Consider the following 262,821-nt stretch of genomic DNA (forward strand, 5'->3'; position numbering starts at 1 on the left):
TGGATTAATCAATATCTCCACATGTTTACTTGCTACAAACTGCTATAAAATGTGACTTTTTACCACCAGTGCCATTGTGTACATTTTGTTTAAATATGAATTATTTTTTTAACTATAAGACTTAAAAGCTTCCGCAAACAAGAATCACACAGAAGGTTCAATAAATTACATTCCATGATATTGCTTTCTTGAATCTCAAGTGGTTCAACAATGTTTTGCAGTTTATTTCAAGAACTGTGGGGGATGTTATCCAAATTACATGTACATTTATATTCTGTTTTCATTCTGGCCCTTAAATTGTAAGGAATATATAATACCTCACTTCCAATTTTATCTACACAGCAATAGGGTGAGATATATTCAATGACACTGAGCTCTAAGTCACAAGGGGAACTTTAAGTTGAGTAAGGATATGAATTTGGATTTATCGTAATCCAACACATAAATCCTATATAGCAATTTAAATGTCTCCATTGCACATAGAAAATAGGATGTTGGGTAAAGAATATGAAAGAGATTTCTTGAATATGAGATGTTCTTTCTTCCCCTCCTCCTTCTTCTGACAAATAGAAGAATCCTATCATTATGATTCAAAATCCCATTGAAGTTGACTAGCAAACTTAATTAAGAAAAGACACAATCATAAAACAAATTAATAATCAAGTGACAATGCAGTAGATAAAAGTTAAAGAAAGACACTGGAGACTTTTCTGGAAAAAATAGTGTTGTTGTTGTTTAGATCTTAACCTTTTAGAATCTCTTCACATACACATGAAATATGAACAAGGAAAAACATTTATTCAAAATAGCAAACAATTGTGCATCAAGAAGAGATTAGGAACAAATGCAAAACCACCAAGAACAGCTAAATCCAGAACTTCCCTCCTCTTCCCAAGAGCTAGATGTGGTAATAGAATGCTATGTTCTTTGGCCTTATTCATCGTTAATTCAAGGATGTAGTCACTGAGCAGGTTATTTTGTATTATCCACAAAAATGAATTTGGAAGTGTTGCAATTCTTCCTTTCCAACAATAAATAGAAGAGAATATGAAAAACTCCAGTCAGCAGATAGCAGTTCTTTCACTTCTGTTACATAAAGCCCACAGGAATAAGAAAGCTTGATACAAGCTCCTAGGCTATTATGGGTCAAAACCAGCGGTCCTACTATTTATTTCTACTAGGGTAGGCATACTTTTTTGCAATTTCAGCTAAAGTAAAAATACACCTCCTCCTTCTTTAATTAGCAAGTAAAATTGTTTTTTGGTCCTTTTATAGATCAATCTAGTAATTCCACCATGCCATACAAGTTTCTTCAAAAGTAATTCCCATTAGCTAAATTCATTATTCATGTAGTGCTTTGAGTTCAAACCAAATAAATGATGTTTTAGCTTATGGAATAGGGAACTAATCCAAGCTTGGCATTATGCATTAACATGACTTCTGACTTTGATGAACACAAGTGTATTGATGATTGCAGCCTACAACCATTCCCAGGTTTTGAAGGAGGTACAGTGACCCATCCTTGCAAATGTTCAAGTCAGAAACACTAGCAAAGCCTGTCTGAATGTGAACAATTTTTAAATGTAGTTCTTGGGATCTGATCCAAAATGCATTTTGGTTGGATGAGCTTTATCCATTAGGCTGGCAAGAAGATCTTTTTTTTTTTTTTTTATTCTAATACCAAGAGAGTTAAATACGGGCCAGATCCTGGAAAAGCACTGGGAACATACAGCTCATTGGGTGTGTTTACTAGCTAAACTAGTTAAGTGTCTAAAAAAAAAAAAACACACCAATGCACATACATTCTAGCAGGGAAATGAGCCATAATCTGTTTTAAAACAAATAGATTGTGTACAGCTGTCCCTATATGCAAGGGAAAATGATGATTTAATGTTGATTAAGAGTGAAGGCCTTTGAAGTGAGCAAAGCAGGAGTCCACAGAATGTCTTTCACGATCATTATCAGTCTTTCACCGAAGGCAGACTTGGTGCCAAAAGCTCTTTCCCTAAACTGGTTAAGGTAGATTTGGGAGCAAAGGCTTTGTGGGCTTGAAGAGAGCTTCCCATTCACAGGCCTCTGATGTCTTATTCTTTTAGCAGTGCTAATGCCTGAGAATAAACAGATCCAGCTTTTTCACTGGTTAACTACAGAAAGGGGGCAAGGTCCACTGCTATGCTTGCCTTTTGGTATGAGTCAGCCTAGCAACTGAGCATGCATCCTGCAATAAAATAAAATCAAAGATTGTTTTGGAGCAGATATTTTAGTAGTATGAAAAATACTTGACCTACCTTCCTTCCTTCCTTCCTTCCTTCCTTCCTTCCTTCCTTCCTTCCTTCCTTCCTTCCTTCCTTCCTTCCTTCCTTCCTTCCTTCCATGCAAGATGGGTGATATATTTCTTACAACATCACTATACATACCCTAGAATGTATACAAATACAAGGAACTCTCTTGTATCTGTAAATATGCATGGTTGCCAGGATAATAATAGACCATAGAAAGTGAACAGTGGACTCTTAACCCCTATGGATAGTGATTAGAGATATAGTAGAAAAATATTGTATGGATTGATAATATAACCTACAGTATATAGATATTCCTTGTAGGCACTGGATAGTATTATCCATTAGTAGTCTGATCAAAAACTCATATAGAAGAAAATGGCGAAACTGCTAAGATATCTTGACCGCCGTTATGAAAACATTTTCAGCCCTTAAAGAATATTCAATAGTTATTTCAGGGTGCACTCAGTTTAGTGATTTGGAAAATAGCCTGATTTATTCTAGACTAGTTTGTGCACTTGCAAGGCTTCAGTCTGAATCTTGATCCAGAAACCCAAATTTCCTGTTGGCACATACCAGAAAATAATAAACAGCCATACATTTTTAATTTTTTTAGTTCTATTTAATTGGATGATACTTGCAGGAAAAATGTTATCATATTAGAAGATTAATCTTATTAAATTCCAGAGTTGTAGATGTGCATTTCTTTTTTCTTTTTTTTTTCTTTTTTCTTTTTTCTTTTTTCTTTTTCTTTTCTTTTTTCTTTTTTCTTTTTTCTTTTTTCTTTTTTCTTTTTTCTTTTTTCTTTTTTCTTTTTTCTTTTTTCTACTTTAGATTTTGTTTCTTACAGGAAATTGCCAGTAATAATTTGATAATTTAATAATATTTAATTACTTGTTGGTAAAATTTACAGGTAGAATTAAATATAGGATATTTAATAGGATAAAGAACATCAGATTTAAGATTAAAGGGTTCAGAAAAGGGTTTTTTTTCCTGTAAGAACAGCAGCTGTTTTTGGAGGGAAGTGGTCTGAAAAAAAAAAAGACTTCTCTCTATTTGTGTCTATATTTGTTGTGAAAATAGAGAGAAGTTTTTTTGGCCCCATTGCAGAAGAATAGCAGCAATTGTTCTTGAGAAAGAAGATTTCATATTTCTGAGAAGGTCAGGATTTGTATAAAAATGGTATACATACAGATATACTGCTATGCAAGAAAAGTTCAGGTTTCCTGAAAATAGGTACACAAGCTAGGCAGTTATGATAAATGAAAAATAATTTACTTTATGCTTCCAATGCCACTGAAATTTACAAAAAATGCAATATGTAACAAGTGAATGATGAATGTAAAACAAACAATAGTAGAATCAGAACAACTTCAGCACTTACCGAATGATTAGAAACGAAGACCCAGTTTGGTGTATGATTAAGGTGTTGGCCTAGAAACCAAGAGACTGTGAGTTCTAGCCCCATTTTAGGCATGAAAAACCAGCTGGGTGACTTTGGGCAAGTTGCTCTCTCTCAGCCCAACTCAGCTCACAGGGTTGTTGTTGTGGGGAAAATAGGAGGAGGAAGGAGTATTAGGTATGTTTGCTGCCTTGAGTTGTATATGAAAAAAAAAAAACTGGGATAAAAATCTAAAAGAAAAAATTACACCAATGTGACACTGAGCGATATTTTTTAACCTTTTCTTCTCAGATGGAAGGCTTGTGAAAATACTGAATTCATTTTTTTTTTTTAAGGGTAAAACTTGCTTTGAGTCAACTTTATCCTTGTGATTTCATACCTGTGTTCGTACCATTTTGTCTGTTTCGTAACTATACCGAAGTGGCCGTGGGGTTCTCTGATAGTGTCCCATCCAAGTAAAAACCAGGGCTGACGTCCTTTACTTCTGAACCCGGACAAAGCCAGCAAGGCACAACCTTACGAAATATTATTTCAATATAACACACTCTGATTGGAGAACTCTGGTAAAACTATTCACTGAGTAGAAGCTAAAGCTGCCACTCACCAAGTTATACCTCCTTGGATGTTACACTTCTAGCTGTCCTTTTCCAACCTAGAATCTTCCTTATATGGAGGATTTTAGGAGAAACCTATCAATTGTTGCAAGCACCCTGATTTGGAGGGATGTAGAGACAGAGGGCAATCTCATGCTGCAGCCTAAGATGCTTGGACATTCCCTGTTCCTTGACCTCTTCAGGGCAAGAAAGGCAAGCCTTGTGGGCTGGCCCCTGTGTGGACTGGTCTACCAGTCTGGCTTTTCTTTTCAGGCAGGCTTCCTCTTCGCTAGTCTCCATACTCTTCCTTTGTTTTTCAGATATTTCCAGATACAGATACCCTCACCGCCCCTCCCCCCCCAGACCCCACAATATCTCCTTTGACACTAATGTGGATCCTTTCTTTTTCCTTGTTTTCCACGATTGTGCCATTGGAGCTGCAGTGTAGTAATAAGCAATAGGGAACAGGTTGTTTTTGCTCTCCTATGTTCTTCATGTGTCCATGAAAACTTCGTTACAAGAAAAAAGGGATAGATCACTCCATAGAAATGTGGGCCAAAATTTTATCTTTTATATTTCATGGTGTAGTGCATATGATTAAATGACCAAACATTAGAGTTGTCTGACCAGCATCTGCTCCAATTTCCTAAAAAACTCTCCCACCCCAGAGTTAACAAGGATATGTAAGCACACTTAACAAGCTCATTAAAAAAAAATGTTTGCCTGTGCAGTTTAGGGTGAGATTAATTATTTCAGCAGAGAAAAATGACCCAGTGGATTTCTGGAAGCTTAGAAATCTGCCAACTGACAAATAATGTTACTTTATTTTAGATTATATAATAACTTCAACCCATCCCCCAGCACTTTTCACACAACAGCACTGGAACTCATTAAGATATCTCAAATATATGGCCTTTGCATACCAAATATGTTATTTATAGCACAATTCTCTATGTGTCCCTCAGAGGTAAAGTCAATGATTTCAACAGGAATTATTCTCAGATAAGTAAGCACAACAGATTCCTTCTACATGATGCCCTTTAACTGTGTTGCAAGTTCTGTGAAATTCAGCTCACATTAATTTCAGGTCAGGTAGATATATAGAAATATACCTTAGAGTACTGTAGTTTTGTTACTGAAATGGATGGCCATAGAAGCAAGTTACTCAAGTTAGATGAGGCTCAATATTTTAACGTTTCTTATAAATATAGTGAATGATATCAAGATAATGTTTATGTTCAATACCTCATTACCCTGGATTCCTGGCAGTATGAGAATTGCAAATATCATTAAACAAATCTAGTATAAATATTTTTTTATATCAGGGTTCCTTCTAGTTAGTATTTTCCATTGTACAATTGTATTCAGCCACAATCTTCCTTCTTTTGGGATCCTTGAAAATTTATACAAAGTATGCTAATTTTTCTCAAATTCTGTTGCTTTGTTTGCACTGACCTTAGGTGCTGTATATACCCAGTGGTTTATTAACAACTGGCTTTAACTTCCTCTGCCATACATGCTGCTTCTCAGAGGCCTAACTAAAGACCTCATAATAATATTTGGGTGTTATTTTTTCTTGCCTGTTGAATACACAGTAAGATAAATTTAAGGATAAGTAAATACTTATCCTGAGGATAAATTTAAATAAGTAAATACATATATTATTGAATTTATGTATATTTTGATACATATCCTTTGCTCTGACAGGCTTGGATTTTGCATTACAAATGCCCTACTGATCAGCTCAAATTATCCTATTTTCAACACATTATGCAAAGGCCTAGCTCTCTGGAAAAGGCTGTAATGTTGGGAAAGGTGGAAGGAAAGAGAAGAAGAGGATGACTAGCATCAAGGTGGATGGATTTGGTTACAGTGGCAATGGGTGGGACACTTCAAAGAATAGGTTAGGGATAGATCGTCATGGAGAAAATCTATGTGGTTGCTAGGAGTCGAAAAAGACTCGATGGCACATAATCAACCAACAAAAAACATAATATGGTGTTATTGAATGAAGGGCAGAAACCCATGCTCCCATGTAGTTCAATCTCCAATAGATTAGAACCTGGTCAAGCAGATTTGCAGCTAAACCTGAGCCACAACCCCTAAGTTATTGGGGTTGCACTGGCAGCACTATCTGCAGACATGCTAAAAACAGAAATGAGTCCAATCATTTATGTACTTTTTGGTTAGAGGTTAGGTCCAGGCCTGAAAAAATTAAGGATTTTTAAAATCTACATTTACTATCCTATCTCTTTTAGGACATATTGGCAGTTGCAATTTTTCAGCTGTTCTTCTCTTCTGTTAATGCCAGCTTGACTTTAAACTGGTTTAAGAAAATCCTACCTCAGCTGAGACAGTTTGGCAACAGCTTGCAGGAAATTCAGTTCAGACTACAGGCTATCACATCCTCCCATTGGCCAAATTCCTTATCAGTGTTCCCATTCACCTTTCTGTTCCAAGAAACAAATTGCCAATGGCTTTCCTTCTTGGAGCAGGTCTTCTTAGACATACATACATGTTTAGGTGTATATACATAAGCCTACACACACATGCTTACACATACAAGAGCTAGTGTGGTGTAGTGGGTAAGGTGCTGGACTAGAAGCAGGGAGGCTCAGGTTCTCATCCTCCCTTATGTATGGAGACCAGCTGTGTGACTCTGAGTCAGTCATTCTCTCTCAGTTCTAGACTGGAAAGTTTAAAAGAATCTATCCATCTACACTGAACTAGCATAATAGGTTATACTCTATAATCTGCAACACAGAGGTTTCATTCTCCAGTGGATTAATTTAGTCTGATAATAATACTACCTTGACGTGGTTGGGGGCTTGCGGGCTCTGATGAAGATGAGAGCTATGCCAGAGGTTCAATCTTACTGGACAGGTCTCATCAAAGGAGCAGATGAAGAGATAGTAACAATAGTAACAGGAGTGTTGGGTACAATTTCACAACATCTGGAGCACCACTTGAATAACATTGGCATTGATAAAATCATCACCAGTCAATTGCAAAAGGCAGTTCTACTTGGAACAGTTTACATCCTACGACAATACCTTTAATATTATTGAACAACAACATCTACCTATTCCAGATCCTTGGGAAGGACTTGATATAGGTGGACAAAATAATAGACACAGAGACAGAGAGTTCAATTTAATTTATAGAGAGAGAGTTAAAGCATGAAAATGCCCATGTATGAAGACACAACAAGCCTTTTTTCCTTTTTTAAGCAAGCCAAGCAATGCATTATTTCATCATTTTTCCAGCCACTCAAAGTAGAAAGATTTCATACTCAGCTACCAAATAGCACTTTTACCTCAGAGGACTGGGAAAAGGATGAAATGTCACAGTACTTCCATTTTTTCAAGCACAAAGGAAAGTAGGAAGTTGAGGAAAAAATAGTGACTATAATAATAAAAATAGGTTTTGAACCAGCAGTCATCTATTTAGAAAGCAAATGTTGTAATTGTGCTATTACAGTTTTAATACTACAGCTATGTATGAAAGGCACTAGAGACTACAGTAAGCATTGACACAGTTGAAAGGGCATTCCTGCCTCTGTGGAGTCTATTAATTTCTGGGCTTCCCCTGTAACAGATTGAACTATACTATCCAAAACAGACAGGAATGCTGGAGGCAACATGACATGGAAGTGTCCTTCAACTGAGTGGAGGATTAATCAAGGGTTGATGTCATTTATTTCTGCTTTCCAGAAATACATGCTCCTTCTTGTCATAGGGATGCCAGGCAGTGTGGATAAGTCTTTCATGTGTTGGATACAGCTCTGCATGTACTGGATGCCAAGGTTGAGGAAGTCTGTTCTAGAATAAGTTTACTGGATCATCTGCAGCCTGTCATAGCAGACCTACTTTCTATATGCAGGGCAAGGAAAGAAAGAGAAAACTCATCAGATAAGCAATCAAGCACACACACAAGCAAACCAGCATGTAAACAAAGGAAGGGTGGGAATTCTTGTTTTGTAATGCATTTTTTAAAATGTGAGTGTATTATTTCCAGTTTTTCTAAAACTTTGAGTAGATTTGACTAGCATAATTATTTTTATCTTAAAGAGAGTTCACCTTAGATCTAAACTGGTATTACCTCATGCTTGACTCACCCCACAGAAATCAGTTTCCTGAGATCTGCACAGTTCAATGGTAAAGAACATGCTTTGCAGGACCCAGTTCAATGGTTTCAACTGCAGATATACAGGAAAGACCCCTGTCTGAAACTCAAGCCCATTGATAATATGGAGTTGATTTGATATAAGGGAGTTTCCTATTTATTCAGTAGTAAATATGTTAAAAAAATATTTAGAAAAACTTTACAGGGAGAGGAGTCTATTATTTATTTCTTTTTAATATATGTATGGAATTTCTATATCTGTTTTTCAGCTAAAAGTAAATACTTCTCAAAGTGGGTAACAAAACAATATAACTAAAATACAATGAAAAGTATGAATAACATATATTTAAAGCATAGGGTTAAAAAAGAAAAGCCATATACTGTATTTTCAGTGTCCTCACAGATCAGAGGAGAGAGAGAGAGAGAGAGAGAGAGAGAGAGAGAGAGAGAGAGAGATCTATTTCTAAAACTCAATAAAAATATATATTTTTTCCTGGAAACTATAATAATAACTTATTTATTCAAGGCAAGACAATCACATATTATCTGCCAAATATTTTGTGGCAAACGTTTTACAAAGTAAAGCTAGAATTATATTCCAGTATGAGGCATATAAGAATGGTTTGAACTGAAAATAATTTGACTAAATAAACATAATTTATACTTTAAGAATTAAAATAAAAGTATTAGTTTCTTAGTCATTCTCTTCTGCTTTAAATAGAACTGATTTCCTCTGTTCCTTTATTGTACAATATCTGAAGTTTCACAGCAGCAAATCTGCATTCAGTTTTAGCCTGGACTATGAGAGAAAACCAGTTCTACCAAAAAGACTAATGTGGGTTGGCTAACACCTTCTATTTCATATATAAACATAGTAAAATAAATAAATAAATATATAATGGAAAGCTAAAGAAAGAAAAATTATAATGAGCTCAGTTTTAATTAATTTATGATAGCGCTGCCCAACTATTCACCCACTGTCAGTTTCTGCTGTCTTCTGATGAATACAATTGGTCATATTGCAAGTAGCAAATTACATATATTAAAATCACATATATTATGCAGAAGGTTGTGGCAACTAATCACACATGTCACTTGGAACTTAAGGTAGGCTGTTAATCATGGTATTATGTGAGCAAGGTTTCCCCCCCCCTTTTTTTTTGGTGTGGGTTGTTACTTCCTGCCATCCCAGTCCACTGAACTCCAAGTGAAACACCTCTGTCTTGCTCAGGTTTGAGATGTGCTGAGTCATAATAGAGCTCAAATAGTTATGGAATGGATCTCCCTGTTACCTATTTGCATATTGCCAAGAATTTGTGAGATTTGCACTAACAACATTCTCAACAATTGCTTTCTATCAAATAAAATGTTATAGGACAGAATTACAGTATACATGAAGAGGACCAGTTTGGTATAGTGGTTAAAGACACCAGGCTACAAACCAAGAGACTGAATTCTATTCCTGGCTTAGGTGCAAATACAGCTTGATGACCTTGGGCCAGTCACTCCCTCTCAGCCCTAGGAACAAGGCAATAGCAAACCACTTCTGAAAATGTTTCCGAGAGAACCACAGGAACTTCTTCATGTGGTCGCCAGGAGTTAAGAATGACTCAGAGACACCAAAATAAATAAATAAATAAACAAGGATTGGAAGTTTTTCTGAGTATCATGTAAGAAAACGTCAAGCCTTTATTTACCTCCACAAGTAAATTAATTCTGTTCCATGAGTACTAGTACCAAAGTTTCTTGTGGCAGGAAGGACATTGATTTATGTCAAAGACATTAATTCTAGAGAGAGTGGAAGCATCTGTAAGGAGCAGTAAAAAAATTCAAGGTAGCACTCATGACCACATGGTCAAACTCCCATCCCTTTGTATGTATGTGTACAACACTGACACATATATAGAAGGGGCGGAGCTTCAATCATATGGTTACGGGTACCATCATAACCTTTTTTGATACTCCCTACCGCTGGTAGAAGCAGTGTTATTGTAATGGGATGATTTATTTATTTCACTACATACAATTTTTTTATAAAAACAACCACACTAATTTCTAATCAAGTGAATATAGTCTGGCAGATTTTTACACACAGTATAGCACTATAGGAAAAAGTCATGAGTTTTAGTAAGTTAGCACATTAAAAACTCCAAATTTTCACCATGGAACAAAAACAGTGAAACTTCTAGTTATTTTGTCAACTAGAAAACAAGAAATAGTAAATTTAAGGCATGAGATAAGAAAAAGGAAAACATATAAATCTAATTTACACCCAGACTATTCATTACATGTATAATTTGCTAATTTTACTGTACACATCCTATGCTGTAAATCTTACTGCCTTAAATCATTAGTAGGTGCATTCATACATTCCTGTTGAAATCACTATTAGAATTGGAAAATTTGGAGCTACTATAGCAGTTTGTATCTGGTTCTGCACTTCCTGTTGGCTTGGAGATGGAGGGTTTCCACACATCAATTTGGCACAGAGTATTTCAGGAGTCTCATATTTTGCAACTGTTTATGTAGCTGGCAAGTAATCTCTGTCAATTCATAGCATCATTACAATAACTCAGTGTTGCCCAAACTTGGCCACTTTAAGATGAGTGGACTTCAACTTCCAGAATTCCCCAGCCAGCCATGTTGAAGTCCACTCATCTTAAAGTGGCCAAGTTTGGACAACACTGCAATAACTGAATAAGTCTACAGGTCATACTATAGACTTCATTGGTAGGTATAGATCTTGGGCAAAGATTAGAAGTTTGGGATTCAAATCACTTTGTATTTTGTCTATATTACCAGTAACTTGTTATGCTCTGTTGATTGTTAATTTGAACCAATACTGTTTGCCTACATCTTCAGCTCTTATGTCAGATTGAAAAGCTTGCAATCAAGATATTTTAACAGGATGATAAATCAGACCCTAGATGCTGAACCACTTGGTCTTCCACAGTTACTGGGAAATTTTGGAAGTTTTATAACCTGACATAAATGTGCTACCATATCATTATTAAGATATAATATTAAATAATCAAGAAACTTTCTATCTCCACTATGTATTATCCAACAGCATTTAATAAAGTTTCCTCTCAGAAGTACTTATATTCTTAGAATGTGTCTGGAAATGAAAGTGCACCGGATATCTATCTGTCTGTCTGTCTGTCTGTCTGATTTGTACTTTTGTTCTCAGAAGTGTATAGAATATATATATTTAGATATAGATATAGATATATAGATATATATATCTTATTTGTACTTTTGTTCTCAGATGTGTATAGAAGATTTATCCCCTGTCAAGAAATGTAAACCTCTAATTTATCCAACACAGTGATGTGTATAACTACTATGTCAGTCTTGCGGAAGAACATTTGCATTTGTAGAACTGATTACAGTAACTGGCTGAAGAATTCTAGCATCCAGCTTTGATTCTAAAAACATTTGTGAACAACTTCTATTAATGTGAATAGAAATTAACATAGAAAAGGTCAGAGATTTTACTTTAAGTAATTGCTATCTATCTATCTATCTATCTATCTATCTATCTATCTATCTATCTATCTATCTATCATAGTGTCCTTCCTTCCTTCCTATTGGAACTAAGGTCATTATTAAGAATTCATGGTATATTATTCTGTAAGTATATGTACATTCCTTCCTTCTTTTGCTATTGCTTGTGTGAATTGATCAGTATATGAGAATTTTATTGGCTTGGGATAATCAATAAAATAAATATAGAAATATAGTATATAGGAATTACTGTAGTTATACCTGGGAGCTCACTGATTTTGCATAATAAAACTATGGATAAAGCTATTTTAAAGCTTGAGAGACAATGGATTTTGTATCAACTCCAATTTGGGAGGATCTAGTTCAGCAGGACAAACCATACCACTAAACAGAGCATGACATTAATCTTATATAACTGTTTTTGGAAAACTTGAAAAGGCAGCTAATTGCAAGTTATTTATTATGAATTTTTATTTTTTTTCCAGAAGAGATGCTTGAGGAATTTTCTGTGTGGGGTGCTAATTCCTTTTCCAATCTCGGGCACTATATGTTTTTATTGGATTAAAGCACCGAGATGCTATTTGCTCTTCTGTAACTCAGTTCAATATGGGCCATTAAAAAAGAAAAAAACCCTATCCCTTTATCTGGATGGGATACAGTTGTAAAGTGATTTAATTCATAAGGCCAAAAATGATTGAAGAGGAAAATTGTTTCAGCATATGTCACACCTCTCTTTAGAATGGCTATTAGTATACTTTCAGATGAAGGGTGAACATTATACTGTCAACTAGTTAGTCGGCAATTAGTAAGGACTCTAGAAAAATTCTCTGAACAGGGAAATGACTCCCATGCAAAGGCTGCTGAGAAAATGTACTCCATTGACCTGGTAAGCTTACAACACAATTTAGCAAAAACACTAAAACAAATAGCTCCTTTGAACTATAAACCATTCCATTTTACACTTTTTAATGAAGGCCTGTGCCACACACCAGAATACTTCTCACCTGATTGCTACTAATAAAAATCAATGATCCATTCAAAGGCTCCTCATATCTCCCATATGAGATTTAAAGGAAACTCGTTTCTCCCAGTTTGGCACAGAAGGAACATCCTCCTTCCTTTGAAGTTGATAATTAGGATGTTTACAAGATAAAAGAATTCAGAAATTTATCTGTTTAATTTCACTGCTGTCAGGCTTTAACAATCTCCCCCTCCTTATTTCTCCTCCTACCCAATGTCCTTTCACAAATTCAGCCTCTTCTGCCCTTTAGATCTTTTCTGAAACATTGTGATTATTTTCATTTGTCAGCATGTAGAAAGACTGTTGTGTTTGTGTCTGCATGTATGTATGAAAGAGAGAGAAAAAGAGAGAGGAAGGGAGAAGGAAGAAATAGGTGGGAGAATCAACACTTTTACAAATATATATATAATGAAATACTGTATAGATTTAACACACACCTAATTAGGCAAGCAAATTAAAAACTAACATGAAACAAAAGTTGCAATTTTAAATTTTAGATTCTTCTCCTTCTCCTTCTCCTTCTCCTTCTCCTTCTCCTTCTCCTTCTCCTTCTCCTTCTCCTTCTCCTTCTCCTTCTCCTTCTCCTTAAGCAGTCTCTAGCATAAACTCCTTAATTCTGTGATTTAATTCCAGCTCAAAGTTAGCCATCACACATGTAGGCATGGATGTTTTGAGGTCTGGAATATTTTCAAACTGTGATGTTTTACATTTTAGTTTTCCTCACTTTCCTACTTCCAAAATAGTTTTCAGCAGTGATGGTTACAGGGGCTGCAGGACCCCAAAAGGGAGCTTGGGAGTCTCAAGGTGCTCCCACTGCCCTAATGGCACTCTTGAAGTCAGAAGCACTGTGTTTAGTAATTCACTGTAATCCGTGATGCTTGGATTCAGATGAATCATGTTTTATTTGTAATTGATTTATGGGACAGACTTTTTAAAATGACATTAGTATATAAAAAAAGCAAAATATATCCCTGCAACTTGTAGATTAATGTGAATGAAATTGCTATTAAAGCATGGATTGGTATCAGACTGAATACAGAAATATATGGATAAAAATACAAATTACATTATTTTTTATCAATTGATTGATTATATGCCACCAAATTGTTTTCGACTCCTAGCGATCACATAGACAGATTTTCTCCATGATGATCTGTCCTTAACCCGTTCTTACTGAGCCCATCCACCTTGCTGCTGGTTGTCCCTTCCACTTTTCCCAGCATTAGAGCCTTTTCCAGAGAGCTGGGACTAAAGGGACACAATTTAGAGAAAACTGAGGAATAAGAAGATGCATTTTAAGAAATTACAGTATAGGACCTTGTTTCCTGGTGTAATTCTTTCTTTCCCAGGGGAAAATGGAGGGTGATTCAAAGCAAGCAAAATAGAGAAAATACATTTAGGTCTATTGCCATCATTATTCCTAGAACAAAATAGCGGTAACTTATTGCTAAGACATGTTATAGTCTTTAAAAAGTTTGTGTTTCTTCAAGTAATACACTTGCCCTGAATAGTTATTTATTCAGTGAAAACAGCAAATATACAAATATGCAACTGAGGGATAAACCAGGACAAGCTAGTGGTGATTGGTGACGGTGCCTTTCCACCTAAGCATCTATTTTGGGATGTTCCATACCTTTATTAGTTGGGAAAAAGCCAGCTGTTCCTGACTTGGCAGGAAACTATTGAGCTTAAAATTACTGTAGGTTCTATTTATTTCCATCCATTTATTTCAGATCCCAATCTAGTTATTTAGTCGACTCATGAAAGGGGGCCTATAGCTCAGTAAATCCCAGTTTCATTACCATTCCTGTCTAAAGGGATTTCAGATAGCTGCTTGGAAAGGTCTGGGAGCCTTCTGAAAGTTTTAGCAGACAATACTGAATTATATAGATAGATAGTTTCTCTTGGATCAAATCAGCATTACATCCATTTTTTTCTATATGGCTAGGTGATTCTTTATGGTGGTATTTAAGTAGTTTTGGTATTTTTTTTCCTATGACTAAGTGTTTTCAACTTTTGATATCTGGTATCCTGCATCAAAGAGGTGCAGGAAAGAATCAAGAGAGAGAAAATATATGATGGTTGGAAATTTGAAATTTTACATTTTGAATGCTGTAAGAAGCAGCTATCTGATAACATTTCCTTCAACTCCTTACTCTCATTTCCAATTCCAATGACATTTCTTATTTAAACGATATAGCAACATAGATGATGATGTCAAGTACCAAGAACCATTTGAACCTTGCTGTTTCTTCATTAGTCTTACATAGGAAAGGCAAACTCAGTTTGAAGTAATAATCACCAAGCCAAGGTATTGTAAATATATCAACTGAAGTATGCTACATTTGGAATAATTTCACAGCTTTGTTTCATTTGGAAGTCTAAATTAACACAAACACACTTGGCAGTCCTACATCTATCTAGCTAAAAGACACAATAAATGAAAGAAAAGAAATCCACAGGCACATCATATGGTGTAAGCATTTTGCAAACTTTTAAATATTTTCTTGTATGTTTTACTTTTTACTTTTTGTTTATGAGGTCCATCAAAATATAATTTACAACTTCTGTTAGCTTGTAATTTCAATAGTTTGATTGTAAAATTTGTTGAAAAAGATCAGAGCAGAATGACCTGATCTGTCACAAATCTACCAAATGCAGACATGTCATTTCCAACCATTCCAGAAAACTATGTTTACTTTTATGTCTCATATTATGAATGACAAAGTTACAAATGAAAACATTTTGATCTATAGTTGGTAACGACTCCAGCTCTTACCCAAGGTGAATCTAGATAGATTTTCTTCTCCAAAAGTTACTTCTCACTTTATTTTAGTAAATGTACACCATACACACAAAGAGAGACATAAGTATGAAAGCAGAACAGAAAGTAGAGACTTCTTTCTGTGCACTCATTTTTGCTGAATTTCCAGTGTTGTGTTACTCCTTTAGTTTCACGTTTCTTTGAGGCCAAATCTGAAGTTATCGTATTTCTTTGGGATTTATCACTGATAATGGTAATGATTAATACAGTTTATTTCCCTTAGAATCACACACTTTTCGTTGTGTTTTAAGTAATTATTTATAATTTTAGGAGATTTTTTTTTTTTGCTTATTCATTTCATGTACCATATTTTTCCGACTATAAGACGATACTTTTTTCTAAAATCCTTACGCTAAAAATTGAAGGGCGTCTTATGCAAGGAGGTAAGCCGAGGAGAGAACTGTGCGGTTGCAAAACTGCCCATACTTTGTCTCTGCAAACAGGCTTCCCCCAGTCATGAGCCTGATGTAACTGATGTCAGCTGATGCTGAACAAACCAATTGGAGGAAGTCTGTTTGCAGAGACAAGCTATCCGCAGTTTCACTCGTGATTGAATGTAATCAGTTATGCAAAAGAGCTGCAGAGAGACAGTTTGGACCTCCTCCCTCTGAGTGTATCAGGTCAATGTTACCTAATTACTAAATAAAAATGTGTTCTGCACTATCTTTAAAATATTGATTTCTTAATTTTGGGTTGGAAAAGTGGGGGGCGTCTTATTGATGGAAAAATACAGTAATTTAATTTGCTTTCTCTATTTTTTTTTAACTGTTTACCTTTCTTATTTTTTATCATTTCTTTTTTATATTACCATCCATAAGCTGCTTTGTAATTCAACTTAGGGACAGGCCTTGGAACAGAAATCATTCTTAAACTGGGGATGACCTGTATTAGATGAGACTGTACATGACTACAGGCACTTTCAGACAACCAACCTTTTTATCACTCAAATTGTTTTAGCTCACAACTGAAATGAAGGAAAGCTTGAGAAGATGGTGCTGAGCCTTGACATTACCAGAACGTTATGATAAGTGATATTTTTGCCTCTGCATGAGTCTGCACTGCTTGCAAAAACAAAAGCAAAAGCAAAAACATTCAATGAAAAGTTGCTTTTCCTAGCAGTAGATGAGCAGAGATATCTTTGTCACTCTCTGTTCAACTGTTTCTACCTTACTACCTTATTGAGAATGCAGGAGCTGAGAGGCAGAATATATGAGCTTCTCCTATGGCCGCAGAGATACCTGGAAAAAGCAACATTGTGAGTTACAGTTGCTTCTGCAACAATTTCTCCTTGAACATGGAAGTTCCCCATCAGCTCAAAGCAGAAGGAGTGATCTAGGTCCAAGAAAAATGGAAAGTGATTTGCAACTGATCAGCATGTCATCGAATCCACTTTGCAAACAGATTAGAAGCAACATCTGGAAATGTTCCACGATGCTACTGTTATAATTACTTTCTCTTGCGTGAACTGTTATCATATCTGGCCAACTTCTGATAAGTACAATGCTAAAACAAATCACAGGCCTGGGTTTAATGTCCTTTTCTTTGTAATCTCAGATTCAGAAGGAACATTAAGTGTATATTGCCAACCAGAGGATGATGGATAGGCCTCTGTGAAGTGTTTTTGATTTGCTTTGATGATGCAGTTTGCGTAACAAAGACAAAGCAAAGCAACTTCTGAGGCAAAAAAGAAGTGGAATTTACTCCAGTGAGACATTTTGTGTTTCTTCACATCTTCCTTCGGCATTTAGGACAGCTATAAGAGAGTTCTGTGCATGTACTGCACATACACATTGGCAAGTAAAGTGTAACAATATGACCATTTTTCTTTTAGAAGCAGGGGGACTGCAAGGCTTCCGGGAGCAGCACTGAGAAAACGTTTTGATAAATTCTTTGGTGAAGGGAAGCACCCCCACCTTTGGAGTTGTGTGCAGCCCTGATTATATATATATTTTTTTCTAGCAAACAAATAAAGACATAGATGATTATTGGAGCTGCCAGCCTGTGGAGCTAAAACTGGGAAAATTCAGTAATTGTTTGTCAGCTCAATTTATCTTATAAAATTATGAAGAGAGTCATCATTTTCCACAGACCACATGAAAAATGGGAAGCTACAAATGTCATTTTATTGGCCCTGGGCACGTTACTATTCTTGTAAAAGAGTGCAGGAAATGTGCAAGACAAAATTGTGTAATAAAAATCATTCTACAACTTTCCCTTTGACTTCAATGTAAGCATTCATTTATCAAAACACTGCCTTATAAAGTGGACTATAATACCTTGTGCCCTTGTCTTAATCAGAGCAACACTCACACAATGCAGACTCTCTTTCTTCTAATTTCTCGCACTCTGTTTCTTTAAGAAAAATGGCTGTAGGACATGGAAAAAAAATAAAATTATGATACATGGATTTGATGATTAGTTAAATTAATAGGTTATACAAAATAGTTAAGAAGTAGTTTTAGAGTAAGAGGTTATATGATTTATCTACATCTGTTGTATAAGAACTTGGAAGTTATTCTTTTTGTATTTCTTTTTCTCTTTTCTTTTTCTTTACCTTCCATCACTTTTGTATTCTTTCTAACTTTCTTGCTCTCTACTTTTCTCCTCAGTTATTAGTTCTTGTTTGCTTTTACCTTTATGCTTTTTATAACTTAATAAAGTTCTTATAAAAAAAGAAAAGTAAAATGTCTGCAAAGAAGGCTGGAATGAGGGAAAGAATGAAAGAAAGAAAGAAAGAGAGAGAGAGAGAGAGAGAGAGAGAAAGAAAGAAAGAAAGAAAGAAAGAAAGAAAGAAAGAAAGAAAGAAAGAAAGAAAGAAAGGGTAACATATCCTAATGTGAAGGCCTACCTTTAATTACCAAGAAGGGCCTACCAATCCTCTGTGTGTTATTCCATAAACTGTTTACCTTAACAGTCCTTTGTTACAGGTTTTAAATCTTCAAGGCTGGCAGCTTTTGAAGGCCAAGCCTGCCAGCTGGCAGACAGAGAGGTGCTTGTGCTCTGGTTGATTGAGGTAATTAACAGCATAAACTGTCAAAAGGTGACAGAAGGAAGAAAGTTCCTGCCCTCGGGTCCCAGTCGGATTCCACCAGCTTGCTCCCTGAGTTGCCAGTAAAACTAATCATAGAGGGAATATTTGTATTAAATTATTAAATCAGAAAGACAAAAATGGGAATGTCTCATATGTCTCATCCAGAGGTAATTGGAAGACAAATTAAGTAGTATTTTGTAACAGGAAAGCCCATTAAAATCTACCTCTGAGAGAAATGGATTGTATATTTGAGGCCAAAGATAATTTTTGTTTATAACTGACAACTTATTGAGAGCTAATGTAGTGGATATTAAAGGGTTGAACTAGACTTAAATAGGTTCAGGTTCAAGTCCTCACTCAGTCATGGAATTCACTGGACATCTTATTGTCTCTCAACCCAGTTGCTGTTGCACAGATAAAATTGGGATGATGGGGGAAATCACCATGTGAACTCCCAAAGAAATTCTAGGGCTCATGATAGTGGTGGTAAATATTATTCAGTCTGCACATCTCTATGATCCCAACTTTTAATATCATTTTTATAAACATTCATTTCATATCTCTTACTCTCTCCAGTGATACAGATATTATGATTTAGATCCAGCTTTCTGTTTGCTGAGATATTAAAAAGAGGGAGAGATAATTTTTCCAATTTCCCTTTTGTCTTGCAGCCCGTATTCTATTGATTAGAAGGAATCAGTGAAAAATCACTTCTTGTGAAGCAAGGTCAGGCAAACTCTAATCTAGAGAAATTCTAAATCATAAGAAAGTCTGAAGAAAATGCAATAGTCATGCACATACCCTGATATTTGGTACTAAACTCCCAATTCCATAACTTATGCAGAGGTAGAGACAATGACACTAGCATCACATAGAAAACAACTGGAATCCTAGTCCTTGATTTCTGAGTGGATGTTTTACCTGTTTATATAGAAATAGAAGCTCCTGAAACAAATGTTCTTCTGCCCCAGTTTCTTAGACCTCTCTGACTTCTTGAGCATTTTGAACTTCAGTCAGAGGCTGCAGAAAACAATGGTAGTTCTGTCCTTTTCCCAGTCTTTGTCCACAGACCATTCCCAGGTTTTTCCCTTTTTTTAAAAGGGTGGAATTTTATCTTCAGCAGAGAGAGAAGGCTGGAGTAGCCTGAGACTTCATGTGATTGGGAGCCATTCCTTCTTTGTGGAATGTGAATTGTAAATCTATAGTCTGCAGACTGCAGTTTGGCACAGAGGCTACATTCACAACAATATCAGAAAATATGTGTATAATTTCATGAATGGATCTATGATTTACCTGAATAAGCATGCTTTATCAATGTTTGATTCCCACAGGAGAAAATAAGTATTATAGCCCTCAAAATCAAGACCTTGTTTGAACATGAAGCCTTTTGTGTATCAGTTACCAGTTAATAATGTACAAAAGCATGCTTGAGAATTTTCTACTTCAGTTACAATAAATTATATCTTATCATTGTCATATTGTCATATTTGGAAATAAGACCTGAGGTACTCAGTGTGTAAATGATGAAATTGAATCTGTAGTCTCCCCAGAACAATCCTCCATTTTAAATAACGACATGAAGAATATTGTTCACACGCATTTCTAAATCAGTCAAGATTTGATTCAAATTTGAGATTTCACAGTGGCAAAATTTCATTCAAATCTGAGATTTGAAAAGAACAAGACTGTGAGGGAGTGAAGTGGGGTTGCTATTTGTGCTTGGGAAAAGTAAGTTGCAGCCAGGCAGAAACACTTCTCACCCCATTTCCCTTGTTTCCCTGACTACTCACAGGCATCCAGGCCAGCTTTCCAGCTGCCTGTGATAATGAGCCACACCCTGGCGTTCTCAAGGACGTGCCGACATCCAAAGGCAGCTTCACCCCATCCGGGCTCTTAGCTTAGAAAAGCAAACTCTAAGACAGAGCGTGGGTGGGTGTGTAGGAGAAAAGGAAATAGGAAAATGGCGAGCAGGCGAGGAAGCGGAAAACAACATCTGGAGATTGACAGCTATTACAGGCAGGCAAGAGGACGATTGGTCAACTGCCTGGACCACAGTTACGGTAAGCAGCATATCCAGTGGGATTCTGGCCTGGAGCTTGGCCTGGGAGCTCAGCTGAGTGCTCAAAAGCAACTCTGCTTAAGAGCAGAGCTTGGAGCTTGGCCTGGAGCTCAGCAGCAACTAAAAAAGGAACGAATACACTGAGGCAGCACCTCATCCCAACTAGTGCAGGAATTTCTGGGAAAAGGCAAAGGTTGCATGCTACTTTGTAGACTTTGAGACTCTTCTTTGAACTGAGTATTAAAAGACTGAGTATAAAGGACTGAGCATTAAAAATGTATTTACCTAGTAACAGCAACTTGCAAGTCATAGTTGGGTAAAGCTGACCCACAGCAATAACCTATTGCTGGGAAAAGTGTGTGCTGCAATAAAGCATTGTGTACATATTTGCTACACTGTGGTGTCCAGTCCTTGGAAAGCAAAGAACCCTCACAAATATTTTGTTCAATTTAGTTCAAAAATCTGAAAATTTAATTCAGTAAAGGATTTAACTATAATGAGGAAGCATTGAAATACCAGCAACTATTCCTTTTCTGACAGAATAGGATGAAACTAGCAGAGATAGCAGATTCTTGAGACAACATTAACCCTGCAAATTCTGAGCTGTTCAATTCAAGGATTTCACTGAAATAAATTTTGATTTTTTTTCCCCTTATAGCTCTTTTAAGGCAGAGGTGAGGATAGCAACGCAAAACACTGTAAATTGATTAAAAATTAAGCACCTCCTAAAGGTTTAACCATTCTGGAATGGGAAAGCTTATTGACATGACTCATTGGCAAGGTTCTGTACTGTTTGTATAACAACTCTTTTTTTAAAAAGTTAGAGAAGTATGAGATCATATATATAAATCCTATATTATGCATATTGTTTTAACAACAAGCACACTATGCCAGACTCAGTCATGCAAGAAAAATTAATTATTCAGTGTAAGACATGATAGAAACAAATATGGAAACAGTCAATGATTAAAAATTGGAGAGAGGGGGAGAATAAATAGGAAGTGAAATGGTGAAGTGAAAAAGCTGAAAACTGCAGACCAATCACATACAGGTCAGACAAATAGATTGAGAATTAATTTGGCAAAAGGTGGAAAATTACATAAGAAGAAGCAAACCAGTTTTAAAAAGAGCAGCAGAATACACCTGAGCCTCTCCTTCTCTCTTCCAAGTTAATCTGCCTAAAGAAAGTGATAGAAAGCAACATACCAGCACTCATCCGTGAGCTCTGACAATTAGGATTTATGGAAATGATAAAACTCTGGCTGACTTTCTCAATATGGAAGAGCCCCTTCCAACACTTATCTCCTCCCCCAGCTTGGTTCATATATGGAAAGAAAGTTGCAACAATTATTGAGAATAGTCCATCAAATCTCCAATTCACCTTAAAATCTTTCCAAGCATTTTTAGGGCCCAGATTCAATCCTACACCTTGAAGCTATTCAAAGTTTCAGTTTAAAGGTTTGATTCAAAGGCTTGGTTCAGTCCAATCTGCTTTGAATTGATTAGCCCTTCAACCAATTCAATCAGTTCACACAACATTAGTTGTTCATAGAGTTAAATATATTTTTGGAAATACTGTGGAGAAGCTGACATTAATATATTTTTATATAATTAAAATATAGTTCCCATCATATTGAAGAACTATCTTAATAATGTAACTTATTCAAGTAGAATCCTTCTGCAGATGTATTCACATGCAAGAGGAACTTACAGAACCCCCCAAGATTTGGAAAACTACCCAAAAGGAAAAGGAGAAGGATTCCCCCCCTCCCAAACTCGTACACAGCAGGAATAAACCAGCTAAACAGGCTTAGTTAGTACAGAATGTAAAGAGATTGTTCGAAGGGGGGGAAAAAAATCACAAGACTGAGGGGGAAAAGAATGGAATGGAGAATCTTGAATAGAAACTGTCTTCACTTCAACATTCTGTTGTAGGTTCCACTAATATCATACTATTAAAAATATTTTCCAGTCACTCGAATACTAATGAAAGCTTACCATGCTAGTCAATTATCAACAGTGACAGAAATGTCTTATGTGCTACTTAAGTTAGTAGCCAGTACTGCTTTTTGATTCCCCTTCTAGTGAATATAAGTTCAGTTAAATATAATTATTAGATAGAGTTATTATCAAACTTTCAATGGTACATTGCTATAAAACTGCCATACCAAAAAGAGCAGTTATTTACAATGCAGCTGGATTTGGGAAATTATTATTATTACTATTATTGGTTGCACAGTCAGCCAGTTGTTTAGACTGGATTTGGCATTTTTATCCACCTATCGAGTCCTTGCCAAGGAGCTGGGATAGGCAGAAGTTGTCATTTAATAATATTAAAGGTGCTCTCGTAGGATGTAAGTTTCTCCAAGTAAAGCTGCCTTTTGCAGTTGACTGATGGTGATTTTGTCAACGCCGATGGTATTCAATGGTGCTCCAGATGTTTTGGGATTGCACCCAAGACACTATTGCTATTGGTACTACCTTTGCTTTCTTTTGCCATAGTCATTCTACTCCTATTTGCAGGTCTTTATGTTTTGTGATTTTCTCCAGTTCCTTCCATTCTATTCTGCTGTCTCCAGGTATTGCAATGTCCACTATCCAGACTTTTTTGTCTTTCTTATCAACAATTGTTAAGTCTGGGATGTTGTGTGGCAGGTGCTTATCTGTTTGAATTCTAAAGTTCCAGAGTACTTTAGCTTATAATTTTCTATTACTTTGTCTGCTTTGTGGTCCCACCAGTTCTTGCTTGCAGGCAGATGGTGTTTCTTGCAGATATTCCAATGCACTATTGCTGCTACTTTGTCATGCCGATGTTTCTAGTCAGTCTGTGCCATTTTCTGGCAGCAGCTAACTAGGAGGTCCACTGTTTCTTCAGCTTCTTTGCAGAGGTGGCATTTGCTGTCTGTTGCTGTCTTCTCAATTCTGGCTTTGGGTTGTTGTTGTTGTTGTTGTTGCTTGTAGGTCTCAGTATAATGTGAAAACAGCAGCCAGAACAGAATTATGGAGCTAGGTCTTAATGATCCTGAAATCAGTGGCAAATTTTTGCTAATCTTCTCACTAAGATAAAGCTTTAGCCCACAGCTGAAGATGTTGCATAAAAGGCCTCCACATGCCCCTTCTTTTATAAGCAGATGTTTGGAAACATTATTCTTTTATTTAATTTTGTTTAAATCACTGCATCAAATGTTTGACAGAGATATAACAATCTGGCAAACAACCAAAATATACCTTCAGTATTAATAGAAAAATGGAAAAGCTGTCTTCCTCCCCACTCTATTTTCTTCATAATAGGGATTTTTGCTCTTCATAAAAAAATTCATAAGTAAGGAAATAGTGCCAACAAGCTATTAGCAATAGCAATTTCCTAACAGTGGTGGGAAGCATCCTGCATGTTTAAATAAATATTGTTAACTATGACTTTGTGATTTTACTGGGGACTGATAAGGCAAGTGTTTGACCTATATGAAACACATACAGTATGCATGGGATGAGTGCAGCAGGAAAACAGGAAACAATAAATCAGAAATTAGAGCACTGATTGTTGTAGCTAATTACATCAGACTTCTGCTTAATTTCTTGCTCTGTCATTCTAACCTGATTTTCTTGCCAACAGGCTTTGCAAATTGCTGGTGTCACGTACATAGAGCAAATAATAATCTTTAGTTCCTATGACTGGCAAACGAATGAGTGGGGAGAACATAATTTATTATGGAAGAACAAATCAAGACACACACCAGATACCTGCTCAGATGTTCTTTTAATTCATTTATCATAATGGGCTGCCTGCTGTATTTGGGTTTGGGTTTGTTTGTTTGTTTTTTGCCAAGGGCATAGATATTTGGAGAATCATAGCTTATTGCATCTGATCTGGACATTATTTGATAAGTCTTGAATCAAGAAAGGATGAAGGGTGGGGGCCTCCAGAATTCATAAAGGAAAAATATGATGGGTTTTGGATTGTATGCAGGAGGAGTCAGAAAATCTAAATGGACAATAATTTGGATGGAATTTTTCTGAGTAACATAATAACTTGGACAGGGAAGGGAATCAAATAATAAACATCAGGTAATATAAACATTTTGGGAAACAGTACATTTTATTGGCATCTAAGGAGAGGAACTTTATTGAAATAAGTGGATTTGAGTAGATAATAATTAGGGGAAAAAAGAATTGATTTGGAAAGATCTGTGGATTAGGCTTTAGTCTGGGAAAAATAGGTCTGGGTGGAAAAGAAAGAAAAAAAAGTGATGCATGGCAAGAGGATCAGCAGGAGGAGGAGGAGGGAGCAATGGAATAAAAAAAAAGAGAAGAATGAAATGGTATAATCTTACCATCCCCTGGCATGCAGCTCCTTCACAGTTTATTGATAGACATACAACTGAAGAGAAGCAGAGTGAGCGAAAGGATTCCCTACCCAACAGTTGTCTAAATAGTGTGTATAATATCTTTTTGAACTGTTGGCCTTTTCTGCATCTTTCTTCCAAAGCACATACATTGGAATGAGAGTCTGAACAGATTATGTTATGGAGAAAACTGCACTGAAATAACAGCATGTGGATTTCATGGTTTTCATGTTCAAATAAGGAACCTAGGTTCCTTCAGCTGAGAAACCTATGAGTAACTGCCAGTTAGAGTAACTGTATTGGGCTAAGTGGATCAATTGTCCATAAAATATAAATTCCTTCATGGTGTTGATTATAACATTTCCATCCATATAATGAAACATATAGCATATAATGGTTATTTGTGTTTTTTTAATACACTGCTGGTGATTGCAGGAATAGCAGTAACAATAACAGCAGCAGAGCAGTACAATCCTGGAATAAATTTCTCTGAAGTCACATACTTAATCTCTGGCATCTCCAAAATGTTTTTTTTTTTTTTTAATGCAAAACTCTAATGCTGTTGCTGATCAGTGTAAACCATCCTTCTGAAATCTGGTTCCTTCTCAATATGTAGATTACAATGGTCAGATTTCCTAGCCAGGTTGACTATCTAGGGAATCTGGGAACTGTAGTCCCTCCACATTTGTAGGACACTAGTTGAAAAAAGGTGATGTACAGTACATAATACAGAAGTAGGAAAATGTTCTGAATCTGTATGAAGTAGCTGCCTGTATTCCAGGAAGCAGAGCAGCAAAGAGAACTCTCTGGAAAATCCAAGTGTAGAGTATCTGGATTAGTTTAATCTGGTATGTGCCATGAGATCTGCAGCTTGATCCAGCCTAAGGGATGCCAGGTGGGAGATCTCTTGAGGAAGACCCAAGAGAGCAGATTCATACCTTGTTACCTGATGGTGTTAATCACCTTCCTTTCTTTTGATTAATTTGGTTCTGGATAACCAGCAGGAAAGAGAAAGTGAGACAAACAGAGCCCAGGAAAGACTTCTTTTCACCCCTGCAACTATGAGTGGAAAGCCTTTTGTCAACATATTGGAAGAATGGTCCAGCTTAGAACTAAGAATCCCACAAGTACAGTCCTTGCTAATAAAAGTGCAGTCCTAATATATTAACTCAGAATGTGTTATCCTTTCATAACATCCAGATATAACTGAAGTGGCACCTCCCTCTATCTAAACTGCCTTTGTGGCACAATGGGAAAAGGATTGTTTTCCAATGAACAATTATGTAATTTTAAACTCTAGATCTAATAGTTTTCTGGAATGGCTATGTGTCGTTAGATAGCAAGGTGTATTATACCTTCTTATACCTACGGGGAAACTACTCTCAGATTTTCCAGTCAGTTGTCCCAATATATCTGGATTTGCGGATTTGCGTCCTAAAGTCTTACCCTGCTGCTTATGGCCAATTGTGAAATTATTATCTTAGGCCTCACTCTTCAAGTGCTCATTATAAATTGAGACTTTTTCTGTAATAGGGCCTCAGTTATGGCATCATTTCCCCAAGGAATTTTTTTTGTTTTAACTCCCTTCTGCCTTAAATCCAAATGGTTTTTGTTTTCTCATTGTTTTGGTAGGGGGCAATGATTAATGCAATCTCTATTGCTCTTGCGATCTTACTGTTATATCAGTTTCTAGTTCTGCATGGTTTATTCCCCTAGAAATACTGTTTTCAGTGGACATGGATTTTTCCTTCTAAGGCTGCAATACTTACTGTGTCCATTTACCTGGAATAAGTAAATAGAAAATAGTCAAATTTACTTATAGATATGCAAAGAAGGCAATGTACTGGATTTCTTGTAAATTGTAAATCATTCTGCATGCAGAAAAAGCATAATTATGTAAAATAAAGTACTGTTTAAAGTTTAAAGATTGAAAGATAAATTAAGGTGGGTATAATTTGTGGGAATACAAGCTACTCCTTTCAGAAGGTAGTGGCTCTGGTTTAATTCAGGGAGTCTATGCCAAACTTGAGTAAATAGTTCTGAACCCATTGTTAGTTATTTAGTTTTTTACAGAAAATTCAACTTCAATGTTTTTTATATATTTTACATCGCTACTGGTATGAGCATTTTTTAAAACGATAGCATTCATTTTTGAGATGAAACACATAATTGTTCATCTCTACTCAGAAGGATCCCACTGAAATTAGTCACAGATAAATGTATTGAGGATTGCAATCTTAATAGAATAAATATTAAGTTGGCTTGCAAGTCAGTCTCTTGATTAGAGATCCTCACTTGCATGGAATAGCATGAACATGCATGGCATAAAATTGGTTGCACTTGTGGCATACTGGCCAAACTCTTGGGTTCTTGGTGTTCTCTGACCTTGGTTATTTGTCTGCAGATGTTTCCTTACCAGAATAGGTAACGTCAACAGTATGTGGCCAAGTGTATTTTTCTGGCTTTTTTATTCAGTAGCTTGCCCTGCCAGTCAAGAAGGCAGTCTCAAAGATATGATGAAAGCCTATCACTTTTTAATGTTTATCATGATGCATGTTTAAAAGGGGCAGAGTTTCAACTGTGCAATTGCAGCCAGCACTTGATCTTTTTTTTTTTTTTAACCGCAGTGGATACCCTTACTAAAAAGCATTCTGTGAAAGCCTCAACTGACCGACACATGATAGTCAGTCAAGGTCACTATTTATGGGCTGCACGGGCATCTACAGGAGAACAAGGGGGACCAGCTGGGTGATTTGGGGCCAGTCACTCTTCCTCAGCCCAACTCACCTCACAGGGTTGTTGTTGGAAAAATAGGAGGAGGAAGGAGCACTAGATATGTTCACCACCTTGAGTTATTTATATATATATATATAAAAAAAATAATAATAATAAAGGCAGGATAAAAAGATAATAATAAAAGAAGACATCACATGCGTCAGCATACCATCATATAAATTAGACAGTGTACATACTTGCTTGCATCAGATATCATGATTATTGTATGAGAACTGCAGCATTTGCTCAAATATGTCATACATACCCTAATTCTGTCATCATCCTGACTTGATGCAGACTGCTGATACATGCTTGATACTGACTGCATACAAATATGTCATACATACCCTAATTCTGTCATCATCGTGACTTGATGCAGACTGCTGATGGGCCCATCCAACAATGACTGTGGCGCATGGAAGATGGCAACTTGGAATAAAAGAGGAGAAAATTAAGGATGAAAGAAAAAATGGGTGTGTGAAAGAGAAAGTAAAAGGCTCCTCCTTGTGAAGTAGAGTTGATAAATACATGCAGGGAACTGTAGGTTTAATTATGAATGAAGGGCTAAAACATGTCAGAAAGTCTGAAGCAGTGTCATTAGGTTGTTATGGGTGCATGTGAAAGTAGGAATCCATAAGTTGCATAATTTCTGCTAATTAAACAAAAGACAGTAGCATGAGTTCAAATATATACACATCTATGTGTCATTTCTGTTTTCTCTGTTTTCTCTTGTCCTACTGATGGGAAATTATGTTGGTAGTTTTTCGGACTTTTGGCAGTGTGAACAGAAATGGCTGTGAAGGCAATAAAAATCAGATTTAGGGCTGCATGTGACTATTATGTGATTTACTTCCCCCCATCAACATTGTACCCCTAATTGGATCAATATTTGAGCAATCTTAATGCTGTGATGAAGCCAATAGATTAAATATGCTTATAAGGATATCAGTAAAATCGTTGTTCTTATGAGCAAGAAAGCAGCTAGTAAGCATGTCTAGTTGAGAAAAGAACCCCAGTTTGAAGAAAAACAGGGTGCTTTCAATAGCCTAGTCCATGTCTCCCTATATACAGCTATCAATTAAAACGACCTAAGAAGATGCTTCCAAAGTAAGACTGAGCAAACATCCTCCTCAGCTCTTCCCATTTGCATTGCTGATTGCTAGATTTTAGTAAAACAACTGCAGATAATTTAAAAAATCTGCATAAGATAATGTTGCCAGGGCTCTGAATTCTTCTTGGATCATTGCTTTTGTTAGTCAAAGCAACAGGAATATGTTTTTGAATTACTCATCTGCTGTTCCTTGGAATCACATTTGTTAAACAAAAGGAATCTGGAAAAACTTTTCAGAGCCATCAACCTTTTGGAAATTCTCTTGTCCAGACAAGGAGGAAAGCCATTAACTTGGCCCAAGCTTTATTTGTCTCTTTCTGATTGTCTTTAGTTAGTCATGACCACTTCATTTATCCTCCCTTTGTTTCTGAAAAGACTACCTGAACTAGCAATACTTTTGTCTCAGGGCAGAAATTTCTACAAAAGGAGAAGGAAAGCCTCACTTGGATCTATTTCTTCTCTCCATCCATAGCTGAAGTCATAATCAAGGAACATCAGACAGGTCAGTCAGGCCAGAGTTTTCCCCTCACTTTCTGGTACTTTGCTTAGAGAGAAATATGGTTGAGCTATCAGAGCTATTGGAGCACTGGGCTGTTTGTGCATAAACTTTTGGTCCTTCAAAGACCTGTGTAAGGTGGATTCTCTAACAGTTGGAGGACAATGAAAATGAGGATGGAAAGATGATGATTTTTCCTTCTTAAGCAAAATGGTACCTGGGCAAAGGTGCCCTCCAAGCACATGTTGTGTGTGTGAATGATAAATATTGTAATTTTTTTTTTTTTTTCTGTGACAAGAAGCTTCTAAAATTCAGACTTTTCTTGTTATGGAAGTGTCTATTTTTTTGTCTTCTTTTATAGCTGAACAATATAAACTGAATTGTTTCTTGAAACCTTTCCATTTCTGCTGACTTTCTCTGAACTTCTGCTTCATCTTTTTCTCATTGAAATGTGTGTATTAGATTTTCCACAGATTATTAATTGTTTATTATTTAATAGCCTGTATATCACTAGCCCCAAATACAGTGGTACCTCTAGTTACGAATTTAATCCGTTCCATGACTGGTTGCAACTCGAGTTGGTTGCAAGTTGAGGTAAAGTTTCCCATAAGGTTCAATGTAAATATGGTTAATCCGTTCCGCCCTCCGAATTTGGTCGCACCCCAAGGTAAATTTCCCCCATAATTTCAACGTAAATACGGCTAAACAACTCTGAAACATATGCATTTTATTTTTAAACCTCAAAAACATGAAAAAAAGTACAGTACAGCACAGTATGAAGAGGGAGAATGGGGTGGGGAGGCAGTTATTGTTTGGAGGGAGAGTCCCCCTCCAAAGGGACATCGGGGAGATCTCCTTCAGGGGTTACCTCTCTTCTTTGCCTCTTAGCTGCAGGCTCAGTTCTGGGGAAAAACCTGTCTAAAGTCAGTTGCCAGCCTGCTCTGCATTTTCTTTGGAGCCATGCTGACAAGCACACCAAAAACCTTCCAAACACCACAAAACACACCACAAGCCTCACTGAACGTCTCCTTGCTACCGCGATCTCACCCACAGGAAGCCGCGACCGCGTGGCAGCAGGGCAAGTGGCCACAGATCCGGTTCATAGCTCGAGGTGGAGTTCGCATGTCGAGGTAAATTTTTGGGGCCGGAGCTGGTCGTATCTTGAAAAATTCATAAGGAGGGGCATTCGTAACTAGAGGTACCACTGTACTATTTAATACATTGTATTGATTTATAATTAATTTTAGTTTCATTTTTGTACTTCTGGAATGCATACACCTGTTGAAATAACCTATAATGTTGAGTTCTCAACAAAATTTGTGCTTATACTAGGCCACAGGTTGCCCATCCCCACCTGTGTGCTCTATGTTGAACCTTATGGATTCATGCAGAGGCATAGTTGGGGGAGGGCAGAAGGCAGGGTGGAGGGAGGGCAGGCTGGCTTCAGGAAGCAGTCCTCTGCACTGGGACTGGTTCCTTCACGGCCATTTCCTGTTCAACCAAACAGCCAATTTGCAAAGGGAGCCAACCAGGGCCACACTGGAGATGGATGGTGATAGTTCTACAACAGATGCTTCTCAGCTGGGAATTTCTGGAGATTACATTGGTGGTAGTCACTATGTGATCCAACCTCATGATGATACTGAGGACACCATGAATGATCATGAAGACACAAGTGGTTCCAAAGAGAGTTTTAGAGAACAAGATATATACCTTCCTATTGCAAAAGTGGCAAGGTTAATGAAGAATGCTATGCCTCAGACAGGAAAGATTGCTAAAGATGCAAAAGAATGTGTGCAGGACTGTGTCAGTGAATTCATCATCTTTATTACATCAAAAGTGAGTGAGAGATGTCATCAAGAGAAACGGAAGAGAATAAATAGAGAAGATATTCTCTTTGCTATGTTTACTCTGGGATTTGATAGCTATGTTGAACTTTGAAGTTGTATCTTGAAAAGTTTAGAGAGGCAATGAAGGGAGAAAAAGGTATTGGTGGAACAGTTACCACAGCAGATGGCCTGAGCTCACAGAGGAAGCATTTACTAACCAGTTGCCAGCAGGTTTGATAACTACAAATGGCCATCAACAAAATATCATGATTTATCCAATGTCACGTCTTATTAACAGATTCCTGGTATTCAGCAAATTTAGTTCTCATGACTTGAAGAAGGCTTTAGATCTTGCCATGTGAGAATTATGAGCAAGGAATGCTGAAGGAAAGAAAACTTGAATTTGAATTGGTTTGTGAAGAAAGAAATGTCACTTTGTATGTTCAATAGTTGTAATGTAGCTTATTGAGGCCTGACTAACTGAGGTATGAACTCTGATTCAAATCTCTTTTCATGAGTGATTTTAAAAGAAATTGGATTTTAAAGGTATTAAAATATTTTTTTTGTTTTGTACAAGTGTTTGTTGTTCTGCATAACTCCTGTATGAATTGTATACTGCAATTTGCTACTGTCAGAGATTTGTAGACAGTTTCTTATTTTTATGTTGAATCATGTTACTTTTGTAATTCAAGTAAGCAGCTGGGTTTAATTCATGTTTTTTGTTGTTGTTGTTCAGTCGTTAAGTCGTGTCCGACTCTTCGTGACCCCATGAACCATATTGCGCCAGGCCTTCCTGTTCTTCACTGCCTCCCTGAGTTTGCTCAATTTCATGCTCATTGCTTCAGTGATGCTATCTAACCATCTCATCCTCTGCCGTCCTCTTCTCCTTTTGCCTTCAATCTTTCCCAGCATCAGGGTCTTCTCCAAAGAGATCTCTCTTCGCATTAGGTGACCAAAATATCTGAGCTTGAGCTTCATTATCAATCCTTCCAATGAGCAATCAGGGTTGATTTCCTTTAAGGTCAGTGATCACACCAGCGTGGACATCAGGGACATTAAGATCTTTCTTGTATAGTTCTTCTGTGTATTCTTGCCACCTCTTCTTAATCTCTTCTGCTTCTGTTAGGTCCCTGCCTTTTTTGTCCTTTATCATGCCCATCTTTGCACTAAACGTTCCTTTCATATCTCCAATTTTCTTGTAGAGATCTCTAGTCTTCCCCATTCTATTGTTTTCCTCAATTTCTTTGCATTGTTCATTTAAGAAGGCCTTCTTATCTCTCCTTGCTATTCTCTGGAAATCTGCATTCAGTTGCTTATATCTTTCCCTTTCACCCTTGCTTTTCGCATTCCTTCTTTCCACAGCTATTTGTAAAGCCTCATCAGACAGCCATTTTGCTTTCTTGCATTTCTTTTTCTTTGGGATGGTTTTAGTTGCTGCCTCCTGTACAATGTTACGGACCTCCGACCATAGTTCTTCAGGCACTCTGTCTACCAAATCTAATCCTCTAAATCTATTCATCACCTTCACTGTGTACTCACAAGGAATATGATCTAAGTCATACCTGAGTGGTCTAGTGGTTTTCCCTACATTCTTCAATTTAAGCCTAAATTTTGCAGTAAGAAGCTCATGATCTGAGCCACAGTCAGCTCCTGGTCTTGTTTTTGCTGTCTGTATAGAGCTTCTCCATCTTTGGCTGCAAAGTATATAATCAATCTGGTTTCGGTATTGACCATCTGGTGACGTCCATGTGTAGAGTCGTCTCTTGTGTTGTTGGAAAAGAGTGTTTGCTATGACTAGCTTGTTCTCTTGACAGAACTCTATTAGCCTTTGCCCTGCTTCATTTTGTACTCCAAGGCCAAATTTGCCTGTTATTCCGATTACTCCTTGACTTCCTACTTTAGCATTCCAATCCCCTATGATGAAAAGGACATCTTTTTTTGGTGCTAGTTCTAGAAGGTGTTGTAGGTCTTCATAGAAGCGGTCAACTTCAGCTTCTTCAGCATCAGTGGTTGGGGCATAGACTTGGATGACTGTGATATTGAATGGTTTGCCTTGGATACGCACTGAGATCATTCTGTCGTTTTTGAGGTTGTACCCCATTACTGCCTTTCCCACTCTCTTATTCACTATGAGTGCAACTCCATTTCTTCTAAGGGTTTCTTGCCCACAGTAGTAGATATAATGGTCACCCGAATTAAATTCACCCATTCCCGTCCATTTCAGTTCGCTGATTCCCAAGATATCGACGTTCAATCTTGTCATCTCATGTTTGACCACATCCAGCTTGCCTTGGTTCATAGATCTTACATTCCAGGTACCTATACAATATTGTTCTTTACAGCATCGGACCTTCTTTTCGCTTCCAGATACATCCACAGCTGAACGTCCTTTCGGCTTTGGCCCAGCCGCTTCACTCTTTCTGGAGCTACTTGGAAATGCCCTCCGCTCTTCCCCAGTAGCATATTGGACACCTTCCGACCTGAGGGGCTCATCTTCCGGCGTCACATCTTTTAGCCTTTTGACATTGTCCATGGGGTTTTCTTGGCAAGGATACTGGAGTGGGTTGCCATTTCCTTCTCCAGTGGACCACATTTTGTCAGAACTCTCTGTCATGACCTGTCCGTCTTGGGTGGCCCTGCACGGTATAGCTCATGGCTTCACTGAGTTATGCAAGCCCCTTCGCCACGACAAGGCAGTGATCCATGAAGGGGAATTCATGTTTACCCTTTGAATAAAACACAAGGCATAGTTAGGTAGCAACAACTGATTGACCTTGTTTGATCTAAAAACAAGTTGGAACCATTAGTACTTGGATAGGAGAGCACCTTGAATTCCTGTCAGATAGACTGGAAGTCTAGAGAAATGAAAAAAGACAATGGCAAAGTACTTCTATATCATCACTATATAATCCGTGAAGTCATCAGGAGTTGAGTCTGACTGAAAGGAGACTTTACTTTTAAAAGTGATGATGATCAAGGTATCTCACAGAAAGCCCAGGTATGATAAATTACAGTCTCTAAATTACAGATTACAGTCTCTAAATTACAGATAAATTCTGTCTCCTTTGGACACAGAAATAATCTACAATAAACCTAATGAGTAACATTATTTCTTAAACAAGGGGTATAATTTTTTTAAAAAGGATGCTACCTCTTATGGGTTAATAGTAACAGGTGAATATTTGTTTTATCTAATTCAACATTTATCTTTTGTTAATTTCTATTACAGTTTTCCATAGAAACATCTTCAAATGTTGGTAAATAACTGATTCAATACAGTTATGATACATTTACATATACTGTATAATGTAATAGGAATTGTTCCAAATTAGGTTTTCTGGGGTATAAAAGCTAATTCTAAAGCTTATTTATTACATTATTTATCTCAGAATCCTGTATATATACACATCTTCCCAAATTTTAGTTCATTTCCACACTGTACAGCTCTCTCATTCTTTGATTTTACAGGAATTTGGTACATAATGTGATCAATGAAACTATTTTTTAGACCACCCCTTCACAGGTAAGAGGGTTATTAAACCCTGTGAATTTTCACAGAGGTAGATTAATTCCTCACAGATGTTTCTACAACTGTGCATGAGAGTATTTAGAGTGTCCCATAGCTTTTCTCCTGTGGTGGTCCAGTCTTGGTAGACTTAAGGACTTTAATCAAAAACATGTCAGAAACAGCAGCAGCTGGCTCACAATTTTCTAGGAAGGTTTTGTCAGATTATTTGTTCTACTTCAAAGCTTTCATGTGCCCTGCATATGTATTCTTCACATAGCAAATATATAAAAATGTAAGGAGAACAGTAAAATACTGTATTTTAAACTGTGACATCATATGCTTTATTACCATAGTTTACAGATGCAATCTTTCTTATTGTGATGCCTTGACATTTTATACAAAATCCACCCTCATTTATACCTTTGCAATGTCCATGAGAAATCAGTGGGGTTCCACATCTGTAATATAGGTCAAATTTAGCTTATAATGTCTTTATCGGTACACCCACCCTCTGATTGATTTGCTCAGTGAGTCCTTTAAAAACATGCAAATTGTTGACCCATATCATTAGATAAGATGGAGATGGTTGCTGGGATAGAGGCAGGCTTCTGATAATGCTGAAGTGAGCTTGAAGAAATCTATTATATTTTATTCCATATAAAATTATTAACATTTGTATAAATTACTTATTATAGTTATATATTTTAGGGGAATCAGATTAGAAATGTATTTGTAAACCAGTTTCCCAAATACTTTCTTTTTATCAAATAAGTTATTTTTGGCAGGAACTGGATTCATTAATAAAAAAACTAATCTGATCTATGGATAAAGCAGTAATAGTGTTACAGTCTCCAGGAAAATTGGGCAGAGAAGGGCATTGGGGGGTGGGATGATTATGGAAGGATGATGGGACTATAGAAATGAGTGGCTCCACTATTTGCTGGGTTGGGAGGGGAAGTCTGGGAAAGTTATTAGTTTACAAACTATGTTAATCCTTTTCCAGAGATTGTGTGTATTTCATCTTAAAATGACAGGAAACAGTATCATCAATTTTGAGCATTTGTGGTCAGAAAGGACAATTTGTGGTTTTGGTTATATGTACAGAAGGATGTTTCAAAGGTAGCTTGCAGTCTTGTGGCTTCAGGTTACCCACCTTAGCACAGTATGTTCCTGTAAAAATATGGTAATGACATATGGCATTAATTTAAATCCATCCTTGTGCTGTAATTCTTGAGCAAAGTTTAAGAGGATTAAAAAACTCTTATTTCATTTAAATATGAGTTAATGAAAAGAGTTATGTGTTCTATAACACTATTGGGATTACAGAGTCTATCAGATTCCTTCCATCAGTATTGACTCTTAGAACCCTCTTCCCATCTCTCTGCTGTCATCAGTAGCTGTTTCTGCCAAAGATGGGAAAATCAACTTGGAATATCCCAAAAGGGATATGGTGAGGATGGTCCATTGTGGGCTGAGGCTTTACTGGATTGTAACACTGTCTGGCCCTCTATGACACCAGTGAATGCTATGATGACTGTTCCAGCTATTACTTTAAAATACATTGATGTTAATCTAATAATAATATTTTAGTAGTTTTAATCCATGTTTTCTAATACTTTAGACTATAAGTATTATTTTTATCACTACTAATACATTTTCTTGCTATAGTTTATGCTAGATAATCGGTATTGTTTTTAACACTGCAGATTTCTCTATTCCTCTCTCTTCCTTGCATGCACATGGACATATATACTCAAACATAGAGACAATAAAAAATTAAAATACCTTAAGCTTTTTATTCTAATGAAGGCATGGACAGAGGCTGCTGCACAGAAGTGTCCAGCAAATTCTCCAACCTACATGTTAATCCCACTAACAAGAGATGAAACTCATATTTTAATCTTTTGATTTTGACTCACCTAGGTAAGTTCCTTCTCTTATGGATGAGCCTTAAAACAGAATATAAAAGCTATGTTGGCCAAATAAAATTAAATCAATTTAATTTCAATACTAGATTAGACTATGCAGAAATATCCTATCTCACAATTCTTCTGAAATTCAAAAAGAGAAGGGAAACTATATTTGCATTTTGAAACTCCAAATGCCATTTGCATCTTCCATATAAATGTACAAGTAGTCATGTCAGAACTATGTGGCAGGAAGTCGTAAGGTATTCTTCCATTCTAGTCACTGATATTTTAGATTAATTATATATACACAGATACATATATTTATGTATTTCATTGGTCATCTGATTATCATTCATTTGTCATTTTTACATTCCTCTGAACTAATATTCAGTGATTAGAAAAAGTTCATCCTGTCTAGCATTACACGTGGATTAAAAAAATAAAGCTTAAGTTTGCTGAGTCTGAATCCTAACTTGGGAATCCTAACTTGATTTGTATGGAGAGATATTGAAAGTTTCATTTTAGTTTGCACCCATCTTTGCTTTCAGATAATTCATGGAATTTGGTACCAGTTATAAGAAACAGGCAAAAGAGAATCTAAATCCTTTTGGCTAGAAATTTATAATGCCAGATTTTCAGAGCTTAAAGAGGTATATCTTCATGAAATTCTAGTGTCATGTTGTAGGAAATGCTCATATCTAAATTACTGAATAGTTGCTACCTATATTTTAATTATAATGGCCACTAAAGTAGCAGCAAAAGACATTCAATGAATTATTTCCTGTCACTAAGGGTAGTGGGTGGTTGGGAGAGGGGGAATCAGGACCTTGTTTCCTGATGACTATGAACTTCACTTGACAAACCTTCTATGCCAAATGTGGTTTCCATTTGCTATATGGGAATTTATTTCTCCATGCCAAAATTCAGGTGTGCCAGCTCTTTATAATAAGCCATTTGGATGAAAGCTTGGCTAGCTCAAAGGATTTTGATGCATTTTATTGCTGCCTTTTAAGATCATTGTTCAGAAATACCAAGTCTAATTTTGAAATCAATTAGCCATGAAGCCTGATGAGGTGTTGGCCCAGCTCAGGTTCACACCCGCTGTCTGCAGATTATTGTTAAGTTGAGTCAGGTCCCTAGAGCAGATCTGTTTGCAGGCATCTGGTGGACACATGTCTGATCTCCTCTTAGAATTCTGCTGATGGTTTAAATAGCAAACCCTAATGAGGAAAGCCTAGAGAGCATTCTCTGTTTGCCAGAAAACTATGCTTTTTACAGTTCTCCTTAACTTTTTAATCGCTAAGGAATACTGCTGAGCCAGATGTGAGCAGGATGAAATCTAATGGCCCACTATCAGCAGATCAAAGGGAGTGGTCTTCACTCCCTGTGTCTTCCTCAAGGTGGCATGATTTCGATTCCCAAAATGGTCCCTCTTCAGCCACTCTTATTGCACAAGGTGAGAATTCCACTTTCCTGAAGCAATATTTTTAGGATGACAGCCAAAACCATGGAGGATTCCATGTGGTTTAAAAGGGAAGGGGGTGGGTTATAAAAGGATCCATACTGCTCATCAGCCTCTATTCAGATGAATGAGAGATTTGCACATTCCTTTCTTACATTGAGGCTACAGAGTTTAAAGTTGCTTCAAAGTGTTTTGTGTTGTGCTGAAAAATAAATGGATTATTTGTACTTCTCACTAGCATTTCTAAGTATAAATTGACATTTTCCTCCTTACCCAGTTATCATACTGTATCAAAGAGCACAATCATGCTTTTCTGAAAATCCCATTAATTTTAACATGATATGCACAAGAGCAATTCCCATGATAAATGCAGTGATGCAGCATTTGAGGTTTGTTTAGGATTTATTAGCTATCCAGAAAAAAAGAATGAGTTATATTGCTATTCCTTCATTTGCAAAATTTTTTTTGATGTAATAGATGTGTCTCTGATAGTAAGACAATTTACACCAAATAACCTTCTCCCCTGAACTCCCTGCAAATTTGATCCAAATCAATAATTAATCTGATATGTAATACTATGTTTTACTGTTGTGGTGAGCCACTCAGGGTTATTGTATGTAAGTTGGGTGGTCATATATATCAATACATACAGTCAGGTCCAGAAATATTGGGACATCGACACAATTCTAACATCTTTGGCTCTATACACCACCACAATGGATTTAGAATGAAACAAATACAATGTGCTTTAACTGCAGACTGTCAGCTTTAATTTGACGGTATGTACATCCAACTCAGGTGAACAGTGTAGGAATTACAACAGTTTGCATATGTGCCTCCCACTTGTTAAGGGACCAAAAGTAATGGGACAGAATAATAATCATAAATCAAACTTTCCCTTTTTAATACTTGGTTGCAAATCCATTGCAGTCAATCACAGCCTGAACCCTGGAACGCATAGACATCACCAGACGCTGGGTTTCATCCCTGATGATGCTCTGCCAGACCTCTACTCCAACTGTCTTCTGCCCTTTGTTTCATTCCAAATCCATTGTGGTGGTATATAGAGCCAAAGATGTTAGAATTGTGTCGATGTCCCAATATTTCTGGACTTGACTGTATGTATTGATATATATGACCACCCAACTGCCCCTGCTTGTTCTTGGGGCATTTTCCCTTCAGTTTTGTCTTCAGCAAGTGAAATGCATGCTCAATGGGATTCAGGTCAGGTGATTGACTTGGCCATTGCATAACATTCCACTTCCGTCCCTTCAAAAACTCTTTGGTTGCTTTTGCAGTATGCTTTGGGTCATTGTCCATCTGTACTGTGAAGCGCCGTCCAATGAGTTTTGCAGCATTTGGCTGAATGTGAGCAGATAATATTGCCCGAAACACTGCAGAATTCATCCTGCTGCTTTTGTCAGCAGTCACATCATCAATAAATACAAGAGAACCAGTTCCATTGGCAGCCATACATGCCCACGCCATGACACTACCACCACCATGCTTCACTGATGAGGTGGTATGCTTAGGATCATGAGCAGTTCCTTTCCTTCTCCATACTCTTCTCTTCCCATCACTCTGGTACAAGTTGATCTTGGTCTCATCTGTCCATAGGATGTTGTTCCAGAACTGTGAAGGCTTTTTCAGATGTCGTTTGGCAAACTCTAATCTGGCCTTCCTGTTTTTGAGGCTCACCAATGGTTTACATCTTGTGGTGAACCCTCTGTATTCACTCTGGTGAAGTCTTCTTTTGATTGTTGACTTTGACACACATACACCTACCTCCTGGAGAGTGTTCTTGATCTGGCCAACTGTTGTGAAGGGTGTTTTCTTCACCAGGGAAAGGATTCTTCGGTCATCCACCACAGTTGTTTTCCGTTGTCTCTCCCGGGTCTTTTGGTGTTGCTGAGCTCACCGGTGCGTTCCTTCTTTTTGAGAATGTTCCAAACAGTTGTTTTGGCCATGCCTAATGTTCTTGCTATCTCTCTGATGGGTTTGTTTTGTTTCTTCAGCCTAATGATGGCTTGCTTCACTGATAGTGACAGCTCTTTGGATCTCATCTTGAGAGTTGACAGCAACAGATTCCAAATGCAAATAGCACACTTGAAATGAACTCTGGGCCTTTTATCTGCACATTGTAATTGGGGTACTGAGGGAATATCACACACCTGGCCATGGAACAGCTGAGAAGCCAAGTGTCCCATTACTTTTGGTCCCTTAACAAGTGGGAGGCACATATGCAAACTGTTGTAATTCCTACACCGTTCACCTGAGTTGGATGTACATACCCTCAAATTAAAGCTGACAGTCTGCAGTTAAGGCACATTGTGTTTGTTTCATTCCAAATCCATTGTGGTGGTGTATAGAGCCGAAGATGTTAGAATTGTGTCAATGTCCCAATATTTCTGGACCTGACTGTACATACACACTGAATTTTTCTAAATAAGTTAGAATAAGTGTGCTTAATAAGAACAGTTCTGCTTATAATCACTGGTAGCGAGTTTTATTCAATATGTGATTAGAGTTAAGAACAAATTTTGATTTCACTGTTCTCACTTCAGCATAAAGAAGTACGTATACTTATGCAATAAGTAACTTTTATAAGTACACCAGTTCATGTACTTCTTTCATAAAAACAAACAAACAAATATTAAGAGTTTGGCTCAGAAAAAAATGTATGTAAAAATTAACTTTCTGAATTTACTAGTCGCACTAGTTCAGTAGTATTCTTAAAAATGCAGATAAATGTCTCTTGTATTATCAGTCTGGTACAGTATCTGAAAGAGTAGGAAAAAATGCACATAATTAATTGGGAATTTTGGTGGAGAAAATCCTTATGTATATCAAAAACATGAGCACTGAAGGGACTGACACTAGAGATTCCATAATTTGAATTGTTGACATGAATCAAAATAGTGTGGTACTGCAAAGGAGTAGTTTAACTTTGCTGTAGACTAGAAAGAGTCTGTTTCTTTCCCTAATTTATGTTAGGTCCAATAAAAATTCCTATGGATTTCATGAGGTTTATTGATCAATTTGATTGATTATGTGCTATCATATCAGTATTGACTCTTAGTGACTACATAGATAGAACTTTCCATTATGATCTGTGCCTAACCTGGTTCTTCAGGTTTTCATGGGATCTATTAAAATATTTTAAAATATTTTAAATTATTTATTAAATAATGATAAATTATGATAATTTATCTTTTTAAAGAGCTGCTTGATAAGCTTACTTTCACTTAAGCCTAGTTTCTTATTAAGCAGTTTTGTGTTATGCCCCTTTAACTACCTCTATCCAGACTCAGTAATTGTCCTGTGTGTGACAAAACATTAACACAGATTTGTTCTTATTGGTAAGGAGATCCTATACATGTTTTGTACACAGAGTTCTTAGATGCTTCTACCAAGATAACTATGCATATAGGAATAAGCAATATGGTCCTTTACATGGTGTGTACATTGGAAATCTCTGGAAAGGAACTTTTGGAATGCAACAATGGGGCTGAAAATGGCCATATATTTATCTGTGCAGGCCTGGTCAAATGCAGCCCATTTTCAGAGTCAATCTTTTTGGCTTCTACCGCCATACCATCGTGTTTTGTTGTGTTCTGTTTTTGGAACTATTTTGCTGGCAGAAAGACAGACAGGAGGACATACAGATAGAGTCCTAAGTCACTTTACATAATTTATTTTAAAAAAAAATTATTAAATTTAAGCAAAAGATAAAATATAAAAAAGGATTGAAAAAAGAAAAATCAGAAAGAGAACAAAGTTAAAAGTGCAGAAAAGAAAAAAATAAAAGAAGAGAAAAAAGATAACTTCCGACTTTCTTTGGTACAGGTACGAATACATAATACATTCTTACTCTAAAATTTAAACTAATACACAGTACTTCTATAATCATAAACAGTATTAATCTTCAAATCCTAAAATTAAAGTTTCATTTCTTTCAGTTTCAAGCAAAAAATCCCAAAGCAGTTTCCAAGTAGAAACAAAGCTAGACAAAGTCTTCTTTAATCAAAATAGTTAATTTTGCCATCTCTGCCAGTTCCATCAACTTCACCATCCATTCTTCAATTGTAGGTATTTGTGGGTCCTTCCACTTCTGTGCATATAAGAGTCTCACTGCTGTTATCATATAAAGGAATAAAGTCCCATGTTTTCTTTCAATCTGTTTATCCATCATACACCACTTTACATAATTTCTGTCCAACATTCCATTTGAGGAGAGCCAGACCTGTCAAATTTAAGTTGGAATTGCCAAGTAGAAACGGTGAGAGTAAGCCAGCATTTTGCAGTGATGCTGAAGTGAAATCTGAGAAAATAGCAGCAATTACTTTGTTTTTTCAAAGACATAGTGAGAATAATGTAAAAGGCCCAAGAAGTGAAGACAGTAATGAAAAACAAAATGAAGGACACTTATAGAAAGTTATCCTGACTTCCCAAGATTTTCCTACAGACTGAAGGATGAGCCATAGAGAATCAGTGGGTACCCAAGCTGTTACTGTCCAGAGCCTGTGCCTTAATCAGTAAAAGGATAATAACAGTGGTTCTCATGCCACCTTGGCCTCTCGGGCATTTCCCACAGACAGAGCTCACCTTAAAGAACATCTGTGTGCTGATAAAAGGGTTTTATTATTTTAATTGGCCATTCTAGCCAACTGGTCCATTTCCAAAGGACAGCGAGAATGGAAGCTTTATACAGTGTTATTACAACCTCAAAGCTAGTGTGCAAGTCCAGCAAGAATGGCTTCCTTTTGCATGGAAGCATTTTAGAATAGTAGAAATGCTCCTCTGGACATTTTGGGCAATATACTGGCATGAACTGTCCTAAAGACAGAGGAATGGAAGAGCACTCCCACAGACTTAAATCATGAAAGTCAAGTATGTTCCAATTTACATGCCACAACTGTGTCTTTGTTCCATTGGTGTAGTCTATGATTTTCATTTTATCGTAATTTGTTTCCAGATGGTCTTCCTTACAATAATGACCAAAGTCCTCTAGTGCTGTTTTAAGGAGACCTAGAGAGAACTGGCTTTCTATTCTTTAAGAATCATGTGTATAGGGTGTTATCTCCAGGGACTAAACTAGTATTTAAATCACTGACTAACACTATGTGCACTATGTGTGGTTAGTAAGGAAGTCAGATATGTACTATAGCTTTCCAGTTCAAAATACAGAGTCTTGACCTGGGATTTCTACTGCTATGGGGGTCAGTAGACATAGTACAATTTCTGAAGTGGACTGTCACAGTTGTAACATGGGATTTAAAGGAGGGAACTCTTATTGACATTGTATGCAGTATACTAAAGACTAACACCTAGTTCACCTTTGGGTCTGTTCCCTTCCTGCATTAGCATGAGATTAAGCTGTTGAGTGTGAGGTCTTTTGGTGTCTAAATTTCCTGCACAACATGTCATATTTAAAAAATAATTCTATGAAGGAGACATCCCTGCAGCTGGAGTGCTAGCCTGCCATATTCAAAGTCAAAAGGAGCACATTAGGCTGACCTTTTGAGAGTCAGTCAGTGATTTTATTAATAGGGCCCAGTGGGTAGATTAATCTCATTGCCCAGGAAAGAGGGATTAGTTATTAAAGGCACAGCTCTGAAATCTCAATTGGAGAAAGTCTATATTGTATTTTAGACCATGCTGCTCGCAATAATTGAGACTATATTTTGAAACTGTTGCAATCACTAGAGGGGTTTTCCAGGCCTTTCTAAAATTTGCAAGATGCAACAAATCAGTAAAATTTTATGTGTTATAGTGCTGTGTCAGTAGTTCAGTTTTGTGATGTAACTTCGGAATTTCAAAACTGACATGGACCACAGGCAAAGAAATTTCATAATGACCTCTGTGAGGATCAAACACCAATTTCTTCAGAAAACCAGTTCAGAATGAACACGTCCATTTAAACACTGGACATACCAATCTGTCAGATAAACTTGAATTTGTGGGCCTGAAAAAAGAAGTTTATACATTTTATGCCCTATAACTACTAGTCCTGATGTCAGGAGTTTTATGCAGCTGGAAAACTTCTGGTCAAGGAAAAAAATAGTGACTTTTCAGATGCACTTTCTGGACAACTGCTCTCATTCATCACTGAAATCTAATTCTGGTAAAAAATCAACAATAAATAAAGTTGCAGAACTTTGTGTAATAGAAAAACATGCTCTGCCATCAAATTTTACTGCTCTTTGTACTACAGAGTTGCTCTGGAGTTAGGCGCAGCCAAAATCAAATCAAATCAATAGATACATGTTTGCTTTGAAGTCTCTCTCTCTCTCTCTCTCTCTCTCTCTCTCTCTCTCTCTCAAAACAAACAAAGAAACCAAAATAAAAAATCATCCTTACTTGTGAAGCAACATGTCTCAAAAGCTACTGTAGCCTGCTAACACTCTCAGTTGGAAATGCATGCATCAGAAAACTGGATGTTTTATTTGCAGATAAAAAACACATGAAATAAAATGTTTTGAGTGACTCTTTACAACCCTACTCCCATGGCCCCCTCCTACATATAACCATGAATGAAATCACTGGGTCCCAGTTGCTACCCCTATTGAGTCATATAGGGTGTACTACCTCTCCCTTCCCCCCATATATATGGCTGCTCTGGGTAGCCCAGACAGAAGAGAGGGAAGATTGACTGACCTCTTCAAGCCGTTGCTGCCTGCCTGCATGGAAGGTAAGCTACAGCTTCTAGTCTATTTCTTTTTAAAGACTGGGTTTGGCTTGCTGATTTACTATATTATTTTTGCACTGCATGCAGCCTTTTGGTGTGAGTTTGCATGGAAAGAGGGTCCCATCTTGTCTTCCTACCCAAAGGCTCAATTTAACCTAGTCAGAACCTTATTTGAATAATTATTCTGATGTGATGACAGCTCTCTTCAACCCTCATACCACTATTTTGTTTCCTCCCCTTTTCCCTAAGATATTTTTCTTGAGCAAATATCCAAATATTTTTTAAAATTCTTTTTGACAGTACTACCTAATATATTGACTTGGGTGAGGTGGAAACAAAGTAAATTAGATACTACTGTCCCATTCCAAGTAAATTAAAAAGAAGTTCTGAATCACTTTGCTGCCAAAACTGGGCTTTTCATCATCACAGTATAGTAAAATATTTATTGTTACTTCTGAACACCTGCTTCATGATGCAAAATGCTTTATGGTTCTAATTTTATATGTTAAATGAAATCAATATGGTTAATGTGACTCAACAATGGGAATTTCAGTTTCAGTCTATAAGCCAATATCTTGTGCAGGTTGCTGTGAAATGGACAAGTCCTGCTGCTGAATATTGAAGAATAAAACAACATCCTGAAAGTCAATACAACAGTTGCCATCCAGTTCAAGAATTAGACATCCTTAATTTCCACTGATTTCCATGAGATTGAAAGTAAATAATTGTATACTGATTTTGGTGACTAAGTTCCAATACTTTATTACTTGGATGCTATTTTACTTAACTGTAGATTTCTTATCTTCAATAACCATATAGGTAATTTAAAATATTAGAAGCTAAATCATGTTAATGAAAATGTATATTACATCAATATTCTACAATCCATAGTACTGATTTGACAGGATGTGAAAAGTCATGTTTTATGGTTCAGAGAGCAGTAATTAGATTGTTCACTATGATTTATCAGTATGAAAGTGACTAATTTATTTGAATGACTGATTTATAAATCGATAATTTACATAGATATTATCCTCCTAATTTAATAATAGGTCACATATAGATAATTTTGAAGTGTTACATTCTAGTTTGTTACAAGTATAAGCATGCCCTTATTAAGATAAATAATCTCCTTCAACTTGCTCTTTAAAAGGACAAAAGAAATTATCTTTCTCATCCATTCTATTTGACAGAAAGGCCATGTTTGCATATAACCCCCTCTACCATTAATATGAAGTCCATGGCTAGCCACATCAATCATATTCTTGCAAACCTCTAAGCACTAAACATTTGCTAAGGCCTGCAAACATTTGGGAATCACCACAGAAAATCAGATTATGAAAGTGAAATCAACTCATAAATCTACCAGGTAGGTTTATAATAGAAGTTGAAAAGGAAAATAGACAAAATGTTGTGGGATATTGCACATCAAGTAAGACTTTTACTACAGGTGATTCTATAGTTAACTGACATTTTAAATTAGTGAACATGAAAATGATTAAGGGCAATAACTCTGGCTCTCTAGATATTACTAAACTAAGATTTCCAGTTTGCCTCATAATCAGCCTAGCAAATCAGACATGAGGCTAAATTTGCCCATTCCTAGGGAATGTATAATGTAGTGTTATTCCACAGCCCTCCTCTAAAATTTATGTTTCATTCTTTAATTTTTTTCTTGTTGAGACAATTAGATGGGATATCACAATAATCTATGTTAGGTTTGAAACATTGTATAACAGGGCCAGCTTTAGGCTAAGGCTAACTAGGCACTAGCCTAGGGACCAGTACCACCCTTATTCTGAATCATTTTAAAAATGCAAATCTTCACATTGACAGGAGGTGGCACCTTCAGAAAATGTGGCCTAGGGGTGCCATTTACCACTGAGCCAGTGCTATTGTATAATAGAACATTTTACGGATCCTGACTTCAGAGCAATTGCCTCCACAGCAAAACCCAAACAGTACATGAGGTTGTGCCAATTATGTGGTATGTGATCAGTGCTCATATTCTGCTGGGTTTCCAGCACTGATTCTACACCTGGTATTTCAGATGTACAGTTCAGAAAGGTAACACCGTGTTCTTCCCCTTTCCTATATTGATCAGCCCTTACTGAATTCAACAAAAGGGCTCTTTACTATCATAAGTATTGTACTGAAACATATTGAACATATTGGATAAAGGCATCAGATAAACTGTTTTCCTTTAGATGGTAGTATTGATTTACACAATTGATGTGTGATAGTATTGATTTTTATAGGTTTCTTCAGATAACAGATCTTTATACAGAGGCATTAACCAACTGATATATGCTGCTCTTTACTAGTTCCTTCTATCAGCTGGTATTTCATCTTTTTTTGTTTGTTTGTTTGTGTGTTGCTATAGAGGGATTTTCATACTACATTATAAATGGAAGTGGGTTTGCTTTTCTTTATTTTTAATGGCCTCCTTTTTTTTTTTTTAAATTCCAGCCTTTGAAGGGCTATGGTGATGATATGGTTATAGTTAGGAGGGGTATAGAAAGAACAGTACTTAGCTACAATGCAGTCATTGACTGAATAATATCGATTAGACTTAATGGACAACCCTTTAATACGATGATCATTTACGTCTATGCTCCAACCACATATGCAGAAGAAAAGGAGGCTGTTGAGTTTTATTAAATCAACAGAACATGCAAGCAAGATGTGCTGCTTGTGACTGGAGACTTCAATACCAAAGTTGGAAACATTATAGAGGAAAATGTAGTTAACTTGTATGGCTTAGGAAACCGAAATAAAGCAGGTCACTGCCTTATCCATTTCTGCCATTCCAATGATTTCTTCATAGCTAACATGTTTTCAGAAACCAAAACAATGCCTCTATATATGGACATCACCAGCGGGAGTACACAGAAATCAAATTGATTATATTATTGCTAAAAGGAAGTGGAGAAGCTCAGTTTTAGCATCAAAGACATGGCCAGATGCTGACTGTGGAACAGATCATGAACTGATCATGTGTAAGTTTCAAGTTAAACTAAAGAAGAAGAAAGCCAGTCACTTTGAATATATACTCACCATTTTCAAGGAGAACATCGGCAATCACTTTGAAGTCTTGAACCTCATTGATAGAGTACCAGAGGAATTATGAAATGAACTTAAGAAATTATTATGGATGAATGTGAAAAGAGACTGCTAAAAATGAAGAAAGAGAAGAAGGCAAACTGGATGTCAGAACAAACTGTGGAAATTGCCAAGAAGAGAAGAGAAGCCAAAGCCAAAAAAGGCAAAAATCTTGTAAAATAACTTAACAAAGAGTTTCAGAGAGCTGTTAGAAGAGACGAGAAGCAGTATTACAACAACATCTGTAAAGACATTGAGGGTGGAAACAGACATGGAAAAAACAAGGGAAGTCTTTCAAAAATCTCTTCTGACGGTCCAACCTCACACTGGTATGCTAAATGACACCAGTGGACAGATAGTAACAGATTCAAAAGAGTTCAAAGGAAGATGGAAGGAGTATACTGAAATAGAGTATAGTATAGTATAGAAATAGTAGAGATGGCAACATTCAAGATACCTTAGAAGATATTCCCTACTTACAAGTGTGTCTACTATTAGAAAATGAATTAAATCACCACTCCAGTCATTACCTAGTCAAAAAGCTACAGGAACTGATGGAATATCCACAGAAGTATAGCAAGCAACAGAAGAAGAATCAGTAAAGTTTCTAACCAAGCTATACCAATCTGGAGAACAACACAATGGCCAACATATTGGAAGAGGTCAAGCTACATTCCAATACCCCCAAAAAAGAGAGTTAACAAAATGTGTAAACTATTTTTCCTTCTTTTCTTCTTTCTTTCTTTTTTTTTGGAGGGGGGGGGCTTCAGTTTTCTTAGCAAGGTTTTTCAGAAGTGGTTTTCCATTACCTCCTTCCTAGGGCTGAGAGAAAGAGACTGGCCCTAGGTCACCCAGCTGGCTCTGTGCCTAAGGTGGGACTAGAACTCATGGTCTCCCAGTTTCTAGGCTAATACTTCAACCACTACATCAAACTGGCTCTCACACAACACACAAACTATCATACAATGGCCTTAATTTTACATGCTAGCAAGATAATGCTTAGGATCATCTGATGCAGATTAGAGCCCTACTTTTATTGCTGTTTGTAAGAAATCTATGGTTATGATGCATAAAATGGGTTGCTATGTAAGTCTTTTAAATAAATAAATAAAGGTCATTATAGGAGATACAAACATTCATTTATGATATGAGAACGATCAATGACTGTCCTACCTCAATTTGTCTAAGGCAATGATTTGTGCAAAACTTCAACCATGAATAGCAATTGAAAATTATTTTTTATTTATTTTCATATGATATAGGTATATTAGGCAATTTTATCCAAAATGATGAGTTAATGTTATTCTGTGATTATATCACTCAGGCTTAAGAGTAAGTAGGGAAAAATAATATTTATTTATTAAAGATAATTTGTGTGGCTAGAACCTTTCTTACTAAGATCTCATTTTCTATGTTCAGGAAAATGATATACTGTAGTTGGAAAATGTTTACTCATGGAATTCCAGACTAGGTACTGGGACAATCCAAGAAGAAATGATAAGAAATTAAGATTGGGATATAACTGAGAATGTAACTTTACTGGATTATTTAAAAGAGCCTAACATAAAGTAATTATATTCTAATAATGGAACTGTGCTAAAAATTGTTTTCCTTTGTAAAGGACTGAAAAAAAATCAATTCTTAATCAGTAATCTACTATAACTCTAATTATACCCAATATAAATTAATGAAGAATACTGCTGACATGTATACACACACCCATGCACACTTCCATAATGCTTTCAGTGAAGCCCCAAAGACCTATGAATAAATGTTAACTTTGTGGAGCAAGAAAATCCTACTTGCAGGTTGATAACTGATTTAAAAACAGGAAGTATATTTGTACTGGGACAAGTGCCATTTAATTTATTCATAAATGATGGAGAGCCAGAGTGAAAATGCAGCCAAGCCTGCAAATAACACCAAACTATTTGGGATGATTAAAAACAGAACAGAACAAAACGAAACCTCTAGCAGACAAGCACTCCAGAAAAATCTCTCAAAACTGAATAAGTAGACACTAAGTTTTAGAGTATTTGGGAAAGTCGGCTTTCTCCTGATGTCTGTTTTAGATATTTTCTCCAAATTCCAAATGTCCCTGCCATCCTGAAAACATTGGAACCCATTTTTTGGCCTTTTACCCTACCATTCTGACCTGCAGTTAAGTTTTCCCAACATAAAATTTTCCACTGCCATTGCCTAACACATTAACTTCTTCCAATTTGTATCCCTGTTTTTACATATGTTAAAAATAATAATAAAATAAAATAAAAATAAATCAGTAGATGTTTGATCTAATTATTCCTAGTTTTAGATATAGTTATTCTCATTTTTTGAAGAACTGTGAATCAATTTGATATGTCTTCAATTACATCCCTGGAAATTGTCCATTTATTCCCACACCTGTATGGAGATTAGATAGATGATAGATAGATGATAGAGAGAGAAACGGACAGACAGACAGACATAGATTAGGTTTATATGTGACACATAAAGAAAGGAGTTGCAGGAACACCATATAAGTATATATATATATATATATATATTTTGTCTGCGCTCAGTCATTGCTGACCCTGCAGTGACTGCTTGGACGAGTCCTTGCAGTTTTCAAGGCAATTGTTTTCGGAAGTGGTTTGCCAGAGCCTCCTTCCTAGGGCAGAGCCCAGCTGGCGAGCGCAGGAGGCGGGGTTTCCGTTGCTTCGCGCCCTTTTCGGGCGCGTGCGGTTTTTCGCGCTTACCGGCAACTGCTCCCGACTCCTTTTTTGCAAGGCGCCACCAGCATTTTTCCTCCCACCGGAGTGAGAGTCCCCATTTATCTACTCACGTAAGTTTTCGAACTGTTGGGTTGACAGGAACTGGGGAGGAAACAGGAGCTCACCCTGTTTAACGCGAAGGCTGGACTCGAACCGCTGAAGCGTCGACCATTTCTGGCCAGCAACTTTCAGCGTCATTAAGCCGCTGCGCCACTGCGTCCATAAAATTATTCAACTTTAATGCTATCATATTTCATGTGAAATAAATATAACCAATTAAATATATTGTCTAAATATTTGAATATAATGTGGTTTTTAGTCATGCAAATGTATAGCTAAACTTAAATGCATCCTTTATTTCCTGGCCCCTTTCAGTAAGTTTACCTGGGGTGCAAGTTACCATTTCTTTTCCTCAAACTCTCTGAAATAGCACATTTTTATGTTATGGTAGAACTGAGATATTAAGGAAAAAGAAGCCGTTTGGAGCTAAAAGAGACTTATTATCCATCCCATGTATGTCTCAAAATGTGGAAGGCCTGGTTGTTATTCTTCCAGTTTGGACTGAACTTTTACAAACATGTGGCCAAGTTTTACAAATGAATTAAGACACACTTTTTGAAGGATTAATGTGGTTTAAATTCAGTCTAATTGATATACCAATCACACTCTGCTGAAGCAATCATTAAACCATTCAGAATGTAATCTAATAAACAGTTCCTCAGAAGTAAGTCTTATTGAGTCCAGTAAGTCTTCCTCTCAAATACATCAACATGAGTTTGCAACCTGAAGCTTCACATCTATATCCTCGTATTGTATTTAGGCACTGAACTCCATTGAATTCTGAAGGTACATATATTTTATTGCACTTTTTTTTTTGAATAGGTAGTATAAAGATATTGTTTCAAGAATACAGTTTTAGAATTTGTAAAGATTCTCTGAACTATGTAGTTCTTATATTTATTATTGCTACCATAAAGTTGGAAGTGGCAAAGGACTGAAAGTTGGCTAAACTATTAGTACTCTATGATTAAACAGAATGAGGCATTGTAGCAGTGCTGAATCAAGCACAGAGGTTATAGATAAGCAAAAGACATACAAAAAGGCAATTGGGAGACATAAAACTTCCTTCCTTCCTGTTATTTTTACCTATAAGAAAAATCTTCATATCAACCTCATTCTTGATTTAAAATATAAAGGTATATTCTGAAGACTGATCTTGCAGATGAAGCCCTTTCACCAAGTCAAGTCATTCTTATTCAAATTTATTCAAAGCATAATAGTGTGTGTGTGTGTGTGTGTTTGTGTGTGTGTATATTCTCCTTAGAAAGAAGTAGTCTTGGGAAAGAAAGGACTGGCTGGTAAAATCTATCTTAACGCTGTCATAATACTTTGCTACCATTGCTGAATTTTGTTTGGAATAATGTGGCCTTAATGCCCCCATCTCCTGTTGAATTTGCTCAGACTGGTAGTAGATTAGAAGGGAAAGAGGTGCCAGTATTATCTGTGTTAGTGCTCCAGAGGTCACATTACACTAACAAGATTGCCCTCCATCAGAGATGACAGAATGCAGCTGCTGAGTTTAGTTGGGCCCTTCCTGGACTATAGAGATCCAGATAAAGATCCATATGTTGGAGAACATATCTGTGTGAAATAAGCAAGAATTCCAGCTATTTCTTCTGTTGACTCTTTCTGAATGTTCTTTTCCAAGAGGCAGCAAAAATACGGGTTAATTGTTTTTAACTTATTGTGATCTTTAGGATTCTATGCATTTTATATCAAAAAGTATGAAATATTTGTATTTAATATTTTGAATTCTCAACTGCCTATTTTAAAAAAAGGATTCATAACATTTAATCTTACCCTTTAGGAATGATTTCCACACACTCATATTTTTTTTCTCTTTCATTTCTTTTTTACAACCAAACATTATCCTATATACTAGATTGCTTTAGAACATTATCATTAATTCTGATAGTTTATTAGTATATTGGTTATACCCAACAAATATGTTGAACTACATTCATCCCAGTTTTAATTTGGTATATCACAGTAATTTTTAGAAAAAAGCAAAGTCAGTAAGTGACTTGCTTATTTTACTTAAGGGTTATACACAATTCACATTTAATGGCACTGAGTAGAAATTACATCAGCCAACAGAGGGCACTGAAGCTTTCAAATGACTGAAAACTAAGAACAAAGCATTTTGCTGAAGTAAACATAGTTTTTATGAATATATTTAATTGGGAATGCCAATTGGGCTGTTTTATTTAGAATGGTTCATGTAACTGATCTCAAAACTTCTTAAATGCTGATGAAATAAGCTGCTGCAATTTTATGCAATAAGTTTGCTATAAAAATATTAGACAGAAAATATCTCTAATCTTTATATTTTGTTCTAATAATTACTAAAGTTAGGTTTAGTCTTAATCTTTTTGCCAAGGATGATGTTTTTGTTTCAAACAATACCTGTTCCAACAACCGATGTACCATTTTAACAATGGCAGAAATATATATCTAAGTTCATATGGCAAGGGGAAAAAAACAAGAATTAAATGTGAAGGAACAAGGAGGACTGGGACTACCTGATTTGAAATTGTATTTTGCAGCCTGCTGCTTAGTTTGGAAGAAAAAGTGGGGTTTGCTGAGAAATAAAAGAATTTTAGAATTAGAAGAGCATGATATGAGGTTCAGATGGCATGATTTTCTATGGTATGATAAAGTTAAGGTTAATGTAGATTTTAAGAATCATTATATTAGAAGTGCCATATTGTGAATATGAAACAGATATAAACCCAGACTATGCTGGAAAATACCTTTATGGGTCTCAGCACGGGAAGCATTTATAGGAAAGAAACAGCAGGTAAATAAAAATGGTTACCTTATCAAATTGTTAGAACAGGAACATAGAGAATATAAGATGAAAAAGAGTGCATTGATCTCAAGAGGGATTTAGTTTTCAATGGTTTTTGTATGCACAGTTAAGAGAAAGATTAAAGGTACATAATAGGACATTTGGAATTGAGCAGAAGAAGACAGAATTTGAAGTTGAATTATGTACAAATGATAAACATGTAATTACTAAAATGTATAAACTTTTATTGAAATTTGAAACGGAACAACAAGCAAAGACTGTATGATAAAATGAGCTAAGAACTTTGGACACAATATACTGATGGAACAGTGGGAAAATATGTAAAGGGATTGAAATTTACATTATGCTATAGTCTAAAGGAGAATTTTTATAAAATGATGTATCATTGGTATATGACTCCAGAAAAATTGTCTAGAATATATAAAGGTACTTCAAATTTATGTTGGAAATGTGGACAACACAAAACAAAGGGTCATTTTTTCATGCCTGGTGGACTTATAAAAAAGCCAGAAATTTCTGGGTTCAAATACATATAATGTATTATATATAATACATATAATGATGCAAAGAATTTTAAAGATCAACATTAAATTGAAACCAGAACAGAAAATGGACAGCCAATTAGAAAAGATTATTTTTATATATGATTACTGCTGCGAGAGTATTATATGAGCAAAAATGGAATGATTCTGAAATACCCACAATGGAGGAATGGTTGGTAAAGATGATGGAACTAGCAGAGATGGCAAAATTAGCTTGTTTGATTAGAGAAAGATCAACAACTACATTTATCAGTGACTGAAAATCCTTGATGGACTTTTTGCTGAAAAGAGAAAAATGAACTTGTGATTTATGTGTTTGAAGATTAGAAAGGGTGGCTTATGGAAAGAAGGAAATTATGATATAACTTTAGAAAGAGAGGGCAAAATATAAATGTATTTATGATTGCTGACAATAAGATCAGAAGCCGCTTGTTTATAATCTTTCTTTTCTTTTCTTTTCTTTTCTTTTCTTTTCTTTTCTTTTCTTTTCTTTTCTTTTCTTTTCTTTTCCTTTTCCTTTTCCTTTTCTATTTCTCTTTCCTTTTCTTTTTTCACTATTTACTATTTTTTATTATCTTTATTTTCTTTTATGATTTTTACTTTGTTAAAAATTTCTTCAATAAATATTATATATATAAAAACAGATTAAGTCTTAATCTAACACAATGTAACTTGACCCTCAGTGATTTCAGAATGTCTGACCAAAATATGACTAAGTTTGAATCCAGATGCTTGCATCTTGCCTGTGTTCTGCATATTTCTATAGAGAGATGCCTTACTAAGAATTTGTCAATATTGAATTGCTTGGATTTGATTCATCAAGTCCTAATAGCTAAATCCCCAAGTGAATATATTGTATACATAGACAAACTGTATACACATGAATATTAAGGCATACCTGGTATACAGTGTGCTGATTTACAAACTGAAATTATTCAGAAGATTTTGAATTACTAATAATTTGTAATCTCAGTATTTAAATGGGATATAATGCCTCCAAGGGAATGCTTCCTAGCGAAATAATGGTTGGATGTGAATATGTCTTCATCTCTTACTTGTTAGCACACCAGAGGCATCTGGTTGGTCCATGTGAAAAACAAAATACTGGATGAAGGTGAACCTAGGCCTGATCAGCAGAGCTGTTCTTATTCTGGTATGATTTTAATTAGGAAATCCATGTAAGTTGACAAGAATTGCAAATAATTTATATTTAACACATATACACATTTTATCTAAATTATACAGCTGCATGACTATCAGAAGAGATATTTCTTTGATAAATGAGAGATCAGTGATGTAGCTCTTTCCTATCACATGCAAATACTATATTCCCCAAAGACAGAATATACATGGGACATTTGTAAAAGCAAAGGCCAGTGTTTTGTAAGGGGGAGTATGTGTTACTCCCAGAGTCTTTGGGAACAAAAGAACTAATTCATAAGAAACATTTAATGAATCCCAAGTCCTTTCCAAGTTTTCTTTATGTTGCTTCTCCCAATTTTGGCTCTTGGATCCAATTTGATTTCATCTCATATGTATTTTAATTTAATGGTTGTGCTTAAAAAGATTTAAACAATAAATTGTATTCTACATTTGGCCAAGGGACTTTAGAAAATAGATAGCATTGTTCTTTACAATTTACATGAAACAACTAGAACTTGATGAAGTTATAATGGTGTATGCAATGGCTTTTAAAGTCAGCTTGTGGAATCTTTCCCGGGATCAGACTTTCACATTTGAGATATATACAAGAATGCAAAATAGGGGTTCTGCCATGGTATAAACAATAAAAGAAGCCAGTATGCTATGAAAAACTGCAATGAAACAGTAGGATAAACAATATATAATATACTATTAACTGGACTATCATATAGGCTAGTTGAAATATTTTAATGTATTAAAATTTGCAAACTAGAAAGAGAGATGCGATATACTTTTACTAGTTTTCATGTGAAACAGAATGAAAACAAGCAAAACCACATGAGAAGAAAAGGATGACTTTTGAAGTCATTTGTCCACATTTGTTTTAAATATTACTAACCTAACATGTGCTTCTCCAGTACTTCTTATATAATTCCATGAAGATGAAAGAAGGGCAATTCTGATGTCTCACATGCAGGAAACTAAGGGCCTAAATCCAGTCAATGTTTACCGTGTCCAGTGATTTTGAAAAGTTCTACTCTATGTATGACTACATTTGGATGGAGCCAATGAAATTAGATAAGAAAAGACTTATGTACTTCATTGCATGTTTGTGTGACTTCATTAACATATATAATGAACATTCATCTCTTTAAGAATGGTTGCACCTAGTTTTCAGAAGAACAGCTATCAGTGATGAAACATTTACTGCATCTGTTTAAAAGGGCTGTTTGAGAGGTTAATTGGAAACCATTACTCATGTGTGCATCCATCTCAGGAGCTCCTTTTCTGTTTCACTTCAACTCAAGTTTTGCTTTTTCATGCTCACTAAAATACCAAATAATTGAGAGTTTTTAAAAAGGTCTACTTATGTTGCAATTACATTGTAAAGCAGAGTCAAAACTTTGTAAGTCAAATAGTCTAGCAGTTATTATGTAATGCTGATTTTCAAGGCCATCGGGGGAATTATTTGTTATTTTTCAGTCCACATGATAATGTGGCTATATGAAAGCTATCCAGGTATTTATGGATATCACAAATGTGAGACTATATATTTAAACACATATACACACAAACGTTTCTTGAGAAACACAACCATGCAAAATTTTCGTCTTTTTCATTTAACAGCATAATAATGCTCAGTTTTCACCAGAATCACAGCATATATGGAGAAGAGATTTAATTTTCCTTATTGTGTTTCTGGCAAAAATATTCCATCTTTCAAATACTGTCATAGGACTATAGTTCACAATGCACTAAGGTGGTATTTTTTGATATTTTGATAAGATTGCTTCTGGGGAATAAATATTTACTACCACCACCACCACACCCAAGCCTGTACATACCATGCTACAACAATTTAAAAAACAATGCACTAATTCCAGATTTTTTCATATCTAGAGTAAATGCAAGAGCCAGTTTGGTGTAGTGGTTAAAGTACCAGGCTAGAAACTAGGAGACCATGGGTTCTAGTCCCACCTTAGGCATGAAGCCAGCTGGGTGACTTTGGGCCAATCCCTCTCTCTCAGCCCTAGGAAGAAGGCCCTGGCAAGCCACTTCTGAAAATCTTGCTAAGAAGACTAATGGGACTAGTCCAGTAAGTTGCCAGGAGTCAACTGACTTTAATGCATCAGAAAAATGCAGAAATTAAAAAGGATTTAGTTATGCTAATTTAAAATCCATTAATTTAATGAATCTATTCTGTAATTAAATCTGGAAATGCCTAAAACAGTTTTATAGTGCCTAAAACAGTGAGATGGGTGGTGACTAAATTTGAAATAATAAACAAACAAACAAACAAACAAACAAACAAACTTGGTCCTATCTTTTCCTGCCTTCAATAAGTTCTTTGATTCTTTTCTTTAAATGTAAAAGAGTTGAATAATTTTGAAATTGAATTTGTGCTGTAATGACCACTGATTCTATCATGCTCTTAGTGAAGATAATTAAAGAATATGGAAATATTTCTAAAAAAAGATGAAAAATTAAAAAAAAAGATAACATATAGATGTATATAAATATATGCCAGGTAGTTGAATAATGTTAAGTTATATGAATAAAATATATGTCTTTTTTATGTTAAAACATACAATGTTTGCTAGAATGAGAATTCTGCTTTTTAACTACATATTACCCCAAAATTACTCATGACTGCATCAGCCCCCAATGTTGACAAGGCAATCAATTTTATAAAATATCATCAATGAGCAAGTGATGATCACATATGGTTGTCTAATCATTTTTTTTTGTATTACTGAAGTGACAGGAAACATTAATGTTGGCCCAAGTTAATAATACATCTGACAGTGCCATGAAAATAGGATTTGACTTGAATGAACAGAAATTGTAATAAGTTTAATGATATTTTAAGTATAAGCAAGCAGCAAAGAAGAAAAACTGAGAATCATTTTTAATGATAGAAAAAAATATAATTTAATTCAATCATCCTGGAAATTTCCATATTAGCACAGACCCAAACTGACCGCATCAAAAGTACAGGGTTTTCTGTGTGGGGCAATGTCTCATGGTCACTTTGGCAGCTATGAAATTTCCCAGCAGCCTACTTGTGTCTAAAATAATCAATATTTTTTCTTTACAAATATTACCATGTCCATTAAATTATGTTGCAGAATGATCTTGGTATATAGGAGAACTGGAATTATATCCAAACTTTAAAAAAGAAGATTCTTTAGATCTAGCTACACAGAGCATGAACATCACTTTTGAATTTTTGTTCAAAATATCTCTGTACAAATAAATAGTGAATGCATATATATTATCATAGTTCATGGTATTTGGTTGTCAGACTTCTGTTTGATAGTGGGAACCTCTATTTGTTTAGACTGAGTTTTTTATCCATTTAATTCACTCTGGCTCCAGTGTCACAAATTCAAACTGCTGTTGATGAAAAACTTGCATTCCTCTGAAAGGTTTAAAGCAGAAAACCTGATGCAGTTATGAACTGAAATTATTTCCTGTTAAAGGAAATTGTTCTATAACACTTGAAAAGGTGATTAGTTAAGTCATGTGTTCTTTCTTTACGAATATCTTAAGATTGTATCAGGAGGAGGATTGATTAAAGCATAATATTTAAATATGGTTGTAGATAAGATAATCAAGCCACGCCGTTATTTTTATATATTTATGAATTAGGATTAATGATTGGACAAAACTTCAGTTTCTTCTGCTAAAATAAATAATACAAGTCTGTAATATTTAAACTACTCTAACTTTGGTTTCCCTGAAAACATACTAGTCACATTAATAGGCATTCTGGAGTTCTAGAAATGGCAAATTATTTCTCTTAATAACATATTTTAGGCCCTATTATTATAATTCAATTGTATAATTTAAATCTGGCCCCAAACTTGGATTCTCTGAATAGCCTTTGTGAAAAAAGAGAGTAAAAGAGCAGAAAGTGCCACTAATGGAAAAGAGTACTGTCAGACTGTTCAACAATAAAGATTTATCAGTACCATAAAAATATATTTCACAGAGGCATTTAAATGCAGACCACTGTGTCTTCACCATGTGCCTATAATGAGAGAAATCAGACGCTCTGAGCCTCCACTGCACAATTTGTAAAATAAGATTGTAAAATACAGATTGGCATCACCAGCAAAATGAAGTGTCCCTACTAATGCAAGCAGCCAAAGATGTCTAGATGGCTTGGCCTTCTACTGCCTGCTAAATTCAACACACATAGGAGCCTTATGTGACTGGATGTATGAGACAATAAAAGGTACTAATACCTCTAAAAAGCTGAGAAAATACCTCCGCCACAAACTTGAGTAAATGGAAATAAGCATTTGTTATTTGTTAATGAGACTCTAATTCCATGCTTTATAAGCAAATTGGAATGGACTGTCTGCCCATTCTCAACATTTTTGCCATCAGAGCAACATTTTTGCTACATTACCCAGCCTGTGGTTTCAGGTATGGTTCAGCTTATTCCATTCTGGATGATCTGTGTTGGATCTAGATTTATATGGGCCAACTCTTATGTAAGCTATATAAGTTTGCAGATCTTTGGCTGAAAATAAATTCTTTACTGGAATGATTGAATGATTTCAATAAGTTTTTTTTTTTTAAGACACTAGTTTTAGCAAGCTCCAAACCAATGATTAGTTGGGTTATACTGAGAAAATCCAAATTTCATCATGCTGTGTTTCAGCATAACCATCTGGGATACTGAAGCAGATTCTAGTTAAAACCAAATGAATGTATCGTAGCTATGCTATGCTGAGAAGGGGGAAAAACAATGACACGGTCTCCTCCTTTCCAAAAATACTAGCTAATGTAACTCTTAGAGGTATTTCACTCACTAGTGGGTGTCTTCTATTGAGGTTCTGCATGTATATAGACAATTTAAGCTGTAGGCTACCAAATTTGGGCTGCAAAAATATGGATGCCCACTAGATGTCAACCAAGAAATATAGAAATCTAGTCTTTCCTGCCACCTTCTGGTCAGTCACATTGTTGTTGCCCAGATTTGGTAACCTTATTTAAAAAACCTAACCAGAAAAATATCTCTTTTTTAAATATCTCACATCTGTTACATGAAACAGGTTTGGACTGCAAAGTTGGTTTAGTCTGAACTTCTCCAATATGGCTACAAATAACTAGCAACATTTTTGAGGAATGTATTGTCGAAGGCTTTCACGGCCGGCATACGATGGCTTGTGTGGGTCTTCCGGGCTGTGTGGCCGTGTTCTGGAAGTTTTGTTTCCTAACGTTTCGCCAGCACCTGTGACCAGCATCTTCAGAGTGCAGGAGCACAGACAGGAGCAGTTCTCTCTGTGCCCAGGGTGATGTGACCCTTCTGTGGGTATTTATAGAGATCTGAGGGGGGGGGAAAGGGGGGATTGGGGGTGTGGGGGGGTTGAGTTACTGAATGGCTGCTTGTTTTGGTGTCAGAATCTGTGTGTATCTTCCTGGGGATTAGGCAGGGTTTTTTCTTCTATTGAATTGTTAACGACGGGCTGCTGGGGGTGATTAGCAAGTTCATTGTGTGAACTGTTCACATGTCCTGGTGGCTGAGCTGAGTTCGTTGACCTTTTTGCAGGCTGTATTTTTCAGGATTGGTAGCCAGGTTTTGTTGATTTTTAGACTCTCCTCTTTTTTATTGAAACTGTGCTGGTGTTTGTGAATCTCAATGGCTTCCCGGTATAGCCTGGTATAGTGGCTGTTGGTGTTGTCCAGTATCTCTGTGTTTTCAAATAGGATTTTGTGTCCAGTGTGCTTGAGAGCATGTTCAGCTACTGCAGATTTTTCTGGTTGCTGTAGTCTGCAGTGCCTTTCGTGTTCTTTTATCCTGGTATGGATGCTGCGTTTTGTGGTCCCGATGTATACTTTCCCGCAACTGCATGGTATGCGGTATACTCCTGCGGCGGTGAGGGGATCCCTTTTGTCTTTTGCTGATTTTAGCACTTCTTGTACTTTTCTGGTGGGTCTGAAGATTGTTTGGAAATTGTGTTTTTCCATCAGTTTTCCCATGCGGTCTGTGACCCCTTTGATATAGGGCACAAATACTTTGTTGGTGGGTGGCTGTTTTTCTTCTTCAGTCGCATGTTGCTTTCTTGGTTTGATGGCTCTTTTTATTTCATTTTTGGAGTAGCCATTCGCTTGTAGGACCCAATTAAGATGGTTAAGTTCAGAGTTTAGGAATTGGGTTTCGCAGATCCGATTGGCACGATCCATGAGGGTTTTGATAATGCCTCTTTTCTGACGTGGGTGGTGGTTGGAGTTTTTGTGTAGGTACCGGTCTGTGTGGGTGGGTTTTCTGTAGACTTTGTGTCCTAATTTGAGGTCTGGTTTGCGTATGACCAACGTGTCTAGAAATGGAAGTTGGCCGTCCACTTCTTTTTCCATGGTGAATTGTATATTGGGGTGGACGCTGTTTAGGTGGTTCAGGAACTTCTCTAGGTCTTCTTCATCCTGACTCCAAATTGCAAAGGTGTCATCCACAAATCGGAACCAGACTGTTGGGATAGCGGGTGCGGTAAAGCCCATTTTTCAAAATGTTCCATGTAGCAATTTGCTACGACTGGGCTCAGGGGGCTTCCCATGGTGACACCGTCCATCTGTTTGTAGTACTCATTATCCCATAGGAAGTAACTGGTTGTTAGGCAGTGCTGAAATAAGGCTGTTATGTCTTCTGGGAAGATCTGTTTGATGAGTGCCAGGGTGTCCCTCACTGGTACCTTGGTGAACAGGGAGACCACGTCAAAGCTGACCAGTTTGTCCGTGGGGTTGAGTTTCAGGGTGCTGATTTTGTTGATGAAATGTCCTGAGTCTCTGATGTGGGCTGGAGTCTGTCCAACATGGGTCTGTAGAAGGGTGGCCAGATGTTTGGATAATTCATATGTCGGGGAGCCAATGGCGCTTACGATGGGTCTGAGTGGGATCGAGTCTTTGTGGATTTTGGGGAGTCTGTATAGTCTGGGTGTAAGGGCTTCTGTCTTGCATATGCGTTGAAGTATGTTGGGGTGAAGGGAGGAGCTCCTTGTCAGGGTGTTGGTCTACAAAGTCTACAGAAAACCCACCCACACAGACCGGTACCTACACAAAAACTCCAACCACCACCCACGTCAGAAAAGAGGCATTATCAAAACCCTCATGGATCGTGCCAATCGGATCTGCGAAACCCAATTCCTAAACTCTGAACTTAACCACCTTAATTGGGTCCTACAAGCGAATGGCTACTCCAAAAATGAAATAAAAAGAGCCATCAAACCAAGAAAGCAACATGCGACTGAAGAAGAAAAACAGCCACCCACCAACAAAGTATTTGTGCCCTATATCAAAGGGGTCACAGACCGCATGGGAAAACTGATGGAAAAACACAATTTCCAAACAATCTTCAGACCCACCAGAAAAGTACAAGAAGTGCTAAAATCAGCAAAAGACAAAAGGGATCCCCTCACCGCCGCAGGAGTATACCGCATACCATGCAGTTGCGGGAAAGTATACATCGGGACCACAAAACGCAGCATCCATACCAGGATAAAAGAACACGAAAGGCACTGCAGACTACAGCAACCAGAAAAATCTGCAGTAGCTGAACATGCTCTCAAGCACACTGGACACAAAATCCTATTTGAAAACACAGAGATACTGGACAACACCAACAGCCACTATACCAGGCTATACCGGGAAGCCATTGAGATTCACAAACACCAGCACAGTTTCAATAAAAAAGAGGAGAGTCTAAAAATCAACAAAACCTGGCTACCAATCCTGAAAAATATAGCCTGCAAAAAGGTCAACGAACTCAGCTCAGCCACCAGGACATGTGAACAGTTCACACAATGAACTTGCTAATCACCCCCAGCAGCCCGTCGTTAACAATTCAATAGAAGAAAAAACCCTGCCTAATCCCCAGGAAGATACACACAGATTCTGACACCAAAACAAGCAGCCATTCAGTAACTCAACCCCCCCACACCCCCAATCCCCCCTTTCCCCCCCCTCAGATCTCTATAAATACCCACAGAAGGGTCACATCACCCTGGGCACAGAGAGAACTGCTCCTGTCTGTGCTCCTGCACTCTGAAGATGCTGGTCACAGGTGCTGGCGAAACGTTAGGAAACAAAACTTCCAGAACACGGCCACACAGCCCGGAAGACCCACACCAGCCATTTTTAAGAAATGTTAAAATTTTGTTGTAATTCCAGTGACTTTCATTTCAGGGACCATGCATTTTCTTCTAATGTTGGGTGTATTGACTATAATAAATGTTTCTAATATGACAACCACTTCTAATCCCCATAAACATTTGGTTTAGGAATCCATGAATTTATATAGTCTATATGGTGGTGGGGCTAGTGTCTGATTAGAAGAAAGTACATTTGCCAGCCAGGGGCATGAATAATTGTAAACTGGTACATAATTAAGCTGTTTTTATACAGTAATTTCCTTTTGATTGAAGTGAACACACTAGTGCTAAATTAGCAGTTGGAAAGAACTGCTAATTTAGGCATGATTACTAATGATACTAAACTAAATGTGAGAGATTCAATCATTTTTTGCTATTATGTTAGGTTTGACAGTTATCATAAAACTTGAAAGTTTTCTAAAATATATAACACATGCATCCAAATATATCAAATAAAATATGTAAACCATATGATATCCCAATCCAGTTAGGAGGCATATGTGCAGAAGTATCTTTCTACAATTGGTTTGGGCCACTGATGTATTAGCTGGAACTGTGTGTGCATTTCTGATTGCTCAATATGTGATTCAGCAGTAGTAATCTGGTCAAAGAAAAGCATACAGAGTTCTGAAATTATGCTGACTAGTTGTATAGAAATGAAACAGATAATTCTGTTTAGTCATTTCCTCACTTTTCCTATATCTTCAATCTAGTTGTCAGGACTCCACGCAGACAGTCTCAGCTGCTAGAAGTATGTACAATGGATCAGGACCTTAGGGTAATGCAAGTCTTCCTTTCCAATATTGTGAAATTGTTGAAACCTTTATCTCAAAGTAGAAATATATTAAAGTGTTCTATGTGAGTGATTATTTAACCTTGCTCTCCCTAAGTATATGTTTATTCATTGTCTGGACTGTGGATGGGTAAGAGATGATTTTACATTTCATATGACACAGTCTTATTAATTGTGTCTTCTCTGCATCCACAAGATGCTTAATAGTCCTAGGTCAAATTACGCAAATTCAAAGTTCAAATGACGTCATTTCAGTATATGAGAAATAACCTATGTCTTACTTGAGATAAATAGACTGATACAATGCTCAGTGTAAACAGATCAGCATAAATTCTGTGATAGCACCATATAAGCATCGTATTTGGCACTGGTTTGGGAAGAAAGCATTCGAAGAATCTCAGCTTTCATTAAATCAAAATGAGAAGAAATATCTGTTCTTCAAGTGACTTGAAAAATGGTGAAATTTCCGAAGTAGTTTGTTCTGGGAAAGCTTTCCATCAGCCAGGCCACAATACCCCAATCCCATTCACAGCTTGCAGCAATTAATTAAGCAACCAGTCTTCTTCCAACCTAGGACTTTCCTTATCTGATGCACCTCAACTCCACTCATCTCATTATCAGGATGTTGAGAGCTATAATCTAACAGATGAAGAGGGTGCCAGATTAGGGGATAGGAACTTCATGAATATTTGTTTCAACTCTATTTTGATTTATTTATCAAAAATAAGTGTTTTGCCTTTCTTTGCCCAGAATTTGGAATACTTTAGTGCCCCCTTTGTTTTACTGCAGGGTATAGGCTATCTGATACTCTCCAGATGTTTTGAACTTCAGCTCTCTTCAACCTCAGCCAATATGGCCAATTTGGGTAGTAGTATAAAGCATTTAGTTGACTGGAAGTTGGATGTCCCATTTCACTTTAGTATTTACAGAGCTCTGAATATAAGTTTTTGACAAAGAACCTTTGTTTATATCATAATGAAGAATGGGCTATTATGTCAAAGCTGATCAAATTTCAGGGAGGAGGCTATTCAGCACAGATACAGCAACAGAAAAGCAGTAACTTCCTGCCTCTGCCCTCTCATTTCACCAAAACGAGGGACCACTAGCAGGTTCTCCTGAGCTGAACAAGTAAGGGAGATCAAAACTGGTCCAAGAAGTTGCTGCTACAAGTACCTTGGTGACAAGCCTTATAGGCTTTTACAAATTAAAAACCAGCCCTTTGAATTGCACAGGTTCTAGAGCAGAGGTGTCACATTCTCATGTCATCCCATACCAACCAACAACTAAGCTGCTGCATTCTGGTCCAACTGAAGCTTCTGCATGATCTTCAAAGGCAGTTTGAAGTAATGCAGACAAGCAGTGATGAAGGCATGGGTTACTGTTGTGAGGTCTTTTTGCTTCAGGTACCAATGCAACTGGCACACCAACCAAAATTGAGCAAAGGGCCCACTGACCACAGCCTCCACCTTGGCAACTGAATAGTAGTTGCAGTCCAGAAGGATCTCTAAGAATAGACCCATTCTTTTGGGGAGAGTCTTTCGCCCCTGCCTCATCTTCTTATGTTTGGTTTAGTTTAATCACTCTCATGTATGCCATTTATCAATAATATATTATTTTCTTGCTTATTGTTCTACTTCAATAATAATTTTTTTAAAAAGAAAGTGTGACAATACTGGAGGCATGAACTTTAGTGAACAAACAACTGTATCTTTCTTGGATTCAGTTTCCAAACTTTTTCATCCTATCTAGACATTTGTAGCCCACAAAATACTGGGTTAAGAGCATCTCCTATGCAACCAAGGTAATAATGTATGATTGATATAATTACTATATTGAAGATACTGTGCCCCAAACTGGTGGACAACCGTGTATATGTTAAAAAGCAGGGAGGAAATAACTGAGCCTGCAGCTTTCCCGAAGAGGACAACCACTTGGGTGTTCTCTTTTCCCATACCACCATTGATTAGAAACACCACCTGAGGAAAGGGGAACTATTGTAGAACAGCCTACAATGTCCAGAAAAAGAGGTCCAGGCAACAAGGCATGATGATTTCACAGTCACCACAACAGAGTCACCAATAAGGAGTCAGGTTTTTGGGGAATCTTTATCATGAAGGCAAAGTATTAATCAGTCTCAGGAACCAGATGGGAGATCTACCTGCTACCACTCCCTAGAAGGGACATGCCACCTTAAGCAAGGTTGCTGGTCAAGAGCATGTCAATGCAATAAGGGAGGAGAAATAATAGCACTTTGCTTCTGTTACTGCAACAGCATAGGCTTGAACTTGAAGTCTTACCTATGCTTGGTCAAATTAACTTTTTATCTCCCTTGATATCGTAGAAGAGGAGGCTTAACACAAGTCCTAATCAATCTGGCTAGCACTAGCTCTTGTGATTACAGCTGTGACAAAATGTGTTGCTGCTATGATAAAACAGAAAATAGGTTTATACATTATGTTTGTCTATGCAAATATACGTTTGAGGAAAGTTAGGAATATAAAAGTCATATGTAAGAATTGCCTTTCAGATTTTCCAACACACAGGTTTCCGTGTGGTAATAAAGCTGGAGAGCATTATTTAAAAAATAAATTACAGGATGAAAGGAGGTTCACTGTAATATAGTCTCTGCCAGCAAACTCTCTTTGTCAATTCTGCTGGCAGTTAAATGTGATTAATAGATATGAGTAAAGGAGTTATTAGAATCTTCAGGCTTATGAGCATTACAGTCATGAATCTTCTGAAGAAATGCAACATTGTTTTACAACATCAGCTTGTAGAAGGCAGCCAAATACCTTCAAGAAGACATAAGAAGATGAAAGTTTAATAAAGTTGAATAACAGCAAATCTTGGCCTGAAAAAAGCACAGATGAGTTTCATCCTTTTACCAGACTTTTAAAAATTTTTATTGCTTTAATTTACAGAAAGAAGGGAGAAAAGATACAAAAAACAAAAACAATCAAAAGAAAAAGAGACAAAAAACTATTACAATACATAGCTCAGTTTATAAAGTCTTAAATCTTGACTACAGAGAATAATATTAATTTGTCTGTCTATTACATTGATAAACAGCCAGTTTGCAAGTAAAGAGCAAACACATTTAATTAGTCTGGACTGTAAATATGGAGTGGCTTCTTTTCATTTGACATGGTCCTTAGGCTTTATGAAACAAAACTAAGGTGGTTTTGATATGCTAGCGTTGATTCTTCCTCTTGCAACAGAGTCATGGCATGGCCAGTACACAGTTTAAAACATCTGCTCAAAGAAACTTTGTAAAATACACCAATTGCCTCTTTAGTCCTATTAGACATTTGCATTTCATACAAACATGTACTGTGGTTCAAATATGCATGAAATAACTTTTCTGGAAAGCTAATAAACAGCAAAGTGTCATAACAGAAAAAGGAAGAAGAGAGGGAAAAGAGCAGAGTTTTATTTCTATTGGATTGGGTTTAAACAGACACATTGAAATCAATGAGACAAGTTCATTATGACCAATTAATTCTATAAATCTCTTCTAGAAAAATTGAATCTCATTTTAATCCACTAATATTATTTTTGTTAATTCAAAACTATGTGAACATGAAATGGAAAAAGACATTTGCCTCTTGGACTTTCCTTTTTATTTTTTGCTGGAATTCATTGATAATGTAAAACTGGAATAGACAGCTTTTGTGAAATTGCCTTTCTTTCTTTCTTTCTTTTTCTTTTTAATGACATCCTAAATGGAGCTCACATTGTAACATCACTGGGAGGGAAAGTAGTGGCCCATTCTCTGGGAGTTCTTGAAGGAGAACCTATTTTAGGGTTTAATTCAAGAAAAATTATATCCTCAAATTGCCATTTTTTTCATTTGAATGTTCAACGGTGTCACATTGGGAAGTCCTAGGACCCACATAACAACCTGAAGGTACATGCTGTCTTCCCTGGTGCAAAAATTGCAGGGAATCATGTCATACCTCTGTATATTAACAGTTCTACATCATGCTATTTCAAAATTAGCATTTTCTCAAAAAGTTTTCTTTCCCTATAAAAAAGGCCTGCCTTTTACCTTACTGCATGATTCTTCATAATTTTTTTTTGATGTGTTACTGATGCTGTTAATTTCTGTTACACACATTTCCATCATGTTGAAGCTACCCCTGGCTATTCAGATAATATCATCTGAAAAATCCAAGTGGAAGAAATGTTCTATTGATGTCATCCCATGGAATTTAGTGGAACTTTGGGAAGCCAGGTACACTGCAAAATGGAGAGAAGTTTGGACTGTGAAAGACAAGATAATCACGCCCACTCACATTGACAAGTAAATGCTAGTACTGCAAAGGAAAATAAGTACTGGTACAGATTGATTAAGAAATACAATTCTGATCTTGTAGCTTGCAGCACTCAGAAGTAGCCAGTGTAAGTAGCCATGGAAAATGTAATTGTGATTAACCAAATAACAACAGCCATTTTTATGGAATTGGTGGAATTAGGTGAGCAAAAAGGCATTGACCTCTATAGATAACAAAAGGAACTAACTGTGGTGCATGATACTGGGCCTAGGAACTTTGACCAGTCAGAGCAACAGTTGTGGCACTCATGGGAGAGTCCTCCGAAATCATATAAGTGGTTAAAACAGCAAAAATAAAATAAAATAAAATAAAGCCACTCAAAACCCTTATCAGCAGAATCAGTGGGAAACCTGTATGACTCAACAAGGCCAGAATAACAGGCATTCTATGCAGTAGAGGACTAGTGCTCTAAAGAGCACTGAATTCATGTTTGAAAACAAGTTGAGTGCTGTTTCAAAAGAGGGCTATAAAGAGACCAAATGACATTTGACAAGCAGTGTGGCAGCCACCAGTCAGGTGTTACATGGGCAGATGGCTGTATGGAAACCAGGTGTCCTGTCTCTTCTGCAGCCCAGATCAAAAAGATGAAACACATTACATGAAAATGGAAAAGCTAAGGATGACTTTAAGATGTCATAACTGGGAATGAGGCAAAGGCAATGTCATGAGAATATGGCAAAAAAAGCAGTTATAGGGACATGTTCTTGCCGTGCTTAGACAAAGCAAAGAAGAGCCTGAATTGCTCTTTTCCATTGTGAAAAGAGCATTTCAAATGCAAATTCTCTTAATATAATTTAATGGGATCATTAAAAAAACAAGGAAGGAGAATGCTTCTGTATGGTGGTAGTTCTAAGCAAATGTAAAATAAATTTAAGTTGGACAGGAGGGTTCAGTGCCATGATAAGCTCTCTTCTATCATTCTCTCCCTCATGCAGTTACAAATGACATTAAGGAAAAGGAGGTCCCTGGCAAGCCCCATCCCCTTTTCCTCATTTCTGTTCACAGGCAAACATATGACATAGGTAGGTCACTTACCTATTTCAAAGCTAAGAGAAAGGGGGATGGGAATTGCCACATGATCCTGCTGTCAACGAGGGAAATAATTCCTGAAATGGTCTACAACATACATCATTCTGCTAACAAAAACCACATGCCAGTTCTAGAATCAGTGACTCTATAGGTTCTTCCCACAGTAGCGTCCTCAAGATGTGTCTGCTTGGTACTTCTTGAAGTTAGTCCAGGTTAGTTGTTGATCCCATTCAGCAACAGGGATCTCAGGATTCTAATCTCTACATCTAGTTACAAAGAAATCCATGCAAACTTCTGAAGCAGACGATAAAATCATGAACATATATGAACCAAACAATAATTGTGGAGAAAGATTGGTATTTTCAGGGAATGTAAGAAAACAAGATAGTTTTATGAGGTATGCTGGGAAAATTCTTGAACAATTTTTGGTCTGTTGTATTTTATTACATTGTCTTTAATAACAATGAGATTCAAAAGTTCTCTACTTAATTGCTAATTCCAGGTAACATAATAATACCTTTCCTTCATTACTTTGGCTTACATGGAGTGGATTAAAGGAGTTCTACAAGAAATAAAATAATGTTTTTTCCTATATTCAACCCTCTGGGAATCTCCATCTGACATCCATTGAGGCCCGTCCCACTCCAAAGCCCTATCCCTTTTAAGAAAGTAAACAGAAACCTCCTGAAACTAGAGTTTAGCTGACAGTGATCTAAATTTTTAAATACCATGTGAGACTATGATAGCCTGGGCCACCAACTTTAAAGTACTTAATTAAAAAAAACACACACACACTAGGAGTTCATTGCTGAAGTCCTAATGTATTATTTGAACAAGCGAACAGAGTAATTAGTTATAACTTTTATTTGTTATACCGTTTGCTGTTATTACTATTTTTATTGGAAATAACTACACAGTTACAAACAATGGTTACTGCTACACTAGTGTCTGATTATTACATTAACAAAATTCACCCAGCGAGCAATGCGTGAAAGTGAACAATTGCAACCATTGCAAGTATAATGCTGATAAAGAAATATTAATTTAGATGACAAATACATCAATAGAAATCCAAATTATTACTACTGAGATGGATCTAGATGTAATCAGAGTATAGCCACTAAAAGCAATTAATTTAACTAAACTTAAATCCCACTGCTTTCTGTGTTTTTAGACATATTTCATTTGTTTTGTTCATTGGGTCTGTCTATCTACTTACTTACTATCTGAAATTCTTGCTGAGTTCTAGATTCCTTTGAGAGAAGAACCTTGTTTTCCTCTCTGCTAGGAGCATAGTAAGATTAAGGAGAAAAGGACTGTATTGACATGAGCATAGATAAATCCTATTTGTTATCTTATGTTAAAAAGTTCCCTTCAGATTATATAGAAGCATACACTAATTAGGATTAACAGAAAAAGCAGATGATTTAGATATGAAAACTATTTCTGGGCAGCCTAATATTAAGCAAGCATATTTGTCAGGAAATTACTTAAACTTTCAGAGAGTTTAGTGCCTCTCATGCTGGAAATCAGCATGAAAAAGATCACAGATTTGGTCAAAGTGAGGCTCCAAATTGCCAGTATACATAAGCATGGTATTTCAGTTCTGTTCTTTTGTAGTGACATATTTGCTTACAACACCTTGTAGTAATGTTCCTGCAATGTCCTGACATTTTATTACACACAGAAAGATACACTCTCACTTGTATTTTCCAACAGTAGGATTAAGGTCTTTTTGTGTTAGCCTGATTGCAGGCACTTAAAACCACACTGATAGGTGAGGAATATGTTAATATACATACCATTGCTCCAATTAGGGTCAAGAAAGATTTGCCATATCTAACTGGCATTCCTCCACATTCCTTGTGGAGGAATGACAACCACAAATCAGGATTAAACTATTGCTAGTTTTAATTCTGTAATTTGTCTTGTCTGTAGAACACTGACACAAGCTAACATAAATTACCTTCCTAAAGCTTACCTTAAAGTCAAATCAAGACACCCAAATGTTTTAAAGTTATTATAGTTCTGTGTAGCCATAAAAGGACAAACAATGTATGGTATGTCTATTGCATTATCATTGAAAGGCAGCATAACTGGCATAACTAAATTAACTTATGAAATTGGAAGAATCTTGAACTATTTATCCTGTGAGTGAAAAGTCAGTGCCTTATCAGCTGAACTTCTTTAGCCCAACCCACTGTACTTATGAAGAGCATTTTCATCTAAGTGATGTGTCACTGAACCTTGTTTAAAACAACTCTATGAGTGTAGATTCCCAACATAGAGAGGAACAGAAGTAGTCAAAGCATACCTTCAGGAATAATTTGTATTTTAACACTATATTATAGAAATTGCAAAAACAACTTTGGTTTAAAATGCAAGTTAGCATGCTCATAGACCTTCCAATTCCCCTTTCTCCATAAAAAGTATTTAAATCATACAGTGAAAGGAAAGCAAACACAAAGGTGAACGAAAGCCCACAATAAATTCATTGCTAAATTGAAAATGTAAACAAGAATTTTTAAAAAATGAAAAATGCAACCAACCACAGTAATAAAATGTATATGCTGCCTGACTCCAAGCAACTCTCGGTGGTTTAATACTTACAGTGTGAATTGTGCCATTGATAGTTACATAAAATTATCTTTTCATGTATATAAAAGCATGAAAAAAAAATGCTGAATGACTATGTAAGCATCTAAACTTTCCCCATAAACCAAAAAATTAAACTTAGAAAAGTTGCTGGGAAAAACAAAGGAAGAAAAAAAAAGCAACAAAAACAGGAAGTGTGATGAAATAAAAAGGCTATTAGAAATATATATATATATATATATATATATATATATATATATATATATATTCTCATCACATTGTAATATTTAGCTAAGAGTGAGAAAGGGTTAAAAGCAACAGAAATATGCTACAAAGATCCCAATTGCATTAAAAGTCCAATAGTCATTACAGGATGCATTTTACAAAGATCCAAATATCCACTGTAACAGGAAATGTGAGAGAGGAAGTACTTGTGAGTGTATGAAATAAACCATGGTATCCAACTTATGAAATAAACAAGAATGATGAGTTACATTAAGAAAAATCTGGCTGCTACGGTGGATGGAATTTGCAGTGGTCTAACTAAACTCTCTCTCTCCAATATTCTGATTAAATTTAAAGTAGCTTCTATTGGCCAACCAAAGAAAATGCATACCATTTCACTTTGATGCCAAAATCCTCTAATTTTTCATCTATGCAGCCACTATTCTCTGTTAACCAGTTGCATTCTGACTACATGTGGTTACAGTGGAGGGAATTTTTACACAGGCCAAAAGACCAGCTTAAATACTTACTCGTTTCCTTTTTTAGAACTTCCTGTCGCTTTCAGTTTACCAAGAGCAACAATATCAATGACTCTCCAAATGTTCAAAGCTTTTCAAAAGCTTTCTAGTCAGAGGGCCAACCATTTCAATTCTATTTCACCAAAGTGAAGTCAACACAAACGCACTCATTTCTGGATAATACTGACACATTAATTTTTCTTAACCACCTTTCTTGGACTACTTATGTCTGGCTCCAATGTGGCTGGAAGTCTTAATCAGATACCAGACTAATGGAAGGTATGTCAGTAATGATGTCAGATAAATAGCTGTTAACATGGAAATAACCTCATCTTAAAAAAGAAAAACACCCAACAGTGTAATGTTTGTTCTAAAGCACTTTATGGCATCCCTGAAAAATGGTTTTGTTCACTCAACAACTGTGTAAGCTGCTTCCCTAAAATTTTCATACTTCTAGGATTTTCGCAATATAGTTTTCATATCCTTAGACAAAAAATGGAAATACCATTTAACTACTCATATCAGCAGCTCTTTACCTCAGCACTCATCCTGCATAACTGAATGTTAAGCTCTTCTTCAAAATGGAATTTTAGAAAAATAATTTGTAGTGGAAAATTTTCATATAATCTATATAATATAGTGAATTATTTAAAAAAAATACTTCCTTTGAAAGGTATGAAAATTTTGCAGTCCTGTCTTTTTAACTTTTGCTGATTTTTGTTGGTGAGTCACCCAGTGAACTTAATTGGAGAAGAAACTTTACTTTTGAACTGTTTGTAGCTCATCCTATAAGAATCTTCTCTCTAAATCTGCAGTCTCTGTTCAACTATTAACATGTGTCTTATTTGAGTATTATTATATCAAAGCCTTATCATTTGGATTGTAGTGAACAGAAGGCATAGAAACTGATGACACAAAATTACCACTTAAATGCTACTCTAGTTTTCTTTGAACAAATAAATACAAATAAAATAATGAAATTGTTCTTATACTTTTTAAGGCTGTGTTATGAAAGTTTGTAGTTTTAGACAACTAAAATTTTCTGTTCTGCATCACTCCTAGGCACTCTTTTGGAAGTTTCATTTGGCTCCAAATCCTTTTTCCTTTAGGTAATCTTGAAAGGCAAAAATATTTTAGCCAGGCTTTTAATAATGGTCAATTGTGGGTTTTTTTAAATTTGATTTTCATTATCTATTTTTTTTAATTCTGCATTTTAACATTTGTTTTAAATGGTAAACCACACTGAGTGTTAATTCTGAACAAAAATTTAGAATAGCATATGAATTAAATAACTGAAACAGAAGTAATAACCCCCTTCAGTTTCTCCAGAGGAACAAAAGTATGACATGAGTTTTGCTTTAGAACCAAGAACAAAGTTCTATAATTCTGTTATTGCTTTTCTTTTTCTTTATTGACTCTATCCATTCCAGAAAACTTTGGATATCATATGTTTGGAAAATATGATCACATATTTAAAACACAACAAAATACAATGCAAATGGAAAATTGAAACATTTTTTGTCAAATATTAGGGTAATATAAATTAAGTCTAAGGAAAGATAGCCAGAAAATCTAGGAATGAAACTGAAAATACAGCCTGTTTACTATCAAGCAGTCAATCAATCTCTGTGCCTTACCAGGGTCATGTGATTTAATGTTCCTCCATAGTGATTGCTAAGAGTGATGAAACAATGAGGATATTGACTAGTATACAAGTGGTATAAGACTCACAGGGGGTGTGATCAGACAGAAGTAAAAGTGGTAGTGATGATAGCAACTTCATTCTCTGCCTTCATTGCATCTTGAGTAGCTGTCCAGCAAAGCTTTTCAAGTGGTCAGGGAATTGTTACAGCTGGACCATGGAAAAGTTATGATGGAATCTGCCAAAGTTTCAAATGGTAACTTTGGGGATAAAATTGCCTGCTTTTTATCTACCTTTGGCATCATTATTAGCATAATTTCTGCAGAGACATCTAGAAATCTTCCTGACCTGATTTTATGAGCTCAGTTTCATTGATGCAACCTGACAATATAGATTAAGTGCTTTGAGACTCCAACATTCTGTATTTTGGCTCGTTGTTCCTGTTGATTAGTTATGAACAGCTGAAAGAAACTTATTGTGTTTAAGAGTTTCTTAATTTTTCACTGAGATGGAAATATTGGGGGTGGGGGGAACAGATTTGAGATTACTTCTTAAGAATATATCTCTATAGCCAGAAATATCTCTTCCAGTTGTGATTGTCCCCTTTTTGGGCGATCCAAATCCTGCTGATTAGCCAGGCCAGAGATGAAGAATTTTCAGTCTGGGATATGTTATAACTCTTCATGTTTTCTACCAGCTGTTTGATTAGCATGATTAATTAGCTATCAAGAACTAAATAACTGGTTCCCCATTGATAGCCATAGCAGGAAACCCATATGCAGCGGATTACTGAATGGTGAAGAAGCAAGATTCCTGACCCCTTTTCCCTCCATGAATTCATTTCTGGATTATTGGGAGAAGGAAGTTGAGGATGAAATATATATAAAGTGAATGTAGAGTGAAGTGGAATGGAGTGTGTTAAGACATACTTGCATGCAAATCAATGTGCATGAATTCTCAGCACCTTACCTTGTAATGGGATTTTGCATGGAGACACTTCTATTTTTTTCTTAAAGGATCAGGTTCAGAAAGTAGAAATGGACAGTTTTTGCTGACACCATGATGCAACTGTTCAAGCACAAGAAAGAGAATTTGTTAAACTCTTCTTATTATTATCATGTAGTCTACAATTCTCCTTGGCTGGATAGAAAAATACTTGAGTTAAATGTTATGAGGAGGTTAACTTCTTATTTATAGAAAATCAGTCAGCTTTCCTCCACTGTCCACCCATTTTTCTTCTATCATCTATCTACTTCCTGTGGATATTAACAAGGAGTTTTGGCACCATCAAGTTTACTTTGGTTTCGATGATATAGCCCATCCATAATTGTCCCACCTACTTGAGCTATAAATATTTTAGTATTATATCTCAATATTTCCCTGGTCCACTGCCACCTGGAACTTTAAAGACTTTGGGGGACTACTGTAAGCACTAAAGAGAACAGCTAAAATAAACAAGATAATTATCTAATTTTTATAATATCACTCATAAAATGTCTGCCTCTTGTCTTTAGGAGGTTTATAGATTAAATATACGACAGATGTCTTGTGTAATTTGTTCAGAAAACAGGAAAATTATTTTTAAATACTCATAAAACTTGCAAAATGAAAATGAAACTAATTTAAGCCATATGTGTTCGATGAGTTCAAATGAAATTTAATTTTTGCCCCCTGAAGCTATGGATCAGCTATTTATAAGTGAAAGACTATTCTGCATGATTTATATTCCAAGACATTTCCAAATAGTTGTACAAATTGAGGTTTCTCTGAACATAAAATATGATTATTTGCATTTTTAGATAGCTTTGGTTACAATCCAGACACTCACGTATTCAGACAAAAATGTTCTTGACTTCCAGAGTTCATGAAAGGCAATATTTTGTGGCTACTGTTTGAAGGTCCTAATTAAACTAGCAATGCATCTAAATAATAAACAGCTTGGATTTTGCTGGACTGAGATTTTCCATGCTATTGAAGTGCATGTGCTTCTCAAGTTCCTAATGTCCAACAAACACAGAAGAAAGTAACATACCAGAAAGCCTCATGGGAACTAAATGCAAGACCATTCATTTTCTGTTCAGTATACATTCTGATTAATCTGTAGGACAAATGCTTTATTAATAGAAATATCTATGTATATAGAAATGACTTCTCCACTGAAGCAAAGCAAAATTGTAAAGGAATATCTAAACTCTCTCAGCCATAAGGAATTACAGTAGACTGACCAGGATCCAAGACACAGCAAACTTTTTATCTCTACCCAAAGAGTTTGTCTAGGATTGTTCAGGATGTTTACTTACATCAGTGTCACATGGTCAATCTTTTTTTGGAAACTGAATATAATTTCAAAAGAATTTCAATCTGGCAGAGGGTTGTTCTTTACAAAGCATGGGATGAACTCAGGAAAAATCTATATCAAATGGCTAGTACTGAAGCACAAAGTTCTATAAAATCCATTTAATTCTTCTTTATTGAAAAAAATTAAAACTGAATTTTTAAGAAGCACACACAGAAAAGAAGCAACCCACCAAAATTAAGTCAAACAGAAAAACTGCATAAAAATAAAATAACCTTTTAGCAGGTATAAGCAAACCTAGTCAGCTAATTCATAACCTGTGCTAAAAAACTTGAGCAAACAATAATGTCTTTTTCTGATGCTTAAAAGGCCACAATGTACAGGGAGAACACGTCCCATTACATACTCTCTTGCAGGTGTCATCTCATCTAGCTTGAAATAATAGGAAACCCAGCTGAGGATCTCAGAGAATAAACATTAGCATTCTCCAACCTTATGCTTTCATGTCCAAAGATTATGTTACCCTGAACTTCAAGTCCAAATAATCTGAAGAGCACCCAGCTGGAGAAGACTGTTATAAACACTGCCCTTTTATGGATTCAAATTCTGAGCTCCATTCCAAAAGCTTTGGGTACAATTCTAAGCTCTGCAAAAACTCTCATTTTTTTTGGAAAACAGCCCCAACATGCCAGTCAAAATCCAAATTCAGTTTTTACATTGAAAAAGGTTGCAAACCCTAATTCCTAACCACTAAAGAGTTTAGCATCACTGTTTTTAATGGTAATATGGATAGAGAATAGTCTATGTAATTATTAAAAATGCAAAGTTTATAATATATAACTGGTGCAGTTACAGTTCTTTGGATCCAATCCTTCTGTGCAAAGACAGCGAAAATGGTCATTTTAATTCAATAAAAAAAAATCCCAAACCTAACATCCAGAGTCATCCCATTTCAAAAAGTCAAAGTGAAATGGGCAAAGACAGCCTTTTCTAAGAATCTGTGTTGTTGTGGCTATTTCTTTATCTATATAGAGTTAAATTCCTATAGCTATGGGGCTTAAAGCAGATTGCTGGCACTGGCAAGACTTTGACTCATGCATACATACTAGTGCAAAATACTAGGTACGCTCTGTACTACCAGTAAACAAAGGATTAGAAACATTTTCTTTTTGTGCCCATTAGTGGTAAAGGAATATTTGAGGTTTATAGTCCTTAAACACACATAAATACTTCTGCAATGAATATAAACAATTTTATAGCTTACCATAGGACAAGAGAAGAAGCAGCAGAGAAGCAGCAGCTGTTCAAGGAATGACAGCAGTTATGGATGCACCGATAAACAGCAAATGTGCAACTGCTCTGCGGTGGAACTTAATTATGGCTGAATTCAAGAACAGGATGCCGCAGCAATGAATGCCATGCAGTAGAAAAGACATTATTTTAATAGGACAGATCTATGATTCTAAATGTAAAGCACAGTACGTTGGTACAAAATAGTAAAATCAACCTCCAAAGCAAACAAAAACTTGTCATTTAGCTACAGTCATTTTTGAGAGTCATGAAAAATTCCAGAAATGTGACAGTTTTATACTAGAGCTTCTTCCTTATCTGATGCACTAAAGGGTATTCTAAAGTGTAGATGCGGCTCAAACCCATGCCAATGAATACAGCACAATATCTACTTTGTGTAAAACATGATGAGTGTTATTATTGGGGAAGATCAAAAAGTTCTAGAAAGGTCATATAGGTTTTAACCGCCTATAGCAGTGTTGTCCAAACTTGGCCACTTTAAGATGAGTGGACTTCAACTCCCAGAATTCCCCAGCCAGGCTGGCTGGGCAATTCTGGGAGTTGAAGTCCACTCATCTTAAAGTGGCCAAGTTTGCACAACACTGGCCTATAGCCTGGCAAATGCAGATTTAAATTGCTGTCGCTTTTAAAAATCTAATGTTTGTGTGAAAATCTGCAGATCCGCATAAGGATTATTTTTTTAAAATAATACTTCACTGTTATGTTTCTGCACAGGTTCAATGTCTTCTTCCATCAGTCCTGCCCTCTCAAAATAACTTTAAAAATGATTTTCTGTCCACCCACTAATAGCTAGGACTGATTAATTGTCATTCAAGATGAACTAATAATTCCTAGTTTGCCAGTTTCTCCTTTGTCAACTCCAGTAGGGCTAGGTCAGTGTTGTCCAAACTTGGCCACTTTAAGATGAGTGGACTTCAGCCATGCATGGCTGGCTGGGGAATTCTGGGAGTTGAAGTCCACTCATCTTAAAGTGGCCAAGTTTGGACAACACTGGGCTAGGTGAAGGACTTCTTTCTTGTTTTGTTTGTTTTCACTCTTCTCAACAGTCCTCCATGGTGCTCAAAGGACTTCAGTCACAGGACACTTCCATACAAGGATTCTGTGCCAGTTTAAAAGCAGCTCCCTTTGTGTTCCATGATGTCTGCAATGCTGAAAACTTTAGTTTAGTGGAAGCTGAAATGCTGGTTGAAATTTCTGCTTTGTTTGGTTTTTATTTTAAGATGTTATAGGTCCACTCTTATTGGAGTCAACTGATGTTTAACCCTCCTTCCAGTTCTTAAATTGTGGGACCTGAAAGGAAAATACTAGCTTGAGGGGCTTTTGCAGCTTCCTTTCAGGAGGCTAGCAACGTGAGTAAGGGTAAAATTAAAAAGTCTTTTTTTAAAATCAATTTCCCCCTTTTCTCGCACATGGAATGAACACCAGGCTTCCATCCTCCCTGTTTTATGTGGAGTGGGGATTGGGGAATTTTTAACCAAGTCTTGGTTGTTTGATTGCAGATGTTTCATTACCCGACTAGGTAACTTCATCAGTGCTAGTGAGTGTGGGGTTTTCTCCCTGTTTATATACAGTAGTTTGCCCTGCCAGTGTTGGTGGGGGGTGCGGTTTTCTCCTTGGTAGTTACTTGATTAGGGTATTGTTTTCTGCTTGATTGTTTGTCTGGTGTTAATCCCTGCTTATCTGGGTGTAGACTGCTGGAGAGGATGTGTTCTGGCCGTTTTGTTTCCTTCTTAGCTTTCTTATTGTCTCTTTTGAAAGTAGTATAAATATGGTTTATCTCTATGTGTTTATTGATGGCTGATGTGTCTGAGGGCCAAGGTTCCAGGAATTCCCTAGTGTTTTTGGATTTAGCTTGGTCTAGGATGCTCACGCTTTCCCAGCTGAAACTGTGGTTGAGTCTGTACATGTATTGTGAGATTAAGGAGTTTTCGTTGTGTCTTCTGACTGCTAGTTGGTGTTCATGGATGCGCTCTGCTAGTCTTCTGCCTGTCTGTCCTACATAGTGCTATTGTAGTCCTTACACTGTATGTTGTAGATGATTGCTGTTTTTTCTTCTTGGGCTACTGGGTCTTTTGGCTTACTTAAGAGGTTTTGGAGGGTGTTAGTTAGTTTGTGTGCTATGCTGATGCCAAGTGGTAGAAATAGTCTGTTGGTTGTTCCTGCAATGCTTCTAATGGATGGCAGTGTTATCCTTTTCATAACTTGTGATGGTTGTGCTGTAGTGGGAAGAGTGGTCAGGCACTTTTTGATAAAGTTGCACGGGTATCCATTTTGTTGGAAGATCTTGTACAGGTGATCTCTTTCCTTTTTCTGGACCTTCACAGACTCCCAGTAATTAATAGGTTGAAAACAAAGATGGAACTGCATATCATTTGTGTATTAGTGAGAATATATCCCATAGCTGTTGAGATTATTTTCCCTAGCGGTTTCAGGTGTTGGTAGAATAATATGGGAAAGAAGTAAATTCCAAGCAGTACCTTATAGATCAATCGCCAGGAGTCAAGACTGACTTGGAGGCACAACAAACAAACAAACCCCCTACAGAGCAACACCACCTTTCACATTCCCCACCCCTTCCAAGATTTTGGACTACAATAACAATGTGCTCCCTAAATTCAACCTGGCCCGGTGATACAAAAGACAATCTAGTTGATTATATTTAAGGAAACTGAAAAGTAGAGGAGAACAAAGATGCTACTTGGCACTCATTGTGTCCATTCTGGTGACCATTATCCACCACAAAAACCAAGACTGTTTCTGCCCAAAAGATCAGGCCTGGATGCAGCTTGGAATGTATGTAAATAATTACCTGACCTACAAAACTAGCTGGATTTGAGTATCAATCAAATCTTTTTATACAGTCAAAGACTAGCATAAGGAGGGTGGGGTACAGTCCATTAAAAAGCATAATAATTATAAAAAACTAAATATATATAAAACATAAAGCATATATCTATATACATAGTCACCTATATCTATATAGCAATCACCTATTCAAGAATCTTGTTCAGGTGAGCGGTTACCATAGATAAGAAAGTCTACCTTTGATTTGGTCCCAAAGGACTTCACAAGCACAATAAGACTTGCTCTAGATGATACAGAGTTATGCATTAGGTTGAGTAAGGGATGCAGTGGAAGTCCTAATGCACATATTTTATTTTATTTATTAATTTCAAAGATTTGTATGGCTGTCCATCCTAAATGCAACTCTAGGCAGCTCACAACCACAATAAACCCCAATAACTACAAGATCATAAACCACAAAACCATAAAACAAAAACCCAGCGCCTTAGTCATCCCAGCCAATCTTCATTCTATCCCAGTGCCTGGGTAAGAAGCCAGGTCTTGATGGCATTCCAAAGGCTAAAAGGCTGGGGGCCTGCTGAATCAATGGCAGGAGGGTGTTTTTCATCAGGTAGGAGCAGCCAAGGAAAAGGCATACTTCCAAGGTCCGACTAGGTGGCAAGATTTCAGGGAAGGGACCTGGACCATGCCTACCATATCCAATCTAGTAGGACAGGCAGATACTCTCAAATCAAAGAGCTAGATGTGAAGTTCAAGCCTACATACTTGTTAACTATTTTATAAAGGCCCAAGGTTGATATATTACTGAAATAAAAATATGTACTAGGAATTACTGGTACCTTATCTTTTCTTGAGAATCCTGCATTGTTTGCTGTTTGCTGTTAGACAATTGTTTAATTAATTTGTGAACTGAACTGGCTGTATCAGTCACCTTGGATTCCATTACACTTTTTAGAACTGCAATTAATGTATTCATTACCATCTAGTAATTAATTCTGAATAACAATGCACACATCTGAACACAAAGCCAATTTGAATAACAGTCTGAAAAGTGCATTTGCTTTAAGAAAGGGTGATTCAGGTTTGGGACAGTGAAGAATAAGAGATTTGGGGAATGTATTAATCAGATATATATCTTTATTGTTCTTAAGGGAGAAACAAAAAGAAACTGGTTTACTTAAAGGGAAAGAAAAAGAGGTGATAACAAAACCCACTCTGTTCAGGCTGGCTGCACAACTTTACTGAAGACGTAGTGACAGATAAAAGCATAAATCAATGGCCTTATCAATCTAACTTTCCTGCCTGCCAAATGGGGATTCAGTTTATCAGTGACCTATGTGCTCAGTGCCGGCCTTCACACTTGAGCTGAGCAGGAGGGTGGAAATAAATGGAAGCTAAATAGCTGTTCTAAAACATGTTCATGTAAACAGTCGAAGGTAGGACTTCCTTGAACTGCCAGTTACTTAAATGTGATCCATCTCACTAAACTGAACACGTGATAGGAGTGGATCACAGTCATCACAAAACACAAAGCAAATAAAGTAACCATGCATTTGAGAGCACACAATCTGCCAAACTGTAGCCATACAATGATGTTTATTGTAATAGAAACGGGTAAGAAAAAGGAGTATCTTAGGAAAGAGGGAGGGAGATTCTTTGAAGGATCTCTGCCTAACTATGTAGTCCTTTTCTGAAAACTGTGCTATTTCATTGGTTCCCCCCATACACAGAATATTAGAAATAACATCAGCCAAGTTAGGGCTAATGTGAAAATTAAGAGGAAGAGGAACCAGACAGTGAAGCAAACAGAGCTACATCTGTAAAATGCACCATCCAATCTAAGTATCTCTGCAGGCTATTCAGAGGAAATAGCATCTGAAAGTTACAAAAGTGACCTTAATTTGAACCAAGGGAATGTGATTATTTCTGAACTGAAATGTTAAAATGAAGTTTGGATTAAATGTTTCATCAAGGCTAATGCCTCCAAACTTCCTTTGGCACTGTATTCACATTTTCTATGTTAGCTCAGTTTTCATGTTTTTCTCCCTTTTTTCCCTCTGCTTTCTTTGACCTTACCGTGACATTTTACTTGGTTAGTTAATTACTGCTAAATGGCACTGTGTTTATTGCATAGACTCCCTGTCACTATAATGGCACAGTAACAATGCCACAATTCAGTTTGATAACTTTTCATACTGCCACATTGATCAATATGTATTTAATTTGTCATTAAAACAAAAAGGATTTGTGATTGGACATGAATTATAATGCTCAAAGTCCAAGTATCATCTATAAATACAACTATACCCATCACATAATCCCATTTTAGAGCTGGCAGGATAGAGTGATGGTCCATTTGAACCTAAGTAGTCTTAAATAAGCCTAAGGGCTTCTTTTCTATTTGTATGGAACAAGATGGTTGTGCCCCTTCTTTGGCAGACAGCATTTGTTACAGTTGCTAAGACCAGAGGGGAAAAAATAAACAATCAACATATTATACAAAAAATATAAGAAATGCTGATATAGAAGAATAAAACCTGTCACCAGGCCTGAGGTCAGGAGGTAGAGTTGAGCCCATGCATAGGTTTTGTTAATTGTTACTGATGGATCTGTTTTTACTCTACTGTTTTATTGGGGGGGGGGTGTTTCTTTCTGTTTTTCTATTTTTTTCTATTTTTTTTAACACTGTTAGCTACCCAGAATAATTGAGATAGGCAGCCCTTTAAATTGAACAAACAAACAAACAAACAATTACAAAATCACAGCTCCTATTTCTCCATGATTGCTTCATATGCACAACACACAAAAGTGGTCAAGTAAGCCCAGATTTGCTTTGTGAGGAACCAAAATCTCATCCATCTGGCATCTCTATTTTTTTTTAAAAAAAAAAATCCAGGTAAAATATAATAACTGCCTGGAAAACCACTATTATTTGGCAAAGACCAACTGGGTTAGATAGATAAAGTGCCTGGCTTGAATTGTTCCAGATGAGCCTAACCTTTGAAGTCTTCCTGCCTCATTCATTCATTGAGATTTTTCTCCAGACAGAATAATCTCCCATTTGTAAACTTCCAGTATTTTCCTATAGTGTCTTCTTTTTATTCTTACTACAGAAAATACAAAAAAGAAAAATGAGAATAGTTCTATATAGTGCCTAAATGTTTTTTGTCTAAAAGAACTCCTAGTATAAAATAGGTTTCCTAAGCTGAATAGAATACTAAGTATTGATCACGTTATAGTGACAGTTTAATGGGGTAATCTGCATATGAGAAACAGTCTTTATATATTAATAATTCAGAAGTTTCATTTTCTTCTTATATTATAGTGCTATGTAAGGCTAGTAATATGAGAATTGCGTCGTCATCATTATCATCATCATCATCATTTATGATTCTTTGATTGTTGTGAGCCACCCAGAGTTGTCGAGCGTTGGGTGGCATACAAGTTTAATAAATTATTATTGTTGTTGTTGTTGTTGTTAACATACCATACCAATGCTAATATTTTATCCAGAATCTGCATAGCTTCTAGCTAGATTTTCAATTTGCTATAAATTTGCAAGATATATATGCAAGTTTTCTCGTGTTAGAAATAAAAGAAAGTAGATGTTGATTAATAATGGTTTGTGATTTACATTAGATTAGGGGGGAAAGCATTTATACAATTTAACATTCATGGTTTATTAGGGATTTGCAATTTGTTTCTGTTTAGTGAATGTTGGTTGACATGCTCAAGTGCAAATCAAAGACAAAAGAAGAATAAATTATGCTGCATAAAAAGAAAAAGAAAAACCTGTATGCAGATAAGTAGTTGAGTTGGGGTATTGTCTTAGGCATATACATATTGACTTGTCACAATCACCCTTGACGTATTTGCTAACAAAAAAATGTAAAAATATAATATCAACAAATATTGTTCAATGTATTTTCTGTCAATGGGCATATAATAGCCAATGAAAGAACCGTAAAGAACAGGGCAAGAATTTATTTGGCTTAAACCAGTCTGTCATTTCTAAAGCTAATTAATGCAGGTTATATCATCATAATCAGATACAGTATATACTGTACAGAGTTTATATACTCTAATGGAGAGCACATTTGGTGTACTGGTGAGGCGGCAGGCTAGAAAGCAGGAAACCATGAGTTCTAGTCCTGCCTTAAGCATGAAAGTGAGCTGGGTGACCTTGGGCCAGTCCCTCTCTCTCAGCCCTTAGAAAACAATGGCAAACCACTTCTAAAATGTTACCAAAAGAAAAAGAAAAAGAAAAACTGCAGGGGACTAGTCCAGGCAGTCACCAGGAGCCAAAAACTGACTTGAAGGCACGCACACATATAGACTGTAACATCTTTTTTGACATTTTTTTCATAGGAAAAAGTACAGTAACAATATCCTGAAAATAAGCAGACATAAGTATATGGCTTAAACTGTGTCCCAGACACTATGTTCACATACTAACAGATTTATCAGACTGCCTTCTCCAGGTCCCTCCAGCATGTGTGGTGTGACAGTGATCAGATGAATGTAGCAGCCCAACTATGGCATGCTGTCCCCAGTGAAACTTATAAGGCACTCACCTATGTGGCATCATGCTTCAAGTGAAGACCTGCATGGACCTGTCCCATCCATTAGCAGACAACTTGCTGGTTTATTTTTCTCATAATGCCAAAGAAGATAGATTGGTAACCTCATGCCCTCCATATTTTGGGCTTTCAAGTCCCATGAACATTAGTCAGCATTAAGGGATTGTGGAAGTAGATGGCATCTCCTCTCAAACTGACAAAACAGTAGGACCTTGTGGCAAAAATGAAGTAGTAGACTGTTGGAGGTCTACTGTTCCTGTCATCCAGGAATGGCACTGCCATGTTACAAGGTAAACTCCCAAAGAAATTTAGGGATGGATTCATAGGCACTTTGTTGAGAACATCCAAAAGCCCAAAAGCCACTGCTTAAGGGGAGACTGATACATTTTCATACCACTTTGCATTCAGATATTCCATGCATGTATTTTATGAAGATCAAGTGAAATTCAGGTCCAGGTTTGAAAACTAACTGCTGTGTACATTTCACCACATACTGTATACTTTATGCCCAAAGGATTTTTTGGGGGGGGGGTGTTAAAATATGTATAATCTGTATAACAAAACAATGTTTTAATGCTGCATGAAGGATTACACATAGTGCCACAATCAATAAAGGTATTTGTTAAAGCAAACTCAAAAAAATAATTCAACAATATTGCTTAGAAAATGGGAAGATCATTATAGGCAAAGTACTTTATGCAGTTTTTTTTTTCTTTCACAATGTTAAATACCAGATAATGTACCATCTGGAGACATTAAAACACTCCTGACCAGAGGCTAAACACCACTAATAACTCTAAATCTAAGTGAAGCAATAAAGTCCCTAATCACAACCCTTTCTAAAAGATTATTATAAAGGTAATTTTGACTACCGATAAGGATGTATAATGTTCCTCAGCTTTGGTAGATTCTCTTCAGATGGCTTTAGAGAATGAACTCATCCTTACTAATTGGATCTAGAAATATAATGAAGTTTCTCAGAGGCAGCTCCTTAAATTAGCAATAGTCAAAAGCAAAGTTCATCTCAGTAAAGTGCATGGCCCATGATTCAGAGAAATAAATCTCACAAACAAATCTCATTATTTCAGTAATGATTTACATCTTAAAGCTAATTTGGTATATATGCTAGAGATATATGTTAACAGTGCCTAACAAAAGAACCAAATCTGGCACATAAATATGCTAAGAGCATACTGGTTTAATATTGATGAAATCACAAGTTTAAAAAAAAGGGGGGGGGATTACCAAACCAAATTAATTTCTTGACCTCAGGTTACTGTGAAAAGGAAAAAGAAGCTGTTATTATAAGGTTCCAGTCAGCTAAGATACTTGCCATGCAATATGTCAACCTCTGCCTTTGCTAGTGCCCAAAATGCCATATGGCTGGTTCAGAATTTAGCAGACTCCTTTTTTCTGTGTCCACGATCATTGCATTAGTGCAGAGATTTGAAGGTTTTGGCCACACCATTAAACACCATAGCAAGTCTGTGTCATGAGAAGTGGACACCTTCATCCTATAAAGGCCATTTCATGGGTAACATTCTTATAGCAGCCAAGATCTAAAGCTTCATTGTTGTCTAGCCTTTCCTACAGGCCGTTACAGCCTTTTTTCTCCCAGAAATGGGTTACAAAAACTATCTGTTCCAAGTCTGATCTACTTGATGGATGTACATAATATTTTGAATCCATCTGGCACAGTGAAGCATTATAGTCCAATCAATTTTGAACTTTTTCTGGCTAACAACCAGTATTTCCAGATTGCATCCATTGTCTCTGCTATGAATGTTATCCATTAGCAGCTTGTACATCAGAACCGGCCTGTGGATATGCAGCCCTTGCTCATTTTTTGGCAGCTAGTTTCACTGAGCTGTGCTCCACGCTGCTAAAAGTTGTCGGAACAAGCTCCTGGTAGTTCAAATATAGGATATTTCCTCATTGTTGAAATAGCTGCTTCTCTGTGTGCAGGAAATAATTATACAGTTCTTATAAAGTTTGTTTGGCAGCAGCATGATTTGCAGTGGCTAAGCCTAATGCATCTCATTCATTTCCACAAATATCATAAGAGAATTAACAGAGGGTCTAAGTGGAAATTATAGGTAGTAAAGTAAGTTGAAGAAAGGTGAGATAGAATAATCTTTTCTGTGTGTGTGTATGTGTGTGTGTGTGCGTGTGCGTGTGCATGTGCGTGTATGTATGTGTGTGTGTATGTATGTATGTATGTATGTATGTATGTATGTGTATAGCAATGAATACTGTTTATAAAACATTCTATAGCTTGCCTAGGATTGGGCACACAATATATTAAACCACAATAGATCAAAATTTGTCACATTATTGCCTCAGCACTGTGATGACTTGCATGTGTGAAGCAGTCATCATAAGCTTGATACAATAAGTAGCAATTTCATATCACCACAAGTGCAACACTTTTGGTAGATTCAGTTCGTGTATCTATGAGCCACACATTAAATGTAAAGTGACTACAGAATCAAATGATATCCATGCATGTGTGAACGAGCTCCTAGTTTTAAATGTTTGAAGTTTAATAATATAAAAAAGGCAAAGGCCTATTAGAAAAGCCTACAAAAAACGTACTTTCAAGAGAAATGGTGTGGCTTATAAAAAAAGAAGCTACACTGTGCACTAATGTATCAACCTCACTCCTCTACTGTTCATGCCAACGAATATAAAAGATAAAATTGTACACAGATATTTCAAGAGGCTGTGCACAGTCATGTTTACAATAAGGCATACAAAAATTGCTCGATTTTGGAAATCTGAGAACAAGATGCATATATTAGAGAATATTATGTTTATAGAAATAAATGATTAGACACTCTGATATATACCTGGACTAGATATAAATTGATCCAAGTTTTTTTTTTCTATTTTAGTTTCTGTCATATCCAGAATGCTCAAACCAATGGTCCAACTCAGCATAAAACACCTTCCTAATTTTGAAAATGTTTTTATTGCTTTGACATACAAATAAAATAAGAAAAAAAGATAAAACAAAGCACATGTATACACAAATCCCAAAGCCCCCAACAACAACCCCATTATATATAAGAATTCATTCAACCCAGTTTTTAAACATATCATTAAACATTAACCAAATAGTACAAAGTTGATTAGTCTCCACATTACACTAGTAAGGGCAAATTTATAGACAGGAAAAAAACACATATAATTGATTCAGGATTGTAATCATGGATTTGCATGGCCTTTTTATTATCAAAGCAAATCTTTTATGCTGAACACTATGTTTAGTAAAGCTATAATTCTTCATATAATAGTAAATTCAAAATTCTTGGTGTATAATTCAAAAGTACATACACATCTTTAAAGTATATGGATTTTTGTAATTCCAGTTTACAAATATTAATCCCAGATGGGAAAACAGTGGGACAAGCCTATTTATTTATTCAATTTATATGGCCACCCATCTCAGACTTTGGCTGACTAAAAACAATTTTAAAAAACCAGGAAAGAAAATAACAAAAAATACAAAATAAGTAGACAATTTGCAGCCAAGATAGATAGATAGATAGACAGACAGACAGACAGACACTTATAAATACAGATACAATACAATTTTCAGCAAAATTAATTTACAGGCTCCAACAGACACTCCAACTCCCATATAAATAAGTGTCCTCTCAACCATTTTATAATTCTAGCATAACTAAGTAAACAGCCAATCATCTTTAAACATTTTGTGAGGTGTCCAATAAACATAACATAATTAATAAATTAATCTCACTTTAAGATAATAAAAAACTATATTTTATGTTATTTAAATCCATTGCCCATTGATTTGTTAATATAGAGTAGTCTAAGTCTTTATTCCAAAATTTTTGCAGATAACCAAGAATATAAGCTTAACAAAACTCTTTGTTTATAAAACAACGCTGCAGTTTGAGATATATGTAGCGGTCTTCATGGTTTATTTCATGGGAAACAGATTTTTTTTTTTTAACTTAGAATAAGATTGGACATATGGAAATTCAAGTGTAATTCAGAGATAGACAACCCTAAATGTTGTTGAGTCTGATACTATATTGGATATCTTGGTACCATTCTACAAGAATTATTTGGCATTGTAGTTTTTTAATTAATGTGTCATTTAAAATTACCTACAACTTTCTTAATAAAAAATATTAGTTAGTTTGTGTCTGTTCTTTTCCACCATAAAGTGCTGATGTGTTATACGTAAGAATGTAGACTGTTCTGCAATAGCTTATGTTAGATGTTTTAAAAATAGAAGAAAAACTATGTTCGCTTAGTTATTCATCCATCCATCAGGCATAACCAAAAATATCACTCTATTTGGTACAGCCTAAATGCAAACCCTATGACCTATGACATAATGCACTAAACTAGAATTTGGTTTGTTTGGTCTTTATTAGCATGAGATGGTACACCAGCTATTGTTATTTATAAACATTATTTTATTGTATAGGGAACTAAGCCTTGCTGACCTTTCAGACAAATGGTTGCTAAAACAATCCGTGACTTAGTGCAATCGTGGATCATACAAAGATAACAATATTCCATTTAATCTAACAGAATGAATTGTCATTTATAAAGATTCATTGTGAATGGTTATATCACATTTGCTCTATAATTATAAAATCACTACATATGGATGCAAAGTCCCATCTTTAAGCATCAAGAAATTTGCTGTATAAACATAATTAAAATTGGACTCATTAGGTCTTTCAAAAAACAATACACAGTTAAATATGGATGGATTTCTTTAGCAATGAAACCTTACCTTTTGAATCACAAATGCCTGAGAAAAACAATAACTAAGAGTAGGTATAAATAATAAACTTAATTGATTCTACTTCTGAAAAGGAGGGCAGCTATGTGTGAATCAACTTCCCTTTTTTGCTTGATTAACAATCTTTCACAGTCTCAGAAAGTTTGAAAGCCTGAATACTATTATGTGACTTTTGAACTGACCTAATAATGTATATAAAAGTAGAATTTTTAGAATTTGCAGTTAGTCCTGTGGCCAACAGTAAAGGCCATAGTTTGCAATATCAATAAAAGAGAGTTATAATCTCAGACCTAATCGTAGCTATAAAAAGATCTTCCAAAACTCTTACTGAATACCCTAGATAGAAAAAAAAAATGGCCGTTATTTCTTGTTTTGCAATACACTCATGCAAGTGAATTTTCTATACAGCTGTACTTTTTTCCTGAACTGAAACTCAGCTGTATTGAAAAGTTGAAGGAACAAAACTAAAAGTATTTGCATTCAGACAGGTGTTATATTGGCATTGTACTGTATACAATGTGGCTTGAGCATAAAAGACTCAACACTTTGAAGCAATGAAAAAGAAAATAACATGTTTCCATATCCCCCAAAACTGATCTTAACTCTCCAACAAATGCCCAGCAAAGTATTCAAGACTATAACCAGAGGTTTTGTGGAGCAGGAACCTTACAGTCTATTTCCAGGTAAATAGATTGCAATCTTAGTTGTCTGTGCTGTATCGGTTTATCTACTGCCTTAGCATTTTTTATCTAGCCCTTGATTTTACTTCTTTCACAATCAATTTTTTATAGTGAAGTAAATTTTTAAAAGAACTTCCATAGAATCCATGAAAACTTCTTTTAGGCACAGTAAAAGAGCCTGGTATGGTTATGATATAATTTCAGAAAAGCCAAAAATATAATTTTAGAAATTAAAAAAAGTTTTCTTTCATAACTCAAGAAATCATACATTTTGGGTTAAAATCAGTCTATTTTTGTGGGAAACAGTCTTTGTACGTAGGACCTTAGGCATCATATTCAAAGTGAATGGACCAAGCCAAACAACTGCATCTTCAAAGACTTAAAAGCCTTACTTTTTAAAAAATTAATGTTATAATCAGCAGTTGTTGAGGCACCCAGTAGACCAGAGATAAGTACACAAGATATTATTATACATCCTTAAAGCTAAGTAAAGTAAGCAAAGCATGGTTTAGATATTAATACATTTAAAAAGTGTCAAAAGAGGAAAGATTTCTCAAAGGCCTAAGGAGCTCCACTGACTCCATTATATTATCAGGGCAATGATTAATACTGAAATATAATACTAAATATAACAGTAATGACCTACACAGAGAAATTCGTAATATAACCAGAAGTATCTCTTGGCAAATTCTCCTTTAATCTACAAGCATCCCCAAGTCCTTTCTTCCTCTCTAGAAAGGGCAAAATAGATGTGTCTAGGAAACAACCGTGCCTCTGAGAAACCTGATGTGCAATAATTATACCTGTAATTAAAGACATATGTTTGTTGTACTCACAAAGTCCTAGACCACCGTGTCAGGTTCCAGCTAATAAAACTGAACTGCTAAGCTTTAACTAATACCATTTATCTATATTCTTACTATCTGAGGAAAGTTTCAATACCTGGTATTTTTTGTATTGCCCTGGTTCAAGGATATATTTTTTTTAAATCACAGATTAAACCTTTTATAAGGATTTATTCTGCATTAATACTGTTGTTATTCTGTGTGACCCTTATTATTTCTTACCTTTTTTATCCTACAATAAAAGTAGAAAAGGTATAACTCTTGGAAAAATAAGTAAGTTGAGATACAGAGTTCAATATGTGCATTTGTGTAAAGAATAACAGTACTTTTATGTAATCTTGATTTCATTTTATTTCTGGCTGTTTAATGCAGTCTTATCAATATACAAACTGCCTTCTTATTCAATCTCCTTTTCTCCCATTCTTAATTTTGAAAATCCTTTTATAAAGGCTTTAGTATTCTCACAGGGTATTTTCTCACAAACCATCTTTTTTTTTTTTCTTGTAGGATTCACAGACACCCTACACTGAAATGCAAAGATATTCTATTTGTAGAAATATATGTGGTTCCCTCAAAGCCTTTTTCATAAGCCTTTCCATACTTTTTTGGAGAGGAGAGGAGAGGAGAGGAGAGGAGAGGAGAGGAGAGGAGAGGAGAGGAGAGGAGAGGAGAGGAGAGGAGAGGAAAGGAAAGGAAAGGAAAGGAAAGGAAAGGAAAGGAAAGGAAAGGAAAGGAAAGGAAAGGAAAGGAAAGGAAAGGAAAGGAAAGGAAAGGAAAGGAAAGGAAAGGAAAGGAGTGTTTATCAATTATACCATCACATCAATATGGTTGTGTGAGAAGAAATTTAACACTTTCTAACTACCACATGGCGAATTCTTTTAAATAAGTCTTCTTCAATTTGGTGTACTCCAAATAAATTGGGACTATGACTCAGAGTTCCTAGCAAACATCTAAAAAGAAAAAATAAGTTATATATTTAAATCTTACTCAACATATGTTGAGCACTGCTTAAAGATGGATCTGGAATTGAACATATCTACCATGTGGAGCAGTATGAGTAGACCAAGGTTTCAGGAGGCAGCAGTTATATGCAAAGCAACTGTATGCAGATTTCCTCTCCAAATGCTTTCCACGTAATTAAAACACATGCACGCATACACACGTGGATCTCCACCTTAGTAAATTAGTTGAGGAAGAACGCTTTATAGTACTGATGTAAAATGTGATCATCAGTGTTCTCTGAATACGCCTTGAATTTTTTGCAAATATTTCTATTAGCTTTTGACCTTTTATTATTTTGCAGTAGCAATGAACACAGGACAGTATTTGTCATATATGATCAACATGTGACATATTTAGCAGCTGACTTGAACTAACAGTTCATAAACATAGACACTAATTTAATTCATTCAGTTCATCAGAAGTGTCTCCAAATTTCAGTCTTGAAACATGAATCGAAATTTGGAGATGAAATGTCAGAGTTCAAAGAGAACTGCTAAATGAATGGTTTGATACTCTAGTGTAGCATTGTGAACAAGTATGAACAAATGATTTATCAATGATTCGAGAAATACTCAGTTTAAAACTTATCCTACACTGAATATGCTTTCTAGCTGGATTAGACAAGTTATAGTTAACCCATTTTAAGTCAATGCCAATAAAATGAATGCCAACATTTCACTCCTAGGATCATATTTTTACTTTTTTTATTTTTAAAATAAATGACTGGGGCTCTGGAAACTGCTATATCACTGGAAAAACAGAGTTAAATTATTTTTGCCCCATTTTTTAACAATTTTTATGGCTTGGAAGTGTTTAAAAGGTTGATTTTAGCCCCTTAACAAGAAAATCTGTGTCAACTAAAATTGCTTTTCCCATTCTGTATAGATAGATAGATAGGTAGATTTGTTTCAGTAAGTGACCTTAGTCAATCTTTAAAAAAGCTGTCAGAGGACTACTAGGAAATTTCAGGGCTGTAATTGGGTTTTGGAAATTCAGAAAAATATCTCAGAAGACAATAGCAAATCATTTTCATCTTGCTGTCAAGAAACTACATGGATATGCTATACAGTAACTAAGAGTGGATCCCAGGAATTTTTCCTTCCTACTTAATCTGTTTCTTTGGTCACCCATAACATAAATGTCAGGGCACTTACTGTATGTCAGTTTAAGATTTTTAATTTAGTTCCTACTTGTAAGTGTTGAAATACTGTATTCTCAAATGGTTTTAATTTTCAAAATAAACATGATGGTGACTCATTCTTTTCCTTCAATACTATGCATTGAATATATGATGATTATGTCCTATCTATTCACTGTCAACTATCAGTGACCACACAGATAGGCCTTATCTAGGATGATCTGTCCCCAGCTTGGCCCTTCAGATCTTTCAACAGTGTACCCATCACCACTTAATGAATTCCATTCACCTTGCTGCTAGTCTTCCTTCCTTCCTTCCTTCCTTCCTTCCTTCCTTCCTTCCTTCCTTCCTTCCTTCCTTCCTTCCTTCCTTCCTTCCTTCCTCCCTCCCTCCCTCCCTCCCTCCCTCCCTCCCTCCCTTCCTTCCTTCCTTCCTTCCTTCCTTCCTTCCTTCCTTCCTTCCTTCCTTCCTTCCTTCCTTCCTTCCTCCCTCTTTACAAGCATTATCGAGATGGGGCTGGGTCTTTGCATAATGTGCCCAAATATGATAATTTGAGCCTGGTCAAATCAAACTTTCACTTCCATAGGGTATCATATGCAAAAACATTGCCTGCACAATGATCTTTGTAGGTATAGACACAGCATCTAAATCTTTTCCAAGGCCTTTCCTGCTACCATACCAAGTGTTAAGTGTGTGCCTTTCCTGAATGCTGGTTCCTTTACTATAGACAGTCAATCCTAAAAGGGAGAAACTATCTATCACTTCAATATCTTTATTGTCAATTCTAAGGCTGGTTGCTATATTTGTCATTATTTTGATTTTCTTTATATTTATATGCCACCCAGAGTCACTTTTATGTGAGATGGGCAGCTATATAAATACGATAAATAAATTTAATGTGCTCTTTGACTTTCAGTACTAGAACTTCCAGATCATTTGCATTTTCAGCTATGAGAATAGTATCATCATCATAACCACCATCATCATAGTGCAGGCTATTGATGGTCCTCCAGTTTTAAAACCATACTTATCTTTTTCCAATCCAGCCTCTCTCAATATACTATTCCACATATAAGTTTTGCTAGCATGTTAAATTAAGGATATTGTACAATAGTTTGCACACTCTGTTAACTCTCCTCTTTTTTTGGTTTTGCAATGTATATTGACCTTTTCCAATCTGTTGGCAAATTCTCCAGATTTGCTAGTATAGCTTGGTTAGAATCCTTCTGAGTTCACAGATCTTTTGAAAGATTTATTTTGTTTTTCAAAGTTTGTTTCCACCTTTGATGTCTTTACAGATGTTGTTGTAATACTGCTTCTTGTATCTTATAACAGTTCTTTGGAAAGTTTCAAAGTTCCTTTCTGAGATTTTTGTCTTTCTTGGCTTTGCCTTCTCTTCTCTTCTTGGCAATTTCGATGGTTTGTTCTGATATCCAGCTTGCTTTCTTCTGTTTCCTCACTTTTGGCAGTGTCTTTTCACATTCATCCTCAACAACTTTTTAAGTTCATTACATAATTCCTCTGATTCTTGATCAATGAGATTCAGGATTTATTTATTTGTTTGTTTGTTTCAATTTATATAGCTGCCGCACATGTTAAAACAGCAAAGACAAACTTGTATAAATTAAAACAATTAACCAATTAATTCAAAGTGATTCCTGAAGTTCTCCTTAAAAAGGATGGGTATACGTTCAGGATCATATAATGGAAACTGACTGGCTTTCTTCTATACTGTAATATCTTCTATATTGTAAGATAGTTTGCATACACCAGTAAGTTTCCTCTCTTTGGTATTGGTATGCAGACTGATACCTTCCAATCTATTAGCAATTATGTTGTTATCTAGGTTTCCTGACCTATTTTGGTAAGAATTTTTTTCTGTTGCTTGCCATATTTCTGTAGATATTCCATCAATTACTATAGCTTTCTGAGTTGGCAGTGATTGGAGTGCTGATATAACTTCATCTTCTTGTAAGTTAGGAAGTATAATCTAAGGTATTTTGGATATTGCTTAATCTTCTTGGAATCAGGTGCTATCTGTCCATTGGTACCCTCTAGCATACCAATTCAAGAGTGGAATCACCTGAGTTCAGAGATCCTTTGGAAAACTTTCCTTGCTTTTCCTTGCCTGTTTCCATCTTTGGTTTCTCTACAAATGTTATTGTAATACCATTTCTTGTTTCTTCCAACAGCTCTTTGAAATTCTTTGTTAAATTTTTTCCTAAGATCTTTTTCATGGCTTTGGTTTCTTTTCTCTTCTTGGCAGTTTCCACTGTTTATTCTGACATCCAATTTGCTTTCTTCTGTTTCTTTATCTTGACAGTTTCTTTCATATTCATCCTTAAACATGTCTTTGATTTCATTCCACAGTTCCTCTGATTCCCTATCAATGAGGTTTAGGACTTTAAAGCAATTCCTGAACATGTACCCCAAAATTGTGGTTACCTGCTCAAGATCATATCACAGAAATTTATTGGCTTATACTTTAGCCTAGTTGGAACTTGCACATGAGCAGTTTGTGATCTATTCCATAGTCAGCTCCTGGCCATGGTCTTGATGTTATAACTGAGCTTTTCCATCTCCTAGTTCCAATAATATAATCAATTTGATTTCTGTGTACTTCATCTGTTGATGTTCATGTATGTAGGCATTGCCTTGGTTGTTTTAAGATTGTGTTAGTAGTGAAGAAATCATTGGGCTGGCCAAAACTGATAAATTATACTCTTGCTTCCTAAGCCATGCGGTCCAGCTACTATATGTTTACTCATTGATATTTTCAACTTCGGCATTCCAGTCTCCAGCTACAAGCAGCATATCTTGCTTGCATTTTTCTGTTGATTTCAGATTGAATTTGATCATACAACTTGTCAACCTATCCTTCTCTATCAGTTGTTGCAGCATGAGCTTGAATACCTGTCATATTAAACTGGTGAAGTCTACTTGGTATTATTTGGTCATTGACTGCATTATATCCAAGTACTCTCTTTGTTATAGTTTTCCCAACAATGAAATAAATGTCATTCCTTCATGTGTGTGTGTGTGTGCTGAGTAGTAAACAGTATGATCTTCTGACTGAAGGTGTTCAGTTCCAGGTTATTTCAATTCACTGATGCCTAAGATGTCAGTGTGTAGTTAATTCATTCATTTCACTATGTTGAGCTTCTCCATGGTCCTGCCTCTTATGTTACATGTTTACACTGTAATTCTGGATTTGCAACTTTGAAATTTATTTTGTTGCCTTGCAATATCAGCAACTAGACATTTGGAAAGTTTTAATCTAACCATATCATAAGCACCATTAGTTCCCCAAAGATCCTTAGTTCTTCCTTAGGAGCTGTTGACTGCCATCTGACCTGAGGGGTGATTATCTGCTTCTAGCATCTTCCTATATTGCTTCTGCAGAATATAAGTGCCTGCTTGCCTAGCTGGGTAGCTGGGATGACCTTCATACCTTGGCTGCCCCAGCTAGGTGTATATTCCTGATGTTCTCTACTCATCCTTCCCAGGAACACCCCTCTGCCATGATGAAGTAGCATAGCAGGACTTGAGGGGGATACTATACAGTACAATATCTTTATTTTGGTCTTTGACAAGCATAAGTAATAGCACAGAGATGTTTGAATTAATAACTATAATATAAAAATAATCTACTTCTAAAAACTGTGAGGACAGCAACCACAGAGTTTAAAAATAGAGAAGTAAAAGCTGTAAGATAGCTATAAAACTGAAATCTGTACAAAGCTATTGGGCGAACTAACTTACTTTAAAAATTAGTTAAAAGTCAAGTGTTGAAAAAAAACCAGAAAAATCATGATGCTATCTAAAAAGCCATAGGAATAAACTGTGGCAATGAAAGCTGTAAACCAAATAACTGAAAGTTTGTAGAGACGGTGTATTAGGCATCAGCTGGTATTGAGCCTGATGAACTCCAGCTAGCAGTCAGGCAAATTTTCCACACTGCTATTGAAAACTTGGCAGCACTATGAGGGAAAATGGTATGAGTCAGAGAGTAGCAGAGGGAATATAAAATTGGTCTGGACTGCCTAATAACCTGGTAGATAGAACATGAAAATAGGTACTATGGATATCCGTATAATTTTAAAAATTATTTTACCATTTTTATATGCTACCTACAACCCAAAGAACTCCAACAAGCTTTGGGTGTGCATAAAATAAAATATCCATAAAATCACTATCACATTAAAACTAAAAAACCTTAACTGTTGTTATCTTCAGCTAAAATCTTCCTCACTGAATGTTCTGCAGCATAAACAGCTCTTTAGAACCAGCTTCTAAAAGGATGAAAAGGCCTGACCTCAGGGGCAAGCTGATCCAAAGGGAGGGGTCTGCTACCAAGAATGGCATTATCTAGGTGCCAAGGATGTGTCTGGTGGTTTCCACTTGCACAGCCAATGATTATAGTCATTACAGACTTGTTATCCTTAGAAGACCATGCCCTTTAAATATTTTCCCTGGAGCATTATAATGAATCAACGTACACAGTATGATTAATCAACTTTCTGCTTTCCTGCTGTTTTGGATTCTCACTTGCATTATTCTCAGTCAGCCCAGCAGATGGGAAGAAATTGTAGGAACTGTAGATCATAATGTCTGGAGAGAATCAGATTGCCTGTCCATGATTTAGAGGCTCTTCAAGATGAAGCCAAGATTTTGCTTAAAAATCAAAAATCAAAACATGATTACATCCATAGTAAACAGGAAATCCAAGTATTCATGAAGTCATATTTGTAGCCACTTCTTGGCAATGCAGTATTATGATCTACTATGATTCAAACCACCATTGGAATATTAGTAAAAAAAGAAAAGAAGTAGAAGTCAAAGGCTTTCCATTTACCACAAAAGCCATTACACACTAAGCAGTTCTTTTGGATGAATGTGTCTGGAACCACATTCCACAATTTTACCCATTGCACTAAACAAATTATGGAATTGCATGCTGATGACTTGAAATTTGAACTCGTAAAGAAATTAAATCCAATGTAGTAGCATTCGTTTCACAATGAAACTTCATTTTCTCTGCCTTCTGTTCCCAAAATATTTCTGTTCCTCCAACTGTTATCATTTTATGAAGCTTTAAATAAACATAGTCACAATTTCCCTTTCCAGGTTTATACCCTCTGTCCTGCTAACCATCCAATATTTGAAACACTCCAGTGAATAAAATACAGAAATATCTCTTACTGCCAGGTGAAAGACTGACTCTGTGAATCCTAGCTGAACTGCTTTCTACTTCCTTTCTTCCTTATAAATAAGATGATGATCATGATAATGATTTAAAAGCCACCCAACTCCAGAACAACTCTGGGTGGCTTACACTGAAATAGTAAGGGGAAAAAAATACCCACACTCTACATACCATAAAATACAACTGACAAGAAAACTATCTTACCCCAAGGCCCAGGGGTAAAGTTAAAGATTTCCTTAAAGATTTCCAGAACATCATCAGCATGGGAGCTACATGGATCTTGGGAGGCATATCACTCCAGAGGGCAGATGCCATGACAGAGAAGGCATTCTTACTAGATCCCTATAGATGGCGTTATTTAGTTGAAGGGACCTGAAGCATAAATTCTGCCTGATCTAATTGGACAGGCAGAAACCGTGGGAGATAGGCATTCCCTCCAATGATCTGGGCCTATAAAATCAATCAATTGTATAAGATGCCTCTAGCGACCATATAAAGCATGGTATTTGGGACTAAGTGGGTTAACTAAGAATAGGCAAAACTGGCACACATGCTGTACTTGTGCAAATGTTTTCCTAGCTACAGCAGTCACCTGGTCCTCAAGCAGGAGCTGAGAATCCAAGAAGAATCCCAGATTATGCATAGTCCTGAGGGGACAGTGATACACCCTTCAGGACCAAAGATGAAGGTTCCCAGACCTGGTAGAACCAAGCACTAGCAGGCACTCAATCTTATTAGGGTTGAGCCTGAACCTGTTCTTTCCCATTCAGACCCCAACAACTTCAGGCACTGGGATAAGACCTTGACAGAATCACTTGGTCAGCCAGGGGTCAGGATGTACAACTGAATATCATCAGCAAATTGATGATACCTGACCACAAACTGACAGATGATTTCCCCTAGTGGTACAGTTCTTTTCTATACCAGGAAAGGAAGGAAAAAAGATCAATTTCATGTCAGACAACATGAACATTTCATCAGCAGAATTGAAGCATGTCTAGAATTTGATTTCCATTTACTAAAAGCCAGGTTAATTGAGAAGCAAAGCAAGCGAGCAAGCAAGAATCTACCAATGCCTTCTTTTTCAGTTGATACACGGTCTAATTGATAATGTAGTTAATATGTTAGCCCTATGTTTTTCATACACGTATTTACATGCAAACAAGGTATATTATCATTTTAGTGTTTTTAGTCCTTGTAACAAACATGTATTCTTAAATTATCTACATTTAATGGAAAAATGCATACCCATCATGAGCCTGTAATTGTATAATGTTAATTAAGGTCCATTGAATTCACTAGATATTACTTCTGAATAGGTAGTGATAGGATCAATCTGTAAAATGTATACTTCAACATAGCCTTTATATTTATCACCTCCACTAGTTTAATCAGAACATGTTACAAGTTCCTTTCCCTTTTTGAGGTAGAATTTAATTAATGCCCTCTTCCTGCTGAAAGTACATGATGGCTTTGCACAGCTATCATATATTTTCTCTCCCCATCCGATGAGTGTTATCAGAAAATCTCTAAGACCTTAATATTCTACAGTACAACTCAAGGGAGAATCTGGTCACACAAAGTAATTATCTCCTATGTTTCTGGAAATGCCGAAGATATGTTACATCATCTTAATAGTGGTTATACCTTCTTTTTGATATGATGTTTTAGAAGAACAGCTTGCACTTATAATAAGCACAATTTATCACCTAACCCCCAAAGTACTCTGCTGTTGAAATGTCTGACATATATATTAGGTGTTGTGGATTTAGCAAAAATTGAATTATAAATTGCCTTGCCAGCTTTGCCTCTGGAAATAATGAAAAACCTAGCTAAAGAAAGTTCTATTGTAGGATTTATCTTAAAGGCTATAGCAAAAGTGCAACACAGTCTACATTCATTGAATCATATCTTTTCTAGCTTGAACAAAATTAACTAATCCCCCTCCCCTGAATTATTTTTATATTTGTAGATCTTAAGAGTGGGCTACTTAGGTATACTTAAAATAGTTCAAATGTGTTAAAGGCAAAACTAATCTATGACCCAAACCAATTAAAGCTCTTGTTTCACTCAGTGAATGAGGTGAGAAGGTAGGACTAATTAATTTCCACTGTCTATAGAATTATGAGAGCCAGTCTGGTGTAGTGGTTAAAGCATCAGGTTAGAAACCAGCAGACCGTGAGTCCCACCTTAGGCACAAAGCCAGCTTGGTAACCTTGGGCCAGTCACTCTCTCTCAGCCCTAGAAAGTAGGCAATGCAAACCACTTCTGAAACCTTGCCAAGAATATTGCAGTGACTAGTGCAGGCAGTTGCCAGGAGTCAACAATGACTCAAAGCACACACACACACACACACACACACACATCTACAGCATTAAGACTAGAAGAACTATTTCCTTGGTGAAAGTGACCATGTGCAATAGAAACTGCAAAGGATGAACATTACTGGAGATGATGTGACCTACCTTGGCACAGTTAATCAGGATTTTCTCTAGATTAGTCTTTCAAGATCACTTATAAAGAATTAAACCACATATTGACTGACAGCTCAGCTAATTTATCCTCAGAAATAAGATCTATGTTGCCATGCTGGTTCTGGAGTCAAGAGAGGGCATCAGGTCTAAATCCAAATTGCTTTAGAAACTTGTTTTAGTTCTGAAGCTGGTCCAAACTGCTGCTCCAATCCCAGCCACTTTTACTTATTCCAGTTCCAGAACAACAAGGGAAAAGTATATACAGTATCAGTATGGTACTATCATAAACTTAATAATATTTTGGAGTTGATGTTACTGGGTAAGAAATATGTAAATATAATTTATTCTTATGAATTACTTTCTGTATTTTGTTACTTGATAACCTTTATCAGTATTTTCAGGTAGCAGAGAGTGGGGTAGGTTTGGAACTTTGGCTCCAGCTCCAGGTTCTGAAGCCTTGGCTGTAGCATCCTCAGCTCCTGCTCCATGACAGCTTCAAATTGTAGCTAGAAACGTGGACCAACTCTACTCCACCTCCAGACCTTGGAGCTGCTCCAATTGTTCCAGCTATGTCTAGTGTATATTATTAATTTCAGTAAAAAGGTATGAGGATGGGGAAAATGTACATGGTCTGGATTTTCAAGCAATCTTATATTGCTTACATGTTCTGGATAATTAATTTGTTGGAATATTAGCATCTTTAGATCTCATAATTCTCAGTTTTGAGGCTGAAAATTGCATAGAGTCATATATATTTTATGGAAAGTTTTGCCAGATCAGAATAAATAGGCTTATGGGCTGAATCTTAGTCTACTCGCATCCATACATCTTCAGTTATTAGTATCTTGCAGCAATTTCTTCATTCCTTTTGTCTAATGACACTTTCTTTATCGATATAGATCAAAACACAGAATAATGTTATCAGATGTTATTGCAAAAACATACCATATAAAATTGTTGATAAAGAAGAATGGAAAGATATAGCAGAGAGAACTGAGGGATAGTTCTTCTAAGATAAAGCATCATTGAGAATGAGATAAAAGAAATTCACAGTCACACCATGGTCTTCTCATGAAAATAATGCTATCTCAAAAAATTGGAGTTTTCAAAGCAATCATTATTTCTAACCAGAAGGTTTGTCTTGTTCCTTAGCCAATAGACACAGAAAGTCCTAATAAACCCCTGAACACAGGCTTCCTGAATGAAATTGCTGACAGGTCCTTAACTAGTCTAATGTGAACAGCTCTGCTGTAATAAGCAGTAACTTTAAAGTTGTAGGCAGGTCAGCTATTACCGCTAGTAAACAAGTGACCCTGGTGGGATTTCAAATTAGAGCTTTAAGGGAACCATTTGATAGTTTACATTTAGCACAAAAGAACTTTACAAATAAATATAAACAAGCAGCTGTTAGGCCACCAAAAAAGTGGTAGCACCATTAAAAATGTTGATGATTGCAGCCCAGTGTTTAGTTTGGGACTGCATCCTTAGCTCCAGAAATAAGACAGATTATCTGAGCCACTGTACGAATTACTGACAGAGGCAGGAAGCATTTTCCCATTTGCCTTCTGGCTGCCATTTTGTAAATTGGCAAGTTATACAGTTCAGCCTTAAAAAGTTATTCTACCGCTCAAATTTTCATAGAATGATAGAGTTGGAAGGGATATTACAGATTTTCTAGTCTAATATCCTGCCCAGTTCAAGATCCAGTAGAATACCTCTGACAGATGACCATCGTCTGTTTGAAGATCTCCAACAAAGAAGGACTCACCACTTAAGTGGCAACTTTATCCGATGGCTCATACAGATAGGAACTTCCTTCAGTTGTCTAGCCTAACATTATTCCTTGTACTTTTAATCCAGCAGTCTGATTTTGTCCTCTGGAGCATCAGAGAATGTCCACTCCTTCTTCTATGTGGCAGCCCTTCATATACCCCATCTCACCTGTATTTCTCTAGGCTGGATATACTCAGTTTGTTTGTATGTTATTCATAGGGTTGGTTTCCAGAACCTTCACCTTTCTGGTACCCCTCCTCCGAACTTGTTCTAATTTGTCCCTGTCCTTTTTGAACTGTGGTACCAGAACTGGACATAGTATTCCAAATGGCATCTGACCAGGCAGGGTAAAGTACAACTATTTTCCGTAATTAACATAGCATGTTCCTGTTAATCCATCCCAAGATAGCATTTGCCTTTTTAGCCGCTGAATCATGATGCTGGCTCATGTTTAACCTGTAGTCAACAGTGACACCCAGATACATACATTACTGCCAAGCCAGGTGTCCTATACTAATGCCTTACATTTTCTCTCCCCAGACCAATAACTTAACATGTTGCTATTAAATTCCCTTCCATTCATTCAGCCCACTGCTCAAATCAGTCTAAATCTTTTTAAATCTAGACATGAATTTAAATACTGATATGTTACAAGAGAATCATAATAAATTATAACTATGTTAAATATATTAATTACTTTAAATTGTACTGAATACATTAACGCAAACAGTATAGTTTGAAATCTAGGGCTAAGCCAGTTTAATCTCACTGAAATGTGTAAGAATAGTGGAATGTTTCAGTATTTACCACTCATTAATAAGTTAAACTTAGAAAAACTAGTTCTGTCTATGAAACTTCAACAATGCTAAATTAATTTAAATACAAATCATTAGCTTAAGTTAATTTATAGGGTAAAAGCTTAAAATGTATTGTATTTCGATATGCATGCAGTCAACAACTACCAGTCTGCTCCAGGTGTCCCATTCTGAATTGCAAAGTGAACTTCTCACTGCACCTTATAAAAGCTTAATTCAGAATAAACAGAAAAGCAGGGCAGAAGCTAGTTTGGTCAACTTACAGTAGTAAAAATAGAAATTATAAACTAAAACAACAGCAACAAAATCAGAATTAATTTTTTGTATTGAAGTAAATTAGCAGTTAAAACTTTGGCAGAAGAAGTGTGATCTGATCACTTCCTGAATATTGGGACAATTGAGGTCAAATGTTACTCCTTAGAGACCATGTTCTACAGTCTGGGGACCATGCCAAAGACCCTTTCCCCCAAAACAGATGGTCAAGCTTCAGGCATTTTGGAGGGAGAGAGGGGTCTTCAAAAATGCCTTTCCTGCTGATCTAAATAGCTGGCCCAGTTCATAAAAGGACAGTCAGTTCTTCAGAGTCAGGCCCCAGGCCATGAAAGATCTTAAAGATCAATACTAATACCATGAATTGTGACCAGAACGCTATTGGTAGCCAGTGCAGATCTTTTAATATAGGCATTGTATGATTCTTGTCCATTGCATTAACCTCTGTATTTTGTACCAGTAAAGTTACTGAAGGGGGACACGGTGGCGCAGCGGCTTAATGACACTAAAAGTTGCCGGCCAGAAATGGTCGATGCTTCAGCGGTTGAGTCCAGCCTTCGCGTTAAACAGGGTGAGCTCCTGTTTCCTCCCCAGTTCCTATCAACCCAACAGGTCGAAAACTCACGTGAGTAGATAAATAGGTACTCTCACTCCGGTGGGAGGAAAAATGCTGGCGGCGCCTTGCAAAAAGGAGTTGGGAGCAGTTGCCGGTAAGCACGAAAAACCACGCGCGCCCGAAAAGGGTGCGAAGCAACGGAAACCCCGCCTCCTGCACTCGCCAGCTGGGCTCTGCCCTAGGAAGGAGGCTCTGGCAAACCACTTCTGAAAAACAATTGCCTTGAAAACTGCAAGGACTCCTCCAAGCAGTCACTGCAGGGACAGCAATGACTGAGCGCAGACCAAAAAAAAAGTTACTGAACACTTTTCAAGAGTAGCCCCACACACGTTGCATTCTATAGTCAAGTCAGTTTGTAATCAAGACTTAGCATACTGTTGTTAAGTCTAGACAGCTCCAGAAGGGCCACAGGTGGTACATAGGCTATAACCCAAACACTGTTTCTCAGTATGGAGGTGGCCTTCTGGAATGGCCTCCTGTTGCAGATTCATTTGTCTCCACCATTGTCTGCTTTCTGAAAAAAGCTTTTCCAGAGAGCTTTTGAGGCCTGGAAATAATAATGATAGCATATATTATGCTGGGTTTTATTGACCTTATTTTGATGTTATGTTATTTTATTCTATTTCTTTGTCTTCTAACCACAGAGAGTCTTGCGACTGAGGTAGCATAAAAGTTAAATAAATAAACAAACATGCAAACGCATTCCTCGCTACAGATGCTACTTGCTCATCCAGTGACAGGAAATAGTCAAGGAGCATTTCCAAGCTGCATGTGCTTCTTTGGAGAAGTACAATCCCACCCAGAGCAAGCCTCACCTCAGTTCCAGAATCTACCTTTTTCTCTACTAAGAGTGCCCATTTCATGCCTGGATTTAGTTTCACCTTGTTCTCCATCATCCAGTTTATTACTGAGATTATGCAGTATTCAAGAAGACTGATTGCTACCCTGGAATAAAAGATAACAAGGACTAGGTTGAGAAGAATATGATGGTCAATACTGTTGAAATTTGTTGAGAGATACCAGAACCCATTGGAAAAGAAGCTTTACCCCTTGCCAACTTTTTTTGCAGGATCAGGCTGCTCAAAACTACCCAGGTGGAGGCCCTATGCCTAGAGAAATGACATTTGCTTTTTCTGCAACTATGTAATTCTGCTCACATGCAAATTGCCACTATTATTCCAAGTTCTTTTCCACAAGTATAATTACCAAACCAGATCTTCCCCATTCTATATCCATGCATTTCTGCTTCTTAGTGAATAATTTTGCATTTGTCTCTTAAATTTAATTGTTATTTTCAGGACAGGTTTCTAACCTAATAATACTGCTTTTCGTATTACATCTGTCTTTATTACCTGCATCGCCCAATTTTGTGTCCTCTGCAAATCTGATAAGCATTCCCTCCACCTCTTCATCCTAGTCATTTATAAAAATTTTGAAAATGAGAGGACACATAGGACTGAACCCTGTGGCATCCTACTCCATACCTCTCCCCAAGATGATGAAGCACTATTGATGAGCACTCTTTGAGGGCAGTTTCAAACCAGCAAGAATCCACTTACTATAATTGCCATGCCATTCAGCCTATATTGAAATAGCTTGCTAATCAGAAAATCAGAGGTACTTTGTTAAATGCTTTGTAAAGTCACAATATATTAAAACTGTACCATTCTGAAGAAATAGTAAGGAAGATGCCTGATCAAAATTATGAGATAAAATCAGTGCCTACTTCTGTTAATTAACACATTGTCTTCAAGATGCTTACACAGTTGTCACTTTATGATCTGCCTTCAAATATTTATAGTATTGAAGTTCAAAATAAGTAGGTATTCCCTGACTCCTGACTTCACCAATTTTTTTTCAAAGACTGCTACCACCTTACAATTGATGCAGATATATGCCAGCCTATTCTCAGCAAAACTCCAAACATCTTACAAGCACTGCAACCTGCTTGCTCATTCACCTTTTCTTTCGTTCCCTAAAGTTCCACCAATAGAACCCTTTTGCTTGTTCTTTTCCTTTTTTCATGTTCTCAGTTAGCCAAGTATAAATTATTCACTTTTGATTTATTGACTGATTTTGTGCCATCAAGTCATTTTTGACTCCTAGTGACCACATTCTCTGTGACAATCTACCCCTAACCTGGTTTTCCAGGTCTTCCAACAGGTCACTCATCATCACTATAACTGAATCCAGCCACCTCGCTGTTGGTCATCCTCTTCTTCTCTTTCCTTCCACCTTTCTCAGCACTATAGCTTTCTCTAGGAAACTAGGTCTGCACATAATGCCTCTGAAGTAGGATCATTTGAACCTGGTCATTTGTGCCTCAAGTAAGAACTCTGGTTTGATTTGTTCAATGATCCATTTGTTTGTTTTTATGATCGTCCACAGTATTCTCAGGAGTCTTCTCCAACTCCAGAGTTCAAAGGTGTTAAGGCTGTTCCTATCCTGCTTCTTCAAAGTCCAACTTTTGCTTCCATAGAGTGTCACAGGGAATATCATGGCTTGCACAATTCTGATCCTTGTAGGTAGAGACACATCACATTATTTGAATATCTTTTCATAGCTGCTCTACCAAGTGCTGGTCTGTGGCATATTTCCTTACTGCTTGTTGCTTTACTGTTGATGGTTAATCCTAAAAGGTAGAAGCTATCCACCACTTCAATATCTTCATTGCCAATTCTAAGGCCAGTTTTTCTGCCTGTTGTCATCAGTTTGGATTTCTTTATATTTAATTTTAGTCCCATTTTTCACTGTGCTCCCTAACTTTATTACTAGAGCTTGCAGATCCTTTGCACTTTTGGCTATCAGGGTGTGATAGTGTCATCAACATAGCACAGTTATTGATGTTTCTTCCTCCAGTTTTAAAACCACACTCATCTTCTTCCAATCCGGCTTCTCTTAATATATATTCAGCATAAAGGTTGAATAAATAAGGAAGGAATATGTATCCTTGTTGTACTCCTTTGCCAACATGGAGCCAGTCTGTTTCATGTTCACTTAGGAGGCAAATTTGTTGGGTCCTCCTTTTAGATTCCCTCACTTAATTCCACTGGCAAACTCCTGCTTGTTTTCCATGTCTGCTTGATCAATGAGCTCTACATCTATGCTAAGGTAAATTGATCCTAAACCATTTGGCTTCAAATGCTACACTATGCCCTCTGAATTGAGCCTAGCAATTATGAGACTAGGGCACTGGACAGAGTGAGCAATTATTTGCTCTGATCTATGTGTTCAGAACAAAAGTATGACCTATTGTTAAATATTGGCTTAATAAAATTATCTACTGAACAGATATATTGAGAAATTGGGGCAAAATTAATAAATTTGATTCACATAAATGACAACATTAAGAGCAAATTATGCCTGTTAAATTTAAATTGCAGGTCTGTGTTAACTTTCAAAATGGGAACAGACAATGATTTCAAGTAACATGCTTGATGCTTAGAGACTTTTACAGCGTTTAATTTATCAAAGGAAATAATTAGCACACTTTGTGGCAGCCATTGATGGAATTTATTCATTTGGAAGGCATTGGTTTCCTGTCATTAAAACAACATCATGTCCTTCCTCTTCTATTAAACATGAACTGAGGGCAAGAAGAAGTCACTAAAAGGAAATGAAGAGGGTTTTTGGCAGTGTTCTCATGCAATGATTTAATGCTGTTAAAAGATAGCAACTTCATAACACAGGCCAACAAATGTATTTTGATTATCAAACTTGCAAATAGCATGCTGCTTTCTTTATATGGTGGTTTATTTGCAGCCTAACAGAACCTGCTTTGAACACTTGCCTCAACATTTCTGTTGGAATAAGTACCGCCTTTTCCAAAATTATTTATGATCAGTAGTTTTCTTTGCGAGCTTTTGTTTTGTTTTTTTGTTTTGGGTATCATAAAGAATATATTGGCTTTTGCTGATTCTATTTTAAAAGCTATTGGCTATTTTCATTTGATCATGTAGTAGCAATGATTATTTTGAAACAAACAAACAATTACAGTATATATTGTGCATATAAGAGCAGTTCAGCCTAAGCTATTAAAAAAGAGGTTAAAATCATAGAGAATTACATTTTCACCTGGTAATGCATGGCTGTTGTAGGTTATAACTGAGCTACACTGAAAGGAGATGACTAGGAGATTTGACATAAATGGGACCAGTGTAGAGACTAATACTTCAGAGGCAGTTTTTCTGGCTGTGATTTTAAACTCACCGAATCCCTTTAGATCAGGGCATCTCTTGGTTCATTCATATAATGTGCTAATGCCTGGTCATTTAACCAACATTAGCCAAACACAGATTAAGCACAATTAGCGTGGTTCACTCAATATGCTAAGCCATGTTTCCTAAATAAGATTAGGTAGATTCTACAATGTGCTAAACCAGAGCCAAACAAACAATTTCCTGGTGTAGTAGAACGTATATGCCCAACTATTATGATAGTAAAACATGTTAAAGTTATACACATATAAATACCTAAATTCTCCTTGAATATATGTCACAACACAAAATTCATCTCTTGTATACTTTTGTGTGAAGTCACAATGCAAATACAAATAGCAGAGCTTGTGCTGTGATGTCATAATGCACATTATGGCACTCGGGCATCACTTTGGTTAGAAACAGTTTCCCAGGCAGCCAATATCAAGTTTCTCATATTATCTGGCTATCTTTCTTGTTAACAGATGGACACACTGGATAGATATTTGGCCAAAGAGTCACAGTAAATGAAGACGTATTCAGAAGCTGGTCTAATGACAGAAGTGTCAAATTCTCAAGGTCAGGCTTATTTATATGCAATAGGGACAAAGCTGCAAAAATAGGAAACAACCTATTTCTTACTCTTCCCCAATGTAGGAAAAAAAAAAATGAAGATGGCACCATCTTCAGCAGTCCGGAATGGGCATAAACAAGAAAAGAGTATGGAATAATTAATATAGAACAATTTGCAAATAGAATATTATGTCCTTATCTAAATCTATGAAATATAGTGATGTCTTTATCACCTTTTGAATATTGTGCATAATTCTCTAGAGCTTCAAAGGGTTTCACAGCAAGAGCTTCATATTCCATTTGATGGGACTTAATTTGAATCATCCGTTTAAAGCAGAACCCTAAATCAACGCAGCACTCCATATTGAAGTGATGGATCAGAGTGGCTGCGCCACTTTGATTCAGAAACTAAAAGGACCTTTACACAAGCACACAGATGCACAAAATTACCTATGCTCTTCATCAAAGTGATAGTTGAATTAAACTGATTCAAAGTAGAACAACTTAATTTTCCATGCCACTTTAATGGAGATCATTTTGAATTCCAAATGAAAATAAACCCTTCAGTTCTGGACACCTTATTAAAAAAAAAGGATATTGTTTGTAGAAAAGATGGAAGGAAGGAAAACTAAAGTGATTAGGGAGCTAGAGCAGGGGAGATATGATAGAGGTATAGAGAATCATGCATTTTAAAAAAAAATTATGGATATAATTTTTTTTTTTATCTGTTTCCCACAACACCAGAACTATAGGAGATTGTTTGAAAGCAAATGTAGAAAAAAATCATGACTAATAAAAGAAAATACTTGTTTGCACAACACATTCTTAAGCTCTGAAATGAGTTACTATCAGGTGTGACAATAGCCAACACTTTAAATGGTTTTAAACTGGAAGACTAGATAAATGACTACTAGTACTGACGGCTCCTTGCCAACCCCAAAATTCAAGGTGAGATGCCTTGAATACCTCTCTCCAGGGAAGATATTGTAAGCTTCGTGAAAGTGTTTGACTGGCTACTGTGTGGCACAAAATACTGAATGGATGACTTGTCCTAATCCACCAGAACTCTTTTTATGTTTTTGTGTTCAAATAACTACCTGCTTAGTCACTGAATATTAAACAATATTAAACAGGGAGCAAACCCCACACTCACTCACACTGATGATGCTACCTAGCTGGGTAATGAAACATCTTCAAGCAAATAACCAAGCTCAAAGAGCACCAAGGACTCTGCATATTAAACATTGTCAGATAACCAGGTGAATCCAATAGCATTTTAAGGACATGTTCTACCCTACTTTCTGTTCCATGAAATGATGAATGAATAACCTTTTTCTTCAGCATTTGGCCTTTTAAAGGACTAACTCAATGCTGAGGTTATAAAGATCCCAGACATTTTACACAAAAGTCTAATGGCAGTGAGCCAGATGATGAACTCAGTCTGGAAGAGAGAGACACACACACACAATGAAGAGTCGTAGCACTGCCATAACCAAAATTGGGAAAAGTAGACAGATCTAAGTGTTGCCTAGTTTCTAACTTTATGTCTACCTGATCAATACCTAGAATAGTCAGCCCACAAAACTGTCTCTTATTTTCTGCAAATCTTAAAGCTCACAGATCTAGTTCTGGAAAGAAGAGACTTGTTCTTTGTACTCACCTTCTTGGTTTTTCCCTTTCCCACAGCAGGCTTATCACCCAGTCCTGCAGAAAGTTTGACACTTGCATTACCAAGGTGTTGGTTTTTATCTCATATCTATATCATTCCAGCATGATTATTGTAAAGATTCCCAGTATTCTACCTAGTTTTTACTTCCTGGACTGTCATAATCTAATATTTCCCCTAAAGTTATACTTTATCAACAAATCTAGAGTTTATTAAAAATTGACTACACTATCTTTTTCCCATTTGCTCTCAAGAAAAAAAAAATGCAATTTTCTTCTTTAGTTTTGTTTTTACCCATAATGTCTGTTTTAAACGGCAACTCAGTAAAAAGTAGCATACATGCAAGAATATTTTGTCATTGTGCTTAAATTTAACCCTGATATTGTTGCTGAGTTGCAAATGAAGATATAAGATCAGAGCTGGCTAAGATTGTCATGTTGTCTCCTTTAATTTGAAAAAGTAGAGCTAGGCTTAGGAGAAGCCCATAAAAAAAAAAAAAAAAACAACTTTATGACTCTCTGCAAGTCTGACATAGAAACCCATGCTTGAATCCCTTCTCCCAGCTTCTCACAATTACATTTCCTCAGGAAGAAAGGAAAGGAATTAGAAACAGGATAATGTAGCCTTAAATCATTTCTCAAAGCTTTGGCTTTGTAGTGGAGCCCCATTGAAGGGGAGGGAGGTTAAGCATGATTCCTATATTGTTTAGTATAGGACATAACAAAAAGCACAACTTGTCCTTTCCTCCATTAAAAAATATCATTTTGTTCTGACACACTATAAAAGTTCTCCATGAGCCTGCTAAGCTCTGCGGCATCCTTCAATTAGCACACTGAAATTTTGCATATCCAGAGAGAAAATATCCTTACACAGATTAAACTCAAAGGTGAGACAGGTAAGACAAACTAAGTCTTAAAGGTGAAGGAGGGAGCAGCTTATTGCCATACTCATTTGTAATTACAGTTGGATTTCCAGGATTAGAAATTATGCCATCACTAGTATTTCAGTGTAAAATTTTGAGTGTCTTAATGATCTTGCACTAAAGGGAGAGCTACATTCTTGGAGCATTACACAGCAATACATAACCTTTCTTGTGAATTTATGATAACACAGTATTATTATCTACTCACTGTCATTCCCAGTCTAGAAAACATTTTTTTTCTACCATTTAAGGGCACTTCAACATCAGTGCACTACTTTGGAATCAGCTTTGCACTACTGGTCTTTGTGATCATCTTTGGACCTGATTGATCCCAAAGTTGCCTGCTTTGGGGAACCAAGTTAATTTATTTTTGACTCTGTTTCAATTTATTGTAAGGAAGACCAAAAATAGTGTTGTTCTTTAAGTTGCTGTAGCTATGTAGACCTTGGGAATGGTCCATTTTCCTCCTTTGTCCTGCCTTCCAGCTGCTAGACTTAGCTAACCAATAGTTCCCCACAGTCTCAAGATTCTTTGTCTTATTCCTGGAATTACTTTGTGCATTGGTTAGAACATATTTCCAATCTCTTCAAGTATAGCTGCTATAATCACAGGTACAAGGATTGAATGAAAAATAATGCCTCCAATGTCATAAGTCATCAGTAAATGGCAGTACTGACATGCTAGAAGCTGTGACATGTTCTTTAGCATCTAGGAATTTTGTGGGAAGTGCTGTTGAGAAAGTTTGTGTTGCTATTGTTCATGAAATAGAAACCTCAGGGAGTATTCATCAGTGTGCTTTAAGCGATGTTCTATGATTACATTTCTGACTGCTGAAGGAGTCCCTTCCTTTCACTGCCAAATGCAGGTTGTTTATGATGATCACTGTGTTGCCATGATCACTGGGTGTCACTAGGCCAAAAAATGAAAATATGGTGAACCAGAAAGAGCTTATTTGTTTAATCATAAACCACATGGATGACCTGTAACTGCAGCCAATGAAATTTACATAAGAAAAGTTGATGAACTGATTAAGGACTATTGTAATCATCTCAGTGGAAATTGCTGCCAAGATTGGCATTTCACAGGAATGTGTGGGTTACATAATTGATATTCTTCAATATTGAAAGGTTTGTACAAGATGAGTTCCTTGCATGTTGATGGCAGAGATGAAAGCATCAGGAGCTGAAATTTGCCAGCAATTGTTATCACACCATGAGAATGAAGGTGAATTTTTTTTTTTTCACAGATTCATGACAGACATTGAAACATGGGGTCATCAGAAACAAAGTGTCAGTCTATGGAATATCATTACAAACTTCACCTGCAGGGAAAAAACTTCAGACTTCAATAGCAATAGTCATGGTTAGAGTTTTTGGGTTATTTACTTACTTACTTGTGTTATTCAAATGGATTTCCTTGAACCTGGCTCCATTATTAACTCAGAGCATCAGGTTCAAGTTCAAAGCATTACTACGCAGTACACAAAGCTTTGAAACAATTATTAAGTAGAATTCGGAAGCACAAGAAGGATATTTTGCTGAAATGTCATAATACTAGTCCTCACACCTCATGAACAACCCAAGAGGCAATTGTAGATTTGGAACTCACTCAATCTGCTATACAGTCCAGACTTGGCACCATGCAACTTCTACCTTTTCCCAAAAGTGAAGGAATATTTTCATGGGTATCTGAGTCAGATGAAGAGGTAGAAAGGACTGTCATGACTGGTTGAAGAGACAAAGTATGGAATTATTTCATGATGGCTTTAAGAAGCATGTCCATCATTGGTAGAAGTTTGTAGCAAATAGTGTGATTATGATTATGTAGAGAAGTAAATACAGGTAACAAAAGAGCTGATGTCAAGGATTATTTTTCTGTTTCATTTCTTAAAATATCCCTATTTAAACTAAAGTTATAGAGGTGAGAACTACTTTTCATTCAACACTCATTCAACACTGAAATGACAGCTATTGAGGAGGATATCTATTTGCAAAATTCCCAGCATCCTGTCATGTATGCAGCAGGTAGAATTATATACCTAATGGCATAACTTGCTTAAACAGGTTTGTTAAAAAACCTAGCAGCTGCTGCATTCACACAATGTGCTAACATTGATAGTTTAGTTAGTTTTTTGGAAGTTTCGCAGATTTTGCCAAACAACGCATTTAGTTAGTATATGATTGCGCAAAGTATTGTGCAAACCCAGAAAATAAGTTAGTTAATTAACTACACCATGGGGGTTTTACAAACTCAGACAATTCACATGCATTTGAATTTCTGTGGTTTTGGTATAGATGCCAATATAAAAATAAAAATATTTTAAAAATAAAAATGGATGTTTCATGAAAATCAAACCTGATGAAATTTTAACAGTTAAAATAACTATTTAATTTTGGAGTCCTACATACACGAGCTGGGAAATATGCTGCATGCCATGGTGCTCATAGATATTGTGTTGTTGGTCACTGATTTGCAAAAGCTTTAGGTGGGCAAGCAAGGGTCTGCAGAAATTAAAAGAGTGGCAATCAGTGTTATATAGCATGACATGATTTGTATGCTTAATTTGTTTTTACTGACTCTGTGCTTCTAACATTGGGTATCTTATTAATTCCAGTTATCTGTGATGAATTTAATCAAAATAAAATAAGATCAATAGCTTTTGTCAGTTTGTTCCTTCAATTTGTTGTTGTTCAGTCATTAAGTCATGTCCGACTCTTTGTGACCCCATGAACCATATCACGCCAGGCCTTCCTGTCCTTCACTGCCTCCCAAATTCCCTTTTTGTAGTTCCGCAATTCCACTGTATTTTTTCAGGGTTTGTAGAATGAGCATGCATAGATCATCCTTAGAGATTTGTTCTAACTATGAATTACAAAAAGAGCTAGTTTACCCATTCCACTAACTACAACACGGTACATTTAATTAACAATGATTAATAAACCATAGTTAAACCATGGCTTCATGCAGTGTGTGTGAACCCAGTCAAAATGTTATTTGGAGAAACATGTTACATATGATACAATCCTAAACACATATGCTTGTAATTCTGTTGCACCACATATCACAACGGGTTAGATAACACTGTGCCCAATGCGAAAGTTAGGTTAAATTGCAGCACATTGTAGCTGCTACCTCATGCTGAGCCATGTCCTCTCAAGCATTGTCAAAGAAAGAGCCACTTCACTCAAAGCGGCTACACCCATGAGTGTCCATGGAGGGAGGAGGGGCAAGAAGAAGCACATGATGAAACATACATGACGATGTCATCATGCCAATACCATGACTTATGAACCTGCATCAGATGTTAGGACACAAATGCGTACGGTTAGCATTTTGGCAATGAAGTGCGTGTCATCATTTTTGCAACTTTGCAGTTAGCTGCGAATGCCATTGATTCTACCTTATGATGACCGTTTGTACTTGGAGCACTCTAAAGAGGCTTTTGCATGGCAGCTAGAAAGTTTAAGCCGCGGGCCTTCATTCTAGATAAATGAGTTTATGGATTTGAGTGTAAGACTATCTTGAGGCCACAAGAATTGCAGCAATAAAGATTCCCTTTGTTCATCAACATTTATTAATGGTACTGCTCTATTAATTCCATGTGTTCCTGTAGATCAACATCATCAGGTGACCAGGAAAATGGATATTTAAACTGCAGATAATGTTTTTACTCTCTTTCTTCTCCTTTCTTTTTTTAAAGTGAGATCATCTTCCTTCAAAGTCCAGCCAAAGATTTACACATGTGCAATGTGAGTGTAGATGTTGAAAATATTCTAGAGTACAACAAACAGTCCTCTGGATTCTTAAAGGCTAAGTAATTTGTTGAAACATAAGATACGTAAAATAGAGCTTACAGAACTGAATGTATTGAGCTTCATCCTAACAGTGCATTCCTACCTGGAAGCAAGTTCCCCTGGGCTCAATATTTTTCTTCCAAAGTCAGTATGTATGGGATTGTATATTCAACCCTCCCACTTCAACCCTAAACCAGGCTAGATCCAGATGCTAACTAGGCTGGCATGCTGTTCTTATCTTTCAGTGGCCAGTGAGACACCTTTAAGACACACAGTATATTAGCCAGACGTGAGTAGAATTCCATCATCCCATTTGTGTTCCAAGCAATGGCAACTGCTATTCCAAGCTATACCATTTCTGATATTTGGGGAATTATATAATCATCTATAGCTTTAGATATCAATAGCCTTATCTTTAGTGAATTTGCCTAATCCTCCTTCATAGGACATACAAATCTGCAAACATGATAACATGATAGCAATTCTTTAATTAAAGTATATAGTGTCTGAAAAATGGATTCATTTTATAATTATGATTAATAAGTACATTTATTATGGCCACCCACTCCAAAGGACTCTTGGTAATTTATCTAACTTGAATCTCCCATAATTTATCTTCAGATGATGACTTTGAATTCTAGGTATTTTGGGGGAGGGGTGGAACCTCATATACTTTCTCCATAATTTCATACACTCCAAGTTCACCTTTCCCCTATATCTTTCAGTGTACCATATTGCCTTGAAATGCAGTAACCCCAGCGGACACAGTATTCCAAGCCTGGTTACATTATGAACAGATCCATGACATTTTCTTAGCAACAATATTTTTTGACTTCCCAATCTAACCCACATTCCTGGGATTTCCTTGTGATCTTCCATTTTTGAACTAAGAACCTAGACAAGAATGGCAAAATATTATTTTGTGTGAGGTACAAATAACATAAAAATTAAAAATGACTTCAAGTTCTTTCAATGGGAGAAAAAATATGGAATAGTTTGCATAATTCCAAAGTGTGAAGAAGTGTTAGTAGACATGCTTCTTTCAGTCTTCTGCCCCTCCTGGACCTATCTCTTCAGCAACCACTTCCATGCCACCAATGTCTGGAACAGCAGGTCAATGTAGGGGAAAAGAAATCCAGTTCAGATCTCCTCTTCTAAGACTGAATGTCTACCTCTGGTTTTAGAAGAAAATCTAAATATTTCAATGGCTGCAAAGACATTGCCACATTAGATTACAGCAGAAGTATGTAATTGCAAATGTTCTCTCCATCTCATTTTTGAACAACATTAGGGGAATCAAAGCAAAACCAAAAATGGAGTTGAATGCATCATTCTTTTCCAGATTCCATAATAAACTTTCCCCACTCCAGCTTCTATTATTCCAAGGATGATGCTAATGATTATAATATTTATTGACTCTATCGTATAAATAGAGCTAATTGTAACTCAGGCAATTATTAATCATTTCAATATAGCTTTTTAATGTATAGTGTTTTATTATACTTTTTGTTTACTCGGTGTCCATGTTTGGTTTTAGACTGTATTCTATGAAGCCATTATTGATACTATGATGTGTTGCAAAATCCAGCAAAAATATATAAAACTATAAAATGTGCCATTGTGAAATAAAGTTAATGATCAGTAAATACAGCAAGTATGGATTGCGCAAAGTACAAACATTAAAAATGTGAAAGGAACAAATGGTCAGCACAGGAACCTGAAATTTACCCTAAAATAACAATCCAAGTACTTACTGCAATTGTGAGAAATTAAACTAACTATGGAGGGTGTAGAGTGATGCCAGACCCAGACATAAATTTTCTAAAAGAACAAGAGATATTAAAGGAGATCAAGGTCACTATAAGAACATGAAATGAGAACCTATACAACCTGACACATTTCCAAAAACAGATACATTGTAGGAAAAAATACCATTCAATGCCATTAACTTTTAGAGTAGGAAGACTTTAAGTAGATGTTGTCTACTTGTATAATCAACGTGGAGCTGCATAATTTGATTATGGATTCGGGGTGATTTATATTCTTCAGGCCCAGACTGTGCTAACATCAGTCCTTTAATTTCAGTAAAGTTTTGTTCATGCACTGAAAGATTTTACTTTTTTCATCTCATTCTTATGATACTTTAGGTTCTTTTAATTTATTTGGATGGTGTTTTGAGTTGATTTATTACTGTGAGGGCACTGAGTTTTTATTTTTAAGTTGCAAATTATTTTAGAAACCTATATTGCTTCCTCTGTGGAAAACATGAAAAAAGATTTCTTCAAGATATTTTACTTTGAATTTAATTGTGGAAAGGCTGTTGAACATGGAAATAATGATTATTCAATGAAGGACTACTCATCAGCCATCCTGTAACTAAGGAAAGGATCAGAATTTCCCATCCAACTCATGTGATTTACTTTGAAATGTTTTTTTACTTTGAAGGACAAAAATCAAACAAGTTTTGTTTCACTACACTGAAGTAGAAAGGTTGAAAAAGTTTCAAAATAAACTCTTGTCATAAATTTTGCCATATTCTGCTTCTGAGTTGCTACCTTTCTTTTAGAGCAAGAGAAACTGACCTGTGACCCTCGATAAATTGGACCATAACTATCATCATCTCTAATTATTGCTCAAAAATAAAATAAATTATGAGTCCATGCCAATAGAGCCCTCATGACAATCCCTACTACCACCACAACTCAAACTAATGAACTGATATACGCCACAGCTGCTGTAATCTTGGAGATGCTTGGGTACGCAATCAAGAACAGCAGTACATACCCCCCCGAAGAAAATGAGGTTGGAGGCTAAGATCAAGGCCATGCAGAGAGAAGTTGGTCAGCTGGTAGAACTACAGAAGGGTGTGGAGATTAAGGATAAGACTTGGCTGCTGAAAAAATACAAGGGCCTGGCTCCATCTGAAGCCCTAGAGACTGCTAAACAAAGGCTCACAGCACTGGCTACCAGGCTAAGGAGATACACTAGAGAAGCAGAGGCCAAGAAGATAAATGCCTGTTCTCAAAAGAACCATCCAAGGTGTACTCCCAACTGCAGTGCAACAACACAGTAACAGCATAAACTGAACAGAACTGGAAGAATATATGGGAGAAAGAGAAGACACATAACACCTGTGCAAAGTAACTGCAGGACCTGAAAGCAGACCACAGCAATCTCCCAGAACAGAAACTAGTCACCATCACTGTAGCGGACATCCAACAGTGGGACAAGAACATGAAGAGCTGGACAGCACCTGGCCTGGACATGATGGACACCTACTTGCTAAAGAAACTAACAGCAGTGCATGAATGCCCAGCAGCACAGATGAATCAGCTGCTAGCAGCAGGCTCCCACCCAGACTGACTAACCCAAGGAAGGACAGTGCTGATCGTGAAAGACCCCCAGAAGGAACAGCATCATCCAACTACCAGCCAATAACCTGCCTCCCCACAACATGGAAAGTCCTATCAGGCATCATAGCCACCAAGCTACAGAACCATATGGGCCAGTACATAAGCACAGCTCAGAAGGGCATTGGGGAGGCTCAAGACACCAGTTGCTCATAGAGAGAGCAGTCACCCAAGACTTAAGATCTAGACAGACCTATCTGAGTACAGCCTGGATTGATTACAGGAAAGCCTATGACTCAATGCCATACATATGGATCTGTGAATGCCTGCTGCTATACAAAGTCAACAGGACACTAAAGACCTTCCTCAAGAATTCAGTGGAATTATGGAGGACAACTCTGGAAGTCAACTCAAGACAGCTTTCACAAGTGGCCATCAAGTGCAGCATATACCATGGTGATGCACTGTCCCCATTGCTGTTCTGCATAGGCTTGAACCCCTTCAGTTATATAATCACAAGGACTGGATACAGATACAAGTTCAAGAGTGGAACTACCATCATCCACTTCTTCTACAAAGATGACATCGAGCTGTATGCTATGAGTGAACAAGACATCGACTTTCTGATCCACCTGACATGGAACTACAGTGAGGACATTGGGATGTCATTCAGACTAGAGAAGTATGGCTGGATAGTATAAAGAGAGGGAAGGTTGTTAAGACTGATGGGGTGGAACTACCAGCAGGCCACATAGCAGACATACAGGCTGTACCTTGGTATCCCACAGTCACATGGGAACCGTGATGAGGAGGCAATGAAGACAGCAACATCCAAATACCACCAAAGGATAAGACCCAAAGCTGTCCCAAAGAGCCAGCTCAATGGGAAGAACAAGATCCATGAATCAACATATACACCCTACCAGTCATCAGATACCCTGCTGGTATAGTGAGTTGGCCAAAGGAAGACATGGAGGCTGCCAATGTGAAGATAGGGAAGCTCCTCACAATGTACGGAGGTTTCCACCCCAAGTCCAACATCCAGAGACTGTACACCAGCCAGAAAGAGGGCAGGTGAGGTCTGGAGAGTGTCAAAGCCACTTCCTGGATGAAACCCAGAGCATCCAGGAGTACATCGGTAAGATGGCACCCAAAGATGAGCTGCTGAGAGAATGCATGAGGCAGCAGCAGACATGGGAGGAGGTTCAAGCAGAGGAAGTGGCATGGCAAGACAAGACCCTGCATGGGATGTATAACTGAGTGGCTGACATTGGGAATTCTATCAGTGGCTGGAAAGGGCTGGACTAAAAGACAGCACTGAGGCACTGATCATAGCAGCACAAGAACAGGCACTAAGCACCAGATCCATAGAAGCAGGGGTCTATCACACTTAGACAGGATCCAAGATACAGTCTGTGCAGAGAGGCCTCAGAGACAGTCCAACATATAGTGGCAGGGTGTAAGATGCAGGCCAGAACAGCATACACTGAACAGCACAACCAAGTAGCTGGCATTGTGTACAGGAACATCTACACAATGTATGGGCTAGACTGTCCCAAGTCCAGATGGGAGATTCCACAGAAGATTGTGGAGAATAACAGGACTAAGATCCTGTGGGATTTCCAGGTTGATGGTACTGGCCAATCAACCAGACATCATGGTAGTAGACAAGTACCAGAAGACAGTGGTGGTGATAGATGTAGCAGTGCCAAGTGACAGCAACTTCAGGAAGGAGGAGTAGGAGAAGCTGGAGAAGTATCAGGGCCTGAAGGAGGAACTAGGAAGCATGTGGAAATAAAGGGCAAAGTAGTCCCAGTGATGGTAGGAGCACTCAGAGCTGTGACTCCTAAGCTGGGAGAGTGGCTCCAACAGATCCCAGGAACAACATCAGAGCTCTCTGTGCAGAAGAGTGCAGTGCTAGGGACAGCTAAGATACTGCACAGAACCCTCAAACTCCCAGGCCTCTGGTAGAGGACCCAAGATTGAGGAAGACACGTACCACCCATAGGGGTGAGAGGGGATTTATACATACATACATACATACATACATACTGTACATACATACAACAATAGAAAGTACCAGATGGTAGCAGTGCATTATGAATACAAAGCTGGGAAAAAGCGGGTTCTGGAATAGGTAAGTAATTAGAAAATCAAACCTCTGTCTTACCCCAACATTTCTATCAAGTACTCTCTCTTTCTCTCTTCCTCCTTCCCTCTCTTCCTCTTTCCTTCCCTCTCTTTCTTTATATTTTTAAGACATTAACTTCATACAAAACTCAGCCCAGTTACAAATTCTCCTTTTTATTTAGTTTGGTCCATCTAATCAATCTCTTAGTGACAGCAAAAGGAGCAAGAGCATTGACACAGAATGTCTCTTTGCTATTAAGGCTACACAATCTCAAGTGGACATGTTGGTCAGTGCCTGGGGTTCAAAGACACTAGTTTATTTGTTTAGGCAATAATTGACTCCTCTGCATTCAAAGAGGTCTTGAAATCACTTCTATGTTTAGAAACAAAATTGCTCTGTTAAGGCTGCCTGTCATTGCATTTCTCCTTTTATAGAGCTCTGTTTATTCCTGATACCCCATTTCCCAATTTACTCACTTATGGCATTTGATTGATGAATGTGCATCTTCCTGACATATTATAGCCCAGGACTCTGGAAACCTTTACAATTTGCCTGAAGGTAATGTAGCTACCATTTCCAATTCTCACTGACCTTGGCTTTTATTTTTTTACTTTGGGAAGTGTGTGTGTGTCTAGCTTTAAGAATGACTTTTACAAGTGATGTTTCTGGTTATTTATTCATTTGTCTTACAATCCCACTTACAAAATAAGTCCCGCTGAAGTGAATTCCCATGTAAGCTCAAAACGGATTGCATAGTTAGAGTTCTTCAAGAATGAAGTTAATTGCTATCACAGTAACAAATATGACGCAGATTTTGAATACAGTGTACTTTATATACTGTAGCTGGTTTATTTTGAGAGTCGTATACCTAGAAATAAGCAACTAAATAAAGTAAGATTATTATTATTAAGTGAGCATGTGCCACAACATCGAACAAAACTAGTGTCAAAACAAAGACAGATGTGGTCAGTATGACACCACTGCTTTCTAAGTTTAGATGATTTAGCTATCAATCCTTGGGTTTAAACTCGGAAACAACTCTCAAATAACACTAGTACCCAGAGTACCCTTGAACTACAAATTACCAGTGACTAGTTAAAATGTGATCAAACTATTTGTCCATCTAGTCTGATTTTGTTTCATTTCATTATCTTTAGAGATTCAGGCTGAGGTCTTTAGCTTCACCAGCAATCTGAATTCTTTTTTAACCATAGATGCCAAGAATTAATCTATAACTGTCCACATATAAAACACATACTTTATTTTTGTACTAGGGTTCCTGTCCATAGTAGCAATGGGCTGTGGTAAGAATTAGATAATTAATTCAAACAAAATTCAAATGTCTCCACCCTTATTTTTCCCCTTAGCATAATCAGATCTCCACCCTTATTTTCCCCCTTAGTATAATCTTCACCCTTATTTTGTATCCTATACAAGAGGAATAGAAGCTACAATTTACAGAATTCCTTTATACACAGCTATGAAAGCTTTAGCAGTTTTATCAAGATAGTGTTCAAGCAACCCTATTTTCAATGCATTTCATGGTTTCTATCTCTTATAAACTTCTTGAATTAGTATATTATCTTCTCCTCAGATCTTTCCTCTAAAGCCTCCTTCCTATCATGTGGCCATCCAGCTTCTGGTTTCTCAGTCTATTTACATCCTTATTCTTGGGTTTTCTTCCTAGTTCTCAACTTGTCCTATCAAGCTTTTCTTATGTCAAGGGCTTGCATGAATTTATATCCCAAGAAGATGAATTGCAAACATGCTAACCATTTTATTCCAAGCAGCCAGAATGTTTATCAGTCAACTGTTCAGCTCATCAAGGAAAGCACACTACAGTGTAGATTACTAATACATTTCAGTGGGATATGTTTATTTTAGCTTGTTTCATAATTAAATACTTTTAAAATGACACATCAGCAGATCACTACTTCCTGATGCACCTCTTCTTCATCCATTTTTATGACGGCATCAGTGATGCTGTCTATTTTAAATATTTGGTTTTATTGAATTGTTTTTGTATGGGATTTTGGATCAGCCTTGGTTATCAAGGCAGTAGGTGGCAATATGCTAAGTTAGGGTGGGCAGTCTGGTGCTTCCTTGGTATTTTGGACCGCATCTACCATAATCTTTTGCCATGGTGGCTTGAGTTCATAGAGAGTTGGAGTTCAAAACATTTTGAGAGCACTAGGTTGTCTAACCCATCCTTGGTTATGCTAAACTGATTCTTATATTCTTAGATTCTGTCCCACTGTTATCATTTCCTGCCAGTCTTTAGCCTGGTTATAGAAGCTATTAAAAGTATGCATGGTGTGTTTTTAAGAGTTGTACTACACCAGGCTAAGATATAATCAAACAGTACTTGCTGTTTTGTTGATTATCCAACTAAATAAAAGAAATATATTATTTGTTCTGGTATATTAGTTTAACTTCACAGAAACATTTATCTCTTTTATTACATAGTTGTTAACCATACTGAGGACACAGAGTCATTCATCTGCCTTTTGACACTGTGAAAACCACTTCACACAAGATTATCCTATTTTGTATGTTCTTTCCTTAGAAGCAGATATTACTGCCAAGAAACAACACAAAGAAACTAGTGAAGGAAAGATGTGTACAATGCCTTTTAAAAAGTGAGAAGAAAGAAATGTATGGGTTGATTTAATTCCCTGGGCATAGCAGAGATTTGTATCCTTGTAAGGGCTTTATCTAAAAATTTGCTGGCATGAACAGGAACATTTTTTCAGTTACCAGAGAGCTCCCAAATAGTCCCCAGTATTATTCAATAGGAAAATATCAGACCTTTTCAAGTAGGAAAATAATTTAATCTTCTGAAGGAGATTTGATATGTTAGTAATACTACTACTACTAATATATTAATAATATCTACTAATACTATATTAGTACTATATATTAGTACTTAGTATAAACTACTATAGTATAGTATAATAGTATTTAGTATAAACTACTATTATATTAGTAATATTTGATATGTTAGTAATATTCCTGTCCACTACTAATATTATATTAGTAATATCCATATATTATGCATATGTGGATATAAGCCAATAAACCTTTCTTTGATTTTTGTAGAATCCTAAAATATCTGATTTGCCATAAGAAAGCTTTCTATGTTCCAAAGTAGACTTTTAAAGCCAAGAAGCCAAGGACAGAACTACTTGCCAGTCCAAGATCAGAATCTTGACAGATTATCAGATTAGAAGGGGAGGGGGGAGGTTTTGAAGACTCCAGTCTTAATTTCTTTGGGACATCTCCTTTTATTATAACATCATAAGTCATTTCACCTATGGAGTGTGCCCTGAAGCAACATTTGCCCTAGGTTTATTTATATGTTTATTTGATTTGTAACCCATCATTCTGCTGTTTCTATTTAAAAAAAAAATCTCTTGGTAAGGTCCTTCAGCAAATGCTGCCCAAGGCTATGTTAGGTTATGTGGTTGATAAGAGTCAGCACCAACCTGATGGCTCAAATTGATCAGTTAATCAAATATTATTCATTACTCAAATACAAAACAATGAACGTAAATACAAATTTTATTATACCAAACAGAAGCCACTTTTTCACAAATTAATTGGTTTTGATGCTCACTGACTTCTCCAAATGAGATTTAAACATTGCTATAGTAGGCCAAATGTTGACGTACCAAATTAAAAAGGGACATTATTCTTCTATTAGTAACTGGTGACACACAACCGTTGTCAACATACTAATTACTAATTCGATATCAATATTCTATCCTTCTAAATCAAATCAAATCTTTATTAAGGTTATAGATCATCATATATCCTTTTAATTAACATCCTGGAATAGTTATATGATCTATTGACAAAGAATAATGCTATGCTAAAAGCTGCTTTGCATTTTCTGATTTTTTTTTTTCCACTTTGAAGAAAACAACAACAACAAGTCTTTGTCTCCTTTTGTCAGAGTCCGTAAGAATTCAATTTTTTCTTGGACTTTTTTAAAAACTTATTTTAAATTTAAAATAAGGCAGAAGATGCTACTGCTGGAACTCTGCTTTCTCTTGTTTTCCCTCGCTGCCCACACTTCTTTTTTCTTTTTAAAGCCCAGGGGAGGAATCCTGTCATGACGTCTCTCTTTAAGGTTTAAATGAACCATGGGAAGCCAGAGAAGATGGGGCTGCTGGAGCAACTATTATACCCTGAGAGACAGAGCATTCGCACATACCGTTTGTGAGTACATGAATAAGTAGTCATAGTACATGAGTAAGGTCATGAATAAGTACATGAATAAGGTCACTGCACTCCAGCCATGGGAAATTTCAATGAAACCAGAAGAAATTTGGAAAGCAATTTTTCTTTTATCAAATTTAAAGAGAATAGCAGAAAAAGATACAGGAGAAATGTTGGCATGTCACAAGTAAAGAATAGCTTAAGCCTTACATTCAAGTAACATTCCACTGAAATATAACAATCAGTTTCTGTAATATTATCCAAATGCTGTTGCAAGATCTAGTTCTCAGTATGTCCTTTGCTTACTAACTCACATGACTACTGCCCTTGCAAATAACTGGATTTCAACCAACCAAACGGAGAGGCCAACATTGCTTTTCATCTCCATCCCAACTCAAATCCGAGCATTAGGCCATTGGTATGGAAACTTGAACACTTGTCTGGGCATTTGACTTATCTTGGTTTCCTCATCTTTGAACTACATTTGGAAACCCATTGCAATACTTTTTGTTTTTTTCTTTTTCCATGCAATGTACATTGAAGATTGGTTGTTGATTTTTTAAAATGTGCAATATGTTCTCAGATGCATCACTGCAAACTGAGTAGGACCAGGTGTCCATTCTATAAAGAGAAACATTCTTAGTGTTCAGTGGCCCTTTTAGCATCCTCTTTTCACATGCTTTAGGATGTGAGTTTGTTATTCCTCTTTGCCATGTCTTTTTTGCTTATTTCTGTTTGTTTCTGCATCTAATTTGACAAATTTATAAAGTCAGCTCAGCAAACTTTTAAAAGCTGGCACTTAGCATTTCTCACATTACCATTGTGTATATACTAATATATAGATGTATGCTGGAGAAAAAACTAAAAGTGTGACATGAAGGATTTTGAACAAATAAATGTTTCCCAAGATGCAATTACAAGCTTGTTACATACCAAGGGCACTCCTATCAGCCCCATTAAAAATAAAAGGGGGGATCCACTCTTTCTTTGTTTACAGAAATATTAAATTTCTATGCTGCACCACAGATAGGTCTTGTGTGAGAGAGTAATAGCTCCAAGGGGGGAAACTTTGTGTTGGCCCTGGGACAGAAACAGAAACACAACATGATTGCCAAACCACAGAGCTGTTAATCAGTCAAGATTTCATGTGAGGGGATGGAACAGGCACACTGAATTGTACCCCAGAACAGACAAAATCCAGGTGAAACTGTTCTTAAAAGGGAGCCCAAGCAATCATTTTTATTATTTAGTAATAGAAGATGGAATTAAGTCAGAATTTTATCCTCAGCAGTTTCTAATGATCTATTGAAGATATTTGCTGATGCTTATTTACCACTGAAACAGGCCTGGATACGGATGGGGTGGAAGTGGGGCGTAAAAAAGAAATCAAGATCGCAGCCTCATTGTATGATTAAAGACAGTGACACATTTTTAATGTGTCATGCATGCAACACATGTTAAAAAAAAACAAAACAGTGGGCCTTCAGGTGCACTGTTGCAGCCCCAATCTTGACTTTTTTACCAGCCCTGCAGATACCCTGGAAATAGGAACAGGACCATGGTTTTGTAACTACTTGCATTCTTTTATATTTTCATTTTAATCTAACAACAAACAGCACTCAAGCCATTATACATGATAGAACAGTTTGAGAAGAGTTCTTTGAAAAAAATGGAACTTTTGTTGAGCAGTATTTTAACTTCTTCTTATTGCTGGGGGAGAAGCCTAGAAAAATAAAGTAAATGTTCTGTTCAGCAGATGTAAAGAGCAGTGAATGGTAAAATACTGTTTTTAAGTGAGAAGCTAAGTGTCCAATCTCATACTTAATTCTGCCTTGTTTTTCCCATTCCAACAGTCACCATCCTAGGAAAACTACATTTCCCAAAATAAATCATTTGGACCATTTATCTTGGCATGATACCTGAAATTGCTGTGACAGGGAAAAAGATAGACTTTTCATTTCCTATCGACAGTATGGGTTCTTCAAGGGGAGGAAAAGGTAAGAGCAGAGGTTGAAAGATGTAAAATATAAGGATGGGTTGAAACAATTAAGCTGGTCAGAAAGAAAGCCATGGCTTTGTTTTATGTCCATCCATACTCTTGGCAGGTATTTCTTGACTTTTTCCATGACAGTTTAGGTTTACATATGTCACCAGCTTTAAGATGCTGGAATTTGGATTGTGACAAATTAATAACTTATTCTGTTTATTTTGAAAATGTTTCATGGGTAAGGATTTTAAAAGACTGTTAGCCTTATTGTATATTATCTATTTTTTAAAAAATTAAATATAGCTGTTGGTCTTTCTTTTTTAAAAAAGATACCCCTAAAGTATATCCCTGTTTTAAAAAAATTAAATCTCATTTTATTGAGATTTCATTTTTACTTTATGTTATTTAATACTTTCCTTTTTTCCAGCCCTGTAATTAATATCTATTTAATTTTTCCCCTTTCTCTGAAAGCATCAAATCATTTATAATATACATTACAAAATGCCTTCTAGATCCTTAGAAATTTTACTCTTATTTTGAAAAATTAGAGGTAGTAAATCTGGGCTGTCAAAACCCTGACAATCATTAGATGAGAGTAAAGTGTTAGAGTGTGCTGTACAGTATCTCTTTGCTGCTATCTCATATTTATCTCGATCTTTGCATGCCAGGTATGAAAACAAACACATTTAAAGCGAAGGTGTACAAAGTTTGTTTCGCTCTCCAGTTTAGGGTTCTGATCATAAATTGAACTGTCATTCATGTAAAACTAAATGAAAACTTTCTTATCTTTCTAACTGCCAAAGAAGAAAAGAGGGCATGAGACTGTGACTTTCTGTGGTTTATTCTTGGAATACTAAGCCTGGATTGTACATCCCAAAGATGAATGTACTCTCCTCTTTATGACCCTGGAGACACCAAGATAATTTCACTAGAAATCAATGGCAAAAAACCAAAGATCTGCTCTGTAATTTTTGATATTTTTTAAATTGAAAAATAAAACAGGTGCATTAAGGGTTAAATTGAATCTATTTTATTTTTAGCCTTTTACCTCACCAAAAATAATGTTAATGGGCTGAAAATATTGTTCCTGTCCTTTGCATTGCTTGGAGGCTGAAACTAGCAACACCAAAATAAATACTGTAAATGAATGCAGCCTCTCTGGTCACAAAAAGGAAAACTATTCATCTATTGAAATTACAACTTAGCATTATTCCTAAATTGTATTGTGGTACATGGTTAGTTGCACAGAGAGAGAAACTTTTTCTGAACATTGACAATTGCTGCTGTGATCTAGGATACTCAGGGGTACAGCTGTGCATTCCTACAGGTTTTACTATTAGTTTCTATTTTTTTCTCCTGTAAGGGATATGTTTTATGATGCTGCAGAGAATGAGGCAGTCCATACACACACACACACACACACACACACAGATCTTAGCTTTCACAGGGCTTGCATACACTGTCCCACAAGCACCATTTACAGCGCTTTCTCTGAGAAATCTCTTTATCCAGTAAATGAAGAGGAATGTTTACTGTGAGTTTGTGTGTCTGTGTGTGTGCACACACACACGCATGTGTGTTTGTGTATGTGGAAAAAGCTTACTCTGATCTTGTTTCCTGGATGTAATCAGACAGCGGCACGCAACCTGAACATTAGAGCTCTTAATGGCTGGTTTGGAATGAGCTGGAGAAGGCTGAGAATGCTTGGCTGCTTGCACTGAGTCATATGTTTGGAAACAAGGCCGTAAGTCAGAGCTATCAGCTCCAGTGCTGCTGTTTTTCTGGCTCATGATAAGCCTGTCTCTTTCTATCCCAAGTTCAGGCCTGCAATTTAACACAGCAGTGACAGCAATTGGTCATCTTGAAAAACATCCTCTACTCCTCAGAAGCTCATACAAATCACTTATTCTTTTTTAAAGGGAGTGACTCATCACTGGAGCAGACAAGCATATTAAGTCTACATTGTCAATGTATGCTTTAATTAGTTGTGTGGCACATAATGATGGAAGGTCAAATCATAATTTAATTTTTGTATACTATCTTAAAAAAAAAAAAAATTGAGTCCAGCAAGACCACCCTCTGTGATGAAGGATCAGTCAGTATAGTGGATCCTAAATGTAGATGTCCAGGAAGTTTATGATTCCCTTCTCACAAAGCCTCTCTACATATTTGGGCTTCCCCTCCCCCCTTTTTTTTCCAAAATGTCTGTGGTATTCTACAACCTGCTTTGAAATCTGTAGCTTAAAGCTTTTGTAAAACATCAGTGGAAAAACCGAAACAGATGCAAATAAATGTGAATGAGCTTTTTTAGACAAAGTATAATATGCTTTTTTATATTAATTTTTACCTCTACATCATAAATGCCTGGGGTATCATGTAATACATCTCTAAATGTAAGTGAAGAAAAGGTATTGCTTTCATTCCTCCCCCACCCCACCCTTCCAGGGAAATGTGATCACATTGTGTTGAAAAAAACTCTTCAATCACATCACATCACATATGAACTAAAACTTAATTAAAATAGTTAGCACACTATTTACTAGCAATCTAATATACTGATACAATGCATGAGAAGAGATGGCCATGTGTATCTGTGGGTCATGACCATTTAGTTTCTTCTCTTCCTTTTCTTCTCAACTTTAGCTACAATAAAGTTGTAGAGAAGTAAGATGTAAAACATATATTCTGGGGTTTCTTAGAAAGATATCAATATCTTCTGGTTGAAAAGATGACGAGTGGTGTCCTTCTTCCCTGAAAGGTAAGTGACTGTCTATTATGGATCTTTTCTACAATGTAGCCATTTCTAGTCATTTAGGGTGGATCTGCCTGTGAGTATGGGCAACTGACCATCTCTTAAGGGCAGGAACACACAACATCATCCTGTTGTACCCAGTCCACTGCAACTGCAATTTCCACCCAACTTTTTCTGCTGTATGTCAAAAGTAGTGTTTTCTCATGTGTGCCACCTCAATCAAAAGATAATTGCTGCAAAAGATAACTCCAGGAGGTAGTCAAAATCTGTTTATAAGGAGTTCATGTAATGCCACTTGCAGCCATGTGGACGGAACCTAACAAAAATCAACAGTTCTTCTGAACCTCAGTGTCCTTGTATGTGTCTGGAAGTCTCAGCTACATGAACAATTAATCTCTACCCTTATGTTAGTGTGATCTCAAAGATAAGATCAAAGATAGGAGAGGATGAAACAAATTCAGATTTGTTTTTAAATATAACACAATAGAATGGAATACACCAAGAGTGTTTTCTACTGAGGCTTTTGAACATGTATTAACCTAAACTAGGAAAGAAAGGGAAGTTTGCAGAAAACCTGCTTTTCTTGATGGTCCTGTGCATACTGACTCCACTTTTGGCATTCTGTGTGGTCTACCGAAGATTTCTAAGTATACTTGACGGATGTGTATTTGGAGCAATCTTTAGACGCAAATTAAGACAAATCAAAGTTAATTGTTTTTCCCTCTCCCAGTTTATTTTATTCTGGACCTGATAAATGGAGAACCCCAAAAAACCCTGGACATTTCTCTTTTAGAAACTAACTGAACTGAAAAACAGACACATCAATAAAAGATCAATGCCACCTAAGATACAGTTCTGTTTGATATACTAAATATGTATCTCTGTACTAGAATACTTCGCTTGCCATGATTGAATGTTTTTCTACGCACACATAAAAATCCCACATATATAAATGCCAGTGTGAGAGCAAAGCTCTCCATTCTGTAGGAATGGAAAAATAAAGAACTTTAAATCATGTGATTTCCCTCTTGCAATTTGCTGGTACAGTCCAGAAACAGATTTTTTTTGTTGTTGTTTAATTTCAGCAAGCTATATCATAGATTTAACTTGGATTATAATATCACTGACATAACCAAGAAAGAATCTGAATTTAAGATCCAATTTTATGATTTAGATTTTTTAAAAAAATATTATATTTTTGATTGAAGGACTAAAAGGTTTTAAATAGTTAAGAGTTCTCTACCGAAATGCAGTATCTCTGTATATGATTGTTAAGAATAAACAGCAGCACAGAGTGTACTTTGCTAATCAACTATGTAAAGATGCCCCCAAATCATTCTAATCTATCATTCAGAATCCTAGCAAGATGAAAGCGAATTTATACGGACAGGTATGTTAAGATATGCACGCACATGTGTATTACACAAATCATAGTATCCTTTGTATAGAACTATTGTACTGGACATCCATTTACATTTTACCATAACTTTCACAGGGGATTTTAGATGTTATGGAATGTACATTGCCTTTCCAAAAATTCCAGCCTGTGCATAAATAACTTTCTGTAGCAACAGCAGTAATATTACCCAGTAATATAACTTTAAGAAATAGCATCATGCACCAGACCAAGAAATCTTTTTCAAAGTTGAATGGGTCTTTATATTTTCTATATATCAGCTCTCTTATGGCTTTTCAACAATATGAGCATTTTATCCAATTCCCACAGCTGCTTCACATTAGCAATAGAGCTCGTTACCAAGCAGCCAGATAGTTTTGATAAATTTTAGATTTTTACACTTAGGTTCTTGTTGACTGGTCATTTGCAATCATGAAAAATATAAATAGCTCCCTATGTCTTATGGCACTAATCTCTTACTTAATGAATTACTTTACATTTTTCTCAAATGTTATTTATTTCATCGGTTTTTATAAATGATATAAGAATATCAGGAACAATGTCGCAACAGGTAGAATTTGAAATCAACCTTTACAGTATGGAAGGTTTATGTTCACATTTCCAACCAATTAGCCTAGCTGTCTTTCAGGATAATCATTAATTATCTCTTCACTTTGGTGTTCAGTTCCTGTAATGGATGGCATGAGCAGGGAAGATTCTGGAATGGAAGTTCAAGGTTGTCAGGAGGGGGGAGAGATATTCCAGGGCAAGCGCCTCTTCAGCCCACAGCAAGAGTGTGGGAAGATGAAGAGGATGAGGCTGGCCCCTCCCTAGAGTCTCACAGGTTATAGCCACTAGTTTCTTTAGCATAGGTTTAGTCTGGTGAGATTTTGTCTATTAGGTGCGAGCTAATAAAGGAAGTGAACTGTACTGGATTGTCTCGTTGCTGTTCTTGGGCTGAACCTGACATCAATCAGGAAGAGGAGGAGGAGGGTTTTAATTGTTTAACTGTACATGAAATTTAATACTTTGTCTTGCCTTTACCATTTCTGGGGGTATTGTCTATGACATGGTATTTTGATATACCATTCAAAGATCTTAAGTTGCATATGCATGCTTTAGAAAAATGTTGATAATCTCACAGAATTCTGCTCTTGCCAGGGCATGCAGCCAAAGAAATCCTGCATTTACACAATTGGCTAGCCAACCACCGGAGCCAGAATTGGTATTCAGAACCGTACAAAAACAGTGGGAGATAGGAGATGAGTCTAGAATAGCTCATTTGGCAGTATTTTTCATCTACTAATGAATGGGCATCTAAGTTTACAAATTTGGTTGCCTGTGAAATTCTAGGCAGCAAAAGCAGCAGTATCTGGCTATAGCTATGGAAAAGAAGCTCCTTCTGAATTTCTATAAACAACTTCTTCTTCTTCTTCTTCTTCTTCTTCTTCTTCTTCTTCTTCTTCTTCTTCTTCTTCTTCTTCTTCTTCTTCTTCTTCTTCTTCTTCTTCTTCTGTCAACAAGAGGGAAATAAATATGAAAAGAATAAAGAATATTTTGTCCATATCTCCCTCACTTAGAATGGATCCTGGTTATCACATCAGAGGGCACACTATTATGGGGCTGAAGAATACATTTGAGGTGTGAATGACCTGTGGGTAAGATTAGAGCTATAAATTTAATGTACATCTAACTGATTAACTATACTTGATCTGATTACACCATTCTGTCACATAAAAACATTATGATCCAGTGACAAATTTTGGAGGGGATCTTGGTGCAAAAATTTGTCACTGGATTATGTGAAGGGCAATGTGAAGCTTTCGAGTTTCAGCTGAGCAACCATACATGATCCTTTTAGTCTCTAATCTATATCTGTTTCTCAGAGATTAGGATCTGATGAATTCAAGTAAACTTTCTCACTTTTCATTGGTAGTTATATATTGAATTGGAAATGTTAACTTTCACCTCCTTTATTTTAATATTCATAACTTCCTCCTTCTCCTTCCTTGTCTACTTTCTCCTTCTTCTTAAAGCACTATATTTAAGGGCTGTTTATAGATTTAGAAGATGCCTTTTAATTAGGATCCAGGATTTCAGGCATTAATTTTTGAGTGAGCTTGGCCTGCAGACTTCTGCTTCAGAATGGATCTCTTTGGCATTTAGGTCTTTGGATTTATAAAAGAAAAGAGATGCTTCTCTGTCCTCATTTGTCTCTATCTATTAACATCAGTAGTGCTGAAGGATTAGTAACTCCTTGCAGGACTGCAGCTCTTGTGTAGCCTGTAGACTTTTGGCAAGCAGCATTTCAATTTCAGTAGTATCGAAGCCAAATATAGCTTACAATCACGTAAACTCTCTTATTTTTGTTTTGTTTTGTTTTTTGGCTTTTACTGTCAGGAAACGGACTGCTATGTAAAGGATAAGCAACAACCTAGTAAGAAAATATCTGCTCACTTTCAGAATGTGCCATGTGAATAAAAATGAGTCAATTTTGGCTGAAAACAAGAAACAGAAAACCATCATTACTAAAAAGATGCAAGACTCAAGACCTATAAAAACTAGGGCCAGTTATTAATGGAATCTAAAAATGAATCTTTGACACCAATAAAAATCAGATATCAGCATTTGGTCTGTTCTGATTCTCTGTTCCCACTTATAACATTTGTATCTTATCAGCAGCTGCAGATGAGGGCAACGGGGTATCTACAAGTAAGGGGGCAATTTTTTCCATTGGACCTGCATATACAGCTCCTGTTGGCACTGCTATAAGCTTTAAGTCCACATCCAAGGGAAGTTTTTGGCTCCAAAACAGTTAACACATAGCTCTCATAATAAATACCAAATGTCTGTATCATTAAAAGCCAGGCACATTCATAGATAATAGCATATCTGACATTTAACATGTTTTCATCTGCAATGAACATGTTTTGTTTTTTAATTTTCTTGATAGATGCAAAGTTTTCTAGCAATTGCTAAACCCGTGATTCTTGATGAGAATAACATCCAGAAATTGAAATGTTGCTGCATGAAGACTATTGCTTAGATATGTTGCAGAAAACATATGAATGTCCCAAAAGATCAGCAGTATTAGGACATTACTGTTACCTAATGCCTGAAAGCCTGTAAACTCAAGGTCACAACTGTGGTTATTGCTTACTAAGCTTTCATTTGCCATTCAGTTAAAGTTGGCCTCAGAAATTAATGACGACTGTCAATAAAAAAAAAGATGCTCACATTGAGAAAATTAACATATGTATAAGGTGAGCTTTATGCTTAACAGTGCAATATATGATAAGTAGTAGTCTTTCTACTCTGCCTGTCACCTTGATGCAGATTATCACAGCAATCCAGTTCAAGGCAGTGCTTTATGTCATCTCAATTCTGAGTGTCGAAGCAGATGGAGTTAATTTGGTTAGTCCTTCAATCTGGCAGAAAGGGGCCTCTCTGCTTGCCTGTGGATTTAAGGGTGGTCACTCAAATTCAAGCACAGCTTCAATTTGGCACTTTCACTTTGAAAAGGCACTTCAGTCAAAACTTTGTCAAATTGAAATTTTCCTTCAAAGTTCTGCAGAGTCCTTAAAGAAGTTAACATATTGAAAGCCTCAGACAGTTACTATGTACTGCAGTATACAATTTAAACTTGTATGTGGGAAAATGTGTGTGTACATGAGTGAGCATCCAAGAAGTATATTTTGGGTTATATGTTTCCAACTATATAACACTTCTTTCAGCTGCTGGAATATAGCTGCTGATTTATTTGCCCAAAGTTGGCTCTGGTTCAGAGCGATGAAAAAAGAAGTACCAGAATACTATAGCTTTTCCTTTGAAAAGAGTTTGCTAATATGTCAATATTCTGCAGTTCAAACAAAATAAAACTAAATCAATACCAAGATAAGAGATATAGTTAGTAGACCGGGCCTGATGGAATAACAAAATATAGAAGGAACAGTGTAATTAATCACTCCAGCACTATCCCACAATGATAGATTCCAACATGCATCCTTTTTGGTGGTAATACGCCGCTATGGAATTCTCACCACAAGAATTTACATCATCATCATCATCATCATCATTATCATCATCAGGTACTCTCAGGCTTTTGGGGTGTAGCTTGGCCCTGACACTTTTATTCAATATTATGAGATATTTGTCCGTTTAGATTTAAAACTGAGACTTTTAGCTGGCCAGTAACAATGTAGCATTTTGTTGTGTTTTACACTGTCTTGGGCTCCTTTGGTAAGAAGAAGAGTATATGAATACAATTAATAATGATTGTTTACTATTTGCTTAATTTTATTGTGCTTCTTAGGCAAAAGCTTATATGAATAAAACATGAAATATATGACAAAGCAACATAAGCCATGTCATACTGTAGATCAGCATGGTCTTTTCTGAAGACTATTGTAAGGTTTCTATTTGTCATCTCCTCTTCCTACTTAGTTTTTTCCATTTGTTTGATTACCTCTTTGTTTATAAGGTGACATTAATAGCGGTTGGGTATAAAAAGACAGGTTAATTTGACAAATATTTATGGTAGCTTTGTATCACAAGTCCTGCACTGAAAGTCCTGCAGGACTGGGGAATTAAACAGGGTAGAAAAATAGATATGTAACTTGTTTAAAACATATGTTGCTGATCTACAAGTGTATAATATAACTTATAACATGCACATTTCAAATAGTAAAAAAGGAAATATGCATGCGTAATTCAGCTTTCTACAATAGATTCTTCTAAAATCCTTACAATTCGTGATTCAGAAAGTCTGCCTTTTTCTTCAGAAAGGACACCAATCATGGAAGAAATGCATTTTAGTAAATCTGCATGCACTCTCAGTCTTTTCCTTACACACGTACATACACACATCATTTTTCTGAATTGTAGAATGTAAGAAAATTGCCTGACATGATAGCATGATAATAGAAGCATCTTGGATTCAAAATATGGCTCATGAAAATAATCCCATTGTGGTCTTATAGTTAATGTACATCCCTCATTAACTGAATAAAACTATTTTGTATTCAACTACCTTTACATAGCCAAGCTTTTGTGAAACGTATTTTCAAAAGAACAGTGCAACATTATTTTCTCATTAAAACTGATTCCTTCTTCCTAGGTTAAAAGTCTAGGCAATATAAACCATGTAGTACCATGTAGAGGATAATAATTAAGAATGTTTAAACATTGATATAAAAATTGTGCAACAATACAAATGTTAGTCTTATTACTCATAAATTGTTTTTTAAAGCAATATAAATTTTTCTAAAATCTTCCTCACGTGTCTCCTTTTTCAGTCTCCTATATAATATATAAAAACACACAGTATATCTTTCTCCATGCATACAAATATATATTTGATAGATACAAATATTCTATAATTAAATAAATATGCAGTTATAAAATACTTCAGTTTTTTCCAGCATATGTAACAAAAAACTTCATAGTATGATTAGTTTGACTGTAGCCTAGCATGTTGTATGAACCCCACCTTTATGAAATTGGGTCATTTCTACTTGTTTCCAGGAGACTTCAAAATATTCTAATAACACTGATGTGTTATTCAGGAAGAAGCAAACAGGTCATAATTCCAGGGATACAAGAGATAAAAGGGAGAAAAATAGAATAAACATGTTAAAATTTACAAAATAATAATAATAATGTTGTTGTTGTTGATGATGATGATGATGATAATGGGTTACCAATTCATTTTTAAACCATTCTTAATTTTCTATCCTCATTCCCTTGAGCGGGGCCTTGACAACGTCCTCTTCCTCTTCCCCTTCCCCTTCCCCTTCCCCTTCTCCCTCTCTTTCTCTTTTTCTACATTTATATCCCACCAATTAACCAAAGCTGTGTTCAGGATGGCTAACTGTGCATAGAGGTAAAAGCATACCACATATAAAACATATTAACTAAAAACCCACATATTAATTCATTTCTGCCTCCAAGTCCATTCTTGACATCTATAGTTAAATGTTTTAGAGACATCATTTAAAGCAGTCTAAAAAAATTATAGAGCAGCAGTATTGTAATGAAAGTTTTGGGCTACTATTTCCATCCTAATCAGAGTACTAATAGAATATAAGCCTGTTCATTAATCTCTATGTCTGTATGCCTTCTCTTCCTCCAATGGCCTGCCTTAACACATTTTCTATGGTTGCCAACCTGAATTAAATTAGATACTTATAGTTACCAAGAGCCAGAGCAAAGAAATATGCAAGAAACAAACACTTTCCTCTGTTAGGCATTGGCCCTGACTGGACATAACGTTAAATTGTAGTATGGAATTATATGAATGTTCTCCAGACTCAAGACCCCTATGTGGGAATAGTTCAGTGTTCTATCAGAAGAAATAGTTGTTTTCTAATACTTAGGAAAACAAGAAAGGAAGGCGTTGTTCAGTTGATAAAGTATTACCTGAAATACAGGAAACTCTATGAGTGACAGATACACTATCAGAAAGCAGCCTGCCAGAAGAATGAGTACCTCTCAGTCAAAAATGTATCAGCAAAATAATGTTATGTCTAATACAATGTAATATCCAACTTTGCTCTACAATGATGTTTCAGTCTCTTAGGGTGGCCATTTATTAGAGGTTGTCAGATTAAAAACAAAGGGTTTGTCTAAGGACTAACTTGTTCTACTATAATGACACCAAGGTAAAAATATTAAATCTACCATAACCCAAATCCATGTCCACTACAAGCACCGTTTTAGCCTAGTTAAAACATAGTGACACAGACATTTCCTCCTAATTCATTCTATCTCTATCTTTACCATGTTTTTAAGCAAATATTCTAATCAGTCTAAAATCATCCCAATCAAGTAAAACATTTATTTTTAACTGGAAGTAATCATTTTCATACAACCAAAAAGAACCCTAGAGATTTTGCCATTATGGAAAGCAAATATATCTCATTTATCTAACTTGAATTCTACACATGGGATTAATTGATTTGCAAATAATATTGGTTACCCGTATCTTCCTTTTCCATGGCAAAGATCAATTGACTTGTAAAATGCAGTATTATAGGTTAAAAGCAGGGAAGGTTACAATTTCCTATGCTTTGTTGCCCAAACTGATATGAACCTGATTAGAAGTTTCTGATTTCAAAGAAGCTGTATGTGAATTAGGTTCCATCATAAATTAAATATTTTCTTGCAGCCAAGCACAGATGAAGGAAAGTGAGCAAGAAAACACCACAAAGTTATCACTATCAGCAGATTAGTCTGTTCTCCAAAACAAGCCCACAGGAAAAATGTCTTTATCTTATCATCCTTTGCAAACAGTTTGTTGTACAGTATTGTGTGCTTTCCTTTATGAAAAGTGTCTGTGGAAAAGTGGAGTCATAGGATTTATACAGTGGGAACGTAAGAGAGTTAAAGAAAGAAGATGTGCTGAAACTACGCTAACATGCCGTGCAAATGCAATGCAACCAATTTGGAAGCTCAAGCGTGGCCAGCGTGGCTACAAAGGATAATAAAACCAAAACAGCTTTCAGTTTTTATATGTATGTGTGTGTGTGTATGTGTAGATAATTGATAGATAGATATCAAATCAAATCAAATCAAATCTTATCCTGCTGGTCATTAGGGAAGGAAGGTCCATTTTAACAGTATTACCATTGAAAATAGCTCTGTAGATGTTGATATATCATTTGATACAAATAATAAAAGGAAAATTACAAATCTTGTGACAAATTTCATAGAAATTCACTGATTAACAGCATTCAATATAATTCTTGCACATGCATTCCATCTCAGATGTAGTTTTTGTTATTGTCATATTCTGTTCTGCTCTCAATCTGTATTATTGCTTTTAAAATCTTGAATGTTCTTCACGTCTGAAAGACCCTTCAAATATCAGTCTTAAGAAATAATAGTTTGAAAAGTCTTAGAGGAAATTCCTTGGAACTCAATGCATGGAATATCATTTATAGGATTATGCTGTAAATTTATTTTCACAAAACAATAAGAAATTATGCAAGTGTGTAGCATCATGGATTTGCATAATTATTAATATGTATCACCAACAACAGTAATCTCATCTATGCTTATGGGAAAAAAAATCCTCAAACAAAAAAAGATAAATAGAAATGCTAGGACCATAAAATTTAAGAAAAATAAAATGTTGAAAAAGTAAGATCTGGGAAATATCCTTGAAAAAGATGTACTGCTACTAAATCTAAGTTCCTGAGACAATAGCAACAGGGTTGGTTTTGTTTAAATACATAAATAAAAGGATCTTTCACATGCATAGGTGACTAGAGAGCCAGTCAAGAGGGGGGCTTCCAGAACTGGGCTGCTAAACCCTTGATGATCATTAGATGGTCATCTAACCAAAGAAGTTATAAGTTTTAGCCAGATTGTATAGCCCAAATTGTGTAGCACTAGCCAAGATGGGTCTTCCCATTTAATGGAGTAGCTGGAAGAGAAGAGAAGGTGTTTGTTTCCAGCTCTTTATTCCCAGCTGGATCACTGGATAAATCATTCACCTGGGAACAGCAGTGGACACAGTTATCTTTGTTGTTCTAATGGGACCAATATTGAGCTCTCTTGGATCCATTAAAATGTGGATTATAAAACTGCCTATGACTACCAGATCTGGGCTGCAAAAATCCAGACAACTATTGGATGGCAGCAAGGCATACAGAAAATTCTAATTTTTTGGTGCCATGTAGTAGTAACCAGAATTCTTCCGCCCAGAATTCTTCTTGTTAGCCCTAGAACTGCTAACAATATAGAACTTAGTCTTAAGTATATAAATGTGTTAGATATATTCACTAGCACCTCTTATATTTTGCTTTGGCTAATATATAGGCCTTTCAGAGCATTGTACTGCAAACAATCTGTATTAATGGCGACACTTTAAAGTAATACTAAGGCAGATGTATAATCAGACATATCAGCATTCAGACTGAGGTGACCTAACATCAGAGCTATTTTATTTTTAGAACTGAAACATGGTAACATGGCAAAATTTTGAGGCTCCAGAACAGCACAGAATGTTAGAAATCTCCTATAAGGTCACGTACAGTATATTTTATTTCACCTGCTGAGTGCTTGCATGAAAGTTTTAGGGCTCCCAAAGACATGAAAAACCACTAAGAGAAACACAATCCTTATGAAGATGTGGAAAATATTGAAGGTTGTAAATAACATCAAAGACCAACTCCACTCTCTAATGTTATCACAAAACAGTCTTCTCCAACATGGTGCCCTCCAGATGAGATGAGACTGCAACTGTCAAAATGCTCAGCTAGTCAAGGAGGCTGGAAATTCTGGAAGATGCAATCCCAGAATTTCTGAAGGACACTAAGTATGAAGGCTGTAAAACCTTACTATTAAAACATTATCTGGCTCAGCTCAGGAAGCTGGACATCTCACAAATTGCCTGCCATGATTTAGGACACATTGCATGCAGCTTATCACACCCGTATGCCTCTAAAAGTAGCATTGATAATAGATGCCCAACCCAAAGCATGTTATGGTATGAGCTATGGGTCATTTTCAAAGTATAATAGTAGAAATGACATCAGATTTATTTATTTATTTATTAAGTTTATTTACTGTCCAATTCCCAACAACATGGCACCTTCCTTCTTCAGCCTGTCAACCTTCCACCAGAAATGCTGTTCTCCATATTAACATAAAAGAGGAATGGGAGGTGTTTAGTTCTACCCTGAAGGCCTCATTAAGAAGGGTATTTCTACACAGGGATAGATCCAGAGTTTTCAGGTCTCCAAGACAGAAACTAGCAGTAGGGTCATAAGTGGTTTAAGGGAGAAAAAGGAGACTGCACTAGAGTGCATCCCAGACACAAGTCTTAGCCACCAGCTTTTCAATGCACACTAAGAAGGAGAAGGATGATGATGAAAACATCAGCAGGGAAGACTAGGAAATACTGTAGCTTACTAGGAAAAGAAAGAAACAGTTGGAAAAAACCATGGTACTTTGTTTTTGTATATGACAACTGGCGTGAGATTATGATATGCACAAAGATGGAAAGATTTGACTTTGCCCACAATGGAGGAATGGATGCTAAAGATGATGAATCTTGCTGAGATGGCCAAATTGACAGCTTTAATTAGAAATGAAACATTGTCTAATGCTGATTGGAAAACCCTTATTGAGTGTTTGTGTGAAACAGAAAAAAATGAAATTATGATGATTGGTTTTGATGATTAGGAAAAAACAATAGAAAAAAAATGTAAGCAATAGAGTAAGAGGTTAATTTACATTTATACTTATAACTGTTGTAAAAGAAAAAAGTCATTTCTTTATATTTTTTCTTTCTTTTCTGCACTTCTAGCTTGTTCCTTCTTTCTTTCCTTTTTCTTCATTCTTATTATTAGTTTTTGTTCATTTTTATTTTTCTTTTATAAACTTTAATCAAGTTATATTAAAAAAATAAAAGAAAGAAAGAAAGAAAAAGATAAAGATAAACCTCAATAAAGATGAGTTAAGGAAAAACTGGACTGCAGAAAGAAAAGAGACAGAAACCCTGTTAAGATGTTAGAAAAAGTGAAGATTCAGTAGGAAAATAGTAGGGATGAGCCTTGCCCCACCCAAGTTGCTGATGAATCCTCAAAGGCTATGTGCACCCCCTGCTCATTAACTTGCTTTCAACAGAGTCCTCTACTGTATTAGCATATGATTACTCCCGCTCACAATTTGTATGGAATTATTTGTAGTGAAATCCTTATTTTCCTATAGGGCAAATACAGTGCATAAGGTAACCCAGAAGAACTGAACATTCTAACAAAAAGGCCTTAAGAGACATTTTTCTCTTACATGTACGTTTTATAAACTTTTAAACAAATATATTGTTGTTCCTTAAAGAGGGAAGACCTGCACCTTTAAACCCTTCTCAAACATTAATATACACAAACTCTTTAATAGAACAATCCTGCAACTAATTGTAAGGGGAGCCAAGGGCTTTTTTAAATAATTCCCTCTTATTGGCTTGGAGGAAGTGAATCTGTGGATCAGAAGAGCTGTGGGTCTATTGCCGGCACAGCCATGGTGTGCTGTTGGAAAACATCCTTTATGCTTTGACCAGTTTTTAGTTCCAACTTCAGAGAAGCACAGGCCATGGAGATGTAAAGAGCAATCCAGAGCCCAGATTCTACCCTCTGAACCGAGAGTCCTCTTTCTCTAGTCTTGGAGAAGAACCAAGGGTATCCTATGTCCAGTTGTGAGGGCATCCCAGAAAGCATAAGTCAGCTAAAAGCAAATGTGATGTGTGTGCTTCCCCAGTATGTTAATTTTACTTTTGTAAAATATAACTAATTTAATCAGAAGCACCGCAGTACAATAATTTTTTTGTCCACTGATAGGATATGCTTCTTGACTCTAAATATGTTTTGAATTCTTCTGAGGTTTGAAATAATTAGAACTGCTTTTAATTGTGCTAGTACAAAAAAAAAAAGTGAGGATAGGGGAAGGAAAACTGAAAACTCTTAAAGTAATTTTACTCTATGGTTGACTTATTTCACATTTCTTAAATGCAGCAAGAAAGGGAGGAATTAATTACTTGATTTGGAAAGGAAACTAAATAAAGGCCAAATCTTGGTTTCATGCTTACAACAAGGCATTTCTTTTGGAATTTTGATTGTTCTGTTCAATGCCCTGGCAAAAGGCAAAGGCATCTGTGAAAGAACAGCTTATTTCTGAATATTTTTTGCTCTTCCCCATAAAACTAAAATGTTCCACATTTTCCTCCATTACTTGAGCTGAAGGGACTGTTTACACATGTAAGTAGCATTCATTTTCTCTGTGTGATGGTGAACATTGACACATATATTTTCAACAAATTAGCTAAAAACAACACAATCACAGCAATGAGGATAATTATTCTTATGAAAGCACCAGCTGATTCACAGTATTTATCTTTTTCAAGTTCTGTGTCTGAACCAGAAGTCTGTACACATGATTGTGTAGATAATATTGTAATGTATCTCCTCATCAGCTTTGGGGAGAAAGCAGAATTAATTTTATTAAACCAATTTATATAGCCACCCACCTCACCACAGGTAACTCTGGGCAGTATACAACAAAGCTAAAAACAGTCAGTAAATACATTAAAAATATAAAAAGCAGAACAAAACAAAGAATAAAAGGATGTTAAAATATTTATAGAATATGGGACAGAGTTCTGTTATGGGACATGCAGCATGGCCAGCTGGTTGCTTTGGTGACAGGACTAAAGAATGATCAAATGGCTGCACTTTTCTCCCCAAGCTTTAGATTTAGGGAAATATTAAACCACAGATCTATTGCAAAAGATAATCACAATGAATTTGTACACTGTAGTGATAATGTCCAGTTACACTGCTGCTGTAATAAATCACATATTTCCATCATACAAAAGTGACAGTAAGTTAGATTAATGGGCTAAGGAAGTAACATGTACTGGCCATCTGAAGCTGACTGGAAGCTTTGATTAAAGTAGTAATAAACTTATAAAATAAAAAGTACAGACTGCTTTGCAAGACCAAAGGAAAGGAATGCTCAAGGATTGAGAAAGGTCTGTAAGGCTCTTCTAGAACAGAGAAGAAATCTTACATGAATTTAAAACCTTGAATTTGCAGATTGGCTAGTATTAAAGTTGTCAGCAAAGGAAGAGGTATGTTCAAAATCAGTGCCTGTAGCAACACCACACTCACTTCTGGATGAGACTCATATGAAATTCTAGGAAAATATACATCACAAATAATTTCACATTTGGACTTTATATAGTCTCATTAACACAATGAGCCATCTCTCCCAGTCTAGTATAGAAGTTGGTTTTAATGGCTTGAACAGTTTAATCGGTTCAAGATAAATATAAGCTTTTTTAAATGTTTGAATTTGTGCTATGCCATCAATGTTATGTTACACAGGTTTATTAAATATAGAAAACATATGCATATGTACAAAATATATGAAACCCCCAGGGGCTGTATCTGTAAATCCCAGCATTCCGTCAGTAATCTGTACCAAATGATAGAGGAAGAGGTAAAGGCCATTGTTCATATCTACCTTCCAGCTGTTAAAGATTTTCAGGGGATCTAATGCTGATGCTGCACACACTCTCCTTATTATTTTTATTTTTATTTATTAGATTTAGATCCCACCTGTTTTGAGGGAAGCACAACTTTTGAGGACCAAAAATTACACTTGGCCTTTAAGTGACATGTTGGTGGCAATATGTTCCATATGTTTATAGAGTCAGGGAAAAGCATACCCTTATTTTAATTTATATTTAAATTTGTTTAAAGTTTGGTTCAATTATTTAAATACAAGTAACATTATTTACTCTTCATGTACTTCTATATGTATTCCTGTAGGCACATTCCAAATTACAATTTAGTGGTAAATTGCACATGGCCACACTACTAATGTTAAGTAATACATTAGTGTTAAAGATAAATATAAAATCCAGAGCCAGCCCTATCCAGGCAGAATGAAATGGCTGCCTAAGGTGACAGATATTAGAAGTAGGGAATGCAGGGTTGGAGGGGAGGTCTATGTGCCACACAGCCTAAATAAATAAAAGAAATAAACCTATCTGCACCCTAGCTAAACATCTGTCTTTTGAGGCAATGCAGCGTGCTATTCCAATTCCATTGATGAAAGACGATTCAATTACTAATCTCAGTGGCTTTTACAGTCAGAACTAGAGGAGGAATCATCTTGTTTTTCACTTCAGGAAGCATTGATCTAAGAGCATGGATCTTTACTGTTCTCTCGAATAATGTGTTGCTTTGGTTAGTAGTGTGCTGTTTGGTAAAATCTCCTTGTGTTTCTTGACAACAATATATTCCCTAATTTTATCAAGCAGCTCCTATTTATTGTCATATGAAAGTGGACAAGCAGCTGTTTCCCATTCACTTATTCTAAATCATTCACAATTTTATTCAGCTTTATCATATCCTTCACCATACACCTATGTAAGAAGAGTCGCTGACTTTTATCTTCTCCATATGTGGAATATTTTTGTTTTTCTTTTCTAGTCTTACTGCATCTTTTTATTTCAGGTGAGGTTACAGGATTTAGATAACAGACGTTTGTGATTACACTACTGATGCTTTATTTCCTGACTCTCCCCTTCGTCTTCCCCACCCAAAAGTTCTAGTTGTCTTTGAATTCTTTTTCCTGGCATTCTGATTTGATGTCTTTGATTTCAAAAAATAAAAGTTGATTTAAAATTGATTTAGGCTTGGGATTCTCACTTAACTTTACCAAAAAATATTATATAAAAACTTTTCACTGTCCTTTACTCACAATTTTGGGATGAACAACCAAGTGATTCTTTTCCACCAATGCCCAGTATTTGGGAAATCTTTTTAGAACTTTACTAAGCATTATTGGTTACTGCAGCGTACTTGCTAAATTACTTGATTCCATTTCTTAAAAATTATGAATTAGATTGAAAATAAAATCACAAAATAACAAGAGATTTGGCCAAAAAATCTTTCCATTATATAGTCTTCCTCCCATAAAATATATGAGTTTAGCACATTTAACTGGGTTGTAAGAAAAACAAATGTATTAGCTTTAAATGAAAGCTTTAAAGAGGTAATATTCACTTGAATGTTTTAGAAAGTATTCCAAGATTTTATTCATGAATGGATTTTCTTTGCTTATTCATGCAAATTGTTGATACTTCAAGCTTATGTTGGCATATACATTCAAGCACTGATATGCAGTGAATGAAAGCTATGTGCATGTATTCAAGAAAGCATTTGGATTATGTTTATGGAATATGCGCAAGAATTGCATTTACCCAGGATGTAATTTAGTAATGAAAAAGATTGGGCACAATGCTTGATAGCATATCAATCTGTAAGTCAAACTTATATCCATGTCCTACTCAGGTAGCTACCTACCTGATTTAACTGAAATCTGCCTCCAAGTATGAATATTTATACATTCAAGGGCTACAAAAATTCCCCAGTGCACAGAGCTAACTCTTTTCTCCATCATAACTGTTCTAGTTTCCAGATTCTAAAAAATTCCTGGGATATAAATAGTTCAGGGATTGCATGAACCAGATGCCATCTAGGAAAAAACAAAACAAAACAATGGATTTATTTGTATTTTAGAATGAATAAGGAAACATCATATGCAACAGATGTATGACATGTTTCAAGATTGTTTACATTTCGTGTAATTCCATGTCCCAATACTTTGCATATTTAATGTAACACTTGTATTCTATATTCCTCCTCCTCCTCTCATTCTCTCCACTTCATTTTGTTTACTTAAATCAAATAAACAACATGAAGTGGGGAGAAAAAGACAAGAGGGGATTGAATACGGCTGCTAGAATAGCTACAACAGGGACAAGGAACTGGAGAGGCTCTGGTGTTATTACTATTTTCAAATTTGCAGTCTTCACTGCAACAAATGTTGTATGCAACAAACAAATCTTGTTCAGTTTTTATCACAATTCATATCAAAATGGGTGCTACCTTGTAGCTGTCAGTCATTTTCTTTCCATATTTCTTCTAAGCCTTTTTGCAGGAGCAATTCTGCGGGAAGATTTTTTTTTTTTTTTTAAACTAAGATATTAGGAATTACCTTTCAAATCTAGGTTTTGGGTTCTATTTAGTCATTTTAAAATTACTTGAATGTGTTAATTTCCAACAATGAAAGATTCAAACCCACCATATCTCCCTCCCTCCCTTCTTCTGATATGCCTGTTGTCATTTTTTTTTAAATCCTACAAATGCATAACTGGTTTACAAATCACATTTTTCTAAGTAAACCAATTCTGGTCATTGTGCATAAGATGGTAGCCTAAATCAAGATTTGATTGATAAACCTGAAGCATACTGTGCGCATGAAAGATATGGCATCTATGAAACCCACACATTTGTCTTCATTCAGAGTACTAGTGAACAATTTACATTGTTCATAGACATCATAACTTCTACTTGAAATGCATCCATTTAAATCAGAATGTCGTCCTAATTGTCTCTTTTTCATCCTATTTATCTTTTTTTAATCCGTTTGTCAATGTGGCGCTCTGTTGATAAGTGTGTGATTATAGGTTCCTGATGCCAGACATCTGAGAATCAGGAGTTCTGGGACTGATGGACCCACACACATTTCAAGAGCAACAGGTTTGGGGGTTCTGAAAAGTAATCACTATTTTTACCTTATTTCTTCTTTTAGCTACTTTGATCTAAAATGGAAGTTACCCGGAACATCCATAAGAGGCCAGAAGCCTGTCATAATATCTGTGCACATATTAGTCCCAACACCTTCTATGTCCCCAACTGGGGACCTTCCCACAATGATTGGGAAGATTTGAAAGGGGCTTCACTTACATGAATGAGTTGAAAAACTTGTACAAATGTCTGTGTAGTCAGGAACTTTTTAAAAAATCAAAGGAGAGTATAAGGTTTTCTTAAATATTCTGCTTAGTGCAAGAAAGGTTATGCAGAATGAGGACTTGTATACTGAGGGTGGAATTAGCTTACATCACCACACATTCTTAGATTTCATACAAACAGGGTACTTGAATGAGGATATAAATCTGCTTGAATCGTATTATCCTTAGGGGTAAAGAAGGTATCCATTTAGTTGGTATTTCAACAAAAGCTTTCATGGCTTCACATTTTTATGCCAGTATATGCACTGAAATTACCTTACCAACTGTTGATAATTGAATTTTAGTTATCATGGTTCTTCCGCTTTGCAACTTTGCCATTATATAAAAAACAATGTATGTTAATGCACTATGAACAAAATCATGTATTCATGGAAATAACTACAACAATCCTTTGTATTAGGATAAATTGTTTGCAAATGTCTTTACATTGGGGAAAGTGGCAATCAATCACATAAATTGTTTCAATACATACATACATTTGGAATAATGTGCCCAAAAATGCAAATGATGTTTAATGCAAAGTATTGCAACAATTGCAAGATTTAATTATAAATATATAAGAATGAGAAACAGTGCAAATGCAATTTTTATAGATTTGCCAATATGATAAATTAAAAGAAACTGAATTAATAGATTCACCCAAGTCTTCTTTCTTTTCTGCTCCACTCTCAATATAGAACATTTTCCCATTGGGAAATTTTCTTGGTCTTTCTTACTTTATATTGCTTGCTGAATATTTGCTGTTGAAAAGTTTTGAAATAAAGCAGCAGGGAACAAATAAGTGACCTAAACATCTTTTTAAAAAATATTCGGTGATAGATTTCAAAATGGCTGCTATCCTATATTTTAGTTCTCTATTAGCATTCCCCAAAACATCCTCTTTCTATGCCCATCCACATTGAACACATCAATTTATATTGTCAATGTTGATTTAGCTGGGACTGATATGTTCTTACGGGGGAAAATATTGTACAAATAATACCAAAAATAACCACTAGAATAAAGTTTGAGAACTTCCTTAGACTTTCCTGCTGCATTAACAATTACTAATAAATAGGAAGTAGACCTAGATGGGTGGGGATGCGGTGGTGCAGCGGCTTAATGACGCTGAAAGTTGCCGGCCAGAAATGGTCAATACTTCAGTGGTTCGAGCCCAGCCTTCGCGTTTGCAGGGTGAGCTCCTGTTTCCTCTCCAGTTCCTGTCAACCCAACAGTTCGAAAACTCACGTGAGTAGATAAATGGGTACTCTCACTCCAGTGGGAGGAAAAATGCTGGCAGCACCTTGCAAAAGGAGACGGGAGAGTTGCCAGTAGCGCGGAACCCGCACACGCCCGAAAAAGGCACAAAGCAATGGAAACCCCGCCTCCTGCACTCGCCAGCTGGGCTCTGCTGTAGGAAGGAGGCACTGGCAAACCACTTCCGAAACACCTTGCCTTGAAAACTGCAGGAACTCATCCAAAGCAGTCACTGCAGAGTCGGTAACGACTGAGTGCAGATTAAAAAAAAAAAAGACCTAGATGATTAGGACAAACCAATAAATTCCAAAAGATACCAGAAAATGTGCCTTATAATATACATTGTATTTCATTCAAAATACATCTCAAGTCTCGATTACTTTATCAGAAACTGGGTGCTTCTGGATGTTTGAAATGTCTAGCACAGGTAATCAAGTGGATTCTCTGACTCTAGAGTTCACAACACTCTCTTTATACATTTAAATATATACACCATATTTAGCATTCTCCTTCCTCATAGTACATGTACACCCTTAATCTAACTGGCTAGGTACTTTTTCAGTTCTGAAATAGAACATTGCTGCCTGGGAAATCTAAATTGCCCAGAAAAATCTGTAACCTTTGAAACCTGCTTGAAATTTTGCTCTTTCATGTTTGAACTGAATTTCCCTTTTCTTTTGATACTAAGGAAAAGGTGGCTTTATATGGCTATAGTGACCCAACTAGCACAGTACTGTTGAACCTCATTGGCAGCACCTCTTCAAGATTACAGCTGGAGTTTTCTCAATCCTACTTGGTTATGAAGGAAATGAATTTGGAACCTTTTGTATATAAAATATGTGCTCACTCCATGGCAAGAAAGAGAGGCAGACAAACTCTTCACTGCATTTAGTGATCATCCAGATATTTGCGGTCTACATATAGTACTTACTCTCTTCATGGTTACCACTATAAAAATTATAAAATAGATTTTTGAAGTAACTATATGAAATAAAATTATGAAATCAGGCATAACCTATTTGATATTCAGTCTTACACTGAAGTATGTCAGTTTGTGTAGAAATTTGTTTGACTCTATTGTCTTGATATAAGGATAAGTCATTTTGCATCCTGAAATGTATTTGTTTCAAAACTTTATATGAATCAAAGGCTTCATTGATTTGCTAGGATATTGTAGAAAAAGGAGATAAAAAGGCAAAGCATTTTTCTATTTTTCTGTGGTCATGGTAATTCACTGGCAATCTTGTTTTATTTTGAAAGAACCAACTCTTTCAAACTGATACATAAATCTTACCCTTTGTACAGGTTTGTAAGTCTCTGCAGTTATTGCAGACGTTATGAAGAAGGTAAGATTACTGAATGAAGTTGACTTGACCTTTGGTATGTTTGGGAATTAACCATTCATTTTAAAATTTGTAAAACTGATCCATATACTGGAATATAATGTTCTAATCCATAGAAAATATTATGTTTCCTAAATCAATCAAATTTTTAAAAATGCATATCACTTTTCATGTACTTGAACCAAAGCATATGAATTAGATCACATTGTCTGGCTATAATTTAAAAATTTAAAATTTGTAATTGTATGCCCTTTTCAAATATGAGTACCACAGAGGATCGTGCAACTCGATGTTAAAGAAGACGTACATTTTATAAACTGGTACCATCCAAATGAGATTGGCCTGTAACTCATCTGGAAGGAATCTAATGGAAGTCTTTTTTCACTTTATTATGGAAAATTCTGCCTTCTGCATTGGGAAAAATATGCAGTCTTGAAAAATATAAGATAATTATATAATCATATTTTCTTTAGTTTCTGAAACAAAAGAGAGAAGAATTTTACTGCTGGCTATTTTGCATCACGTTTTTAAAAAATATTCAGAACAGCATCAGGAAAATATTTGTATATATGAATGTGTATATATGTGTATATATTTGCTTTCCTGGGTAATACTGTTTAAATAAATATTTTGGACTATGTTCATTTATGGTAATGAATCTATTGCTATGTGACTATTCTATATTAATTACTCTTAGACAGAATAAGCCAAACAGAACTTAATATAGCTTATTTATACTGTAGCAATTTAAGGAATGTCACATCAGAGTTTGGATAAGGATCTTTTATTCTGTATGGTGTCTATTTAATATCTAAATAAATATAGTAAAAACAGTTTGAGGTTTACTTGAAACAGCTGAAAAAGAAAAGGGACAGATGTCTTTTCTTGTAGTTCCACATTAATACATTTACAAGATAGCAAACTTTAGATAAACTTAATTTGAGTAATACTGGAAACAGTTCTCTCAGACACATTCTATGTAAAGGAAAAATTAGGGATGTACATTAGATTTGGCTCAGTGCTGGGTCCTGAAATAGGAAGGGTCATTTGTAGCAGGTATTCATTTTATCAGAGTGGAGCAGTTGTATCTGAAGGCAACTTTCAGCTTTCATGAAGTGAAAGTTCCAATTTATCTGAAGGTCTATAGGGTGGTAAGATCAGCAACACAACAGCCTTAAAAAACTTACTAGTTGTTTACATAAAATATTATGTATGGGGAAAGGAAAGGAGGTGCATATAATTCAAGTGAGTGAATTCCAGCTGTGCCCTTAAATCAGAGAAACCCTTAAAATTAGATCATCACTGATCATCTCAATCACTGTAACTTGGAGAGTAAATAGTACTTGGAATTGGAGATAAATACATATTTTACCTTTATTGTACAATGCTGCTCTTTATCATTTTCATGAAGCGCATTAGACACTGGTAATTGTGTGATATACTTTTCTTAGTTCTATTAGCTAGTTACCCTGTTTTATTGATTATTTCAGTGCAATCTAGAAGAATCAACTTCTGCAATGGTATATAGGAGTAACCTTGGGAGACAGGAGGGAGAGCTGCAGACTAGACAACCAGTGTGTAAAAGATATCTCAACCCACACAAGGAGGGAGGGAGTGGGAAATTTCAATATTCTTGGAATTGTATCTTTCTTCCAGTGTCAAGCAAAATTTATTCTCCCGCTGTAAGCATATATCTCATTAAACTTTAATGGAGTTTTTCTGAGATTATACCTAGTAAGAAAAGTTAAGGTTTCATATCAAATTTAAATTCCCAAATTTTCTGCATGATACTATGTATGTCTTTCCAGTACTTCTGAATTTTTTTAAATGTCCACCACATGTGGTAAAATGTTCATTCTGTTTCATGACATTTCCAACATTTGTTACTATATGATTTGTATATCTTAGATATTACTGATGGAGTTGTATACTATCTGTAAAACATTTTGTACCAATTTTTCTGGGCTGTAAAGACTGTGAAACAAACTACAGTAATACAGATTTTCCAAATATCTTTCAGGATCCAAGCACTAAATCAGATTAGACTACCTTGTCATTTCCAGGGATTCCAATTAGGCTCCTGAATTGGATATGATAGGTTCACAATCCCCTGGTAAAAAGATCATGATTTCATAGTGCCCTGGAAAACAAGAACATGTGGAGTTTAGAGGGAAATTTAGGATATGGAGAAAATTGTCTCCAGTGCTACAAAAGGAATGGGCTCCATCAAATACTGGAGCACCAGTATTTAATCTAATGGATCAATATTCCTTATTCAAGGCAGTAAATTAATCAGATAAAACAGCAAGCTGAGAATTAAATCAGTATTTTGAGTTCACTGACTTTTTCAATTGACAGTGGTAATTTGATTAAATTATAGCCCATTATATAGTTGTGTTTTCCTAGTTTGGTTGACAATGTGGAAATGGAATTGACTTCTCAGTCTTTATAAACAAGGAATACTTGGCTGCTTTGCATGAAATAATAAGACTTTCCATCAATACCCACTTTTGTTACTTCCTTTTTTACCTGACAACATCTAATCCTCACATTGTTGTTACAGAAAAAGCTAGAGTGTGCATCTACTGGAAATCAGTACAATAATTCTCTCTTACTTAATTTGCACTAATTATGATTGAGGCTGCCCAGCGGCTCAGTTAATTCACTTTTGGAATATTATATCTTTTTCCCTCTTTCAAAATCTCACAAACCTGAAATACTATTTAACAATAGTAAAAATCGCTAATGTCCCTTACCAATGTGGATTTATAGTGCCATCATAGAATGAAACAATCAAATACCCTAGAAACACAACAAATTGTGCTCAGTGCCAAATATATATCCAAGCAGAGTTTATGTTTTGGAAGTGAAATCAACTATAATTAACAAAAAATAGTAATTGTCTCACCAAGTAAGCCAATTTTTTCTTAGTTTCTGAGGAAAACTTTGAAGAAACAGTTTCATTTAAGGTTTCTCCAAGCCAGGATACAAAGACCTAGTCTTCTTCTAGAAAGTCTGATTAGGATCAGATTCACATATTGCCTAGTACAATTGCAACAAAAGCAGGATTTGGTTGTTCTGAATTTTAAAAACAGATGGGTGGCACAGATGATAAAAAAAGGGCTGGGACTAATTTCTTATGAGTGAAAGACTTTCTCTTTAAAATCACCCAATAGAATAGAATAGAATAGAATAGAATAGAATAGAATAGAATAGAATAGAATAGAATAGAATAGAATAGAATAGAATAGAATAGAATAGAATAGAATAGAATAGAATAGCTTTATTGGCCAAGTATGATTAGACATACAAGGAATTTGATTTTGGTGCAAAGAGCTCTCAGTGTTGTCAAAGGCTTTCATGGCCGGAATACGATGGGTGGTGTGGGTCTTCCAGGCTGTGTGGCCGTGTTCTGGAAGTTTTGTTTCCTAACGTTTCGCCAGCATCTGTGGCCGGCATCTTCTGAACTGCTCCTGTCTTCAGAACTGCTCCTGTCTGTGCTCCTGCCCTCTGAAGATGCCGGTCACAGATGCTGGCGAAACGTTAGGAAACAAAACTTCCAGAACACGGCCACACAGCCTGGAAGACCCACACCAGCCAGCTCTCAGTGTGTTTGCATAGCATCAAAAAATAAAGAATAAAATAATAAAATAATAATAACAACAACAACGATGACAACAACAACAACAGCAACTTTATACTAAAACTATGCAGTCAGAAGAGGAGAACTGGAGGAAGAATAATACTGCAGCTATGTGCTGATATACCAATAATGAAGATAGGATTTGTATCATCACAGTGATGGCTAAGTGATACTATAAATCACTTGGGTAGAAATAGCCTAAATGTACAATTTTTGTTTGGATTAGCCATTATGATAATTGAAGTAGGAATGCATTATCTGTATGTCTAAACTTTATATTTATTCATATTAGTTAATTAATCATGAAAAAGTAGACATATGCTTTCAGGATGTATGCTTTATAAACAAAGCCACTCAATAGAATTTGCCAACATACTTTTTTCAAATGGTGCTACCAGACTCACTCTGATTTTTGGCTAATATACTATTATTATTCTGATATCAGTATAGATGGTTCTTCAAAATATTGTATGTATAGCACATTGTTTTCAAACTGCAAAAAACTTCATTGACATAGAAATAATTCAAATAAAAGAAAGCACTCAGTCATTCTACCTCCAGATACCCAGTGTTTCAAAAAGACCCTAAAAGAACTTTGCAAATGTGGCCTCACTATTTACTAGGGAGCGAGCACTTGGGAGAATATTTGAGTGATATGCACACTGCATTTCCACTCTAATTTTTCTGTAATTTCCAAAGCATGCAGACATTATATGCAGAATATATTTATTCTGGCCTTTTAGGATGGAAAAAGAGTTGGGTTGCACTCCCATGTCATAAAGCAAAGAATATATATTTCGAGAAGCATATGGAAAGCAAAAAAAAAAAAAAGGAATTTGATTTGTTGCTGTTCAAATCCATTCAGTGAATATATTTAGTACTTCAATTAAATTTGATTCAAGGGAAGGGGAAAACAGGATACTAGAAGTTAGAATGTGGACCAGATTATCTAGTTTTCCACTACAGTGACAACAATCTTTTGAACTTGAAAAGCACTTCATCCAGGACAACAGAGAATAACCCCACCACAGGACATACTGTGTCTGGAGTATGTATTTGATTCAACTCCTATAATTGTGCTGCGTACCTGACCTTAATTTAAATTTGTATAGTTGAGCCATAATAGTTTGCAATTAAAATGAAATGTTAAATATTTATATTCTCATAGTGTGTTTTTCATTTTCATATTAATGGTTCCAAAATGTTATTCAATATCTTCTCACTCCTCCTGTCCAAACTCTCTGGTGATATGAAGATTTCCATTCCTTGCTAATTGCAAAAGTCTAAAAGCAAATTGTATTTGCAAAATAAATAAATAAACATAATGTAATAATCCAGAGCACAGAGATAGCAAAGCGAAGAATGATGTTTTCTTTGTTAATTTAATAGAAAAATAGTTAAGGCAACTTTCCAAATCTGGTGCCCTCCAGGTGTTGAGACTATACGGTCGTGTGAAAAAGAAAGTACACCGTCTTTGAGTTCTATGGTATTATGTATCAGGACATAATAAAAATCATCTGGTCCTTAGCAGTTCTTAAAAGTAGGTAAATACAACCTCAGATGAACAACAACACATGATATACAGTATTATACCATGTCATCATTTATTTTACAAAAAGAAAGCCAAAATGGAGAAGCCATGTGTGAAAAACTAAGTCCACCCTTACGACTTCCATAGGTATGAAGAGGCTAAGTAGCAGCCAGGTGCTGCTAATCAAACGCCCTTGATCAACTGATTATCAGCGAGTGTGACTACTTCTCTAAAAGCTGATTTTTAGGAGTTTGCTGGTCTTGAGCATTGAGGTGTGTGTTAACACAATGCCAAAGACTAAAGACATCAGCAATCATCTTAGAGAAGCAATTGTTGCTGCCCATCAATCTGGGAAGGGTTATAAGGCCATTTCCAAACAATTTAAAGTCCATCATTCTACAGTGAGGAAGATTATTCACAAGTGGAAAACATTCAAGACAGCTGACAATCTTCCCAGGAGTGGACATCCCAGCAAATTCACCCCAAGGACACACCATGCAATGCTCAGAGAAATTGCAAAAAATCCAAGAGTTATATCTCAGATTCTACAGGCCTCAGTTAGCATGTTAAAGTTCATGACAGTACAATTAGAACAAGACTGGACAAGTATGGTTTGTTTGGAAGGGTCCCCAGGAGAAAGCCTCTTCTCTCTAAAAAGAACATGGCAGCACAGCTTAGGTTTGCAAAGTTGCATCTGAATAAATCACAAGACTTCTGGAACATTGTCCTTGGACAGACAAGACCAAAGTGGAGATATTTGGCCATAATGCACAGTGCCACATTTGGCGAAAACCAAACACAGCATATCAGCACAAACATCTCATACCAACTGCCAAGCACGGTGGTGGAGGGGTGATGATTTGGGCTTGTTTTGCAGCCACAGGACCTGGGCACCTTGCAGTCATTGAGTCAACCATGAACTCCTCTGTATACCAAAGTATTCTAGAGTCAAATGTGAGGCCATCTGTCCAACAGCTAAAGCTTGGCCGACATTGGATCATGCAACAGGGCAATGATCCCAAGCACACCAGCAAATCTACAACAGAATGGCTGAAAAAGAAAAGAATCAAGTTGCAATCGCCCAGTCAAAGTCCAGACCTCAACCCAATTGAAATGCTGTGGGGGGAACTCAAGAGAGCTGTGCACACACAAATGCCCACAAACCTCAATGAATTGAAGCAAAGTTGTAAAGAAGAGTGGGCCAAAATTCCTCCACAATGATGTGAGAGACTGATAAAGTCATACAGAAAACGATTACTTCAAGTTATTGCTGCTAAAGGTGGTTCTACAAGCTACTGAACCATAAGATGTACTTAGTTTTTCACACATTGCTTCTCCATTTTGGGTTTCTTTTTGTAAAATAAATGATGACATGGTGTAATACTGTATATCATGTGTATTGTTCATCTGAGGTTGTATTTATCTACTTTTGAGAACTGCTAAGGACCAGATGATGCTAAAGAAAGAGGAGGATTCTGTCTACCAGATCTAAGATTATACTATGAGGCTTGTGGTTTTATATGGTTAAAAGAACGGATCACATTAGAAAACCATAGTTTATTAAAATTAGGACATGACTTAAGATTCAGCTGGCATGGCTTTCTATGGTATGATAAAATCAAAGCAAATAAAGACTTCAATCATCATTGTATTAGAAGATTGATTTTTAGAATTTGGGGAAAATATAACCCAATACTAACAGCAAGCCTCCTCCTCTGGATATCTCCCCAGGAAGCTTTCGCCAGGCGAGAAAATATAGAAATTTATAAATGGTTGAAGTACAGTGATCTACTGAAATATGAAGGAGATAAATATGTAATGAAAACAAGGGAAGAATTAGAGAAAGATGGGCACCCTTGCCATTGGTTTATGTATACACAACTAAAGGAACAATTTAAATTAGATGTGAAAAGATATAGTTTTACAAAAGAACCAACCTGGTGGGATAGTCAAATATTTTTCGAGACTGATCATATGATTGTCAAGATATATAAAATATTATTACAATTAAAATTGAAAGATGTACAAACTAAAGATTGTATGATCAAGTGGGTAAACAATTTTGGATATAATATTGAATATGACCTATGAGAAAGGATGTGGACTAGGGGACTTAAATTTACATTGAGCTACAAGCTGAACAAGAACTTTTACAAAATGATGTATAGATGGTACATAACCCCAGACAGACTATCAAAAATGTTTAACAATACATCAAATATTTGTTGGAAATGCAGAAGGGAGATAAGTACATTCTATCACATGTGGTGGTCTTGCATGAAAGCTAAAAAAAATTGGACATTAATACACAATACTATCTAAAAAATGTTGGCAATTGATATAGTTAAAAAACCGGAACTATATTTACTGGGTTTAATGGACAAAGAACTCGAAAAGAAACATGGAAAGCTCTTGCTGTATCTGATAACTGCAGCTCAGATTATTTATGCTTCACGATGGAAGGAAGAAAATATCCCAACAATTGAAGAACAGACTATTAAGACAATTGGCCTAGCTCAGATGGCTAAACTTACAGATCAGTTAAATGACAAGAATATGGATGATTATAAGAATGATTGGCGACCTTTTCTTAGACACATGGAATTAACACAAAAAACCCCATTATGTATATAAAAGGTAGTTGTCAAATATTTAATTAAACAGAAATAGAGGAGATATTTATTGGCACTACTAAAGATGTAAAAATAACATATTTGTAGATACATTCACCATTCAAACAGTTAGAAACCCCACTTTTAAAATGTTATTTTTTTTTTCTCTCTCTTTTCCTTTCTCTGTATTTTTCCTTCTTTGCGATGTTTCTTCTTTTCCATGTATATATTGCTCTATGTTATACTTTTATGTATATATTGTTATATGTTACTGGTGTTTTGTATGTATTATGCAATATCTTACATGTATTCATTTGTTATTTTTAATTAATAAAGTTTAAAAATTAAAAAAAAAAGATAGATGCAAAAGATATAGCTAAAGGAACCAAGAAATAGTTAACAGCCAAAGAGACAAAGAGCAATTTTGATGAAAATGAATCATGTTTTATTTTTATGTTTTGGCAAAAAGTTTGTACAAAAAGAGTCAGACAAGAAGCCTCCATCAGAGTGAATGGAAATAAGAATAGAAGGGATGAAATTATCTAGGATGAATTCTGGAAAGAATATTTTAGAGATTTATATGGAAGTCACAGCAATATGGTAATGGGCAAACTTAAATGAATGCTATAAATGTTAAGCCCCAGGTAAAAAATGCTGACAGAATGTTGAAAAAATGGTAAGATTGTAGGTGTTACTGGTATAAATGCACAACAATTATGTAGAATCTGGATGTGGTTTGCTTATGAGGTGTCTGTACAACCTATTCAATATTTGTGCAAAGACAGCATCTTTTCCTGAAATTGGAAAAATGCAGTTATTGGTCACTTATACAAAAAGAAAGGTTAGAAGAGTGAATTAAAAAAAAAAAAAACAGGGGATGTTTTTGTTAAATATACCTGAAAATGTGTTTGGCAGATTTCTCATTGAAAGGATTTAAGAAATGAGAATAAGCAACATTTGGGAATACTTTTTTATGCAAGCCAGAGGTCATGCAGGGCAGATTTTTACTCTTCAAATGAAAAAATCATTGATATCATTCAGAAATATGTGAATCTGAAAAAGATATTTATTGCATATGTATAAAGAAAAAACCAAATAAAGTGAAAAACCTTGAATTATGAAATGTTTTGTGCAAAGATAGCACTTAATGCTGGTTACTGACCAATAAAAGCAGTATATGTTGGAATTAAAGCATTCATGTGAATAAATGGTTCAACGTAGATTAGTAATAAGACAAGGATGTGTGAATTCCCTTTGGTTATTTAATGTATTTTATGGATATAAGAACATGGAATGCTTGTGATGATGTTAAAGGAATGTGGCTAGTGGATATAAATGTACGTGCAATTTTTGCAGGTGATGCCATGTTATTGGCTGACCACACAAATGATTTTCAACAAATGTTACATAGATTGTATAGTTCATCAAGTATACAGTGAAAATCAAGATATCATAGACCAAGATAGTTATGTTTTATAGGGAAAACAGAGTGAACAGTTGCAAATTATTCATTCATAATGAAATACTAGATCAAGGGATGAATTTGTGTACCTTCATGGAAAGGAAACTAACTTTTCAAAAGTAGATGCAGAAATTTTATGATGTGCAAAAAAAAAAAAAAAGCAGTAAGTACTATGTAGTTTGTTTCAAATATGTCAAAAGAAGTGAAAATGGCTGTGTTTAAGAACATGCTTATGTTTATCATGTTATTTGGAAGTGAGAGTTAGGTACACCAGGAGAAATATAAAATTAAGTTGAATATGGTGGGGATTTAGAAAAGTATGTTGTAAAACAAGAAGAGATGAGGTCAAGAATGAATGAGTACTGAAAGAATGTGTGTTGAATATAAAAGAGAATTAGTAGTGTGAAAGAAGTATGTTGAGATGGTTTGGCCTCACAGAATAACAATTAACTGCCACATAAATTGATGAAAGAAGAGCGAATGGGTTGAAATTAAGGGAAAGCCCAAGAAAGTCACAATTGAATAGAACCAATGAGACCCTAAACAAAAAAGATGTGAAGACATGATGGTTTGCAAGAATAGTTTGTAAGAATAGAAAGGTATGGAGAAAAATACTGAATAGTGTTTAAACGTGAGTTTAAGCTGCTTCCTTCTCCTGTTTTGTTATCTCTTTGGCTGCTTAATTGCTTTAGTACTCCTTATTCCTTTTCTGTGTTCTGACAGAAAATGGCATTATGTTCTCTATACATATGTGTCCAAGTCTTCATTTATCTTAACACATTTCTTAACTATTCCACTTTAGGTTAGCAGTCGAATTCCCTTCACACATAAAATTAGTGTGACCAACAGTGCTTTCCTTTTGCATGCAGAATTATATTTTCAAAGAAAGAAAATAAATTGAACTTGATTGCATTTTGTAGCAGTACAGGTAGTCCTTGGCTTATAACAGCAACTGGGACACAAATTGCTGTTGCTAAGCAATGCAGTCATAAAGCATGATGTCATGTGACTGCATCACTTAGTGATGGCAATCCCAGCAGACCCATCATTCAGTGAGGACTGCATGGGTTGTTAAGCGAGGACCTTACGTAACTGCAACTTCCGACTTCTTGCCAGCTTCCCTGCTGACTTTGCTTGTGGGAAGCCAGCAGGGAATGTCAGAAATCCAATCCCATGACCGCAGGGATATTGCAACAGCCAGAACTCCAAGGACCCGTCATAAGTACTATTCGTTCAGCATCATCGTTGAGTGCTTGCTGAATGAATGGTCATAACCCAAGAACTACTTGTACAGTTAATAAACAGGATGATCTCTTTCTCCCTCCCCCCTTCTCTATATATTCATTTTACATCATTCACGTGTTGATTTCACAATTTTAATCTTTGAGCTAATCACAAAATGTTTATCCTTTATCCAGCTCGTGGGCTGTCTCTTCATGACTCTTGCTAGCATTCGCTGCTGTTCTGTAAGACGACAACTCCATTTGTTCTTTAAATATTTTCTGTGCTAAGTGAGAAAGTCTGCTGTGAAGTTGGAGCATGTTGTAGGTTATATGAGGGGGGAAAGCATTGTTTTGTTTTGTTTTAGTTTGGAAATTAGTTTTAGTTCCAATTGAAGTTTTATATTAAAAGAGTAGAATATAACTGTTCATAAAAAATTTGCCCAGAAGCTATCTGGAAAGTAATTCTTCTTGTTATTTATGGTAAGCAGGAAAACCTCTGAAATATACCTTTCTGTCACATGACTAACAGTCAAGAGGTATGTATATCTTAAAAGAATCCCCTGATTAATTTCAGTGTATCCCTGCAGCTGTTTTCACACAGTAAAATCTCACCTTCTAGCACTCCTTTTTTAAACAGAGGCAGTATTAGTAGAATATACTAAGCCCAACAAATGTCAGCCTTATTTAAAAGTGAGTGGTATTTAAATGGGCCTAATACCAGTAGGTCTGAAACTATTAAGACTTCACAATGCAAACATACAGTCCATTTTATGCCATTCTGACCATGGAGTTTAAGCTCCCCTGTGCAGCTGTTACAGCCTTTTCTCTTTCTTAAAGAGAAGAAGTCAGGAGAGTTGGAGTAATGGTTTTTTTTTGGTTTGTTCGAGGCTAATAAAAGGATTGTGATGTAGGTAAGTTTCTCCAATTCTGGACTCCCCCTCCCACCCCACCTAGTTCTGATCTCACCCATCAGAACTTTGAAGTTTTTTTTTTCCTTAAGAACTTTGCTCTCTTCCTCTTTGCTAGCTAATAAAAAGAATTATTATTACTACCACATTTGTGTCTCTTGGATTTCTTTCCTTTTTTTATTATTTTGGCTAATGCAGGCCGTTTTACAGCATAATTGCACTGAAAAAGAGCAATTAGAATTAAAGGAGCTTCAGTCAATAAGTACAGCACTTATTGCAATTATGCTCGTAACATTAGAAAATGGAAGGCCTGCTTGAATTACCCAAATAATCCTTTAGGAGAGGGAAAGCAAAAGAAGAAGAGAAAGAGAGATTGTGGGAGAAAACTGCTTTTAACCCAAAGAAAACTCCCAACTGGAATTTCGAATTCGAAGTGATACAAATCTGGGATCATCAGATTTGTAGCCTGAACTGTCTGTCTCTGTGTCACACCATTGGCCATCAAAGAAGGTCTGGCCAAGCTTTCTATTTTCACAACAGGATATCTGGCTCCTTTGATGAGGATACGGCTAGGTTAATTTGGTTTAGTGGCTTGCTGGACGTAAGCACACTCCTCACAGCTCAAAAAGCAAAACCTGCTCCCCCCTTTAAAGCAGTTTCCTGCTAATAGCCAAGGCCTGATTGGCAGTTTGGCATTGTAAAGTGTGATTCAGTTGGATAAATATGTTTAGTCTAGTAAGCACTTTAGTGATTGAGTGTCTGTTAATGGATAAAGGTGGATTATGGTGAAACCTCTACCCCATAGAGGCTATGGGCTGTCACTGAACACTTAGAGATGGGAGACATCTGAAAAAGACAGAAGGCAAATAATTGGAAAACTGTGGACAAAGCTCTGCAAAACTGAAGGCATATTCAAAAGATTTGGTGGGTTATTTTGAGGTCATAAGTGTCTTAGAAAATAATAATCTCAATAGAGATTTTTTTTTTTTTCCTGAAAATCACCTAATCTGATTTTGAAATTGCTGGATTTCTGCCTGCAAAAACAGACAAATGGTTTTTAGCAAAGCTTAGATAAATAGGGTTGCTCTTGGTACTTTATCTTAATAGACCATCACAATTACCCATCACAAAAAGCATGTGCTACCACTAAGCCATTGAAAATAATTATGAATGGGAACTGATAAAAACATAGTTATAAAACTAGGTAATTTTCCCAGAATGGGAATATTGTAATATTTCCAATGAATAAAATTCTAAGAGAAATTGTTCTAAAAACATTTTTTAAGCATACTGACAGATACATGTGCATACATAAAGAATGTATAAATATTCAAGCATGCTTACCCTTCTCACCCCGACTACAACTTTTGTTTCCTTTACAATGTGTTCTTTCAGATAAATCAATGGTTGGGGGAGTTTTCGTCCCTTCCTGCTTCCCTAATCAAGTGTTCACATATACAGCTGAGACAATTGCAGTAGGCACTTCCAGCATTATAATAATTCAGGGGAAATTATTAAATGAATTTGAAAGTATGATTTGATGCATTAAAGAGAAGGCTTGCAAAACAACCTTCTTTCTGCCGCAGTTCTGTTTTTTCACAGGAGCATTCTTTTCTTCCATGGGCATTCTCAAACCAATTAGTGTTAAAATAGGACGAGGATTGTACTACCTCACAACTTTACAAATGAGGAAATCATAAAGATAATTAGCAAATACTCTAGGAGAAAAAACAGCCGGTTATTATTCCATTCTGAGAGGAGAAATCCAGTATACCCAGTTAGAGGATGCTGCTAAATCTATAAGTCTGAACTTACTTAATCATTTCCCAAACTGCATATATTTAAATAAAACCTAAAAAGAATACTTTTACTTAAGCTTAGCTTTGTATTTACACAATAAGATACTTTATTTACACTTTGTCCTCCAAATCTTTTCCAAAACTAATTACTTGTCAGCTGAGCTCTCTCCCTTACATGTTGCTGAGAAAAATAGAAGAAGCTGTTAAAAACAGACAAATGGCAACAAATATAAATAACTATACATATGGCTGCTGCAACGCATGGATGTCTTTGAAGATTAGCTGTTTCATCAGAGTGCTTGTTTCATTAGTGAGTTTAACTCTTACTGTAAACCTCAACAAACATTCTCTCTCTTTTTTATTTTTCTTCCCAGTCCGTTTACCTCTTTTCCTTCATCTCCAACCATTTTTCTCCACCTTTGCCTCGCTCTCTCTCTCTCTCTCTCTCTTTATTACTTAGTTCATCTATCTCTTCCCCTCACCCGATTTTCATTTGCTGGTGATTCTTTCTGACTTCTTCTGCAGAAAGCAAGGAAAAGAATATTTATTTTACTGATTACTTTTAATTTTACATGATGCTGGTACATTTTAATTTGCCCACAATTTCTGAAACAGACCATTACAAGGACGCTTATCCCTTTTATAAAGATAAAAGCCATCATTCCTTGTAGAATAATGATTTGCTACTTTGCATTTTCAAGTAGTGGATTTTATCAGAAACATTTTCAAGCAATACTATAGACCAGATATTATCATACCAGCTATCCATTGAAATATTATCCAGATATTTCATTGACTAGCAATAGTTTAGCTCCTAAAAGTAAACATTTGATGAATATTTTACTTTGCAATGTTTTGTTTTACCCATTAAATATATGTTGTAAATCTAACTTTGCATATATAACTAACTTTGTTTAGTTATATATGTTGTTGTTGTTGTTTAGTCGTTAAGTCGTGTCCGACTCTTCGTGACCCCATGAACCATATTGCGCCAGGCCTTCCTGTCCTTCACTGCCTCCCTGAGTTTGCTCAGTTTCATGCTCATTGCTTCAGTGATACTATCTAACCATCTCATCCTCTGCCGTCCTCTTCTCCTTTTGCCTTCAATCTTTCCCAGCATCAGGGTCTTCTCCAAAGAGATCTCTCTTCGCATTAGGTGACCAAAATATCTGAGCTTGAGCTTCATTATCGATCCTTCCAATGAGCAATCAGGGTTGATTTCCTTTAAGATTGACTGGTTTGACCTCCTAGCAGTCCAGGGGACTCTCAAGAGTCTTCTCCAGCACCAGAGTTCAAAGGCATCAATTCTTCAGTGCTCGGCCTTTTTTATGGTCCAGCTCTCACAGCCATACATTACTACTGGAAAAACCATAGCTTTGACTATGCGGATCTTTGTCGGCAAGGTGACGTCTCTGCTTTTTAATATGCTATCTAGGCTTGCCATAGCTTTCCTCCCAAGGAGCAAGCGTCTTTTAATTTCATGGCTGCAGTCTCCGTCTGCGGTGATCTTGGAGCCCAAATAAATGAAGTCTGTTACTGCTTCCATTTCTACCCCTTCTATTTGCCAGGAATTGATGGGTCCAGATGCCATGATCTTAGTTTTTTTAATGTTGAGTTTCAAGCCAGCTTTTGCACTCTCCTCTTTCACCCTCATCAAGAGGCTCTTTAGTTCTTCTTCACTTTCTCCCATTAGGGTGGTATCGTCCGCATATCTGAGGTTGTTGATGATTCTCCCTGCAATCTTGATTCCGGCTTGTGATTCTTCCAGCCTGGCATTTCTCATGATGTACTCTGCATATAGGTTAAATAAGCAGGGTGACAGTATACAGCCTTGTCGTACACCTTTCCCTATTTTGAACCAATCGGTTGTTCCATGACCGGTTCTAACTGTTGCTTCTTGGCCCGCATACAGATTTCTTAGGAGACAGGTAAGGTGGTCTGGTACTCCCATCTCTTTAAGAATTTGCCACAGTTTGTTGTGATCCACACAATCAAAGGCTTTTGCATAGTCAATGAAGCAGAAGTAGATATTTTTCTGGAACTCTCGTGCTTTCTCCATGATCCAGCGAATGTTGGCGATTTGATCTCTAGTTCCTCTGCCTCTTCGAAACCCAGCTTGTACATCCGGTAGTTCTCGGTTCATGTATTGCTGAAGCCTAGCTTGTAGGATTTTGAGCATAACCTTGCTAGCATGTGAAATGAGTGCAATTGTGCGATAGTTTGAGCATTCTTTGGTGTTGCCCTTCTTTGGAATTGGAACATAAACTGACCTTTTCCAATCCCGTGGCCTCTGTTGCATTTTCCAAACTTGCTGGCATATTGAGTGCAGCACTTTAACACCATCACCTTTAGTATTTTAAATAACTCAGCTGGAATACTGTCATCTCCACTAGCTTTGTTGTTAGCAATGCTTCCTAAGGCCCACTTGACTTCACTCTCTAGGATGTCTGGCTCAAGGTCAGTGATCACACCAGCGTGGACATCAGGGACATTAAGATCTTTCTTGTATAGTCCTTCTGTGTATTCTTGCCACCTCTTCTTAATCTCTTCTGCTTCTGTTAGGTCCCTGCCTTTTTTGTCCTTTATCATGCCCATCTTTGCACTAAACGTTCCTTTCATATCTCCAATTTTCTTGTAGAGATCTCTAGTCTTCCCCATTCTATTGTTTTCCTCGATTTCTTTGCATTGTTCATTTAAGAAGGCCTTCTTATCTCTCCTTGCTATTCTCTGGAAATCTGCATTCAGTTGCTTATATCTTTCCCTTTCACCCTTGTTTTTCGCATTCCTTCTTTCCACAGCTATTTGTAAAGCCTCATTAGACAGCCATTTTGCTTTCTTGCATTTCTTTTTCTTTGGGATGGTTTTAGTTGCTGCCTCCTGTACAATGTTACGGACCTCCGTCCATAGTTCTTCAGGCACTCTGTCTACCAAATCTAATCCTCTAAATCTATTCATCACCTTCACTGTGTACTCACAAGGAATATGATCTAAGTCATACCTGAGTGGTCTAGTGGTTTTCCCTACATTCTTCAATTTAAGCCTAAATTTTGCAGTAAGAAGCTCATGATCTGAGCCACAGTCAGCTCCTGGTCTTGTTTTTGCTATCTGTATAGAGCTTCTCCATCTTTGGCTGCAAAGTATATAATCAATCTGGTTTCGGTATTGACCATCTGGTGATGTCCATGTGTAGAGTCGTCTCTTGTGTTGTTGGAAAAGAGTGTTTGCTATGACTAGCTTGTTCTCTTGACAGAACTCTATTAGCCTTTGCCCTGCTTCATTTTGTACTCCAAGGCCAAACTTGCCTGTTATTCCGACTACTCCTTGACTTCCTACTTTAGCATTCCAATCCCCTATGATGAAAAGGACATCTTTTTTTGGTGCTAGTTCTAGAAGGTGTTGTAGGTCTTCATAGAAGCGGTCAACTTCAGCTTCTTCAGCATCAGTGGTTGGGGCATAGACTTGGATGACTGTGATATTGAATGGTTTGCCTTGGATACGCACTGAGATCATTCTGTCGTTTTTGAGGTTGTACCCCATTACTGCCTTTCCCACTCTCTTATTGACTATGAGTGCAACTCCATTTCTTCTAAGGGTTTCTTGCCCACAGTAGTAGATATAATGGTCACCCGAATTAAATTCACCCATTCCCGTCCATTTCAGTTCACTGATTCCCAAGATGTCGACGTTCAATCTTGTCATCTCATGTTTGACCACATCCAGCTTGCCTTGGTTCATAGATCTTACATTCCAGGTACCTATACAATATTGTTCTTTACAACATCGGACCTTCTTTTCGCTTCCAGATACATCCACAGCTGAACGTCCTTTCGGCTTTGGCCCAGCCGTTTCACTCTTTCTGGAGCTACTTGGAATTGCCCTCCGCTCTTCCCCAGTAGCATATTGGACACCTTCCGACCTGAGGGGCTCATCTTCCGGCGTCATATCTTTTAGCCTTTTAACATTGTTCATGGGGTTTTCTTGGCAAGGATACTGGAGTGGGTTGCCATTTCCTTCTCCAGTGGACCACATTTTGTCAGAACTCTCTGTCATGACCTGTCCGTCTTGGGTGGCCCTGCACGGTATAGCTCATGGCTTCACTGAGTTACGCAAGCCCCTTCGCCACGACAAGGCAGTGATCCATGAAGGGGAGTTATATATGACATTTCATTAAATGAAACTCTGAAACTTTTTTACATTTTGACCAACAATGAAAGAATGTTCCTTTCAGTTTACAACCTCATCAATGAGTTACTGAATATTTGCAAAATATATATGAAATTCTTTTCAGAATTTCATATACATGAGATCCTACTGATGTAAGTGTTTAAGATTTATGTATGTATGTATGTATGTATGTATGTATGTATGTATTTTAATTTCTATACCTGCCCATCTCAACCAAGTGGCTCTGGGTGGCAAGCAATCATAAAAACAATTAAAACCAGTGCAATGCAACACTAAATAAATATATATGGCAGCCGAGAAAAATTGTCCCATAATTATCAGTATAGCCAAGAAACGGGGCCCTTAACACATTCGGAGCCCCAGACCAGGGCATATAACCAGGTCTTTAGGGCCTTACGAAAGGCCATCAGGGTCAGGGTCATCCTAATCTGTGAAGGGAGAATGTTCCAGAGGGCAGGAGCTATGGCAGAGAAGGCACATCTCCTGGTCCCTGCCAGCCGACATTCTTTGGCTGACAGGACCTGCAGCATGCCCAACCTGCCAGACCAAGTTGGATGGGCAGAAACTATTGGGAGAAGACGATCCTTTAGGTCAGTGTTGTCCAAACTTGGCCACTTTAAGATGAGTGGACTTCAACTTCCAGAATTCCCCAGCCAGCCATGCTGGCTGGGGAATTCTGGGAGTTGAAGTCCACTCATCTTAAAGTGGCCAAGTTTGGACAACACTGCTTTAGATAATCCAGCCTGAAGTCATGAAGGGCTTTAAAGGTGACAACCAGCACCTTGAATTGCACCTGGAAACACCAATGCAGCTCAGTAGTGATGTTACACGTGTCACATATCCAACACCATTTACTATGTATTGTCGAAGGCTTTCACGGCCGGCATACGATGGCTGGTGTGGGTCTTCCGGGCTGTGTGGCCGTGGTCTTGAAGTTTTGTTTCCTAACGTTTCGCCAGCACCTGTGACCGGCATCTTCAGAGTGCAGGAGCACAGACAGGAGCAGGTGAAGATGCCGGTCACAGGTGCTGGCGAAACGTTAGGAAACAAAACTTCAAGACCACGGCCACACAACCCAGAAGACCCACACCAGCCACCATTTACTATCCATGCAGCCACATTCTGTACCAGTTAAAGCTTCTGAATGCTCTTCAAGGGCAGCCCCATGTAAAGCACATTGCAGTAATCCAGATGAGAGGTCACGAGGGTATTAGTGACTGTGAGCAAATTCCCTGCATAGATGCTGATAAAATCCCTCATGCTCATAGAGACTTCCAGGTACTATCTCTTAAATGTTTCCTAAATATAGACCCCAAACCTCTTTTGGCCCTATGGTAGATTTGGGTGGTCAAAATCTCTTTCAATGGCTCTTAAGCTGGTTGTCCCAATTTTCCCTTTTCCTGGTCTTGAATCTTGAATAATATCATTACCTCCACAAAAGAAAAACCCACCAGACTATGTTGTTTTGTACATGAATTTTGGCAGTGGCAGTCCCAAATTGGATCCTCAAGTAACAAACAAGCAATTACAGATTGCTCTATTAATCCCAGCATATGTCCAAGTTAACTCCAGTTTAAGAAACACTGGTATTTCAGATAAGGTTATATATTTTTCTAATTATACCTTTAAGTTCCATGCGACAAATTAACATCAACTTTTCAAAATTAGATAGATAACCATTTCCAATTTTCACCACTTTTTTATTTTGTAATACAGAACTGATGTGACACCATAAAGCCATAGCGCATTGTTTATTGAGTTATTATTCAATTTGTTCTAAATTGTAGGAAGCTTTTATTTTTAAAAATATTTTATTCTACGAAGGCATTTTCTTCATTATTTCAACTGTATGGCTCTATTGAAATTTAGTCATACTATCAACAGAATTAAGGGAAGATGCCTGGAATAAGTCCTAAAAACCTCTTTCTCCATATTTAGTACATTACATATTTGAAATCATTACTGAGTTAATTTGTTTTATGAAGGTCTACTTGGGGAAAAAAAAGTTTAGATTCTTAGCCCAGAAACTTTCAATCGTGGCCCACTGTTTTGCATTATCCATTATGAAAGAAGCAACATATGCACACTAAATTGGTAATATATTCCAAGGCCCCATTATCCTTTATTTTGAGATAAATATAAAATATTGCTTTTTATTCTATTGCATGCTGAATGAAAGTCAAATCATATAGTTCGTTTCTGCCAATTGATAAGAAATTTATCAGTAATACCTACCAGAATTTGAAATAGATACAGTCCTCATTTAGCAACTGACTCATTTAGCAACCATTCACAGTTACGTTGCTGATGAAAAAGTAACTTTTTGACCAGTCCTCACATTTATGGGGTTCACAGGTCTGTAAAGCAAAGGAAAGCTGAAATAAGATCATAAGCACAGTCACAGTTTTGCTTAACACTTCACTTAAGAACTGAGTTGCTGGTCCCAATTGTGATTGCTAAATGAGGGCTACTTGTACATCAATTCTGGAATAACATCACCTTAATTTCTGCTATAAGACCTAAAATACTAAGGTCTTGTTCTATCTTTTCATATCCTTTCTTATTTTTTTTCAAAACAGGGCCATAATTGTTACTGAATAAACTTTTCAATATATTGATTGCTAAATATTATTTAAAAGTTTAACACTGAAGGGAAATGTCTAAAATATTGAATATAATGTTTTGCTCATGTATGCAAACCATTGTAGATTTTTTTTTTAAATTGTTGATCTAGAGACTCAAGTGCATTCTTGAAATTCTTTGCATTAGAGATGGTTATAATCATATCATCAGCAAATGAAATTCAGTAGATAATTTACTGTCTACTTTTTATTACATTATAGAATACAAATAATAGCAAAGTACAGTGGAATTTTTACACTAGGGACTGTAAACTATTAACGCTGCAATGATTAAAATAAATTAAATCTTTCAAAATAGAAAATGTATATAATGTTAAATATGATTTTTGAAATGTAAATGGACAGAGAGTTGCTTAAATTGTACAGTTGATGCATAAAATAACATTGATAAGTTGCAAAGTACATTGGATTTTTTCCCTCTTTATTAATCCCCTAGATTTGATCATTCACATGTAATATAACCAGTAGTATTTCAATAACTAAATTAAATAATAAAGCAGAAATGGGAACGTATGGCAGGGAGAACTGGATTTCTTCTGCAAAAATGTGGTATGTTTACTAATGTTCTGATAGGGCCAGATATATTTCAGAATAAATCTGGATTGATCTGAATGTACATTTCTACCAAAAATTGATTTGAGAAGATTAGCTGGTGATTTTGAGTATAATTTATAATTTGTGTTGAATAATGAAAGAGGCCTATATGAAGTACCCTCTGTAGTGCTTTTTTTCCCTCGCTTTAAAATAAGTGTAATTTTAGATATTCATCATGAAGCAGGAAGATTCTCATCTCGATGTAACGAATTACATATTTATGCAAATTCTGAAACTAAAATATCCATGAATCCTTTGTAGAACTCACAGATAAAATCATCTGGGCCAGGTGATTTCCAACTTTTTCAATTTTGGAACAAATAAATTAACTTAATTAAAACAAGTATTTTCTTGCTTTAGTTCTAGGATCACCATGGCATGATTAGATACATAAACTGTGTTATTACTAGTTGCATTAGGCCTACTAATAATTTAGATTCCCCATATAATCTAATCTCAAATGTAATATAATCTTAAAAAGCATGCACTATATGTCTATTTGAATAGTATCTGAATCCATGTGACTGAGAATTCATGATTTCCCATCTGTCAGTCAATCCTTGAGTCTGCAATAGTGTCAACATATGAGAATGTTGCAAATACTTTCTTCTGCACTGTAAGTAAAGTTTGCTTAGATACTCTATTCCTCTACTATTCTTTATTACTTTCCTAAGAAATTGTATTAATTTGGGGGAATAGATTGAAGCAATGGTGACTAGTATGTTATCTAACTCCCCTTTAATAAACACGAATCTTTCAGTGTTATCCTTCAGTACTTTATGCATTTTAACATTTAGACCAACTTTAAATGACATTTCTACCCCTCTTGACTAAAGCAAGCCCTGTACTGTTTATCTAGAGTACTTTGCTGTCTTGACCAGAGCAAACAAAGTACAGTTTATCAAAATATTATCTTTACACTGTCTGCCCTATAAGCTTCTTGCAGCATAACAATTAAAGGGGGAAAAAATCTTACATATCTATGATTTAAGAATCTTACCTATCTAAATATCCTATATATTTTTACTGTTTTCCTTGAACCACTATAGATATCATTTAAAATAAAACTCCTGCAGATATCACTTAAAATATCATTTCTACTACTTTTAATATCTTGCATTCTATAAAATGGGCTTATAAGTATAAATCCTTTGTTTCTTGTAACAAGAAATAAGCATGTTCCTTTGTGTTTTTCCTCACTGAAACTCCCTACCCTTGCCATACCCAAATCCTACCCTACTCAGAAATCCTTTCCTTTCCCTCTGATTGTCCCTGTATTTTCTAGTCACCCATGTTTCCTTACCTATCTAAGCCTTCCCACCCCCCATTCAAACTTAGACCAACAGTGAAACTATACAGTACATGTAGTTCTTTCTTGACTTATGATCATTTGTTTAGCAACCGTTCGAAGTTACAACAGCGCTGAAAAAAGTGACTTGTGACCAGTCCTTGCACTTATGACTGACCACAGCATCCCCACAGTCATGTGGTCAAAATTCAGGCACTTAGCAACCGGCATCTATTTACCACAGTTGCAGCATCTCGGGATCACGTGATTGCCACTTGCAACCTTCCCAGCCAGCTACTGACACCCACATGATTCACTTAACAACCATAGTGATTTGCTTAATGACCACCACAAAAATGTCGTAAAATTAGTTGCAGTCACATGATGCTTTGCTTAATGACCATACCGCTTAACAACAAATTTTTCTGTCCCTATTGTGGTCCGACAAAGAGTCGGACATGACTTAACGACTGAACAACAACATTGTGGTCATATGTCAAGACTACCTGTAATTCACAAGGGATCACTCTTAAGCCCCTTGCCTCTTCCCCACGCAATGAATTAAGTGCTTATCTGAATAAATCAACTCTTTCTTTTTTTATATCTTTTCCCATATTAACTGACAGCTTCCCTCTTCCTAAATTAAGTTCTTAAATTACTTATTTCATGTACTTGTAACTTAATCCTTATACAAGCTAATATCTTAATACCGTACTTTAACTAGCCAGTCAAAAGAGATGTATTTATTTATTTATTCAGTCAGTCAGTCAGTCAGTCAGTCAGTCATTTATTCATTCATTCCCTTTTGCTTTTGCTTCTATCAGAATCCTCTTTCATCTGTGATCTTCTTTTTGCAACTGTATCTGCTTGGCCTAATCTCCAAGGTCGTTCCTTGTTTGAAGAGTTTTCTTCAAATCTGCCAAAGTTTTATTCATATCCTGAATAGTATAAATGGTTTCTATTTTTGTGGTTTTAATTTAAGTGAAAATCTCTATTTATACACACTCCCATTTTTATCAACAGCTCTGTAAAAGGCTTAAATACAATCTTTTTCGATAAGGTTTGACTAATGTCTTGATAAAGCAAAACTTGTCCTCTCCCCAGTTTATTTTTTTCAGCTTGCAAACTTCCTGAATAATTTTGTCTCTAGTACATTCCTTAAGAAACTTAATTACAATATATCTAGGTTTATTCAACTTCATAAGACTGGCATTTGGAACTCTATGTGGTTTTTTTCAAATAAATGTGATTCTGGGAAGATATCATTAAATTTCATTACTATGTAATCTGTCATGCCATTGTTCTCAGCTTTTTTGCTAATACCTCTGATACGGTGATTGCTTTGTCTTTTACAGTCTTCAACATCTGCCAGAGATATTTTAACATCCATAATATCCTTTTCAATCTTTTTTATACTAGAGGCATTTCAATACTTAAGTCATAAGCCTAACCAGCTGCCTGAGAAGTACCTGGCATTTGCTTGGTAAGTCTTTAAACTTTTTGTTAATTCCTTAGACATGCCGGATAACGCTTCTTTTATTGAAGTAAAATAACTCCAATTCCAGTTTCAGGTCCTGTTTGAATTCTTGAAACAAATGCTTGATTGAGTTGGAATCGTCTTTCGAACAATAATATGATTTAAGAGCTGCAGTTTGGGTTTCAGTTTTGTCCTCTTCTTCTCCATGGAGGGGCACTGCCAATTATTTGGTTTTGGCTCCTTCGTGCATGTTTTAATAATGCCTTTAGTTTTTTGTGGAACACTTCTGAACATTTTGTATTTCTTGATTGTTTGACAAGGAATTCCATTCAATTAAACAATTGATAATAACTAAAATGTTGAAGGAAGAGCAAAGGTTTCAGGCTGCCATTTTCAACTGAGACTAAGCCACAGTTCCAGGAAGGAAAAGGAATGTGTATGAAAGATTTGTATGAGATCAAATGGTTGCTATATGAGGATAGGGGTAGTTTAATATTATAAATGTCACCATTACCCTTTTAATGGTCTAACTGAATCAGGAGTCTATTGTGTCAATTTTTTTTTTAATGTACAAGATTATTATATGTATGAATGGTTTTATTCTCAGTTTTGCTGGGAATCTTTCACAGAGATCTTTCACAGAGTTCAAATCAATCTTTTCCCCAAAGATACATTTCTGCTATTGATATACAGAAAACTTAGAATAACCAGGATTGAATTATTGTGAGTTTCACTCACTTCCTGATATTTCAAACCAATTCATTGACAACAGATTTCAGTTTACTGATGTTGGGATTCTACAAGCCTGATGGTTGCTCATCCTTGCCTTAGAAGAATACCAGAAAGTTGATAGGGTAACTTCTCCAGCCCCAAAATTTAAACTCTGTCTCTCTCTTTCACTCACCCAAGTACACTTAACACACTATACAAAAATTTTTTAAAGAAACTCTAGGGGACAAAAATTCAGACAAATCAAGCATGCATATATGTCTACAAAATTCTGCCTACATTTTTAATGTCTGAGAGAATTACGATTTAAATATATAAGTCCACTGCCTGTTTCTATAGTTATGTGTTTATCAGAGGTAGCTTCTTCACCATTTGAAATTATTAATCTTGCATACAAATTTCATATATTAATAACATATTTGGCTGAAATCCTACGTGATTTGGCAGCTTACTTTTATGTGTGCCTCTGGTAGTGGAACTGGGGCATGGCTGAAAAAAAACCAGAACTCCAGACATACATCTGATCACCATCTGTTTGTAATAAATATATTTAACCTGTGCAGTACTTACCAAATTTGATACAGCATTTTCCTGGCTTAGCAAGCCATGGAATTTGTCATAAATAAATGTGAAAATCTTTACGGACAAAGAAACTGAGGCCGTGCGTGTACTTTTTTGTAGAGCAATGAGAAATGATTGTGAACCAGAAGAACAGCAATAACCAAATATTTTTCTCCATATAACTGCATATAACTTTAACCATCTTAAAACTAGGGAAGCAGACTTCGATTGAGTCAGACCATTGGCCAAGACTTTTGGCACTGTCTGGCAGCAGCTTTTCAAAGATTTGGATAGTCCTATCTGAAGATGCCAACAGTTAACCCAGAACCCTCAAAGCATGTGTCGTGCAGCAGAGCCTCGGTCCTTTCTTCCTGTTCATTTGTTGAGCTCCCCAACCAGTCTTTTCCAGGATAATTTCCCAGCATCGGCTACAAAGACTTATTTTTATGTCACAAAATATCTTGACTTAAAGGATGTTGGTGAATATAAATGACTCTGCATTAGAAAAAAGATTGAGTTTTCTTAAACATCACATGAAGGGAGTACTATAGAAAGGAGTTTTTTTTAACAAGGTTATATTTATTCTTTTTCCAAACCTTTCTCCAGTAACCTCAGAACAGATTAAGAGGGCAACTTATCCTACTTTGGAATGATGAACAGTAACAATGAAAATGTGAAATAAACATGGTGCAGGGTGGTGATTTTCCACTTTGCAGCTGGGCTTCTAGTCATCTTGCCCAGGATTTTTCAAATTGTATTCTGTGGGACTATATTTTCTGTCACTAGAGTTTTGCTTCTTGCTCAGGGGTTCTATGATTTTTTTTTTAAAAAACTAGCAGGAAACCTTTTAACAACTCTGCTTTACCCAGCCCTATCCTCCTACTACTCCTACTACGAATCGCCAACATTCGCTGGATCATGGAGAAAGCACGAGAGTTCCAGAAAAATATCTACTTCTGCTTCATTGACTAAGCAAAAGCCTTTGATTGTGTGGATCACAACAAACTGTGGCAAGTTCTTAAAGAGATGGGAATACCAGACCACCTTACCTGTCTCCTGAGAAATCTGTATGCGGGCCAAGAAGCAACAGTTAGAACCGGTCATGGAACAACCGATTGGTTCAAAATAGGGAAAGGTGTACGACAAGGCTGTATACTGTCACCCTGCTTATTTAACCTATATGCAGAGTACATCATGAGAAATGCCAGGCTGGAAGAATCACAAGCCGGAATTAAGATTGCAGGGAGAATCATCAACAACCTCAGATATGCGGACGATACCACCCTAATGGCAGAAAGTGAAGAAGAACTAAAGAGTCTCTTGATGAGGGTGAAAGAGGAGAGTGCAAAAGCTGGCTTGAAACTCAACATTAAAAAAACTAAGATCATGGCATCTGGACCCATCAATTCCTGGCAAATAGAAGGGGTAGAAATGGAAGCAGTAACAGACTTCATTTATTTGGGCTCCAAGATCACCGCAGACGGAGACTGCAGCCATGAAATTAAAAGACGCTTGCTCCTTGGGAGGAAAGCTATGGCAAGCCTAGATAGCATATTAAAAAGCAAAGACGTCACCTTGCCGACAAAGATCCGCATAGTCAAAGCTATGGTTTTTCCAGTAGTAATGTATGGCTGTGAGAGCTGGACCATAAAAAAGGCCGAGCGCCGAAGAATTGATGCCTTTGAACTCTGGTGCTGGAGAAGACTCTTGAGAGTCCCCTGGACTGCTAGGAGGTCAAACCAGTCAATCTTAAAGGAAATCAACCCTGATTGCTCATTGGAAGGATCAATAATGAAGCTCAAGCTCAGATATTTTGGTCACCTAATGCGAAGAGAGATCTCTTTGGAGAAGACCCTGATGCTGGGAAAGATTGAAGGCAAAAGGAGAAGAGGACGGCAGAGGATGAGATGGTTAGATAGCATCACTGAAGCAATGAGCATGAAACTGAGCAAACTCAGGGAGGCAGTGAAGGACAGGAAGGCCTGGCGCAATATGGTTCATGGGGTCACGAAGAGTCGGACACGACTTAACGACTAAACAACAACAACAACATCCTCCTACTTGTCCCTATGCTGGCTCCATATTCTCTGCCGATTCTTTAGCGTGGCCAATCACAAAAACAGAAAGCAAAATCATGTCATCATGTTTCAGTCTTTCTTACGGCCTAATGCTTCCTTAAGTCAGGCTGAGCACAATGTTGTCGAGTGATCTCTCTCTCATCACAGCTGGTAGAGACTATCCATACCTTTCAAAAATCCCAGTTCACATTCTCTATTAGAGCCCTGGAAAGTCATATCTGCTGCTTAAATTTTACATTTCCATATGCTTCTACTATATATTGCATTAGGTTCCTGCAACTTCTTCTTTTCTCTTTGATCCCTTTTAAAAGAAGCATATCTCACATTTCAATTCTGCATTCCCTTCAGTATAGGAAACCATAGCAAATGGGGCTAGAGATAGACAAATGTTTCTTATGTAGCCCATCTGTAGAAATAATAATAATAATCTTGGTTTTAAATTTTAAAAGAAACTTGGAACCATTGGAGTACATATGTTCTACCTATCAAAAGGAAGCAGCTGTGAGGCTGATAGGGAAGTTTTTCTTATAAACAAAGGACATTATCCAAACTTCTCTGAGCATGAATATTCAATCTGCTGACTTCAGCTGACATCACTATTAGAGATAACAGTATTCCAAAGTGGAACACCTTGTTGTCTGAGAAGTTGCCAGGCAAGATAAGCAAGTGACAAAGTGGCAAACTAGCAAAGTAGTGCCAACATCCTGATGGCGTCAGATCTAACCCATTGTGATCAAAAGTTAAGCTAGTCCACAATGGTGATGGAACAATCGATGGTCATTCATACCTATCCTCCCTGGACAGCAGTTGGATAACAACTGTTTCCATCTGCAAACTGTAGGGAAGTTCTTTACATCTGTAGAATAATAAAAAATACAAAAACTCTAGCCAGCTTCCTGGTTTCTTTCCTTGGAAACATTCACAACCTCTGTGTTCATTAAACAATAATTTCGCTTGTAATTATATTTTATCAACCTATTGTTTATGGAAATTTAGATTATGTGGAAAACAGATCAAAAACAAAATAAATGTCCATTTAGTTGCTTCTCCTTGCATTTCTTTTTTTTTTTTTTTACATCTGCAAGTCCATCATTACCAACTGAAGAAGACTGTTCACCTTTAAACATCATGCTCTTTAAACATAATGCTCTTTAAATAACAGAGAATTAAATCACTAACCCTCAATGTCTAACATGATTTACCAGCTGTAGAGCATTAGGGTCTCCAATTCCCATAAATAAAGTGACAAATTATCAATAAATCACTCCTGGTCCTACCATATTGCACAATGTTTATTGAAATCCCCTACTAATAAATATAAGTCACCTTTTTAAAACTGTGCCCTGGGAAACAAAGGTGACAGGAATTACAAACAGACATGAAAAATGAAAAAAACAGACTTCTGTTAGTCACAGTCTTTCTTCTTTGTTCTTTTTTTTAATTCATTTTGGCTGCTTCAAATTGTTTCTTCCACCAATGTAATTTGTTGGTCTCAATCAGTCTTTTCCAATCTGGTGTCCTCCAGATGTTTGGACTCTAGCTCCCAAAATTCCCAGCATGCTAGGGGGAAATTGTCAAGTTACATTCCCAATTCATTTGGAGAGCCCTAGACTGGGGAGGTTTATTGTATACCAGTGAACTCAGATGCCACATAGCTCTGAAAGGGGAAGTACTAAAAGGTAACTTCTGACCTCGGGAGGATTAATTCCCTTCCTTTTTTATTATTATTTGGAGATAATCTGTTTCAGGACCAGGGAAGCTGTGTCAAAACAAGTGCTAATATTATGTGGCATGATTTATGATTTTGAATTTCAATGTTACCACCATTAATCCTGTAAATTAAGTAAAGAGTGGAACAAGCTGATATGGAAATGCCCCCATTGCATGAAAATGTAGAATTTTGATTAGTGTATAATAAATTTCCTCCTTATGCTATACCCAAATACATTTGGCTTTCAGAGTAGCTTATCTTCCATAAATTGTATTGCTACCCAAGAAGAGTTATACTGAATTGTAGGATCTGGCCCTTTATCCTATCCTATTGTTGACGATTAGTTCTTATTTATGAATCTGTTTCAAATATGAATTCAAATGTTAACAATATGAACATTTACTTACAGAATAGCAACTCAGAAAAAAGTATACTTTAAATATTTCCAATTTCAAGTAATCGGACAGGGCCAGATTTTAATATGAAGCTCCCGCCACTGAACAGCCATAAACATAGGAAGAAGCCCGATAGTATATACTACAAAGCCTTAAGTACAGCTATCAGTGCCTTTGCTAAAATTGCTGAATGTTTTTTTAAATAATAGCAATGTTTAACTACTCAGAGAGTCATAATATAAGCTACAATAATTTAATTTAATTTAAAATATTGTTTTAATTGGATCAAACCAAAGTTATGTTTTTGGGGTCTTACCCCACTTTGCCTTGGCCATTTCCATTTTTTGGATTGAGGCTCAGGACATATGTTACCAAGTGTAGCCTTCAACCCAAGGAAAGTTCATTCCTGTCATACATCCTGTACATGAAGTGTAAGATGTGCATTTGCTATATGCAGGTCTACCTCACTAGATTACTTTAAACCTCAGAGTTCAAGAACTTTTGGTGAGTCTTCGGAGAAAGTACTGAAAACTGTAATTAAAAAAAAAAGTCACATTAAATTATATTAAATGTTTTAAAATAAAGCACACCTTTGTTCAATACTTTAGAATGCCTCTATCCACTTGGCTTTGCCATCAAGTCTAATCTATGGTCTAATCTGTGTCCCACCCCATCGAAACCTCCATCTCCATCTCTGTTCTCATTGCCTTCATCAACCTGAGATCTGATTTCTAAAAGCAAGAAGTGTCTCCAATCTGTGAAAGCTCTCCATGCAATATAGGACCTCCCTATTTCATTTTAAAACCTTTAATTTAACACTTGAGCACTTGACATCTCTTATATATCTCTTATGTGTTCCAGGAAGATATCTTTTGAAAGCAGCTAATGATTTTTCCTACTATGTGCTATGAAGTCAGTTTTTTCTTCTCCTTCCTAACAAAAACTCCATAAAAAAGCCTAATTCAGCTTGGAAGTGCAATCCACCCTTTTGTGCTTATTAATTGGTGTGTTCTCAAGAACAAAATCAAAAAGGAAAAAATGACTTACGAGGTTCATAACCCTACTAATGGATTATCCAAGTACTCCAACTGTGAGAGAAATATAAAAATCTGAAATTTGAAAACAAAATCCCCATCTCCCTTGTTTTAAAATAATTTCACTACACCAGCAGTTTTCAGCACATTGCCCATATAACTGAAGGCCCTTCCTTGGGGCTTTGCCCCCAGTAAACATTTTGTTTCGTAGCCAACTGCACACCATGATAACCTTTTGTCAACTGGTAATGCAACCATGGCATCCATAACATGCTGTCAAATTCCAAAATGTCTGGAAATTCTTGCCCTATTCTAAAAAAATAAAATAAAACACTATCTGCTTACCTGGAACACTGCCTGTGTATTGGAACCTTTAAAATGTAACCCATTTTTTATTCCCTTAAACTTACTTTGAGAATGAAGTATCAAGAAAATTTGTTTTTGAAGTAATAACAAAAGAGGAACAGAGAATTTCAAGATTTTTCAAAGAGTGGATAAACTTCATAACTGTATCTCAAATCTGTAGGATGCCTCCCTCCTCGGTCTTGTAAGTATTATCTTTTGCTTCATTACACTGTCCTTATTAGCTTTTGGAGTACCAAATAATTTCTTCTTTCAAGGCCAGTCTTTGGCATACTTTTATCAGATTGGGTAGTATACAGTTTTATTCCTTATTTTAGAGTGTGAGAAGATAACAGCAAAGTGACAGCCTCTTAATGAGCTAATATAAATAGTCTGGTCTGGAAGAGTTTTGCTCACTATTTTTAGCCATATGGCTTGACTCTGAAGAAATAATCACTGAATATACAGCTTAGGGGAAGCTAAATAATAAGGTGAAATACATATTGATGATCTGGGGCAAAATGAAACTTCTGTCACGCATACAAATAGGAGATAAACTCCTTATACCTTTAAACTTATCTTCATAAAACTTAGCAAAGGATTAATTCTGGAAGGATCAAAGTTTTTTAAACAATTTAGTTCAAAAGTTCAAAGAATTATAAAAAATAATTTTGGGGAAGAGAGGCTAATTCCTTATATATTTGCTTGACAAATGCTTTATGAAACAATGAAGTATTCAGTACTTTTCCCCATAATGCTGGTGTATTAGAGAAGCTTTCCTAAACTTGTTGTTTTCCTATTGGCAATGTTATCTAGGAATTATTCATGTTCAGTTCTAAGACAACTGGACATCAGCTGGTGGAAGAAGTCTGATTCATAGTATTCTGGAAGTACAAAGCCATCTGGGTGACCTTGGGCCAGTCACTCTCTCTCAGCCCTAGGAAGGAGGCAGTGGCAAATCACTTCTGAAATCTTGCCAAGAAAACTGCAGGGATTTAGTCAGGCAGTTGCCAGGAGTCAACACGGACTTGAAGGGACCAAATAAACAAACAAACAAAAAAGTTAGAATATGCTGCAGTTCTATTGAGATCTTCTTGCTTGTGTTAACAGGTATGCCAAGGAAACAAAAACAGAACAAAGTAAAACTAGCTTGAGTGGCTTCCATTCTTCAGTCAATATCTCAGTTCATATTAAATAGTCTTGCTCCAGTTTTCATTGGCATAATTGTAAATAGAATAAAATTTGAGACTGGAAGCATTCTTCTATTAGGCATTCAGTACAATTGTTTATTGTAGTCTTATTGAAGAAATGTCATAATAGTATTATATTATTGGAATTTCTACCTCCACCCATTTCAGAATAAAATATTCATCTGCAATCATGTTCCTACAAGTGTTTCATATTTGTCATTCAACAATCACAACTTTGAACTGGAGGTACCACAGGAGGAGAGTTCAACAGAAGGCAAAGAAGGTAGACGGGGAAGACAAGTTATGCAGATTACAAAATGCAAGTAAGATAAGTTACCACGTGGATTTGGACTATGATATGAAGTAGCATCCTTTTTTCTGCAACATCTTAACATCCAGTTTCAGACACACTTGGTTTTATGAACAGATTCCTATCTATCTATCTATCTATCTATCTATCTATCTATCTATCTATCTATCTATCTATCTATCTATCTGCCACCCACCATCACATAATGAAGCTGAATCTGCTCAGAAAGCCAGGGAAAGATGTTCATCATTGTCAAAAATTATCCTTTAATATTCCCAGACATGGGAATAACACAAAAGTTAGGAATTTAAGCCAGCACTGGGCTTTATTTATAAACAGTATGGCCTAAATTTTCTGGAAGTTAAGAAACAGCCCAATTAAAAAATAATAACAATAACCAAAATACTTTGCATATATTTCTAGTGCTGGTTAGAATAAAATATTGTCAAAGACTAATTGATGTTTTCCTGAATAGGTTAAATAAGGAAAGTATTTTTGAGGACTTGTTCAAAGACCATTTCATCAGTGTATTCTTCTGAAAGCTGCAGTGAAGACTAGTAACTCAGTAGCTCTTTGACTTGAAAAAAGCAAGTTCTGTCATTCCTCATGGTGCATACGTACCAATGACTGCATCCGTCACCTGCTTCTATCAACTTCATAGAAGATAGCTAAAGCAGATTCTAGAGTCCATAAGTATAGCTAGATGTACCATATGATTACAGTGTGGTTCAGATCAGGTATAGATAACATGAATACTCCACATACATGTTTTGCATTGCAACTCTCACAGTCTTTTGCCATTGATCATACTGCCTAGGGCTGATAAGTGTCGAGACCCAAAACATTATGGAAGACACCAAGTTTTCTATCTCTGGTTTGGTTAATGCTGAATCGTCTAATCCTGTCCAAGCATTTGTCTGAACTTATCAGGGCTTTGCTGCCTTCCCCTTTGCACATCTACTTTATCTCCTTAATTCCAAGCCTTGCCATGTTCTGTTTGTATTTCTTTCAGTTTGTTCCAGATTTCTCTTCGGGTCTCTTTGAATGTAAGTGCTTCCTTCACGACTGTAAATTCAGCTTTATCACCAGTCATGCTTCCTTCAGATGAATCTTTTTCTAGTAGGAAGAAGAACAGAATCTGGGCAAACAGCTTAGCACTTTGATCCAGAGATACAGGACCTACTCACCTTGGTGAAAACATGGATTCTGACCATGACTAAGATGTGGCCTCCAAAGTGCAAGAGAACTTTGGAGGCCACATCAAGAAACAAAGGTCAGAGAAATACAATATTAACTGATTGGTAACAGCTGTATTCAGGAGAAGACCATGAACCTACAGTAAATAAGTTTCAACCTGACAGCAATAAAACAGTGGAACATCTTCTGAAACAATTTTGGTACTTTAATTCTAAATTTTGTAAAACATTTTGGAAGTCTTGGACTGGACCTGAGTATGCTTTGTTTCTGATACTGAATCTTTGAATTCTGAAATGGACCTTGAGTGTCTTCTGGGGCTATCTGATCCCTTCAATTATATAATATTTATTTGCAGGTCAGTTTCATTTGTCAGTATGTCAGTTTTCTTAGCATTGTCATTTTCATTTTTTTTAAAAAAATCTTCTCTATTCCTTGATATGATAGGTTTCCAGATTGATTTTTATTTTTAATTTCCTGTTTCCTTTGCTTTTTTTTTTTTTTTTAGTCTTCTCACTGGTATTTGAAAATTCTTCCAATGACACATCATCAACAAATTTACTTAATGTCATCTTTACTCTTTCTTCCCAACCACTAATAAAATCCTTAATTAGAAACAGACCTAGCATTGATCCTGGTGTACTTTTTCTCCCCTTCATTTAACTTCTTCTTCTACCAAAGATGACATGGAACCTCTTTTTGGGCCAGTATTTTGTTTGGCAAGGAAGCAAGGATAAGGTTACCATCTTCCATGACACAGCTGGAACTGCCTAATTATTAAGAGGCAATGACAAACTGGAAATTGTACTGATTGCCTTTAGTAAATATACTTTTAGGTGTTTGATCTATGCCCAATTATATACTTATTTATATGTGGATCTAGAAAATATGCATATAGATAGATTAGCTTTCAAATAGTCCTCATAGAATCAGGTACCTGCATGAAGATCATAGCAGAACATAATTGCATGGCAGAAAGAGTTGGATTGTGCCCTTGGTCCAGTCACAATATTGAGGGAGAAAATCTGAAAAGGGGTCCTCTATGTGTGTTGTTCTCTTTATAAGGGATCATTCCTGAACAGATTAGTCAGTCACAAGACTTTTTCTCTGAAAGGATGAATGGCAGTGAGGTATGTGTATATAGATACAGGTTTTAAAGAATCTGAATCTATTTCTATTTTTCTTCTGAGTCCTGGGTAAGGTGTCTCCTTTCTCTGTTTTGGTAGGAGCTGAGATAGTGTTGCATGAGACTCTGGCTGGGATCTCTTTATGTATTGTTATAACAAATATAATGAAGCTACCTGGCCTAGAGTGAACTGCTGGGAGAGGAGAGCCTGTGGCTGGACTGCAAGCGGAGCAGATAAGCTCAGTCCTATGTTTCTCATGCATAAGGACCATCACAGCTAGGGCAAAAAGCCAGCAGGAAACAAAACGGCAGGCTTGAGGACGGTGGCCCCCGTTCTGTTCTCCCCTTTCCTCAAGTTCACTAGGAAAGAAAGTCTGCAAAAGACTATCATTCCAACTATTGCACAGCAACAAGCCTGACTCAGAAAGTCAGTCAGTGTGAAAGAGATACACACCCAGAAAGATTCAGAAAAGACTAGTTGCCAGTCAGTAATATGGGTGTGATTAGCCACTTGGAGAGCTCCAAATTAGGAGAGGCTAATACAGATTTTCCTCTGCACACCATGTGTGGAGGTCAAAGATGAGCCAATAGGCATATGAGGAATAGATGCAGTAGCATGATTTCCAGCTGGTCCAGGCACTGACATACACATCTGGAGAATTAGTTAAATATTAATTTGCATGTTAAATAGCCCTATTATGATAAGAAGAGGAGTAGGTCTGGAACTGCAGAATTATGAACGGCTTTTTCTTTGATATTGTGTCGGTGTTTTAGATGACTAGTCCTAGACTTTATAATACCAGTGTCATTGTGGATTATTTTATGTTATGTTTACCGATCATAAAAGATTCAAATCATTTGTATTATAGTTTATTAGCAGAAAATAAACTTATTGATTTTAATGATAGCCAGGCAATATAAGATCTCACCTTTAGAGGCAACTGCAACAGCTAACAGCTGACTGATTGGAAAGCAATGTTTTTCTAGTGGCTAAGCCTGCACCATTATTGCTGCTTTAGTAATAGTGGCAATAGCATAGTACCTAATTTTTTTACAAGTAAATTATTTTACCAGCAAATTAAACAATACTAGATCATCTATCAGTCACATGCTTATGTAATTATCTGCAAGGGAAATAAAATAAGTTTTAGACAGTAGATTGCACCGGACCATTTCACAGATGCTAAAATGAAAGTTTCAAACTTTTACAAGAGATATGTTGAGTACCAGGCATGCTATATCTTTTTACTACAATATAATAAAGTATATTGACTGCTTGTAAGTGTTTCTGTCATGCAAAACACGACTTTGTTCTCTCCCATATGATCTTCTTAATTTTTCTACGGCTTTCAAAGCAAATGATATGACCTATTAAACAATGACATTGAAATCTTTCCATATACATTGATTTGGTTCTGTGAAAGCCAGAAAGGACTAAATGACCTTTAAGTAATTGTGTACTTTCATTTTTTCAGAATGATTTACAGACATTTTAATCAGCTGTGATTCCAATTGATATCAGTGAGCTCTCTTGAATGTATGTAGTTGTAAGATTGCTTCTTTAATATCAATTTGTATTAAAGCAAAACATTACAATTACTTAGAGCATGTGATAACATCTAAGCATTTAGAAAGTTAAGCAAAATTAAATTGTCCCAAAAGGGAGACATTCAGGATGCTCACATAAATGTTCTTAGCCATCTCTGTCTGTTATACAGACAGACAAAGATTGGGCCCTAGGTGGTTTTCCAAAGACTGTTGAACTGCAGCTGTCATCTGCCTTAGCTTATATGGCAAATGGTGGGAGATCCTGAGAACAATCACATCTGGAAGGCTGTATATTATCCCTTCACTGGGATATTTTTTTCTAAAAAAACAGACTTGATGGTTAAAAGGTAGAGCAACATTGCTTGATCAGCAAAAGATTTATTTATTCCTATTCCTCTCAGTCTTCCTTCTTCCAAAAAATTCATGAGGCTGAATTTTAAAATATATAGAGGATTTATGCCTATTTTTAACAAAAACAGTATTGTACACAGCACAGAAGAGCACAAACCCACTAGAGATGAGCTAATCTGGGGAAAATGTTCTTCAGCAGTTCTTTAACACAGTGTTCTCTTTTTGCTATTAGTCTTATCCACAGCACCCTCCACTGCTAATATCATGACACTCGAGAAGGAAGTATCTTTCATGGTAATTGAAAACATTTCTTACTTCACTTCATAACTCTCATTAAAAGAAGCCTTCAGGAAACACATGTATATTTCTGCACATGCATGGAACGATGCTGGTAACTTACAATTTAACTGCCCTTGCTTTCTAGTCATAATATTTAGAATCAATGTTTATAATGAATTTCCATAATACTTGGCTTGGCCACCGGGTGAACTTCTTTCAAATCCTGATCATCTAAGCTATTATGTTGGCAAACTGTTAAGGACAGGAGCGTATCAAAATAAACATGAGAACTGCTTTGGAAAAGATAGCAAAAAGTAGAGCTACAGTACTTGTCTTATTTAGAATGCAATATTTATGTTGCAGAGCAGATGGCTTGCAAATGCAAAATACAAATATACTGTTTGCAAATGCAAAAATTACATATTGCGCTGCTTATTTCCTAGTTTTCTTTTCTGTGTATAAATGCATGGTAGTTCATGCTAGTTAAAATGGAAGCTGAAGGAGTCTAATCCTACTATCCAAACACCTTTTTAAACAAACAAAAAATCAAACAAGGATAGGATAGTAGGATTTTTAAAAGAATTTTAAGGGGGAAAATAGTATAGTCCTATTCAGAATCAAAGTTGGTATAATGAGTCAGGATTTCAACTGCATCTTCCATCCATCTGTGGGTACAGATAGTGTATATAATCAGTTGTCTTCCTCATATTGATGACATCTCACCTTGAACAGGTGGATGGTGTCTCCCAGTGGCTTCTTATATATCTTAAGAGAAAAGATGACCAAGCTCTGGGCACCCCATATTGTAGTACCTTAAAGACTGAATCTCTCCTCCTCAGTAATCACTGTCTGCATTGCCCACATAGGAAAGAGTAGAACCATAATATCCCAAGATCATAGCCAAGACTGGGAAATTGACAAGGGAACAGCAAACTATTTCCATGTTGTTGTCAGGAAAGCTATATGACTCTATAGTACAGTGTTTCTCAGCCCTGGCAACTTTAAGACGTGTGGACTTCAACTCCCAGAATTCTCCAGCCAGTATGCTGGCTGGAGAATTCTGGGAGTTGAAGTCCACACATCTTAAAGTTGCAAAGGTTGAGGAACACTGCTATAGTGATTCTACTTAGTCACTAGAACTTGAGTGAGATTGATGGTCTTTACCTGATGTTCATGTGAAACTTAAATCTGTTTTCCAGAATTAAGTCCCCATTGCCAGAATATATACTTTAAATTTTGAAACGATTTTCTTCTGGTTTTTGTTGTTGTCTATTTGGAGTGCTTGAATAGTACAAGAGGAATAACATGTATGAAAATAGTATATCCTATTGAACGTTCTTGTATTACTTTTTGTTCTGTCAATGAAACTTAGGCAGGACAACCCCTGCTGAACAGGTCCTCAGCATTTCAAATAGGCCAAATAAATATTTGTTCTTGCTGTTATCATACATCCTTATGATTTGATATTAATTCATTTATACAAAATGCCTTGTTGGGCACATGTAAGTTTAAAGAATACATTTTGGGACTGCAATTTATTCAGAATAAGGAGTTGTGGAAAGGTGAAACATTCCTTTGCTTATCTTAGAATGGTGGAATGCGGGTTTAATAGATATGCTCAAACCACAGATATGAACAGATGATGCCAAGTGTTGGCTGTGTTTTCCAATGTCCCTCCATATGTAGCATGATTTTGAATTATTTTGTTTTTCCACCAAAACACAGGATGGAATATGTGAAACATGCCAAAAGGGCACATTGACCTTCTTCAAGATCTGTGATTAACCTAATAAGGATTTTCCACTGGACATCTGATTGTTGCATATGCTAACTATACTAACAAGAACAGGAATATGCATAATAGCCTTTTCGATGGGCACTATTATTACATATTCGGGGCCTGATTCAGAAACTTAAAATCACTTATTTTTGAATGGAGCAATAGATCTACTGTTTTTAAAAGGAATTTCTCTCAAATTAAGTATAAGACTTTATTTTTCAGTGTGCCTTTTTTTCCATCCTACAATGATTAAGTAAGAACTCACATGGTAGCACCTGAAGCAGCATGATATAATTGGACCAGGTGCAAGCCCATCAGCCTTGGAAATTCACTGAGTAACTTTGGGCCAGTTGTTGTCTGTCAGCTCACAGGGTTATTTCTGTGAGGAAAAAAAATGGAAGAGGGAGTGCTCTTTTCTTGTATAGCACTAAGATACAGCCAAGTTCCAGTCTTCTCCTACTCAACTGATTGTTGGATCACTCTATTAAGTGGAAGGCAAAATACTCTTCCTATGGCTTGCTCTGAATCTTGTTCAGAGGGATTAGGGTAGTCTTGCAAGACCTTTAATACTCTTGCAAGACTTCCCTAATCAGGACTCACTATAAATTTCCAACCATCAATTTTTACTCTTTAATTAGTGTGAAAGAATGTAGTCCTGACCTTGGGAAGGGAAATGAAATGATCAAACCATTAAGAGAAGAGTTCAGAAAAGATTAGTCAGGCTTTTAAGAAAGAGGAAATTGTAAGAAAGAAACTTAAAATAAACCCTCCTTTATTTTGTCCAATATAAGACAAAAGAGAGAAACTCTGATAGGCTTTCAAAATTCTGTTATTCTACCTTACAATTACAGTGAGCATTCCTGGAATCCTGCTGTGCCTCTTTCTTGACCTTGCCAACCACAAATGTCTGACATCAATCTTGAAAGCCTCCCTACTCTCTCATCAGAGAGGCATTGGACCTTGACTTCTAGACATAGAATATGGCAATAGATTCTAGAGGCACCCCACTGTCTGCAGAACAAATTGTTGAAGCATTATTACGGCATCAACAGCAAGTGGCTATACAGATAACAAACCTGCATAATGCCATGATATAGCTAGCACAGCAACTGGGACAAAACTTACCCCAAAGTTGTTTCCCAGCCACTATTGCTCTATTCTCCTAAAAGTCTGCTAGAGAGGTAAGCTGCATCCCTACAAACTCTCTCCAGATTTGCCAGATAATGACCCCCAGGATGAAGGAGACTCTGATTCCTGCCACCTGGACCTTCCATTTGTGGGAGGAGTACTTTCCAGTTCCATCTAGATTTTCTCTGTCATATTTTTCTGTTCACCTTGGAGACCTCTGTAGGTCCATCTTTAAGAGAGGAAGTGGTGAATGAGTATCTGCTTGATAAGTTATCTGGCCTCTCTTTGCATGTGAGAGGAAGGAGTGATTCTGACAGGAAATGTGATGTGAAAGTATGTAGATCTGTGGAATTTCAGAAAAGATTACTCTGTTCTGAGAGAAAGTGGAAGGCATGAGAAAAAAATTAAAATGACCCACTTTGATTTTGTTTGGTATAAGATGGAGTAGAGAAAAACTCTGACAGGCTTCCAAGATTCTGTTATTCTACTTTACAACAGTATAGAGCATTCTATGCCTTGTGTACCTCAAAGGACTGACAACTAGGCTGCTACGTTTGAACTTAGCAAAATCTCTCACCATCCACATGGTATGAGTAGATAATCTTCATTGCAAACTAGACAGAAGCCACATTAACCAGTTGACTGCCTCCATCAGCATGAAGTTGTAGTTTCCTGTTATACCTGCTGCAGTTTAAACTCTTTGCCCTGCGCTTCATGTCTTTGAAGCTGAACAATTATTTGTTGTTGACACCTCTTCCTGACAGTCTTTGGCCCTTGGCTTCTCTAAGTTCTGAATACTGTACAAAATTTCACTGTTCCTTTTTCTGAGAAATAGGATAGAGCCCAATCTGCCTAGCTTTTTGTCCTTATCAGCAAAAGTCTACAAGAATAACTTTTAGGATATAGTATGCTGTATACAGTCTAAACATTGAGTGCTGCCTCAAACCTATTGTGTTCTGCCCTACTGGAAATTCTGTTTGAGAAAATGTTCTGTTCTTTCCATTCTGTTAATTTTTTTTTTTAATTTGAATGGTTTGCCAAAATCTGAATTTACTGTATTTAATATCATTATTCTAATATCTTACTAACATCACATTACAGGCTTATTATATACTTCGATGGATTCAGAAGCTAAGCAACATCAGGCCAAGGTAATATTTGGATGGGAGACTAACAGATTATACCAGACTAGAATGGGAACTCAAAGAATTTCCAGAAGAAAACTGCATGGATGTGTATCATGTGTAATCATGAGCCAAGCTTGATTTGGGGAAAAAAATATTTTTATGTATTTATAAAAAATATTCCTGTAACATGCTTCACTGGAAAAAAAAAGTCGTGCTTGCCTACATGTCTTTGCATGATAGAATGTGCTAATGACCTGAGAGTGCATTAGATTCCTAGCAGTGTGTATTTGCCAGTTACATCCTTCTTGATACACAAATTTCAGTAAACGCATCTAGTTAATTGTGCCTTAAACTACATGTAGATATTATACACACTCACAGACACATATTTAGTACTGCATTAAGAACTATTCTGTCTTCTATATACAAAGAAGAGGATACCCAAATGCTGACCAAAAGTCTTCAACACCCCATGTAATTTCACCCACTAAGGGCTACATACAGTCTGGTCTGAGCTGAAGCAGAGGCCTCAACAGTGCTATTCAGTATGACTGAAACAAAAACCCAACATTGTATGGAGTAGGCCTGTTTGGGACAATGTTCTCCCATGCCAGGTATCTAGCAAACATCTGTTACCAATCCCACAGAACAGCTTTCATCCTTGCCCCTACAATGTTTTTCCTTTTTCATTTTTAGAAGGAGGGTCCAATAACTTCCTTGTGCAAGAGAGACTTTGTCCATCTCTGGAAGAAATAAAAACAGTTCCCCATGTGCTTCCACACAGTCCCTGCTATACAGCATGGTGAGCTGACCTAATAATGCCCTTCTTATCCTACTCTCACACCAGCTCTGAGGAGAATCGTTTCTTCCTCTTAGCTGACAAGTTACTGTACTGGATATCTTATCTCTAAAAGAGTCACTAAATTTGTTGTAATTACCATTGCTATCAGATCCTTTCAGCAATCTTGGTAATTTTGACAATACTTTCCATGTGTGTTTCAATGTATACCTCATGGTTATCTACTACATCTTTTTCCCTTTTGATTTGTCTGTTTTGGCCATTAAATTAAATAAAGAGGTTCCTAGTGCATCTTTGTGCCTTGGGTAGATATAAGTGGGAATATTGCCTTCAGCTAAGACTACTGGGAATCTGTATTTGTTGTAAACAAGAGAGACTTGGATGGGTTGAGGAGAACAAGTGTAACTATTGGAAAAAACAAGCAGTGCAACTTGGCATCCCAAACTGCAGAGATCTCACAGACCAGTTTATCTTAGGCAGCCAAATAAATTATCTGTTAAAACCACATGGGCGATTCATTTGACTTGGTCAGCAAAGCAGTGCCTGATCCACACTTTAAAGAAAAGGAGGTGGGTTAAAGCCAGTTGGACTAAGTTAGCTTAGATCCAGGTGCTATAGATTTCCTGCAATTTAGATCTAGTTGCTTCAGTGAGAATTCACAAAGATCAATCAACTCATGTTTAAAGCATATTAGTAAGAGCCATTCTTCTTTTCTGTACACACCACATAACCAGGCTTAGAGTTTTTTTAATTCTTTTAGCTGGAAAAAATAAAGATGAAGATGCTGTGGGAGATGATTTGTTTGGCAAGTCAGCCTGACAAAAGCTAAGCCACCATATGTCAGAAAGCCTCACTGATGGTATAATGGAAACATTAACAAAATATGATATCTCTCTGAATGTATCGGTTACCCAGTCTGCTGTCTGAAAGTTTATTTTGAATCCAAAGCAGTGTATTGATGTTACTGTAAAGCCTGGTTGTTGATGGTCTCTTGCTACTACCTTTATTTCCAAACTATATATAGTGATAAATTCCAGTTCTACAATTCCAAGAATTAAATGTACAAAAAGAAAATGAGGGGATGTAGATGGTATTCAAAAACTTTAACTGTATGAAGCTATTCACTGAATGGAGAAAGATTGCTTATAGGAATATCATCAATATGGTGAGAGATATTTTGTTATTATATCTTCATAAAGACATAAATAATTAGAATTATCTAGGATGCTTTTATTAAATTGCATGGAAAGAAATACACAGGGGTGGTTTTTGGTTTTGTGGAAGGGAAATTCCATAGCTATGGCTTACATTTATTGTCAACTACATTTGCAGCAAAGAAACATATGGAGATGTTAATTTCAGCATTGCAAACACTTAAAAAAAAAAATAGAGTGGCATGAGCATTTCACACCCCAGCATGTACTATAACTGAAACTCTGACATTTATTACTGAAAACAGCCTTGTTGATAAGCATTGCATGTAACCTTTATTTAAAATTCTTTAGACACAGTTCTCCCTCCCAAGCTGGCTTCGAAAGCAAATTTATATGCCTTAAGAACAATTCAAATGTATTGCAACCCCAGCAGGTGAGTATAAGCAATCAGAAACTTAACCATGATATTTAGGCTGCAATGTCACTCTAGTTTAAAAGAGGAACTCAGACTTTTTAGGAGCTTTTAAGTTTTAATTAGAGAAACACCATTTCAATAGCAGTTCAAATGGAATACTTAGATTTTTGTAATAAAATATGAAAGTCCTTTTGTGTGTACATATGGATATGCCCACCATGCTATTTTCATGTTATGCAAAGTATAGAAAATCATCATCATCAAAGAATTACTAGAGGAAATAAAAGAAATTAAATCCTAATGCATTTAGCTATACAAAATGCCATCTATTCTATATTTCTATATCTTTCTAGCAAACTCTCCTTGTTCTACCACGTCCATATCCTGATACTTTTGTTCATTAAACTCCTACTCACCACAACTTTCTCAGCCTTCTCTGTCCTCTCAATTCATTCACTCTTCTTTCATATATCATTTTGTTATTCAATTCACATTCATTCATTCATTCATTCATTCATTCATTCATTCATTCATTCATTATGACCAGATAACCTCAACATACTTCTACTGTTCTTCTTCTGTTCTATCACTAATTTTTGTATTCAATTCTCATCCCTCATCACCCATTCATTCTTGATCCTATTTCTTCTTGTTTTGCCACACACACTTCTTAAATAAACCATTTCCACTCCATTCAGTTTACTTTTGCATTTCAAACATATACACCTCTCTCTTCTAAATAACAAGGTAGTCAGAAGCATACCCTTCTACACAGCCATTTTCACTTATTTAAATTCACTACCTTTCTGCATTTACTTTCCCATCTTTTGTAAACATTACAAGGAAAACAATTTTATCTGCTTACTCTAATCTTTTGAATTTTGCAATTGTAAAATTGCAATTGCTCAGTCTGTATTCCCTATTTTTCAGATCCGTATTCTTAACTGCATCATACAATCTATTTAACATTTTCTGCAAACATTTGGGTTCTTTGCCAACAATACAGTAACATCTGCATACAAAAGTACACACACAATCACATCCCAAACCAACATACCTCTTACATCACCACAAGCATTCCTTAGCAATTAAACAACCATGTCTTACTCCTTGTTTAATGTGGAATCATTCACTAACTATTCCATTTGGTCTGTTTATTCTCACACATGCTTTCTGTCCATCATGTCCCATTCTTACTACATTCAACAATCAGCCTTCAATCTTTGTGTAAAACATTCTGTAATTCAAACATATTCACTTTATCATACACTTTCTCTAAATCAGCAAACATACAATAGACTTTTTTCTCTCATTCACAGACACCTCAATGGCCCACTGAAGAGCAAAAAATTGGTCTGCACACTTTCTGCCTGGCATAAACCTGCACTGCCCTTCCCAAATTTTGTTCATTGTCACCTTTTGTATCCTTTCAGTGAGAATACCTTTTCAGCACATTTAATAACTCATCAACCTGTGGTTTCCCCTTTCAGCTTTCCTATTGTATAATGAAGCAATAACAAAATTGTCAGATACAGATGCAGTCTTTACATACATATAAATTGCACAGACACTCCACGAGCAAACTATGTTGATATTTTAATATTTCTCTAGTTATACTACTAGCACCTGCTTCCTTACTATTTTTCAACATTCTCACAGCATTTATCATTTTCTTGTCATTAGTTTTTTTCTTGGACATTAATATTTATAGCATTTATTTCAATTCCAGTATTTAACATATCACTATTATTCCCATACAAATCTCTAATATAATCCTTCTAGCATTCCTCACCTTAGTTTTATCCCAAATCATTTCCTAAATTCTAATCTTATTTCCATTCATGCTGACGGAGAGTCCTTGTTTAGCATGCTTCGTACACCTCCATTCTTTTTTTAAAATTTTCCACTGGTATGTCACCACTGCTAAGGCACTTAGTAATGCAATTATTTTCCTTCTACTCTAAGAAACTTCCACATCCTCTTTTCTTATGTCCTTTTTCCTTTCACTGTGTTGGGAGATTATTGTTTAATACTTTTTCATATATGACTCATACTTTCTCTTCCTGCAGTTGTTCTCCTTACACTCCAGTTTCTTTCACTTCTTTCCTTTTCTTCCATGTCCTTTTCCCCCCAAGTTCCATTCTGACATTACCAATAGCAGTCAGATCTTTATTCAACATTTCTTATTTCCTTTGTATTCTACATTAATGTTTTCATCATAAAGAATCAACTCAGTCAAGCTTTTGGATTCATTCCTTTGCCAATCACACCCACAAATACAAATATGCTTACATCATTTTATTTGACACAGTCAGATATTTTTTCTAAGGAGATAGTCATCCATCACTATTATAATTTATTCTTGGATGTCCAAATGGCCTAATAACTTTTTCTGTACCCTCAACTCATTTCCATCCATCCATCCATTCATGTTGTCTAACAGAAGAACTCCTGCCAAAATTGCATTCATTCAGAATGTTGAACAATTTCCCCTAAACTCTCCCATGTTACTGAATATTATTCCCTTTCTCTTAGTTTCAAAAACACATATCTATTTTTCTTATTCATTATTTCATGCTGTTCACTATATAATCCTTTTACATTGCACGTTTTAATCTTCCATACACCATGGTTATCAACAAATGAGCTCATGAGTTTTGGGCCCATTCCCCATCATTGGATAACAAGGCTTTGACAGAATACTTTTTAATAAGCTTTTTGAAAAGTAGATTAAGCTACCTTAGTCAAACCGATCCTATGTGCAGCATTTTCTGTTAACAGTAAGGGCACAATACTGTTTGGACATTTTTGGCCAGTATGTATTATAGTGTTATATTTCAGAGACTCATCTTTAGTATATTCTCCTGTACATCTTGCCATCAATGTACTGATTTTTTTTTAACAATTGGATTTGTTGTGCCTGAGCTGTTAAATGGTAAAATAATAAATAAAGAAACAAATAAACAAATAATCAAATTAATAATGAAATAGAATATACTCCATTGTAGACAGGATGAATAGGTGTTCTGATTTATTTTATTTATTTAATTCTGTTCATTTAAAACAAAAATCTGGAGTTAAAGTGGAAGGACAGGTAAGATAACAGTAGAGTTTGATATATGATGGGTTTATCATATGAATTATTACTTGGCATTGCGATAAAGTCTTTCCCCTTGAAATTTAAGTAAAATGCAGCTGGATAATTATTAAAGCACAATATTCTAAGCAGGCTTAGGGCTTATCCTCACAACCTGTTTGCTGTGACATTAAGATACTCCATGAACTATTTGTCAAGGACATATCCCCACAATGCAGTCTCCATCTCGTCACTAGTCAGCTATTGAAGCAGCCTGAAATTAAGCTTAAAGTAGTATTTTACATGTTATGCTTGCACCAGACCTACCTTGTGGGCATGGCACTTGGAGGAACAATCTTTTGAAGTGTCCAATTAGCCCAGCAGGTCTTCTGTGGGACCACCCCTCCAGTTGGCGTGCTCCTCAGCTCATGAACATTTTAATTATGGCTGCAAAAGAAACTAGATACCTTGCTTTTGCAAACTTTTTCCTCTCTTTCTCCCCCTCTTTGCCTGCCACCCATGGCAGGAAAAGCAGGGAGAGAGAAAGGGGGGAAGGAGAAGTAGCTGAGGACAGCACCTTTGATACCAGTTCTCCAATCCCACTATATTAATATTTGGTAATATATGAAATTCCATTGCCTATAAAAGAATAAGATGTTTCTGCTATTGGAGTTGCCTTGATCACAATACACCACCAGTCTTGGTGTAATTAGTTTAATTTTATTGCTCAGCAGTTTATTTGCATTTAACGGTAGGAGATCCAGATGATTGACTAGCAATCCACAATACAACTTCAGCACCTGAGTTTCCTTTCTTTGTGTTATGTTTAGCTTCTTTTACTGCACTTTAGTAATAACACCATAAAGAATGTAAGCTGTTGTTTTTTGTATTTTCCTTTAATAAGACTCCTGGGTTCAGGGTATTTAACTGTTATCATTTTTATTTATTTATTTATTTTATTCTTTTAAGACATATTTAACTTTACTTAAAACCAATTTATTTCTTCTCAATATTCCTCAACAGAATATCAGATGACATCTTTATTGGAGGTACCTTTCAACTGTGTTTTAATTAAGTTCTTTAAGAGGTTACAGCTATATATTGGTTTCTAATTATAATATATTGCCCAACTTACATGCATCTCAAATCATTGTATGAGGCAAAATAAGACAATAAATTTCAGTAAAAGTAATGAAATCCTGGAACACCCATTCAGGTCAGAACAATAACCTGATTTTTTCTTGGCCCTCATTTCAGGCTAATTCTTTACTTCCAAGCAAGTAACTGTAGAATTGCAGGTTGAAACATTCAAACAGGAAATACACTGACCAGTAGCTTATATCGCCCATTATTATGCAAATTATAGAAATAACTAGAAGCCTCTGTATGCCAATCCATTGGTTCCTTTACAGCATAGAAGTATGCGTATGGTATTTGCTTCCAAAACTGATGCCATCCATGTACACATGTCTAATGGGGACATAACTTGCTCATTACATTTCCTGATACTATGGCGCTTCAATTTCCAGAATTCTTACTTACCGTGCCTAAAAATCTTTGAGCCTTAACACACCTGGGACATGCCAAGTTGAGGAAGACTGATGAAAGACTTTTTTAAGAGCATGTGTATTGCCCTGATTTGGAGACAGGATTGTAAACCATTGAATATACTAATATGCTATAAAAGAAAAATGTCAGTTATGGTATAATAGTTAAACTGATGGACCAGTAATGGACAGGTTCAAATCCATTCAGGCATAGAACCAGCAACTTCCTTACATTAGAATCACAAAGACATAAAAAGCCTTCTTATACTTAGCAAGAATATTTGTTCTATGTGTGGGCAGCCCATAAGCAATTACTCTAGGAAGAGTAATCTTCAATTACTCTTCCTAGAGTCCACCAAAATAGCATTGCCAAAAATAGTGAAAAATTGATCATACATTTTTCTATTGAAAAATAAAATTACATGCCATATAATTGTATCAAATTTATTTTCAGTAGCACATCTACTTTGAATAACTCCCCACACATCAAAAGTTGGCTGAAAATCTATGCCTTCACTATGTTATATTATCATCACCATTAATTCCTTCTTCTTTTTTTTTTTTTTTAGAAAGAGTGGCCTCCAAGCCAAAAAACGTTGCCACCTTTGGTTTATACTGAGTAGCACTGGTTCTTCCAGTTTTCAGGACAATCTTTTTAAGACTTACCTGAAGTTTCCACAGACCGAATCTAAAGGCAAAACAGCTTCTCGGACACCATACCTTGGACCTTCTCCTTTCATTTAACCATCATCTCTTAGTTTCATTTACTGTATGGCTAAAATGAACAAAAGCCATGCATGCTGCTCAGAATGAGGCACAATATAAATATGTATCTTAATCTTTATTTTTTCGATAGAAATTTACTCTGGATGCTTACCTACTTGGTTTCAGCCAGAGATATATGGTACGTTGCATTGTATAGATGTATTTGTTATATTTTTATGTCAATCTAAATTACTTGTGTTCAGGCAAGATAATAATCACTACTGGAAGACTGTATGCCTCAAGTCTAAAAAGAAGAAACTGGCCTAGACATAGATCAGTTTTCCAGCCCTGACCACCATCTACCACATACTGGAGACATTTTTTGATCTGTAGGAACCCTATTTAGAAATATTGAAGGTTTTGCCAAAGTCACAACAGTATAAGATGTGCTGTAAAAACTCTTGTAGATATGATCATCATGACATCCCATAATCTATGCCTTGAGTAGAATCTTAAAATATACTAGATTTTTTTTTTTAAAAAACTACTTCTTTCCACAAATATTTGACCAACTGCAGTATACTAGATCTCTTACCTTAATATATTATATTACTTGAATTGTTATTATTCTGATATTCCAAATGAGTTTCTTATAGTTCATTAAAATAAAAGGTATAAAATGTATGTTTTATTATTTTTATTATATTATTCTTATTGTCATTCTTCAATATTATTCATAAAAGTTTATATTGAACTATAATTTCATGGTTTTAGATTATTCCTTTACTAGTTTCATTTCTGGAATGTATTCTACAGGGTATTCATCTCAAAAATCATTTTCTTTAGAAGCTATACAAAGCCAACATTTCTTTTGTACCAGAAGTTGTTCTTATAGCTACATTTTTCCAGAATGAACTCATAAAATGTCATTATGCTGTAGTTTCTTGTAATAGCAGGATAACTTTACTGTTTACAAATTTCCACCAGTATTACTTCCCTTTATATATTTCCATATCTAAACTAGTGGAAATATTTTTATTATTTCTTTTCAAAGACCTACAGTATTGGTATCCTCAAATTTCTACAACCATTAAATACTAAATAATATGTAAAAACAAATCCATCACAAATGATCAGTGCCACTTTGTGCTTTTATTTCATCAGCCATTCAGACTAAAATTCCTAGTGCTCAATTTTTCTTACTCTTTCTTTTTGAATGAATTTGCAGATTTCTGCCTTTATGAATAATTGTACAGAGTGAAGGATATTGTTAATGATCAAATTCTGGTTCATATTAATTTTATTTATTTATTTAAATAATTTATATGGCTGCCCATTTCAGCCATATAAATTATTTAAATAAATAAATAAACTTTGGCAGCATCTAAGGATTAAAACAACTACAGCATCCATATCCAATCCATGATGCCCAAGGTTAAAACACGCAAACAACAACAACAAAAAAAAACCAGTCAGAAAAACCATATCAACAGTAACTATCATTTTCAGATCCTCTAGTAACACAGTCCTTGTAAAGTCTAAATGACCATTACAGCAATTTTCACAATTATGCATATACAATATGCTATATTGATTGTTAATGCTAAAACAAGGTGGTCCATAAGACTTACATGCAATGAATTAGATCCAGAGGAAGGACCTTAGATTCATGCAAGGACCTTCTTTCAACAAAACATTTCCTGAAGCTGTTCAACCATAGTATAACAACAACAAAACAAATTAATACTGATATTACACCAAATTTCATATCTTACAGGGCCATTAATTACAATACTGCTATATAAATATTCATTTGTGAATGTTTACCTTTCCCCAGAAGGTGAGGTTTAATGACTCCCATCTATCAATATCTGAAGAAACTTCTCTATGTATTTTATTTATATTCCATGTTACTAACTGAGTTATATCTTTTGCTGTAAACATATCTAGATATTTAATGGATTTGGTATAAATACAGAATTGGTATTCCTTAAATGGATAGGTAGCCAAATTTTCACCTATTGGCATCAATTCCAATTTGGACCAGTGAATAGAGTATCCTGCTGTTTTACTAAAGGCATCTATCTTTTGCATCAACACTGGAATATTAGTGTGAGGTTTAGAATAAACAGAAGAATGTCATTTGCAAATAAACCAATTTGTGTTCAGGTGAGTTGTGTACTACTCCATAGATCTCCCTACGTTATCTAATACCACAAGCCAAGGGTTTCACACAAATATTAAAAAGCAAGGGTGGACTTCCTTGTCTACTTCCTCTAAATAGTGGAAAAGTAGGAGACAACATGCCATTAACCTTTACTATAGATGTGGGCGACTCATATATTTTAATCCATTTTATAAATTCCAAAGGAAATCCAAATCTATTTAGTACAGCAAACTTTTACTGTTCATGTATTTTGTCAAAGGCTTGTTCAGCATCTTCTGATAAAATTACAAATTGATCTTTATTTTTATTCAAGTCTATTAGTTATATAACTAACCTACATTACTTCTTTAAAATAAAGCAATTATGTTTATGTGTTTCAGGTGCTTTGTTCCTTCAATACCTGCTGCTGAATATGATCAAAATGTCATTTCCTGATATGTGAAATAATAAGATCACATTATCATCATAATAAAAACAAAGGTTTTGCTAATACTTCTGAACTGGAAGTTTCCACATTCCTGCTTTGACTTTTCTTGCTCGAAGAAAGAATATCTAACAGTAGAAAACTCAGGGTTATTCTTGCTAAGAATATCAGTTTAACCAATAGGAAACATGTTACATATGTGTAGGTGTGCAAGCTAAATATTTTTGACAAGGAACCAAGCATGTATGTACATGTATGTACATGTATGTACATGTAGTAATTATCTCTACATGTACTATCCTAAGCTATCAAAAGGCTTATCAGGGCATGCAAAGTTGAATGCCAACACATGCCACTTATTGTCTCTGGTTGACACTCCAAAGACTTTTTCTAGCAAGGGGCTTGGATAAGCCCCCTTCCCATAAAAAAATTTAACAAGGAGCTCATGCAAACCCTCTAAGCCCACAACTTTTCATTCTTTCAGAACTGATAAAGCTTGTAGCTTGTTTTAACACATGGGGATAACCCTTTCCACCAAATTTAATAAAATTACTGATTGCTGGGCTCCACCACTGGATAATCTATTCAGTGGAATCAATTAAACAGTTCATATTCCCATGGATGGGACTAGCTATTGTGGTCCCAGTAAATATAAAATAGTGTTTGGTCTGATCCAAGCAATTATCAGAAGATCAGTCTGTTGAGTACTATTAGCAAACTGTGTAGTAAGCATCTCATGGAAGCTACAAGGCTAGTTAGCTGCTGACCCAAGTCCTATGAGAAGAGGGAGCTTGATTCAGCACAGGTTGGTCTACTTTGGATCAGGCCTTAATGCTGCAATATTTGTCAGAAAAATGCACACCCTTTTCCAAGTGTTTCCTATATGCAATGTGTACAAATTTTAAACCAGCTTTTGATTTCATCTTTAGGAAAAGGCTTTAGACAAAGCTTGATATTTCCTCATGATTGGATGTCCTTATCAACCAGGCTTTATAAGTACATTTAATTAGGGGGCTAGACGGAATGTTAAGGAAGTGCTGTTGATGTGATATAGACAGTACAGAAGTCCAAGGAGGTGTATTCTAGCTTTCTCATTATATAAACTCTACAATAATTCAGTAATGGTTTGTCTTGATAGTGTAGAATTTCATACCCCCAAATTAGGTAATAGACTGTTTGCAAGAGATACAATATTCTGACCCAAACCTTCTAGGGATGTGAAGATCATTCTGGTTCTTAGCTACTTAGCTGGCAGGAATTTCTGTCCATTAATTATAGTAAGACTAAAATGGTGGGCTTTGCCAAAAGCCTCAATTCAGAAATGGCAAATAGTTTAGAATATTACAGATTAGGTGTCTAATTACAAATATTTGGGAACAGAGGGATGTTCCCAAATATTTGTTCCCTTGTGCAATAGGATTGAGGGGGCACAAGAAAGCATGCCATTAACAATGTTCAGAGAAGGGAACATTAACAATGTCCAGAGAACCTCACTTCCAAAGTTTCTGATGCTAACAGTCTACCCCAACTGATGCCCTGATCATAGTCTGCTCTTACCCTTGTTTTTCTAAGTACAAAAGGGTCCATTCAAATTCCTCCAGGAATTTTGTGGCTTCCATTGTGCATAAAGCAGCACTACAATTAGAAGCAGATCTGGACTGAAGCCGAAGTTTGGCTTTTATTGATCTAGTATTAGCTTAAACTAAACTTTTTTCCAATGAGATTAGTACCTCTAACTTTTATCAGTCCAACTGGCATAGAAATGTAAAATCTTTACTGGCTTCATGTGGATTTTCACCTAATACCATATCATCTTTGGGGTCTGAGAAGCTAAAGAAAGCATCAAAGTATTTTCAGCAGTGACTATCAATTTGATTTGGCTAAACTAAGATGTGGTTTACTTTTAATATTTCCCAACTGGCCAGATAGCTTATCTGTGTAACCACTCTTAGTGTAGAGCCTTTGTGTTAGCTCACTTTCATGTTTTTATCAGTGGTATTAGAGAACAGATATTGCATATTCCTATGGAAGACAGATATGATTTTGTGGTGAAGGGAAAGGCGAAACCATAATATTTGTTTTATTGCACTGACTATTTTACTGAGTGGTTCATACCACCTATATTACTCTGCTCTTGACTAATAGGCCAGGTAGAAATTACTTATTTTATATTTCTTTCCTTTTGGCAGATCTGTATTCAGCTGTTACTGAATATAGTACAGCCAAATTTGTGCTGCAGCTTTTAGAATCCATGAAGTGATCCTTTGGGACTTGACTCTCTGATAAGCTAATGAGGCCCAGAGTTTCATTTGGCAAATATCACATGGAGATACTTTTCATTCTGCCATGATTTTATTTTGTACTGATCAAAGACTATAATAAAAAATATACTTTATATGAACGTTACATCCTTTGTTACATTAAATCTGAGCATAAATTCATGATGTAGTTTAGCTTTCTATTTCCATTTTCTTTCTGTTTCTCTCTGTCCTTTAAATTAATGTACCACCCACTCCCTTAACAGCTTTGGTTGACTCACCAGGTACAATAAAAGTATCACTAAATAATAATAATAACAAAATGAACAGCAGTAATATGAAATGTAAGTGCTATAAAAGAGTGACATTAAAAGATCTAAAAAATGCATATGTTTTGATCCTCCTCTTATGTGAGTGTTAAGAGAGAACTTACTTTAATTCCTACGGCAATTTATTTCACAATACAGTCCTGCCAGAAAGAAAGCTAAATTGGTATTAATGCCAGCTATATCCCTGGCTGGTCCCCAAATGATGTGGTCATACAGTCCCCTGATTGTTGTACAGCGATAGAAATTCCTGTAAGTTTGTGATTCTAAGCCATGTAAAGCTTTATAAGGTTGTGAGCACCATGAAGTGAACTGGAGTTGTTTCAAGAGGGGGTAGGCAATTTGGGACCTTAAAATGATTGTATTCACCACTTGTGCTGATGCATTCTGGGCCAGCTACACTTTCTGGACTCCCTTCAAGAGCCACCACACAAAAAGCGTACATTGCAATAGTTTAGCAATATGTAAATGAAATAATTACTTTTCTTAGGAATATAGATTAAGCAGAGCATTAGAAAAGAAGGTAGGAGAACTTAAAAGTTCTACGTATATGAAAAGAAAAGAAAAATGTATATCATGCATGTTCGTGATCAGTTTTATGGATTTGTGCAATTATTTTTACCCAAAAATGTGAAGTAAAAATCAATGTTGCATTTTGCTAGGCACTCAATAAGTAACATGAATAAAGTTTTCCTAATAAATAAGTGAGTCACAACACAACTTGAACAAATGCCATCAATCAAACTTATATATCCCGCCTGTTTAAATAGAACAAACATGTGGTAATCATTTACAAAGAAAATCCTTTGGAAAACTTTGTACAATGTTCCTGAAATAACAGCTAATCTTTGACATAACCCAATGGAGAGGAAAGGAATTAGAGGGAAAGAAATGTGTTCCCTCCCACTCTGATTAGAAAATGCTGGTTTTAAGTTATCACCGTTGCCCACCCCATGCCTAGTATTTGGCTCTCTTGGGTTTCAACAAATGCTGCTATGAGTGCTAACAATTTTTATCTTTGGCTTAGTTTATCAATCAGTAATCTTTGAACCTAATGAAGTATCATTCACGTCCTAGTGCAACCAGAAATAAAGGCACTATGGATCACATTTCTCCATATCCTAGCAAGCCCCTATAGTGTGAACAGTTATTTTTATAGGAGCCATCCCTATTTGAAAAAGAGATCTTTCAATTGAACAAACCTTGAAACAAACCTTGAATATATTATTCAAGTACCAGTACCATTATTCAAGTACCATTAAAGTACCAGCCTTTGAAAAGGAAAAAAAAAATCTATGTTTTCTAGAACATAGCAGCAAATTTCCTTTCTGTTTTAGAAATATCACTGGCCCCCAAGAGTTCTGACATACATCCATTGTATATCCTTTGTTCCTATTTGAGTCCCCTTCAAAGTTAATGGATGAGTGGATCAAACAATCAAGGAAAATACGATTTCCATTCAAAGAAGTCATCTTATTCCTCCTCCATAGTTCTTCTGCTGCTTCTTTCTTATATTAATCACCTGATGTTATGGTGAAGAAGATGGAGAAGATTCCTTGTAACACTTGTAACATGTGCAGTGGGTTTTTTTACAGTGAAAGAAGAAAAGGAAAAAACCCTCCTCTCAGTTCATGACTCAAGATGACCTCCCCTTTCACCATCTCACCGATCTTCAGAAAATCGTTGAACTTCCTACAATAGTGGTGCAGAATGTTAAAAGTGCTGCAAAAAAATGCCCGTACCCTGGCTCAGCCCAGCACTGAATGTTGAAATGTTGTCACATGTGCTGAATGTAGCACAAATATTGAATATCTCTGCAAAAACTAAATAATAATGCTTTATTGTTTATTGTAAGGCTGCAAACCCTAAATAATTCTGCATTTAAAGATCTATCAATACTGAGTATAGTATCTCATTGGAAGAACAGATGACATTCCAGATGTTGCTAAAATCCAACTCCTAAAATATCTGCTCATATGTCATGCTGACTGCCGTAATGATAGATAGAATTAAACAACATATGGAAAACCATAAGCTTTCCACATCTGCTGAATACGATGGCATTCTCCAAAAACTAAAAAAGACATTTTGTCATAGTATCTGCCATATGCAATCTTTAGATGGAGATACCAACGTTTAAATATGTGATCTTTGTTTTACCATTTGCATAAAACTGATTGAGATGTCCCCTGCCTACACAGTCTCCTCCCTTACATTTTTATAAGTAAACAGACTCAATTGTCTCATACCACCAGTGGTTCCTGCCAGTAAATGCCCTTACTGCAGAGTGTTATTTGCTGTGTTAAAATTGTGTTTACTCATGGTTTTATAAACCATCATTTACTGAATCCAGTTTTCTGGATTCAAACAACACCCTGAGCTATAAACAGCCACATATACTGGATTCATACAATATGTTAAGCTAAACTGAAGTTGATTAATTTGTGGTTCTGTGTGATAGTGACTACAGCCTAAATGTTGGGTTCTCTATTAGTATGATTGGCTATCATGTGTTTTATTACAAGCATGCAGAACTTGGATAACGGATCAGAGATACTCTGATCCAGTCACTGGATCATTATATTACACTTTTAAATTTTTAAATGACCAGTGCAGTTAGATAATGCAAGTTTTTCTCCTGAATAAAACTAGAAAATTGTTAATATTCTAAAATGTTATCAGAACTTATAGAAAGTTTTAGAAGTTGATATAAGAAAGAGACCCTTAGGAAGAGGGAAAAGAAAACATAGCTGATTACATTGTGACATTCTTGGTATCACCCTGAAAACACCTCCATGACAGTTGCTTTGTATATAAAGAAATTTCTTAAGAATGCTTGTGAAGAAATTTGCCTGTCATAGTCAATAATCCACTTGCTATCTACTCTTCCATAGTGATACTTTTTTTCAAACTCAGCCTACTATATGTGGCAAAGCAACTGATAAATGGTAATAGTAAGCAGTTATGACTCTTAGGATATAAGTGATCTTATCTGCCATACATGTCAGAAAAACAGAAGATAACATAACAGGCTAATATATTTTTACAACCCAAACAAGATATGTTATGCTTCTCCTGGGATCTGCACAGAGTTTAGCAAGGAAATTTCCAAGAACATTCTCCTGCTGGGTGATTTCAGTATTTCTTACACAAGGATATTTACAAAAACAATAACAGTAAGAAGGTTGCAAGGAAAAGTATTGCTAATATTATGCTTTTAATTTGGTTCTTTTAGTTGCTATCAACCAAGAGAAAAGTTTGTTGGCATATTTTAAATTAATAAAACATTAAAGGTTGTGTGTTGTGTATGATTTTTCCCATATGTAATTTTCTATTCTTTTACTCTTTACAGAAATGCATGTTGTTCTTCTCTGTATTAAAAAGTTCTAGTTCCAGAGTATCCATAACATTAAAATTAGTTCTTATTCTTAGACCTAAAACTCAAAAACAAGAATCAATATTTATTAATTTTGTAAAGAGGGAGTGGTGCTACCTCCTTTCTTACACCCTCGTTGCAATCTTAATTTGGGTGAAGAAGAGGGATGAATCTGCTGCTTCTTGTAAGAAAAAAAATCCCAGTGTAGAACTTCTTCCTGCTCTTCATAATGCTCCATAATGACTATCAGGGAGAAAAGTATCGGCACATTCAGGGACATTTACTATGACATAATGTATGGCCGAAAACAGATAATTAATGGAATTTTCTTGAGAGAAAGGACTTTGGAGATAACATAATGCATAAATTCCATTCCCGGAATTAGATATCATCTTTAAGCCCCAGGTAACTTAATTTGGTTGAACATTAACTGTTCCCAATACAAAGCATCAACACGTTTGATGTTTTCATTCGAATCCATTTTAATTCCAACATGCAAAATCCACAATACATTTCATAGTGATTTCATTAAAACTACCACGATTACAGAAATGTTCAGAATTCCCTCCTAGGCATTAACCACATGGGTTCAGGTTTGTAAGTTGAGAGCCATTTGACATGCCACAGGAGACACTGCCACCTTCTAAATTCCTGCTTCATGCAGTTATATCATTAAAGCAGCAGAAGGGAATGGATGGTCAGTGATTTTATGTGAGAACATAAATATACGATGTGATCCAATCAGACTGTGGATACTGAAACCCTGGACTGTAATCTTCACTGTCATATTATATTATGTTTATACTTTGAGAGGAGGGAAAATCCTCCTTTGTACTGTATAGAGCAGTGTTGTCCAAACTTGGCCACTTTAAGATGAGTGGACTTCAACTTCCAGAATTCCCCAGCCAGCCACTCATCTTAAAGTGGCCAAGTTTGGACAACACTGGTGTAGAGTATACTGCACTGAACAGAGAGGCACTTCATTCTTTCTCATCCAATAGAATGAAAGCCATATCAGAAAAGAGATACACATAGGAAGCTTTGGTAAGGAAATCAGATTATAGTACATGATTTCCTGTCTTTTAACATAATAGATATTCCCAGGGGATTTTTCTTCCTTTCCACATCCTCTTTAATTATTTAACTGTCTATGTGGAAGTAATAGCCTCATGAGAAATTATTTACATAGACCCTTAAGGAATTATCCAGTGGATCTGCAACATAGTTAATATTTATAAAATCCAAAATATATAAAAAAGCAATTATGTAAAAAATAATGCACAAATGATCAACCAATAATTAATTAGACAGCAGAAGATCAGAAACAAAACACAAAATAAACACCATCTAAGGGGGAAAAAAATCTTCAAACTCACAGAAGCCAGTAAATAACATCAAAATTTCAGGGGGAAAAGTTCAAATGGGTTGAAGTCCCAGAGTTCTTGCTGATGTAACCCTATCCTGGATAAGTATACTCAGAGAGAGAGAGGCTCTGGGGAAGGGCTACCAAGTAAGATTATATTGTAAGGATAGGTATACGTGGGAAATGAAATTAATTTTAGCTTTTAAAGTTATATTAGTTATGGAAGAGTACCATTTTTAAAATATTAAGCATATAGTCCACTATTTTAATATCTATCATGAAATTCATGTACTCAATTTGTTAAATTTCTAGGGCTTCCTAGCTACAAGTATAACAATTTATATACTGATTCAAAGCAAAAACAAGGGTGACAGGATTGTCAATCAACAGCTTAATATTGTACACATACCTATATTAATATTAATCATACCTGTGTTCAGAAAGTCCTGAACATTAAGAAATATTAATTTTCTTTACAGCAAATAACACATTTCAACATAATTATCAAAATTAAGTATTTGGGGATTTATTTAACAGAAAAATAATATAGACTTATGCAATAATTATTCACAGACTTGGAAAAGTATGGTGATAAACATCTTAATATGGAGAACATTGAAAGCATCTTGGTTAGGAAGAACTGCAGTAGTAAAAATAGACATTTTACCAATGCTTAATTTTTTATTTCAAATATCCCAATAATAATTGAAGACAAAATATTAAATGATTGACAGAAACAATCAACTAATTTTATATGTTCTAATAAAAGATATATAGCAAAGCTTAAGGTCCTATTAGATTTGAATAATGACAGTAAATAAGCAGTACCAAATTTTAAATTGTATTCCAATGCTAGTTGCTTAACTAATCACTTTGGATTACAGCATCCTGTGCTAAGACTGCTTCTATAGAAGGAATAGGACTCCCAGATGGTCTGTACAAATATCTTTGGTCTCATACCAATATATAAACCTATAAGGGATCTTCCAATAATAAGCAGCTTTATAATAATTTTAGATAAATTCAGAAAAATAATTCATCCAGTTTTATTACATCTTTATATTAAAATTAAAATGAAGTTACCAAAAAATTGACCAGTGGAGGAACAATAATTCAACAGAATGCAAGGCTTAATTAGTAATAAAAACAAAGATGAAGTATTTTGAGATTCTCTCAAAAGCACCTCACTGGTTTAAATATTTACAAATAAGAGAATAATTCTAAAGGCATTACAAAAGCAAGCTATAACACTTAGATTTCACATAATATGAAAAATGTATCACACTGAATTCAGATCATTTATTGGGATTTATCTATAACTTGTTGATGAAGCACAGTTCAGATAGTGAACAAGTTAAAGACAGTATGATCATTTGGATGCAGAATCTGGGTGACCTTGGGCCAGTCACTCTCTCTCAGCACTAGGAAGCAGGCAATGGCAAACCACTTCCAAAATCTTGCCAAGAAAACTGCAGGGACTTGTCTAGGTAGTCTCCAGGAATCAAAACTGACTCAAAGGGACAAAAAACAAAAAAACAAAAAAGACAGAAAATGTTTTACAATGGTATATTAATTCAGAAAATTATTTATAATAGAATGAAATATATTTTTTAAAAGTAAACTTTTTTTTAGCCCACTATCTATTATGAAATATTAGCAGGTGTTATATTTGTACAAAATATATTGAACAGGCAAGGTGAAGATCTTGTTGACTCATATTTATCAGATACCTGATGTAAAATGCATAATGGACAGAGTAAGAAATTAAAAGGAGATTTATCTTTGCTCCATTGGCTGACTATGTAGATCACGCCACAATGAGGAACACACCAAGCTAACAAGAATGCGAGAATACCTGATTATTTTTCAGGAATCTTTACAATGAACAAGGAATCATTGATATAAATGAATTTGGAGAAACATGAGTGGTTCAGAATTGGAAAGAGAATGATACTAGGATGCATATTGTCCTCATACCTGTTTAATTTATCCAATGAATGTATTCTAAAAACTAAAACTGGAAAGTGAAAAATCTGGGCTAATGTTAAATATTAAGGAGACAAAAAGTAAAGCATGCTGACTAAACTTACAGTTGATGGTGAAGAAACGAAGATATAGAAGTGGGTACTCATTTTTCTGCTAAAGGAAGAAAGTGCAAATTTCCCAGGCTCTGAGAATCCATTACAGCTCTCTCCTCCACAGGCCACCCACTCTGCCCTCACTTCTGAACCTTTCTTCTTCTTAGTTATCCCTGACAGGATTTTTGTCTTCTGGATCACAATGAAAAAAAAATACTATGTGATTATAAAGAAAAGGAAAAAATATATAATTTAATGGCAAGAACATTAGCAAGTTGCATCATAAAGGGATATACATCCTATTTGCAGGAACAATCAATGCTATAAAACAAATTTCCCAGAGAAGCTGCAGGAGGCAGGAACCTAAGAAAAAACTTGTTGAGTCCATGTAGTTTAACATTCTAACACAGGCTAATTTGGTGATCTTGGAAAGCATACAAGCAAGCAGTGAAATTGGTAAAATGTAAAATGAGGCAAATAATAATAGTTCCACCCTTCTAATAGTTCTATTTTTTAATTATTTTTATGGGTGAATGCCTCTATAATATTCCTATTGTAGAAACAGATTCATCAACATGTCACATATTTGCCATAGCTTGACTCCCATAGGATTCAGTGGGAAGTTGTGTTTTCTCTTAAACAGAAAAACTTTGCAAAATACTAATTGGTGTGTTTTCTGCTTCACAGAATGTGCTACCCAATATGCTGGCTAGTCTTACTTGTGATGGGCCTTTCCGCAAAAACCACTTTACCAAATTGTAGGAAGAAATGTAGATTGGATATATACACAGACATAGTATATGACTGTGTCTCTATAGGTACAACTATAAGTATAACAGGGATTTACAATCTGTTTAACTATGTCCACTTGTGAAATGTTGAGGGCATATTTAGTGTGAAATGGCTGCCTTGAAGGGGAAACTCGTCTTTTTCAAAATGGCTGCCATGATGGAATAGCAGCTCACAAAATAAAAAAGTCAGGTGGAATATGGAGACTATTAAGAAAGAAGTCTTTAAGGATGTGGGTACCCAGGGGCCACATGCAGGAATTGTATAGATATAAATATTGCTATAGAGTAGGAATATTTATGTTCTTCAACTTTTATGCCTGCAATTAAGGGGATTCCCCAAAATTATCAGCAAAAGCCCACATATCTGAAGATCACCCAGACTGGGAAAGATTGATCTACAGGGGACAGGGAGAGAGAGAATGAGAGAGACAAATTAATTATAAAACCATACACTGTGGGGTGTTTTGAAATGAAAACTAATAGCAAAATGGAAAGCCTAGCTGAAACCAAGGGCAAAGAACACAGCAAAGAAAAGAAGGCAATTGGGAATACACCCCCAGAGTGAACACATACCAGCGCAAGATTTATGGCTGAGGAAAATCCTGTTTCTTCATCACTTTGTATATGATACACACTACATGCTTTCCTAATGTGACTATTCTTTATAGATGGAACAAACAATGGTACTTTTTTCTTTTTCTGAGTCCTTGCCTTTTATTATAGAAAAGCAGAGACTGGTCATCACTGAGGATAAAATTAAACTTGATTGATCATCCACCATAACTCTCAGAAAATCAATAGGTTCTCTATTGAACAAATTAAACTATTTAAATACCTGAATACACCAACTTTCACTCCTGTGTGATGTGGAAATAAATACTAGCAGCTTTTTCTGTCCAGGCCCACAAGCCTGAAAATGCCATTTTCTGTTATGCCAACTATAATCGCAACGATCATGAACCAGCCACAATAAAATACTTCGAAGCAAAATTAATTATCTGTTATCCAGCATGAAGATTTGTAGTCACTGTGGTTCAAGGCTTCTAGAAACAGTCTAGTCTGAACTTTTTAGAGCCTCATTCCAAGTCCCAAGGTGTTTTCAATTCTTTATTATGTCTGGAGACTAGACTTTGGCTTATTAACTTTTACTGATAGATCCTTAGCTTCTCTGATCTTACTGGATAATTATATGTAAGTATGAAAGAAAGGCCTACATTTGTCCTAAAATCTTGCAGCCCTCAGTTTGATATTAGACCTCAAGATGGCCTTGCTGGAGCTAAAACAATAGCTTTTCAATAATGATCTTCAGAGATCTCCACCTTGTATGGGATGGGCTTGATTAGAAGACCATTGTTCTTCAGCTAATTATTTGGCCAACATTTTATATCTGTCCCATAGAAGAACTTTCCTTCTTGTCAAACTCAGGTATGTTCTAGTAACATGCCATCCATGTTACTAGGAGGAAGATTTAGTAATATGCTTGTAACTAAAAGAGGAGACTATTCCTCCTTTTAGTTGATGTTTCTTATCTGCAGAGGGTAGCCAATTTTATTCATTTGCCATTGCCATTCATCATTTAATACTGTAGACATTTTAAAATTTTATTCAGATAATATCCAGTTGTATTTAAACTCAGATCTTTATTCTAATATGTATGTTTAATGCTTTGGTCTTTCTAAATAAAGATGATACTGAAGTATAAAACATATGGTGTCCCAAAACAGGCCCATCATAAATGTACTAAAAAGCAGTTTAAATACTTTTAATGGGATGGCAGAATGAGCACCTGTCAAAGGTTGTTTAAATGCTGTTAGCAACTGAGACAACTCAAGCCTTATTTCTGATCACCATAAGCGTTATCAGGTTACATTATCAATATTCCTACAGAGGAAAGGCATTTTTCTACCATTTTTTTCCCCCAGAAAAAAATATGAATTTAAGACTCAGGCTTTCATAGGAACAGTTTTCAGTCCATCAGAATTGCCTGTTTCAATAAAACCAATAAAAATAGAAAGTTGGACTAAAAATTCAGAGTATGTATAGAGAGCAAGGAGATAACCTTTATAGAAATAAGCAAGAACTATTATCCAGGAAAAAGAGACTGTAACGTATTTTAGGTCCAGAGCAACAATATAACATTAGGAAACAGCTGGTACAGATGCCTCCCTGATTCATGGGAGCATAAGAACAGGGAGAAGGTACAGCCTTCCTGTGGAGTTGATTTCCTGGGCTGCTGTACCTCCTGGGGCTGACAGTAAGGCCCATGCATTCAACAGACATATTTCACATTCTCTCTGCTTTATTCTCTTTTCTGCAGAAACAGAACTAGATGGCTGAGCACTTGCAGCTCTTGCCCACACAAAGTACTGAGGGCTTCTGAAGGTATTGGGACCCTTACCCAATTTGCAATAAATTTAGCTGGCAGGAAAAAGGATTGTTAGGTGGTATGGAGGTTTTTGCTGCAATTAATGGCAGGAAAACTACACAATATGGATTAGCCAGGAGGTCTGGTGTAGGATTTTACATGTACAAGTATGAGTGTCTGTGCAAGAGAAGGAAGAGGCATGCCTGTAAATGTGAACAAATAGTCACATAAGTAGCTGGGACCCTCATTCTCTAATTCATTAATCTGTCTGGCCCTCAGGTTCAACCTGAGAACAAACCAACCTTACAAGATAGTGCTAGGATTGGAGACTGTATAGAGATATAGAGATGCTATTATTGTTGTTGGTTGCACAGTCAACCAGATGTTTAGACTGGATTTGGCATTTTTATCTACCTATCGAGTCCTTCCCAAGGACCTGGGATAGGCAGATGTTGTTGTTTGATGCTGTTAAAGGTATCGTCACAGGATATAAGCTGTTCCAAGTAAAGCTGCCTTTTGCAATTGACTGATGGTGATTTTGTCAATGCTGATGGTGTTCAATGGTGCTCCAGATGTTTTAGGATTGCAGCCAAGGCACCTATTACTATTGGTATTATCTTTGCTTTCTTTTGCCACAGTCGTTCTATTTCTATTTGCAGGTCTTTATATTTTGTGATTTTCCCCAGTTCTTTCTCTTCTCTTCTGCTGTCTCCAGGTATTGCAATCCACTATCCAAACATTTTGTCTTTCTTATCAACAACTGTTAAGTCTGGGGTGTTGTGTGGCAGGTGCTTGTCTGTTTGAATTCTAAAGTCCCAGAGCACTTTAGCTTCTTCATTTTTTGTTACTTTGTCTATTTGGTGGTCCCACCAGTTCTTGCTTATGGGCAAATGGTATTTCTCACAGATATTCCAATGCACCATTGTTGCTAATTTGTCATGCCGTTGTTTGTAGTCAGTCTGTGCAATTTTCTTACAGCAGTTAAGTACGTGGTCCACTGTTTCTTCAGCTTCTCTGCAGAGGCAGAATTTGCTGTCTGTTGCTGTCTTCTCAATGCTGTCTTTGTATGCATTTGTTCTTAAGGCTTCGTCTTGTGCAGGCAGAATTAGTCCCTCTGTCTCTTTCTTCAACTTTCCTGCTCTTAGTCATTGCCAGTTCTTGTTGTTATCTGCTTTGCCTGCTAGTTTGTGTGTGTGTGTGTGTGTTTGTATTGGCCATGTAATTATTTGCCTTGCATGTCTCTTTTCTATTCTTCATTTGGTCTTTCTTGTAGACCAGTTTGGTCTGTTCAGTATTCAGTAAGCTTTCATGGTGTACTAGCTTCAGTGCATCTTCACTGTCCTTCAGATATTCTTCCAATGTCCTTTTTCCCACTTCAACTGTCTGGTGTATTTGCAACACTCCATGCCCACCAATGCTCCTTGGTAAATAGAGTCTGTTAACATCACTGCATGGATGAAGGGCATGATTCATTGTCATTATTTTTCTGGTCTTCCTATCCAGGGCTTCTAGTTCTGCTTGAGTCCACTATTCTAATGACTAAAATTGCCCAGGTATTAATTGCCTAGATGGTATTTCCTCCACTGAGTTTGGACTTTAAGATCTTCTTCACTCTCATGATGTATTCACTATTAACCTTCTTCTTGACTTCAGTGTGCTTGATGTTGTCAGCCTGAAGGATGCCCAGGTATTTGTAGTAATGTTCTTCATCCAGACTCTTGATGTTATTTCCATAGGGCATCTTGATTCCTTCAGTTTTCACTAATTTCCCCCTGTTGATGGTAAGGGTGGCACATTTGTCCAGTCCAAACTCCAGGCAATATCTTGGCTGCAATATCTTGGCTGTATATGTGGACAGTGATGAGCAGTATTTCTGTTCTCAGCTAGTGTTTTTCCATACAGCTTCAGATCGTCCATGTAAAGGAGGTGGGATAGCCTGACAGATGTTTTTGATGTTCGGTAGCCATGGACTGACTTGTTCAGTATTGTTGACAGAGAATCAGTGCAATGACAAACAGTAGTGGTGATAGTGAGTCTCCTTGAAAGATTCCTCTCTTAATATTAGCCTCAGTCTATCATCTTTGACCAGCAACTGTGTCTTCCACTGTGCCATTGATCTTTGCACAAAGCTTCTGATATTTCTACTGATTCCTGATATTTCTAGGCACTTGATTATCCAGTCATGTGGCAAGGGATCAAATGCCTTCTTGTAATCAATCCAAGCTACATTCAAGTTGGTCTTTCTTCTCTTGCAGTTTTCCAAAATCATCTTGTCAATCAGGAGCTGATCTTTTGTTCCTCTGCTGTTTGGGCAGTTTTCTTTCTGCTCAGATGGAAAGAGCTTGTTTTCATCTAGCTGCTGTTGGACTGTATCAGCTACCACACCAATCAGCAATTTGAAAGGTAAGCAGATAATTGGCCTGTAGTTGCCTGGTGCTCCCTCTTTTGTTGGATCTTTCATTATCAGGTATGTTTTGCCAGATGTTAACCAATCTTCAATTTCATCTCCTTGCAGTATGTTGTTAAACTGCTTGGCAATGAGTGGGTGCAGAACAATCAGATGTTTCAACAAAAAACTATGCAGCTCATCTTCACCTAGTACTGACCAATTCTTGATCTTCCTTGCCCTTTTCTTCACCATTTCTGCTGTTATTATATGTTCTTTCATTTCAACTTCTTTTTTATTGTTATCCACCTCCTTTAGCCAAGCTGCATTCTTGTTGTATTTCTTTGGGTTGTCTCATAGCTGTGCCCAGAACTGCACTGTTTCTTCTTTGTCAGGTATTGACTGGTTCATTGCAGTCTCTCCATTGATGGATTAGTAGAATTGGTTTCTGATACGACTGAAATTGGAGATTCTGCCTATAGTGTGCAATCTGAGCTTCGTATCTGCTGGTCTTCTTGGCTATGGCTGTTATTTGCTGCTTTATTATTTTCAGTGCTTCTTTGATCTTCCTTGTTTCTAGGTTATATTTCTTGATGAGGTATTTTTTGTTCTTCTTGTTCTTCAGCTTCTTCTTTCATCTGTTCTAGCTTGCTTACATCTGATCTTAGCATGCTGATCTTATTTCCAGCCTGATCTTCCATTTTGGTGGTGCACTGTTTGGCTTTTTTTCTTGTTTGTTGATTTTGCACAGAAGGTATTCAGTTATAACTGCAGCCATGCTGTACATTAGTTGGTTTGTTTCTTGCAATGAGCTGGTGCTTTTATTTGATATTACAGTACTGACATCATTTAATACTTGTGCTAGCTGTTTCTTTGTAACAAGCTTCAATGCAGGCAATTTTATTCTGTTCTTTTTGTGCTGTTCTAGATGCTCAGTTATTCTTTGTTTCAATTCTTTTTGTTTTTTAGTTACAGGGCTTTGTTCTTTCTGAGGAGAAGGCAGAGGAGAGGTGCCTGGTTTGGGAATGAAAATGATTCAATAGCTATGCTGGCTTCCTTTACTGCTGACTCCCCCTGGTTTGTCTCTACAGTCTGGCTACTTCTGGCAAGGCTTTGATTTCTTTGCCCTGGGAGCTTTGCAGTTCTTCCAATTCTACTTCTGTGAATTTTTATTTCATATTATAATCAATGTTGATCTGCTAGCTTCTGTTCTGTTATTTCTGATACAGGATGTTGTTCTTTCCAGAACTGGTACATTCTTTTCAGATATTCTCTTCTTTTTGGACTTGATTTGTAATAGTAGATCATTATTATTTTTTTCAGTCTTTGTATATTTGTGACAGGTAAACAACTTTTCTTCCAGTAGTCCTGCAGCTGCTGACCCTGGTTGCACAGCCAACAATCCTGAATCCTATAGCCCACTTGTCACCAGATGTCCAGGAACTAGAACACCTGACATGGTCCTTGTTGACTCAGGTGACAACCAATCCAGTATAGATTTCTGTAAATTACATCTCACCATATTGTTTATGGAAGAGGCGCTCTTCATCTGGCTTTTCTGATGAGACCTGTTCAGTATGGTTGAACCTCTGGCATACCTCTTATCCTCCTTGGAGCATGCAAGCCACACAACCAGATCAAGGTAGTGCCTCACTGGGAAATAATAATAATAATAATAATAATAATAATAATAATAACAACAACAACAACTACTACTACTACTATTATTATTATTATTATTATTATTATTATTATTATTATTATTATTATTTTGTCCTCAGACCACTATAATAATTTACCTAAATTTTCACCTGGCATATTGTAGCCTTCTAATTCTGGTTCCGATTATTTGATACCTTGAACTCCTGGAATTCCCAGTCATATGGACAATGAGTTTTGAAAATTGTGGGAACTGAAGTCCTGTCATATCTAAAGGATACCAAATCAGAGTATGCCACTCTATACAAATTAGGTTAAAAAACACAGAAGATGTGTGTATCAGGCACTTAATGTAAAAGACATGAGTCAAAACTGACAGATTCCAGTAAAATCCTCTAGGAATGATGTATTGCCAAGATTTTTTTGGCTTAGAACCATGAAATATCTCATCTATTTAGTAAAGGAATTATGTCTTCTAAGCATTTTTTTTTCTGTTTTCAATTGCGTTATATGGCATAAATCATTATTTCCTCATTCCAAATGGGTACATCATTTCATAGAGTGTGTTTACAGGTGGCCCTAAGCAATCAACATTTAAAAAGAAGAAAATTTCAAATAATATGGTCACAGATGACAAGAGAATTCTTGTATCAAATGTGAAGCACCCAAGAATGTTAAATGCCTGCCTTATGCCAAACATTTGTGAAAAATGAAATGTACCAAAGAAAAATAAAGGGGGTGGAAGGGAGGAAAAAAAACTTGGACACTTGCCATAAAACCCATTATAGTATAGTCTGAGGTCTTGACCTTTAATGTTATACTTATTGTGTTTCTGACACATTTAGTCAATTAAAATGGCTGAAGTGTAATTTGTTTTTTTAAGTTTAATACAGCATGTCAATAGACGTTAGCCAAAATTTATAGTAGGAACACTAAAACTGCCATGTGCACTTAAACAAATGAAGCACAATTTATCATGGTTGAAATAAAAATGTACATCACGCTCACTGGACTTTATGCTCAGCATACGCGTGTTGCCAAATATAGCAAAGCATGTTGTAGCTGACACTTCCAATGGAAAAGACATTTCAGTGCACCTTAAATATTGGCGTGAAAAATCTGGACACTCTCCAATCCTAAGGAGTGTTAACGTTGGCACTTCCACTGTGTACTTTTACTGTAAATTGTTGTAGCATATATTTGACATGGAATACCCAGTGGATGGATGACTGAAGAAAGGAAGACTTTTTATTGTGCCATGTTACCTTTTTCAGTCATACATCCTAAGCCTTTATGTCTTGGAGTTTAAACAAGTTTCCACCTGTACTCAATCGGTGAAAGTTATTTTTCATGCAACTTTTATAAAAGCACACATTTTCCATTTTATTAGCCAAAAACAATAGCTGATTTAACAATAAAATGTTTAAAAGCTAGGCTTTTTTACAGAGATTTCAGCTTTTCCCCCTTAAATACATGCATGCACACTCCTTTTTAGCCTTCCTTAAATATGTCAAAATGAGTCAGCTCAATCCTATGCCCTTTTGCACATCCACACAAATAAGTACTGATCTTTTAAAAAATTCAAAAATATGCCCACAGGATTATATCATTAACTTTAGACTGTTATGGTTGTAAAAAGACTAGAAAAGTAAGGATTTGAAATGGTATAGTCTAGAATTAAGAACCTACATTCATACTGATGAGGGAGCAGGATATCATCTCTAAAAAATATAGACAAATATTATAGATAATTTGGTTCCCTTTTGTTTCTTTCATACAAACTCACACACAAATTGCAAGTAGTGACATACAGCTCCTTTTTCAGAAATATATTATAAAAGAGTAAAATTGAGATTTTGAAAGGAATGTTAGGTGAAAATGAGAGAAGAGAAGTGTTTACATTTTTCCTTTCATTTCCTGTTTGGGAAATAATTTGCAATGACTTCCAATTGCAAGCTGTCTTAAGGGCACATTGGGAGTCTAAGAAAGCTTTGGCCTTATCCCTGGTATCATCTAATGCAGCACATCCTGATATTCCCTCCTCCCCAAATTAGCCTCCGTAACTAGCAGTGGGATCAAAAGAAGTTTCCGATGATGGGTTTCCCTCTCTGAGGAGAAAAAGTAGGGAATCCCCAAAAAACCTTCTGGCCCCTGGCTCACCTTCCTACAGACTACTGAATTGCACACTATGAAAACTTTGCTTCTGAATGTTGTACAAAAAGAACCTGAGATTGCTCAACTGTGCTCAGCAGGAAGTCCCATTGCATTCAGTGGAACTGACTGCAGTGCCTAGAATCTAAAAAAAGGGTACCAAGTGATTCATGTAAAGATTTATAAAAAGAATTGAGTCATTGATATCTAGTTTGCCAGCAGGTTATTTTAAAGAAGTAGTACTGTAATTGGAACCATAAGATTATTATTCAGAAAGAAAGTGAACAAGAGAAAACATGTAGAAGGACATTAGAAATCTAGAGAAAGGATTTGCTTATTAATGTACATGGGGGTAATAGTAATCTCACAATTCTTTTAAGATGAACATATATGAGAGAGAGAGAGAGAGAGAGAATGAATCTTCACATAATACAAAGATCAATAATGGCTTCAAAAAGGATTACTTCATAGTCTACTCTTATCTATTGGTAGGCAAAGGTTTCACTTTTTGTTCCTGGGAATTTTATTTATTTATTTATTTATATATACATACATGCACAACTAACATGCACACACATAAACACACACAAACATGCTTCTGAGATTCTTTTAAAATGATGTCACAGAATAGCATCAACCCTGGACCTTACAAAGGTTAATAATAGGTCCATATCCAGTTCAGTTCACTGAATGTCTGTGGGAGTTGGTGAAAAGAACAGATGTTCCATCTCTCAGGAGCTATCGACTTTCCCATTCCATTGTAACTCACTTAAGTCAGGAAGACAATTGTCTTTCCTTGTTATCCATAGATCATTAGAAAAGTCTGGCTACCACATCAGGGTTCCTCAACCTCAGCAGCTTTAAGATGGATGGACTTCAATCTTTCCTTGTTATCCATAGATCATTAGAAAAGTCTGGCTACTACATCAGGGTTCCTCAACCTCAGCAGCTTTAAGATGGATGGACTTCAATCTTTCCTTGTTATCCATAGATCATTAGAAAAGTCTGGCCACTACATCAGGGTTCCTCAACCTCAGCCACTTTAAGATGGGTGGACTTCAACTCCCAGAATTTCCCAGCCAGCCAGGCTGGCTGGGGAATTCTGGGAGTTGAAGTCCACCCATCTTAAAGTGGCTGAGGTTAAGGAACCCTGTGCTACATGAATGCCTACTCCGGCTAAATGTCATGTTTGACTTAATGGTTCTCTATCAAGCCTGTCAGTAATCACTGGTTTTCAGTTCCATTCTGTCTACTTTCAACAGGCCCTTTTTAATATAAGCATCTTATTAGCACATCCTTGGTTTTGATTATAAGCATATTATTTTTCTAAATCCATTATGAAATTCCTTGCTGAGACTTGCAGCAAAAAGATTTGCAAAGAGGTTCTTTTTACCAGGACAAAAAATCCTATGAAAGGCATGGCAATATGTAATACAGTTGTATTGAGACTCTAAAGCAAGACTGATAGTGACATGATAACACTCCCCTCCTCATTTCCAAGAGTGTTTGAAGGCTTAAAACTGTCTTTGTGTCTTTTGTACTCTGTTTATGATTTTGCAAAAGAGAAAAGAGAGGAAAAGAGACATTAATTAAATGAACAATGTAGGTTTTACATCCCTAATATAAACCAGATTGTTGCTACTATAAACAACATGCATGAACATCTTCTCATTTTGCACACATGTGACCTGAATAAATGTGTGGGTACTCAAGGACCATCTACATATTTTGAATTACAAATCCTAAAATTAATAAGAGGACAGATTTAAAGCAAGATTGAAAACCTAAAATGTTGTGCCTGTGTGCCAGTAATTAACTATATTTGAGCAGAACATAAAGTCATTTCTTGAGAGGCTGGTTTGTGAAATTTCAGGGACAAGTTACAAGGCTTTTTTGAGTTGGGATTCTTTTGGTAATTTAAAAAAAAATGCTGACTCCTCATTTTGAAAACCCCTTGTTCATCTTTGCATTTCTTTGGGATTTAACTGACAAATGGGAAGCCAGGAAGTCTGCAGGCAGGGGGTGGGGGAAGAGTTATGATTCTGCAGTGAAAGTAAAGAAATTCACATGCACTCTTTGGGTACTTAGGTATAAGGTATAAAGACCGGGTATCCCAAAGACCCATGGATAAGAATGCTGTCAACTGTTTCTTCTATTTTAATAAAAATTGAAAGCAATTTCTTTTAAAAAAATGGAAATGAACTTTAAAAAGAATCAATAGAAATTTCTGATGCAGTGATAGAGGGTTTGGGGTTTTTTTTTTAGGAAAAAAGAAAAAAGAAACCAGCAAAACTATAGAATAGGTATAGGAAAGTGTTGTGTGTGTGTCTCATCAGAATTTCTTTAAGAGAAGAAACCAAGAAAATATTATGGACTTAATTCTTCCATCCCTGAAACTGGGTGGGGAGACAGTTGAATCTATTAGTTGATCGGTGGATTTGTAGAATAGAAAAGGAAGCACTAGGTGAATAAGATAATTTAAAGCAAGACTGATGATAAAAATGAGGGTTGGTTGGAATGATAAGAGATGAAAAAACAGATTGAAATTACAGACAAGGAAGAATTTTGTTTAGTTCACGTTTGCTTGCAAATGTATATTGCATTGTTTAAGGCAAAAATTGAAACCTAATTCTCATTCAAAAGTTGAACTTCTTTGAATTTTGCAGTGCAGTTCACCTATAATATAAAATATTAAAATACAGATATGTATGAAAATAATGTACAAAAATGAATTATTGTAATTATTATAGCAAAAATGGCACATTAGGCTAAAATTGCAAATTACACTGTATATGTTTGAGAAAATGTGCAAAAAATATATACAATTTTTAGCATGAATTTAAATAAAAATTCAAGTTCTATAGACCTGTCACATCCACCTAAATGAGAAAATGTTAGTAACAGAAATTGGCATATTTCCCATCCTTTCCATGAAGAATGTCCCTGAGCTGGAATTGATACAATCGCAACATAGCCAACAACCTTCTTCTCAAGCAGTGCACTTGAACTGGTGAATCATTCCTTGTGATTACAACATAGACTTGTCAGTCACTCAGTTTCTCTTTTATCCCTGAACTTCCATTATCTCCATTATCGCGTTTTTGCATATGAAAAGCAAATCCAAAAAGGCATATGTTTGCAAACTAATTTCTCCACCTCTGTGAAAAAGTATAAAACTTCATAAAGTGTTGATTTTGGTGATTTTGAAGAGTGCCTTTGATTCACGAAGACACAGATTCAGACTAAAGCACATCGATGGAGACTATAAGAAGCAGCTAAAATATCCCCACGTCTGTTCCGTGACCATTATTATGTGCCTCCAAGTCTTTGCAAAGCTGTCACCTCGCGTTAAATTTTAAATAGTCCTGTAGGTCCACCCAGATACCTAAGAAGCTACTTTGGACCGGTCAGTATCAGTCTTGTATGTTATGTCAAAGGCATTTATCCACCTAATTCAGCACTGCTCAACAGATTTGTAGCAATACTACAGGGCCTCAGAAAAGTGTCTTTATTCCTCCTGCCTGAGAATGAAGTGATAATAAAACATTGGGGATATATATGCAGAATTATTTATTTTCAAGATTTATTATCTTCCTTTGCTTGAGAGGAGGGTTGTTGGCTATGTTGTGATTTTATTAATTCCAGTTCATCTGAGGGGCTTTCTTATTTGCTATGTAAGATGTTAGGTCACATATTACCTAATTACCTTTGACTGAGTAACAGATCTGATGCTCTTTCTTGAACGCTACTCAAACTCTAAGGAATGCAATGCATACACTTCATGGAAGAAGAAAAACATGTAATCTTAGAAGCACAGAACTTCTTAAGATCTTAAAAGTATGATAGTTATATAACTATTAGAAATAAATATATACATACTTGCATAGTATTTGCATTAGATAAGTATATATAGCATTGTAACTCTTTACTGTTTTAATGATATATTATACTTTTTTCTTTTTTTCTTTTTTCTGTTGTATTTTTTCACCTTTTTTAAGCACTTGCATTTTTTTTTTTTTGGACAATGTATTTATCTTTGGGTTTTGTTCCTTTTTTCCTCTTTTTCTGTTATTATTTTAAAAGTAATAAAAAATAATAAAAAAGCACAGACTTTCTTTTCTACTCTTTTTATGAAAACTACTGTGGTTCATATTTAAAGCTCATCCAATTATGCATCTACTAAATAAATAAAGTCTCTTTCAAATCTTAACTTCTCTAAGTACCTAAAACTCTTCCACATATTTTTGGATGGGATTTATCTTTGCTCATAATTTGTAAAGCTGTAATATTTAATAAAGCAATGAAAGCATTTTGGCTAACAATAAACAATACTTGCATATGGTGGGGGTAGGGAAAGAGAGAGAGAAAGTGAAATTCCTAATAGTAACAAATAACAGAGTCCTTTCCTTTCCTTTCCTTTCCTTTCCTTTCCTTTCCTTTCCTTTCCTTTCCTTTCCTTTCCTTTCCTTTCCTTTCCTTTCCTTTCCTTTCCTTTCCACTGTGATTCTGACATCCTCTGGAGACCATGTTGTTACCTCCCAATTTGGACAGGAATGTCTTGGCTTCATTTTGGTATATATCTATTAGGTGTAGAGTGATGAGTCTATCTGAGTGTTGGTTCACAAAGGCTTTTCCTGGGATAACATGTGACTGTGATCCCTTGGTGACCAAAAGGATATTTTCCATCAGCAGGAACAGATGTTACTTATTCGTAAGGTCTAAATAAAGCATACGATTTTGCAAACGTTTGCCTCATGCTCATTTGTTGGCTGCCAAATGTAGATGTGTATATTATAAAAGGATTTGCACTGGATTTAAAGGTAATAATTAGTAAAGCTGCAATTCTGTATGTGCAAAGTAGATATAGAGTATGAAGGGCACGGGGTAAGCTAAAACTACTGGCAGATTGTCCCGTTTTCAAGGTGTTTCTGGACTTAGGGCCCATCTATCATTAGAAAGTGTGAAACAGCTGCTGTAGATCATGGGGAACAATGGCAGCCTCCCATCCTTCCCCTTACATTACCCAGAGTTATTTAGTTTGTGCCAGCACCACCAGCCTACTGGTCCAGGGGTGGAGTACACTGTCCAAAGACTAGTGTTGAAAGAAGATTCAGCTGCCAGTTCTTTTGGATTCTACATACAGGATGCAATGGGGGGAAATCACTGCTGCTCAGACTCAGGCTGGATCTGTTGGGACTCCATATTCATCTAGAATCCTATAGTAAAAGATCTGGCTTGATCCTCTAAAGTGAACTTTTTCTTTCACACTGGCATTTCTAACTTGATCTGCCAAATTCATGGATGGGAAGAATTTTGATGGCCCCTGCATTTGACATTTTGGGCAGTGGGACAAAAGCTGTATTGGATGAGGCAATGATATAAACTACTGTTGCATCTGTGAGCAGGACCGTGATTTTTGTGGGTTTTCCCTGGGTTTTTAGAAGGTATTTGGGCACACCACATTTCTATTTTAAACTATGTTAAGCCTCTTTTTGGTTATGTGTTTCTTCCCTCAAAATGGCAAAACTGCTGCCAATTTCCAGTAATAGCTCCAGAACACACACAAAAATAGTTTCAAGTTGCATATGGATCTCAAATGGAGCTTTGGCACGGGTGTGTGCAATATGCTGGTATTCAGATGTATATAGAGGCCTCAGCTTGGTTTTTCCTTAATTGATTTGGATAACTGAACTGCTTTGATGTCTGTTTGTTGCCCAGAGTTCAGCTGGTTAAATGGGTTAAATAAAACTGTTTAATAAATAAATGTGTTCTTGAACTACTGATTATTCACTTTTGGCCTAATCTGTAGTTCTTCAGCTATCCAGATATTGTCTGTCTCTGTGATCATCTAACTCTACTCCATATTGTCAAAAACACAAAGCTCCTACTGCATATTGGTCCTATGTAACCTTTTTCTTGTATCTAAATTGACTTTTTTTTTCTTACAAAGAACTGAAATGTTTCTCAGCATTTACTCAGAAACACTGAAACATTGTGAAGTTTTATAGAGCATTTATTTGTTTCCTGTTTAAATATATTATATATTGAAATTTTAAGTATATGGACATTCATCTTAAGAATGTTTAAAACTAACTACTGAAAGTCCATTTTGACTGTGGCAGGATATAAATGTAATAAACAAACCATAAAAATTTAAGTTTGGTGGTTTCTATATTAAGTATGTTCCCATCCTTACTTGCACATGGTCTGATCTTGGAACTCAAACCTTACTTATTAGTTAGTGATCTTTCAGCTGTTCCTAATGAAAGGATTGCCTTAATATGCAGTTCATTATTTTTCTTATGTACCAGCATGACTTGTTTTAGATTTTATACTAATAATGTCAGCCTAGTAAAACTTGCCATATGACTCAATATTTTTAAACTATGGAAACATCTATGAGTCTTACTAGGCATATGAAAACAGGCAGAGCTTTGATAGCACCACTATGGCTGCCATCTTGACATTTTTGGACACCTGTGGACAACCCTGGGCCCTGCTCTTTACTTTCAGGTGCACTTTTTGTATGAATCCTATATATGCTTGGCTGAACATGCTTAGAGTTATATTTATGGAATAAAACCCAACACACCTTTAAGTCTATATGAATAAGCTCTGTAAAGACTTACAGTATTATTTCATGAATGCATACATGTATTTGTACTTAAAAAGAGTATCACAAAATCATTTGTTTCTGAACATCTGCAGTGTATCTTTCTGCCACATGAATAGTATCATTCAGCCCAAGATAGTTCTTGTTATAAATTAAATTAATTTTTGTTGTTGTTTAGTCGTTAAGTCGTGTCCGACTCTTCGTGTCCCCATGAACCATATTGCGCCAGGCCTTCCTGTCCTTCACTGCCTCCCTGAGTTTGTTCAGTTTCATGCTCATTGCTTCAGTGATGCTATCTAACCATCTCATCCTCTGCCGTCCTCTTCTCCTTTTGCCTTCAATCTTTCCCAGCATCAGGGTCTTCTCCAAAGAGATCTCTCTTCGCATTAGGTGACCAAAGTATCTGAGCTTGAGCTTCATTATCGATCCTTCCAATGAGCAATCAGGGTTGATTTCCTTTAAGATTGACTGGTTTGACCTCCTAGCAGTCCAGGGGACTCTCAAGAGTCTTCTCCAGCACCACAGTTCAAAGGCATCAATTCTTCGGCGCTCGGCCTTTTTTATGGTCCAGCTCTCACAGCCATACATTACTACTGGAAAAACCATAGCTTTGACTATGCGGATCTTTGTCGGCAAGGTGACGTCTCTGCTTTTTAATATGCTATCTAGGCTTGCCATAGCTTTCCTCCCAAGGAGCAAGCGTCTTTTAATTTCATGGCTGCAGTCTCCGTCTGCGGTGATCTTGGAGCCCAAATAAATGAAGTCTGTTACTGCTTCCATTTCTACCCCTTCTATTTGCCAGGAATTGATGGGTCCAGATGCCATGATCTTAGTTTTTTTAATGTTGAGTTTCAAGCCAGCTTTTGCACTCTCCTCTTTCACCCTCATCAAGAGGCTCTTTAGTTCTTCTTCACTTTCTGCCATTAGGGTGGTATCGTCCGCATATCTGAGGTTGTTGATGATTCTCCCTGCAATCTTAATTCCGGCTTGTGATTCTTCCAGCCTGGCATTTCTCATGATGTACTCTGCATATAGGTTAAATAAGCAGGGTGACAGTATACAGCCTTGTCGTACACCTTTCCCTATTTTGAACCAATCGGTTGTTCCATGACCAGTTCTAACCGTTGCTTCTTGGCCCGCATACAGATTTCTCAGGAGACAGGTAAGGTGGTCTGGTACTCCCATCTCTTTAAGAATTTGCCACAGTTTGTTGTGATCCACACAATCAAAGGCTTTTGCATAGTCAATGAAGCAGAAGTAGATATTTTTCTGGAACTCTCGTGCTTTCTCCATGATCCAGCGAATGTTGGCGATTTGATCTCTAGTTCCTCTGCCTCTTCGAAACCCAGCTTGTACATCCGGTAGTTCTCGGTTCATGTATTGCTGAAGCCTAGCTTGTAGGATTTTGAGCATAACCTTGCTAGCATGTGAAATGAGTGCAATTGTGCGATAGTTTGAGCATTCTTTGGCATTGCCCTTCTTTGGAATTGGAACATAAACTGACCTTTTCCAATCCCGTGGCCACTGTTGCGTTTTCCAAACTTGCTGGCATATTGAGTGCAGCACTTTAACACCATCATCTTTTAGTATTTTAAATAACTCAGCTGGAATACTGTCATCTCCACTAGCTTTGTTGTTAGCAATGCTTCCTAAGGCCCACTTGACTTCACTCTCTAGGATGTCTGGCTCAAGGTCAGTGATCACACCAGGGTGGACATCAGGGACATTAAGATCTTTCTTGTATAGTTCTTCTGTGTATTCTTGCCACCTCTTCTTAATCTCTTCTGCTTCTGTTAGGTCCCTGCCTTTTTTGTCCTTTATCATGCCCATCTTTGCACTAAACGTTCCTTTCATATCTCCAATTTTCTTGTAGAGATCTCTAGTCTTCCCCATTCTATTGTTTTCCTCGATTTCTTTGCATTGTTCATTTAAGAAGGCCTTCTTATCTCTCCTTGCTATTCTCTGGAAATCTGCATTCAGTTGCTTATATCTTTCCCTTTCACCCTTGTTTTTCGCATTCCTTCTTTCCACAGCTATTTGTAAGGCCTCATCAGACAGCCATTTTGCTTTCTTGCATTTCTTTTTCTTTGGGATGGTTTTAGTTGCTGCCTCCTGTACAATGTTACGGACCTCCGTCCATAGTTCTTCAGGCACTCTGTCTACCAAATCTAATCCTCTAAATCTATTCATCACCTTCACTGTGTACTCACAAGGAATATGATCTAAGTCATACCTGAGTGGTCTAGTGGTTTTCCCTACATTCTTCAGTTTAAGCCTAAATTTTGCAGTAAGAAGCTCATGATCTGAGCCACAGTCAGCTCCTGGTCTTGTTTTTGCTGTCTGTATAGAGCTTCTCCATCTTTGGCTGCAAAGTATATAATCAATCTGGTTTCGGTATTGACCATCTGGTGATGTCCATGTGTAGAGTCGTCTCTTGTGTTGTTGGAAAAGAGTGTTTGCTATGACTAGCTTGTTCTCTTGACAGAACTCTATTAGCCTTTGCCCTGCTTCATTTTGTACTCCAAGGCCAAACTTGCCTGTTATTCCGATTACTCCTTGACTTCCTACTTTAGCATTCCAATCCCCTATGATGAAAAGGACATCTTTTTTGGTGCTAGTTCTAGAAGGTGTTGTAGGTCTTCATAGAAGCGGTCAACTTCAGCTTCTTCAGCATCAGTGGTTGGGGCATAGACTTGGATGACTGTGATATTGAATGGTTTGCCTTGGATACGCACTGAGATCATTCTGTCGTTTTTGAGGTTGTACCCCATTACTGCCTTTCCCACTCTCTTATTGACTATGAGTGCAACTCCATTTCTTCTAAGGGTTTCTTGCCCACAGTAGTAGATATAATGGTCACCCGAATTAAATTCACCCATTCCCGTCCATTTCAGTTCGCTGATTCCCAAGATGTCGATGTTCAATCTTGTCATCTCATGTTTGACCACATCTAGCTTGCCTTGGTTCATAGATCTTACATTCCAGGTACCTATACAATATTGTTCTTTACAGCATCGGACCTTCTTTTCGTTTCCAGATACATCCACAGCTGAACGTCCTTTCGGCTTTGCCCCAGCCGCTTCACTCTTTCTGGAGCTACTTGGAATTGCCCTCCGCTCTTCCCCAGTAGCATATTGGACACCTTCCGACCTGAGGGGCTCATCTTCCGGCGTCATATCTTTTAGCCTTTTAACATTGTCCATGGGGTTTTCTTGGCAAGGATACTGGAGTGGGTTGCCATTTCCTTCTCCAGTGGACCACATTTTGTCAGAACTCTCTGTCATGACCTGTCCATCTTGGGTGACCCTGCACGGTATAGCTCATGGCTTCACTGAGTTACGCAAGCCCCTTCGCCACGACAAGGCAGTGATCCATGAAGGGGTAGATTAATTTAACCTCTTGTAAATTAAATGGTAGCCACCTGAGTTTTAATGCATATGTTGTTTCAAAGACACTGAAAGTTTAACAGACACAAAAATAAAGGTCCTTAAAGACTATTATATGCTTTCAGATTGCTCATCCAAAGTTTTTGTTTATATTTTATTAATACTGATGCACAAATGTGTTTTTTATTAACACAATGAAAGGTAGGTCAAATATAGGCTAAGTCTCAGAAATGTACTAATATTCTGGAAACATGGATTCATATTCATTCCCATACCAGCAATAAAAATGAATCTCTTTGATGTAATATTGTTTCCCAAAAGTTAGAAAGTTTCTTATCTTTCTTAATATACTTGATTCATTAAACACAACTTACCTGAAACAATAAAACAGCCAGATTGCAATTTGAATAGTTTCTCAGATTGTTGCTGCAGCTACATACTAAAAGTAAATATTGGAACACTTGCTTAATGTTCATAGTGGTTTTAGCAGATGTTAATCCATCTGCATGTAACTGGTAGATTTAGATCATGTTGGTGCCTTTAGCTTTTAATGAACAAAGATCAACTATCTAAAACATTACAACCGCTGCAAGGTTTCTTCAGTACATTTACAGCCTGCTGTTTCATTGTGAGGGCTAGAGGCATTTGTCTCTCCATCTCAAATACATTTGTCAATGGAGTAGCTCAAGGAATGGAAGCTTGGTCCTTTAGATATAGTCATAGGACTCAATATCCACTTAGTCACAGCCAGCAAGACAATGGTTAGAGTCCAAAAAGCATCTGGAGAGTTATCGGTGTCTTATCCTTGGCTTAGTTCTTCATGGCATCATTTTATAGCATAAATCAATCAACAAAAGGGTATTTGTGATAAGAGAATCCCATGTGCCTATATTTGTGGATGCAGTGTCATCAAGCAATCACTTTAAGTGTGAATGAGACAGTTTACAAGAGCCAACCATAATCTTTCATTAGGAACTTCATGGTTTGTACAAATTGGTTCTGAGGTTAGATCTATATGGAAACATTGACAATGATCAGTAGAAGGCTTTACCAGGATTAAATATTCTATGTAGCCAGGAATAGCTTTTCATGCTTTTCACTGCAACACAATTGCTCCCAAATTAACACGCAATACAGTTCAATTGCCCCAGGGACATGAAGCCAGCATTCACTGTCATTGCAGCCTGCTCATTACTATGAAAAATAGACAGCACTGTCATAGAAGCAAGACCTGAACTTTTTTCTGGGCAGCTCAGAACAAAGCTGTGATGATGGAAACAGAAGACAGTGCTAGGGTTAGTCAATCAGGAATTTCTTTTTTAAGCCATAGTTTTTATGGTTTTAATGTTTTTAATACTTTTATGGCGGGGTTTATTTTTTGTATTGTTTTTCTGCATTTATAAAACATCTACTGAATACTACTTTGTGAATATGTAAATAAGATCCAAATTTTGTAAATGCATGAAATAAATAATAAGATGCAATTAAAACTATTTTCAATAGTACCACCCTCTATCTACTTTGCATGTGATCAGGGAGGGCACATGAATGAATCATACATAACTATCCCAGAGGAATCACCTTTGTCCCCTGGATACAGCCATATGCCACCTTAATGTAAATATTTTTCAAATTAAATTTGAAATAAACAAGGGGCTAAAATAAATCTGCATTCATTCCAAGTCAGTTTAGAACATACTCTTACATCAGTTCTGAAAGATAGTTAGGCTTGAACTTTGCCAGACCTTAAATTGACAGAAATATCTGACCTGAGGACCTCTTTCCAAGGGTATTTCTTTTTGTGCTCTCTTGTCCCAAGAGACTAGCATATTGGGTTGTGCTAGTGAAATCCAAGATACATGGAAATAACTTTTAAAAAATGGGCCAGCGCATTAAAAGGAAAAAAAAAATTCCCTTCATCATTCTTTACTGTGAAATATATCTAGAAGATAAATAATGATTGCCAAAAAGTACATTAATTCTATGAATAGTCCACCCTGTTTTTAAGCAGAGTGAGGCTGTCATTTCTGATTTTGCGTGTCATGAAAATAATATTTAACATATAGGAAAAACAGGCTTGATGTCAATCCTGGTAAAACAAAGCAATAATGTTCTCAAAAAGTTCTGTTATATATCATCATTCATCAATATCTTAAATATCCTAGAGAGTCTTTTTATACCACTGCATCCTTCATAAGCATTTTTTGCCCATATTCTATGACAGAAATTGAATTTGTTGGCCATATTTTCTCCACTTTACTTACTTTGGTGTAAGGATTTAACCATGCTACTTTTATCAAAACAGTGCAGAAAGGTAAATGACAACGATTCTGGTCTCTTCCTTCTAGCAGTTAGGTCAATGACAAGTTCAGGGGGAAAAAATGTGCAGTTGTACTGCAGTCCATCACAAGATTGTTTAGACTAGCACAGCATATCACTGTATTTACATTTCTATTTTACTAACCTCCAAAGTAAATATACTAGTGGCTATTGACTCTGAAATTCAGTGTATTGTCAATGTATTGCTACTTTGGTTTTGGTCCAGGACTAAAACATATTTTGCTTTTTTTATATATCATACATACATACATACATACATACATACATACAAAAAATCCCCTCTTACCCCTATAGTCATACATTTTGCATCAGTATTTTTCATTCAAGTCAATAAACCTATGCAGTTAAAAGATCTTCCAAATTTTATATTAATATTTGCAAGTTACGTTTATGGGGCCACTGACATCAGTTGATCAGAAATAAAGAAAAATGGAGGAAAAATGACACTGACATAGGACGCAGTTTCACAGAAATAAGCATTCTGCCACTAGATGTTTACATGATATAGCAAAGGGGTATACTAAGAACTTTGGAACCAAGCAAGATAAAACCAAAATATAATACTGTCACAATTACAGTCCAACCTTCATATATTTACTCACAATTATATCTTACTGTGGAACTATTCAGGTTTTCTACTTCCTGATAATTGGAACACATGAGCCAGGGTACAAAGACACTTGGCAGGCATGAAGACTTTGCATACATAATTAATACTCAGACACTATATAGGTTGAAACCTCTGTGCTACAGATGTGATCTGTGGGAGAAGTTACATCAAGTATGCCTTGTTGGGTGGTAGAGCTATGAACCTCCTTGCTTAGCTTATTAGTTCTATACTAGTCAAATACCAGATCTGGCCTCTTGCACAGTGAGTTCTATTACCATATAAAAAGAGTGGATTACAGCCTTATTGCCAGGTCCTATCTTTGTTTGTTTAGAAATAGATCCAGCTGAATTCAGTACAGTTTTCTCCCAACTAGATGACTATAGGATTTCAACGGGGTTTACTTCTGAATACACACACCTAGGATTGCCTTGCTAATCAGTCAAAACAACATCCATCTCCATCACACATACATATACATTACATTTTACAGTTACAGTATCTCTAATATCAAAGCAAACGACTCATATCATTTTTATAACTTCTACTTTTGTGAAATAACTTCAATGAATCCTAAGTATTTGTTAACTCTCCTTTTCAAGCTGCAGTGCAATGAAACTGCATGGGTTGTCTCCTTTACCTTTAATCTGCAAACAAGCAATCAGTGCCAGATTTTCCATGATATGGTTCCATCTCTGAGCAGGATGCATCCAGCCAACATTTGGTAAACATCTAAAGATACTGTCAGCAGTGATTAAAACATATTGCATAAAGAGTATCTTTAAGGTTCTGATCTGGCTCTATTCACAGAGGGCATAGCATATATGAAGTAGCCTTCTCAGTGGCTTTATTTGTGAGAGTTGTTGACTATTCATGTTGCTTACTTCAGTAAAAATCCCCTGTAAATACTTTCTTCTTAATCATTTTACAACTCTGATTTCACAGAACTTCATAACATTCTGTCTATGTTCACTGGGGCAGACTGTTAGTTTGGGAACTCCAGTGTGGATGTATGGCACAGGTGTTTCATGCTTTTAATGAGGGGGCCTCAACCCAGATTTTTGTTTGGCTGTTTGTTTGTTTGTTTGTTTGATTGATTGATTGATTGATTGATGATGTTTTATATGGTATGTTCATTGCCCAGAGTTTGTTGGATAGAAAGATGGCCATACAAATTTGATTAAATAAATAATACATGCTAATCCATGGTTTAGTGCAGAAGTATGCATTCTTTTCCAGGCTGAGAGCCAAACTTAATCAGTTTAGTGTAGTAGCTAGACCACTGGATTAGGACTGGGGTGATTCTGGTTCATGTCCATGCTCAGGAATGAGAGTCATTGAACAATTTGGACCAGTCACTATTTGTTAGCCCAAATTACTTTGGAAGTGTGTTATTTCAATAATATTGGAGAAAGAAGCACTGTATGTTTACCACATTGAGTTCATACAAAAAAAGTGGAAGATAAATCAAACAAGCAACAAACACTTGGCTTTTCAGTGCTAGGCTAGAAGCTGAATTTGGCAGGGCAGAGACAACACAAAGAAATATGTAAATTAAAAGTTTAAATAAGACAAAATTAAATTAAGACAATTCCTTTCATGTGTTAATATAATACACATTACATATTATAATAATTAGTTAATATAAATAAATATTATACGAAGTATGATTTATATTTTGAAGTGTCATCTGCTCCCAATAATTTATGCGCTGAAGCCAGCAAATTCTCCCTCAGTTTATGAAACCATTTCATTCTTTTTGAGTCCTTTCTGCTGCCTAAATAAACTCAAATTGTAAATTGTGGTTAACTATTACACCTTGCAAGAGCCTTAAGCCCAATTCCAGAACAGGTGGGTCTGAGTTTTTAAAATAAGAGCTGAAGAAATAGGAGGGTATACAAATAATCTCATGGTAGTCCAAGTCGTTAAAAAGAAGTCACATTGTGTTTCTAGAATCTTTTCTCCCATTAAAAATAGTATTAGCATGGAATCAGATTAGATGTTACAAAATAGAAATATATGAGGAATATCTTTACCTCAAGTATCCTTCATTGCCCAACATTTGAAATAAATGATTCTGGACTATTTTGATCATTGACTAGATTCAACAAAAGAGTTCTTAGGTCTGACAACCCTAGACCCTCAAAACAATTCATTAGTCTTTCCCTTGCATGCCCCAGAAATTGCATGAAATGAAATGAAATTTCTTTATTACAGTCTTTGACCAGCCTTACAAACAAGAGAAAGAAAATAGATTGCTACAGCAAACCCATTAGCAATAAACTATCATAAAATAATAAAATAACACATCTAAGTCAACATTTTCTGCAATTGTATGGCTCATTAAAGGTATTTGGTTGCCTGGAATGTGAGTGAAGGATTAATATTCCTTAAAAAATAATAAACATAAAATTTGTATGACCCTCAAATTTGGAAATATTTGGGATGAGTAATGCATGGCTCTGGATATTATACTGTCAGCCCTACAAGGTAGACCAGACCAAGAAACCAATTCCATATAAGTTAGGACTACCTTTATTGTAACAGCTATAGCAGTGTTTCTCAACCTTGGCAGCTTGAAGATGCGTTGACTTCAACTCCCTGAATTCCCCACCCAGCATTCTGGGAGTTGAAGTCCACACATCTTCAAGTTGCCAAGGTTGAAAAACACTGAGCTATAGTAACAGAAACTTGCAAGTCTAAATGTGCTTCCCCCTCCCTTACTTTAACTTTGTGTGAATTAGGGAAGGGCTTGTCTGAGATATTTACTCAAATCATTTTTGGCCGAGGCTCAAGGCCCACTTATCTGACAGTTGTCTTGGTAGTGGCTCTTCTTCCTATCTTTCAGGGCCTTTCCCTACGCCCTCTACACATATACAGGAGACTATAAGAAGATGTGGGAAAGCATTTCTACCTCCCTAGAGCCACAAGGGCAAATTCTCTGAGGATTTGGAGCCTTGTGAAATCTTCTTACCAACAGTGTGGAAATGAACAGCAATAAAATGGGCTCCAGAAAAAACTCATTTATATTTATTCAGACTATGTAAATATTCATAGTCTAAAATTTGGCTATAAAATTCATGGACTTTGGTAAGATCATTCTGACAATCAGTGTCCCTGATTCATTGCTTTACCATTGATTTGGTCCCCATAAGGGTTAACTGGTCTACATGTTCAGGAGAAAAACTGAGATGACATAATTCGTCCATACAAGTTTGATACCAGCGAGATTGGAGCTGTCTGTAACAGCAGAGGCACTCTTAACATTTGGCAATAAAATTCAGGGGCCCTGGTAGGTCATTCTGATGATCAATGTCCCTAATTAATTAATTACCATTACCATTAATTTGGCTTCCATAAGAGTTAATTGGCCTATAGATTCATGAGAGAAACCAAGACTACATAATTCCTCCAAACAACTTTGATACCAATAGGATTGATAGCTATCTGTCAATGGCAGAGGTAACAGCCCAGTAGGATCAACATGATTCTGAGCCATGAAGTTAAAAGCCTGTTCCAAGCCTGGAACATTAGCTTCAAGCTTTAAAATTGCACTGAGGCACATTTTGGAGAACCAAACAAAGTCCCAAGGAAGCTTGACTGAATGATTCTAAGAAAAAAATAGGCATTCTAAGAAATAATAGCTGAACTGCACTGGAAATATTAAATCTTTGTATATAAGTGATTCATACTCTCTAAGGAGATATTATGCCACATCCATTATCTATTATCTATGATATATGTACAGTATGTATGTATTATAAAATAGTTTTAGCCTTCTCCCTTCCTTCCTTCCTTCCTTCCTTCCTTCCTTCCTTCCTTCCTTCCTTCCTTCCTTCCTTCCTTCCTTCCTTCCTTCCTTCCTTCCTTCCTGTACCATTTTATTCACAGGTCTCTTTACAGCATAATCACGAGGATTGGCTTGACTAATTGCAATGAATAAATATCAAACTTAATAGGATTCCTTGTGGAGTATGCATACTGAATGTATGATTGCAGTTTTAGCCTTTTGGCTGACACTCGGGCATCACCAAGAAAAGAGAAGTTGGATAGCCATATCTATCAAGACTGCTCTTCCTAAAATACTGAATGACATATGATAGAGGTTAATAAAGTATACCTGATTATAGACAGATTTACAGATTAACATATAAATTCAGAACAGTATAAGTGCATAGCATTCTGAACAATATTCTAGAATAAGTTCCATATTAATGAACATACGGTTTCCTTCATTAATTCATGATGTTACAGCTTTCATATTTATTTCTTCTGAAACCTGCATTTTGATTTACTTTGTTTATACATTCCAGCTTACAAGTTCAAATTGCAAAACAACCACTTCAGTTTAAGAACACAGTATCTGACTTGTTAATTTTTAATCCATTTTCTCTACTATGTTTTAATTTTTATCTTCCTCCTCAGCAATTCCATTTGCAAATCACTCAAACCTGGAATAGGGTTGATTCTTTCCTTACTCTTTGCCTGAATAAGTTCCCCTATGCACATATTTTAATAGGTGGAGATTGCAACACAAGAACCAGTTGTAATGATGAAGCTGTATATGTGTGCTTTAATGCATGTTCTCCTAGAGAAGTTATTGAACCACCATTCATGTTTAGATCCTTTAAGGATACAAAATGTCATTTAGCTGGCTTAAGGTTGATATGTCTCATAAATAGGCTTAATCTACAAATGTTAAATAGCTCTATTATAAATGATTTTCCTGGGCAATATATATTTTGGGCAACTCATAAATTATCTACCATAGATTTTTTTAATACTTTCTAGAGACCTTACTCCATGCCTTAAGTACTTTGGCATAGCTCCCAGGTCCAAAATAGCTCCCAGATCCAAAAGTGATCATCTTCCTCAAATTTTTACTTGTGAATTTACATTAAGACCCACTTAAATTGTCTGCTGGCAGGTGGATTTCACAGAGTCATATGGAATGGCTCCCTTGAAGATGGGTTATCTCAGTGGTTTCACTCTGAGGAAAGAAGTGCATACTTTTCAATCCTCTGTAGGTTTTGAAGCACATTAGGTCAACCTGACCCCCCTACCCCCAATAGTAAAATATTTAATGTATATCATGCTCCTATGACCAGGCTCCAATCTTTTGTAAGGAAGACGAAGAGCCGCTCAAATTGGAGGGGGCTCCATTCCAAGAACTGGTGTGACAGATCTTGCATTGCTGCTAAGATAGCATTATGAGAGTCTTTCACTACTTTACTGAAGGCCAACTTACCAGTCAAATCTTAAAGGAGCAGAAAGACAATGTAAGTCAAGGAGGAGGAAGAGGAAGAGGAGGAGAAGGACTCTTGAGCAGAAGAAAAATGGTCTCAGTTTATCGAAGCTACATAGTCCAAAAATCCCTTCCCATTTTAATTTTTTGCTTATAGTAATTTTATTAACAATTGCAATTAAAAAGATAAAAAATAATATAAACTAAAAAAAATAGAATAAAAATAAAAAATAGAAAGTGAGAAAAAGAAAAAACAGAAAAATAGAAAAGAAAGAAAAAATGTTTCAAAATGTTCTTAAGCTATGACTGATTAAAGATCTCCACCATTCATTAAAAAAGCACTTAAACTGTAATTAATATACTTCTTTTTTCAAAAATATTTTATGCAATTTGTATTTCCAATTATAATTCATACAAGGCAAAAAAAGAGACACAGTTTTGCTAATATCCTGGGGGCAAATACAACAAAATAACTTTTTGCCATCATCCAGCAACCCTTTTTTGTAAGTTCCATACCACAAGCTTTGCCCAAATATTTTATTTTGTTAAAGTGTTACATTTCTATACCTTAAATATAGACACTTCCAGGATAGCTCACAAATCAGAAGTTGCGCATCATTCAAAATATAAATATCTAAACCCAAAACATCTGAAGTAAAACCAACTACAGTCCCATGATTTAAAAGGACTGTTCTTGAGAAGCAAAGAACAAAAATGAGATAGAGGCAGTTCCATCTACTACTGTGTCTTTCAAATGTAAGCTCTCTCTGAGAGACTTACTGCACATAGGAAGAAAGGAATACAGTAGACTATTAGATTTGTATAGTTATTTCCCCTCTCAGACAGTTTTTGTATTCACTATGGAGTCCTTGAAGTTCCCTGAGCTTGGTTGCTTTCTTGCAGACGTTTCGTTACTCACTAGGTAAATTGCCAAAAATCTTGACAATTATGTTCTTTTTAGCATTGGCCCCATTCATATGGTCCTTGGGTACCAATCAACTTTTGAAAAAAAATCTCTCATCTTTCATCCAATCTAATTCATGCTTCACTTTTCTATACATGGGATATGGAACTAGACGTGTTTTCTGAAACTTGGGTATGGCATTCTCATGTAACACGGTTATATCTTTGAAAAGTCTGAGTGTATTAATGCCATCTTTGAAGAGAGGTGCAGCAACACCCAATACCCTTTCATCTGACTCTTGGTGATCCTTGTGATAGTGTACAGTTTGCAAGCTATTGAGGAAACTCCAATTCAGCAGCTGTCTCCTCAGCCAATCATGTCCACAAAGTTCTGGTCCACATGTCAGTCCAACAAATCTTTATGGTTATTGTATCTTTCAGCTACAGGTATCTCTCTAATGGGAATAATATTTTCTTCTGTATAAATTTTAATTGTATTTATGATGGGTTTAGCTTACCATTTCTGAAATGCTGCTCGGATTTGTGCTATGATATAACTAATACAGCAGAATCAGTGTCTGATTGTATTGATACAGTCCTGCAATTACTTTTTAGGTGAGTCATATTGTAGGTCCTTTATTCCTACACATTCCCAAGTTAGTTATCTTGTTCCACATTTGTAAGCAAACTCTATGGGATACACTACTACTCTCTTTTAAAAGTAACAACTTGGTTGTTTACCTTTAGCAAATGGTTTGCTTTTCCCCAAAGTAACAAGCTTTCTGGATTACTGCACTGTCTGAAGGGTTCTTCTTTAAATCTGCATTGACTTGCTATGTGTGAACCTCTGCCATAATGATAGCACAGATCATTTTATTGACTATTTGTAAGCTATTGCTAGCTTATTCACATTTGCCCTCACTCCTACCTGCAGGTCTATCATAGCTCTAGAAGCTGTTTTCAGGAGACAGCAACATCAAATGCTATTCTAAATGTTAAATCTGCCTCATTTAAGAACCTTTCTGAATGTTTTCTTTCAGAATTCCACACCTGGCTGATCTCAGAAGGCACTGTTTAGCCCTTTGTCAAATATGCAAGGTTTAGACATCTTTTTAAGTTCAGCTACATATCTGAAGTTGACTCTTCCTTTGTTTGAATTCACGAAACCTAAAACACTACAATCAATAATGGTTTTGTCACCATTTCCCTGCATTATTTTTACTAGTTCTCAAAAGCTGAATTGTGAGGGATTTTGTGGGGCAACTGAACTCCATAATAGTTGGATGCTTTGTCTCCCATAACATTCAGTAAAACAGGCATTTTTTTCCCCTAGCAACTGTCTTATTTGCCTCAAAAAATTGTTCAGGTCTATCTATATATACCCCTTCATGGATCACTGCCTTGTCGTGGCGAAGGGGCTTGCGTAACTCAGTGAAGCCATGAGCTATACCGTGCAGGGCCACCCAAGACGGACAGGTCATGACAGAGAGTTCTGACAAAATGTGGTCCACTGGAGAAGGAAATGGCAGCCCACTCCAGTATCCTTGCCAAGAAAACCCCATGGACAATGTTAAAAGGCTAAAAGATATGACGCCGGAAGATGAGCCCCTCAGGTCGGAAGGTGTCCAATATGCTACTGGGGAAGAGCGGAGGGCAATTCCAAGTAGCTCCAGAAAGAGTGAAGCGGCTGGGGCAAAGCCGAAAGGACGTTCAGCTATGGATGTATCTGGAAGCGAAAAGAAGGTCCGATGCTGTAAAGAACAATATTGTATAGGTACCTGGAATGTAAGATCGATGAACCAAGGCAAGCTGGATGTGGTCAAACATGAGATGACAAGATTGAACGTCGATATCTTGGGAATCAGCGAACTGAAATGGACGGGAATGGGTGAATTTAATTCGGGTGACCATTATATCTACTACTGTGGGCAAGAAACCCTTAGAAGAAATGGAGTTGCACTCATAGTGAATAAGAGAGTGGGAAAGGCAGTAATGGGGTACAACCTCAAAAACGACAGAATGATCTCAGTGCGTATCCAAGGCAAACCATTCAATATCACAGTCATCCAAGTCTATGCCCCAACCACTGATGCTGAAGAAGCTGAAGTTGACCGCTTCTATGAAGACCTACAACACCTTCTAGAACTAGCACCAAAAAGATGTCCTTTTCATCATAGGGGACTGGAATGCTAAAGTAGGAAGTCAAGGAGTAATCGGAATAACAGGCAAATTTGGCCTTGGAGTACAAAATGAAGCAGGGCAAAGGCTAATAGAGTTCTGTCAAGAGAACAAGCTAGTCATAGCAAACACTCTTTTCCAACAACACAAGAGACGACTCTACACATGGACATCACCAGATGGTCAATACCGAAACCAGATTGATTATATACTTTGCAGCCAAAGATGGAGAAGCTCTATACAGACAGCAAAAACAAGACCAGGAGCTGACTGTGGCTCAGATCATGAGCTTCTTACTGCAAAATTTAGGCTTAAATTGAAGAATGTAGGGAAAACCACTAGACCACTCAGGTATGACTTAGATCATATTCCTTGTGAGTACACAGTGAAGGTGATGAATAGATTTAGAGGATTAGATTTGGTAGACAGAGTGCCTGAAGAACTATGGACGGAGGTCCGTAACATTGTACAGGAGGCAGCAACTAAAACCATCCCAAAGAAAAAGAAATGCAAGAAAGCAAAATGGCTGTCTGATGAGGCTTTACAAATAGCTGTGGAAAGAAGGAATGCGAAAAGCAAGGGTGAAAGGGAAAGATATAAGCAACTGAATGCAGATTTCCAGAGAATAGCAAGGAGAGATAAGAAGGCCTTCTTAAATGAACAATGCAAAGAAATTGAGGAAAACAATAGAATGGGGAAGACTAGAGATCTCTACAAGAAAATTGGAGATATGAAAGGAACGTTTAGTGCAAAGATGGGCATGATAAAGGACAAAAAAGGCAGGGACCTAACAGAAGCAGAAGAGATTAAGAAGAGGTGGCAAGAATACACAGAAGAACTATACAAGAAAGATCTTAATGTCCCTGATGTCCACGCTGGTGTGATCACTGACCTTAAGCCAGACATCCTAGAGAGTGAAGTCAAGTGGGCCTTAGGAAGCATTGCTAACAACAAAGCTAGTGGAGATGACAGTATTCCAGCTGAGTTATTTAAAATACTAAAAGATGATGGTGTTAAAGTGCTGCACTCAATATGCCAGCAAGTTTGGAAAACGCAACAGTGGCCACAGGATTGGAAAAGGTCAGTTTACGTTCCAATTCCAAAGAAGGGCAACGCCAAAGAATGCTCAAACTATCGCACAATTGCACTCATTTCACATGCTAGCAAGGTTATGCTCAAAATCCTACAAGCTAGGCTTCAGCAATACATGAACCGAGAACTACCGGATGTACAAGCTGGGTTTCGAAGAGGCAGAGGAACTAGAGATCAAATCGCCAACATTCGCTGGATCATGGAGAAAGCACGAGAGTTCCAGAAAAATATCTACTTCTGCTTCATTGACTATGCAAAAGCCTTTGATTGTGTGGATCACAACAAACTGTGGCAAATTCTTAAAGAGATGGGAATACCAGACCACCTTACCTATCTCCTGAGAAATCTGTATGCGGGCCAAGAAGCAACAGTTAGAACCGGTCATGGAACAACCGATTGGTTCAAAATAGGGAAAGGTGTACGACAAGGCTGTATACTGTCACCCTGCTTATTTAACCTATATGCAGAGTACATCATGAGAAATGCCAGGCTGGAAGAATCACAAGCCGGAATCAAGATTGCAGGGAGAATCATCAACAACCTCAGATATGCGGACGATACCACCCTAATGGCAGAAAGTGAAGAAGAACTAAAGAGCCTCTTGATGAGGGTGAAAGAGGAGAGTGCAAAAGCTGGCTTGAAACTCAACATTAAAAAAACTAAGATCATGGCATCTGGACCCATCAATTCCTGGCAAATAGAAGGGGTAGAAATGGAAGCAGTAACAGACTTCATTTATTTGGGCTCCAAGATCACCGCAGACGGAGAGTGCAGCCATGAAATTAAAAGACGCTTGCTCCTTGGGAGGAAAGCTATGGCAAGCCTAGATAGCATATTAAAAAGCAGAGACGTCACCTTGCCGACAAAGATCCGCATAGTCAAAGCTATGGTTTTTCCAGTAGTAATGTATGGCTGTGAGAGCTGGACCATAAAAAAGGCCGAGCGCCGAAGAATTGATGCCTTTGAACTCTGGTGCTGGAGAAGACTCTTGAGAGTCCCCTGGACTGCTAGGAGGTCAAACCAGTCAATCTTAAAGGAAATCAACCCTGATTGCTCATTGGAAGGATTGATAATGAAGCTCAAGCTCAGATATTTTGGTCACCTAATGCGAAGAGAGATCTCTTTGGAGAAGACCCTGATGCTGGGAAAGATTGAAGGCAAAAGGAGAAGAGGACGGCAGAGGATGAGATGGTTAGATAGCATCACTGAAGCAATGAGCATGAAATTGAGCAAACTCAGGGAGGCAGTGAAGAACAGGAAGGCCTGGCGCAATATGGTTCATGGGGTCACGAAGAGTCGGACACGACTTAACGACTGAACAACAACAACAACAATCTATATATAATGTCCACGCATCTGTAGCACACTTGCCTTCCCAATGAAGCTATCTATCTGGCCATTCTTTTTTCAGTGGGAGATGGGCAGGAAATTTACCTATCATTCCATTTCTATCTCCTTATCTGCCAGAGCTGCCAAAGTCTCCCTCCCTTCATGCACATCTATCCTTCCAGCGAGGGATCTCAGGAAGAACAAACAACATTTCCTTTTCCTCAGCAGAAGTCAGAAAGGATTATCTTCTTACTAAATACTGATATTCGATGCTGATGATGGAACATGTGGCCAGTCTGGTGGTCTGTGCTTGTGAAAGTACCAGAAAAGGTTCATATTTTTATTATCAGAATTGGTGCAAAATTTCCCCAGTCAGGGCTATAGTTTAAAAATAGATGAAGCCCAGGCACAAAATAATAAGTTTATGAATAATCTATTTTGAATTAAGCAAAGATAATTACACCTGAAGCCAACTGAAAAACATGTATTGTTACAATAAATGTTTCCAGACATAAAATAGAGTTATGGCCCCTGCTTAAAACTGTAATTTCCACTATCAGTTAGTTCTCTTCATGTCATCAAAGTTGGGGCATAAAAGTAACTGGAACAAAAGTGGCATTTACATTTTACTAGTGTTATATATTCAATTAAACATTGTTACAGCTATTTACAGAACTGAATGGCACTGCATTTATATGGCATAATCTTGTGTTATTTTTATGTAAATATTTCTCTAAACTTCACTGTAAGTTCAATTTAGTTGTGAAAAGGATAGAAAAATAAAATAAATTTTGGTTTAAGGATGGTCACAAATTATACTTCATTTTAACCACTGATCATGCCAAAGTGCAAGAAAAAGCAACATCTATTACAAAATGAAGTTGTTGTTGTTGTTTTAATAAATCATCTGCCAAGCAATTCAATTTGATAATAACAATTCTCCTATGTGGAATCTACAGTATGTGAAATTTAGATGGGATTCAAGAAAAATAAATTAAATGGAGAATATTACATAGTAAAGTTTTTTTTTTTTTCTAATCCCACAATGTGGAGGAAATACATACTTTATTTTGATCTTCATTAGATAAATAGTGGACTTTACTGATGCCAAGTATGGATAGATGTCAGGATTCACCAGGTTCCATTCCTTATCCCTCTAAAACCTCTTCAAAAAAGCAGAAGTAAAATCCTTGGTGGCCTTTTGTGATGACTTCATATCTCCAGAAGTACAACTAGAGACTAGGAAATTCTCCCATGCAAGTGGAGAGATCTTGGAATCAAAGACAAAATTCAGTCCAGCACTGTAATGCCCAACTGGCAATCTCCCATTTACCAGGCCCATTCAATGAGGAGAGGCCAGTCCCACATGTAGGAAATACTGAATTACCATTTCCTCTTGATCAGGTCTAAAACAACAGCTTATTCTCACCTTGAAGATAACTGTATGCACTCCTCTTTAAAAGCATTTTATTCACCAAATTAATCTTCATATTTTGTTGTTTACTTATCATTGCTGTAAGTGTTTTTATCACTGCACATGCATTGAACAAATGGGACACAAAGTTATTTAACCATCAGTGAAAGAATTCTGTAGGTATACCAGCAAATATAGCTAACATGATGTACAGAATACAGAAGCAACATACTTCCAGAGGACTAAGAAGCTTCCAACATTTCTGTTTTCTGCAGGGGCAGGAGGCACCAACCTTCATGTTTTCAGTTTTTTTCATAAAGTACTTGCTGCAGATCACAGTTAGGCCCTCTGCAATTGTGAATAAACAAGACAGAGGATACGATTCACAATGACTACAGTAAGTGGACACAGAACCTTTCGAATGGTACTAAAGGAACAAACGTGAGGTTTTCACGTTGTTCAGCTATAGCTTTTTGGCAACAAGCTTTCCATTCATATCAAAGGAACCTGTGCAAAACCTTCACTTGCATGGTGCCCATAGCTCCAGGAAGAGAGACTGTGATTGATCTTTCTACCACTCAGCAACATCAGCCAAACTACAACTACATATTATCTTTCTTGCTTGAGGAGTTATTCATTGAGTAAAGGGAGGGTAGTTTGAGTATCCTTTGAAGTTAAGCATCTTATTTGAAATTAAAGTAATAAAAAGGCAAAATGCTTTACTAAATCTTCTTTATCGTACTATTGTCTTCCATGAGCATGATCTAATTAAAGATCTCTCTGGGCCTCATTTCATCTGCAGGATAGCTTTAAATTCTCCCATTATTTTTTGTTTAACAAACATTGTTTGTTCCAGCAATTCAAATATTGTATTAGTTGTTACTGTTCCTTTTTTTAAAAAAATTAATAAAGTTATCATTTAAAAAATCAAATATTGTATTATGGTATTATTTCATAGGCATTCTCACTATAGGTATCAGTTCTATTCATATTATATATTCTGAAGCTAAAGAGATATGATTTTTAATAATACACCAACACTTTTTAAAACAGTCACCATTCTCTCCAAACCAAAGCCTATTTGTTTGTTTGTTTATTTAATTAGATTTATATCCCATTGTTTCTTCAGGAGCTGATGAATGCATATATTTTATAAAGTGGAAATTACCTTAGCCAGCTCTGCCATTAGGCAAAATGGGGCTACTCTCTCAAGCAGCTGTTTTGTGGTGTCATAGAAATACAACGAATAGTTATTTAATTTATTAGAGGGGAGAGTATTGTCAGGGAAAGATGTTTATGAATATTTCTGCCAACATAAGTTGTGTAGATCTAAGAAACTCTGCAAACTGATTTCATCACATAATTGGCTATTGGCGAGTGTGTCAGACCACAGCTGTAACATCAGCTCCTTTTCTGTGCCAATACATAAAATGGAAGATGATTGCATGAAAATGTGAAATGTGAAAACAAAAACAGGCATCCAACAAAAGAGACTGTAATTTTTACCTTCCCATGTAATTTATTTAATATGGGAATTCTCATTGTTAAAACAAAGAAACTCTTCAAAATGGTGATTGGCCCAACAGGGAAGGCCAGGTGTTAGTAAGGGAGTCTTGAAATTAATAAATTGGTTCTTTGGCCTCAAAGGTTTCCTTTTCAGCTGTTGTTTCCTGTATCATTACTCTGTTCTTTGATCTTACACAAAACATTCCAATCTATGTCATCTTTCTTATGCCTTTTTGGTAAATGTACCCCCATAAGTATATTTATATGCTGAGGAACACAGATTGCTATCAAAATTGTGCATGTGAAATGTATTATTCATGTGAATAATCACAAAGATACTTTTTAAAGTGTTTATTAAAAGATACTTCATGTATCACAACACTGAGAGGAGTAACAGCTGGAAGGAAAATCTGTAAGCAGTTTTACAAGTTAGTTTCCTTTGGAGGGAAGAAAGTATTGGAAACTCACTAAATTGCTTTTTTTTAAAAAAAACTTTTAGTAACATTTTTCCACCAGCTTCAAACTGTTTTCTCTTTTTTGGCCAAATTCTGTCCTCATTAACAGTCCTTTAAGAGTCCACATTTAACCATTCTCCCAAGTATATATGTGTAGTGCCTTCTAGGCACTTGAAACCACATGTTATTATCCAGTGCCAGCCTTAAAAATGGGAAGACATTTTGTGCAACAGAAGAAATGTTTAAGAGCAAGGTATTCTATACTATCAAACATAATAGATATACGTACTTTATGGATTTCAAAATTATATACTTGTATTGGAATGCCTGGAAATTATGGGAACTGTCCGTTGCATCTGAAAGGCACTATGTCAATGACAGTTAATCTATTGAGCCTTTCATGAAGAATAAGGCTATAGATACTTGTATAGTTAGCCTGATAGTTAACATGATAGTCGTATATGTCTTGCTTTCATGCAAACAGAGAACGCAGTTGCATTCATGTTATTTGTGCAGATTCCATACATGTATCTGGCAATGCGAATACAAAATAGGCTTTTGATTTGATCTTAGAGAGCTTTGATATTCTTAGTGAAATTACAGATTACTTGAATGCAATCTGGGTTAATGCCCTGCAGCCTTTATTCAAGCTAAACTATAATAAATATTAGTGTTAACAATATTTACCCCAGTAAAATTTATATTCAGCTTCTCAACACAGATTACTTTTGCCTTTTCTAGTTCTTTCTGTTGAGTGTGGCAAACGTATTCCTGAGATGACGTTTTGTTTTGTTTTTTACTATATGAAAAAGAGAAAGGAAATAAAAGGAAAAGAGTAATAAATATGTACACAGGGAAACAAGAATGGGCATTAATAGGTAATTAAAGGAAGGATATTCAAGGGCAATTAAGCTATTCATCAGTAATCCCATTGTCACACGTAACAGGAAGCAATAAAAAGGGTGATCCTACAAACAGGAAACTTTTATTAAAAGGCACAGAAGTCTTGAAAAGCTTTTGCCTGTCCATACTTGACAAGCTGGTGCTATAACTGTTATTTATTGATGGCCACAAATTAGGACCGAAAAAAAAAATGGAAAGGAGCACAAGTTTAGAATATAACAATGTGGGAGTGGTATTATCTTACAAAAAGTGATGGGAAAAGAGTAGCAACTCAGATTAAGTTACAAAGTGAAAAAGGCAAATTTAAATTGTTCATGTTTTGTGTCCTATTGAAAGAAAAAAGCATTCAAAAGCCAACAAATAAAATGTAAACCTAAATCAAAATTCAGTTTTTCTATGAGGAAATCATTGTTAACATCTAATAACACTAACAAAGGTTAAAAAAAAATAGAAGAGACACATACCTTTTTAAGATACATTATTCTGTTAAAGTGTTCTGACAAATGGGGAGTGGGACAAGGCTTTTGCACACATACACACATAATGATACATATTTAGCTGGCCTCAACATTGGAACATATCATTCAGCTCTAAAAAAATAAATTTGTATGACTTTGGTAAGCAGCTATTATCAGTTCAAGTTTCTTTTAATATTATATCTCTTCAACCACTATATCCAGCCATCGTTACCTTGTTACCTGTCCTGAAAAATGGTAGGTCAGTAACCATCGTAAGTAGTCATAGCAAAGAAAAAATGATTTTGTTCATTGCTTGCAGCAACATTGACAACAGCAAAGAAATACAGGAAGAGAAAGGAGATAGGCAAGACATTTTGCCCGGAGACCAATAATACCTAACCCTGCCAAGATTAACCTTTTAGTGTGTAAATATCAGTATCAAATCATATTCAGATGGTACTTAGCACCAGCAAGATTAACTGTAATATTTTCAGTTGCTTGCTTCCATGTTTTGCTAAAGCAGTTATTTTACAACTGTTATATGGAAGTCAGTATCCATTGTTATACTGGCACTCATTTTCACATGCCATATCATAATTATTGGACACAACATGTGTTAAGCCCTTTATTGGTTTCATGCAATGCTACAAAGTGCAATGAAATATGAATGACAAGATATTGGAGTAAAGAAGCCATTTGCTATCTATAGATCAGAAATTATTTATATCTAACAGGGATGGACCTGTGTGTGTGTGTCTGTGTGTCTGTGTGTGTGTCTGTAGTGTAGGGTACTGTGTGTGTATGAGAGAGAGAGAGAGAGAGAGAGAGAGAGAGAGAGAGAGAGAGAGAGAGAGAGAGAGAGAGAGAGACCACAAAAGCATTCATGTCATATATGCTAACCAGCTGTCTCTTCATGTCATGTTATAAAATTAAATTAAATTATTAATATTTAAATAATATTACTTAACGGTTTTGAAAAGGAAATGAAGCTTATTAGTATATGTAGCCCCTATATATAAGTAGTCTTTTAAACAGAGTTTCCAACATTTTCCATGCAATTTCTTCAGTGTCCTATAATGATTAGCAGACACATGGAAGGGAATTAAATAGTTATGATCAATTTAAACATTTTTAATTTGTAAGGATGAAATGGAAGGACATTGCCATAATTTTTTATCATCACACATGAAAGCTCAGGGCAGAAAGTATCTTTATTCTGTGTGCTCATAAATATTATCTAAATTCATTCATCTGATACAACATGGATAATTCATAGTAAGGGTGGCAGCTGGGCTAGTGACTAACACATTACAATGTTCATTGACAAACACATCATATTACAAATACTGCTTTGTTTTGTGAAAAAAATATTCAAGGTAGACTTGTTCACCAATATACTTACTGAAATGGATATGGCTATATAAATGCATCCATCAAAAGGCCTGTGAAACCATAGTGCCTAGGCTGCAAAGACCTTAATCCAGGCAGCAGTGCCTATTGATGAAAGCAGCACTATAACGTGTGCATGAGCACAGATTCTCTCCAAACCAAAGCCTATTTGTTTGTTTGTTTATTTAATTAGATTTATATCCCATTGTTTCTTCAGGAGCTGACGAATGCATATATTTTATAAAGTGGAAATTACCTTAGCCAGCTCTGCCATTAGGCAAAATGGGGCTACTCTCTCAAGTAGCTGTTTTGTGGTGTCATAGAAATACAACAAATAGTTGTTTAATTTATTAGGGGGGAGAGTATTGTCAGGGAAAGATGTTTATGAATAATTCTGCCAACTTAAGTTGTGTAGATCTAAGAAACTCTGCAAACTGATTTCATCACATAATTGGCTATTGGCGAGTGTGTCAGACCACAGCTGTAACATCAGCTCCTTTCTGTGCCAATACATAAAATGCTACTGATTAAAGCAGCACTATAACGTGTGCATGCGCACAGACACACCTATCAAAAAATCAAAAAAGAGCAAAAGTCCCAGTCCCTCTTTTGACTTCATTATGCCTTGCTGTGCCCTGAACAACTTTTGGTTGCCCAATATATTAATTAAAGAAATGCTGACTTTTGCCCTACAAGGGCTTCAGCATATTCTCAACCAGCTGTCTAGCCCTGCTCTGGTTTATTGCAGCTCTCCAAGCAATTCAGAACACCACAAACATTTCTGTTTTAAACTGAAATGGAATATGGATAGCTGATTCATGGGAGGATGAGAAGTGATCAGGATCAATCCACTTTGGGAAATGGCAGGGCAAGCAGATCAGCCTACAGGTTGCCACAGCAATGGAGAATAGTAAAGGCTAGACTTGAGTGTTACTTAAACTATGAGATTAAGTGTTTTTCCTTATTATTGAGTGAAAGGGGTCTTCACCCATCCTTGAGTCAGGGGAGAAAAAAGACTGTATGAAATGGTCTGTCCCCATTGCTGGTCCCTATCCTGTTTCTACTGCCTCTGTTCCCACTCAATTTCCTCCAAAGTAACGAATAACAAAACCTAACAGATTGTACACATCTTGAGGTTGTCCTTGTATTATGTTTGAATAAGAGGGGAAATGCTAGTTTAGCACCAGTACAGCTAAGGACAATTTAAACCTATCTCAGTCATAGGCTGGAAACAAGATGAAAACAAAATTTATTTGTTTGATTGGTTGGCTGGTTGGTTGGTTGGTTGGTTGTACAACTCATCACAGAGCAAGACAGAAAAAAAAGATGTTGCCAGGGCATGTTTGTGCCATGGTCAGATGCAAGAGAAAAAAGCCCTCACTGAGCCTTATCATCTTGATAGGATTGCTATGAGAATAAAATGAGAGTTTTAAAAAGGACACCTTTATCTGCTTGTAGGAAAAATTGAGCTTTCACAAGTCACACAAGATCATCCAGCAACCCATCTTAGGTCTAATGTTCTAGCCACAATACTGCACCACACCAGCCTTTACTAAACTCCAGTTCTTGGCTTGAGATTAAAATGCAAATTTATATTGCAAAAGAGAAGAGCGATTAAAGAAAGGCAAATATACAAAGAAGGAATGTGGGGAAATACGTCATTTGTTCCATTTTTCACTGTTGGAAACCAAACTCAGACTGTAAAGTGCAATAGCAAGTTCAAAAATCTAGCAGATTTTGCTCAACTATAGATTAAAATATTTATATCTCAGTGGACACACATCAATGTATTATCTTTACTGTAATAGAAGTGCTAGCAGAAAATTACATTTTCTTCAGCATCGAGGTTCTTTCTATCTATCGATCGATCGATCGATCAATCGAATGATTTATATGGCTGCCTGTCTCAATAGTTACTCTGGGCAGCGATCAATATAAAAAACATATCAACAACACAACACAAAAGTAAAAACAATAACTTAAATGAATTAACATATTTGTCTCCTATCCCCTTCCTTTACTGACTGTTCTTTTGGCTTAACCCCTTCATCAATGGCTTAGTTAAACGCCAGATTGAATTTCACCTTTTCCATTTGAACTAGTTTTCCAGTAGTTCATTGAAGGGTTTATAGATCGTGAATGACCAAAGTGCTTGGATGTGTGTATTTAGGTCAGTCAGCAGGACAATGCCTGTGTGGTGGGGGCTGAATCTTTCTAAAATGAAACAGCTGCATAAGAAATGGTCAAGACACTGAAGGCAATATGATAGCTGCTATTAAAGCCCACTTTGAAACACTTCCTTTTAGCTTTGATGATGTTTTCATCTCAAAAGTTGCAATTGATTTTTTTTTTCTTCCACTGACCTTAACTCAACCCCACAAAACAGAGCTTAATTTTTAGCCTGTTCAGATTTTTTTCTCCCCAGGGAATGAAATAAAGGCTTTTGTATGAATGTCCATTTAATCATAAAACTTGAGTTTCTTCATACTAACTAATGATGTTTTTTCTGCCCATCAATTCACCAAGCTTTGAATGAAGTATAATAGAACAAGATTAACTGGATTTTTAGAATCTCTGTTCCACCCAAACGCTTGACAAATAGGATTGCCTTAAGAATATTGTGCTCTGTCCCAAAATTTGTTATATACAATACATGCTAAATGGACCAGTAGTCTTGTCCAGAAAAAAGAATGTATCCTGTGGCCTGATCAATAGTTCTTTATGAGTTTGTGGACATTCTTCAGTCAGTATGAGCAAATAAAATTAATACAGTAAATTAAACTGCAAGAGACACTGAATAAAAATGAGCTTTAATTTAGAGACAATGTTAATTATTTCAGGAGTCTGAAGTAGGGATGGAGGAGCTGGTATATAATTTTCCTGATCCATATTATAACAAAAATAAAATCTAGCCAATGTTGGCAAGAGGGAGGGGGGGTCAACTGGCCCCAGCTTAACGTGGTTGCAACAAATCCATTTTGAAAACAATGAGATTTAAATTAGTTGTAAGTCATGTCTTTGATTAACTTCAAGGGGCCACAATCATGACTAACTAGCATGATCAGGACTCATCATGGCCAAACAAATGGACATAGCCATGTTAACATGGTATTATCCTGTCCTATCCTCCAGTTGACAGAAAAGCATTCTAGCATAAATTATACTGCTCCCATCACCAAGCCCTATTCCCTCAGAAATGAGGCTGGTTAATGGTGTTATCCTTACACCTTTGCTGCAGGAGAAAGTAAAAGAAAGTAACTGGTGGATTCCCCTGTCTTTGTTTCCTTTCCCACATAATATCATCTGCTGTGGTCTACCACCAATCACTCTCCTACTGTGTTATGAGGTGGAGTTGAGCGCATATGGGACATGGTTTAACGCTCTTTCAAAAAAGACCTAAAGGAGAAATGGCCAGACTGACAGGCTCAGAAGAAGGGTTGTGAGGAGCATCAAGAGGCTCCCTCCTACTTCACACCATGGCCCTCCAACATGCCTGGGTCCTGCTGATTGGGACAAGAGATGCAGAGGAGGTAATGGGGTGAGGCAGATGGTAAAAATTGATAGTAAGCCAGCTCCATACTCAGTTACTGATGCAAGGAAATAACAGTGCTGGTACCAACTGGTCACGGGTGGCAGCACCTGACAGTAGCTTATACAGGAGCCAAAATAACACTTCTTCCTCCATATTATAAAACTGGCCATGCAAAACCCTTTTGTCAGCATAAAATAGTGGAACACCTGGAATGCAATCATTGGTGACAGAACCAGCATTACACATCTGGCAGAACATGGCTCTCTTTCCTGGTTTAAACTGACCTTTTACATAGAACTCAAGAGAGCTTTGTTTGTGAAACACAAGTCTAGTACTCTTAAAAACCAACAAGCAGAACTCTCTCTATAAAAGGAATTTGCATAAAAGCTGACAAGTACTTCAAAAAGTGCTTCAGAAAATGCCAGTCAGGCATGTCAGATGCCTCTGCTAAGGGCCAATAAGCACTGGGCAGATCAACCATATTGCTGAGAAAGTGTACTAGATTGTGGCCTCAGCAAAATTTATGTTGGGAAAAGAGGGAAAAGACCACTTTAAAAAATGGAACAGCTAAATATGATTTTTCTTCTGCCTCTGCTGTATGCTGGGGATGAAACAAATGCAACATCATTAGGACAAGGCATTAAAAGTGGTTAGTGGGGCATGTTCATTATGCCATGATTCGAGGGGTGTGAAGACAAACGCAGTATCTGTGAGATGACTAAAAAAGAAAAAGCAGCCATTCTTACCACAGACAGAAAACCAATAACTTTATTAGGAAGATTTACAAAGTAGTCCAAGCATCCAGGATTCTAAGAAGTCTTCAAAAATCTGCGGGGGCGGGGGGAGGGAAATGGGAAGAAAGATAGGACTGATATTTGAGGCAAGTATATTTGGGGCAATAGAAATGCTCCACTGATATGTGCTGTAATTAAAATTACAAGGCCTTTAGCAAAGTCTCCTAAACTATCATTATATTTTGTGACAAAAACTAAGGGATCATAGGGATCTTCTTCCAGATTCTCCAAGGATTAATCTACCCTTGGAGAAATGCCAACTAACTCTAAACCAGAAATAAGAAAGCAAGGTACTATGAAAAAATGACACTTTTTGGCATGCTTGGGGAGATTGGAAAGAGAAAATTGGTATCATCCTTACTGTGAAACTAGTTGCTGACCAGTAGGCTAAAAACAGTGTCAACAGAAAATGGGTCTACAATAGTTAAGAGATGATTTTCAGGCTTTCAAAGATTTTGTTTTAGGCAGCCGTCTTGTATTTAGTAACTTAGAAAATATTGCACTGTAAATTAAAACTGACCTCTTTGGCATTTAGGTTCAGAGAAGTTTTATTATTCTGACATTACTTTGAGATCTGATAAACTGCTGTAATCTTCTCCTATAAACATTTTATTAAACATCACACTATCTCAAACCCAGGAATGTTGTACAACAAAACAGCCACGTTGCATCATTATAAAATGAAATATGCTGAGAGTATATGAAGAGCAATAACCTTAATATAAACAAGATAATCCTTGAATAAACAGCACTGAGCATACTAAGCTCAAAAATAAAACAAGAGAAGGGGTTTTTGACCAGTTCTCCACATTATTTGTACTGGCTTACTCATACTATTCTATTTGCAATGCTGTCGGAAAGTACCTTCTCCATCTCCTTTGGTAGGAGAAAATTGGATGGTACATGTTTGTATGATTGGAGTGGAATCCACTTGAAGAGGAGGAGGAGGAAGATTTTAGTACTTGATTCCAGACTACAAGGTGAAATCTAACACAGTCTTTCAGATAATAAAATTGATTCTCTCAGTGAAATAGAAAGGTGGGCCAAAAATATTAGGCATTCCAAATCTGCTTTGGAAGGGGCAGGGGGTTTTCTAGAGGAACCTCTGAAGGCATGTACATGGGCTGTAATTGGGAAAATCATATCCTTCTGGTTTTACTGACAGAAACAGTTATTTCCCAGAAGCAGGAACTGCCCTTGCAAATGAGGTCCAAATACCTAGCTTGCACAGAGGCATCTGCCCCGAATGTATCAGTTGCAATTCAGAAAGTTATTAAATATATTCTCTATTTCCGCAGGAGTTCCAGTCGTCTGGAATAATGGTACACCTCTTTTAAACACATGTAACAAACTTATAAAAGAGCAGTAAAACTGTTTTTGAAAAGAAGTACTGGTGCTCCAGTCAATTTCATCTGGAAAAGAATCTGTTTCTTGCCTTCTATATTTTCAGTTCAGTCCATCCTCAGGTATGCAAATGCACTAGATGACTTTGGGCCAATCTTTCTCTCTCAGCTCAAACTACTTCACAGGGATGTTTGTTTGGGGGAGGGGGGAATGGAGCTGGAAATGCCATGTACACCATGTTGAGGCAAAATATAAATCTAAGAGCGAGAGAGAGGGAAAGCAGGAACCAACCTCTATACTTTGTCTTCTGCTTCATGAGCATTTTGCAATTGCCTAATGTCTAGTATTGCAGCCATTGGTAAATAATCTAGCCCTCCACAACCGCAATGGCAAGCTCTCACAATTCCAGATTGTTCACTCTTCCTTAAAATGATCTACACCTAAATTAATTCAGAAGTGAGAAACACATAGCCCTCCAGATATTGGACTACACATCCCATATTCTATCATCACTGCTCCTCCTGGCTATGACTGCTAGAATTCAAAGTTCAACAATACCTGGAGGGCCATCACTTCCCCCATTCCTACATTAAGCAGTTACTTGAGTTCTTCTTAGAATCTTGGATAGAAATTTTATTCTTCAGAGCCTAAGAAAATGGCAACAGTGACCAGAGGTAAAGCTACTGTCATCGCAAGTCTGCTGCTGTTTTTAATATTCCCTGTTCTAGTAGAGTAATGTCTTTCTGGCAAGTGTACCCAGACTGATATTCACAGAGCAGCTCTCTTCAGGAATCCCATTACTTCCAAAGGTATTAGGAGAGTGGTCCCAGCTGAAAGCATTTATCCAATTCCAATTGTTATTTGGACAACTAAATCATTAAAGGGGGCTGTATCATTCCCCTTGCTACTGTTTCTAAAAAAAAATAATAGTAATGTGCCTCTTTGGAGTCAAACCTTGCTTTGGGAAAAGCTTACCCTATTCCTGTTTGTGGAGATTATATATATACATATACATTCATACATACATACACACACATACACATACATACATATATGTGTGTGTGTGTGAATTGCACATAACTTGACTGAACTAAGGTCAGTTAGGAATGAATACGCAAAACACAATGATTAAAGAAAATTAGTTTGAAATAACACTTCGTAACTATGAGATTTCAAAAGAAAATTGTACATCTGTGTTTAAAAGCTTCACAATGATTGTAATTAGACTTATGTAACCACAAAGTACTCTATCTTGAATATCAGACTGTCTTTAGGGCTCCTAACCCCAGACATGGCATGAAAACAAAAATCTGTATTATTAAAATATGATTTATGAACAATTTAAACTGCTTCAACTATTGTACTTGACTTGGGTGGGGGTGGGGGTCAAATTATTGTATCTCAGTTAAACAACTATATACCCTTTTTATATAAGAACATATCCTATTTTCCTTACACAGCATGTAGAAAATTATGGTAATTTGGCTTAGAACAAGCTAGTTTTAAACTTTTTTAAAAACCTTGTTTATTGTAAGAATGATAATAATATTTGGTAATAATATATTAATAATAATATTCAAAAGCATTGGAAACCCATGGTTAACTGAAAATGATTGGCTTGATTTCCACATAGTACAAAGAACAGAGAAAACAAACTACTGTAGGTTTGCAGATAAAAAGCTCATGCAAATGATTGCCCAAATAAGGTCAGTGTGTTCACCACTGTGCTCTAAGCTTTGTTCTCTCACAATTCAATCCTATGCACAGAAATAAGTCCTAAGGAGTTCAACTGGATTTACAGTTCTGTAAAAAGTATCAGCCCTATTGAGATATTCATAATGTTTGTATATCTTTGTCATTGAATAAGTCCTACAGATGTTTAAAGGGAGCCTGACTTAACAAATAACACCAAAATGTTATGCTTGTTTCATAAAGATGTTCAATGTGTGACATGTCAGTATGAAAAATGATCACACAAACACCCAGTTCAATCAATTTGATTAAAAGGATAACTAGCACCAGTTATGTGGGTATTTCATTAAGCAATCAGGGCTTATTTGGACCAGCTTAGCTCCTCTCATCACAGAAAAGATCTTACCACATGGATTCTGAAGGCACATTAAAAAAAAGTCATAGGAGTCTGAAAAGTATTATAAACCCATTTCTAAAGGTCTGAAGACCCACAGAAAGAGACAAAGTCTTGAAATGGAGAAGATTTTGCCTAAGGTGAATTTTCCTAAAGTGGCCATCTTGTCAAAATTCCTCTAAAAATCAATTTAAAATTATCCAGGAAGTCACAGAGAACAACATCGGGGCATGATAGGCCTTTCTCACCTTGACTAAAATCACTGTTCAGGATACCACCATCAAGAAAGCACTGGATAAAAATTAAATCCAAGAGAAAGAGGCAAGTGGGATGCTATTGCTCACTAAGAACATCGATGTTCTATATACAGTTAAGTCAAAAGTAGACCTTTTTGACCTATATGAATGCCTGTCACAAACCAAATTCCACAATTAGAACCTCCTACTAACTGTCAAGCGCAGAGGTGATATTATCATGGCTGAGAATATTTTACCACCTCAGGACCTGGATGATTTGCTATCATTGAAGGAAGCATGAATTCTGTTTTATATGAGTCAGCTCAGCAGGAGAGTATCATCATATGTCTGTCAACGTGAACCCAAAATATAAGTGGGTCATGCAGCAAGATATTGATACCAAACATACAAGTCTACAATGAAGACAAACAAATTCAGTATTTTGGAATGACCAAGTTGAAGTCCAGACCTAAATCCCATTCAAATGCAGTGGCAGAAATGCTAGAAAATCCTGAGATGTTACTGAGTTGAAGCAGTTTACCATGGAGAATTGGGCCAGAATTCCCACAGAGTAACGTGAGAGACTGATCACCAATTGTCTGAAGTGTTTAATTTCAATTGTTGGAGCTAAAGTGGGATATCTAGTTACAGAATCTTTTTCACTTTTCTCAGATGGGCATATTACATGTTGGATGAGCTGGTTTGTGAAATAAATGAAACAGGCAGCAAACAATGATTTGCTCCCTCAAATTCCCTTTATATATCAGAAAGATTCACATGATGCTTTGAGAACTTTCAGTTGCAAAGATATACAGCAATTATTTTTTAATTGCTATGTTTATCAGTTTGAAGTTGCATTGATCCTTTAATGCTGTTGTATGTATATGCATTTTGTTGATTAGTTTAACATAATAAAACATCATAAAAGTAAATCTAAGGTTGCAAACTGACTAAGCTCTAATTCAGGTAAAGAGTTCCTTGGCACTGCACCTGTCTCTCAAGACAAGCCAACTGTGTGAAAATTCATTTGTGTAGATGAGACTGGTTACATTTACTGATTCAGCACTAGGCCCAGCCCTTTTCCTTAATTAGACAATTGTCTATCAGCCCTCCGTATATTTAGGATCAAACCCACTTGGAATTAGACTTAAATTGCCATGAAAGGAAGCTGAAATTTTCATCCATGTGTAAATCCTATCATCTCTTACAGAGTTAATCTCTAATAATGAATTTAAGCATTATTATTCCATATTATCAAATGTATCATATCTGGGAATTCTATTTTTAATGAATCAGGCTGCTTCTCAATTTGAATGATAACGTTTGTGCTTATTTATACTGGCTATAAACTATAGCAGCACTACAGAATTTGAAAGCAGCACTAAGGAAGAAGGTAAATCTAGTTATCATATTTTTTTCCAAATTTCTGTTCTGTATAGGAAGCAGTCTTCTTAACAGAGATCCCAAACTTTGAGAGAAGAGTAGTTATGTTTGTCCATTGTAGTAACTCTAAAAAAAAAAAAAAAAAGATCTGTAGCAGCCTAAAAAGTAACGCATTAGTGAGTATATAGGTTTTTGTTAATTGGAGCTTCCTATGCCTAACTGCACAGTAGAGTAACATCCAAGTAAAACTCAAATCTATTATCTTAATAGATCCATTGGTGTTGGCTTACAGACCATGTGCTATCCTTTGCAAAGATAACTTCTGTCTTTTTTCAATGACCAGGACTCACAGAATTCTATAACAGCTGGCAGAAACATTTATACAAATTCTCTCAGACATAGAACAAGTAGGAACAAATCAGGTTGGATGTAAATATTTCTTTCTGACTTTCTCATTAGCATTTCATTAATATGCATAATTACATCTACATCCAGACATACTTTCTAAACTGAGCATACATTTGCTCAATTCCACAGGTAATCCTCCAGTTCATAATGATAAACATTTTATGGATTGCACATTACAGACTGGAACTCTACTGAATGCATGAATGGATGGGGGGGGGGGGTTCTCTCTCTTTCAAAGACCCAAATCCAAGTCAGATGGTCCATAGTACCTTGCTTTTCTGCATCATCTGTGTAGATAGTTAGATTAGATTGAAGGATTGCTGTCTTTATTGGGTGTTATTTTGATTATAAAGCTTCTCAAGTCCTTTGGCAAGTGGTCAGTCTATAAATAATACAATTATTTTGTTGGGCGGTGATATAAATTTGATATACTGTATAAATAAATAAATAAATAAAATTAATAAATATGTAGATACAGTTTGACCTATAAGTTAGCTTAATAGGCCAAAGCTGGTAGATCCTATGAATTCTCCCAAACATGAGAACAGTTAGAGTAGACTCCCCAACTCCCACATGTATTGGAACATGTGTCAGGGAAATCTGAGCGTTCTCATCCTAACCTGTCTGCAGGAGGTCCAGGTGAGGATGTCTTATTCAAAACAATAGCTTTATTATTAAAGTTATTTATGCATGTGATTTTAAAAAAAAAACCATAAGCATGAGCATTTATAATTACACTCTTTGAATATAGCAGCTTAAGTGGACCAAAAGAGTGCTTTTCCCAGGAAACATTTTGGTAACTTGTAATATTCAGATTTTAACTTTTAAATATAACATTATATATAATGTTAAATGACTTTATCTTGGATTTTAACTGTTTATTATAGAAATACTAACATTTAGTAGTAGTACTAAATAGTAATAAGTTCTTCTGTTGCTAAGGGCGATAAGGATGTATGTACAAACACTGACTGGTTCAAGCAACTTTTAATTATTGGAAAGGATTTAATTCCAAATAATTGCTTATAATTTTGTGCCCCAACTATGCTCAAAACAATAATAAATCAGTGAGCAAATTTATCCCAAGAAGTAGGACTAGTGAGACAACATTCTAGAAGTAACTTTTGGGTTCTTGCTACTGCTTTTCTATTAATGGGCAGTTTATCTTTCTTTATTAAGTATGAATTAAGTTTCACATCTTCTGAAAGCATCTGCTTTAAAGGACGAGGTGTAACCCTTCCAGCATATAGCCTTTGCTTCATGCCAATTTTTATTCTACAATAGGGAACTCCTGTGACCTACTTCCATGCCTGAAAAGAACATGTCCTAAGCATGCCGGTGTCCTTCGCTGGATTCACCAAGTGCTCCCCATGTCTAATTTAAAGTGGCAAATTCAGTCCACCGGCAGACGAAAGGTGCATAACAGGCACAGCAAAGGAGCCTGAAAGCAAGCTAGGGTAGCAGGCTCTTAGGGTCCAGCTGATACTGGGGGCCCTTCTGGGAATACTGAACACAGAACAGGGTCCAGAAGTGGAAGCCATTGTAAAGAATTGGATGCATACAGGTCTCATGTTATTTAAAAAAAAAATTGCTGAATAGTCATAGACCAAAAAGATGATATAACAGGGATACAGACCATATAAAGGTAGTTAAGAAAAATGAAACAATGCCAGCAATTTAACTCCAATCTACATATCAAGCTACCTTTCTATGGTCCATATCAATCTTACATTACCTGTTTAGTCGATGATCATTTAGCAAAACCCAAACCTGTAACTGTCCCTCACGGGACCATACATTACTTCTCCCAATTCTTAAAAGATAATATCCTCTACCTTAGATTTCTCAACTCCACTGACTTTGATGGAAAACTCACAGGAAGTTACAATATTTAAAATGTATTTTAAAGAAGAATGGGCATTAATGGGTAAATTAAAGAAAGTACATTCAAAGATAATTAATCTATTCACCAGTAATATTATTGTCACTTTTGTTAAAAGATGCAGGGGTTTTGAAATTGATGGAAGGCATGAGCGGGGAGGATTCTGGAATGGAGCTTCAAGGTTACGGGGAGGGGGAGTGACATTCCAAGCATCTCTTCAGCCCCCAGATGGACTGTGTGAAAGTAAGGGGGAAGAGACTGGCTCCTCCCTAAAGGCTTGATGGTTATAGTTGCTCTCGTTGGGGAATTAGAGTTAGTCTGGCGAGATTCTGTCTATTAGGAGCTAGCTAATAAAGAAGCTGAGCTGATTTCCCGACTGTCTTATGTGATTCTTGGGCTGAACCTGGCAGAAATGTACTTTCAAGTACATGGACAGATTGGTTAGAAACTAAGCTTTTGTGGTAAAAGTTCTATTGTCCTGATCCTTCAAGGTCTCTGATTTATCAAATAGTACTTATTCTTACATGGTCATTAAACTAGGCTAGGGATTGTTTACATAAACATCAGAATAATGGAGCTTGATTTGGGTGCATAAGCATGTACATTTAAACTTTTCCTCGTTGAAAAGATGGTTTCAAAGCCTTGGGCTAGTTCTCATTTCTTAGCTTTCATTTTCACTGTGTTGGTAAAAAAGCAAAATAATGTAGCTGGGTTGGACTACATGGGCTACCCTATACTTCTTAGAGAGGAGACAAGCTATATATTTAATAAATAAACATAAGGTATTAGTCTATCCAGGAACTTTTCCAAACCATCTTGGACCATCTTCTTTTGCC

At 36.3% G+C, this 262,821-nt stretch overlaps 3 long non-coding RNA genes and 1 pseudogene across 3 annotated transcripts; 3 read left to right on the plus strand and 1 right to left on the minus strand.

Annotated features, from left to right (window-relative positions):
• Window positions 1-7,422: 7,422 nt before the first annotated feature.
• LOC148216845 (uncharacterized) lies at window positions 7,423-78,316 on the minus strand. Its single transcript, XR_015794423.1, has 4 exons — window positions 78,228-78,316; window positions 75,637-75,735; window positions 28,307-28,388; window positions 7,423-8,146 (listed from the first exon to the last, which is right to left on the minus strand). It is a non-coding gene; the product is annotated as an uncharacterized LOC148216845 (long non-coding RNA).
• On the plus strand, window positions 31,106-31,726 carry LOC103050323 (nuclear transcription factor Y subunit beta pseudogene; annotated as a pseudogene).
• Window positions 53,611-128,109, plus strand: LOC148216846 (uncharacterized). Its single transcript, XR_015794420.1, has 3 exons — window positions 53,611-53,678; window positions 125,991-126,117; window positions 127,971-128,109. It is a non-coding gene; the product is annotated as an uncharacterized LOC148216846 (long non-coding RNA).
• A 63,387-nt stretch (window positions 128,110-191,496) lies between these two features.
• On the plus strand, window positions 191,497-199,851 carry LOC148216847 (uncharacterized). Its single transcript, XR_015794419.1, has 3 exons — window positions 191,497-193,848; window positions 197,930-197,955; window positions 199,023-199,851. It is a non-coding gene; the product is annotated as an uncharacterized LOC148216847 (long non-coding RNA).
• The last annotated feature ends 62,970 nt before the right edge of the window (window positions 199,852-262,821 follow it).

Source organism: Python bivittatus, unplaced genomic scaffold, assembly GCF_059951505.1.
Source record: "Python bivittatus isolate LINGU-HERP-01145 unplaced genomic scaffold, Pbiv_v1 ctg000070_np1212, whole genome shotgun sequence".
Classification (NCBI taxonomy): Eukaryota; Metazoa; Chordata; class Lepidosauria; order Squamata; family Pythonidae; genus Python; species Python bivittatus.